Raw genomic sequence first — 277,189 nt, forward strand, 5'->3', positions numbered from 1 at the left:
CGCATCATTGACTGCTCTCAAGTCCTGCACAGGTCGATACTCATCTGTACCGGGCTTTTGAACAGGCAGCAATGGGGTGTTCCAGGGGGAAGTACAGAATTTTAGGATACCATACCGTATGAACTTATCCAGATAAGATTGGATGTTCTTCTTAGCCTTCTGCGGGATGTGATATTGTCTTAGGCTCACTGGATAAACCCCAAGTTTTAGTTCGATTTTAATAGGTGGAATATTGCGGGCCAGTCCTGGTGGGTTGTTCTCTGCCCAAACTCCTGGTATGTTGAATAAGGATTCATCACTCCTAGGGTTTTGGCTAGTCAACGCTGTATAAAGTCGCCACTCTTCTTCCTTTGGTACGGATAATGTCATAATACCTGAAGGTCCATTAAACTTTAAGGATGTTGTTCCATTTGGTAGGAACGTAATCTGCGCTTGTAACTTGGATAGCATATCACGTCCCAGCAATTGGACTGGACATTCAGGCATATAAAGGAATTGATGTTTTACTACGTGGCCTCCCAATGTACAGAGTCGACTTTTAAGAACCAGTTTTGCAGCACTTCTTCCAGTTGCTCCTATTACAGTAATAGTTCTTCCAGATGGAGGAGCAACTAGACTAGTCACCACCGAATGTTCAGCAAAAGTGTCGATCATGAACGCACTCCTTTTTCCCCCTATTGATACATCGACCATAGGCTCCGCTCGACCAAGGGGGATGGAGACCGGTCCGTATCAATAGTCCTCCATGACCGTGTCAGCCAATCCCACGAAGTCCCTACCTTCTCTATCGCGGGACCTTTGCGCTGCTGGATAGTACCTATCTTCCCTTACACTTCCTCTGTTCCCATTACTTCCTCTATTACCATTGCTCCCTCCGGGGCCTCCTCTACCTCTCGCTCTGCCTCTAAAGTTTCCGTAACCTGCCCTGGGTAGGTCTCTCTCGTACTGCTCTCTTTGCGGACACTCGTTTCTCCAATGCCCTTCTTCCTTGCAATACGCGCACTGATTCCTACTCAAAGGTTCCCTATTCCATCTACTATCGCCTCTATCTGGGCCCCGTCTATCTACGCCTGCGATCGCTACCGCTAGCATATCTGCCTTTCCATTAGTTTAGTGATAGACATTCCTGCAAACCCTTCTAACTTCTGTAGCTTGCGCTTAATATCTCCGTAAGCTTGGCTGACAAAGGCGGAGTTTACCATTCGGGAATTATCAGCGTCTTCCGGATTAAAGGGGGTATACAAGCGGTATGCCTCCAATAATCGGTCATAAAAGACACTGGGCGCTTCATCACTTTTCTGAATCACCTCAACTGTCTTCGACATATTAATAGCTTTCTTCCCTCCGGCTTTCATGCCAGCAATTATAGCGTCTCTATAGGCTTTGAGTTGAACCATATCTGCGCCATTAACATTCCAATCGGGATCGGTATTAGGGTAATGTGTTGCGGCCCATGCTGCCGGATTAGCTTGATTTAAAGCACGGGCTCTATCCTCTAGCGCTTTAATGGCCGCTTGGTTAATCCTTGTCCTTTCCTCATTATTAAACAATGTCATGAATAACTGCTGGCAATCAGCCCATGTCGGATTATGTGTCTGAACTATCGAGGTGAACAGATCGGTCATAGCTTGTGGTTTCTCAGTGTACGAGGAGTTGTGGGTCTTCCAATTCAAGAGATCGGTAGTCGTGAACGGGACATATACGAAGACTGGGTCAGCATGTGCCATTTGACCTGCGGCATCGAGATAGGCTGACCCAGGATTCAGACGAAGAGGCATCTGATAATGTTTGAGTTGTTGGGTACCGGTCAGTTGTCTAGTTAGTATAGGGCTACGTGAAGGGGCGTCAGTTATGGGTTCCAGTCGGGGGGTAATAGGGCATGAGGATGTGGGAGCTTGATTTTGGGAAAAGCTAGTAAATAGAATACTCCCAGCCGAGCTAGAAGAAGCTTGACCGGAAGTTTGAAGTGGCGCCAAATCAGGATATTCAGATCTAACGGGGGTTGGTTCTGGTTCCGGAAGGGGAGGTTTAATACGAGGGGGGGTGGATTCTGTACTGGAGGAGGAAGCGGAAGTGGATGAGGGCAATGAGGGGAGGGGTATAGAACTTCCTGCACTCGCGTCACCTCTTCCTGTAGGGAAGTAAGGGGGCGGCAAAGGGATCTCGGACTCAGGGGGCGTGTCCAAAATGGGCCTAACCATAGTCCTAGTGGACAAACAAGTCCTGGCCACCATGAGGCGACATTGCTCCTCGTGGCATATCTGAATCCATCTTGGCGAGTCGTTTACGGCCTGTCTCCAACAATCAATATATGGAAACTGTCCGTAAAGTTCAGGCCTACCTGCTACAGCCACGTGTACACGCTGTACCAGAATTGGATCCAAACTACCACGTGGCGGCCATGCCGCAACCAAAGTAGGCCACTCCCTAGTGCACAAAGTGACCAAACGTACAGGAGACATTTTAACCCCGAAAACACATGTTTTAAATCCCTTTTTAAAATTCTTTACCATACAACCTAAGGGATCCAAAATCATTGACTCCGACGCGCCCATACTTATCAATGGAACGTCGTTGACAACGAATACTATGCACACATTCTATTCAACAGTCACACCCGTTTCCTTCGGCAACGGCACCACGTGGTACGGTTACCAAGTGAAACGTACACAATAACACAATAAACACTCAGGGAACTCCCGTACACACACAGCTGTTACACCAGTCACTTAATAATCAATATTATGCCCTTTGGCGAAACTATACAGTCACCCACGCTATAATTCTCTATATATGAATTACCCGTCTATAACACACCCCAGTAACATCGTCTTTTACAAATAGCGGTTACAGTACGGTTAGCATAGGTCAAAGCACAATTTAAGGTCACAATACAATTATTAGTGGTTATGGTGTTAAACATGCAATAGACGACAATGATTAGTACTTATATACAGTGTCAGTAAATATACAGGGTTATGGTACCGTGCACTATGATACAGCAACACACTATTAACACTCTCGCTAGACGGCTGAGCTCGCGCTATCTAACAAGATATACACTTTACTAACAATCTTTAACACATATACAATCCCAACTAAACTATTGGCCAGTACCTTGAATGGACTACCTAAAACTATCTACACCCGTTTTGGTTAGCACCACTGCCCAAGCACCACATATAGCGAACTAGAGGGCGGAATTTACAACAGAACCCTCTTAGTCTATTTACTCTATCAAAAATCTAGTGGGTTCCAAATTTACACGCCTTCCCACTTAGCCAAGATAGGTTGAGATCTAGCGAACCGAATTTACACAGGCGCCGCTTAGTCTCCCGGTCCCTCCGACCTAGCGAACGTAATATACACCCTAGAACGCTAGTCTAGACAAGACACCGGTGTCCGGCTAGGGCTATTTACACAGGACCCCGCCTGACTCCAAACCAAATCAAACGGTCTTACTAAAGAGCGTTCGATTGAGCGGTGCGCCTTCGCTCCTTCCCTCCGACAGAGGGGGCAGATTCCATACACAGATTTAAACCCCTTTTGGGCCTACCGCACAATCGGTATACCCCTAGTGGGTCCGCCGTCTAAAACAGCGGTCGTCTTACCTCCTCGTTCCTGAACCTGAGTTCACACTCATCGACGGGGACACCCCAGCACTTCTTACGTAGAGGCCGATGATCTCCTGGACAACAGACCAGTGGCGCCGAGACGAAGGGAGGTCCACGCAGAAGTTCAGGGGTGCAGCCGTAGAGAACGTGGGCAAAGATAGACCGTCTCACGCCTCTGCCTCTCAGCTACCGTTGAACGATGAGATTCCCGGCCAATGCACCAAATGATACCGGAGAAACTGACGGAAGCCAAGCACAGAGAGATGGACACAGGTTTCTTCAGGAAGGAAGAGATTCTTTATTGGATCACCGATCGGGACTCAGAGGGACTAATGTCACCAAAATACAGCAAGTTCTGAGCCCGCACATTCTCTTGACCAATCAATACAAATAAGAATTAACTTCCTGCTTGACCGCATGGCCTGTCCAGCACAATGGAGGAGGGGAATACTACATCCTGTATTCTTGCACATGCTCCGTACACTACTGATCGTATCTTGCCTCGTGCAACCAACTGATCGATACGTCAGCATATGCACGTACACATGCCACGTGGTAATCTTGGCCTACTAAATTTATTTTTACCGAGATTCCACCACAGAACCAAGAGTGCGACAGCCAGAGAGGGGCCAGGAAGTCCTCGGGCAAAAACCCGACGACGCAAATCGCAACTCCCCACACAAGCCCAGCCGGACCGAGGGCCCCGAGAGGCAATGCCCCGACGCATCTCCCACATAGGCGGCGGAACTCCACCACAGCCTTCAGACCTACCCCGACAGGGAGGGACCCGGCCTTTACAAGTCCATGAGTCCGTGGTGAAATTATGCCAGCCCTACAACAAGCCCAGAGCGGGAGGGTGACACCGGCATGCCCCTGGCTGTCCGCTAACTCCTGGAATTACCCAACATCATCTCCACTGTTTCCCCTCAGAGGAATAGGATGAACTGCCGGCATTCGGGCGGCCTGTCTCCCCACAACCACCAAAGGACGCTATGCAGCCATGCAAGGACGCTGGTCATATTCACGACTGCGGAACTCTTTTAATTTTTTCTTTACTGTGTACACGCTTATACACACCTATGGAGCGTTTGACCTGCTTACCCAACCGATTACGACCGCAATTGTGCACGACCAGTTAAGCTTTCCAAGCTCACTACTTTTCGTTTTCTCATCTCACTCTTTGTTAAGGCATAATATAAGCAGTTTATAGCAATTATCTTAATAGGGAATATGAAGGGACTATGTGCCAGCTCTCTAAGCAACCTAGAACAGGTACTGTTGTAGCTTGTGAAGATGCCATCTTGTGATAATGCCGTACTTAGTGTTTGTAAGGTGGCACTATCCTCCTAGGGTGCAGGTTTAATGCATATGCCCCCTATCACTCTCAGGCATGCTGTAATGGTTAAATACATTTACCAGCGTGCTCAATCCAGTTTACTAATCTTGCTCACCACATATTTTACCTATCTTCACATATTCCTATCTGTCTGCAAGACATGCCAAAATACAATGTTTTACTCGTTCAGGCGATACTCATGACTTTGCATAGTAACTCGCAGCTGATCACTTATCTAGTTACGATATGTTTAGCCTGTATCTCTTACTTGCAACCAACAAAAATAAGAAAAATGTGCATGCAATCTTGATTACTCCATTGTTATTACTGTTGAAAATTAACGTGAGGAATGCCGTTGGGATATTCGCGGATGTTGTTACATCTCATTGCACGATAAAAAAAAAAGAAAAAAAAAGAACATGCCCTGAAAGGGGATGGGTCTGCCCATAGAATTGGAAGGTCAGCCCGGCATTAATGCACGCCATTCATGCAGGCCGCCTGCCAATCATGCAGGCCGACCAACTACGGTTGGACTATGCACAGTTGTCTGATGTTCCCCAACACTCACTTGTCCACTCCTCTCCTTCCCTTTGAACTAGCAGGCAGAAGCTTGTGGTATGCGGCCTGGGACAGAGAAACAGGTAAATGCAGTGAGTGAATTTAGGGAACATGCCACACTCTCTTAGAGAGACCTAGGCAGCAAGAGCATTTGCACAGGGCGCACAGTCAGCTTTACGTTAATTAAAGTCAGCCAGTCCACACCGGTTTTGTTACCCTACATCCTTTCTAAGATGCTATGCTTAATTCCCTCTGCACAAAGCAAGAGTATATAAAGATTAGTTTAAAAATAAATTACTTGTTTCTTTTAATCAAAGGGCTATTCTTTTGCCTGGGCCTGGAGCTTCAGCTCCATTAGCCCCTATGTTAGTCCGACACTAACACTAACATTCACACTAACACACACACACTAACACTCTCACACTAACACGCACACTAACACTCACACATGTTTTTTTTTATTTTAATTTAATCCCCCCAGCCTCCTTACCTTTTTGGAGTGCTGAGGGGATTCCCTGGAGTCCAGTGGTGCTGCTGGGCTCCTGGGCAGCCGGTCAATGGGCGGGCGGGCGAGGGAGCACTCTCCCCTGTGTGCTTCCTATTCAGCTCCCTCGCGCGCCACGTAGGGATGCCGGTGCTGGAATATGACGTCATCTTCCGGCTCCAGTATCAGTACGCGGCCCGCGCGCGAGCGAGCTGAAGAGAAAGCACTCAGGTGGCCCCCAGGAGAAGAGGCTGGCCACAGTGGGTACATTCCGGGTCGCAGGGGCAGCCAGGCCCGGTCGCAGCCGCGACCCCTGCGACCCTGGTATGTACGCCACTGCTTGCAACCAACTAGTTGCGCTGTACAGGCTCCACAGCCAACTTGGTGATTGCAAGCATTAGCAAGACAGGAGCGCCCACTAACATTAAACCCCAAGCAACCACATTATACACACACCCTGCACCCACAATGGACACAGGGTGACTTAAACATAGGAACAGTCCATGCCCCTGTGACAGAACACCATCACTCAATACCATGCCCACATATGCCCACTCGCTTGCCTGCTTATTGTTTTCAGATCATCATGCTCCCTATCTTTGTGGTCCCCTTGTTCCACACATAATGTTTAGGCTTGATTGGAAGATTGTGCTTGTCCCATTCTAACAATAATAAAAATGAGGCTTAATTATTATTCTGTGGGTAAGTATTAATGTTTATTTTGAATATTGTGAGGATATTTATGGGGTGATAAATAATAAAAATAATATTTTCATAAAAATTATCAAAAATGTATTTAATAATTTTTATTATATCAAAAATTTATATCTTGGCACTGTTTCCCCGATTAATGATTTAAAGCTGAGAATTACCCACTACTTTAATTCTCCTAGATCCTGGAGTAAGTTCCATTAGAAGATTTTATTTCACACATTATAAAAATGTAATTTATTGTGATGATGATAATAATAATAATAATAATATGTAACATGCATGATAATATTCAGTGAATATTTAGATATAACAAAAGTACACAATATGGCAATGGTTTAACACAATTACAGACAGCTAAAAGCAAGTTATCATCATGTATGCAGTTTAAGATTTACGACAGGACAATTTACTTTGAAATCAACTCAACACAGAACACAGCATCTTACAGCAGCACAGCGTAAAGCAATAAAAACTTTGGCTGACAGTCAAATCACACTGAATTAACTCTTTCACTGCTAGCTACAATCCTCATAGGCAAGATATTCTATTATATTGCAATTTTACAACTACAGTGATTCTCAAAGCAGGTCATTTACCATTCCTATGTCCATCCAATAAGAATAATTCCAACCAGATTTTACGTTTGCAGAATTTTAACTTTCCTAATTAAGATTCACTATCTTTAATATCAGAACAAGTCAGTACCTCTGGATAAAAAATTGGTATGCTAACATTTGGTAAATTTATCATTAATATATCGTTATCTTTATTCCACCTGCAGGAATGGAATTTTTATAACCATATATTCCTTAGCTAATTATGATTTCTAATAATTGAAATCTGATCAACATTTATCCAGATATATATTCCTGCTATTAGTTAAAAGTAATTAATTAAATTAAATTAAATTAAATTAAATTAACCCAGCAAAATTACCAGTTAGGTTGTAGATTTTCTATCAGATGTGTAGATATGTCCCAGGAATTTTGAATGCAAGTATGATGTATAGAGAATTGTATGAAATAGAAAAGTTTACCAGAGTTCTGAAGTTGTGTTAGTTGGAAAAATATAAAGAATTAGGTGTATCCAGCTTTGGCTCCAGATGTCAGGTCTTAGACGTTAAGTGTGAGCCTGAGTTTATGTCTAAGAATAATTTTTAAGTGTAAGAGTCTAAGAGTGTAAGTCTTGAGAGTCTGAGAGTCTTGAGACCAGTATCAGAGTGTAAATGTTCCTCTCTCTCCTTTGTCCTTAATTTTTAAAACCGAAAATTCTCTCCACGTCACTAGTTGATAGGACCAATAAAGAACTGTGGGCATGTCTTTCCTACAGAATCATCTAGATTTTGGTCAGTAGATGGCAATTACATCACCGAAAATTCTTGCCAGGTGGTCCATTTACCTTTTTGTATAATGGGTTAACCGAATTTTGTGATGCGTTTGACGTCGTCTGGTTATCTTTTTATGGCTACTATTCTTCACAGAAGCTGTCATCTTCAAAGGCTTTGGTTCGTTTTCAACCAGCCAGAGCGTCTGGTTTTTAGAATTGGCACATGTAGCCTTAATTTCACCTTTCCTTACAATGCAACTCTTTTTTAGAAAGTAAAATTAATTACTTAGTGTTATCTGTCATTGGTAACCCTGTGTGTAGCTACATAGTTAATATTATTTATACATGTCTATTGTCACAATCTCCATCGTGACATGTGTAATGCCAGCTGGATTTACCTTCCTGGTGACTTTGGCAGGATTTGAACCCTGGACTCTGGCTTCTTGAATCCTGCTTTTTTGCCACTGAGCTATTCAGCCATTCATGGTATTGCCTTAATACAGTGATGGCGAACCTATGGCACGCGTGCCACATGTGGCACGCCGGGCCCTTTCTGTGGGCACGCGGCCATAGGTTCGCCAATAATGCAGAGTAGGCACCTGCCTGCCCAAAAGGCGCCTACTCTGCTTCCGGGTCGGGAGGCAGGGGGAGGGATCTGTGATGCAGCTCCCCTGTCCTCCCGCGAGCAAGCTGTGTGAGCGTTGCCGCGTGTTACCATGGCAACGCTCCACACAGCATCGCGCGGGAGGACAGGGGAGCTGCTGCAAAGATCCCTCTCCTGCCTCCCGACCCGGAAGACTGCTTGCCACCACCGGACCACCAGGGATGGCTGTGTCCCCCACCCTTCCTTCATTAGAGGTAAGAAGGAGGAAGGGGGGGACTGATTTAATTCACTTTTTTATTTTTTATTTTATTACTTTAGCCCTACCCCCCACACAACACCCCTACCCACCCCACCCCACACAGAACGCCTACCCCCCCACAGTACCCCTACCCCCCCCACACACAGGACCCCTACCTCCCCCACACAGTACCCCTACCCCCTCACACACATTACCCCCACCCTCCCCACACAGTACCCCTACCCCCCCACACAGTACCCCTACCCCTCAGCAGTACCCCTACCCCCACACACAGTACCCCTACCCCCCACACAGTACCCATACCCCCCACACACAGTACCCCTACCCCCCCACACAGTACCCCTACCCCCCCACAGCAGCCCTACCCCCCACAGAAGCCCCCCTACCCCCCACACACAGCACCCCTACCCCACACACAGCACCCCTACCCCACACACACAGTACCCCTACCCCCCAGAAGTACCCCTACCCCCACACACACAGTACCCCTACCCCCCACACAGTACCCCTACCCCCCAGCAGTACCCCTACCCCCACGCAGTACCCCTACCCCCACACACAGTACCCCTACCCCCCACACAGTACCCCTACCCCCACACAGTACCCCTACCCCCACACAGTACCCCTACCCCCCACACAGTACCCCTACCCCCCACACAGTACCCCTACCCCCCACACACAGTACCCCTACCCCCCACACACAGTACCCCTACCCCCCACACAGTACCCCTACCACCCCACAGCAGCCCTAGTCCCCCACAGCAGTCCCCCTACCCCCCAAACACAGCACCCCTACCCCCCACACACAGCACCCCTAACCCCCACACACAGCTCCCCTACCCTACACACAGCACCCCTACCCCACACATTTAGCAGTCTTTGTGTGTGCGTGTATTCCGCAGTCTGTGTGTGTGCGCGTGTATTCAGCAGTGTTTGTGTGTATTCAGCAGTCTGTGTGTGTGTGTGTGTGTGTGTTCAGCAGTCTGTGTGTGTGTGTGTTTTCAGCAGTCTGTGTGTGTACTCAGCGGACTGTATTTGTGTGTATTCAGCGGACTGTGTGTATGTATTCAGCAGTCTGTGTGTATGTATTCAGCAGTCTGTGTGTGTGTGTACTCAGCAGTCTGTCTGTATGTGTATTCTGCAGACTGTGTGTGTGTGTGTGTATTCAGCAGTCTCTGTATTCAGCAGTCTTGTGTGTGTATATTCAGCAGACTGTGTGTATGTATTCAGCAGTCTCTGTGTGTATGTATTGCATTTGTTGGAGATACTAATAAATATAAGCTTCATTTTATCTATGTATATCATTATTTAAAATTTGTATTATTGAACTCTCTGCTGTTGTGTTCTTTTAAAACAAAAGTTGTTAATTAGTTCGGACAACAGTACGAGTTGTTTTTTCTAAACTTAAACCTCAGTATTGAGGTTTAATTGCCGTGTTGGCACTTTAAGGAAAAAAAAAGTTGGCGGTTTGGGCACTCGGGCTCAAAAAGGTTCGCCATCACTGCCTTAATAGGTGTCCTTGCCTTGTTTCCAGCACTGGGAGCTGAACTTACCCGTGGCTGCTCTAGCACACCTGTAACCCATATTGATTGGCTAGATATAAAAGCCTGCCTCACCCTGGGAAGGGTGTCAGTTCATTGACTCTGGTTTCCCTTGTGGTTGTCCGAGAGCGCGTTCCTGATTCTAGTTTCTTCTGGTTTTTGACTTTGGCTTTGATTTTGACTTCCCTGTATTCTGTATCCCTGACTTCTGGCTTTCTCTTATCGTTGTGTCTCTTTCTGTATCCCCTGACCTCGACAAGTATCCTGAGTATTCTTTGGTACGTTAAGTCCGGCCATTCTAAGGCCCGGTTATACGTTACCTAATAGTAATCTGTGTGACACAATTCTATGTGCTGGATCAACTAGTAATCCTGACATCTATTACACATATTCCACTAACGTTAGTAAATAACATGACGTTTCTTCATTGATATTATATCCATGAATATTCTATATTATTAACATTGTACTAATTATATATGATTCATATAATATTAGTAAGTTATATGTGGATAGTGTGTGTGTGTATGTATATATATATATATATATATATATATTTGTCTCTGGGTTGTAGCATTCAACCCCCTTTTGCTGTAGACATCATGCCTTATCTCTGCCAATGTTTACATAAGTCACATTCCTTAGCTCAGATTTGAATGAATAGAGTTATAGAGAGAGAAAAAAACTTTGTGTCTGTCTTTGTATTCTGTTACAAAATGGAGTCACATTTGTTCCGATGGTGACTTACAGTATACACTTTTAATTTCTGTCTTAACACAAAATGTCTGCCAGTATAAATATACTGACAATATGATACGGGAACTCAAGGGTTTTCTTGAAGGCTAATGATCATTAATATATCAAAGAATTAAACTCATCAATTAAGAGGTACAGGCCATATGGTTGAAGTCAGTTAGTTTACATTGGAACTAGACATCCAGGCATCTCAAGTGTAGAATTTCACACCTTGCAGAGCCTTTGATTAATCAAAGAATCAATCCATGTTGTAAACCATCTGCCCCCTTTAACATTCCTATGCAATTTACATTACCCCTCCTGTCATCTGACCTCTACCAAGTGGCCAATTCATATATGCACAACACAAATTACATTAAATGGCAATATTCTATAGTGCAACAATTAATTATATACCCTTGGCGTGACACCTCCCCCGGATCCCAGCTATTCGGTGATGTAACTTTCGTGGGGTTCTGAAATATTAAAATGTGGTTTTGGGGTGTTTTAAAATTGTATATATTTTTTTGTACCTGGGAGATAATTGAGTTTGTAGAGTTCCTGACTCAATTATCTCCCAGGCACAGGGGAGGAGAAATACAGGAAGCAGTGAGAAAGCAATGGGAATATGACATGAAATCAGAGGAGGAACCGAAAATCTGAGATTATAAAAGGTATTTCTAAAGCTCATTTTTACTTTATTTAGGGGGAAAATCGTTTAGTCTTCGTCCGTAGATTTACAGTTGGGGGTGGGGGGAAACAAGAATATACAGTTTTCTATAGAGTTCCTTCAAGGTCAAAATAGCCAGACTGGAACATTTTACTAAGTCAGCTATATTTTCACTTAGGCCACTCTGTCCTTAAATTTGAAATAAATTTTGAATTATCAATACAAGCAAAAAAAAAATGTAGGTCATAATAGCTGAACTGCAAACATAGCTGACATTTTTTTTCTCCTGAAATTTAAAATTCACTGTCAATTTCTGTCCATATACATAGAATGTGACGGCAGATAAGATCCATTCGGCCCATCTAGTCTGCCCAGTTTTCTAAATACTTTCATTAGTCCCTAGCCTTATCTTATAGTTAGGATAGCCTTATGCCTATCCCACGCATGCTTAAACTCCTTTACTGTGTTAACCTCTACCACTTCAGCTGGAAGGCTATTCCATGCATCCACTACCCACTCAGTAAAGTAATACTTCCTGATATTATTTTTAAACCTTTGCCCCTCTAATTTTAGACTATGTACTCTTGTTGTGGTAGTTTTTCTTCTTTTAAATATAGTCTCCTCCTTTACTGTGTTGATTCCCTTTATGTATTTAAATGTTTTTATCATATCCCCCGTCTCGTCTTTCCTCCAAGCTATACAGGTTAAGATCCTTTAACCTTTCCTGGTAAGTTTTATCCTGCAATCCATGAACCAGTTTAGTAGCCCTTCTCTGAACTCTCTTTAAAATATCAATATCCTTCTGGAGATACGGTCTCCAGTACTGCGTACAATACTCCAAGTGAGGTCTCACCAGGGTTCTGAACAATGGCATGAGCACCTATTTCTACTGCTAATACCTCTCCCTATACAACCAAGCATTCTGCTAGCATTTCCTGCTGCTCTATTACATTGTCTGCCTACCTCTAAGTCATCTGAAATAATAACCCCTAAATCTCTTTCCTTAGATGTTGAGGGTAGGACTCTATCAAATATTCTGTACTCTGCCTTTGGGTTTTTACGTCCAAGATGCATTATCTTGCACTTATCCACATTAAATGTAAGTTGCCAAAACTCTGACCATTTTCCGAGTTTACCTTAATCATTTGCCATTTAGCTTATCCCTCCTGGAACATCAACCCTGTTACATATCTTAGTATCATCAGCAAAAATACATACCTTACCATCAAGACCTTCTGCAATATCACTAATAAAAATATTAAAGAGAATGGGTCCAAGTATAAATCCCTGAGGTACCCTACTGGTGACAAGGCAATGCTTCGAATATACTCCATTGACTACAACCCTCTGTTGCCTGTCACTCAGCCACTGCCTTACCCATTCAACAATATTGGAATCCAAACGTTAACCCTTGAGGACCGATGACGGTTCAGGACCGTCATCGGAAACAACCCCTTGAGGACCGGTGACGGTCCTGAACCGTCATAATGGTATTGGGGTACTTACCTGATCGCCGTCATTCCCCCGGCGGCGATCAGCGTTTCACCCGGTCTGGGTGGACGGCCTGTCTGCCCAGGCAGTCTCCCCGCGGAAAATTAGGACCCCGCGGCCACATGATCGCTCTAACAGAGTGATCCCATGGCCGCAATAGGTGCCTGTGTATCTGCCTGCAGGGGGACTACCTGAGCTGACAGGCAGTCTCCCTGCTGCTGTAAAATAAAAATAAAAAGTTTTAAAAAAGCAATATGTGTAAAAAGTAAAAAAGTACATGTGTATATATATATATATATATATATATCTCATATATATATATACATGTATTATACCTATATATAATATGTATATATATATATATCTTATATTCATAATGTCAAACTAAGTGTATTTTTATATTTATATATACATATATAGATTTTTTTTTGTAAATATAATTTTTATTTTGTTTTTCCTGTTCAGATAGTTTGAGACTCGCAGGTCTCCGCTTATATCAGTTTATGAGATCAGGTTAGTCTTGCAGGTATATGAGTTGTCGGGCTCGCAGGCCCTCAGGGGTGCATTGTCAGGTGTATACAGTGGCCTAGACATTCATGTGGTACCATATTGAAGCATTATGCAATTTGTTGAATTCAGTTAGTCGTATGTATATTTGGGCTCGCAGGCCCGCAGTATTGTTGGACGCGCAGGTCCCTTATAATACATGAGCATGCAACAGTGTGTACTTCCCATGTGTTGTGTGTGGGTTAATTGCGGCTCGTCTGTGTGTTTGTGTTCCACAATGTTTCCACCTCCTGGGGAAACATGGGTTGGGTTGCCGGAGTTTGGGTCTCGTTCCTGTTCATGTCTTATCGAGTTGCAGTGCATATCTGCTGCAATAAGTGGATTAAAGTGTGTCTAGGTATCTGCCGTGTTTGGTATATGCGGTATGTTAGGATAGCGTATGACATTTCATTTGTTAGTGGTGTCTGTTTTTAGTTGCGCATTGGAGCTTCAGGGTGGTGTAACCGTGGACTACCAGTCTCATGTCATTCTCGTTCTAGGTAGTAGTGGGAGGGGGGGTCGGGGTCTGGCTGCGTCTCTGTCTTTGATCCTCTCTAGAAAAGCGTCTTTGGCGGTCTCGAGTAGCCACAGTGTCCAAGTCTCTGCGTAAGTCTGGGGCTTGTCCATGGCTGTCATGGTCAGGTCCTCTGTTGCCCTGAGTTCTTCCATCTGGGCGAACCATGTATCTAACGGGGGTTCTGTCTTTTGCTTCCAGTATTGGGGGAGTACCTGTTTGGCTACATTCAGTATCCTAGTCGTCATGGATTTCTTATATTTTGATCTGGGTACTGTGGTGTGGTGGAGAAGCATTGCCGCCGGTTCCAGGGGGGGGGTGCGTCCGAGAACATCCCCAATATTTCGTGTATGCCCTCCCAGTACGGTCTGATTACCTCACAGTCCCACCAAATGTGTAGTGCAGTTCCCGTTTCCCTCTCGCACCTCCAGCAGAGGCTAGAGTGTTCTGGGTCTATGTTGTGGAGGAGGTGTGGGGTGCGGTACCAGTTCGTCAGGATCTTAAATGCCGTCTCTTGGGTCTTGCTGTGTATCGAGCAGTGGTGAGTGAGGTAGCATATCTGCTCCCACTCTGCGTCGGTGAACGTTCTATTCAGTGCCGTTTCCCATTTCCCCATAAATAGGGGTTTAACAGTGGGTGTCTCTGTCTGCAGCATCGTGTATGTAACGGACCGTTTCAGCAGACAAGGGGTTAAAATCGTTTAGGCGATAATCCCCTTTTCACAGACAGGCACAGCTACTGTAGAATCACCAAAACTCACGAATTGGATAAAAGTGAATGCACCAAACTCCCGAACTGCATACAAGGGAATAAGGTAGCACTCCAAACTCCGAACTGGAACCTCACGAATAGCTGCTAGCAGACGAACAGGAAAAGCTCCAAAGGTTTTACACTCCTGGCAGTCAGTCCCTATCAGCATGCAGTAAATCCCCCCAAAGACGAGACAAGGCTCCGTGTTGAGGGTCAAGCAGTGGTCTGTTTATTGAGGGCTACCTGCCCCTATATTTATGCAGGTCTCCCACCTGGTGGACACTCCCCTAGGGGACCAGATGGAAGACTGTAACAACGGACAGACAAGTACCAATTACAGACAAACAGCAGTAAAACATCCCCACAATGCATCCTGGCTTCCTCCCCTCTGCCCTGGAGATAATTGAGAAGTAATTCAATTATCTCCCAGGACAAAGGCAAAACTCCATTACACACGTGGGGACACAAAAACAGCAAACACTTTAAAATACATAAAGTCACCTTTTACACATAAAACATAGACATTTCACATATTCCCAGATAGCTCAGGTCTGAGTTCACATTATTAGGTGAATGACACTCAGAACACACGAATACAGTTTAATTTCCATGGAGCCAAAGTCTTTAATTACACGAATAGGCTCCATGGCATAGCTATCTGGGTTAAAACATTCACATAAAATAAACTACCGAAGTTCCAGGTGTTTGGCTAACTTGTCCCGAATAGGAACCAGGGGGCTGGAGGCTCAGCGGTGCCTGCACGTAAAAGTGTCCGCTTTCAGTGCATGAAAGCCAGGCAGAAAAGCTGCCCGGGGAGCTCCAGAACACCGCCATCGTGTGGCGGCTTGGCGTAACCGCGACCACCCAGCTACTGGGTGGTCAATTGGCGGCACACGCTCGTTAAGCCACGGTTAACCGCGGCTTCAGGGAGGTAAATGGAGGGCACACGCCAGCTTCTGGGTGGCCAATTGACGGCGCCGGCCGGCTTCCCACGGCTCTCGGGAGGCTGATAGAAGTTTTGTTCGGTAGATAGAATCTACCGAATGGCTGTGCAGAAACGAAGAAATAAATCTTTCTGCACAGTAAAATTAACCCTTTAACTGCCGGTCCATAATCCAAAGGCAGCAGGCGGGCAACCAGGCTCCTCCAATGCAATGTGGCGAGATTGGTCTCGTCACAGTGTATAAGAAGGAGACTCCGTGTGGTAATGGGTCTGGGTTGTTGCTTAGTGTCTCGAATGTTGTGCGGTCTCTGGTGAGTGCGGTTCCCTGCGGTAGGGTGTGCACGTAGGCGGAAAGTTGTGCGTGTTTGAATCTGTGCAGGAAAGTGGGTGTCGTATCCCCTAGCATGCCCATCAGTGGTTTGCACTTGCCGTTGGTGGTTATGTGGTGTAGCCTCGGGATCGGGGTCTGGAGGATATCCTGAAATGCTTTAGGGTCGAGACCCGGCGTGAAGTCAGGGTTGTGTATCAGTGGTGTCAAGGGGGAGGGGTAAGGCGCTAGGTTGTGTGTCTTTGACGCTGTGCGCCATACTTCCAAGGTGTGTTTGGTGTATGGGGACATGGCTCGATTTCCCGGGTCCTTCCTGCCCCAGGGCATGGCTGCTAGTGGCATGGTTGCCTCTGATTCTTCTGCTACTTTCCATAGTTTATGGATCCCGCTCTTCGTCCACTCCATCACCCGCAGGAGATGTGTGGCCGTGTGGTATAAGCGGAAGTCCGGCAGTGCTAGGCCCCCCATGTCTTTGGATTTCATTAATGTGGTGGCTTTCATCCTGGGGCGCCTACCGTCCCAGATGTATGTGATCATGACTGTTTTTAGTGCGGCGAAAAACGCCCCCGGGAGTTTAATGGGGATGGTTTAGAATAAGTATAGTAAGCGCGGGAGGAAGTTCATCTTGATGACTTGGACCCTCCCGAGCCACGATATGTGTGGGTGCGCCCAGTCCCTCATGTCTTTTTGGAAGGTAGAAAGTGTGGTGGCAAAATTAGCTTGGAAGAGGTCCTTGTTGTCTATAGTTAGCCAGGTTCCCAGGTACCTGATCTTTTGGTCAGCCCATTGGAACGGGAAGCTCTGGCGTAGGGGGCCAGCGCGTCTGCTGGGGACACTGACGTTCAGGATATGGGATTTAGAATAGTTTATTTTTAGGTTGGAGATCTCTCCAAACTCCTTATAGGCCTGTTGGATGTTGGGTAGGGATATTTCCGGGTTGGTGACGAAGAACAGCATGTCGTCTGCGAAGGCGGCCACTTTGTGGTGGACGTTGCCCGTCGTGATTCCTGTGATGTCGCTGTTCTGTCTGATGTGTGTCAGGAATGGTTCCAGGGCTAGGACGAACAGCAGAGGGGATAAGGGGCACCCCTGTCTGGTGCCATTGCGTATTGTAAGTTCGGGGGTCAGCGCCCCATTTACAAGGACGTGTGCCGTTGGTGTTTGGTATAGGGCTGTTATCCACCTCATCATGTGCGTTCCCAGTCCCGCGTGTGTCAGGGTGTCGAAGAGATATGTCCAACCCACTCTGTCGAAGGCCTTCTCTGCGTCTGTGGACAGTAGGAGAAGGCCCCCGGCTCCCGCCCCCATGCCGTGCATAAGGGTGAGTGCTCGGGTAGTGTTGTCTCTAGCTTCGCGGCCCCCCACAAACCCCACCTGGTCTTGATGGACCAGTCTGGGGATGTGCGACTGGAGCCGCGTCGCCAGGATCTTTGCGAGGAGTTTGACATCGCAGTTGATGAGGGAGATTGGTCTGTAGTTCCCGCAATGCTCCCCGTCTTTGCCTTCTTTGGGGATTATGGTAATGTGAGCCGTCAGGGCCTGCTTGGGGATGCATTGGCCTTCCCTCACCGCGTTGAATGATTCCACCAGCGGTGGGTATAAACTGTCCGCGAAGGTTTTGTAGTACTTCAGTGGGAGGCCGTCAGGGCCCGGGCTCTTGCCCGGTTTAGTTTGTTTTATCGCCAGTGTCAGTTCTTCTAGTGTTATTGGTTCGTCTAGGAGCAATGATGTGTCTCCATCTATAGTCGGGGACGGGTGTGCTTTAAGGTACGTGCGTATTTGGTCTTGTAGTCGTGTTTTCGCCATCTCTGTGTGTGGTTGCGGTAGAGAGTACAGGTCGGCGTAGTACGTCCGTATTGCGGTCAGTATGTGGGTCGGGAGGCGGTGAAGTTTGCCGCTTTTGTCCCTGATTTTGTCTATGTAGGTAAGCTGTCTTTTTTTTAGCTAGCATCTTGGCTAAAAGTTTGCCGCTCTTATTCCCATGTAGGGAGAAGAAAACTTTGTGTCTTATCGCGTCTCTGTGAAACTTAGAGTAGAGCAGCGAGGTTAACTCTCGTCTTAGCTGTAGGAGTGGCGTCTGGTCTGTGTGGTGTGGCGTGTGTTTGTTGCGGTCTTCCTCATGTTGGATGTCCGTCAGGATCTGGGCTAGACAGGCTTCGGATTGTTTCTTAAGTAAGGCTCCCTGTTGTATAAAGTGTCACCATATCACGCATTTGTGGGCTTCCCATCTAGTCGTCGGGGTTGTCTGTGCTGGGGGGTTGTCCAGGAAATAGTCCCTGCGTTTTTCCCCTATGTGTTTCGTTAGGTCAGTTGTGGCCAGGAGATATTCGTTGAGTCTCCATTTAGTAATGGTGGGTCGGTACAGTGGGGATTTTAGGTGGAGGGTAACGGGTACGTGGTCCGATCACGTCGCCACTCCAATCGTTGCGTCCACTACCAGGGGGAGAGCATGCTGTGTGGTGTAGAAGTGGTCTATTCTACTGTACGTTTGGTGTGGATGGGAGAAGTATGTGAAGTCTTTTTCGTATGGGTGGTGAGCTCTCCAGCAGTCGATCAGCCTGTATTTTCGTAGGAGTGTCTTGAGGGAGTGTAGCTGTTGCTTCGGGGTGTGGGATGTGCCTGTGGAGCAGTCCCAGTTGGGTCTAGTGTGATGTTAAAGTCCCCCCCTAGTATCAAGGTCCCTTCAGCGAAAGCGTGCAATTTGCGTAGCGTTCGGAGGAGGAAGCGGCACTGTTTTCTATTGGGAGCGTATATGGTTGCGAATGTGTTAGATTGCCCAGCGATTTTGCCTTTGAGGAATAGGTATCTGCCCTCCTCGTCTGTTAGGCACCCCCCCTCCTGGAATGGCACTCGCTTATTCACTAGGATGGCGGTCCCCCTAGATTTGCCCCCATGAAAATCGCTAAAGTATCCATGTGGGTAGTGTTGGTTTGACAGTTTTGGTCTGTCGCCTTTCTTGAAGTGCGTCTCTTGGATCATGACTACCGAGGCCTTGTGTGCGTGGAAGTCTCTGAGGGCCCCTGCTCGCTTCTCAGGCTTGTTAAGTCCCCGGGCGTTAATGGTCATGATGGTGAGTTGGGCGGGAGTCAATGCCATGTCGGGTCTGGTGGGATCTCTCCGTCAGTGGTAGGGGGGCTTAGAGTGGGGGGGAACGGGGTGGTGGGGGGGTGTAATGAGGGTGGGAGAGGTTTTTAAGGTCTCGTCACCTTGTGGTGGCGTCTGGGTGTGGGCATCGGGGAGCTACAGCGCACGTGCGGCCTACTCACCTTGGATTGGCGCCCCGTCCCATGGGGTAGTGGCAGGAGGCCTAAGCTCTCCTAGTGGTCCACGTCCGTGTCCGGTCCGTAACTGTCGGAACTCGCCTCAGTCACCTGTTACCGTCACCTGAGTGAGTCACCTGAGACCCGTGTCGTTCCCATGCGGCTCCAATGCGCGTCCTATGTGTGCGTGGTGTCGTAATCCTCGCCTGATTTAGTGCGGCCTCGTGGCCTGTGTGGGAGTAAGGCAGTATGTAATTAGCAATAACATCGAAAACATCAGTAAAACTGTAACATTTTGTACGTTCGACAACATGTCTATCAAACCAATAACAGTGGTCGGGCTATAAAGCTGTGTTTGCTGAGAGGTTAGTCTGTAGAGGCCTACTGTCTATTGTGCTATCCCGCATCCCTCATGCGTCTCCCTAGCCCTCGTCCCTGCGCTCCCCTCCGCCCCGCGCAAGTCGCCTTCCCCGTCTCAGTGTCAGCGGGTTGTGTGTGTATTCTCTGTCTTTTAGTGTTGGCAGATGTGTGAGTGTCGCCCAGTCTGGACTACGGTGAGTGTAGGGTGTTTGGTCGTGTGATCCCCCCCATCGTTGCCTCCCCGCCATGTGGGTTGTCAGTGCGGGGTCGCTGCCTTTACCTTGTCGGTGTTGTGCCTGTGCTCCAGTTTCCCGGTCTCCCGCTTTCCTTTACTTCTCTGGTTCCCCCTCAGGTCCCGCTCCCCAGGTGTGCCCCGCCGGCTCCACCCTCCCCGGGTCGCTCGCCGAGGGTCGTCGCAGGCCAGGTGAGTGGCGGCAGCTTGACCCAGCCGGAGAGCCAGGCCTTCCCACCCCTCCCCCCTCATTCTGACCCTGGTGTACTTGCGGTTAAAGGTACTCATTAGTGCAGTTTGCCGGCACCGGCGGCTCTAGTCCCATACCACCCCAGTGCTTGGGGGGTCCACTGGTGTGGCGGCGTGTCCCGTCTGGGGGGGGTCACATTGCGCCGTTAGTCAATGCCATATCTTTTGGCTCTATGTGTGAGTCGCATCGGATAGTGTCTCTGGGAGTCACGTGGCAGGGGGAGCGCAGGGGGGTCGTGTTGCGTTAGGCCAAATCTTTCTCAGTGTCCAGTTCCGGGTAGCAGCCGCATTGGTCAGTTATCGTGTTGTTCCCGACGGCCTTATGGCTTGCTGTCGGGGTCTCCTCACTCGTTGTTGTATTGGGGCTGGAGGGTTCGGCCCCTGTGGAAAGGAGTAGAAGTTCAGTGGGTCGGGCCAGGTCATTTGGATCGGTGTGAGGTGCAGCTCCTTTAAGAGGTCATCCATGTCCCCTTCGCTTTTCACTGTGAAAGGTCCATTCTGAGTGGTTGCTTGCAGTCCCGTGGGGAAGTTCCACCTGTACATGACTTTGTTGGCCTGTAGTGCCCGCGTGAGAGGGCGCATCACTCTCCAGTAGGCAAGTGTCGCTGGCGATAAGTCTGGGTACAGTTGTACCTCGACTCCGTTAGTGAGCACCTGTTTGGTGTCCCTGGCTCTGCGCAGGATGTCCTCCTTGGTTTGAAAGTGGGCAAGGCAACAGATGACGTCTCAGGGGGGGTCTGAGGGCTCTATGGTCTGGTCTGAGGGCTCTATGTGCCCTAACAAAGTCTATGGGGGTAGTTGCCGGCCTGCCGAGGAGGTTATTAAATAATTCAGTTAGGGTGTCCCTGAGCGGGGTGGCTTGGTCAAGTTCCTCCGGCATACCTCTTATTCTTATGTTTTGCCTCCGTCCGCGGTTGTCTAGATCTTCCACGTGTTGTGCCATCTGGCGGAGTTGGGCTCCTTGTTGCTGGAGTGTGCACGTGTTCGCAGTCTGCGCCGACGCCATGTGGTCGCAGTCGGCTTCCAATTGGGCTACTTTCTGCTGGGTGCCCTGGATGTCTTCCCGCAGAGTACGTAGTTCCTCAGAGAGGGACTTATGGAGGGCGGCGTCAGCCTCCTTCAAGTCAGCCTTGGTCGGCAGGTTTCGGATCAGCTCGATCCATTCTGGCTGAGGGTGTTGGGAGTGGGTCCCACCGCGTTGGTCGTCGTGCGTTGAGGGCGGGCGGGAGAGGCCCGAGGCCTCCGAGTCATTGGAGGCCTGAGATGTCAGTTCGGCCGGCGGCAAAAGGAACTGCCGCATGGCAGAGTGTTGTACCCCCTTAGGGGTGCTGGAGGGCTGGTTAGCCTGCAGTGTCCATTGAGTTTTTCCCATTTTTCGGTCTGGGGTGCTGGTCAGGCGAGGATTTGTGCAGAGCCTGTGGGGAGCTCCCGGTTTACGCCGCCATCATCCTCGGCGTCCAAGCCACGCCCCCTATATATACATATATTAATATAAAAGACACTTATAATTAAATTTCACACGTATATATATATATATATATATATATATATATATATATATAATATATATAATAACTATATATTGTATATATATATAATATTATAAAATATAAATAAGTAAATAAAAATAAATGTAAAATGTAAAAATTATTTTAAAAAATAAAAAAAATTATATATATATATATATATATATATATATGTAATTTTATTCTAATGGTATTTTGATATTAATATATATATATATATTAATATCAAAATACACTTAGAATTAAATGATATATATATATCTATGTATATATAAATAAATATAATGCGAAATATACACATGTCCATATACATAATTACATTAATATACACGTAGACTTCAAATATATAAATATGTATATATATTTAAATTCTACATGCACATTTATGTAATATTTATACATAATTAAGTAATTTTATTGATTGCAATTTGAGGGACCTGCCTGACAACCCAGGCTGAAAGTCCCGACAATTTAATTTGCTAGCACTGTGTTTAACCCTGTAACTTTCTATGACACCCTAAAACCTGTACATGGGGGGTACTGTCAGGAGACTTCACTGAACACAAATATTAGTGTTTCAAAACAGTAAAACATATCACAGCGATGATATTGTCAGTGAAAGTGAATTGTTTTGCATTTTTCACACAAAAACGGCACTTTCACTGATGATATTATTGCTGTGATACGTTTTACTGTTCTGAAACACCAATATTTATGTTCAGTGAAGTCTCCTGAGTATAACAGTACCCCACATGTAAAGGTTTTATAGTGTTTACGAAAGTTACAGGGTCAAATATAAGGTTTAATTTAATCTTATTTTTTTTTTTTTTTATTGAAATCTGTCTGATTGGTTATGTTGCCTTTGAGAGTGTATGGTAGCCCAGGAATGAGAATTACCCCCATGATGGCATATCATTTGCAAAAGAAGACAACTCAAAGTATTGCAAATGGGGTATGTACAGCCTTTTTTAGTAGCCACTTAAGCACAAACACTGGCCAAAGTTAGCGTTTTTGCATTTTTAACACAAAAACAAATATAAATGCTAACTTTGGCCAGTGTTTGTGACTAAGTGGCTACTAAAAAAGACTGAACATACCCCATATTGAATACCCTGGGTTGTCTACTTTAAAAAAAATATATGTACATGTGAGGTGTGATTCAGGGATTTATGAGAGATAATAGTGTTACAATGTCACTATTGATACATTTTAAAATATATATATATTGAAACAGCAGTTTCCTACTTGTACTTATAGCCCATAATTTGCAAAAAAACAAGCATGTAAACACTGGGTGTTTTTAAACTCAGGACAAAATGTTGAATCTATTTAGCAGTTTTTTTCATTAGCTTTTGTACATAAGTGAAAGATTTTTCAAGTAAAAGTCCAAAAACATGTTTTTTTTTTTAATTTTCACCACATTTTATAATTTTTTTAAAAGTAAAATATATGACATGATACAAATAATGGTATGTAAAGAAAGCCCCTCTTGTCCTGAAAAAAACAATATATAATTTCTATGGGAACAGTAAATGAGAGAGCGGAAAATTACAGCTAAACAAAAACACCACAAAAGTGTTAAAACCACTCTGGTCCTTAACGTACAACATGGCCAAAACAGGCCGGTCCTTAAGGAGTTAAAGATTGCAGTTTATTGAAAAGCCTTCTATGTGCAACAGTGTCAAAAGCCTTACTGAAATCTAGGTAAGCAAGGTCTACTGCACCACCCTGATCTATTATTTTAGTTACCCAATTAAAAATATCAATAAGATTAGTTTGTCATGATCTCCCTGAAGTAAGCCCATGTAGTCTCTGATCTTGAAATCCATGTGATTTTAGATGTTCAACTATCCTATGCTTTGACATGGTTTCCATTACTTTCCCCACTACTGAAGTAATGCTTAGTGGCCTAAAGTTGCCCGACTCCTCCCTTCTATCTTTCTTGTTAATGGGCACATTCGCTAACTTTCAATCTTCTGGGACTACTCCTGTTAACAATGATTGGTTAAATAAATATGTTTATGGTTTTGCTAGTACACCGCTAAGCTCTTTTAATATTTTAGGTTTATTCCATCAGGCCCCATTGACTTATTTTTCCTTTTTCCTAACTGAGGTCCATTTCCTTCATTTTCATCTGTAAATACTAAACAAAAATATTCATTGAGGCAGTCAGCTAGACTTTTACCCTCTTCTGCATACCTCCCTTCTTTTGTTTTTAATCTAACTAATCCTTGTGTTGCTTTCTTTTTCTCATTTATGTATCTAAAAAATGTTTTGTCTCCTATATTTTTTTTTTTTTTTTACTGATTATGCTATTTTCTCTTCTCTGTGTAATTGTGTGCTCTTATAACTTGCTTAGTCTCTTTCTGCCTAATTTATAGATCTGTCTATCTTCTTCACTTTTTTTTTTTATAACTAAATTGTAACTTTTTTTTACTATTTTGGCCACATCTGCAGAGTACCACAGTGGTTTCTTAATATTTTTGCTTTTATTGACAAGCCTAATGCAATTTTCTGTTGCCTTCAGCAGTGCAACTTTTAAATAATCCCATTTCTCTTGGACTCTATTTAAACTGCTCAAGTCTGATAATGACTCCTTTACACATATTCTAATTTTAGAAAAGTCTGTTTTTCTAAAGTCTAAACATTTTGTTTTTGTGTGGTGTGACTCAGTAACTGTTCTTTTATTAAACCATACTGACTGATGATCACTGGATCCTAAGCTTTCACCTACAGTAATATCTGATACCAAATCTCCATTTGTTAACACTAAATCTAGTTTGGCCTCTTTACCAGTTGGCTTCTCAACGATTTTGTCATGGAAGCTCCCGTGCCACAGCCTGCTGGAGAGGCATAACAGCTAGCCTCCTGCCCACAGACTATGGGCCTGGTCACAGACTTTAAAATGATATGTAGGATATCGGGGTACATTGTGTTAATGTTGAGTTATTATGTAAAATGTTGAGCTGGATGAAAGCTATTGTGTTAATTATATTATGTAAAAGTTATTGTGCTATGGGTCTTGGTGTCCAGCAGGGAATTAAGTTATCATGCCTTGACCTAATTATGTCCCAGACTTCCAGGCCACTTATGTGTGACTTCTCAAACCTTACAGAGTAGCTCTGCTGGGGTCCCAGCTTCAAAGAGGAATTTAGGTTGTAAGCTCTGACCTCCCACACAATCAAATTAACCTCTTTTGAAATTGACAATGCCACCTCTACCAGGCAGTCAGTTCATTTATGCACAAACATAACTTTCGTTTCAAACCAATCTGAGCGAGTTTTGGATATGTTGTGCGCTCAGATCGGGGCTATTCGGGAACATAATTTTTGTGGGGTTCCGATGCTGATGTAATGTATTTTTGTGATATGTAAAAATTGTATGTAAGTTTTCCTATTTGAGAGATAATTGGATTAGCTTAATTGGAGCTCAATTATCTCTCAAACACAATGTCTTGTGGGAAGCTAACCCCTGTAATTTTGTATTAGAAACCCCATGATAGGGGCACTGCATAAGAAATAGAGTGTGGCTTAATAAAGTTCAGATTGCTGCTTTTACCCAATACGACTGGTTGCATCCATTATATTGGGTAAACTATACACAAAGGGAATACTTTCACTATATTCAGCACATCTGGAATTAGGACTATTTGAGGATTGAAGGAAAAACTGCAATAAAACTTGTGACAGACTTGTTTTAGAGACAATCCCAGTAGGGAGTTTAGAATATGTGTGCTCCTGGCACAAGCAGCTATTTTGGTTTTCCAATTCACATCAGGAAGATTAAAGTTACCCATGATGATAACTTCCCCCTTCATTGTCATTTTAGCTATTTCCACAACTAGTAGATTATCTAACTCTTCAATTTGTCCTGGAGGCCTATAAATACACGAGTTACTGTGTGATTACCAAATTCTAACGTTACCCAAATAGACTCTCTCTGTTCACCTCGCTAACTTTTATTAGGCTAGATTTTATGCTATCCTTCACATACACGGCCACCCCTCCACCTTTCTTACCTTCCTTGTCTTTTCTATATAAAGAGTACCCTGGTATTGCAATGTCCCATTCATTTTTCTCATTATACCATGTCTAAGTAACAGTGACTAAATCTACATTAGCACTCTTTAGTAAATAACCTTTGAACTTTTACAAGATCCCTAAACATGGTGTCTATACCCTGTGTCAGAACCATCATCCTTATTCAAATAATGACTACATAGAGTGTTCGTGACCAACAGGTTCAGATAAAAGATGGATAAAGTCTTCACAGATACACCTGCAAACCAGCGAAAAACAGGATCTGTAAACAATTGAACTTCCTTTTCCTTGCGTAAAATTTGGAGCCAGGAATACACATTATTATGGAGATTTGTGAATGAATTTAACAGACTTCCCCTATCACAAGACAAAAAAAAAAAAATAAGCAATACCACAAAAAGTTTACCACAGACCGTTTTAAAAAAATATATATCTTGCATACATAGAAACAAATAGAGCTTTATTCAGTTCAATAAGAGACATTAAAAAAAACAAAAACATTTTTTAAAGAAAGGTCTAATTTAGACAGTAGCAATGTGCATTTATGAAAGTGGTACAGATTTAACAAAAATACCATGCAACTTCCCCAAGACACATAATATGCATGTGTTTTTTCTTTTTAATGCTGCATTTGCACCATGTGGCTTTTTGAAGCCACAGCCACTGCTGGGAAATATGGTGTATGTACTATATACATAGTATACACAAGTATTCTGCATATTCTTTATTTACAAACACACTTTTGCAAAACGAATGCCTCCTGCTGTAACATCCAGGCTCAGTCCTAAACTATTAAACAAATAGATCAAATACAGTAATATGTGGGCTGCAGAAATGGCCAGTAAATATAATTATTATAAAATGACCTATAACTTGTATTAAAAGAACGCTCATGCGTTGTACATAAATAGTATTGCACACTGATTAAAATGACCCCAGTGGCGGGGCCGGGGCTTGACCACCATACCGAGCGGACACGCGGTCGGTGAGCTTCCCACGCGATATACCAAAAATCAATGAAATACAGCTCACCGCCAACCACAGAAACTGCAGACCGAGGTCTGAGGGTGCAGAGAACGAGCCGGTTATACTCCGCGACACTCGAGCGCCCGGCTGGACCGAAGAACTGACTCAGTACAAGTGGCCTCTCAGAAACCGAATGGGAGGGACGGCCGACCTCCCCATCGGTAACTAAGCAGACTCTGCTTGTTCCTTGGTGGGGACCATACCACCCAAGCTATCAAGACTAGAGCAAGTTCTGCTCTAGCGAATGTGAGTATAATACTTTATTATTTATTCACGTATTCCTATCTATACACACTGCACTATTTGGAGTTATTTTATCTTTCCATATATCGCCCATCTGAGACTGTGAGGACAACTACATATCCTTAGGCGGGGATTGTTCCGTCCAGGCGCATTAACAGCTGAGCTCTAAGTTAGCTCTGGGCCATGTGAGTGTGGATTACCTACAACTAATTATCCACCCACTATATCTAATATACTACACTATTATTGTTTTTATGTCTTATGCTTTTTTTTTAGGTCAATTGATCATCTACTTGTTCCTTGGTGGGGATTATACCACCTATGCCATTAAGACTAGAGCAAGTTCTGCTCTAGCAAATGTGAGTACGATATTTTATTATTTATTCACACATTTTTATCTATACATACTGCACTATTTGGAGTTCTCTTATTATTTTTTCATATATCGCCCATCTGAGATCGTGAAAGAAACCCACATATCCTTAGACGGGGATTGTTCCGTCCAAGCGTGCAAACAGTTGAGCTCTGAGTTAGCTCTGGGCCATGTGAGTGTGGATCACTTACCACTATTTATCCACCCACTATTCCTGACATACCACACTATTATTGTTTTTATGTTTTATGTTTTCTTTGAGGTCAATTGTATAAGAAGACTACTTACTATTACCATTGTGTACGTATACTTACATATTTTTTACGTATTTATATTGAGGGCGTGGTTTCCTTCTTTTTCTTTTTCACATTTATTCACTACAAGGTTGGGGTTCCTTGTATTGGTTACTGCTGCCATATTATCCCAAAATATATAGTGAGCGCCTAATCCACCAAAACTTAAGCAGACTCTGCGGCTACTCGAACCCCGTCCCCCCCCCCGGACTGGTGGGGGTTATCCCAGTCCCAGCTGATCACGCTTGGAATAAAGCCCACCACCCTAGCATCTGGATTCAAAGTCGAGACGCACTGCTGCATCTCTCATCACCCAAAATGGCAACAGCCTCCCCCTGCAACATGTGGGGCATAGACCTCATGCAGCAAACCGCTCATATCTACATCGAACAAGGCAAACAGCGCCTGGATGAAATCTTTAATGCCTTCTGGGCTAAACTGCAAGCCAAAACACAGCAGCTACAACAACAGCTCATACCAGAGGTTAGAAACCGTGTAGTGCTAAAGCAGGGGAAATCGCCTGTGGGCAAAGAATCTTCTACCCACACTCTAGCAACAAACCGCCATCACAGGCTGAAAATCTCCCGAGGCATAACAGGTAGACGCCGACCAAACCGGCCGAAAATCTCCAGTAGGAGCAACCACCCTTCACCAAGCTCCTACAGCCATCCCAGCAGGGGACCAGGTTTAGCTCCCAGGCAACCCCAAAACCCTGGATTCCAAGCTATGGCATACACCCATGCCTGGATATGGAGGGGAAACCTACCACAGCGCACACAAGCAAATGAATACGCAGACCCACCGGACTGCGCCCACATTTTCCAGCACCTCGACACAGACCTACTGCACTCGACCCTGAGTGCACGCTGTTCGGGGAATGTACCCTGCCATTGGTGGGCATTGGGTGAGCTGAGCTCATGGACTGGGACTTACAAAAGGCATACGACCACTCACCTTCTCTCTCCTCACGGTACCTGCGGACATAACACTTTAACGGTGACTTCATCCTGTGCCAGTAGCTTTAATAGGCATGATTGATTTACGTTGCATCTGTAATGTTTCTAAAGCTCACAGTACTTCGCATAAATGTAGTTCAGCATGTTCATACATATTTTTTTATAATTTATCAGATAGTCCTCGTCATGCATGATCTTTTGTTATACTCATGGCTTCTGCCCTATTTACACACAGGTCTTAATTTACAATCAGCAGCTACTACCGGTGGCATCACTCTCTAATGCAGGATATTACATGAGTACTCCCTGTACGCAGTGCCCTAACTTAGCACAGCACATTAGTGCCAACCAGCCTACCAAGCAGACCTTCTTTATAATCCTGCAACATATGACAGCAATTCCAAAACTACACATCTCTCACTGCTTACTCTCCTACGTTGTATTTAAAGCTTTAACATGCACGTTCTCTTGTTTAATATTACCTTTTAAAAATTGTGCTGATTTTCTAATGCCATACATCTGTTTTACTATGTTGAAATAACTGAGCCTGTTTCTGTTGATGTGGCATTACAGGCATCATTGTATTCATCTGCACAACAAAAATAAAGAATATAAAAAAAAAAAATTACCCCAGTGGCAAGGGGTCTCCTCACTGCACCTCTGTTCCCAATCCAGTGCTTCCAGAGAAGCGTTGGGATGCAGTTTTTGACATGTGAGAAGGTGAAACCTTTATCACTTTATAAATGTGACAATTTCGTTTGAAATCTAGAAAGCTTGTCTGAGATCACCGTGTGATGCTTATCTTGGTGTCCCCTGTATGACAAATACTGCAAATAAGAATAAACATGCAAGGGGCTCCTGGTGTAGGGATTTGTAGTGATTATGGTGCTAGACAACTGCCCTTCAAAATTATGTTAAAGGATCACTATAGGGTCAAGAACACAAACATGTATTCCTGACCCTATAGTGTTAACACCACCGTCTAGCCCACCTGGGTCCCTCATGCCTCCATAAATATAGTAAAAATCTTACTGTATTCAAGCCTGAAGCTGTAAATCTGCATGCTGTTAGACTCAGAAAAAACAAGCAGTCTGCTGACATGTGGTAGCCTGATCCAATCACAGTGCTTCCCCATAGGATTGGCTGAGACTGACAAAGAGGCAGATCAGGGGCAGAGCCAGCATGATTCAACCACAGCCCTGGCCAATCAGCATCTCCTCATAGAGATAAATTTGAACCAATGAATCTCTATGAGGAAAGCTCAGTGTCTGCAATCAGAGGGAGGAGATACTGAATCACAGGATGCTGTGCACAGTGCTGCCCTGTGCTCTGCTGACAGCAGATCTAAATGGATGGAGGCATATTAAGTCCCTCACTCTGAGTGACTGCAACTGGAGGTGTTCCTAGCTTTCTCAAAAATAGGGTTTACATGAGAGAGGCTGCAGGGAGCTATAGTTCTCACCTGAACAACCTCATTAATCTGAAGTTGTTCAGATGACTATAGTGTCCCTTTAATGTTTATCTTGGTGTCTACTGCCTGGCCCAGAAATAATTGCTCACAGTGCATGTGAGTGCAGTATTCTGATACACTAAGGTGACATTGCTTTGCACATGCACAATTTCTGCATGTAAAGGAAGCTGACTATCACAGTAGTTGTTCACATCATACAGGGATTTGGGCAGCAGGACGCTGAAGAGGCCTTCCTACCATAAATAATATCACTGGAGGGTGGGTGCAGGGCCGTACTGGCCCACCGGGATACCGGGAAATTTCCCAGTGGGCCATCGGCACCTGGGGCCGGGTAGGCAGCTGGCTGACCTGCGGCCGCAGAGGCAGCTCTTTTGGCAGCCGCAGGGGGAGCTGGCTGTTCTGTCTCTGCTCCCCCGCCCCAGCGCGCCACTTAATGAGACCGGGGCCGGAATATGACGTCATATTCCGGCCCCAGTCTCATTAAGCGGCGCGCCAGGGAGCAGATACAGAACAGCTCCCTATTCGCGCCACCAGCCGCCCGCCCTGCACAATCCCTGCAATCAGCATGCCGCCCGGCGCCCCCTGCACAATCCCTGCAATCAGCATGCCGCCCGCCTGCACAATCCCTTGGCCGGTCGCTCACTGGACCCCACAGGTAGCAATAATGTGTGAGTCATGGTGTGTCTGTCTGTGTCATGCAATGTGTGTCTGTGTCATTGTGTGTGTCTGTCTGTGTCATGGTGTGTGTGTGTCTCTGTCTGTGTCATGCAATGTGTGTCTGTGTCATCATGTGTGTCTGTGTGTGTGTCTGTCTGTGTCATGCAATGTGTGTCTGTGTCATTGTGTGTGTCTGTCTATGTCATGGTGTGTGTGTGTGTCTCTGTCATGGTGTGTGCGTCTGTGTCATGCAATGTGTGTCTGTGTCATTGTGTGTGTGTCTGTCATGTAATGTGTGTCTGTCTGTGTCATGGTCTGTCTCTGTCATGGTGTGTGTGTGTCTGTCTGTATCACAGTGTGTGTGTGTCACGGTCTCTCTGTGTGGTGGTGTGTGTGTGTCTGTGTGTCATGGTGTGTGTGTGTCTGTGTCATGGTGTGTGTGTGTCTGTGTCACGGTCTGTCTGTTATGGTATGTGTGTGTGTCTTTTTTAAGGTGTGTGTCTGTCATGGTATGTGTGTGTGTGTCTGTCATGGTGTGTGTGTGTGTCTGTCTGTGTCATGGTGTGTCTGTCTGTGTCATGGTGTGTCTGTGTTTGTCTGTGTCACAGTGTGTGTGTGTGTGTTTCTATCTGTGTCACGGTGTGTTTGTGTCAGTCAGTGTGTGTATATATATATATATGTGTGTTTTTACTCACCTTTTTTTTTCCCCCACGTCGTGCTGTTTTCCCCTCGACTGGCCCTGCCTCTATGGCTGAGATCATCAAGCTTGATGATCTCAGCCAATCCGCACTGACACAGGAAACACCTCTAGTGACCGTCTGAGTGTCTGTCACTAGGAAGCAATGTAAACACTGCCTTTTCTCTAAAGAGTCAGTGTTTACATTGAAAAGCTTGCAGGGACAGGCTATAGACACCAGAGCCAATACATTAAGCTGTGTGTGTGTGTGTGTGCGCGCCTGCTAGTGAGTGGGCTTGCTTGTGTGTGTGTGTGTGTGCCTGCTACTGAGTGAGCTTGTGTTTTTATGTCAGTGACCTTATGTATATCAGTGAGATTGTTTGTCTATGAGGCTGTGTTTCGTCTAAGGCAAAGGAAAGGTTTTTTTACTGTAAGAACAATCAGGATGTGGAATTCTCTGCCTGAAGAAGTGGTTTTATCAGAGTCCATACAGATGTTCAAACAGCTACTAGATGCATACTTGCAAAGACAGAATATTAAAGGATATAATCTTTCAATGTAGGGTAATAACTGCTTGATTCAAGGATAAATCTGACTGCCATTCTGGGGTCAAGAAGGAATTTTTTGTCCTAGCTTGTTGCAAAATTGTGCTTCAAACTGGGGTTTTTTTTTTTTTTGCCTTTTGGATCAACAGCAAAAAACAAATGTGAGGAAGTCTGAACTTGATGGACGCAAGTCTCTTTTCAGCTATCTAGCTATTTTCAGCTATGTAACTATGTAACTATGTATCAATCAGCTTGTGTCAGTGAGATTGTCTGTGTCTGCATGTGAGTATGCTTACTGTATAATTAAAAATTTTACTCTGAAAGGACCAATATTTTATATTGGAAAAAGCAATATGTATATATATATATATATATATATATATATATATATAATCAATCATCTAGGGTGGCAAGACATAGCCTTACATATTACATGCAACAATATTTGGCGCAATGACTTATGGGGCTGGCATAGATTTTTTTTTTCCAGGGCTGCTTTGTATCCCCAGTCTGGCCCTGTGTGGGTGCCACAGATTTAGGAGAAAATAAAATAGGGTACATTTTCATATTCCTAGCACTATAACTACTACTATTAGCTCTTGTGGTTATAGTGTTTGGAGTGTTCCTTAATAACATGACCGAAAATGTTGAACTAAATCAAACGTTTAAAAATGACAAATCATTAACCAATGGCAGTAATGCCTGATTATCTGATGCTTCAGAGAGGTGAGGTGCTTAAGAATAATCAAGTGCTTTTTAATTCATAGCTGCTACCAATGGGAAAAAAAGTCCACATTTTTACAATTAAGCCAGCTATTTAGCCTCCTGAGAGAAAGAACCAATAAAATAACAAAGAAGCTTTAAAACCCATGATGCCCAAGGAAATGGTAAACAACTCCAAAGCATCTGAAGACTTATCTGCTGCTTACAAAAAAAATCAGAATTGTGAAAACAAGACAAAAATTTGTTCTGGGGGGGCGGAGCCTGACCTCGGAGCTGCACGGACGTGCATGCCGCGAGCTCCTGCCGAGCGGGCGATATCTGTGGCTAAATTCGTGGCTACTGAGCCCACAGCACATCCAGGGTGCTCTACCCACACTGGGGGAGCACCGCTGACCGCAACGATGCCTCACAGATGCCCGTCGGAACCGGGTAGCCGGCACGCCGCGTGCGGCCTAATGGCGATGGAGCTGGGGGGAGGCGGCCGCTCTCCCCAGGGCCAGACCCAGCAATCGACGCTGATGGTCTCCTACCCCCCTCCCCCCCTTTGGACCGGTGGGGGTCATCCCGGTCCGCATTGGAAGCCCAGCTCCCACCCGACCGCCTCTGTATACCAAGCACAGCGGACACGTGGCAGAGCCTGGACCACACATGATGGCAGAGGCGCCTATGCAGATGATTCAAACTCCCAGCCAAACACATGAGACCCTCCTCGAATGCTATGACTCCAGGCTGGAGGCAATCTTCCAAGCCTTCTGGGACAAGATGCAGGCGAGTACCATTAACACCCACCCCACACGAGGTATGAAGCGAATCCCACTGGGGATGGCGGGAAATTTACCCAAGGGGAGGACACTCACCCAGGCAACACAATATGCCATCCGCCGCACCCCCAAGCCGGGAACCCACCCGCCGTATAAACCGCAAAGGCGGAAGATTCCTCGCCGCAAGCGGCGCCAAGCACCCAGGAAGCCCGGTCACACCACCTCTAGAAAGGACTCATTCATACGCCCTCAAGCCTGCAGTACCATCAGGTGGGCCCAAAACAAGGCCTGGGGTTGGACCGCGACCATACCAGGCCCCTGCCCAGACGACGGGCCAACGAGCCAGCGGCAGGACCCAGCGGAGCTGCACCTTTCGTGCCCCAGCCCGGGCTAGCACACAAGGCCTTCAGAACGGGCATAGGATGAGGCACCCGAGACTGCTGCCTGGAGGGGGCCCACGGCTTCTGTCCCTGCTCCTACTGCAGAGACTTTCTCCACCCAGCTGGAGACAAACAATATCTCAGTATAAACTGTATGATAAGTTTGCTTGTCGTAATGTACCACTGTTAGCCAACCACAGCTTATACATAGTTAGATCTTCTAATATTACTAACAAGCAACCTAGTCTGTAAACTTACTATTAGTCTCACTGACCAGCATACATAGTGTGCTTTTATTTTCTTATTTTTTTTCTTTCCTTTATAAGCTACTGCAAACCGTACTACTAGATATTGCTATATCAAAGCTTAATATGTATAGCCTCCCTAGCTAGTACCCACTTAACTTAACCCTAGCAACGGTTAACTCTTGTTAAATTAACTTTTTTAAATTGTGCATGTCAGACAGGAAAGCTCACATGTTACTTGATATGTCAATCTACTGTCTACGTTTTTCTCTCAACAAAACTTAAAAATTGTGCCGTCTATTCACATGCCACGTTTTGATTATTGTCTGTTATCGCTTACGACCGCTATCGTGGCTGAGTAAGCCTATTGTTATGCCATGCACAACAGAAAATAAAGAATTTAAAAAAAAAAAAAATTGTTCTGAAATCCATACAGAACTTAAATACTGTCTTTAAAGACAAAATGCTGGGTGCGCCCTAAGGGTTGTGACATAACAACCAGGGTCGCAGAGGTCGGAAGTACAACCCTGGGTGTTCCACGTGTTACAGGGGGCCCTGTGCCATTGGGTGGTTCAGAGTGCATGGGTCACAGAATTGTGACGCAGGTGCGTCACGCCAACAGCCCAGGAGTCAGCTCACCACTCCCCTTTCACGCCCATTCCACTTCATTTGTTAATATTACGTTTTAAGACTCATTTTTTTTATAGTATTTTAATACAATCTACTTGTTTATTTATATATCTTGTTTAATATAAGGTATATTTATGATTTTAAATAAAGTACTATTAGTCATGATCACTATCAAGTGATCATGACGTCATTTTCCCACTAAATTTGATTTTACCATGTATTATACCCTATATAAGAATGTGTTTGCCAGGTATTTGTTTGATTACCACTTGAGAAAGTCCATTGTGGGTGAAACACGTTGTGGACTGCTTTTACTGCTATTTTTTGTACGTTTTTTATAAGTATATTGTACCATATACCTTTTATTTTATTATCTGGCATCCTGATTTTATTTTCCCAGTGAGGACATCACCAAGAATCCCAGGTGGGGATTATACCACCTACGCTGATTACACTGAGCGCCTATCTGCTCAAAAAAGTGTGAGTACATTTTAGCTATTTTTACTCCTGTTTTATTATATTTTATATGGAGAGCGCTATTTTAACTCTTCTTATTTTAGTTCTTACACACACCCTGCTACTACGATATCTGCTGATTGCACCTTCCTTTGATATCCCTGAAGTGGGGGATCAAATCCACTGCAGGTGCACTATACTAGAGCTAGTTTTAGCTCTATTCCATATGAGTAGGCCATTTGGAACTTCTTTTTATCTGTTATATTTTATTTTGAACTTATTGCACTATTGGAGCCCTTTTCTCTTTTATATGTGTTCCTGGATCCTGAACATCTTGGTGGTTTACAAACCTGAGGATACAAGCAAACTTACCATGCCTTCACGTGCTGCTACTATTAAGACTTTATTTTTGGCTTCTGTTTTTACCAATTTGTACTCTTGTATTCTTATCTAAGGACCTATTTACATATATTGTACCCCTTACCCCTTGGCGCATCTTATCATTTTAGATTTCTTCAATTTCTTCAGGGTTTTTAGAAGAGAATTTACCCATTTAGGTGTGCTGCCTCTTCCCTTATTATTTAGCGCTGTTCCGTCTCTCTTTTTCCTTGTTCCACTACATCCCTATTAAGTTTCCATACTTAAGCAAGAGCATGTGAAGAGTAGTAAAGAAAAAAAAAAAAAAAGGAAATGTAAAATCTATATATATTTTTAAATCAATTGGTCTGGAGCTGCAGCTCCATCAGCTCCAATGTTAATCCGGCCCTGCCCCTGTGGGATTACTCCCTTGTTCAGAGTGCACTACTCATTCTTTGTAAAACACTACATGCAAACACACCTCTGCGATCAATTGCAAACAGTACATGCAAACATATCCCTGTTTTCACACACTTTATAGAAAAACATTAAAACACGCAAACAGTTCTCACAAATACAACCCTGCAAGAATGGGCAAATCGTTGATCTCCAGCTGGAAAAACATTGTGGGAGCTGTATGACAGCCGGAGATCTACCTTTTGGCCACCTTTGTGCTAGAGGGAAGCCTGTAACGACTTACCTTCATCCCGTCGCTGCTCCAGCGGCGGTCTCACATGCGCGAATACTCAGGGCGGACCGTCACCTCCGAACTTAGATCGCATCACGTCACCCAGGCAACGGTAGATGCTTGGGAGACGTGCACGATCGTTCAATGCTGGAAACTCTTAGTTTAATCAGTACACTCCATGGCAACTGCTGTAATAGACAGCTGCATACACCAATAGGGTGTTATGGAGATTAATCAAAATAGGTGTGTTTAACTGTTAGCATCCTATTTAAACACAGAACAGCTGAACCTTCATTGCTCAGTTGTTCTGTGCTACCTCCCCTGTTACCTTGCTCTAGTCTACCTGCTCCCCTGGAATTACCTAACCTTTGGCTTGTCTATCGTTTGTGAACCTTGCTGCCTGGATTTTGACTTTGGATTGCCTGACCTTGTCTTTGCCTTACCCCTTATCGGACTCTGTGTGCCTTGGACTTTGTCATTTTCTGCTTATTTTTCAAGTACTGCATTTTGGGTTCCATAACACCAAAATGTGACAAAACCCAATAAATTTCATGCACCAGGGCCATCTTTACATTAGTTAAGCCACTGCCTAAGGGTATACCAAAAAACGAAGTACTCACAAATGTAAGATACATTTATTAGGTCATAGGATGTACTCAAGTGTGTGTGTCAGTGTGAATATCTGCATGTGTCAGTTTGTATCTGCGTGTGTGTATCATTGTCTGTATCTATGTGTTTGTTTATCTGCGTGTGTGTCAGTGCATAGGGAAGAGAAAAAGAGGAAACGGGACAGAAAAAAAATATCAATTTAAAATAAAAGCAACTATATTAATTACGAGCATTTCTGAAATACGATGGGTACAATTTATAGAAATGAGCTTCCAAGGGTTTACAAGTAAAAAAAAAGTAAGGTTTGTCATAAGCAACCCAACACATTTCACCTCTTGCTTATTCCCTACAAATAGTCATAAGAATACACTGTTGAAAAGGGATTTAAATGATCAAACCACAATTAGTTTCAGAAAAGAACACTAACCACTTGTGATACGGGTATAACACTCTTACTGAATATTCTCATAGCAATGATATGACTAGCAGAGCTTTAATAACCAGGTACTCACAAATGTGTCATCCACAATCCTAACCCAGTGCAAGGACACTGTTGCACATAGAAGGCTTATCAATAAACTGCAATCTTTAAGTTTGGATTCCAATATTGTTGAATGGGTAAGGCAGTGGCTGAGTGACAGGCTACAGAGGGTCAATGGAGTATATTCGAAGCATGGCCATGTCACCTGTGGGGTTCCTCAGGGATTTGTACTTGGACCCATTCTCTTTAATATTTTTATTAGTGATATTGCAGAAGGTCTTGATGGTAAGGTGTGTCTTTTTGCTGATGATACTAAGATATGCAACAAGGTTGATGTTCAAGGAGGGATAAGCCAAATGGCAAATGATTTAGGTAAACTAGAAAAATGGTCAGAGTTGTGGCAACTGACATATAATGTGGATAAGTGCAAGATAATGCATCTTGGACGTAAAAACCCAAGGGCAGAGTACAGAATATTTGATAGAGTCCTAACCTCAACATCTGAGGAACGGGATTTAGGGTGATTATTTCTGATGACTTAAAGGTAGGCAGACAATGTAATAGAGCAGCAGGAAATGCTAGCAAAATGCTTGGTTGTATAGGGAAAGGTATTAACAGTAGAAAAAGGGAAGTGCTCATGCCATTGTACTGAACACTGGTGAGACTGGTGAGTATTGTACACAGTACTGGAGACCGTATCTTCAGAAGGATATTGATACTTTAGAGAGAGTTTAGAGAAGGGCTACTAAACTGGTTCATGGATTGCAGGATAAAACTTACCAGGAAAGGTTAAAGGAACTTAACATGTATAGCTTGGAGGAAAGACGAGACAGGGGGGATATGATAGAAACATTTAAATACATAAAGGGAATCAACACAGTAAAAGAGGAGACTATATTTAAAAGAAGAAAAACTACAACAACAAGAGGACATAGTCTTAAATTAGAGGGACAAAGGTTTAAAAATAATATCAGGAAGTATTACTTTACTGAGAGGGTAGTGGATGCATGGAATAGCCTTCCAGCTGAAGTGGTAGAGATTAACACAGTAAAGGAGTTTCCTCAACTAGTAGATTATCTAACTCTTCTATTTGTCCTGGGGGCCTATAATCACACCTACACGAGTTACTGTGTGAGTATTAAATTCTAACGTATCCCAAACGGATTCTATGTTCGCCTCACTAACTTTTATTACGCTAGATTTGATGCTATCTTTCACATACAGGGCCACCCCTCCCCCTTTCTTGCCCTCCCTGTCTTTTCTATATAAAGAGTACCCTGGTATTGCTATGTCCCAGTCATTTTTCTCATTATACCATGTCTCAGTAACAGTGACTAAATCTACATTATCAGTTGCCATTATTGCCACAAGTTCGTGGATCTTATTCCCTAAGCTGCGAGCATTTGTAGACATGACTCTAAGCTTATCATTTTTTTAACACACTTGCTACAGGCACCTTCTGTCCTTGTTTTGGGGGACAATTGGATTGATGTTTTATCACCCTTTTGCCCCCCTCCTAGTTTAAATGCATCCTAGCAAAACCTCTGAACTGCTCACTGAGAACATATGTTCCCTTTTGAGAAAGATGCAAACCATCTTTTTTGTACAGTTTATTTCCATTCCAAACAGAGCTACCATGAGAAATAAAGCCAAATCCTTGCTCCCGACACCATTCACCAAGCCACAAGTCAAAGTCCCTAATACGCATCCGCCTGTCGTTCTGAGTGTTATGCACAGGCAGAACTTCAGAGAATGACAGTGTGGAAGCAACCTGCCGTATATCATTGGCATAAACACTAAAAACTTCCTTAACCTCTGAAACCTCATTGCAAGCCAAGTCATTTGTCCCTAGATGGACAAGTACATCCAATTTCCCTTCCTGCTTTGCTCGCTTAACAATATTACAGATATTTACAAAGACATTTGCAGATCTCAGGCCTAGCTCTCTTGATTTGCCCCTGGGCTAGAGGGGCCATGCAGCCAGCCAACAGGTCTGAAGACTATCTCACTGGGGTCCCTAAAAATCCAGAGAAGACGCACAGTTCCAAAAGGAACTAACATGCAAAACTTTTTATTTATTTTTTTGGACTAGCCCATATGATCATTACATAAAGCTTACAGTGACACACTCAAATAAATACATAAAACCAAATCAAGTAGAGAAACATACAGGCACTCATAATCACACATAAACATAATAATAAAGGGGCACGGAAGACAATAACTGACATGGAATTCTCCTGCCTGCAGAAACCATAGTTTTCAAATCTACCTGAATATGCAAATTACAAGTCTTGCTATTTAGGTAGTGCATATAGCTTTTGCTAACGCAACAGGTGGCGATGTACAGGCTCCTCAGCTAAAATCCACCCAGTTGGTAGCAAGCATCAGCAGGACAGGAGAGCACACTAAACATCTAACAATAAAACCACAATACATACCCTGTACCTATAATGGGCACAGGGTGACTTCGACATTGGCGTAGTCCATAGACCTATATAAAGTGTGCGTCTAAAGGTGACTACTGTCATATAAACCATCAGTGGGAAAACTAAAAGGAGACGGGCACTTTCCCCTTTGCCAAAGTACTTTGAGGAAAACAGAGGAGTTGGTGTAGCACCTTGGTAGTTCTTGAAGATATATATAACAACAGAACAGAAAACTTATAGTGTATTACGTAAAATATAGGGAATGAAAATTATACAAATTAGTCCACTCACACCTTTTGGGAGCATAGGTTCAGCTCCAACTTGAGCACTTGGGCGGAATGATCCCTGCCTAGGGATATGGAGTGGTGCATAGTTCTCATGGTGGTTGGTATCCACGTAGATATGTGGAAGGAAATCAAAATAATATAGTGCAGTTTGCCAAACCAGAATAAGCAGCAGTAAAAGGATATAGGAAACGTGCACTCATATATTATGAAGCCTTAACAATGGCTCCGCTGGTATTGCGTGAAATGGTATGATCCCCACTCAAGGATATAGGTGGTGATTACATAAAAGAGAAATAAAACCATAATAGTGTACACGATAACTATGAAATGAGAGGATAAAATCAATAAAACCGTACTCCTAATGTAGTGGAGCAAAATTAAGTTTGCTCAGTCCAGTAAGCATAGGTGGTATTGTATCCCCACCAATAATATAGGTGTTCAGGAATCCAGCAGCAGTCAGTGTAGGTCGAATTAAAAAAAAAAAGTACTTTTGAGGAGTCGAGACATGAACCTGCCCTGAACCAACACTGAACCCCGACCGTAGACATGGGAAGGTTGAGACTGAGATCCAGGGCGAATGAGACCAGACTCAAAGACCAGGGCACCACACTAGATAATGGGAGGCTAACACTACCCATAGAAGCCTGCCAAACGAGCCCCCCACCCATCGGGACTATAAGCCATTAACCCCCAAAATACTAAACTAACACCACCAGCGGCACACCCACAAGCACACATCCCCCATACCCACAACCACACGAAAACACCCAGTTAGCCCGACTGACCCCAACCCGGAGACAGCCTCGAACAGAGAGAAACAACACAAGGGCCCCACGACACGGGTTCTGAACACGGACACTCCTACAAGGCAACCAATAGAGACATACCGCTTTACACCTCTACGAAACATGACCTAGATACATTATATAGCACTCTAACATCGGCTAACCGATTCCCTATGGAATGCACGCAACAGCGACCACTATGCAATATACCGTAAAACAATATCACCATAGTAACTACGCCCCATGAGACCACACACACCCAATGTACTTAAGAAAGGTACAATACAAAATGAAACAAAATGCCGACCTCAAAAATCACAGGGATCATACGATATAAGCCTCTGCGTAGGCTAATGTTGCAAAGCTACAGATGTAACAGCCCTGCATCTCAAACCATCTATCAAATCTACAACACTACCCCTGCGTGGGTAAACTGTTCTCTATCAAATGTTAAGAATTGCCCAACTTTACCTAGGTCGGAACCTCTACGAAATATGTAATAAGCCTTCCTTTTGTTTGTTTGATGTAACATGCCTCTGCGTAGGCAACAATGCACCCTCTTTTCAAACCTGTTACATGTCTTCTAACATTTCGCATACAAAAAAAAAAAAAAAAGGACTTTTATTTATAAAAAAAAAAAGAATAAAATAACAAGAAATAATATAAGGTAATATAAAACAGTATTCTGATACACTTAACGCGTTTCACCTTTACTGGCTTTATCAAAAGTGTTTACAGACTAACAGGACCAAACTTGCTTATGTAAGGATGTAAAATTTGAAAATAAGGGTTGTATGACATCATAGTCAAAACTAAAAACCAATATATGTGCTTAGAAGGGATATAGACAATGTGGTTAGAGTACTTTGTCAACCTATTATATGGCTGGGTGATGTACCTACTGTCTTGGCTCCTCTAACACCGTTTTGCTACACTTTGCATGTTGATTCTTACTGCATTCTCATAGCCATGATAGCGAATTCAAGTTTTGACACATCGGAAACATATTACCCTACAGAAATGGCAAACTTTCCTTTCTTAAAACTGGACAAATTACTGATATGTCCCCTTTCAGGAGCAATTAAATGAGCACTATAGTGCCAGGAAAACAAACTTGTTGGCACTATAGGGTCATTAGGTCCCCCACACCCTCAGGGCACCTACCCGCTAGGCTGAAGGGGTTAAAACTTACCTTTCTCCAGCGCCGGGCTCCCTCGGGGCTGGGGAACACTCCACCCGCTGCCGACGTCAGATCCGCATGCGCGGCAAGAGCCACGTGCGCATTCAAACCGCCCATAGGAAACCATTACTCAATGCTTTCCTATGGACGTCCAGCGTCTTCTCACTGTGATTTTCACAGTGAGAATCGCAGAAGTACCTCTAGCGGCTGTCAGTGAGACCGCTACTAGAGGCTGGATAAACCCTCAGTGAAACATAGCAGCTACAGGGTTAAAACTAGAGGGACCTGGCACCCAGACCACTTCATTGAGCTAAAGTGGTCTGGGTGCCTATAGTTGTCATTTAAGCTTGTATTGGATGAGGACCTCATTTTGCACCCAACAAAAGCAGTCTAAAGCTGGCTCCAAACATGTAACGCACAAAACATGAAATGTATCCCGATATCAAGATGCCAGTGTGCACATTGTACGTAAGAAATTCCCAAACAATTTATCTTTTACCAGTATATCTTCTCTTCTCGTGAGTCCTTTTTATCCTCATTTATAGAGGAAGCAACAAAATAGACTCTTGGAAATCCTTCCAATTTTTTTTTTCCAGCAGACCTTGTGAGCTTTCATATAACACCCAAATAGCCTGCACAGGAAACAAGTTATTGAAAGAGTTGATTCAGAAATACTGCACAACAGCATCTATTTTTCCATATCACCATAAACATCTGCACCCTTTTCTTTGATGCTGCCAAACATACTCCCCCCTTAAAGGGACATTCAAAGCTCCATATGCACTGTACCAGGAATGCCCTGATGCCCCTTCCCCCATTGTAAAGTGCTTGGAGTGTTTCCTTAATGCTCCAACAAAATATCATATACCACCTATGGAGCTTTTCACCACTACTCCTATGTCCAAACCTCCAATCAAAATGATAGTTTCCAGTGAATTAGCCACATTGCAGTACCCATAACAGTAATGTCTGAAAAATGAAAAGTAAGAATAACTGATCCAACCCTCACCAATGAATCCCTTGTTTATAGCAATCTTCTGGCTCATGCATGGTCTATCAGACTGCACAAAGAAAACTGCAGTGGATGCGGTGTTTAACAAGTCATGTAGGATCATCTTTGTGCCACTCAACCCCTGAAAATGAACAGAATGACAGGACTGTGCCCACCCGAACCTGCGCATGTTTCTCTCGAGAAACCATCAGGAAAGCAGAGAGAGAGAGAGAGACTAATATTTATGCTCCAAATCTCCCAAAACAGCAGGTTTTGTTTTTATGTAAAACACATTGAATAGTCACCCCCAGCTTATGATTGTCAGATAGTGAACTGCACCCCTTCAATAATGTTATATGTATGTCAGTTCTTGATTGCAGATCATTTCAATTAAAAAAAGAAAAAAAAAGGATCTGTCTAACGAACAATGTAAGCATTGTAATGGCTCTCATTGAAGTAGTTATAGTGTCTGGAGTCCACTGGCACCTTCCTTCCATTCAGCGTGAAACCATTTGTAATGTTTTAAACGCCCTTTTCCTCTGCACTGCTTAGGCTAATGAGGAAGCATTCACTTGAGCAGCAGTGATTCGCTGACAGTATCAGCGAACCTCATTCAGCCTATCACATTGCCCATTGCTGGTATGAATTGGTATGGCTAGATTGAAGTATGTAATCTGTGCCGTATGCATAATTCTATTCAGGGCCGGCGTTACCATAAGGCGGCCCAGGCGGGCGCCTTAGGCGCACCGGCCCTGGGGGCGCAAAATCAGGCTGACCGGAAGGAGGGAAGCGCACTGCGCTACCCTCCAGCCGACGACCTAATGTAGCGTGGCCGAGCGCTACCAGGGTCGCAGGGGGCCCGGCCGCCCCTGCGACCCGGTATGTACCCACTGGGCCAGCCTCTTCCCCTGGGGGGCCCAGGAGCCGGCCACCTCAGGTCCCCCCGATACTGGCCCTGGTATCACTGGGCGTCCGGTTCTGCGGGCGCGCGAGGGAGCACTCTCCCATGTGTGCTTCCTCTTCAGCTCCCTCGCGCGCCGCATACTGATACCGGAGCCGGAAGATGACATCTGAAGAGGAAGCACACATGGGAGAGTGCTCCCTCGCGCGCCCGCCAGCCAGCCAGCCAGCCAGCCAGCCAGCAAATGGAAAAGATAGACAAGTCGCTACCTTTCACTGCTGCACATAGTGGTATGTGTACTGTGACCACTCAAGACAAATAAGCAGTAAAATTCCTACCGGTCAGTCAGATTCCTGAAACTTTCTCCATCCAATTTTAATTTGTAATTTACACTTTGTTAGGCATCATAGTATATATTGTTCGGCTACAACCTTTAAGCTGCTGCTTTGTGTCCCACGATTATCATCTTTTTCTGTCCAATTTTCTAACTGGAAAGTTTTTTTTTTTGTTTTTTTTAGATCAGTTAAAAAATTCAGTAATAAATGTATTTATTTTTTATTCACAGTTGTAACATTAATTTATATGTATAGTATCACCATATTCCGTAATTTAGTACAATCAGAATACTGTGAGTGCTTTTGCTTTGTGATCTCATGGCAAATTTTACTTTGAACTATCACTACTTTTGTGTGTTTTGTTTTGTGTGGTTTTTGCACAGAAAATGTGTGGAAGAGGTGGAGATTTGGAGAGTAATATACAAACGTATGCTCTAGATTCAAGCCAGTTTTAAATGCTTGTGTTATGTATTTTAAGGAAGTAAATTAACTATGCAAAAAAAAGAATTAGCCAATAAAAAGATAAAAAAAATTAAAAACCACCCCAAAACACCTAATTTAGAAACAAACTATATACAATGGAACATATCTTACTTAAGGAAGGTTAACCTGCGCCACTGATAAAACACTGCAGGGTACGATGGCGCTTTATGAATTAATGATAAAATATAAGGCTTGTATGATTTGTGATTTTGCCATCTCATATACTTGGTATTTAAACCTTTAGGCATAGATACGTTTTATAATAATATTTTAGTAAATCCTTTAATATAAGAATATAATGGGTTCTTTTTCAATGCAAGTACAATTTAAAATGCCAAGAAGGCTGTGCTAAACATGCATTATGAAATGAGATGTATGATCTCAAACTCATAAAAATCAGGTTTCTCACAGAACATGGCTTAATATGTGCACCATTAATATGGGGCATGCATTCTCGGTGTGCCACAAGTGATATGATAAGCACAGTATGGAATATACATATTATACATACTTGTGGTACACAGAAAATGTATATATACCTCTCAATACTGGGAATTGTGCAGATGGAGACGCAGATGGGACTTGCAGAGAGCACTGCTGATGTACTCTTTGCAGGGTACTAGTGCCCGTGCACAGCACAAGCGCATCTAATGGATAGTTCCCTGTTGTCCCTCGATGTGGGACACCAGGGAACTAAATTGGGGCAGCACCTGCCTACCTACCTGCCCGCCCGCCTACCTACCTACCTGCCCAGGAGCCCAGCAGCACCACTGGACCCCAGGGAATCCCTTCAGCACTCCAAAAGGTAAGGAGGCTGGGGGATTAAATTTTTTAAAAAAAAACGTGTTAGTGTGAGTGTCAGTGAGTGTGTCTGCTAGTGTCAGTGTGTGTGTCTGCTAGTGAGTGTCAGTGAGTGTGTCTGCTAGTGAGTGTCAGTAAGTGTGTCTGCTAGTGAGTGTGTTACTGTGTGTCTCTGAGTGTGTTTGTGTGTGTATTAGTGAGTCTGTTTGTCTGTTAGTGAGTGTGTGTTTGTCAGTGAGAGTGTATGTTTTGTAAGTGAGTGTGTATGTATGTTACATAGTTAGATAGCTGAAAAGAGACTTGCGTCCATCAAGTTCAGCCTTCCTCACACCTGTTTTTTGCTGTTGATCCAAAAGGCAAAAAAAAAAAAACCCCAGTTTGAAGCACAATTTTGCAACAAGCTAGGACAAAAAATTCCTTCTTGACCCCAGAATGGCAGTCAGATTTATCCTTGAATGAAGCAGTTATTACCCTACATTGAAAGATTATTTCCTTGAATATTCTGTCTTTGCAAGTATGCATCTAGTAGCTGTTTGAACATCTGTATGGACTCTGATAAAACCACTTCTTCAGGCAGAGAATTCCACATCCTGATTGTTCTTACAGTAAAAAAACCTTTCCTTTGCCTTAGACGAAATCTTCTTTCTTCCAGTCTAAACGCATGGCCTCGTGTCCTATGTAAAGTCCGGTTTGTGAATAGATTTCCACACAATGGTTTGTATTGGCCCCGAATATATTTGTATAATGTTATCATATCCCCTCTCAGGCGACGTTTTTCTAAACTAAATAGGTTTAAATTTGTTAACCTTTCTTCATAGCTGATATGTTCCATTCCTTTTATTAATTTTGTAGCTCGCCTCTGCACTTTTTCTAGTGCCATGATATCCTTCTTTAGAACAGGTGCCCAGAATTGCACAGCATATTCAATATGTGGTCTTACCAGTGATTTATAGAGAGGCAAAATTATATTCTCGTCCCGAGAATGAATGCCCTTTTTGATGCATGACAATACCTTACTGGCCTTGGCCACTGCTGATTGACATTGCACATTGTTGCATAGTTTGTTGTCTATAACAATTCCCAAGTCCTTTTCGTGTGTTGTTATCCCTAATTCACTTCCATTAAGGGTATACGTTGCTTGTGTATTCTTTACGCCGAAGTGCATAACTTTGCATTTTTCAACATTAAATTTCATCTGCCATTTGAGTGCCCAGTCCTCCAGTCTATCTAAATCATGGGTCGTCAACCTGGTCCCTACCGCCCACTAGTGGGCGTTTCAGGATTCCAGGTGGGCGGTAGGGATTTTCAATTTTTTTTTTTTATAAATTGGGCAGGCGGGCGGGCGCGAGCCGGTGGTACCACTGTGACTGGGTACCGCCATCACCACTTGCGGCCCCGGCGGCAAACCGCCGGGGCCGCATTTGGAGGGGTCCATCGGGTGGCCCATGCTGTCAGGGCCACCCGATGGATGTGGATTGTGAGGGGGCCCGGTCAGCGCTGGGCGCTTTAACAGCGCGACCGGGCTCCCTGTGATGACATCAAATCTGCTGGGAGGAAGTGATTCCCCGGTCACTCCTCCCAGCATACAGAGAGCCGCGCGGGAGGAAGGAGGAGGAGGGAGTCAGAGTGGGAACTCTGACTCCCATGCACCTGAGCCACCACTGGACCCCAGGGAAAGTCACCCTCCTGCACCTTAAAGGTAGGAAACAGGAGGGTGACTTAAATATAATGTGTGTTTGTTTGTGTATGTGTCTTTGTATGTATGTCTTGTGTGTGTCTGTATGTATGTCTTGTGTGTGTCTTATGTAAGTGTCTTGTGTGTGTATGTCTGTATACATGTGTCTTGTCTTTGTATGTATGTCTTGTGTGTGTATGTCTGTATATATGTGTGTCTTGTCTTTGTATGTAAGTCTTGTGTGTGTCTTATGTATGTGTCTTGTGTGTATGTCTGTATACATGTGTCTTGTGTTTGTATGTATGTCTTGTATGTGTCTTGTGTGTATGTCTGTATACATGTGTCTTGTGTTTGTATGTATGTCTTGTGTGTGTGTCTGTATGTGTGTCTTATGTGTGTCTTGTGTGTGTGTGTATGTCTGTATATATGTGTGTCTTGTCTTTGTATGTATGTCCTGTGTGTGTCTTATGTATGTGTCTTGTGTGTGTGTATGTCTGTATACATGTGTCTTGTCTTTGTATGTATGTCTTGTTTGTGTCTGTGTGTATGTCTGTATATATGTGTGTCTTGTCTTTGCATGTATGTTGTGTGTGTGTCTTTGTATGCATGTCTTGTGTGTGTGTTTGTATGTATGTTTTGTGTGTGTGTGTGTGTGTGTTTGTATGTATGTTTTGTGTGTGTGTGTGTGTGTGTGTGTCTTTGTATGTATGTCTTGTGTGTGTGTGTCTTTGTATGTATGTCTTGTGTGTGTGTGTCTTTGTATGTATGTATTATGTGTGTGTGTGTCTTTGTATGTATGTCTTTGTGTGTGTGTGTCTTTGTATGTATGTCTTTGTATGTGTCGTGTGTGTGTGTCTGTCTGTATATATGTGTGTATGTATGTGTCGTGTGTGTGTCTGTCTGTATATATGTGTGTATGTATGTGTGTCTGTTTCTTGTGTCTGTCTGTATGTGTATGTGTCTTTGTATGTATGTCTTTGTGTGTGTGTGTGTGCCTGTCTGTCTGTATGTCTGTATGTGTGTCTGTATGTCTGTATGTATGTGTGCCAGTCTGTTATAGTGGGATACCTAGCTCAGCCTTCCTACTGGGCATTGCTATAAGGAAGGTTAAAAAAAGGGGGGAAAAAGGTGAGGAGGGAGAAGAGGGGAGCTGACGCACAGATGAGAAATCATATTATGTGCAAACAGAGAAGTCGTCTGAATATCACCGAAAGAGGAGACCTTCGTTTGTTCCTTACAACCTCAAGGATCTCATTAATCACTAGTAAAGGTAATTTCAATTTACTTTATTGTTTTCTCATTAAACTTTTTATAAAGTTAAAAACATTATAAACATGCATTAATTGCAAATAAAAAGATAAATGTACGTACATTTATTTTTTTTAAAACACCCTCCTTTCGAAAAAAATATTCCGCACTTGCGCGAAAACTGGTGGGCGGTAAGGAAATTTTTTCAACCAAAAAGATGCATTAGTGGGCGGTAGTTAGAAAAAGGTTGACTACCACTGATCTAAATCCTTCTGCAGCAAAGTAATATCTTGCTCACATTGTATTATTTTACAAAGTTTTGTGTCATCTGCAAACACTGAAACATGACTTTCAATGTCTGTCGCTGAGTGTGTCTGTCAGTAAATGTGTGTGTCTGTTAGCTGGTATGTATGTATCTGTTCGTGAGAGTGTGTGTGTCTTCTGCACTTACCTTTATCCAGCGCCAGACTCCCTTGGCGCTGGGGATCCCTCCGCCTCTCAGCTCCGAATGCTCGTGCCGCGCACGCATTCAAACTGCCCATAGGAAAGCATTACTCAATGCTTTCCTATGGACGTTCAGTGTCTTAGAATAGCGGAAGCTCCTCTAGCGGCTGTCAGTGAGACAGCCACTAGAGCAGGGGCGTATTAGCCGCGAGGCAAACAAGGCATTTGCCTTGGGCGGCATTTTCTAGGGGGCGGCAAAAAAAGCCGCCCCCCAAATGCCCAAGGCAAATGTCTTGTTAGCCTTGCGGCTAACAGACATGCTGGGCTGCTGCTGGGCGGTCGGGCGGCGCTGGCGGGCGGCTGGCGAGGGAGCACTTCATATGAGCTGTCTGCCCAGCTCCCTTGCGCGCCGCAGAGTGAGGCAGGGAGCCGGAATATGACGTCATATTCCGGCTCCGCCTCCCAGCCTCACTGTGCGGCGCGCGAGGGAGCTGAGCAGACAGCTCATATGAAGTGCTCCCTTGCCAGCCGCCCAAGAGCGCCGCCCGACCGCCCAGCAGCAGCCCAGCAGCCACTGGACCACCAGGGAAAAAAGATGCCCCCCCCCCCAGCATTCCCAAAGGTAAGGAGGCTTGGGGGGGGGGGTTGAAGTAAAAAAAAAGTGTTAATGTGAGTGAGTGTGAGTGTGTGTCTGTTAGTGAGTGTGAGTGTGTGTCTGTTAGTGAGTGTGAGTGTGTGTCTGTTAGTGAGTGTGAGTGTGTGTGTGTCTGTTAGTGAATGTGTGTCTGTTAGTGAGTGTGTGTCTGTTAGTGAGTGTGTGTCTGTTAGTGTGTCTGTGTGTGTGTGTGTGTCTGTTAGTGTGTGTGTCTGTTAGTGTGTGTGTCTGTTAGTGTGTTTGCCTGTGAGTGTGTGTGTGTGTGTGTCTGTTAGTGCGTGTCTGTTAGTGCGTGTCTGTTAGTGCGTGTCTGTTAGTGCGTGTCTGTTAGTGCGTGTCTGTTAGTGCGTGTCTGTTAGTGCGTGTCTGTTAGTGCGTGTCTGTTAGTGCGTGTCTGTTACTGAGTGTGAGTGTGTCTGTTACTGAGTGTGAGTGTGTCTGTTACTGAGTGTGAGTGTGTCTGTTACTACTGAGTGTGAGTGTGTCTGTTACTGAGTGTGTCTGTTAGTGTGTGTGTTTCTGTTAGCGAGTGTATGCGTATCTGTCAGTGAATGTGTGTGTGTGTATTTAGAATGCGGGACGGGGAAAAGGTTGGGTGGGGGTGGCGTGGGGGGGGGGGGGGTGCCTGAGTTTTGTCCTGCCTAGGGCAGCACAAAACCAGGATACACCACTGCACTAGAGGCTGGATTAACCCTCGGTGAAACATAGCAGTTTCTCTGAAACTGCTATGTTTTCAGCTGCAGGGTTAAAACTAGGGGGACCTGACACCCAGACCACTTCATTGAGCTGATGTGATCTGGGTGTCTGTAGTGGTCCTTTAAGTGTGTGTGCATCTGCATGCACTGGCATACATACCGCGGTCGCAGGGGTCACAGCCCTGCAACCCCTGCGACCAGGTGCCCGCCTCCATGTGTTGCGGCCCCGGCCCGAGCAGAGTAAGCGCGAGGGGGGGGGTCGGGGCCCACGGATCAATTTTCGCACTGCGAGGAGGGGGGGGGGGGGCGGCGGGCCCACGGATCCTTTTTCGCACCTACCCTGGTGACTGCCGCAGGCTGTGTGGAGGGGGCGGGGATATGAATGACATCATATCCCTGCTCCCTGTGTACCACACAGCGCGGCTGGCGCCCTGTGATGGGGCTGGGCTGCAGGACAGGACTCCAAGGAGCCGGACAGCATGCACCCAGGGGACAAGATTGAACTGTAATTGTGTATGTCTCTGTATGTATGTATGTCTCTGTATGTATGTATGTATGTATGTCTCTGTATGCCTGTATGTCTTTGTATGTATGTTTCTGTATGCCTGTATGTCTCTGTATGTACAAATGTATGTGCCTGTATGTCTTTGTACGTACGTGTCTGTATGCCTGTATGTCTCTGTATACCTGTATATATTATTATTATTATTTTATTATTTATATAGCGCCAACAAATTCCGTAGCGCTGTATATATGTACGTGTCTGTATGACGCTATGTCTTTGTATGCGTGTATGTCTTTGTATGCCTGTATGTATGTGTCTGCATGCCTGGATGTCTCTGTATGTATGTTTCTGTATGTCTATGTATGTATGTATGTGTCTGTATGACGGTAGGCCTCTGTATGTATGTCTTTATATGCCTGCATGTCTCTGTATGCATGAATGTCTCTGCCTGTGTGTCTGTACGTGTCTGTGTCTGTATGTCTCTGTATGATTATTTCTGTGTTTGTATGACCCTTATTTTAAACGAGGGTGGGGGGCACCAAAATACATCTTCGCCTGTGTAACTAAAAATCCTAGCACCGGTCCTGATTCTATTATTGGGCAGAGCTGTGGGATGTCAAGGATCCATATTTAGTGTAAACTGCTTACAAATGGTTAAGCACTGAATGGAGGGAGTGTGTCAGATGACTCCAAGCGCTCTAAACAGTTCAACGAGATGACATGGTTATAGTGCCCAGTGTCCATCTATGCATTAACCCATGGGCATTACCTCTTAATTTGCAGGACATTTGTCCGCCCCTCCCCCCCCCCCCCCCCCCCCCCCCCCAAAAAAAAAAAAAAAAAAAACCACCATAATCATATACAACTGTCCCTTCTTAAATGGCACGAAGTATTATGGGCTGTCATAGCCTTGCCACCTTAAAACAAATTCCAATTCTCCTCTGAACCTCTGAAGTCGTTATCAGCCCGATCGATGTCTCTTTGCCGAATACCAAACTCCAGGGTTTCAGATATTAACTTTTTTAAATTGTTTTATTTTAATCTGAAACAATGTTGCCAGTTTATTTTGTATACAATAGTGAGTTAATTGGTTAACAAGCTTGAATGGACATTTGTTAGTCTATAGATAAAACCCATGTAGACAAAGGCACTTGATATCCCAAAGCCAGGCATGAGATAAACCTGCACAATGAATGTTGATCACTGTGTGTGATCCTGTCACGGCAGGATATGGGTTAAAGGCTTGTAGTCTCCGGCTCGTACAGACAGGCAGCACGTGTGAGTGAGGAAGTCCCAGCTCTGAGACAGGGGAGGGAAGAGGGAGGCTCTCCCAGCCCCAGAGAGACACAGGGAGGATGGAGAGAGACTGTATGGGAACATCCGCACAGCAGCGAACCTACAGCCCCAATCATCCGACAGCAAACTGCTCTGTCTAGGCAGAGGCTGCAGCAATATGCCACTGTCCTGCTGCAACCAGGTCTACAGTAAGAATTCTGGACCTGAGAGGAACCTATAGATAGAACGTCTACAGCACAGCAGACACCCCAAAGCAGATGGACCTATAGCACATATACAGCACAGCAAATGGATCTACAGGACACTTCTAGCTTAGCCAAGATACCACAGCAGATGGACCTATAGGACACCTACAGCACAGAATATTGACCTGCAGGACACCTATAGCTCAGCCAAGATCCCAAAGCAGGTGGACCTATAGGACATCTACTGCATAGCAAGTGGACTTGCAGGACACCTATAGCTCCGCCAAGATCCCAGAGCAGATGGACTTATAGCACAGCAAAATCCCAGAGCAGATGGACCTATAGGACACCTATAGAACAGCTAAGGACCAGAGCAGATGGACCTATAGGACATCTACTGCATAGCAAGTGGACTTGCAGGACACCTATAGCTCAGCCAAGATCCCAGAGCAGATGGACTTATAGCACAGCAAAATCCCAGAGCAGATGGACCTATAGGACTCATATAGCCCAGCAAATACCCCAGAACAGATGGACCTACAGTGCACCTATAACACAGCAAGGATCTCAGAACAGATGGACCTATAGGTCTCCTATAGCCCAGCAAAGATCCCAGAGCAGATGTTCTTGCACAGAGGACACGGTGGAAGCCAGAAGTCTCTAGCAATGATCCTATAGAAAGTGACCCTATAGAAGCTTCAAGTATGATTTGGAATTTTCAGCAAAAGCCACGACACGTATACGAGCTTATTGCAGAGCAGCTGTCCTACAGCACAGAGCCCTGACTGCAGGAAGTATGCCTCTGCTCATAGCTCATTGCAAAGACTTTGCAGGAAAACAGAGATTCACGACCAAAGCTGCAAGAAATCACCGATCATACAGCAAGCACGGTGCCCTCATACAATATTAGCGATCCTATATCAAAGGGGCTGGCATAGAGCAGTGCATCACTGTACTGCTTCTAATGCACAGATCATATAACTGACCTTATAGCACAGATTTTACATCATGCCAGAGGCCTTATAGCACAGACCTTGCATGGTGTCAAAGATCCTATAACATGCATATTGCACCATGATCAGTGACCCCATCAGTGACTCAATGGTTATAGCACACATATTGCACATTTGCACTGACCTTATAGCAGAGACACCTTCACCAAATCACTTATTTTAAAAACAAAAAAACACCCCACCACAATTTTGGGGCAGTCCCACAGATTTCACACCAAATCAATGACCCACTAATATAGGACCCCCACATAAATCTGAAGCTTTTGCCACAAATAATTTAACCTACTGGACTGAGAGAAACAGCACCAACCTACAGTGGTATCAAACCAAACCAGTGACTCTGCAGATTCTATCCCACAGGAACTACTGTAACCCAGACCAACACACCCACTGTCCTTTATCCCACACCAGATCTGGATCCCTGCAGCATAGACTAGAGGTTTTGGGAAGAGTTACATGGCAATGTGAAGATCTTGTTTCAGAGGGAAAGTGCTTGCAGACCTGCTGAAAAAGAAAAATCCTAAAAAATATAATATACTAGAAAATCGAATAATTCCTGCACAGATCATGGCAGGCTGAGGGTGTTCAGAGGGTGAGTGCTGTAAGCATGGCAGATGGAAGGGATTCTGCAGCCTGCACGGCTGCTGCTGCAGCTGCAGTTGTGGTGGGACTTTTAGGGGTGCAAGATGTGGGCTCTGTGACTGCTGGAGGACTTCAGGTCTCAGGTGGAGAAGAGCTGCAGGTTAATGGACGTTGCTCAGAGGACAGTCCCCAATCTGGGAGGAACAGCAGTGACCACTCAAGAGAAAGGGTCCATGTAGCCGGCAACTTGAGAACCACTGGCATTATGAAGGTAAGATCCCAAATCCTCCTCCAGCACTCACATCTTTCAAATATTCTCCAATACCAAAAATCAACCCCTCCAATTATACTTAAAGCGTTCTCAGTAATATGTGCCTTCTCCCCATTACACTGTTATCACCAGTCTACCATACCACCAAAACAAATCAATGCAAATTTCCTAAGCTTCTAATTCCACACATGAATCAATCTATACTCACTAAGTCTGTTCAGACATTGCTATCCAAACCAAACCACTACCACCGGAGACCCCAACTTTATATATGTTGGCGCTTTATAAAGTTCAGTAATAAATAAAGAAATATAGCCTTAGGGCTATGGTCATTTAAAATATTTTGCGTGATGTGTGTGTGCCTTGATTGGCTCTCAAAGAATTTTGTGATGACTACAATTTTTTTTCTTCAACTTTTTAGCCTCAGTCTTTATAATTATTAATTTTATAATTATTTTCTCTTTTCTTCCTTCTTACATGCCTGTTAATTGAGATCAAGAAAAATTATTTCTCCTGGGTACCGCACACTGTCATGAAAGATTTATGTGATGGGGTTAATTTTTATTAGTAACTGTAGGGTTTTTATTGGTCTGCAAGGTGACCATTTTCAGGTCTCAATGTATAGTCCTTGCGATTGAATTAATACTTTAACCCCTTAAGGACCAAACTTCTGGAATAAAAGGGAATCATGACATGTCACACATGTCATGTGTCCTTAAGGGGTTAATAAAAATTAGTATTTTGATTAGAGCTAACCCAATTCGTGTCAAAAATGGGTGTTTGGAAATGCAAAGTTTGGTCATTGTGTAGTGCGATCATTGTATAGTGCACATATTTATCAGGGTTATGTACTAAAGTGAAAACTGGCAAAACTTTCAAGTGAATTCAAAGTAAATTTAAAATTTCAAGTCAAAGTAGCAAAACTGGAGAAATTCTCCAAGTCAGCTATGCTTTCTGTTCCGCTATTTTGGCCTTAAAGTTGAAGTTTACTTTGAATTCCCGACAGTTTTCATATTAGTTAATAATATTGTATGTTTTTTCGCAGGCTAATGTCACCGAATATTATACAGTGAAATACGGTACTTCTTATCCCCATTTCATATAATGTCAACACATCACACCAATTAAATTAAAGGGATTCTGTAGTATAAAGAATGCAAGTTTGTATTCCTTAAACTATCGTTCCCTCATCGCGCCCTCCACCTCCCCCTCCCTCACATGGAAAGGGTTGAAAAAAAACTTTTAACACTTACCTTATTCCAGCGACGATCTCCATCAGTGCTGGGTCGGCGCTCCGCCTCCAATGACATCATCCAACTGGGGAAGTGGCTCATGCACTTGAGCGGCAGTACTGCAAGCGCATTGGGCCCTCCTCATAGGAAAACATTGCTTCGATGCTTTCCTATGGGGCTGTAACTGAGACTTGATGTCCAGCATAAGTTAGGCAACCAAAAGTCTGATTGGCAACCACTAGAGGCAGCCTTAGTCCTGCCATGTTAAAGAGAAACTATAGGCACCCAGACCACTTCAGCTCATTGAAGTGGTCTGGGTGCTGTGTCGCTGTGTCCATATTGCACTTAGCACTGCAATGTTAAACATTGCAGTTCCAGAGAAACTGCAATGTTAACATTACAGCACTAAGTCTGCCTCTAGTGGCTCTCTACCAGACAGCCACTGGAGGTGATTCTTCGCTGTTAACAGACTTTTGGTCAGGTAACTGATGCTAAACATCCAGCGTCAGCTATTTCCCCATAGGGAAGCATTAATTTAATGTTTTTATATGCTTTCCTACGGGGAAGGCCTAATGCCTGTGCTGCACTTGCCATGCATGCACATTAGCTCCCCTTTGTCAGTAACATCAGAGGAGGCTGAGCCGTAACCTAGTGCCGAGGGACATCATTGCTGAGATCAGGTAAATAAATAGCATGTTTTCATCCCTTTATTTACCACAGCGGAAAGTGGGAACGAGCCAGGAAAGGGGGAGGCAGAGTGAGCTACAGTGCCAGGCAGGACCATCTTTAATATTGACCGGACCCTGGGCAACCATTTGCTTAGGGCCCCTGGACTCTGCCCCCTGCCAGACATACTAACACACATACACAGAGACATACACTGACAGACATACTGACACACACACATAAATACATACTGACAAACATACTGACACACACACATAAATACATACTGACAAACATACTGACACATGCAGACACATACACTGACACACATTGACAGACATACTGACAGACATACAGACACAGACAGACATACTGACACAAACAGAGCATACACTGACAAACATACTGACATACACACACTGACAGACATACGGACATAGACACAGATACATACACTGACAGACATACTGACACATACACTGACATACTGGCATAGACATACTGACATACACACACACACACACACACACACACAGACAAACACATGCACTGACAGACATACTGACATACACAGACACAGATACATACACTGACAGACATACTGGCAGTCTGACACAGACACTGACAGACATACTGACATACACACACAGATATACTGACATACATTTACACTTTTAAACCAACCCTCCAGTACCTTTTAACAAATGGCATAACTCCCCCTTCACACACGCCTAAACGGTAAAATGCCAAACCCAAGTCCCCTCCTCCATTATAAATATTTATAGTAAAAAAGCATTTCCTTAAAAAGTCTATTGACAAGCAAGATCCTTGTGAATGGATTCTACAAACATAAAGACAATTAAGAACTGCACATTTACGGTATCATATTTACTACCAGTTTCCCCGGTGTCCAGTCTGGAGGTTGAGGCTGTTGGGAGTTGGGATTTTCATCTCCCGTGCGGCTCCTCTTCTTAGTCACAGTGGGAGGAAGTGACTCGCGGCCGTCACTTTCTCCCAGCGCTGCCGAAAATCAAGGGCCCTGTTCGCGCCATTAGAGGGCCACAGCGTGTGACCAGGCCCCTGCTTACAAATACCCACATGGTGGGCCTCCTTAATGTGCGGGCCGGCAGCCCAGTGGGGGAAAAAATAGTTGAGGCAGCGGGGCCCACAAGGCAGCTGCTTTGGGCCCTGGTGCCAGGAATACAGCTTTGCATTCCTGGCACTATAGTATCCCTTTAAGTGGGACTGGTACACTGCACCCAGACTACTCCAGTGAGCTGAAGTGGTCTGGGTGCATATAATGTCCCTTTAGCAGAAAGCATAAATCAACAGTTTAGCAATATTAACACAAATATTCAATATATGTTTTTTGTTTCTAATTTATTTTATGTTTGCATTCTAAGATTATTAATAAAACATTATTGCTGTGCCTTGAGTATTTTAAATGAAGCCCTGTGGATATACTGAATCCCCAGCTTCCTTAATATGCCGCTATACCTTCTAAAGTGAATATATTATCCACATATTTTTTAACATTGTGTTTATGTTTAAACATGTCCTTAAGCAATGTAGTACAATTTTCGGTGGTGTAGCAATTTGCTCTCAGTTCTGATGGCTGTGTTTTTGCAATAGATTTCCCAGAGTTTGCAAATCTCTGCATTTTGTATTTTGTAGACACTTCAATGACAATTATTCATAAAGCGCCTTCATAATCCGCGACACTTCATGCACAAAATGTGCACAAGTGCATTTAACTGAGCATCGTGTATAAAATGATTTTATTTTTTATTTTTTTTGCACGATCCCAGAGGAATGTTTTTTGTTTAAAAAAAACAAAACTTTAAAATCTTAGAATTGATATTATGTTTTCCACTTCCAATTGGAAACAATGAGATATTTGAACGTGTCAATATGTTTAAATGTACAGCTATTCATTTCCGCTATGAATTAGTGCATAATATTTTCTTATTAAAACTAACAAAAAGAGAGTTATGCATAATTGTTGTTTTCAGATTCTAATTAATTAAAAAAAATAAAAATAGAATGAACCACTAGCAGAAGTGAATATGTCACCGGTGGTTTCCATTTACATTCAAGAGTTTGCACTATATATTTGTTCTAGTGATTGAGAAGCTACATGAGAATAAGAACCAATATTTCTTTTACTTCCAGAACTGAGATGCCTCAGAGCTGGCTCTGTGTCCTCCTCCTGTGATGTCATCATCAAGCCAATGGAGGACTTAATGACCATACGTGGCCACATGAGCATTAGTGCTTCCTCCTAGGAAAGCATTGAATCAATGTTTTGTTATGGGGATTTTCAAGACACTGTCCAAGCGTGAGGATGTTCAATGTCGATTCACAGAGACCGGAAGACAGCCACTAGAGGTTGTCTTAAGCCTGCACTCTACCCAAGCCACTTCAATAAGATGAAGTTGTCTGGTTGCCTATAGTGTCCCTTTAAAGATTTCTCCAAGCACGTGTAGTGGGTATGATGCCGGATGTACCCTGACTCCCTCCCAGTGTCATTTGTCAAACTATTTTACAATGATGTGACAATTTACCTGGGTGCTCTGGGTGCCCGCGTCTCATGCAGGCTTCTCCTGACAGAGAAGTCGGATGTCTTCCTAATCCTAGCCTATCCAGCGCTATGCGCATGTGAGAGTGCTCTGCAAAGAGAATCCAGAAGCCGAACTGTAGCCACAGGCTTATGGCAAATAAGTTGTCAAACCATTCTAAAATCTTGTGATTAATTATATTATTTTTTTATAAGGGGGGTGGGGAACCATAACCAGTACAGCAGGCTGTATGGGAATGAGAACCATATATCCATACTACAGGAGACTATAGTAAGACCAGGAATGACTAAGATAAAATGACCATTTCCAGGTTTAAATACTATGATTATAGGTGGTTCAGAGCCATTAGAGATCTGGACATTCGTTGACCCTTCACAGGAATAGGGGAAAAGTTACTCCAAGCATCACAACCACTACAATGCGCTGTAGAGGTATTTATGCCAGGAGTACCCTGGTTCTAGTTCCCTTTTATGGGGCAAACTGTTTTGGAGTGGTATGTCCTCTTACCTGGGTGCCCGACATGTGCCGGAGGTCCTCCAATGGCCAGTGACAACATTGGGGCTCCAACAGAGCTGCCACCTATCCTACCAGCTATTCATTGGCTGAGAGTTTCGGCTAACACACAGAATATCCACAGAATTGATATTAGTGAGCCCAGAACTCTTGTTCTGGTGGCTAATGGCACCCCTATTACACTGTACACTGACGGAGGTGGAGTTACATCTTTGGCAGCAGAGGGGTTATACTCTGTATGTGTACCGTTTTAAACCCAAAAACTGCACACACAGACTCCAGGCACAATAACCACTGAAGTGTTCATGGTGCTTGGAATGACCCCTTAATAAACCCTACGTGTCTAGGATGATTTTCTTTTATAAGCTCACTTTATGTTTTTAGCTTAGACACGCACGCATAGCCTGACTATATTTTTCTATGAATAATGTGCAGAATACTCGAATGCCTTACATTGTTGAAACTTATATCCTGACACATTTGCCCTTGCTGTTGGGGCATTGTAAACATGTCTTTGTAATTCTGTACACAACAAATATAGAAAAAAAATTGATAAAAAATAAAAAAAATGAGCAGTGTTATTTTTTAATACTTTTTTTATATATATATATATATATACGGTATATACTCTGGTTTCCCTTCAGACCTAATAAATCCTTCACTTTTTACTAGTATTTATTTTATAATTCATAGTGTGAAGATATAAGTAATTGATGTGAACAGTCAAGAATAACCAAATATTTTGGACACTGTCCTTACTTAAAATTATATTGCATTTTTTTGTTTTATGTTGGGGCTTTATTGCCTGCTATAGGTAGGTAGTTTTGCTTCTAGAAATAATCCAATGGTTTCTGTTGAATACTGATATTAAGATGCATGCTTTCACAACAAGGACAAATTATCTTAGTGTTTTATACAAAAATATATAAAATAAAAAATAAAAGGGTAAACGTTGTACTGCATGGTGTGGTTTACATCAGTGGAGTCAATCTGCTGATCTAAAAATGAATCTTTTTAAGTCAAATATTTTTGGGGGAATATACATTTGGAGGGACGATGGATGTAGTGATATAAAAATGATGTAAAGGTATGGCTGGCGAGATAGACGTGCTGTTACAAAAGTGCGTGCTTCTGTTATGTGTTACTCTAGTTATGCCCCTTGTATCTCATTTTGCTATACTTTTTTTGCATTGTCTTTTAATAATCTATGCTTGAGTATTATTTATTTATTTATTGTCTGTTCATATCCTGTCCTGCGTTGTTGATTCGTTGATTCATCCAGGGTATATTTCCTACTGCCTTCCTTAAACCTTTCTGTTCCCTATTTTCACTTCCTCCCGTGCCATGAAAATACTCAGATCTTATCTTGCATTTTCAAATGAGTCCCATGCTTTCTGTTCCACCTGTCCCTCTTATACATTGTGAATCCTCAATACTGCAGATCTCCTGCTAAATGAGCGTTCTGAGCACCAAAACTACAACTGTTCATTGTAGTGGTTATGGTCCTAGGAGTCTTAATATTTTCACCCCGTTTTCTTTCAAACCATTTTGGAGTGGTTAGACAAAAAGACAAAAAACAAAAAAAGAGGCCCTGAAACTTGGCCCTTTGTAACCACATAGATAATGTGAATGATGCACTTCAGCATTTTGTCCATAGCTAGCCAACCTTAAATGGCAGTGATAGGATGAGAGTGCTAGCTTACCTTCCATGACTGTTGTAGTTATGGTGGTTGGCGTGCTCCTTAAGTGCACAAACAATAAATCAATTATTTATCTAACACTTAACTTTATAAAGCATGCTTCTCCAAATTATATCTGACTGATTCCTAAACACCTTACTACCTCTTTAAAGAAACACTATATACTATCTTTAATCCCTAATGTTATGGCGCTCTATTTGCAGGTTTGTTTAAGGGTTACTCCTCCTTTTTCCAGTAAAAATTAAAAAGGTTTTTACTTACCTTTACTCCAACACCAAGACACCCTCAGCGCTGCAGCCGCTCTCCCTCCCTCAACATCATCTGTCTCTCGAACTGGAATCCGATGCACAGCAAGTACCATGCACACATCCAAGCGCATAACATAGGAAAGCAATGAATTCAATTATTTTCTATGAGCTTCCACATCACAGGGAGAGTTTTTATTAGGTCAGTGCAGAAAAAGTGGTTCTAGTGGCTGTCTGGAATACCGCCACTAGAGTTGTGTTTAACCCTGCAGGGTAAACATTGCATTTTCTACAAAACTGCAGGGTTCAACTAAAATTCCCATGCATCCAGACTGCTTCATTGAGAGAAGATTTACTTAATTTCCATCCGTTTCTGAGCTGCTCTTGCTGTGGCGCCATTCTTTCCCTGGCTGAGATGCTTTGCCATGGAGCATCATTGGGGGGACCTACTGTGCATGGGCTGCAATCGCTGCACAATTAGCATCTCCTCGTAGAGAGGCATTATACAAATACACCTCTATGGGGAGCGTGCCCATGCTGGGTGCATTAGGATGCCAAACACTGGTTTTGCAAAAATTGCAAGACTGTAACAGCAAGCTCTGCTATTGGCTGTCTATGACTGCAAGGAAAGGCACTTCACACCAAAACCACTACATTAAGCTGTAGTGGTTCTCGTGCTTAGTGTGTCCATTTAAATAGGGTGCTTTCATTTAAAGGAACACACTAGTGGTTATGGTGCCAGAAGTGACCTGGCTCACAGAGGTGCAGTGCTTAGCTCATTGGCTGTGAGCAATCACCTCCTACTTACACGGACTACTTCCACTGTAGTAATTATGATACTTGAAGTGGTCCTTTAGTGAACAAAAATGACAAAGCATCACTATATATATAAATATATGTACGTGTAACAATCTGCACATATTTTTAAACCTACCTGTGTATGTGGGTGTTTGTGTGTGTGCTATATCCTTTTTTCTAACAAATAATTTGATTTTATCGTTCAAGAATCCAAACTTTTTTATTTAGATCCTGCCACCCACTGTCATCTGAGATGCAATAAAAAAAAGGTTTAGCGGAGATGGCAAGATAAGAGACTACCACTTCCTCAAAAACAGCATGCTATGGAAAAAAACACACAACATGTTTACATCAACGCCTTCATGTGGGATTAACAGCGCAGGCATGTAAATTAAAGGTTCGACTTAATGTGCAGATCACACATTAATTAAAGGCTGCATTAAGCTGTGTTGTGACCTTCCAGCTAGGGCTGGTTAAGCCTTTCTGGAAGTCAGACGAATAGTGTGACATTGAAGAAGAAGAAGTAAAGGAGGACAGGCTGTACTGCCATCCTCATCATCAATGCAAGCCCAGCATTAGGAGGCAGTGCTGTTAATTATTCATTGTAGAGTAGAAGAAGCTAAGAGCTGGAGACGAGAGAGAGATCAACCTCTAGACACTCAAATCGCACAGATTATGGGCTTTTACGGCCCAAAATATGTGTCCTGTTCATTGGAAATCAATGGATTTTAATCACACGGCTGTGGAAACACGTTTAACCCTTTCAGATCTGCAAGAAATCTTAACTGTGTTTTATAGTCCATCTCATATTCGAATTCTTAAAAATTATACTGTATCACTCCATGCTTCAAAATAGGCCAAATCTATTGCCATTGCACGCATGTAGAGACTCGGACAAAGAATTGTCTAATCATTATTTTTATTTATTTTAATAAATCAATGCAGTTCTCCGTATATGATAGAATGGTCTATCAGGTATTTATACTACTTTTTGTTATGTAGACATGCGACAGTTGGATGACGCTAAATGCCAAATCCTTCTGATGGTCCTTAATAATAAAGGGATGATGTTATATTGGCATCTGGAAAATGACCGACGTATTGATCTTTTCATTATCATTGACTAATGATACACAATGGAAATGCATAAAGGTGTTATAAAGTGAGATGTAACTATTATTAAGCTCTCTTTTGCTTTTTTTTCCACTAAAAAAAAAAAGGATTTTTTTTTTGTAATTTTACTTAATTATGCCTTTTAAAGGGCGGTATATATATATATATATATATATGATGCCTAAATACCAGAGTATTGCAGTATGCAATGATACCTTTTGTATTGGACTAACATAATATTTCAAAGACAAGCTTTCGAGAGATACCTCTCTCCCTAAGGTCTGAATTCTGGTATTTAGGATATATATGGTGTTAAGATATATAATGGTCACGAAGGAGAGCTCTCACTGGACTTTTCAACCAAGTTCAAATATTTATTGTGAATAAGGTCAAATTACAATAGATGGATGTAATTTGACTGTATTCACAATAAATATTTGAACTTGGTTGAAAAGTCCAGTGAGAGCTATCCTTCGTGACCATTGTTTACCTCGAGGCTCGAGATTGCTCCTTGGCAAATACTTCTGACAGGCATGTGCAGGACCTTAGATTGTGTATATATATATATATATAGTCCATATAGTATAGACAAAGATATATATATATATATATATATATATATATATATATAGTTAATACATTGCTAAACACAAATACACACACTAGTCAAGCCAAAAGACTTGCTTTTCCCACAGAAATCTCACTTTAACAGTGCTCTCACTTCTGCAAGGAATTTTGGGTAGGCGTAGGCAAAAAGGCTCAACAAAGAACCAAATTTTTGCCTCATAATTCCACTTTATACATGAATTCCTTGGAGTATGTATCTGCTGTATACAACAGCTTTAAACCACTGTGTGGTTCTCTGGCTTTGCTCCTCTTCCTGAGTTGTGTTTCAAAGCTGTTGTGTACAGCAGACACATACTCCAAGGAATCCATGTATGAAGTTGAATTATGAGGCAAAAATGTGGTTCTTTGTTGAGCTCAATTGCATACGCCTACCCAGAATTCTTTGCAGTAGTGAGAGCACTGTTAATGTGAGATTGCTGTGGGAAAAGCAAGTCTTATGGCTTGACTGGTGTGTGTATTTGTGTTTAGCAATGTATTAACCATCCACTTACTTCAGGTGGAAGGGATTTTCATCCACACTTGTTTCCCCCACCACAACTCTGTTGGTATGTACATATATATATATATATATACGGACAAAAGTATTAGGAGTAGTAGAGCTATTGTTTCAAGCAGCACTTTGAAAGGGGCTACATTTTGCTGCCTCTGTATGTACACTTTTACTAGCCTGCTGTATGGGGCACGGGCCGCCTATTTGCATATATATTTAGCAAGTACCACTATGTATGTGCAGTTTCGGGCTTGTTACACCTCCAGCAGCATCAACTCCTCTCCTCTTTTGATCGACTACACACACTGCATCCACTACACAGACATTGCATCCACTACACAGACATTGCATCCACTACACACATTGCATCCACTACACACATTGCATCCACTACACATACACTGCATCCTCTAAACAGACACTGCATCCACTACACAAACAGCATACCGTAAACTACAAAGACACTGCATCCTCTAAACAGACACTGTATCCACTACACACACACTGCATCCATTAAACAAACAAGCACTTTGTATCCACTATACACACGCATACAAAGCATTTACTACACATGCTGCATGGAGTACACACACTGCATTCACTACACAAATGTTTTGGTGGGTGTGCTTTTGGTGAGGAGGGCAGCATTTCGTCCTTGGACCCAGACAGCACAAGTACTAAGATTTCCCTTCGGTGGAAGTAAGAAGCCTAGCCCAACCCCTGAAAAACAGTTCCATACCATTATTCCTCCTCTATCAAACTTTACAGTTGGTACAATGCAGTTAGGCAGGTAACATTCTCCTGGCATTCAAACTCAGAGTTGCCCATCAGACTCCCAAACAGAGTCAATCACTCCATAGAACATGTTTCCACTGCTTCAGAGTCCAGTGGCAACGTGCTCTACACCACTCGATCTGACACTTGGCATTGTATTTGGTGATGTGAAACTTGCATGCAGCTGCTTGGCTATGGAAACCAATTCCATGAACCTCCCGTCGCACATTTTTTGTGCTGATGTCAATGCCAGTGAAAGTTTGGAACTCTTCAGCTATGGAATCAGCAGTGCGTTATGGACTTTTACGCACCATGTGCCTCAGCAATTGGTGATCCAGTTCTGTGACTTGATGTGGTCTTCTGCTTTGAGTTGCTGCTGTTCCTAAATACTACCACTTATCAATAATACAATTTACAGTTCACTGTAGAAGATCTAACTGGGATGAAATTTCATGAAATTACTGCAAAGGTAGCATCCTATCTCACTACCATGCTTGAACTCTTCAGAACGACCCATTCCCCCCACACCCCCACCCCCACTAATGTTTGTAAACGCAGAGTGCATGGTCTCCATGGACTCCATATAGTGTGCGTCTATATCTATAGATCTCTCTCTCTCTCTCTCACTCTCTCTCTCTCTCTCTCTCTCTCTCTCTGAACAGAGATGTATTTTTCCCCATTTCCAGTTTATTTACTGTACTAAACACAAATGCAATTTTTGTAGAGGTGAAGTACACAGTAGAATAATATGTTCTTACTTCTATCACTATAAATAGTTATTAAGCTGCGTCATGATTCCTTGCACTTGCAAGTTTGCAGTTTGTGCCCGTAGACTGGGTATCAATGTAAGTCACCGAGAATTCATCATGTGAACGCAATAAATTTGCTGTGAATTGAAGCTCATAAGCTGTAGTGATGTCAATTATCATACTTGTTAGATGAGGGGGAACCTTGGGAAAACCAAAACATTGTCAAAAATGTCCTCTTTATTTTATGTTAAGAAAAAAAGATAACATAGATACTAAAATGTATTTATTTTTTATTTTTTTGACCTTAAAACTTGAAAGTCTTTTGATGCTAATAAAGATTGACCCCTTTTTGCCCAGTGCTTGGTAGACTTTGCTTTGTCAAATGTAATGCTTCTCATTTAGAAGCATGGATGAAAAATCTTCATTTCAAAGCTTCTGGTAAACATGAATGGCTTTATTGAGATTTAAGAATTTGTATTAGGATTTTAGGGCTATATTAAGTGTCATTCTAACTATTTTCGTGTGTCCATTTGAATGGTAACTTGCTATATAAAGCTATTGTGGACTAATGTTTTAACCTGCTCAGGCAACCTCTGGATGATGTTCATTGGATTTATATTCCATAAGTTGTTTTATCAAATGGTTGCCTCACTATTCCGCTACATCAGATCTATATTTTAAATCTTATAACCACAACAAATAGAATCTAACTCAGCATGATAGGAGATGAGGTCCAGTAGAGGCAGGTAATCAATTTGATGGGACATACAGTCTCAACCTAGTGGCTTTTTGATTAGTGGGCAAATTGTGGTTCAGCCAATCCAATTTTTATTTTTATGCTGTGGTCTATTAATTACATGTAGCTAATGTAACTATGTAAGTTCCATTCATCTAAACATTTTTGATACATACATTAGTATCAGACCTTTCCTCTGTTTCTCACCTTATTTTCTCTTGTCATCCTTTCCCCTCTACCGACCCTCATTGTCTCTCTCCTCTCCCTCTCCTCATTCTCTCTCTTCTATTCCTCCCCTCATTCTCTCCTCTTCCTCCCCTCATTCTCTCTCTCCTCTTCCTCTTCCTCCCCTCATTCCCTTTTTCAATTCCTCCCTTCATTCTCTCTGTTCTATTCCTCCTCTCATTCTCTCTACTCTTCCTCCCCTGATTCTCTCTCTCCTCTTCCTCTCCTCATTCCCTTTTTCAATTCCTCCCCTCATTTTCTCTCTTCTATTCCTCCCCTCGTTCTCTTTTTTTCAATTCCTTCCCTCATTCTCTCTCTTCAATTCCTCCCCTCATTCTCTCCTCTTCCTCCCCTCATTCTCTCCTCTTCCTCCCCTAATTTTCTTTTTTCAATTCCTCCTCTCATTCTCTTTTTTCAATTCCTTCCCTCATTCTCTCTCTTCAATTCCTCCCCTCATTCTCTCTCTTCGATTCCTTCCCTCATTCTCTCTCTTCAATTCCTCCCCTCATTCTCTCTCTTCAATTCCTCCCCTCATTCTCTCTCTTCAATTCCTCCCCTCATTCTCTCTCTTCAATTCCTCCCCTCATCCTCGCTCTCCCCTTTTTAACCCCTCATTTACTCTCATGTAGTCTCCTCTGTATTCTCTCCTCTTCTCATTGTCTCTCCTTGTTATCTCTTTTTTTCCCTCACCTTATACTTTTCATCTTTCTCTCTTGCTTCTCTCTTTCTTTTTTGCTCCCTTTCCTCTCCACTTTCATTCCTCTTCCTCTCCTGATGCACTCTCTCTTTTCTGTCTTATGTGCTAATTCTATTTTTGCTAATGCACCTGCTGGCTTTCTCTCCCCTCTTTCCTAATTCTCTGTCTCCCTGTCTCTGATTGTTATGTCCTGATTTCCTTTCTCTACCCCATCCCCTTTTTAAATTCTCCTTCTCCCTCTCGTTCCCTCTCCTCATTCTCTCTCCTTGATACATACATATATAAATGTAAGTATCAATATTTAATTTGTTTTATCTGAAATGTCATTTGTCAAGATTTGATCATTTGCATTTCAAATAATTACGTTCACCAAACACACACACACACACACACACACACACACACACACACACATTTCCAATTAAAACATTTTTTTTACTTCCAATATGTAACTACTTCTCTACCATGAAATATTGTAGCAAATGACTGAGAGCAGAATGACCTTAGGACAGTTTGATTAATGCCATATAACCAAAATGAATAGCACATTATTCCATTTCCCATCTGCACATCTATTATGTTAACGGTTTCACCGTACGATTTCAGCAAGAACCATGCATCGCATCAAACCAGAAATGGCTTTCACTTGAACCTGCTCTGGCACTGCGAGGGTTAAGCTTGGATCTAACGCAAGGAAGAGAAAGTCAAATGTCACATCTCCCTTAGTGACACCGGGGAGTTCATATCTTTCCATATGAAGAGAAGACGGCCTCTTACATTAGTGAGACTGCACGCAATGCTAATGAGCCAAATACAGAAGGCAGTTGGGAGGTGGACAGTGGGGGACAGAAGAAGGATCTGTCGTCTAAATTCAAATAAGAGTTTTTTTTTTGTTTTTTTCTCAGCCTGATTTATCAGGAGGATTCAGTCTGTGATGTCTTTGTGCAATATCTCAGTTGGTTCGGTGACTAACAAGAACACTTATAATCTGCAGTCTGTGTACGTGTGTATTACGATGACTTATTTAGATTTTGGGTACTCTAGGCCCAGCCGAGTCTAAGCATACCCAAATATTTAATCTACCTCTCACATATATACTTTTTGTGGGTAGTGATGTGTATAGTGTGTGAAATAATACGTAATGAGTGGTTAATGTGTACAATTATATATATATGTGTGTGTGTGTGTGTGTGTGCGTGAATGTGTTTAATTAACATTCAATGCCCCAAAACCTCTACAGTGCACAGTAGTGGTTATAGTTCCTGGAGTGCCTTGATATAGCTTCCTATGGTTAGTTGTTTGACTGTTTATGTTAATGGTTACTGGTAATTTACTACACAGAGAGCTAGAATCTAATGAGCTAATCTCCCTGTTTATCTGATCTCCCTCAGCCAATTAGCTAAAACTCTATAACGTTGGGCTTAGCAAATGAAGAGTGTTTCCGGCTCTCGTAGAAAAGGTGTCCTGGAGCCTGGAAGACCACAGGTAAGTTGTCAAACCATCAGCAAATGGTTTGACTACTTACATCGAGAGACGCCAGGGTTCTGTTAACCCGGCACCATAACTACTGCAGCTCTGTCTACTGATTATAATGCTTGGAGTGTTCCTTTAGCTATATGCTCACTAACAAATATTATTAGCACACTACCTTCCTCTCAAATGCACTCATCTTCATAGTCACATTCATATTACTTATTCAGCCACCATCTCACTATAGTTATATAGGTACTCGTTTATACATACCTTATTAGACCTACTTACATGTATGTATGAATAAATGAACATTATGTATTTATGTATAAATACATAACTAGACACATGTACATACATAATTAGCCACTCACACAACTAGGGAGTGTTCCATGCAAATACACATAAATAGCCAGTTGCACACAAATACACAAAAGCACAACCATATTTAAAGAAACAGAACTCTCTACACACTCTAATCACACACCACACATATGAACGGAACTGCCACACACACTGCCAAAGAAACACACACAGTGATCTATGCAGAGCACACTGACTCATATACACACATTGATCCACAGTGTAACAGGGAGAGCAGGTCAAAGCAAAACTATGCTATGTTCATTAGTTTTGATCTATGCAGCTCACAAATACTTAATACACACACAGTTCCATGCAGAGCAGACAAACTCAGATAGTCACACTGATCCATGAAGGGCAGTCTGACTCAGATACTCACACTGATCCATGCAGAGCAGACAGACTCGGGTACACACACTAATTCATGCTGAGCCAAAAGACTCAAATACACACACAGTTCCATGCAGAGCAGACTGACTCAGATACACACACACACACACAGATCCATGCAAGGCAGACAGACTCAGGTACACACACAGTTCCATGCAGAGCAGACAGACTCAGATACACACACTGATCCATGCAGAGCAGACAGACTCGGGTACACACACAGTTCCATGCAGAGCAGACATACTCAGATACACACACAGTTCCATGCAGAGCAGACAGACTCAAAAACTCACACTGATCCATGCAGAGCAGACATACTCAGGTACACACACAGTTCCATGCAGAGCAGACAGACTCAGATACTCACACTGATCCATGCAGAGCAGACTGACTCAGATACACACCGTTCCATGCAGAGCAGACAGACTCAGATACTCACACTGATCCATGCAGAGCAGACAGACTCGGGTACACACACAGTTCCATGCAGAGCAGACATACTCAGATACACACACAGTTCCATGCAGAGCAGACAGACTCAGATACTGACACTGATCCATGCAGAGCAGACAGACTCGGGTACACACAGTTCCATGCAGAGCAGACAGACTCGGTTACACACACAGTTTCATGCAGAGAAGACAGACTCAGATACACACACTGATCCATGCAGAGCAGACTGACTCAGATACACACAGTTCCATACAGAGCAGACATACTCAGATACACACACAGTTCCATGCAGAGCAGACAGACTCGGTTACACACACAGTTCCATGCAGAGCAGACAGACTCGGGTACACACACAGTTTCATGCAGAGAAGACAGACTCAGATACACACACTGATCCATGTAGAGCATACAGACTCGGTTACACACACAGTTTCATGCAGAGAAGACAGACTCAGATACACACACTGATCCATGCAGTGCAGACTGACTCAGATACACACAGTTCCATGCAGAGCAGACATACTCAGATACACACACAGTTCCATGCAGAGCAGACAGACTCGGTCAGGGCCGGACTGGGAGAAAAATTCGGCCCGGGCATTTTTTATCACAGCGGCCCACTAAGAAGGGGGCGGAGCAGAGGAGGTGTGTTTTGTCATCACCAATGACAAACACGCCCCCTCTCAAAGTGAGCATGTTGGTTCAATGCTCTTCCAGGGCAGACCATGCACAGAGCTCTGCTGAAGAGCTCTAGCATGAGAAAAAAAGCCCTGTATTTGTTCTGCACAGCGCAAGCAAATTTAATAACATGCTTGCACTGTGTTTCCTTGCAATTTGTCTCTGGTGTCTCTATAAATGGATACCAGGAGACAAAAATGCCATTAAAGAGTACTGTGCATGTGTTTGGAGCCTGCTTGTGGTATTGCGTGTGTGTAGAGTGAGCGGATTGTGGTGTGGTATTGTGTAATAAGGTTGGTTTTAGTCATGTTGTGTTTGTGGTGTAATGTGATGCATATGTAGCTAGGGGCTGTAGAGAATGTGTGTGTGTGTGTGTGTGTGTATAGGGGATATAGCAAGTGTGTGCATACAGGCTATAGTGTGTGTGTGTGTGTATAGGTGATGTAGTGTTTGTAGAAAGTATGTGTTTAGGGGTGTAGTATGTCTTTGCTTACAAGGAATCTAGTGTGTGTATAGGGGATCCAGAGTGTGTGTGTGTTAAGAGTGTAGTGTGTGTGTGTGTGTGTGTGTATATATATATATATATATATATATATATATATATATATGTCTAGTGTGTGTTTGAAGGACCCAGAATGTGTATAGGAGATCTAGTGAGTGTGTATTTATAACGGATTCAGAGTGTATATAGGGATCTAGTGTGTGTATATGATCCAGAGTTGGGTAAGGGATCTAGTGTGTGTCTGGAATGTAATTTGTTTGGGGTGCAGTATGTGTGTGAGGGGTGCTGTGTGCGTGCGTATGTATGTATGTATGTATGTATATATATATAGATATATTTGGAAGTAGTGTGTATGTAAGGGGTGCAGTATGTGTGTATGTAAGGGGTGCAGTATGTGTGTATGATCGGTGCAGTGTGTGTGACGGTGCAGTGTGTGTGACGGTGCAGTGTGTGTGTGACGGTGCAGTGTGTGTGTGTGACGGTGCAGTGTGTGTGACGGTGCAGTGTGTGTGTGAGAGTGCTGTGTGTGCTGCATGTGACAGTGCTGTGTGTGAGAGTGCTGTGTGTGCTGTGTGTGAGAGTGCTGTGTGTGCTGTGTGTGAGAGTGCTGTGTGTGCTGTGTGTGAGAGTGCTGTGTGTGAGAGTGCTGTGTGTGCTGCGTGTGACAGTGCTGTGTGTGATGTGCGTGTGAGAGTGCTGTGTGTGAGAGTGCTGTGTGTGCTGCGTGTCAGAGTGCTGAGTGTGATGCGTGTCAGAGTGCTGAGTGTGATGCGTGTCAGAGTGCTGAGTGTGATGCGTGTCAGAGTGCTGAGTGTGATGCGTGTCAGAGTGCTGAGTGTGATGGGTGTGAGAGTGCTGAGTGTGATGGGTGTGAGAGTGCTGAGTGTGATGTGTGTGAGAGTGCTGAGTGTGATGTGTGTGAGAGTGCTGAGTGTGATGGGTGCGAGAGTGCTGAGTGTGATGGGTGTGAGAGTGCTGAGTGTGATGGGTGTGAGAGTGCTGAGTGTGATGGGTGTGAGAGTGCTGAGTGTGATGGGTGTGAGAGTGCTGAGTGTGATGTGTGTGAGAGTGCTGAGTGTGATGGGTGTGAGAATGCTGCTGTGTATAAATGTTAGCATGGATTGTGTGTGTGTGGGGTAAATAAACAAATAAAATAACATGCATTATGTCCCCCCCCTCCCTTCTTACCTTTTAGCCTGGGAGGGGGGAACCGGCATTGTGGTATCTGGGAGGGGGGGACCGGCACTCTTTCATCCCTGGTGGTCCAGTGGTGAGTGAACTCTAGCCTTCGGGCTAGAGTTCACTCTCGCGAGATCCGGTCGTTGCCATGGCAACGCTCCGGATCTCGCGAGAGGAACCCGGCGGAGCTGCAAGTTAGAGCTCCGCCGGGTTCCTCTGCTGGCAGGCTGGCTCCTTCCCTCTCCCTCCCCGCTGGCGGCCGCGTTGGACTGCAGGTGGGCCGGTGAGGGAGATCTTTGATCTCCCCACCGGCCCGCCATGGACTACTGCAGGGCCGGCGATAGGATAGTGCCGGCCCTGCATAGACCGGCAGGGGAGATCCTGTGATCTCCCTGCCGGCCTCGGCCCCTGGCCACCGCGGCCCACCGGGCATTTGCCCGGTGTGCCCGATGGCCAGTCCGGGCCTGGACTCGGTTACACACACAGTTCCATGCAGAGCAGACAGACTCGGGTACACACACAGTTTCATGCAGAGCAGAAAGACTCAGATACACACACTAATCCATGCAGAGCAGACAGACTCAGATACACACAGTTCCATGCAGAGCAGACATACTCAGATACACACACAGTTCCATGCAGAGCAGACAGACTCGGTTACACACACAGTTCCATGCAGAGCAGACAGACTCAGATACACACACTGATCCATGCAGAGCAGACATACTCAGATACACACACAGTTCCATGCAGAGCAGACAGACTCAGATACTCACACTGATCCATGCAGAGCAGACAGACTCGGGTACACACACAGTTTCATGCAGAGCAGAAAGACTCAGATACACACACTATCCATGCAGAGCATACAGACTTAGATACACACACAGTTTCATGCAGAGCAGACAGACTCAGACACACACACAGTTTCATGCAGAGCAGATAGACTCTGGTGCACACACAGATCCGTGCAGCACAAACTGACTCAGATACACAGTGAACCGTAGAAAATTGATTTAAGTTGAGCTGTTATGTTCGTGTTTGTGACAGTTCCTTTTTATTCACATAAGTAAACATGCAGTGTTGCTTCAGTCTAAAGATAGCACAGAGGCAAGTAAAACTTACCTTCACTTATCTTCATACAACTGCCACCATGGAACCATAGAAAATGATATACGGTATTTGAAAGACATAGAAAGATATTGAATGGAAATGTTCTCTTAACTCTGTTGATTCCCTGTGAGTATCATTTGATTCTATCATTAGTGGCGCATGCTGATTCTGCATGGCAGCCATGTGCTACATGAGGATTCAGTTGCAAGGGAGGAAGATAGGGCAACCTGTCAACATGGCTCTGATATACAACCAACTTTCACTCTTTAGTATGCTTTGGATAGACAGACTATTAAAAGAGGTGGACACAACCCATTTGTATAATAATTGTCATTTAACAACTCTGGGCAAGCCTTATAAAACACAAAAACATTTAATAAGGCAACCACACTGAACTTCATGCCTCTTTAACAGAAAACACAACATTTTGACTGTGCTGTCAAAATCAGGACACTTGGTAAGTACACAATGGAATATGCCCTACCAGCATGAGCTCATGCACAAGACCTGAATTGTAGCTAAGCATTGCAGCATACTAGGCATGTACAGCAGACCATAGGCGTGCGCAGCCTATTGCATTAGGGTGTGCACCCTAAAGCACAAACACACGCTGCATGTATATGTATATATATATATATATATATATATATATACACACACACACACACACATACATACACTGCTGTGTGTGTGTGTGTGAGGGTGGTGTGTGTAAGGGTGCTGCTGTGTGTGTATGTGTGAGGGTGCCGTTAGTGTGATGTGTGTGTGAGGGTGCTGGTAGTGTGCTATGTGGGTGATGGTGTGTGTGTGTGTTTGTGAGGGTGCTGTTTGTGTGTGTGATGGTGCTGTGTGTGTGAGGGTGCTGTTTGTGTGTGTGTTTGTGAGGGTGTTGTTAGTGTGCTGTGTGTGAGGGTGTTGTGTGTTTGTAAAGGTGCTGTGTGTGTTTGTGAGGGTGCGGTTAGTGCACTGTGTGTGTGAGTGTGCTGTGTGTGAGGGTGCTGTTTGTGTGTGGGTGCTGTGTGTGTGCTGTTTGTGTGAGGGTGCTGGTTGTCTGTAGGTGCTGTTTGTGTGTGGGTGCTGTATGTGTGTGTGTGCTGTATGTTTGGAGGGATTGTGGAGGTGGGGGCAGATTAGTAAATATCCCCCCTCCATTCTTACCTTATGTAGGGAGGGGGGATCCTTGCTGCCATGTGCCATCCCTGGTGATCCAGTGGAGAGTGAACTCTAGCCTGCGGGGCTAGAGTTAACACTTGCGAGATTTGAGTGTTGCCACGGCAACGCTCAGATCTCGCGAGAGGAACCTGGCGGAGCTGCTGTCTCCCTTCGTGCTGCTGTGGGCCGATGAGGTAGATCTTTGATCTCCCTGCCGGCCCATGGAGGCTCAGAGCAGAGCCGACACTCAGCGCCGGTTCTGTGTGAGCCGACAGGGGAGAATAAAGTCCTGGGGAATAAAGCGTGGGAACCAAGATTCCCACCCCCCCAAAAAAATAATATACACTCCAGGGTGTGTATGTATATGTGTATATATATATATATATATATACACACACACACACACGCACTGACATGCATACTCAGACACACATTAAGACACTCACACACACTCATACATTCATAGACACACATATTCACATACACTGACACACATACACTCACACACACATTCACAAACACACATTCACAGACACACATTCACACAATTATATATATTTTTTTAATAAAAAAAATGTCCACCCAGCCTCCCTACCTGGAGTGCTGGCGTGGACTTGTCCCTGGGGTCCAGTTGGTCGGGGGGATGTCCATCACTCTTGCGCACCCCCCTCCCCCCCATGACAGGGGGAGGGAGGGGGGCATTTGGGGCGCTGAGTGCCTGCAGGAACGGCGTTCCTGCTCAAAAAAAGTGCAGGAACTCCGTTCCTACAGGACTCAATCTATAGGCGTGCCACAGGGATTAGGGTGTGTCCAGGCACACCCGGCACACCCCGTGCGCACGCCTATGCAGCAGACTGAATCTGCCCGTGTTGAAAATGTTTGTGAATGCTTATATTCCCACACCAATCCATATGGAGAATTCAAAGATACGTACTGACCCATGACAAACAGACACGCTCCGGCATACACACAATTTCACGCTGATTAATATCAATAAACTCAATAATCCATGCACACTGACAGATATGCACATGCGGATCAATGCAGAAATGGCTTATTTAGATAATCACACTGATCTATGTTGAAAGTGATTTAGATGTACACTGATACGTGCAAAGAACACTGACTCGTCTTCATGCACTGGTTCCCTCTCAACATACATGGATCCAGATATATACACTGATTCACGCAGCGCTAACTAACTTGGGTGTACGCACTTATGCATTTCTCACACTAATCCATGCAAATCAGACTGACTTAGATAAGATGTCATTAACTTCAAACACTCGCTGTGTTCTCCATTTTTTTTTTTTTTTTTTTAATTCTTTATTTATGCCAAGGTAAAAACAGTACAGTGAACACACATTACATCGAAACATTGGAAGATATAGTAACAGTTTGTATGCCATGTCTCCAGTGCATCTTTAAAAACAAAAGAGTGACACTCCTTACATACTTTTCCTACACCGACATATCTTGGAGTGAGTAGAACAAACAATATAGCGTGGACACACTGTCCTCCCTGGTATATTTAAATTTATAACATAAAAGTAAAATCAGATAAGACGTGAATAAAATATAAATCACCTCATATACATTTCTTTAGTCGATAGGACATGCCCTATTCTTTCTCAGGTTTTCATATGCGGGTTCAAAAAATCCGCCTCTGAATCACCTAAGAATTGCAATCCGTCTGTTTCTGTGCGTACAGGTCCATGTCCCATCGTAATGCATGTTAGTTACGTATTGAGTGGTTATATTTCAACATTTGCGGTGAATGCTCACGGTAAAAAGAAAATAGAAGAAAACAGATAAGAGGGGTAAGTAGGAAGAAAGAAAAAGGGAGTACGAGGGGGGGGGGGAGGGGGGAGGGTGCAGGGAAGAACCGGCCAGTTCATATCCAATCTATCTAATCCTAGCCTTGGTAGTATCGTTAGCGTGTACCTCAGGCATTCGCTGCGCTGGCTTCCCAAGGGCCCCAAATTTTTTCAAACTTTTTTGTCGAGCCTCTAACCCTGGCTGTTAGGTCATCCATCAGATAATGATCTCTAATCTTCCGAATTACCATATCAATTTCCGGAGCCTCGCTCCGCAGCCACACCTGTGCCAATGCTCTCCTAGCGGCTAGGTTCACCTTATGCAACAGGGTCTGTTCCGCTTTTGTCCAGTTCTCCATAGATCTAGCCAGCAAGAACACCCACGGGTCCAGCTTAACCTCTCTCTCAAATATGTCTTGTATCAATTGCGCAACCTGCCGCCAAAAGACCTGTGCTATTGGACATTCCCACCACATGTGAACGTAAGTGCCCTTGAGGCCGCACCCCCGCCAGCATAAGTCCGTAGTAGTTTGGTTCATACGGCTCAACTTAACTGGGGTAACATACCATCGAAACAGCGTCTTGTATGCTTGTTCTTGTATTGAGACGCACATAGAGGACTGCGCGGCCGCCTCCCACATTTCCTGCCATTCCACTCCTTCCAGTGTCTCCCCCAAGTCCGCCTCCCATTGATCTATATATGTAATTCCTCCCCATTCTAAAGTGTTATTGCACAACTGTGAGTATAGAAGCGAAATCAGTTTGCTCGGGAATTGTTCTTTCGCGCACATTCTTTCAAAGAATGTCATCTTTGCTACTGCGGCTTTTTTAACCTGAGTGTCTTGGGCGTAAGCTCTAATCTGGAGGTATCTAAAAAAAATCAAAGGTTCGCAAAGATGTTTTGTTGCTCAAATCCTCAAATGTCACCAACGACCCTCCCTCATACAACTGGTATAATCTCTGCAACCCCGCCCGTTCTATGCCTCTAAAATCCCGGGCCGTCATTCCTGGTAAGAATGCCGTGTTCCTCAAGAGAGGGGTCATCGGAGAGGGGGAGGACGCCAGGCCATACTTAGGAGCGGCTGCGTCCCATATCCTCAGAGAGTTGATAATCGCTGGACAGGGCACTGTGATGTGTGGTCTGTGCTCTCTAGGGGTCCACATATAGAACTGAGGCATATCCAGTCCCATAAGGGATGCTTCCAGGTCTACCCATCTCCTTTCTTCCGGTGGAGAGTGCCACATTGCCACCTGGGCCAGTTGGGCTGCCTCATAATAAAAATGTAAGTGTGGAAGGCCCAGTCCGCCCCTGTCCCTAGCTCGGTAGAGGATGTTGCGTGAGACTCTATGTTTTTTGTTTTGCCATATGAATTTGCCTATCGTTTGTTGAAGTGTCCCTAAGTCAGACCTAGTTACTTTAATCGGGAGGGCCTGAAACAGGAATAATATTCTGGGGAGTACATTCATTTTAACAGAATGGATCCTCCCTATCCAAGAAATCGCCTTATCAGTCCAGTTCTCCATGTCCGCTATCAACGTCCGTATCAGCAGGGTGTAATTCTGTTGAAACATTTGAGATGGGTCTGCCGTTAATCGGATGCCTAAATATTATATGTAATCCCTCGCTATTCGTAGGCTATGTGTCATCCTTATGTAAGTGACGTCCGTCTCTGGCATACCTATAGGTAGTACGCTAGACTTGTCCATATTCACTTTGTATCCGGCCAGCTCCCCAAAATCCTTCAGTATGGTCGTTAATGCCGCCATTGAGTCTCTCGGTTCAGTCAGAGTCAATAATACGTCGTCCGCAAATGCCGATACCACATATCTTTGCCCACCTACATCTATCCCTTTAATGTCCGAAGCTACGCGTATTGCCTGAAGGAGTGGTTCTAACGATAAAGCAAATAATAAGGGGGACAATGGGCAGCCCTGTCTAGTACCGTTGCTCAGATCTAATGGCTTTATCCTTGCGCCCGAAATGCGAATTTGCGCCCTGACGTTGGTGTACATGGCTTGCACTGCCGTCGTAAACTGGGCTGGGAAGCCAAAATGATCCAGCAATGTAAATAAATAAGGCCATTTAACCCTGTCAAACGCCTTTTCGGCGTCCAATGACAGTAACATTGTCGGTATTTTCCTGATGTTTTGTCTCCATATGAGATCTACATTACGCCTGGTATTCTCGAAAGCTGTCTATTTGGTATAAACCCCACCTGATCTGGGTAAACCAAACGAGACAGCATTGGGTTAATCCTGGCGGCCAGAATTTTCGCCAGTAGTTTGGAATCGTGGTTGATAAGGGATATTGGGCGAAAGTTTTCCGGGAACGACAGATCCCGACCTGGTTTCGGCAGTAATACAATATCGGCAAGTGACATGTCTCTATCAGGAGGTCCTCCCTCCAGTAACTCGTTAAACCAAGCTTCCATATGCGGGACTAGTTCTTCCCTAAAAATTTTATAATAAGAGCCATCAAAACCATCCGGTCCTGGTGCCTTATTGCTCTTCAAGGCAGAGATTGCTATGTCCACTTCCTCTGCCGAGATAGGTTCCCGCAAGTCCAGCCCGGTAAGAAAAGCTTGTAATCTGTCCCTCTCACTTTGTACACTGGCCGGGTCTGTTGTGGAATGATTGTATAATTGAGTGAAAAATTCTGTAAATACCGTTGCTATGTCTGTTGGGTCTGTGCGGCTTTGACCCGAGGCATCCTTGATTTGTGTGATGTGGGCCCTTGCTGTCGTGGTCGGAGCGACCTCGCCAGCAGGGTGTCCATCTTGTTAGCTTTTTCGAAGTAGGCCCATTTAGACCAAATGATAGCCCGCGCCGTCTCGTCAAGTAGCGTTCCTCTGACCGAGGCCCTCAGGTCCTGGACCGCCCGCAAACTAGTGAGTGTAGCGTCCGCCTTATGTTTTTGTTCTGCCTTACGCAAAGACTCCAGAAGGGATGATAGCAATAGGGCTTTGCGCTTTTTCTTTAGTGTAGCTTCGCGAATCAAAATGCCTCTAATCACCGTTTTGTGAGCCGACCACACCGTCACCTTAGACAGTCCTGATTCGGCTTCTCTGGCAAAATAGTCAGTCAATTCCCCCCTTACCGTCTCAACAATCTCAGAATCACGAAGCATAGACGTATTCAATTTCCAGGACCACGGGGACGCCACACTTAGTCTATCTAGTGTTAAGGACACATCTGCGTGATCCGACCAAGTGATGGAGCCTACAGTCGACTCCGACACCTTGGGAACCGAGGAGGGATTGACCAAAAAGAAGTCAATTCTCGAGTATGTATCGTGGGGTGCTGAATAGAACGTAAAATCGTCCTCATCAGGATGTTGCGCCCTCCAAACATCAACAAGGCCTGTATCCTGCATGAAGATGTGTAGTAATTTGTCTTGCCCGCCCCTGTTGTGTGATCTAGGGAGGTTTTTACCAGATCCCCTATCTCTCGCTGGGCATGGAGCTGCATTGAAATCGCCACCTACTATCACCATTCCATGTGGCAATGCATTGATTACCTGAGTCAATTCTGCCCAGAACTCCTTGGAGGGGTCGTTCGGGCCATAAAGATTAAGAATATGTATACTATGGGAGTAGAGCGTTCCTGACAGGAGTACGAAGCGGCCTCCCGAGTCTGTGTGTATCTTTGTAACAGTGAGCGGGCATCTGTGATGGATCAAAATTGCTACCCCATTCCTCTTATTTAGAGCTCTAGACTCATAAGTGGTGCGGTATGTATGGTCCCTAAGCGCAAACTTAGCTGACGCTCGAATGTGTGTCTCCTGCAGGAAGGCTATGTCTGGGTTTAATCTTTTGAGGTCCCTAAACATAAGGCGCCTTTTTTTGGGTGCGTTAAGTCCCTTAACATTCAGTGATAATATCTTTACCGGCATGGACCTGCCCTACTGGTTTCGCTATGATAGGGCACATTGTTACGCATGCGCACTAAATTGACCCCCGGTACCTTTCTCGTTGGTGGAAGGACCATGGTTCGCCCGTATGCTCTAGTCTGCTCAGTGCATGCGACATCAATCAATGTTTTCTCACCGGCCGTCCCGCTTCCTTTCCTTGATTGGACTTGCACGTCCCTCAGGTGAACTCCATTTAATCTCCGGCCAATCCTTAGGGGTGTCTCCCCCACGCCCCCCTCCAGGGAAAAGTAGGGTAGGGAATGCAAAGGGAATAAAAAGGGAAAGGAAAAGAGTAAAGTGGAAAGAAGGAAAACAAGAATCGAGAAACATATTATATACAACAGGTGCCTGGTCTTACCGGTAGCCAGGCATGTGTGGGGTGTGAGTCCCTGTTCCTCCAGTATTCCTGAAAGGTCCTATAGGAGCAGGGACTCAGACCAACCTAAATTTTAAATTGTAAATGAGACCGCATTCTCATAGTATAGCATCGTAAGCCTCCATTGCCGTTACAGTCGCCTAGTAGGGGCATCTCACCACAATCTGCCGAGGGTCAGTATAATTGTACACCATTCTGGGCTCTCCCCTTCCCCCATCCATCCGCCCATCCCGCAGTATTCCCGCCCTCCTGATCCCCTAAAAAGCATAATGTTGCCACCAAGGATGAGAGCTGTGACATAAATCCCTAAGAAAGCCCGGCCAGGAGAGCTATGGCGAGTACAGCGTTGCCCCAGCTCACACTTCAGGAAAAATGTAGAGCCCAAAAAAGTATGGTACAGTCCCCGTAATCGAAAATGAGAATTGGAGCAGTTGAGACTCACGAGAACCCCCCTCCCATCACAAAATCGCAAATCCCGCGCCTTACCACGTGTTTAACCCCCTAAGGACACATGACGTGTGATACATGTCATAATTACCTTTCCTTCCTTAAGTTCGGTCCTCAAGGGGTTAAGGGGCCCCCTGAGACAATGCTCTACTAGGTGGCGCGAGTGACACTGACAAAAAGATAGCGAGGAACAATGGTATCCCCCCGCCACCCACCACTACGTATCTTGGTAGTTAGCCTCGGTTAAAGCTAGAGTGTTCTCCATTTTTAAATGAATGAAATGCTGTTTGCATCTGTAGTGAACATCATTGTTGTGTGGCCCTCTTTGTCTTTTTCTAAAAGAAAATCAGAAAAAAATTTGTTGTGCATCACCAGCATATCTCAGGTTGGACAGTCCTCTTTGGGCACATGAACTCAAGAAATCACCTTTCCACAAGTACCCCAGAGTACAGACAGGCATTGTGTTTCCGACATTTTGCAAATACTCTTAGCAATGGACGCTGGAGATACCCTTACCAATGGACGCTGTTACTAACACAGCTTTTTTTATTTTTTTAAACTATAACTTGGGTTGTGATCCAAAGGGACCAGTGACCAGAAACCAGCCATGGAGTGCAGTTTTGACCGTATGGGTCTCTTCACAATGACACCGGTTCTGGTCAGGAAATCGAAGTCTCTCTGAAGCATAGAGCTAGGAACCAAAAAGATTGTGGTGAGGCCAAACACAATACAGCTCAACTCCCCACAGTGCAATTAGGAAAACTATTGTTGTACATTACTTGCATATCTCAAGGTGGACACAGAAACTCAAGTTTCCAGCTTTATATACAAATGAGCGCAGGCAGGCATTGTTTTTCAGACTTCATTCTGCTTTTCTGCAGGGATCCTTAACAATGGCTGCTGTTTTAAACACAGGCTTTTTATTTATTTATTTTTTGTATTTTTTTACCATAGCATGGGTTGTGATCTAAAAGGACCACTAAGGAAATGACTCATATAAATGGTTGATCTCCAGAAGCTTGGCATGTCCCTTTAAGTTTATACTTAGTTAGCATCGCTTATGGATTGAGAGTCCATCTAATATATTTGACCGTGCAACTTCCCCAAAAATATCTGGAAAACTGGTACATGGGGGTACTGTTATAATCGCAAGACAATGTTAAATAAAAATTCTGAGACTTTTTTGCACTAACTCTTATCAGGATTAGGAAATGTCCTTTGAAAATGGAATAAACATATGTGGAAAAAAAATAAAATACAAGTATAAGCAGTAAATGGGGTTTGCATTTGTAATAAATTGGCTAGACCAAACATCTGAATATATGCCCTTCTGGGTTACTTCTTTTGAAAATGGTATGCCATTTGGCGGAAATGTTATTACCCATGCTGTTATCCCAACATCAAAAATAAGTATTTCATAAAGATATAATCTACGTATTTAAGAATTACCAGCAATAATCAAGCAAGAAATGGAGATATAACATTTTTTTCTTATTTCTCCTCCTCCTTTGCAATATGTGCCCTGGCTTTGCATTATCTGAATTGGATTGTGATGTACATTTGTATTTTTTTTTTTTTATATAAATGGAAAAAAAAACTGAAGCATCACAAGAAGAAAGGTTAACATAGGCTATAAGAATGTCACTTTCCAGAGAAGTGATGGTTCTCAATTAAAGGTATAACTGTTGAGATTGCTTAGTGGTGAATGTTTTGACTGCCCTGTCTTAGTAATGCACAGAAAAAGTGAAGTCTGCTCCATTGCAGTTTGCAGTTGTTAGTATTTTCTTAGCAATTGTAGCAATTTTAAGGTGGGTATGATGGTTAAATGTTAAAATTAAAAAATATGGTGAAAAAAGATTTGTTTGTTTGTCTTTCCTTAAACTAATATACGGAGAATATAAAATGTATGTTTGTACCTGTGCATGTGTGTCAGTATTTGTGGCTCTGTGCATGTGTGTGTGTATCTTTTGGAGTGTATTTGTGTTTGTTTGGCAGTAGAGGTGTGTGTATTTTTGTGTGGCAGTGTTTGTGTGTCTGTGCATCTGTATGTGTGTGTGTCAGTATATGTGTAAATGTGAATATGCACAATGCAAACACCAACAATGCACATAAACACATCCCTGCATGCAAACACTAATATTACAAACAAGCACACCTCTGCATTCAAACACCAATACTACTATTACTGCACACAACTACACCCTGCTCAAATATCAGCATTATGCACAAACAAGCATTCACACATACATCCTTAGCTACACAAAAACACACCTACATTCACACACAGAAATACAACCCATCAAAAATGGGCAGATGGTAGATCCACAACTGGCAAACAAAAAAAAAATCAGAGGATCTGCCTTTTGGCCACCCAACTCCTGGCCTAAATGTATTTAATATTTTTTTTCACCATGGCACAATTATTACTCAGTTTAACACTATCACCAGGGGCGTGCCCTTTGTTAAAATTGTTCACAGTGGTTGGTTAAGATGGTTATGAATTAATGGCAAGAACAAATAGTCAACTGACAGGTATATCTTACTATTATTGTATGGCTGGATGAAGTATTTCTGCTTTATGTGTTAGTACAATTGACATAACAGTGACATCTATAATTTCCATTGGTATTACAGGGCCAATCTGGGCACATTCTAGACACCATAACACAAGTCTCAGTGAAGTGGTTATGATGCCTAAAGTCACTGGTGATGTTTACCTTCTACAGTCTGCCTCTCCATGTCATTGCTTGAGCAGGGAAAAGGTAGCAATGATGGGACAATAGCCTATGGGCAAACAATGTGAGGGCTTTCACATGTGGCCATCGTTTAACTCATTTAGGCAAGTATTACCTGGTTATACATATTCACCAGAAACATTCACTTGAGGACATTTGTCTAATTTCATTTAGTTTGTCTATACATAGTCACACATACTACTCTTAATCGTATTAATTAATAAACTTCATGTACTATAGCGTTATCTTATTTTATAGTTTCTTGGCAAGGCATTTATTGTCAACTTGATTATTTTGCAATAAAAAAACAAAACATGGAGGCCCAAAATGTTTAAACTACTTCCTGGTTTGGTGGACAGTCACTGCAGAGGAATTTAAAAAAAAAGGGACAGACTATCCTTTTATTTATTTACTGTTTCTAATGCAATAACTAAAAAAATACGTTTAAAGGCAGCGTCATCCCAAGCATTCAGTGCCACTTTAACGCATTTATAGTGGACTTCAAGCTAAAGACTATATTTCCCACCGGAGTCCCAGGCTCTTACGAATCTCTGGATAAACCTACAATAAAGTAGAATTTGTGCATGAGAATTATTATTTTAGCTGAAAATGAGGATCAATTTGTCTATTGTATCTGCATATTAGCAATTCAGTAAACAATTCAAAATCTAGTACCTAATACTTCAGGCTTTCAAACAGAATGTTCATGGGATTTCCAATGTATTGGGTTTTTTCTTATTTATGTATTGATTTAACTTAGGATATGTTTGCTGGCTTCCTTGCTTTCAATTGAGTGCTATAAAAGCAAGAACAATCAATCAGGCTCCGTAATGTTACATAAACAAGCCTGAACTCTTCTATTTTACCTAAAAGCCATTGTGTCAATGTGTGGTCAATTGTCATATAATGTTGTATGTGGTTTACTGTATTCAGAGCTTCAGTCCTGGCCACAAAGTAAACATTTGCCTATATGGATTCATATTTCATAATCATGTTCACAAAGGCATGGTCTTACCTAAAAAGAAGTAATAGTACAGCATCAATTATTGAAAACGATAAGTGCACCAGACATTTTGTGATACATTTTAATGGTTTTGTGTGTACACTGTATAAATAATGTAATGTAAAATTCAAAGGAAAATATGAAATATAAGTGGAAATCTCATTTACATCACTTTTTCATTGTGACTATATGATCTATGGTAAAGGTCTGTATATAGTTATATAGTCTAGTGTGTGTATGTATGTGTGTGTATAAATTACTGTTATGCATCACCTGCATATGTCAAGATGGACCTTGAGAAGTTCACCTTGGGCACAGAAACTCAAGAGAGAGAGAGAGAGAGACAGACAGACAGACAGGCAGGCAGAGATACACCAAACATGCTTGTTCCTGGTACCAGTAATGGAATGAAGAAGAGGCTGTTTGTTTTTGGGCTGTTTGTTTTTGGTCTGGGGCAGACACACAGCTTAGTTACCCAATCATGTGTGCTGGGTCTCCTGTCCAATCAAGGTAGCAATAAAAAGAGTATTTATGGTAAGGGCAAGGCCACCATCAGGGTGTATGGGGCCCAGGCCATGTCCTAGTGTGCGTGCGTTTGTGTGTGCGTGAATATATATAGAGAGCAGAAAAGGCTGTGTTTACAGTGCTAAAACTGCAGGAACATACTTAAGACACCAGAACAAATACATTAAGCTGTAGTGGTCCTGGTGACTATAGTGTCCATATTGAAATGTTGTATTTAGTGTCCTGTAACTGCTAAAATAAAATAAGATGAAATCCTAGATATATGATGTACTCTGTAAATCAGGACAAATAAATGTATTTATCTCGAATTGTTGTTTTTAAGCTGCACTAATTATGCACACATTATTATTGCCAAAACTCTTGGGGGAAAAATGTGCTTTTAATTTTTTTTTTTATTATTATTATTGTCATTTATATATTGCCAACAGACTCCGTAGCGCTTTACAATATTATAAGAAGGGGGATTTAACTATAAATAGGACAATTAAAAAAAAAAAAACCTTACAGGAACGATAGGTTGAAGAGGACCCTGCTCAAACGAGCTTACATTCTATAAGAGGTGGGGTATTAAACACATTTGGACAGGAGGAAGCAATCAAATAAGGTCGGAGTGTAGCAGAGCTGGAGGAGAGAGTAAAGTGCTGCCCTTAAGGAGAGAAAAAGGGACAGGTATGTGAGGTAGAGGTTACTATGGGAGGCCATAAGCGTTCCTAAAGAGATGGGTTTTAAGGCACTTCCACTAATGGTGGTAGGAAGGCTATTTTATAGGAAGGGAGCCGCCCGCAAGACGTCCTGCAAGCGTGAGTATGGTGCGAGCAGCGGAGAGGAGAACATCATGGGCAGAGCGGAGAGACCGATGAATACCTATGGACCAGTGAAGAGATATGAGGGGCTGGAATTGGTCAGTGCTTTATAGGTATGGATTAGTACTTTGAATTGAGTCCTATAGGATACAGGAAGCCAATGTAAGGACTGACAGAGGGGTGAGGTGTGAGAGGACCGACTGGAGTGGAAAATCAGTCTGGCGGCAGCATTCATTACAGACTGCAATATGACTTTTGGATTAGACCAATTAGGAGAAGGTAACAAAAATCCAAGCGAGAAATTACTAGCGCATGGAAAAGCTCCTTAGTAGCATCTTGTGTAATAATGTGGCGGATGTGGGCCAAGTTTTTTAAGATTGAATCTTCAGGATTTTGTAACATTCTGGATGTGAGGCTCAAAGATGAGGCCAGAATCAAGTATGACACCAAGACAGCGCACTTGCAAGGATGGACTCATGTGGATACCACTAACTTGAAGGGAGAGTGAATGAGGAAGATCAGTATTAGGAGGAGGAAAGACAAGGAGCTCAGTTTTAGAGAGATTGAGTTTGAGAAAGCGGAAGGACATCCGGTCAGAGATGGAAGAAATTTCCTGCAATCCCTGGTGGTCCTGGTGGGGAAGCCCTGGTGGTGACAGTGAACTCTAGCAGCCTCAGGAGCTGCTAGAGTTCACTCTCGCGAGATTCGGAGCATTAACCACGGCAACACTCCAAGCTCGTGAGAGGACAACCCGACAGAGCTGCAGGTTAGAGCTCCCCTGAGTCTTCTTTCCATCCCTTCCCTGCCGGCTGCCAGCAAAGTGCTAGCGGGCCGGAGAGGGAGATCTCTGATCTCCCCTCCGGTCCTGCAGAGCCGGCAGGGGAGAGGGAGGCACAGTTCCCGGTGCTATCATCATAGCACCGGGAAAATAACTTGCGGCTCCCCTGTGTCCTTGTCGCGGCACACATTTTGGGAACTTATGGTTTAAACTTTAATGGCTGTGTGCTGAGTAATTTTGAGGGGACAGCAAATTTAGACTGTTATACAGGCTGTACACTTACTACTTGACATTGTAGCAGAGTGTCATTTCTTCAGTGTTTTCACATTAAAAGATATAATAAACTATTTACAAAAATGTACATATTGCCTGCACCCCACTTCTCAATTGAGTACACTATGTCTTCTATCTCTGAGGAAACTTTATTGGACTTCAGAGTGCGGCATCAAACTGACCCTTAGTCCGGCTGACCCTTAGCTAGCCCTTGCTGTGGCAGGCCAGCTTATTGGCTGAGATCATCAACTAATCATTCTTATCCAGTAAGAGCACAGAGCAGAGAGAATCCGGCTGTCAATTGAAGAGTTGACTGGCTCCTGGTGGACCCCAGATAAGTTAATAAGTTAGCATCCGGTTTGAGTACAAACATTGTGGTGGGGCAGACCACTCCTGATATTATGGACTCCTGACATTTTAACCGCTACTGAGCACTGCAGTGTTTATTGTGATTGTAATTTTAGAAGGGTTCATATTCTCCCATTTTAGTTTGGCTATAAGACTTCCCAGAGGAAACCCGGTCATCATCCTACTTTTGAACAATAGTGGCTTGTGGTCTGGACATCTCTCCCTTCACCAATACAAAATGGTGTCATGAGACCTAGCTAGTGTCTAAAAATAGTAAGTACTGAGCTTCAATAATGGGATAGGGTGGGGGAGGAAGCATCTGAGTACCCTTACTGGGTCTTTCATCCTGGAGACTTAAGACAAGTCAACATATCAGCTTCCTCCTATAGAAAATTGTTAAAACGACTTATTGCATTTGCATGTTTTCACTGGATTGCATTATTTTGTAGTCATGACCCCAGTAAAAAAAACACAAAACGAAAAACATAAATTTGACATTATTTTTGTATTTTATAGTATTTCATTCTGTAATGTTGTGTTACCTATTATATAGTCACTCTTAAGTGACCATATGCAAACATTCTAAGAATTCCACAATGAATTTATAAATATTGGAGACATCTGGCAATCCTCAGGACCAAATGCTATTCATCCGATTTACGATCTGTTTGCAATAGAGTCACTAACCTATTAGCATTAGACTGGATTTGCTTCTTATCCACTTCTATTGCATTGTTGAAACTGTCCTTCAGCTCTCTGTTTTATTTCTTAGATTAGTAAAATCTTACTTGACCTTCATAAACTACTTTTCAGATGTCTTCTTTTAAATAATGCAACGCAATGTCGTCATTAGATCGTTCTTTAATTTAGCTTGGACACTTAAGATCATCCGTTTGATCTTTCTTAAGATCTTTGTGGTAGCTTTTCCTTTTTGCTGAAGCGTGGATGATCTGTTTTAGCTTATGAGACCAGGTTGATCCTGTTAAATTGGTTTCGTGGGATATGTTTCAATCTTGATAGAGCAAACCAGTTGAAATGTTAGGAGTTTTTTTTCTATAGCGAACACTTGAATTATCAAGGGATTTGCAGCATTTAGGATGAAATAACCTTGTTATAAAACTGATGAAAACTATTTACACCTTTACCATTTTGGTGCACATATTGAATTCCCCTGTGAAAACACCACAATGTTAAGACAAATAAAAACTAATAAAATAAAATTGTATTTTAATAATGCACTACTCAATGAATGATAAAGCATGTACAAGTTTTAAAGCGGATCTGTCACTGTCTTGGGTCTTTGCATAATAACCTCTGATGGTGCCATCGTCCCTGTGGGTCCGGTGGTCCATGGTAAGGGGCAGGCAAATGTGAGTTTTACTTACCTGAACCTGTCCCTCGTGGACTCTTTTGTCTGCTCCTCTTTAGATCCTCGTGCGTCAGCTGCCTGGAGCCCACGTCACTGCTGTACTCTCGCGCATGTGTGAAAGTACAGCATTGAGGTCAATGGAGAATCCTGTGAGACCGCGGGATCCTCTATAGAAAAGAGTTTAATTTTTCTGCAACCGCCTCTGGTGACTGGTTGTGGGAAATGACAAGCTTGATGATGATAGCTTTGCCCAGTGTCCAGCTTTGTCAGGCAGAGGAAAAACACTGACACAAAGTAGTCCTTAATTACTCTCAGTATATCTTTTGTCTGGGCTGGAATTTCAATTGCTCAACTAGCACACCTTCTATGCCTCTTGCTTCATTCATCTTCACAAATGTAGATCTAAATAATACATCTTGATAATCTATGGATCACCCATTTGTAAAGATTTTGGATAATAGAGAAATTTGGTTGAGGCTAATTTTTCTTTTTAGGGTAGAATAGATAATTGCATGTTTTAATAGAAGACACCATAAAATAAATTGAAAGTGGGAATTAAGGGAACTTACATTTTTTTTATATTATTTGAAATTGTGATGCCACAAATATAGGGCAAAACAACATTTCTATGCAAAGATTTCAGCCTAAAAAAAGGATGTAAATGTACACATTTTTATAAGGACATTGTAGGCACTGTATCCGATTCATCTCATTGTATTGATTGTAATGTCTAAAGTCTTTCTGACCTGCCCATTCACAGTTAAACCATTTTTGAGCAGTTTAACAGTAAATAATCGCACTGGAGGTATGGCTTAGGCAGAGGTTACTTAGTTCCTTCTAGCTTTACCAATGTGTCAGCTGATGCATTCTCATGATTCAATATTAACCCCAGCAGCACCGAAGGGAATAAGCTGCTGGTCACTCTTGCTTAGAATTAAAACATTAAAAATGCTGAATGGAGGGATGGCTCCTGGGGACTTCAGACACTATAACCATCACTTTAATGATACGAAGCAGTTATAGTGCCTACAGTGTCCCTTTAATTAATTGATTTGTTTATCCTTTAAAAGTTTTGGAGGCATATAAAGAATGAAATTCATCGGATTTATCAATCATTCAGAATGAGATGTTAGCTTTGAAACACAAATATAGTTTTGTTACATACAATAGGTATGAAAACAAACAGATTATCAGATAACATAAATATGGGTATTTAAAAACTGCTGTCATTTTGGGGAATGCAGATTCTCAAAAGTGGCAGCAGAATTTGCAAATATTTCTATGTGTGCATATTGCTGCCTTTTTTTTTTAAAGGTTATTTTAGGTTATTTTACATTTTAGAAGGGGTCATTAGCAGCTCCTCTGTATGATGCAGAGGGCTTAAATGGGGACGTGGTTGATAAATATGTTTCACTGTCTTGTGAAGACATGTACTGATGGATAAGTATTATATTTTATTTTACATTTCTTTACTTGGCAATGCAAAACAAAATCAAGCCACTTCTATTGCATATTGCATGTTACATAATATTTTTTATATACCGTAATTGTAATTATTCATACACCCGAGCCTTCTGAGTGCTGCTTACTTAAACTTTTTGCATTACCAAACAATTAAAGAAATCGATCATGAATGTTTTTTGTTTGTTTTGTTTTTTTAGCTTTGTCAAATATTTACCAATTATTTCTTGTTAGAATGACTGGACTATCTTCTGACTTTTCTCCACATTTAACTCCCCCCACCTCTTCCCAAATACACTGGCATTTTGCAGGCTTCTAGTATATCTAGGGATTTGCCTGACTCAGAAAAATGCATACGGCTGAATGCTATCTGGACATAATATCACATTTAATGCTCTGTGACTTTCCCATGTAAACCTGTTTCAGCTCCAGTTATTCTTTGCTCTGCCTCTGTTTCACTGGTCTCTTCTTGGCGTTCAGGGCTTCGGTGCTTTAAAAGCTGGGAGCAAAGTAAGGGGTTACAAATCCATTCAAGTGTAAGCAGAGGCTAAATAAAGCTTAGCGGAAGGCTCAAATTATTGTTTTTTGAAGAAAAAAAAAATAACTAAAAAAAAAAAAAGTCATAAGCACCATTTGTATTCCACAATAAATAAAAATACATATGATTGTGTACATGTGGGATTTTATAGGAACTGGCACTCTGAACAGTCGCACACTGTATGAGCTCCTGTAGTGTGGGCCCAAAATCAACAATTACTAAGAGATTACCTGCTGGAAATTACCCACAAATAGGATACTTGAACAGAGGAAGCAGCCACATACCTGCCGATACTAATCATGTCACCCAACTCGACCAGGTATCGCAGCAGCTACATAAGGCCTAGTGGAAGCATGGGGGTAGGACGGCCGCCTTCCCGCCAGATGCTTACCGCACCAAATGAGCGACGTGCAATCACCCCCGTATCCCCCCGTGGACCGATGGGGGTTATCACGGTCCCCGCCGGACGGGGTACCCCGAGCACCACAACAAGCGACAGGCACAACAGATTCCCTATGCAAAGGGGGGCCACCAAGATGGCGGATCACTCTGACACGATAGTGTCGGACAAGCGACGGCAACAGCATGCTAACACAGAAACCGTAGATCACACAAAAGATTCTATCGCATTAATTTTTGACTGCTTCTGGGCCAAGTTAGCGGCACGCTTGCAGCCTGACACACCGAACTGAAACTCACCCGCAAAGGTCAGAGCCGTCGGCGGAAGGAGGATAACTCGATGGCCCCTACTCTAAACCCCCACGTCAAGGACCCTCCCGGACCGGGAGCAACAATGGTCATGACCCAGAGGTGCCGGCCACACTGGCGGAGAGTTGTAAAGCGACTACGTAAGCGACTGGCTAAACATCTCCGAACCACCACACGAGGGGCGACCCTGGGCCACACAGTCTCCCAGGCTCGTGGCCTACAAGCACCAGCTCCCACAGGGTTCCGGGGCAAGGGAGGACCCCCACCTCCAGAACGGCAGAGCTCAGATTCCAGGCGCAAGATCCGGGCATTCTCCAGACCCGCAGCAGCAGCACAGCACTCCGGGCGCATATTGGAGGAGGGCACTCTACCGAACACCGCGTCTGCACGGATACCCGTCCACACGGACCGAGTACACAGAGGAACCCCAGCCAAACAACGCCTCACCTGATCATGCTGGACCTGACCAAGGACCGTTACCTGACACAGACCAGCATGAGGGAGACAGATGACACCACGCCGGACTACAAAATTAACTAGCCACTACGACGGATCAGCAGCATAGGCTGAGGCCCGGCACTGCCCCGTCCCCGGCTAACAGCTTGTCTACAGTACTGGACTTAATTAGCAGAAAGCTCAGAGATCAACCCGCACTCGATCATTTACCTAAGTATATCAATTTGACTAGTATTCTAAACTGCTGGGAATTAGACCTACTTGCATAGTATGATCATCTGATCTTCTTACTTTAGATATGCAATAGGACTCTCCTGTTATAAACCACTGTAATTATACTGAGCTTCATATATTAACAATACAAGCAATGAGAGGGTTATACAATGACTTGTAGTTAAACGTCTTGAATTATACCGTCTCACCTACTCAAACTTACTCTATATATGTCTGTGCTTAGATTAACATACTGTACGAGTATGTTTTCCTGGCACTAGAGTGGTCCTTTAACTGTTTATACATGCACAAGAAAAAAAAAGAATGTGTACATGTGTGAAAAGTGTACAGCTGTGTGCCACTGTGCGACCATGTATATGAGTGTGTGTCTTTGTATGTGTCCTTGCGATAGTGTGTGCCTGCGTGCGTATGTAATTGTGTTATTTATTTGGTAGGTGCGCATGGCAAGTTGTAAATAATTAGTTATGTATGTACCTCCCAAAAGTCATGAATCCGGTGTAGATCCTGATACCAATTGTTTGTCCCACTTTCCATAGTTGGTTCTCTGGTTTACAGCATCTGAGGACACCAGGGAACTGTTTCAGGACATGCAGCAGAAGCACATCACTAGAGGTGCCTAGCTGTGCAAAATTGTATCAGGGCACTTAAGCTGCATGTTTTGCCTAAGTGAGGATGTTCAGGCTGATATATCTCTTCTTTGGCTGGCCCCGTCCCCATTACAGATGGGGCCATCCATCAGTGGCACACACCAATAGGCCTGCAAACTTCCTGTCCCAATCTGATACCTCTCAATGTGTTTCCATGTGTGGCTAATTAGATGGGTGTGCATGGATAACTCTGTATGCCTGTGGTCAATTATATATTTGTAAGTGGCTAGTTATATATGTTATGTGTAGACGAGGTGGTCTTGCAAAATTGGCTCACCAAGTGCCGTGAGAGTTGTATAGGTGGCCAAGATGTTAGTAAGTTGTGTTTTATACCATGAACCAATACACCTATATTGTATATATGTTGTGTTCTAGCATTAGCATTTTACCACATGTAACAACAATGGTTTCATTTTAAGAGTACACTATAAGCACTAAAACATTTCATCTCAATGAATTGGTTATAGTGCTTGGAGTCCCTTGGCACCATCCCTCTATTTAATGTTAAGCCCTTTCAAGCAGTTTAACACAGAATGATGGTCTCTAGCCTCCCACTTCCTGTCCTGCTGGATTTATGGCAAAGGCCAAGATTACATTATTCCTTAGCTATACCAATTCATACCACTAATGGGCGCTGTGATAGGCTAAAAACAGTGAGCTGACATTCTTAGCAAAACACCCACGTCCATTGCTGCTCAAGCTATTGCTTCTTTATTAGCTCAAGCAGGGCAGATGGTTTAACACCAAATGTTAGGGCAGCGCCAGGGGACTCCAGACACTGTAACCACTTCAATGAGATGAAGCCGTTACAGTGCCTACAGTGTCCCTTTAAACCTGATTGAAGAGTGCTTTTCCAAAGACAATGCGAGATAAGTTAATTTATACAAATGTTAATGTAGTTTTTGACATTTAGTTATAAAGATGTTCTTCGTCTAAGCTGCTCAATCCCTGATATATTTGCATGTGGTTCCCATGACACAGGAAGCGAGAAACGTAACAGGAAGTCAAATTCTGTATTCTGTGCATAACCTTCATTTCTGTACTGCAACCTTTAGCTTCCTAGTCGTTCCTTTATTATTTTGGTTATAAATATTCATGCATCCATTTACATCGTATATGGCTTTCTTAAAAAGACCATATTTGGTCTGTGGCGAACAGTGCATTGATGAGTAAGACGAGGCATGTGTAAGAAAGACCTGAAATATTAACCCAATGGAGACCAGTGTTAAGCAAATCTCCTATTGTTTTGCAAGTCTTGGCATGCCATCGGTATTAAAGGAATTTAATGGCTTTGCTCGTGAAAATGAATTGTGGAAAATTGACGAGGAAATTAGAAAATTTAGGGCTGGAACATTTTTCTTTATTATATTTTTCCTGTTAAGTTATATTTGCCTAAATTTAACAATTACTTTTTTTCACATCAATACTGATTTAAACATCAAGTTACACAATATTGATGTGCAATAGTTTCCCTTATATTTAGTACATAATGTATCATAGAGTTAAATTGTACTTTAATTGCAAAGTTCTAGATATTGGTATTCCGTAACTTTGGTCCAGCGCAGTCATGTCCTTATCACTATGGGTGATATTACTCTAACACCCATCTCATATCCTGCCTGTGCTCAGATTTAATTTGCCCTGCTTGGAAATAGCCGCTTCATCTTTACAAACACATACATGATTGATCATCCACACATACTGGACTAGCAGTTTGAAAATACTTATTAAGAAACACATTCATGTACAAACATTTATCCATTCACACACAAACATAATTAAACATACGCACATACTGACATCTGCTGCACTCTCTCCACTAAAATACCTGCCTTGGTTTTGCCACCCATGAAACAGGTCTGTAGATGGGCATATAGATTATAGATAGACCCTCTAGTCTCAGATCCACCAGGAGAAACAAAAAGTAATCCATACTAAGGTGTATAGGAACCTTTGACAGTGCTTGGCCCACTATGTCCAATATCGTGACAAAGAATTGGCCCATACTGTTGCACAATCCTATACGTAAACAGAATTTAACAGATCATCCGGCACTCACTGCCCATAGACCTCCTAATTTACAAAACTTACTTGTACACAGCCATTTGGCAAGTATCCCTCCAAAATCCAGCTGGCTCACTAAGACCAAAGGTACATTTAGATGGGGGCATTGGAAGGCGTGCTAGTACATTACTCCCTCAACTTCAGTAACATCCACGCAATCTAAGATCATAGTACATACAAATGCACTAATAAATTTCAGCACCACTTGCATCATATATCTTATAACATGCAGCTGTGGTGCTCAATATATTGATAAAACCTTTCAGCATTTTCGACGTCGGATACTTCAACATGTTGGTTCCATCACAAATGTCATTACTCCTACTTCAGTAGCCAGACATATCCAGAATTTTCATGATAGGCAAGTTGACAATTTTCACTTTGAGGCAATTGAAAAACTCACCCCTAATCAGAAAAAGGGACATTTTTATAGATTTTTGCTACAAATAGAATCCAAATGGATTTATGCATTTCAGACAACTCCCCTTGTACTAAACAAAGAATTTAATAATACAACATTTATTCATAATTGAGTTCATATATGGCAAATCTATTCACATTGGCATATCCATCTTCTATTTTATTTACAGTATCACTTTCTTTATTTCATTATTATTATTTCTACTAAATTCAATTCCGATTAATATATAAAGATGTAATTAATCTAATCATTCATTAATCTTTAGGTATACTTTATTTAATGATTTAAATATTTAATATTTTATGTACACACTCAATTTACAACTATTTTTTTAACCCATTAACATTTTCATTCCTCAATGTTTACCTTACTCTGATAATCCACTATGATCATATTTACTTTATTCAGTATGCGGTATATAATAATTCCCGATGGCATCATCATATTTTTATTCTAACATTGTCTGCCACATACTGTATATAAATATACATATATCTTTTAATTCAGCCAGAACCTTCTTATTTGCCCGATGACGAAGAGCACTTAAACATCGGCAACTAAATGATTCACAATTACTAGAGCCGTATACAAGACACATACTCTGGCTGATTTTATATATCGTTATGTAATATCATATCTTACAACAAGTGTTCACTAAGCAAGTTCGTGTATTTCCGCTTGTCTGCTCTGTCTATTTTAAATTTCATAACCAATAGACAGTAACTAGTGCTAAATATAAGATAGTGAGTTCGGACTACACGATAGATTATCTTTATTTTATATTATACCTGCTGAACACATTTATTTTCAAAACGCGAGTCAGGGTTCAGCTTAACATTCCCCTACCATTGATATGATGATTCTGTTGTTCACTGATTTAATATTTCAGTCTTGCATTTTATATGTACTATCACAGAGGTTAATAGGTAAGGTGTAGACCATCTTTATTTTCAGCGCATAGATATCAGTTATTAGGGCACTTCTATCCTAACTTCTCCATTCGGTAGTGATTTAGGTGCCCTTAAAGGCACAGATTTAGGGTTCTTTGATTAGACTATCTGCCATCAGGGTGCTACCACCGATTTTTCAGCATTTAGCAGACATTAGGTCAGTGCCCTCGAAGGCACACATTTAGGCCTCCCTTAGTAGATACTTTATCTTTGAGATTATTACCTATACTGCAAGCATTGCTCTTGTTAAAAACTTTTGATGTCGCATAATAGGTGCCTTTTAGACATGCTGTTTTTCAAATCCTATTTATCTTATCCAAATACTGCTCTCTTTGTGCACTTCTAATATATTCACTTTTGTTTAACCCCTTCAGGACGGAGTCAATAGTGCACGTTCTGATCAAAACAAAACGTAAACAAAAACTGGAATTTGCGCTAGATGTCTGTACAACCGTAATTCACCGCTGTCACATTAAGTGCACCCACACTTATTATATATTGTTTTATACAGGAGAAACAGGGCTTTCATTTATCATTAGCTATTCATATATGGAACATAATTTATTATGAATAAAATGTAAAAAAAATTGAGAAAATAAGATTTTTTAAAAAATGTGTATTTCTGTCTGACATTTTAGCTGTGAATGTTATAATACTGTTAGGTTTTACTGCAAAAAAATGCACATATTTTTAATCAGCGATGTCTCACGAGTACAACAGTACCCCCCATTAACAGGTTTTATGGTATTTTGGAAAGTTACAGGGTCAAATATAGAACGTTCCATTTTCCAATTGAAATTTGCCAGATTAGTAATGTTACCTTTGAGACGGTGTGGTAGCCCAGCAATGAGAATTACCCCCATAATGGCATACCATTTGAAAAAGTAGACAACCCAAGGTATTGAAAGTGGGGTATGTTAAGTCTTTTTAGTAGCCACTTAGTCACAAACACTGGCCAAAGTTAGCGTTCAAATTTGTTTTTGTGAGAAAAAAGCAAAAAACGAATATTTGGCCAGTGTTTGTGACTAAGTGGCTACTAAGAAAGACTCGACATACCCCACTTGCAATACTTTGGAATAAAATGCACAATACTGGAGCGCTTGATATATAAATACTCTATAGGGACTTATATAGAGCTATTCATGAATATTCAAATCTTTAGATATTTGTTATATATTCGCTACAACACTTCAGAGTGATCCCTTCACCATATCTCACGTAATACAAACAAAATATTAAAAAGTGGAGCGATTTTCAAATTATAATAGGTCCCTCTCCCACATGCACCAAAATTTGCAAAGGAAAAGAAAGGGAATACTTATATTATTCACTGAATGATGTTCCAATTCATGCCCGGCATGTAAGAAAAATATAGAAACAGAAGGATCATAGAACAGATCTGTATGGCTTGCTAGAGAGCCTCTTAAGTACTATTCAAAGTACAGATGATGGCTTAATTAAGTTTTTATATAAAACAATTTATTACTAGTATAACAATTCCAATGATACAAAAAATTAAAAATAAGTATAAAATTAAATATAAAATTCAATGTATAGCATATCACTGCTTAGTTGACATTCTTGAAGCAGGTAGTGCTCTATATACAGACAAAACAAATTACTGTTAGACACATAAGGAAAAAGGCAGGTTGGCTGCTTACTAGATGGAGTGGTGAGTAAAACGGTATATATTCCCGTTACTCACAAACAGGCTTTCCCGCACTGGGAGATGTCTCCTGAGTTGGGGGGTAAGTGGAGTTCCTTTTGCTGTAGTCCGGGGGATATGCCAGCGATCAGCTGTTGCTTTTTCAAAAGTCCCGGTTAGTTGATAGGCTCCGCCCCTTCCCAAAATACTTCCGTGTTCGTCTACGCGTTTCTCCGTTCACAGACGGCTTCGTCAGGACGTAAATTTGTTAAGTCCCTCCTCACTCTCAGGGGTTTTATACGAAAAGTCTTTCATCCCATTGGTGTATTCCACCTGCTTCAATCTGCATATGTGGGACGTCCAGAGAGCCTCCAGATCGGCAAGCTAAACATGCCTGCTTGTCTTTCATTTGGAATGGGCAGCCCACATTTGCAAAATCGATATGCATATGGTTATTTAGCAGATATATATACCTATACACAATATGGATAATAACTTTACTCCATTGCAACATCACAAAACATATGTATAAAATCAAATTATATCCACACTCATTTTCTTTGAAGCCTAATTTTAGAAATACATATGGAAAGAAAGAGAGAGAATATATGTTAGTGTATATTTATTATTCTCAATTGTATACACATATCTTATGATCTTCCTCTTAACTATACTTGAAATGTTATTTAAAGTGATAGTGACATTTTATTGCTTAAAGCTAAATACAGACTCAGAGCGGATATTTGAATCTTATTTATGTATAAGTATTTAAAGAGAGAGTAATTCCAAAATTATACAAGTATCCAGAGCAGAAACTTTGAAATGAGAAATTGCAAGATCAGTTTTAAAATTATAAAAATTTACCAAATTATAAAAAATGACAGATTTCGAAGTCGTTATTCATTCCATTAGGAATGAGAGTGTTTAGTTCAAATATCCATCTCATTTCTGTACGGCCTAAATTCTGAATCAAACTACCTCCTCTCCAATTCTTATTAATCTGTTGGATCCCCATAAACTTTAAGAGGGAGGGGTCTGAGTTATGAAACTCCTCAAAGTGTAGAGAAACTTGATGTAATTGATATTTTCTCTTGATGTTATATACATGTTCACATATTCTTACTCGTAGTTGTCTAGTTGTACGGCCTATGTACCTCAAACCACATGGGCAGGTTAGCATATAGATTACATTTTGTGTTTGGCAAGTTATAAGTTCTTTTATCCTATACATCTTTCCATTGACTGTGAAGTCTTTAATGGTTTGTTTTCCACTATTTGTATTGCGACAGGCATTACAGTATCCACATCTGAAGAATCCCTTTAGTTGGTTAATGAAATTCGGTTTAATTTGATTTTTATTCGGGATCCTATCCGTTAGAATTCTTTTTACATTTTTCACACCTCTGTGTACTATTTTTGGGATAGGAGGTAGAAACTTTGACAGAACGGGATCTTTTAATAGCCAATGCCAGTGTTCAGAAATAATTCTTCTGACTTGGTTGTTTTGCGGCCCTGAAAACTGACAGATAAAAGGGACTTCATTCCCTTCTCTCTTGTCTGTTGTCTGGGCCTTATATTTCAATAGGTTACTCCTACTTAGGTTCTGTGTATCTTCTACAGCTTTACATAGAATATTGTCATGATAGCCCCTCTCCTTAAAGTCAGTCAAAATCCGTTGGCTTTGATGTACAAAAACATTCTCGTCCGTACAGTTCCTTTTTATTCTGGTTAGTTGCCCCTTTGGAATGTTAGTAAGCCGGGGGCTAAAATGACAGCTACTCATTTCTATGTAACTATTTACATCGATGGACTTAAAAAAGGATTTGGTCTTAATATTCCCTGTCTCTATATACACAGTGAGGTCCAAAAAATTGACCTCTTTGTCACTATAGTCAAAGGATAAACTGATCCCCCATTGATTAGAATTGACATGTTGAATAAATGATTTGAGAAGTTCTTCTCCTCCTCGCCAGATGAAAAACAGATCATCAATGTAACGCTTGTACAGCACCAAGTTCGACTCCCAGCCACTCTCATTCCCAAAATATAGGGATTCCCAACGAGACATAAAGAGGTTCGCGTAGCTGGGAGCGAACTTGGTGCCCATGGCAGTGCCACATGTTTGCAGATAAAAGTCTTGGTCAAACCAAAAAAAGTTGTTACACAAAATGAACTCAATAGACTCCAAAATAAACTGAATTTGATTATTAGGGTATGAAGTGGGGTTGTCATTCATTTTCCCCATGGGGGAAACCGTTTTGAACCCATGGGGAAAATGAATGACAACCCCACTACTCCTTTTTTAGAGAAACGAAGGAGAAATTGGGAGACAAGTCCACCCCCAATACATACCAAAAGAATGAAAAGAAGGGGAGAAGGAGAAATAGAGGAGGGAAGAGAACAAAAAGAGGCATAATAGATCATAAAGCATCAGATGAACCGGTAGGGATATTTAATTTGTCTGATAAACAATTAGGGAAGTCGCACATTTCATTACTCAATAAGGGCCTAAAATTCGCTCCAACAAGGAATTTGGATAAATTCCAATTCTTTGTGGATTTAAATAAATTCACAAGGAAACTTTGTCTAAAAAAACATTTTAATAAAAATATAGAGATCCCCATAGCTACAGATGAACAATGTGAAATGGAGAATGAAACAGTAATACATACCTCATTAAAAGAAAAATCTAATTTCTATCCAAAATGGCTGGTGTCTGAAGGAATGATCACTTTTCAGAATATGGTCAATTCAGACATACAAAGATTAAAACCACCAGATAAATTTATATCGAATTTAACCCCCCAGGAGCATGCAGCACTTAAAGATTTGAGACAAGATACCAACATAGTGATCAAGCCAGCCGATAAGGGGGGTGGGGTGGTCATTATGAACTATGAGTACTATATAGAGGAATCCAATAGACTACTGGGAGACAGTTCTACCTATAAGAAGCTACTCCAGAATCCCACACAAGAAATAAAGAAGAAATTTCTTGAATTAATAGAGAAGGGCTTTAAGGAAGAGGTTTTAAATAAAAAGGAAAGAGAATATATTGAGATAAAGTTTGAAAGGATACCAATATTCTACTTTCTCCCGAAACTACATAAAGATAAACTTAAACCACCGGGAAGGCCGATAATTTCCGGTATCAATTCGATATCGTGTAGATTATCGGAATATGTAGACCATCTACTACAACCTCTAGTAAAAACGTGTCCATCATACCTGAAGGACACAACCAGCATCCTACAGGTATTGCAAGAAATCAAATGGGATAATGACTGGCTCCTAGTTACAGCGGACGTAACTGCTCTATATACTAATATAGACCACAAATTGGGCATCCAAGCTATAAGATATAATTTGGAACATAAATCTTCATACCCTAATAATCAAATTCAGTTTATTTTGGAGTCTATTGAGTTCATTTTGTGTAACAACTTTTTTTGGTTTGACCAAGACTTTTATCTGCAAACATGTGGCACTGCCATGGGCACCAAGTTCGCTCCCAGCTACGCGAACCTCTTTATGTCTTGTTGGGAATCCCTATATTTTGGGAATGAGAGTGGCTGGGAGTCGAACTTGGTGCTGTACAAGCGTTACATTGATGATCTGTTTTTCATCTGGCGAGGAGGAGAAGAACTTCTCAAATCATTTATTCAACATGTCAATTCTAATCAATGGGGGATCAGTTTATCCTTTGACTATAGTGACAAAGAGGTCAATTTTTTGGACCTCACTGTGTATATAGAGACAGGGAATATTAAGACCAAATCCTTTTTTAAGTCCATCGATGTAAATAGTTACATAGAAATGAGTAGCTGTCATTTTAGCCCCCGGCTTACTAACATTCCAAAGGGGCAACTAACCAGAATAAAAAGGAACTGTACGGACGAGAATGTTTTTGTACATCAAAGCCAACGGATTTTGACTGACTTTAAGGAGAGGGGCTATCATGACAATATTCTATGTAAAGCTGTAGAAGATACACAGAACCTAAGTAGGAGTAACCTATTGAAATATAAGGCCCAGACAACAGACAAGAGAGAAGGGAATGAAGTCCCTTTTATCTGTCAGTTTTCAGGGCCGCAAAACAACCAAGTCAGAAGAATTATTTCTGAACACTGGCATTGGCTATTAAAAGATCCCGTTCTGTCAAAGTTTCTACCTCCTATCCCAAAAATAGTACACAGAGGTGTGAAAAATGTAAAAAGAATTCTAACGGATAGGATCCCGAATAAAAATCAAATTAAACCGAATTTCATTAACCAACTAAAGGGATTCTTCAGATGTGGATACTGTAATGCCTGTCGCAATACAAATAGTGGAAAACAAACCATTAAAGACTTCACAGTCAATGGAAAGATGTATAGGATAAAAGAACTTATAACTTGCCAAACACAAAATGTAATCTATATGCTAACCTGCCCATGTGGTTTGAGGTACATAGGCCGTACAACTAGACAACTACGAGTAAGAATATGTGAACATGTATATAACATCAAGAGAAAATATCAATTACATCAAGTTTCTCTACACTTTGAGGAGTTTCATAACTCAGACCCCTCCCTCTTAAAGTTTATGGGGATCCAACAGATTAATAAGAATTGGAGAGGAGGTAGTTTGATTCAGAATTTAGGCCGTACAGAAATGAGATGGATATTTGAACTAAACACTCTCATTCCTAATGGAATGAATAACGACTTCGAAATCTGTCATTTTTTATAATTTGGTAAATTTTTATAATTTTAAAACTGATCTTGCAATTTCTCATTTCAAAGTTTCTGCTCTGGATACTTGTATAATTTTGGAATTACTCTCTCTTTAAATACTTATACATAAATAAGATTCAAATATCCGCTCTGAGTCTGTATTTAGCTTTAAGCAATAAAATGTCACTATCACTTTAAATAACATTTCAAGTATAGTTAAGAGGAAGATCATAAGATATGTGTATACAATTGAGAATAATAAATATACACTAACATATATTCTCTCTCTTTCTTTCCATATGTATTTCTAAAATTAGGCTTCAAAGAAAATGAGTGTGGATATAATTTGATTTTATACATATGTTTTGTGATGTTGCAATGGAGTAAAGTTATTATCCATATTGTGTATAGGTATATATATCTGCTAAATAACCATATGCATATCGATTTTGCAAATGTGGGCTGCCCATTCCAAATGAAAGACAAGCAGGCATGTTTAGCTTGCCGATCTGGAGGCTCTCTGGACGTCCCACATATGCAGATTGAAGCAGGTGGAATACACCAATGGGATGAAAGACTTTTCGTATAAAACCCCTGAGAGTGAGGAGGGACTTAACAAATTTACGTCCTGACGAAGCCGTCTGTGAACGGAGAAACGCGTAGACGAACACGGAAGTATTTTGGGAAGGGGCGGAGCCTATCAACTAACCGGGACTTTTGAAAAAGCAACAGCTGATCGCTGGCATATCCCCCGGACTACAGCAAAAGGAACTCCACTTACCCCCCAACTCAGGAGACATCTCCCAGTGCGGGAAAGCCTGTTTGTGAGTAACGGGAATATATACCGTTTTACTCACCACTCCATCTAGTAAGCAGCCAACCTGCCTTTTTCCTTATGTGTCTAACAGTAATTTGTTTTGTCTGTATATAGAGCACTACCTGCTTCAAGAATGTCAACTAAGCAGTGATATGCTATACATTGAATTTTATATTTAATTTTATACTTATTTTTAATTTTTTGTATCATTGGAATTGTTATACTAGTAATAAATTGTTTTATATAAAAACTTAATTAAGCCATCATCTGTACTTTGAATAGTACTTAAGAGGCTCTCTAGCAAGCCATACAGATCTGTTCTATGATCCTTCTGTTTCTATATTTTTCTTACATGCCGGGCATGAATTGGAACATCATTTAGTGAATAATATAAGTATTCCCTTTCTTTTCCTTTGCAAATTTTGGTGCATGTGGGAGAGGGACCTATTATAATTTGAAAATCGCTCCACTTTTTAATATTTTGTTTGCAATACTTTGGGTTGTCTACTTTTGCAAATGGTATGCCATCATGGGGGTAATTCTCATTCCTGGGCTACCATATGGTCTCAAAGTCAACATAACCAATCTGGCAAATTTCAATGTCAAAAAAATGAAATGCAAGCCTTATATGTGACTCTCTAACTTTTCAAAACACCATAAAACCTGTACATGGGGGGTACTGTTAATCTCGGGAGACTTCACTAAACACAAATATTAGTGTTTTAAAACAGTAAAACATATTACAACAATAATATAGTCCATAAAAGTGCCGTTCGTTTGTAAAAACAAAAAAAAACTTCACTTTTACTTAAAATATCATCGTTGTAATACAATTTACCAGTTTGAAACACTAATATTTGAGTTCAGTTATTTGTATTTTATATATAGATAGATATATATAGAATGTCATTCTAAGTGTATTTTGTTACCAATATATATAATAATAACAAAATACAGTTAGAATGAAATTACATATGCATATATATATCCTCTTTGAGAGCGATCACATGGCCCCCGGGGGCCTCTTTTACCGTGGGGGGGGGGGGCTGCCTGGGCTGTCAGGTGTTACGGGGTTAAGAGTTATACTGTTGTCTTGAGGATATTTATCCATCGATCTAGATGCTTACCTATCTAGATATTTGGAGGATATTACCTATCTATTTAATTATTATTTAGGCAATCTTCCCCCTTCACCTGGGTTTTCTTATTCTTGCTATACAAGTGGTATGCAGTAGCTGTGCTAACTATTGCTACAGTTTGCTATTTCTTTCTACTTTGTTGCACTTCCTATTGAGGGACTTTGACATATTGCTACGATTTATTGTTACATCATATCATGTGTCTGGCTATCTAGACACCAGTATCTCTACATAGAAACTACCTGAAACTTTTGATTATCGTCACCACTTAGATATTTCTAATTCCATAGTATATTTTCAGCAAATTACGGTATTGTATTTTCCCTCTCCCCTCTCCCCTTTTCTATTGTTTTAGGTTTCCTCAGTATTTTTGAAACTATATTACAATAAATGTTATGTTTTAATTCTTAATTCTTATCATATCAGTGGAACTACAAGGACAGATCATGCTTCCTCTTTTTTTCTATTTACAAGTAGGTGGGCATACCTACACCGATTTTGTCCTCTGATCTGAATTTGGCTGTACATCCAAGATTTTCGGCATCTGTGAATTTGGAAAAAATAGCAGAAGCTGAATAATTTTTCAAGTTCTGATATTTTTTACCTTAAATTTGCAATTCTCCTGTCAGTTCTTCACAACCAGCGCAGAGCAGGTTTAACTATAAGGCAACCTCAGGTGGTGGCCAACGGTTAGACAGGTGCCCTGGCAACATGTATTTGCTTGGCCCTATTCAGCTTCCCAATGTGATGAATGAGGGAGTAGGGGGGTGAAAACGAGTAACCAGCCTTATTCAGATTTTAGCGTATAAACCTCTTAGTGAATAACTTTGTATGGCTGCAATTCTTGAACTGGACCTATCGATTCCCTAGATGTACCACCAGAGGTGTGAGTCAGCCACTTTAGAGAAGGATCATTGTTGAGACCAGGGTCAAGCTATATCTCCCACAGCTTTTCTCAGTGCACAGGCCCATTTGAAAATGCCTCCCTCTTCCAGGTAGGTATCAACCTTGAGGAAGCACCAGGGAAGGTGCGAAACGCGTCCAGGGCTTTCACAATTTTTTTCTGGTTAGCCTTCTGGGTGGTCTCTCCCCTTTCCGGTCAGTTGTAGTAGTACGGCTCATTTTCACTAATTTTATTTTACATAGCATTTTCCAAATCTTTTTTTCTATTTTTCTCCTATGTTGAGAAATCCATGCCATTTTTGATATTGTTTTTGTGCTATATGCTTATACTACTTTCAGCATTTATGGGAGCTGCTGTGACACACATATAGTTTTCTATCAATAAAGGTGCACTTTTTTTCATACCTGCATTTTCCTGTGAAATATTTTGGATCTTTTAGTGTGCAGACTTTCATGCATGCATTGTGACAGGTATCAACTTTCCTAAGACAGGTATCAACACCTCTGCCTGCGCTGCCTCCAACTACCACCATTACAAAGGCACTTGCGGGGCCGCAGGCCTAGCATTTGCTTCCATCTTTAAAAATATGTTTTTAGCTCTCAGGTCAGCTCTTTCTTAAAATGTCCCTGAGAACAGGGAAGAATGCAACCAGGAAGCAGGTCGGAAAAAACCTTAAACACAATGCATTATTTTTTTTTCAACATGGACTAGCCTTTACTGACTTGATCTTAAGCTTGTGGTGAAAACAATTGGTTAGCTGTTTGTAATTTCCCATTTTGCATATTGAAAATATACAAATTAGTTCATTTCAGATTGACAGAGAGTCATCACACTCTTGTTATGTTCCTTGGAGGCTGCTGTGGTCTTGCGGGATCCTCCATAAATTGTTCCTTGGAGGCTCCTGTGGTCTTGCGGGATCCTCCATAGATGCCAGTGATCGTGCATATGCGAGAGTACATCACTGACGTGGGCTCCTGGCGGGTGAAGCGTCAGGAGCTGAACAAAAAATATGGTGGGCTTATTAGCATCGGGTAAGTCTATCTCACCTGCACTGGACCCCTGTGCTACTGCACACCACGTGGCACTATTGAGGCGCTTTGCAAAATATGACTCCAGAAGTGTTTTCAGCTTTATGCATTGATGTTGCTCTCCAGTTCTTTCATATTGAAAATATTCTTTGAAAAGTAGGCAATCTCATGCTTATAGTCCTGCAACTTAGATATGCTTATGTAAAATAGACTTGATTTCTCTTTTCAATGGTATCTGTCTTATACATCAAACTGCACTCCTTACCCCCCCTGTGTACGGTGCAGAGCATTGATGTGTCATTCTTTAAGTCACCTTGACTGTGTCTTGTTGTAGCATCATTGATCTGTGCTTCACCCATCTTCAAGCTATGGAGGGTGATTTATTGCGGTGGGAAACGTCCATGTTCTCCTCAAAGGCTATGTGAACAGCAGCTTACATTAGCATGGGTTTTTATGTTAGTTTAGATGACAGTGTATAATAGGGTGTGATTTGTTGAGAGAATACAATACACGGCCCAGCTACACAAAACCACCTCTCTTCTCAAGTCAAGACAGTTTGTTCACCCAATAGGGAATTATTGGAAATTTACAAGGAAATTATAGACTCCGCAATTTTTTCAGCTTTTCAATTTTTGCATGCATTTGCAATTACAATTTATTTCTCACAATTCAAAGTTCAGGAAATAAACCTCATGGTTTGTATATTTCAGGATAGCCGTCTTACAGTCCTAAAGATCTCTACTGTTCTACAGCCATGTTTAAAGTGTGCAGCTTTCTTATCATTTCTGCTACGCATAGCACTCCATTATACACCGGCATGAGAAATCGTTCTACTGACAAAGATCCAAGGTTGCACCACAATAAGTCAAATAATATTACAAGATGCAAAATATCCTTAAAGTGCGCCTTAAGCACCATAGCCAGTTCATCTTTCTGAAGTGGCTACAGTACAAGGACTATGTCCCTGCAGCCTTTCTTTTTTTAAAAATATTTCATCCTTAAGATAAAAATGCTTTTATTTTCTGTGTGTAGGGCTGCCTTCCTAGACTGTCCGTCAGCCAGCTAAAATACTCTTCCTAGTTGATAATATCAGTTTTTGTAACATTTTTGGTCTATGTGACCTTTAAACTGAAGGTGATCCCTAGCCAGATAAGCTTTGGGAGCACCAGAAAGAGAGTTCTATGGGTGTTTACTGTATATATAATAATGAATTAAAAAAAAAAAAAAACACATTTTATTATAGGGCATCAATCGACCCCAGAGAGAAAGGAAACTTAATACACCATCACAACTATAAGCACACAGGGGAGACTTAGTTTGCATATAGGAATCAGCAGATATAGAGTGGTATTGTAAGGTAGAGAATCATATAGTATCCTGGATTCACAGTGAATTAATACTCTACAATCTATACTGACACCATAGGAATACCTTGGCTAATGAGTCTATCCTCAATAGAAAAATGGACTCAAAATATGGATGCCGAATAAATCGCAGTATTTAGCTTAGACTGATATAGAACACTAGATATTGGTCTGTATACAATGGACAAGGGAAACCATAGTAAGCAGTAGATAAAAAGTATCCTTTGCTAAAATCTTCCAATATATCACAGCCCCAAAGGAGCATGTATCACGAACAAAGTATCCATAGATGTAACAGAAAATAGCTAAGCTATCTATAACTACTGCAAGGAGATTCTGCAGAGAAATCTGCTCAAATGTAAATGTCTAACAACTAAGTCTGACACTAACTAGACTCAAAATGAATCCCTCTCCCCCACCCAGTGAGCACATCAAATAGTGCTGTGGTTTAAAACAAAAAAATAAAGCATAGGACCTACCACGCAGCACATGCTAACCCCACAAATAGTGGGCAGATGACCGTTTCTCTCTGTGGCTGCCACACAGCCAAAAGTAGCTCAGTGTTAAAAGTGGCAGCATAAAAAGGTTGATACTGCTGTGCAAGATGTTGTGTACCCTTATTGAACTTTAAAGGGACACTATAGTCACCAGAATAACTACAGCTTAATGTAGTTTTTATTGTGAGTATAATTATTCCCCATCAGGCATTTTCCTGCAAAGGCAGTGCTTACTGCGCCCTCTAGGTACACCTCCAGTGGCCACTCCTCACATGGCCACTGGAGGTGCTTCCTGGAGCAGTGCTGCACATGCTTGGCATGGAGACGCTGAATCTTAGAGATGCATTGAGATATATCCTGGCGCAATGAAAAATCAGACCGGGTTGACGGACGCACCTCTCCACTATATCCTCTAGTGGAGATTTTATATGATTATTTTATTATCCGGACTGATCAACCCCTGAGGATTACACCCCTATTTTATTCTGTTGTCTCAGCGAGACTTTTTTTTTATTGTTTACCATATTCCTTATTTGCATAGGCCGACTTGTTGTTGTATCACTATTTAGACCTTTTGGTCTGTTTTATTGTTGTTTACTATTGTTATTTGCCCTTGGCGCAGCCCTCCTTCTCAACAAATAGATTCCACAACTGATCTGCAATTGGACTCTGTGCTTTTGAAAGAGAAACGCCGGATTGTCACGTTGAGGCAGTTATGGCCCATGTACCATGGGCCCTCCATGCTTCTCTATGACAAACATTTGATTAGACAAAATTCATCATGCTGGATGATTTCAGTGATTGGATTGAAGCAAGTAGTCTGTTTGACCTGCACTGAAATAAAGTTTAATAGCAATTTTAATGTTCATTTTTATTTATTGTCCTTGTTTTTAAAGAAAAAAAACAACAGTAATAGGCCTAAAGGCATCTAAGAACATACCTTGAAAAAAAATACAATTATACATACACTACACAGAAACACTACAAGCTCCTGAAGATTGGTGAATGTCTTCAGGGATTGACATTGCCCTCTCTTTTTTTGTTTTATTAAACTGCCTATTTCAAGAGAAAGGTTGCACTCTGTCAGACAGCTGAGATGATGCACCTTCTGATTGCTTTGTGCCCCAGAACAAAGTGGAAGGCAATGCTTTGCTGCCGTGTTCCTTTGAAAATGGAATTTCATTATGATGGCCCTAAATTATGAATTAAAACTACTCATCTTCATGAGAAGCTTCTCAGTGGAGATTGTTCCTTGATGTATTTGGTTTGACTAAGGAGAAAATGTGTGCTGCCCAAAAAAAAAAAAAAAAAAAAAAAAAAAAGCACATCATGCTTAAAAGGAATGGAATGCTTGGTTTAAAAATAAAAATAAAAATAAATAAATAAAAAGGAAAACACACTTGACCAATCTTTTACCCCTTAATGACACAACTTCTGGAATAAAAGGGAATCATGACGGAATATATCCGTCGTCTGTCCTTAAGGGGTTAAAGAGGACCTGTCCCTTTTTATGTATTTAAAAAAAAATACAAATAAACGTTACTTTTTTTTTTATCAGCCATTGTTTTTTTCTTCGCCATAAGCCCAACGTAATTGTACAGGAGCTGGTATCTTAATGACATACCGTAGCTGTTTTTCTATACCTGGGGTAAATTTGCACAAACTGTAATGGACTCACCAGATTCATTTTGTGATGAACTGATTTATTGACATGGCTTCCAGTGAGCCAAGCTGTCTGCCTCCATGTCCCCACACATCTCTGTATATGTGCAACACACACATATTCTACACCTGGAATTTTTATTTTCATTACTCTTTTTGATTAAGAGCAAAAGAGCTTTTATTTTGCGTCCGTAGGTCCATTGAACAGCGCTGTGGAAATTGTTGGAGCTTTATAAATAATAATAAAAAAAGCTCTCTGTATAGATACAAGTAGTGATCTGAATCTTAAAAGTTACTTTCACGTCTTTTTTGTTTTGGAGTTAAACTGGCGGGGGCCGGGTGGGCTTTAACTATATTGTTTGCTAAATATATAGCAAGGGCCAGGAAATGACTAGTCTCCTGATTCCTAAAGATATATATTGGACCAAAAGATGCTGAGTCTCCTAGCTTGCAGATTCCAATATGTAATTATTTATTACTTTAAATTTGCTTTGCAGTGCTACATGGTACTGCTAGAGTACTGTAGAGGTCAACGTAATGACATGTCCGTGTTTACAAAAATATATATCACTTCATATAATTTTTTCAGTAGTTTTTATGGCTGCACAATAGGAAGTGGCGTTCTTTTCATCTTTAAGTTGCATGCTTGGATTGGAACTCAGTTGTTATGGTGCCAGGAGATCACTTGGTTCAAGTACAGTTTACAGCAAAGTCGTCTCTCCAACTCCGTTTAGCGCTGTCTGCCCTTCCGGTTGTTCGAGAAACTTCAAACAGGAAGCCTTGGACAGTAACGCCGCTGATTGGCTGAGAGCGTCATCTGATGTTCTAAGCCAATCAGTAGCTCCCCATTCATAAAATGGCTTGAGAAACTTACCTATTTTTTTCAAGCCAATTTTACAAATGAGGAGCTACTGTTTGGCTAAGAGTGTAAGCTGACACTCTTAGTCAATCAGCGACATTCCTATCCGAGGCTTAATGTTTAAAGAACCTCACAAAAGTGGAAGGGCAGAGCTAAACGGCATTCAAAATAAGAATGGTAAGCTGGCATCAGAGAGATTCTGGCACTATGACAACTTTATTCCGATATAAGAACAAAATAAGGGGGGCGGGGCCTAACCGTCATGGAGTAAAGACGCGTTTCACTCGAGCTCCTCCACAACCATAGCATATCTTGCACTAAAAGACCCCAAACGGTCTGACCCAAGCGACAACTTTAGCCCACCCAATAATCAGACACTGCTGGAACTAACTACAGGGGTCGGAGACCCGTTAGGACCGAATCGCCAACTCACGACGGGGTGCGGCCTTGGATGCAACGGGCGGGAGAGGCGGCCGACCTCCCGTCATGGGGATACCCAGTAATCGCTCCTGAGAAGCAGATGCCCCATTACCCCCCCGGGACCACTGGGGGTGATCACGGTCCAACCTGGGAGGAATGCACCTACCCAGAGAGAAGGGGAGGTTAAACCAAGCAAGCCAACGACTGTTTCAGCAGCCGACGCTCCAAACATGGCGGAAACCACGTGCCTCCCCCTCCATCAGTCCGAGCTTCAGACCAAGCTGGAGGCCATCTTCAATGCCTTTTGGCTTAAACTAGCAAACCGGGCACTCCAACAAGCCTCACCGCAAACAAGCAGGCACTCACCTGATTGGCTCTCCTCCCACGCTGAGCACCGAACCAGGGATCGCACAGCGAAGATGGTCACAAGGGAAAACCGGAAAAGGCCACACACCAAAGGCCCACAGCGTTCCTGGGACTTACCACCCTAGGGACTAAATTGACTTACATAATCACATCGGCACCCAGAGTCCCGAAACCATTCCGGCGCCAAAGAACCCGCCCGGCAAAGTTCAGCAGCCGACCTGACACACGGCCCCAGCCGAGAAAATCACCTGGACACAACTCTATACCTCGGAAGACCCACACTACCCGGGCACACAAGCAGCCCCTCACAGGACTAGCCACTGCTTGGCGTCCTGCAGCCGCCCAGAAATAATAGAGGTAATGGCACAAAGCTACACACAGCCGGGGGGATCACAAACGAGATGGCTAATGGCAGCGGAAAAAACGACTTACCGCCCCTGGGCATAGGCTGACTGGACAGTATAGGTTGCAATCGGACAGACTACCTCCTGATCGCTGCCTGTAATGCCTCCACTGCTATAACTGTTCATGACTCCCCAAATGCTCTCTAATGATAGTTAAAATTGTGATCTCTCTTCTCCTGTTGTGCGTAGTAGTACCTCGCCAGGTATTTACTCTATTGTTATTAAGCCTTATGATTATTGTTCTCTTTGTCACAAAACAAAAGACCCAAACATAGGGTCTCTAAAAGTAATGCCCAGACTACACGTGTTACAAGCTTATCTTACGGTGCATGCTATTGTTATTAGCCCTATTATTATTGTTCTTTGAGCGAACCTACTCGCCTAAGCTTAGAGTACCTAGACATGTTTGAATGTTAACTCCTACATATTCAAGAAGCAAAGTATGTTAAATGTCTCAAGCCTGTTTGGCAGGATCGGGACAGGGATCCAACACGCAGAGTACAAACAGGTACAGGATACGTATACCGGACCTTAGAATGTCCGGACTAACGTACGGAGAATATAGAGAATGGTCAGAGACAAGCCGAGGTCGAGGGAACGAGAGGACAGGTAAGCGAGGAACAAGCCGGGTCAAGGATAACAGAGGTAAACAGAGTAAGTCAAACAAGCCGGGTCGGAACCAAAGGGATAACTGAAAATACCAGAGCACTGTGTGACTAGGCAGGCTAGAACTACGACAGGGCAATGAGCAAATGAGAGAAGCACTGTTAAATACCCTGGCTCAGAAGGGTAGACACGCCTCCGACGAGTCCTGATTAGTCTCCAAACAATTGAGTGACAGGTCGTTCCGGGTTGGCGTCAAGACATCGACTTCCGGACGTCACGCTACAAAAGGAAGTGACTCCCTCGCGGCCGGCGTTTATGTGACCGGGTGGACCGCGAGGAACAGGGGAAACAGACCGTCCGGATGGATAGACGTCTAAGTCTCTACCTCTCCCAGAGGTAGAGACTTCAGGTACCCTGACAGTACCCCCCCTCTCAGATACGCCCACCGGGCGGAATGAACCGGGACGAGATGGGAAGCGGAAGTGAAACGCCCTGCGGAGACGAGGAGCATGAACATCCTCTTGAGGCACCCAACTCCTCTCCTCAGGACCATATCCCTTCCAATCGACCAGATATTGTACTCTCCCCCGGGAGATTCGAGAATCGATAATAGAGTTAACCTCATACTCCTCCTGACCCTCCACCTGAACAGGGCGAGGGGAGGAGACCGTGGAGGAAAATCTGTTACAGACTAGTGGTTTCAGCAATGAAACATGAAATGAGTTAGGGATGCGTAAGGCAGATGGAAGAGCTAGACGATACGCAACTGGGTTAATTCGAGTCAGCACCCTGTAAGGTCCAATATAACGAGGAGCGAACTTCATGGAAGGCACTTTTAAACGAATGTTTCTTGTTCTCAACCATACTCTATCACCTGGAACAAACACCGGAGCCGCCCTTCTACGTTTATCAGCGTGTTTCTTAACCAGCATAGAATTGTGCAGAAGAATTTGTCGAGTCTGATCCCACAACTTCCTCAAATTGGCAACATGAACATCAACCGACGGTAACCCTTGGGAAGGAGAAGCCGAGGGAAGAATAGATGGATGAAAGCCATAATTCATGAAGAAGGGGCTTGAATGAGTAGAATCACAAACGAGATTGTTGTGTGCAAACTCCGCCCAAGGAATCAAACCAACCCAATCGTCCTGGTGTTCAGAAACAAAACAACGTAAATATTGTTCAATCTTTTGGTTGGTGCGTTCAGCAGCTCCGTTAGACTGAGGATGATAGGCAGAAGAGAAATTCAATTTGATACCCAGTTGAGAGCAGAAGGACCTCCAAAAACGGGAAACAAATTGGGAACCTCTGTCAGACACAATTTGGGAGGGTATCCCATGTAAACGAAAAATCTCCCTTGCGAATATCTCTGCCAATTCGGGAGAAGACGGGAGTTTAGGCAGAGGAACGAAGTGAGCCATCTTGGTGAATCTGTCAACCACGGTGAGGATAACAGTCTGTTTTTTAGAGATAGGTAAATCGACAATGAAGTCCATAGCTAAACAGGACCATGGCTTCTCTGGAACCTCTAAGGGATGCAGAAATCCACATGGGAGCGTATGAGGTTGCTTAGTCTTAGTACATACCTCACACGTACCGATGAAATCCTTAACATCCTTACGTAAAGCAGGCCACCAGAAATCCTTGGAGATTAAAGCATACGTCTTGCGAATGCCAGGATGCCCAGCTACCTTGCTGTTGTGGAAACACCGTAACACTTCCAGTTAGAGAGTAGGAGGAACAAAGTGTCTATCCCCAGGAGTCTGTTTAGGAGCTAGATGTTGTAATTTCATGATCTCAGCAAGCAACGGAGAATGAATCCTGAGATTCGTGTTAGCGATGATATTACATTTAGGAACCATCGAGGAAAGAACTGGCTCAGCTATAGTGGACGGTTCATATTGGCGAGATAAAGCATCGGCTTTAGAGTTCTTAGAACCAGGTCTATAAGTAAGCACATAATTGAAGTGAGTCAGGAATAAGGACCAACGAGCTTGCCTGGCGGATAGGCGCTTAGCCTCCCCAATATAGGACAAGTTCTTGTGGTCCGTTAGAATCGTAACAGGATGTAAGGTCCCTTCTAATAAATGTCTCCACTCCTTTAGAGCCATAATGACCGCTAACAGTTCCCTGTCACCGATGTCATATCTGCTTTCAGGGCCAGATAGTTTCTTAGAGAAAAAACCACAAGGGTGTAACGGTTTGTCCACCCCTAACCTTTGTGACAGAACAGCACCTACTCCCGTCTCAGAGGCATCGACCTCGAGTAGGAACGGCAGAGTCGTATCAGGATGGACTAAAATTGGGGCAGAAGCAAAAAGTTCCTTGAGAGTCTTGAAAGCAACAAGGGCCTCAGTAGACCAGGTCTTAGTATCAGCCCCTAGTTTGGTCATATTGGTAATAGGCGCAATAATAGAAGAGTATCCCTTAATAAAGCGCCTATAATAATTAGAGAAACCAATAAACCTCTGAATCGCCTTGAGTCCCTTAGGCAATGGCCAATCTAAAATAGATTGGAGTTTGTCAGGATCCATCTTAAAGCCTTCCCCAGAAATCACGTAACCAAGAAAGTCTATCTGAGACTGGTCAAAACTGCATTTCTCCAATTTACAGTATAAGCCATGTTGCAGAAGTGTGTGCAATACCTTTCTGACTTGTCTGTGGTGGGTCTCAATGTCCTTAGAGTGTATAAGTATGTCATCCAGGTATACAATAACACAATCATGTTGAAACTCCCTAAGAACTTCATTAATCAAATCCTGAAATACTGCCGGAGCATTACAAAGACCAAATGGCATAACCGTGTATTCATAGTGACCATAATGGGTATTGAACGCTGTCATCCACTCGTGTCCATGCTGGATTCTCACCAAGTTATACGCCCCTCTGAGATCTAACTTGGTGAAAATTTTAGAGCCCTTTAAACGATCAAACAGCTCGGTAATCAAAGGAATCGGATAGGCATTTCTGATGGTTATCTTATTCAAACCTCGGTAATCAATACAAGGTCTCAGAGTGCCATCCTTCTTTTTTTTTTTTTTTTTTTAATTCTTTATTTTGGTTGTGCATTGTTGAGTACTTATGAAACATATACATGTCAAGTAAGAGCTTTACATCTTGTATCAAGCAATAAAATTATACATGTTGAGAGTGCTGCACATTTTTTTTTTTTTTAAAAAGAAGAGAAAAACATTAAGGAATAGTGGCGTTCAGTGTGTTGGGTGTAGATGAGTGAAGAGTATATTCTCATAGGCTACGCACTGACCATGATTATGAGGTACATAGATGTAAAGGTAAGGTGATGAGTCTATTACAGCTTACTGGTGAGTAGGAGAGCAGACCTTTAGCTAAACATGCGTGCAGTCTGTAGATGCGCGTTATTAAAGGCAGGTATAGAAGCTGAGAGCTGTAATTGGGTATGTTGAACAGTGCGGAGAACCAGGCTGTAGGGGATATTAAAAGGTGGTATCACCGTAATGAGACTTGATTTTACTTAATATAAACTCAGGGCTGGGTACAGGTCTAAAGTTACATGTAACGGTTTCCGCGTTAGGGTGTTCGTAGTGTGGGTGGCGCCCTCGTCTTTTCAGGGAGGGGGTGCTGCGTGCCTTCGTGGAAGGCCGACCTCTCAGTGGAGGTATTGCCCCTAACCAAGGGGGTAGCGGGGGGGTGTAAATGATTCAGAGGTTGCACATGTGTGGCTAAGAAGAACCGGACTAGGTTTATAGGAGGCATCTCTTTATGGGTGCCTGGTGTTGTGGTAGAATGCCTAATCTCCCTACTCCTGGGTGGTACAAGTCGAGGATCTTGTCCTCGTGTGGGAGATTCTGCAGTGGTAAACAAAAGAAAAAAAAACATATGTATAACAACATTTGGTGAAAATAAGCAAATAAAATCAAATAAAATCATAGCGATTAATTTTTTGCAACTTCGCAACTGTGCTGCTGGTCGAGTAAGGCCCCTCAGTGGGTATAGGTCGGTCTAGGAATGTCTCTGCCAGTCAGGTGTCCAGCTGGCTATCGCTTGCTGATCTTGGCACAAATGGTGTCACATTGGATGGGTCCCATCCGTGGGTGCGATTTAGGCCCGTCGGGGCCGCCGTCTCCTCCTGGATATCCAGAGCTGCAAGGAACGCAGGAATATCAGTCCCTGTGGTTATTTTACGGATAGTCCCGTTATGAGTAATAAGAAGTGATCGTGGGGGTCCCCACCTGTAAGGCACTCCTGCCGCCCGTAGTTGGGCCGTGACGTGGGTCAAGGATTTTCGCCACTGCAGGGTGGCTTTGCATAAGTCCTGGTAAAAGGACAATTGTGAGTCCTCAAATGTAATTGGGGTCTTGTTTCTTACCGCTGTCATTATTTGCCCCTTATCGTGAGGTAGTGCGCAGCGGAGAATAACATCGCCCGGTGTTGTAGTGTTGGTAGCATTTGACGTCGGTAGGCGATACATCCCAGCGATGTTTACTTTTTTGGCGGTGGCGGGTGGCAGCACTGTGGCTAGTAACCGTCTTACATAGTGTGGTAGTTCCTCCTGAGGTATGGTGGCTGGAATGCCCCTGATTTTAATATGGTTGCGGCGGTACCTGTCCTCCTGTGTTGCCACTTGTATTGACAGAGCCTGTTGAGCTGCCTGTAGTTGGGCTATAGAGGTCTGTATATTGGAGGTGTCTTGACGGAGCTCTTTGACCTCTGCTTCTGTAGCTGCCAGTCTGCCTGTGAGCTGCTGCATGGAAGATTTCAGGATGGGCAGGTCAGCAGCAAGTAGGCCTTGAATGTCCTGTAGCATAGTAGATAGGATTTGGAGGTCCTGTTTAGTTGCAGGCTCAGTGTTGCTAACAGAGGCTGTGGACTGTGGCTGTACGTCTTCTGTTGGGCTTTGCAGCTGGGGTGCTGCAGGGGCAATTGTGTGGGGAGGCCCTGGTGAGGGTGGGTGGTCGGGGGCCGCCATAGTGGCTGATGTGTGTCGTTGGAGCATGACACCTATGTCCCTCTGTTCGGGTACGTTACCGGGGGTGGATTTCTGAGTTCTGCGCCCCATGGATGTATTGGCAGTCGTTGTTTGGGGTGGCCACAGCTCCGCTGCGTTTTCGTCAGGATCCCCGCCCCAGAGATACTCGAGGACGCGGTATGAAGGCTTGTGGTAGGCCCCGGTTTTGCGTTTTGCCTTCAGATGCTTCGGTGAGTACTGGAAGGGCATCTGTGGATTCAGCAGGGTGTCCCCGGGCTGTTTAGGGCGTTTGCAGTGTCGGATGGCTGCTTGTTACCGAGATATTGTCGGGATTGCGAATTAGATTTGCGGAGCTGGGAGAAATGGCGTCCGGTCCGGTTCAGTGCCAGGCTCCGCCCCCCGCCATCCTTCTTTTTAACGAAAAAAAAACCAGCCCCGGCGGGAGAAGAGGATCTCCTAATGAATCCTTTTTCTAGATTCTCACGAATATATTCCTCTAGAACTGAGTTCTCTTGAGTGGATAGAGGATATACATTGCCCCTCGGAGGCATAGTACCAGGTAGAAGCTTAATTTTACAATCAAATGACCTGTGTGGAGGTAAGGTATCAGCATTCTTCTTGTCGAATACTGCTTTTAAGTCCTGGTAGAGAGACGGTATCTGTCTCTCTGTAGACTGAGTGGAAGTACCTGGTGTGTTTATTACAGCCAATGGAGAAACCCTGCGTAAACACCTCTCCTGGCAGCCCTGGCCCCATGAGAGTATCTCCCCTAACTCCCAATCGATAATAGGGTTATGTCTTTTTAACCAAGGGTACCCCAGGACTATGGGGACAGAAGGGGACGAAATGAGCATAAGTGATAACTTTTCCTCGTGTAAGATACCAACAGTTATGTTAACGGGTATGGTCTCACGGAAGATAACAGGCTCAAGTAAAGGTCTACCATCTATGGCCTCAACGGCCAAGGGTGTATCCCTTAACTGGGATGGGATAGTGTGTTTAGTAGCAAAGGCTTGGTCGATAAAATTCTCAGCAGCTCCGGAATATATCAAAGCCATAGTCTTTAGTACTCCCTTCTCCCAAGTTAAAGAAACTGGTAGCAGAAGCCTGTGATCTTTATAATTATGAGTAGAGGACAAAATAGAAACACCCAAGGCCTGTCCTCTAGAGAAACTTAGGTGCGAGCGTTTCCCGAGCGATTAGGACAATTCAGGCGTAAGTGACCTCTGACTCCACAATACATGCATAATCCCTCTCTTCTCCTGTACTGTCTCTCTTCTTCTGAGAGGCGAGTATTGCCTATCTGCATAGGTTCAGGAAACAGTGAGGTAGTGGAATCAGAACTTTGAAATGCGGGAGCTAATTTAAAGGAAGGTCTAAGGTTCCTCTCTCGAGTGTTCTGTCTCTCTCTTAAACGCTCATCAATACGAGAAATGAACGAAATTAAATCCTCCAAATTTTCAGGGAGTTCTCTAGTAGCAACCTCATCAAGGATTACGTCTGATAGCCCGTTCAAAAATACATCTATATAAGCCTGCTCATTCCACTTAACTTCTGACGCCAGAGACCTGAACTCTAGTGCATAATCCACAAGTGTTCGGTTCTCCTGTCTCAGGCGCAACAGTAATCTGGCTGCATTGACCTTTCTACCAGGGGGGTCAAAAGTTCTTCTAAAGGCAGCTACAAAGGCATTATAATTATATACTAACGGGTTATCGTTCTCCCATAGTGGGTTGGCCCATCTCAGAGCTTTCTCAATGAGTAAGGTGATAATAAATCCAACCTTTGCCCTATCTGTAGGATAGGAACGAGGTTGCAATTCAAAGTGGATACTAATCTGGTTTAAAAAACCACGACACTTCTCAGGTGAACCACTATAACGTACTGGTGGGGTAATGCGGGAGGAGGCACCTACAGTGGCTACCTCTAGGCCAGAACTTACAGGGGAGATAGAAGTAGTACGTGTCTCCTCTGGTGGATTATTGGCACGAGATAATAACGCCTGTAGCGCTAGGGCCATTTGATCCATTCTGTGTTCCATGGCTTCGAACCTAGGATCAGAGGGACCAAGCTGACTGTTTGTACTTGCAGGATCCATTGGCCCTGTCGTAATGTCAGGATCGGGACAGGGATCCAACACGCAGAGTACAAACAGGTACAAGATACGTATACCGAACCTTAGAATGGCCGGACTAACGTACGGAGAATATAGAGAATCGTCAGAGACAAGCCGAGGTCGAGGGAACGAGAGGACAGGTAAGCGAGGAACAAGCCGGGTCAAGGATAACAGAGGTAAACAGAGTAAGTCAAACAAGCCGGGTCGGAACCAAAGGGATAACTGAAAATACCAGAGCACTGTGTGACTAGGCAGGCTAGAACCACGACAGGGCAATGAGCAAATGAGAGAAGCACTGTTAAATACCCTGGCTCAGAAGGGTAGACACGCCTCCGACGAGTCCTGATTAGTCTCCAAACAATTGAGTGACAGGTTGTTCCGGGTTGGCGTCAAGACATCGACTTCCGGACGTCATGCTACAAAAGGAAGTGACTCCCTCGCGGCCGGCATTTATGTGACCGGGTGGACCGCGAGGAACAGGGGAAACAGACCGTCCGGATGGATAGACGTCTAAGTCTCTACCTCTCCCAGAGGTAGAGACTTCAGGTACCCTGACACTGTTGACCTCAACGTGTACCACCACATTGGACGTACTTACCTAGCCTTTAATCAGTTTGCATTATAAACTTTATAAAATTGTGCTTTCACTCTAACTACCACACAAATGTTTTAAATATGTTTGTATTCTACTAGCCTGCAACTGCCGTCGTGGCATTACAGGCATGCTTGTAATTTTTTGCACAGCAAAAATAAAAAATTTAAAAAATTTAAAAAAATAAAATCTATTGTAATTCATCAAAAAAACAAAAACAAAATAAATCCCAGTACAATCCACAAAAAGGAAGGGATCGCACTGGGAGAGAGCACAGTAAAATAGAATAAAGGAGCAAAATAGAAACCCTAGCTTAAATAAAACTACTGTGCTCTCTCCCAATGTGATCCCTCCCTTTTTGTGGATGGTACTGGGATTTATTCGGTTCTTTGTGTTGAGTTTTTGTGGATGATACAGTTTTGGAGAGCACAGTTTAGGCGACTGTCCTCCGTATAGGAGGTTTGGTGCTGTGACACCCTCTCTCCACTTTTAGGAACGAGGTATAGCCACTGCATCTTATTTTGTGGTCTTGTTCATTCCGATGAAGTTGTTATGGGGCACTGAGTGTTCCTTTAATTTACAGGTTAATTCTTTTTTTTTCTTTCTGGGACTTGCAAAGCCTGCATATACTCTGAGAAAATTGGTTGAGTTCCATTTAGAAGTCACTCTGTGAGTGTTGATAATAAATATTGTGCTATTATGGATCTTTAAACTTAATGAATAGTGATGTCCTGAACGGTTCGCTGGCGAATAGTTCCCGGCGAACATAGCTTGTTCGCGTTCGCCACGGATGGCGAACATATGCGATGTTCGGTCCGCCCCCTATTCATCATCATTGAGTAAACTTTGACCCTGTACCTCACAGTCAGCAGACACATTCCAGCCAATCAGCAGCAGACCCTCTCTCCCAGACCTTCCCACCTCCTAGACAGCATACAATTTAGATTAATTCTGAAGTTGCATTCTTTTTTTTTTCTTTTTTTTCTTATTTTCTTTTTTGTGTTTGTGTTTATTATACATTATCCTCCATAGCCAGTAACCTGTGTTTATTATACATTATCCACCATAGCCAATAACCTGTGTTTATTATACAGTATCCCCCCATAGCCAGTAACCTGTGTTTATTATACATTATCCTCCCATAACCAGTAACCTGTTTTTATTATACATTATCCCCCATAGCCAGTAACCTGTGTTTATTATACATTATCCTCCCATAGCCAGTAACCTGTGTTTATTATACATTATCCTCCCATAGCCAGTAACCTGTGTTTACTATACATTATCCTCCCATAGCCAGTAACCTGTGTTTATTATACATTATCCCCCCACAACCAGTAACCTGTGTTTATTATACATTATCCCCCCACAACCAGTAACCTGTGTTTATTATACATTATCCCCCGATAGCCAGTAACCTGTTTATTATACATTATCCTCCCCATAGCCAGTAACCTGTGTTTATTATACATTATCCCCCCATAGCCAGTAACCTGTGTTTATTATACATTATCCCCCCATAGCCAGTAACCTGTGTTTATTATACATTATCCCCCCATAGCCAGTAACCTGTGCTTATTATACATTATCCTCCCATAGCCAGTAACCTGTGTTTATTATACATTATCCTCCCATAGCCAGTAACCTGTGTTTATTATACATTATCCCTCCCATAGCCAGTAACCTGTGTTTATTATACATTATCCCCCCATAGCCAGTAACCTGTGCTTATTATACATTATCCTCCCATAGCCAGTAACCTGTGTTTATTATACATTATCCCTCCCATAGACAGTAACCTGTGTTTATTATACATTATTCCCCCATAGCCAGTAACCTGTGTTTATTATACATTATCCCTCCCATGGCCAGTAACCTGTGTTTATTATACAATATCCCTCCCATAGCCAGTAACCTGTGTTTATTATACATTATCCCTCCCATAGCCAGTAACCTGTGTTTATTATACATTATCCCTCCCATAGCCAGTAACCTGTGTTTATTATACATTATCCCCCCATAGCCAGTAACCTGTGCTTATTATACATTATCCTCCCATAGCCAGTAACCTGTGTTTATTATACATTATCCCTCCCATAGACAGTAACCTGTGTTTATTATACATTATTCCCCCCCATAGCCAGTAACCTGTGTTTATTATACATTATCCCCCCATAGCCAGTAACCTGTGTTTATTATACATTATCCCCCATAACCAGTAACCTGTGTTTATTATACATTATCCTCCCATAGCTAGTAACCTGTGCTTATTATACATTATCCCCCCCATAGCCAGTAACCTGTGTTTATTATACATTATCCTCCCATAGCCAGTAACCTGTGTTTATTATACATTATCCCTCCCATAGACAGTAACCTGTGTTTATTATACATTATTCCCCCCATAGCCAGTAACCTGTGTTTATTATACATTATTCCCCCCATAGCCAGTAACCTGTGTTTATTATACATTATCCCCCATAGTCTTTTATCGTTGGACCTAGGCAGCATGATGTCTTAGGCCGGCCCAGAGAGTGAGTGAGTGAGTGAATAATATAATATATATGTTCAGAAACATATTATTAATATATGTAAATCGGGTTCATGCAAAGAGGGTGAAAAGGTATTAAAGAAAAACACACTTATTGTACATAGCCAGTAACCTGTGTTTATTATACATTATCCCCCCATAGCCAGTAACCTGTGTTTATTATACATTATCCTCCCATAGCCAGTAACCTGTGTCTTTTATACATTATCCCCCCATAGCCAGTAACGTGTGTTTATTATACATTATCCTCCCATAGCCAGTAACCTGTGTTTATTATACAGTATCCCTCCCATAGCCAGTAACCTGTGTTTATTATACATTATCCCCCCATAGCCAGTAACCTGTGTTTATTATTCATTATACTCCCATAGCCAGTAACCTGTGTTTATTATACATTATCCCCCCATAGCCAGTAACCTGTGTTTATTATACATTACCCCCCATAGCCAGTAACCTGTGTTTATTATACATTATCCCTCCCATAGCCAGTAACCTGTGTTTATTATACATTATCCCCCCATAGCCAGTAACCTGTGTTTATTATACATTATCCCCCCCATAGGCAGTAACCTGTGTTTATTATACATTATCCCCCCATAGCCAGTAACCTGTGTTTATTATACATTATCCTCCCATAGCCAGTAACCTGTGTTTATTATACATTATCCCCCCACAACCAGTAACCTGTGTTTATTATACATTATCCCCCCACAACCAGTAACCTGTGTTTATTATACATTATCCCCCGATAGCCAGTAACCTGTTTATTATACATTATCCTCCCCATAGCCAGTAACCTGTGTTTATTATACATTATCCCCCCATAGCCAGTAACCTGTGTTTATTATACATTATCCCCCCATAGCCAGTAACCTGTGTTTATTATACATTATCCCCCCATAGCCAGTAACCTGTGCTTATTATACATTATCCTCCCATAGCCAGTAACCTGTGTTTATTATACATTATCCTCCCATAGCCAGTAACCTGTGTTTATTATACATTATCCCTCCCATAGCCAGTAACCTGTGTTTATTATACATTATCCCCCCATAGCCAGTAACCTGTGCTTATTATACATTATCCTCCCATAGCCAGTAACCTGTGTTTATTATACATTATCCCTCCCATAGACAGTAACCTGTGTTTATTATACATTATTCCCCCATAGCCAGTAACCTGTGTTTATTATACATTATCCCTCCCATGGCCAGTAACCTGTGTTTATTATACAATATCCCTCCCATAGCCAGTAACCTGTGTTTATTATACATTATCCCTCCCATAGCCAGTAACCTGTGTTTATTATACATTATCCCTCCCATAGCCAGTAACCTGTGTTTATTATACATTATCCCCCCATAGCCAGTAACCTGTGCTTATTATACATTATCCTCCCATAGCCAGTAACCTGTGTTTATTATACATTATCCCTCCCATAGACAGTAACCTGTGTTTATTATACATTATTCCCCCCCATAGCCAGTAACCTGTGTTTATTATACATTATCCCCCCATAGCCAGTAACCTGTGTTTATTATACATTATCCCCCATAACCAGTAACCTGTGTTTATTATACATTATCCTCCCATAGCTAGTAACCTGTGCTTATTATACATTATCCCCCCCATAGCCAGTAACCTGTGTTTATTATACATTATCCTCCCATAGCCAGTAACCTGTGTTTATTATACATTATCCCTCCCATAGACAGTAACCTGTGTTTATTATACATTATTCCCCCCATAGCCAGTAACCTGTGTTTATTATACATTATTCCCCCCATAGCCAGTAACCTGTGTTTATTATACATTATCCCCCATAGTCTTTTATCGTTGGACCTAGGCAGCATGATGTCTTAGGCCGGCCCAGAGAGTGAGTGAGTGAGTGAATAATATAATATATATGTTCAGAAACATATTATTAATATATGTAAATCGGGTTCATGCAAAGAGGGTGAAAAGGTATTAAAGAAAAACACACTTATTGTACATAGCCAGTAACCTGTGTTTATTATACATTATCCCCCCATAGCCAGTAACCTGTGTTTATTATACATTATCCTCCCATAGCCAGTAACCTGTGTCTTTTATACATTATCCCCCCATAGCCAGTAACGTGTGTTTATTATACATTATCCTCCCATAGCCAGTAACCTGTGTTTATTATACAGTATCCCTCCCATAGCCAGTAACCTGTGTTTATTATACATTATCCCTCCCATAGCCAGTAACCTGTGTTTATTATACATTATCCCCCCATAGCCAGTAACCTGTGTTTATTATACATTATCCCCCCCATAGGCAGTAACCTGTGTTTATTATACATTATCCCCCCATAGCCAGTAACCTGTGTTTATTATACATTATCCTCCCATAGCCAGTAACCTGTGTTTATTATACATTATCCCTCCCATAGCCAGTAACCTGTGTTTATTATACATTATCCCCCCATAGCCAGTAACCTGTGTTTATTATACATTATCCTCCCATAGCCAGTAACCTGTGTTTATTATACATTTTCCCCCCATAGCCAGTAACCTGTGTTTATTATACATTACCCCCCATAGCCAGTAACCTGTGTTTATTATACATTATCCCTCCCATAGCCAGTAACCTGTGTTTATTATACATTATCCCCCCCATAGCCAGTAACCTGTGTTTATTATACATTATCCCCCCCATAGCCAGTAACCTGTGTTTATTATACATTATCCTCCCATAGCCAGTAACCTGTGTTTATCATACATTATCCCCCCATAGCCAGTAACCTGTGCTTATTATACATTATCCTCCCATAGCCAGTAACCTGTGTTTATTATACATTATCCCTCCCATAGCCAGTAACCTGTGTTTATTATACATTATTCCCCCCATAGCCAGTAACCTGTGTTTATTATACATTATCCCCCATAGTCTTTTATCGTTGGACCTAGGCAGCATGATGTCTTGGGCCGGCCCAGAGAGTGAGTGAGTGAGTGAATAATATAATATATATGTTCAGAAACATATTATTAATATATGTAAATCGGGTTCATGCAAAGAGGGTGAAAAGGTATTAAAGAAAAACACACTTATTGCATCAAATTTACAAAGCCAAACTTTTAAAAGCTTTCCTCATTTCTTTCTCGGGATGAGGAATATATCGGTTGTAGACTGAGGATTTCCATCTGCCCAATCTTTTAACAATATGCACTGGAGTGTCAGTGTTGAAGGAGACCGAAGCTGCCCCTATTCTAAATGAAAGACCCGAGACATGGATTCAACACAATCTTAGGAGTAGTGTTCTGATGTAGAAGATGAATTTAGCCGTAGTCAGAGGGATTCAGTGAGAGTAGTGGTGAAATGTGTGTGGCATGACTGAGTGTGGGTAAGTAAGAGTCAAGTATTTTAACTGGGCACTAGTTCTAGGTGGGATAAAGTGGTATAGCGGATGGATGAGTAGTTTGGTTCGTTTTAGAGGTTTGTAGAGAAAGTATATAGTGATCATGATTTTTAGCGATATCCAATATTTTTAAGGTGTTCTCAAACAAACATAAAATGCTATATAAAATTTGTGGGAATATCGAATAGTCGTGTACAGTAAATCAGAGAGGGCTCAGAATATCGAACCATCGATCGGTAACCTGGATGAAGTAGGGGGTCTATCTGTTTTATTAAATACGCGGTAATATGCTTTTAATGGGATAAGACGTTAGGAAAGGTGTGTGATTGGGATAAGTGGTTGTGGCTGTATTTACCTTATCCTGGGACCGACCTGGCTCCTAAGCTTGAGCCGCGCGTGGCTGGATCACTCCTGCCTCCACACATGCGGCTTGATCTCCTCTTCTGACTTAGCCGCGTGCACTGACCGCAGTGATCGGTCACGTGGCCTGCCTGGCACTAGGAGCACGGCTCGAGTCACGAGCTCGCTCTTAAAGGGGCAGTGGGAACCAAAAGTTGATTCAGGCTCCCATTGGCCCACGTCTTTCCAGCACCCCCACACACAAACGTTTTGGGGGCGTAGGCATGACGTGGGCCAATCAAATGTTAAAGGATATTTAAACTTCCCTAGCCCTATCCACTTTGTCCTATCGTGGTTTCTGTGTCAGTACCCTTTAGTGCGTTCTTTGATCTATTTTGTTTATTTTGGTATTGACCATGGCTTTGTTCTTGACTCTGAGTTTATCTTTAACCCTTTCCTGTCTTCTTTGCCCGTGTGACTGATTACCATCTACCTGACTCTGGCTTGTTCTCGTTTTCGTAGTCTCTCTGTTACCATGACCTCGTCTCGTTTCTGATTACACTTTATCTCTGTCTGACGTTTAGTCTGGCCATTCTAAGTCCAGGTAATAAGTTATAATCCTAGTCTTGTCCCTTGCTATCCTAAACTCTGCGTGTTGGGGTATTACATCATGACATTATGATAGGACCATGGGCCCTGCAGGTTTAGGACAGCAAATGGCCTCCTATGAGGCAAGATTTTAAGAACAGGATCACCGTATGGACCAGATTGCCCAGGCCCATCAGACACTTTTGTCCAGAAATGCTTATTTGGCCCCTGAGACACTGGTATGCGTACCATCTCAACCCGTACCTCCCATTCCAGAGGCATCTATCCTGACTAGAGATGTCCAGAATAGTTCCTGGCGAACATAACTTGTTCGCGTTCGCCACGGATGGCAAACATATGTGATGTTTGGTCCGCCCCCTATTCGTCATCATTGAGTAAACTTTGACCCTTTACCTCACAGTCAGCAGACACATTCCAGCCAATCAGCAGCAGACCCTCCCTCCCAGACCCTCCCATCTCCTGGACAGCATCCATTTTAGATTCATTCGGAAGCTGCATTCTTTTTTTTTTTAGACAGAAATGTGTTATATTTGAGCATGCTAGGCTGAACGTGCGTATATCATGGCTAGTTGCACTGAGAGTATGAGTATGTAGCAGTACATTGTTGTGAAAGATGGCTGTCATGTTTAGGGTGTAGCTTGCACGTTATCAACTGTGTATTTATATCAGCAGCTCCACCACTAGTTATAAATCAAGTGTGAGTCGCCCCATGAGATGAGACTAGTGAATAACATAATACATGAACGGTTAATGAAAAGGCATGTAAGGAACTACGACAATAAACTCTTTAGGAGGTGAAATAATGACATGTTTAACCCCTTAAGGACACATGACATGTGTGTCATGTCATCATTCACTTTTATTCCAGAAGTTTGGTCATTAAGGGGTTAAACGCTTGCTACTCTACGATTAGTTAATGTGCAGAGAGCAGTTCATGTGATGAAAGGCATGGTGTGGAGGATCGGCTATAGTGGGACATGCTTGGTAGGCTGCTGTTTACTGCTTGTGCTCATCCAATCCCTTCTGGGTGCCAGGTGCAGACCCTGGGAGTCCCTGATACCTGGAACAACAAAGGCAAGTCTCTGGCTAAGTGCCGGGTTAGCGGCTTGAGGTAGTGGAAGCTTGTTGTGTCGGGTGGTCGGATCTGTCCCGGTGGTGCTTCACATCCGGTGCGGGATTGTGGTGGCTTAAGGTGGAGGCGAGTGCTTGACGTGGGGCAGGCTCTGCATTTCTGTTTGTGCCTCCGGTCCCGTCTTCGACGCCTTTTGCGTTGGTGGGTTTTAATGGGGACTGCTTCGCTTAGCTGTGGTGGAGCTTGTTGGGGCTGTGGTCAGTGGCGTACATACCAGGGTCGCAGGGGTCGCGGCTGCGACCGGGCCCGGCCCACCAGGGGGCCCGGCCGCCCCTGCGACCCGGTATGTAGCCACTTGGCCAGCCTCTTCTCCTGGGGGGCCCTAGAGCCGGCCACCTCCGGGCCCCCCGAGGCTGGCCCTGCTGTCACCCCACGGCCGGTCCTGCGGGCGCGCGAGGGAGCATTCTCCCCTAAGTGCTTCCTTTTCAGCTCCCTCGCGCACCGCACTGATACCGGAGCCGGAAGATGACGTCATCTTCCGGCGCCGGTATCAGTACGCGGCGCGCGAGGAAGCTGAAGAGGAAGCACTCAGGGGAGAGTGCTCCCTCGCGCGCCCGCCAGCCTGACTGCCCGCCGGGTGACCGGCCCCCCCAGGAGCCCAGCAGCACCACTGGACCCCAGGGAACCCCTCAGCACTCCAAAAGGTAAGGAGGCTGGGGGGATTAAATAAAAAAAAAACGTGTGTGTGTGTGTTAGTGTGAGTGTGTGTAAGTGTTAGTGTGAGTGTGTGTTAGTGTTTGTGACTGCTAGTGAGTGTCAGTGAGTGTGTTACTGTGTGTGTCTGTTACTGAGTGTGCTTGTGTGTGTGTTAGTGTGAGTGCTAGTGTGAGTGTGTGTGTGTCTGCTAGTGTCAGTGAGTGAGTGTGTCTGTTGAGTGTGTGACTGCTAGTGAGTGTCAGTGAGTGTGTTACTGTGTGTGTCTGTTACTGAGTGTGTTTGTGTGTGTTAGTGTGAGTGTGAGTGCTAGTGTGAGTGTGTGTGTCTGCTAGTGTCTGAGTGAGTGTGTCTGTTGAGTGTGTGACTGCTAGTGTCAGTGAGTGTGTTACTGTGTGTGTATGTTACTGAGTGTGTTTGTGTGTGTGTTAGTGAGTCTGTTTGATGTCTGTTAGTGAGTGTGTGTTTGTCAGTGAGAGTGTATGTTTTGTAAGTGAGTGTGTATGTATGTCTGTCGCTGAGTGTGTCACTGTCAGTAAATGTGTGTGTCTGTTAGCTAGTGTGTATGCGTCTGTTCGTGAGTGTGTGTCTTCAGCACTTACCTTTCTCCAGCGCCGGACTCCCTTGGCGCAGGGGATCCCTCCGCCTCTCAGCTCCGAATGCGCATGCGCGTCAAGAGCCGCGCACGCATTCAAACCGCCCATAGGAAAGCATTACTCAATGCTTTTCTATGGACGTTCAGTGTCTTAGAATCGCGGAAGCGCCTCTAGCGGCTGTCAGTGAGACAGCCAATAGAGGCTGGATTAACCCTCAGTGAAACATAGCAGTTTCTCTGAAACTGCTAAGTTTTCAACTGCAGGGTTTAAACTAGAGGGACCTGACACCCAGACCACTTCATTGAGTTGATGTGATCTGGGTGTCTGTAGTGGTCCTTTAAGTGTGTGTGCATCTGCATGCACTGGCGTACATACCGAGGTCGCAGGATTCGCAGCCCTGCAACCCCTGCGACCAGGTGCCCGCCGCAATGTGTTGCGGCCCCGGCCCGCCAGAGTAAGCGAGGGGGGTTGGGGGGGGCCACGGATCAATTTTCGCACCGGGGCCCCATGGGTCATGTGTACGCCACTGGCTGTGGTGGCGCTTGTTGGGGCTTCCTGCTTGTTATTTGCTTCCAAAATTGATTAAAGAGTCTGTCCAGCTTAGACTCAATATCCTGCCATGCTTTGCTGGTACCAGGAGGACACGCAGCTGCCGCCATATTGGGAGAGTCGCAGATGAGTATGTCAGCCTGGGCGGCTGTGCTCTGTGCGTCCATTAGCTCCAGACAGCCTCTCAGGGGTGGACCAGGATAACCCCCACCGGTCCGAGGGGGGGGGGGTAACGGAGCTCCTGCCGGGAAGTAGCAGCTCCTGGGCATCCCAGGATCAGGAGATCGGCCGCCTCTCCCGCCCGGTGAGCACCAGGCCACACTTGCCACGCGGAGGTAAGTAAGACTCTGTCGAGTTGCTGACCACTATTAAGCATGTCGGGTCGGTCAGGTAGGAGCAACATTGCTGAGTCATCCCCTTCTGGGGTGAAATTCGCTTGTTGATAGCTGCTTAAAGTGAGATATTGAGAGAGCTCACACGAAGTGCGTCTTTCCTCCATGACAGCTAGGCCCCGCCCCCCGGAAGCTGCATTCTTAGTGAGAGGAGGGACAGTGTAGCTGCTGCTGATTTAATAGGGGAATCGATAGCTAGGCTAGTGTATTCAGTGTCCACTACAGTCCTGAAGGACTCATCTGATCTCTGCTGTAAGGACAGTACCCCAAAAAGCCTTTTTTAGGGCTAGAACATCAGTCTGCTTTTTTTTTTTCCTGTGTAATCTAATTGCAGTTGCCTGCCTGCCAGCGTGTGTGTCAGGCTCACAGCGTATACTGTGCCCACTTGCCCAGTGACACCACTCATATCTGGTGTCACAATAGCTTGCATTTAAAAAAAAACAAAAAACTTTTTTGACTGTAATATAATAGCAGTCAGTTTCCTTCACACGTGTGCGTTTCAGGGCCTGCCAGGGTACAGTGTCACACCAGTGCAACTCATATCTGGTGTAACAGTAGTGTACATTAAAAAACAAAACTAGAAATTTGACTGTGAAATAATAGCAGTCAGTTTCCTTCACATGTGTGCGTTTCAGGGCCTGCCAGGGCACAGTGTCACACCAGTGCAACTCATATCTGGTGTAACAGTAGTGTACTTGTTGTCACCTTTCGGGGACCCTTGGTGTTGTACGTGGCTGGGTGGAGGAAGAGACCTTCAATGACATCAGTGAGGACAAGGAACGGGACATGGCTAGCTTGGTATTCATCCTTGTGCAAATGGGGAGTTTGCGATTGTGCAAATGGACTGTTTGCGGTTGTTAGCGGTGCGTTAAACAGGGAGTTTGGTCTGTCACTGTGAAGCGGGCGTAACCCTTACACTACCTGATCGATACAACATCATACCTGATGTTTTAAAGCACGTTATTCCAAACAATTTAGGAATGTTAGGTGATTTATGCCCTTTATGTAGTAAAAGCCAGACTCTGCATCAACTATGTAATTTTCCATGGGAGTTTTGCCATGGATCCCCCTCCGGCATGCCACAGTCCAGGTGTTAGTCCCCTTGAAACAACTTTTTCATCACTGTTGTGGCCAGAAAGAGTCCCTGTGGGTTTTAAAATTCGCCTGCCTATTGAAGTCTATGGCGGTTCGCCCGGTTCGCCCGTTCGCGGACATTTGCGGAAGTTCGCGTTCGCCGTTCATTAATTGCGTTCATTAATAGTGATGTCGCGAACATAAATTTTTTTACGTTCGCGACATCGCTATTAATGAACGCAATTAATTGTGGCCACACAACAGCCCTTTACGCCGCCTAATAAATTGAGCTGATATTTGATAATTATAGTTAATTAGTAAACATAATATTGAAAAATCTTAGAAGCAGCATTTCACTTTGAAAAATGAAACTGGCGTCTTCTGAGTTATATTGTTTCTTTAACTTTGCTGAAAATCTGTTCAGGTGTCTATTATTACATTTCCACTTCTTTACTTGAGCCTTTTCTAGTCCATTAGTATAAGCGCAGCCTGACTTCAAGCTTAGTTAGAAGTAATGGCTTTTGAGAACATGTCTCGCTATGATTGCAAGGGGTTGAGGAGTTATCCATGGTAACATAGCGTTTTTTTGGGGGGGGGTTTGTGTGTGAAGTACCTTTTATTTGCAAGAGATATCGGAACATGGCAACCAATGATTGCGACAGAATGAGGCCAATGTTCGGAAGTCTGGATATTCAACACATTTAAGGAGAAATAGATTGCGGTGACAGATAATTGTGTCATGTGTGCTAATATTTTCATAGCAAACCTAGAAGTCTGTATACAACATTAATAATATATATATATATATATATATATATATATATATAATATTAAAAAAACATATGTGTGTGTATGTGAAAAGATGCAATGGGAGATTGTTTACAGTACTGTCTCAGTTACCCTATGAAAACTGAAATTTATCTTTTACATTTTTTTTATTTAAAGGGACACTGTAGGCACCCAGACCACTTCTGAATAGTAAGAATAGTAAAAAACAAAAAAGTTAGCATTTAGTAATTATAAAAAAAACCCAGAGTGAGGAAGACAGAATGACCTATAAGATTAGGCAGAAAGAGGCTAAGCAAGTTATAAGAGCTTCCAAATCACACACAGAAGAGAAAATAGCACAGTCAGTAAAAAAGGGGGACAAAACCTTTTTTAGATACATAAATGAGAAAAGAAAAGTAAAACAAGGATTAGTTAGATTAAAAACAAAAGAAGGAAGGTATGTAGATGAGGATAAAGGTCTAGCTGACTGCCTCAATGAATATTTTTGTTCGGTATTTACAGATGAAAATGAAGGAAAGGGACCTCAGTTAAGAAAAAGGATAAATGAGTCATTTATTACACGTGAGTTTACAGAGGAAGAGGTTCTATTTCAACTGTCAAAAGTAAAGACAAATAAGTCAATGGGACCTGATGGAATACACCCAAAGCTATTAAAAGAGCTTAGTGGTGTACTAGCAAAACCATTAACAGATTTATTTAACCAATCATTGATAACAGGAGTAGTCCCAGAAGATTGGAAGTTAGCGAATGTTGTGCCCATTCACAAGAAAGGTAATAGGGAGGAGTCGGGCAACTATAGGCCAGTAAGCCTAACTTCAGTAGTGGGGAAAGTGATGGAAACCATGTTAAAGGATAGGATTGTTGAACATCTAAAAACACATGGATTTCAAGATCAGAGACAACATGGGTTTACTTCAGGGAGATCATGCCAAACTAATCTTATTGATTTTTTTGATTGGGTAACTAAAATTATAGATCAGGGTGGTGCAGTAGACATTGCTTACCTCGATTTCAGTAAGGCTTTTGACACTGTTGCACATAGAAGGCTTATCAACAAACTACAATCTTTGAGTTTGGATTCCAATATTGTTGAATGGGTAAGGCAGTGGCTGAGTGACAGGCAACAGAGGGTTGTAGTCAATGGAGTATATTCGAAGCTTGGGCTTGTCACCAGTGGGGTACCTCAGGGATCTGTACTTGGACCCATTCTCTTTAATATTTTTATTAGTGATATTGCAGAAGGTCTTGATGGTAAGGTGTGTCTTTTTGCGGATGATACTAAGATATGTAACAGGGTTGATGTTCCAGGAGGGATAAGCCAAATGGAAAATGATTTAGGTAAACTAGAAAAATGGTCAGAGTTGTGGCAACTGACATTTAATGTGAATAAGTGCAAGATAATGCATCTTGGACGTAAAAACCCAAGGGCAGAGTACAGAATATTTGATAGAGTCCTAACCTCAACATCTGAGGAAAGGGATTTAGGGGTGATTATTTCTGATGACTTAAAGGTAGGCAGACAATGTAATAGAGCAGCAGGAAATGCTAGCAGAATGCTTGGTTGTATAGGGAGAGGTATTAGCAGTAGAAAGAGGGAAGTGCTCATGCCATTGTACAGAACACTGGTGAGACCTCACTTGGAGTACTGTACACAGTACTGGAGACCCTATCTTCAGAAGGATATTGATACCTTAGAGAGAGTTCAAAGAAGGGCTACTAAACTGGTTCATGGATTGCAGGATAAAACTTACCAGGAAAGGTTAAAGGATCTTAACATGTATAGCATGGAGGAAAGACGAGACAGGGGGGATATGATAGAAACATTTAAATACATAAAGGGAATCAACACAGTAAAGGAGGAGACTATATTTAAAAGAAGAAAAACTACCACAACAAGAGGACATAGTCTTAAATTAGAGGGACAAAGGTTTAAAAATAATATCAGGAAGTATTACTTTACTGAGAGGGTAGTGGATGCATGGAATAGCCTTCCAGTTGAAGTGGTAGAGGTTAACACAGTAAAGGAGTTTAAGCATGCGTGGGATAGGCATAAGGCTATCCTAACTATAAGATAAGGCCAGGGACTAATGAAAGTATTTAGAAAACTGGGCAGACTAGATGGGCCGAATGGTTCTTATCTGCCGTCACATTCTATGTTTCTATGTTTCTATGTTTCTGCTCAATGGAGTGGTCTGGGTGCCAACTCCCACTACTCCTAACCCTGTAAGTGTAATTATTGCAGTTTTTTTTATAAACTGCAATAATTACCTTGCAGGGTTAACTCCACCTCTAGTGGCTGTCTACTAGACAGCCACTAGAGGTCTCTTCCTGGTCCATAGCACATAGCATTGAGAATGCTTTCCTATGGACTGGCTGAATGCACGCGCGCGGCTTGTGCCGCGCATGCGCATTCAGCCGATGACGGCGATATGGAGGAGGAGAGTTCCCCACCCGGCGCTGGAGAAAGAGGTAAGTTTAACCCCTTCCTCCCCCTAGAGCCCGGCGGGAGGGGGACCCTGAGGGTGGGGGCACCCTCAGGGCACTATAGTGCCAGGAAAACGAGTATGTTTTCCTGGCACTATAGTGGTCCTTTAACTGGACCTTAGGTGGACAAATCCTCAGTCAAGCAATAAACAAAAGTAAAGGATGGTCCAGGCACTCAAGGTTGAATTGCAAGCAGATTGATTGGAGAAACAAAGCAATGTTTCAACCTCAGCCTTGACAAAGACCTCTGTTGAGGTCAATACGTTGCTGTGTTTCTCCGAAAAATATCTGCTTGCTTTTCAGCCTTGAGTGCCTGGACCATCCTTTACTTTTGCCTATTGCAAGAAAACTATATGACAAGATAACGGTATAAGGAATTAATTCAGAACAAACTACAAATGTATACATAGTAAAATTATTGAAACAAAAGAATGAACACCCTTAAAGGCAATTACTGATTAAGATGTAATCTCTCTTACTTTAAAGGTCTTATACACTTAACGAAGATGAAATGATACAAAAAGGTGTCGCCTTACAGATTATTACTAAATACATGCGTAAATGTTCAGACCCTCGCAAGTCCTCCTGTCAATCCTGGTTTTTGGTGCAGTATGAGTTGCAGGATGCAAGCATTCTTGCTCACGTAGTCAGATCTCTGGTGATGCTTTCTTGCTGACCGATAAGGTTTTTAAGTACAGCAGATGTGACCTTTCTTTTATTTGTGTTTCCATTTTTAGAATTCTTAACCTGATCATCCACTATTCAGGAAGGACCCTGACGTAGGTGCAAATGCATTTAGGAATCAATCTCTGTCTTGTCTAAATAGAACTATGCAAAAAACAAAACAAAAAAAACAAACAGCTGGGACATAGTACGTTTCCATAAGTATATTTTATTCTTTAATGCTGTGGGAAAATCTGTGTATGAATCAAAATGCCCTCAAAACCAGAAAACAAAAGCCACTATATGGAAAGTGCATGATACCCTAGTTAATGTATTAATCCCAGTCTGTTTCTGGGATTGAAGATTTATGTTGACCGAACAAGGTAGAATCAAGGGGTAAATTAAAATCTAGCACTGGTATCCCATCTGTAATGTTTTCTGACTTTTATAAAACATCAGTAAATAGAAAGGGAGGGGAACAGCGCTACAGTACTGATCACAAGGGGGGATAGAGCTGCACACCTGAAAGGAAGGGTAACCCTCAAACCCTTCAAAGAATGGAGAGAACAAAAGACAACAAATACAGGGTGCGCTAAATACAATAAAGGGAGATGAAAAAGTCTTATTAAACAAGATCCAGTACTTCAAAAGAAATCCTTGGTGGGGATTATTCCACCCACGCTTGGTTCATAGAGCAGTGTGGCTGCTCTGAACACTGTAAGTACGTTTCTTTTTTATTCCACTGTCATTTTATATATGGAAAACACTATGGGCCCTCTCTTGTGATTTTATTTTCATAAGACCGGCACTGCAAGCATCATTAGAGGAATATCCTACACGTGGGGAGTTAAAATACCACTGTATGCTGTTTTATTCAGAGCTGGTTATAGCTCTTTAAATTGTAAGTTGGCACTCTTAGGACCTCAGTGTTGTCTGTTGTTGCAGTATTACCAAAGTTATTGCACCATTGGGTTTTTCCATCTTTTATATATTTTATATGCTGACGTCTGTCTGGGATTGTGTAAAGAATCTTGTGAAGACACCTCCAATTGTCCAGCAATATCCTACATGTGGGGAGTACTAAATACCACTGTATGCTGTTTTACCTAGAGCTGGACTTAGTTCTTGAAATTGTAAGTTGGCACTTCTCCACGTCTGTGTTGTTCGTGATCCTTTCCGCATTACGGTTTTGCACTATTGGTCTCCCCTCTCTGCTTTTGTATTCCATATACGACTACTGAGATCCCAAAGAAAGAACCTAAGAACACTCACTCAAGGTCCACATTGTACCTAAAGACGTTTTCATCTCCCGTTATTTTATTTAGCGCACCCTGTATTTGTTGTCTTTTGTTCTTTTATAAAACATCACCTGAGTGTTTTCAATGTGATTTCAGTTTAAAAAGGTCACAACCTATCTCTGCCGTTAATGGTGCCAAAGTTAGACATCGTAAATGACTTGGTGCTGCCTAAAGTGAGTTTTTTCTAGAGTACTGGTGTACACTCGCTGATTTAAACTTCAACAAATGATCTCCTATGTCTAGGTCTCTTAGGGGTATGCGCTTGATGTGATGAAAGAATAATGATGAGCACTGGGGACAATCTTAAAACATGAAATGTTTATTCAAATGACATGCAATAGTAATGAAAATACCATTAGCACAGACCACAGGATTTATCACAATGTTGGGTTTCATATAAGGTGACATTCTGTTCACAATCAGGTTGAAATATCAGTGGCTAATCCTAAGACAGGGAACACTCAATGTTTAAAAATCAGAAAAATTGTGACCACGGATTAGTGACTTAGAGCCTACTAACAAAGGGAATCCCAAGTTGTCCAATGGCAAAGATGGTGGGTTGACGACAAGCACATGGACCCTTGGATGAAATTGGGTAATGTCCTCCTTCAATGTTTACTTTGCTACAGAGAATTGATCATTATGCAGCTCCCGTTACTTGCTTTGTTTAAACTCCAGTAGTAAAGCTGTATGTGACATTATGAAATAAAGCTGTACTGTCATCTCTTATTGCAATCTATGAGAGAGCTCATACAGCCACACACAAGTCTAAGATTATTTAATTCATGAAAACATATGAATTAATTATTTCATTCATGAAAAGATATAAACGATGTAACATGCAAGGTAGTATAAAGCGCACAATGACTTGTATTGCCTTTTACAAATTGCTACATTGATTGGTTCCATGAATCTTATTACTGAAGAATGTGTCTCTCACATTAAAACCAGGAACATCTCACCTTCTCCTAAGAATCTGTCTATTCATCTGAAAACCCCAAAACAATTTATAATTCCAGCCATGAACCACTCAATTAATTCCCAGACCAGACATTGCTCCTTAACAGCTATTACATGCCTATCTCACTCCCATAATCTATACCACATCCTAACCAAACACTGTTTCCCCAGCACACCCCCCATACCAGCCTTTGTTCCTTCAAACCACCTCCACCTCACACCTGCTCTTTTTCCATAATACATGTACTTCTCAACCAATCAATAGGCTGTACATTTTCCAACTAATCCCCACAACAGGCACTGCTCCCCCCCTTCACTTGTAATGGGACAAACCATTTAGCAATAGTTTGCCCTCTTATCTGGGTCTCGTTGAGCTTCTGATCTGCTCTGTGGACAGTTGCACAGAATTAACTGGCAACCCTTGTTCTGGACTGGCTGAAGACACTTAAGCAACACGGTTGCAGGTGGAGTTACACTTCTGGCAGCAGAAGGGTACAGTGTTTGACAGCAAAATGCTGCACATACAGATACCAGGCACCATGGCCACTTCAAATCACTGAAGTGGTCATGGTGCCTTAAGTAACCCTTTACGACCTTCAATTTTTGATGGTCTTCATGTTTGAAATCATTTTGCACAGGCTAGTGCTTCCCATAGAGACACATTAAACTGGTGGATTGTAGCATATGCCTCATCTGCACCATACGTCCTCTGTGCTTTAATCTTCAAATTTAAAACAAAAAAACATGTTACCAATGATCTCCACTAATGAAGGAAAACATATTTCATTACTTTATTAACATATTATTTTAGTATATATATATATATATATGTGTGTATTACTATATTTTTAGCATTACAGTGTACCTTTAATAAAATCTTTGAACAGCCTGCTTGTTTATTCCAAACTGTATCATTAGCCAGCAATCTCTGCTTATCTCGCTGTTAAAGGGCTCATTAGTTCTGCTTAATCTGAGGGATTTAATGAGGCCCGGGGGCTGGGTAATGCTTGAGACTCGGATCACATCTGCATCGGGATTAAGACTTAGGACAATTTTGTGGGTCTGTGTAGGAGGGCATAACAACTGATTTGACAGAACTTCTCTTACAGCTAGGACATCTTATATACCCTTAAGTAGGATGCCCAAATCTTTTTTGTTAATTGTGAGGATTTGCACGTTTTTAGCACAGTAGGAAAATATATATAATTTTCTTAATAAAGGTCACTCAACTAATTCATGTAGTGGAAAGAAAATGGGGGGAAAAAGTGGATACTAGAAAAATAAAAACCTATAAGTCAAGTGAAAATTATTTTTATTGTAGGTGCTGTGAGTATTAAGTGTATTTCCAATAACAGGTCAGACCGCATTATTTTCCCTTATACATTATGATTATTGTCTTTTACATGATCCTTCTAGGATAGGGTTAGTGCAACTGGTAAACTAGTGTGAGAGATATTTGTGTTAAAGTCATGTAAGGATTTATGTTTAGAGACAGTGTAGTTTATGAGTTAGTGTAGTGAGTTATATATATAAATTAATATGCATGGAGGAGGTGTTAAAATTATATCCGGTTTTAGGTTGCTTTGAGAAGTACCATACTTAGTTGTGCCTTAAAATTACTTTTCATCTTGCTTCTGATTAGCCATGAGGCACACTGTTACTATGCATTGTGTATCAGTCACATAATACACCCAACATTTGTCATTGTTCTGGATCCTAAACCCTCTTATGCTGCATAGGAACATTTTTAACTGCTGGTGCTTCTGGTTACTCTCATACAGTACAGGTGCCGTGTCTGCCTAGTCATTTTGGTTTTCTTTTCATTATTACATCACCTTTGGAGTTCTAAAAAATGGAGAGCTGTTGAATGCTGCTCCTCTCATTCTGTTATAAGATTAAAACATTTAAGTTATTTGAACCTTAACTTCCTCTGTCATTGTTTTGTCAGATCATTATTGGCACACATCATTGTATGAGGAAACTAGCAAATTTTCTTAGATTCTCATAGACCATTTTGATGCCACTTTTAATGTTACACAGTAAAATATTTTGTTTGTTCTGACCTTCTCTTTCTATTTATTCTTCATAGGATGGGTCCCGACAGAAGCAGAAGAAGACAGTGTCTTTCAGTACAATGCCAAACAACAGAAAGATCAACAGCACAGCTGCTTGCATTTCTTTCATGATGGAAGGATGTGAGATGAAGAAAGTAAGGTCCAACTCTCGGATGTACAATCGATTCTTCCTGCTGGACCCAGACATGAGATTCCTTCGGTGGGAACCTTCAAAAAAGGACTCTGAAAAAGCGAAGTTGGAAATTAAGTCCATCCGTGAAGTACGGGTGGGAAAGAAAACTCCAGTCTTGAGAAGCAATGGGTTGTCTGACCAGTTCCCTGAGGAATGTGCATTCTCCATTATATTTGGAGAGAACTATGAGTCTTTGGATCTTGTAGCCAGTACAGCTGATATTGTTAACACCTGGGTAATGGGGCTTCGGTATCTTGTATCTTATGGAAAGCACACACCAGATGTTCCAGGGGCCAATCAGATAAGTTTAAGAACTCTCTGGGTATCATCTCTATTTGAGATTGCTGACATAGACAGGGAAGGACATATTCCGCTCTCTAGAGCTATCCAGCTTATTAAAGGTCTAAATCCAGGAATGAAGACATCAACTATTGAGTTGAAATTTAAGGAGGTTCAGAAGGTCAGTGATAAGTTTGGAAGTCATGTAACTTGTGATGTGTTTGTGGAAGCATACTGTGACCTTTGTACCAGGCCAGAGGTGTTCTTTCTCCTGGTGCAATTTTCTAGCAATAAAGAGTTCTTGGACTTAAAAGACTTGATGATATTCATGGAAGTTGAACAAGGCATGGAAGATGTTGGTGAGGACACTTCTCTGGAAATTATCAATAAGTATGAGCCCTCCAAGGAAGGCAGAGAAAAAGGGTACCTTACTATTGATGGATTTACTTGTTATCTTCTGTCATCTGATTGCCATATCTTTGACCCTCACCATAAACAAGTCTGCCAGGACATGACCAGGCCACTGTCTCATTATTATATAAATTCTGCACATAATGCATGCCAGCTAGAGGAACATTACTGGGGTACTTCAGACATTAGTGGCTACATACATGCACTTAGGATGGGATGCCGGAGCATTGAACTTGTTGTTTGGGATGGTCCTGATAACGAACCCCTTATTTACCTTGGTTTATCAGTTGTATCGCAAGTATCCTTCCGAAGTGTCATCAGTGTTATTGACAAATATGCATTTGAAGCCTCTGAATACCCTTTGATTCTTTGTCTTGTAGTTCACTGTTCTGTACGGCAACAGCGTCTTATGGCCCAGTGCTTAAAAAAAGTTCTTGGGGAAAAACTTTACAAGGATCCACCATGCCAAGATGAAAACTACTTGCCTTCACCAGAACAACTGAAGGGAAAGCTACTCATAAAAGGGAAGAAACTACCTCCAGATAACTCTGATTCAGAGGGGGATGTGACAGATGAAGATGAAGGTATGGAAATTGCCAGAAGACTAGGACATGATGGCAGAGAACATCTCAATGGATCTGGACATAGGAAGTTGCGTCTGTGCAAAGAGCTTTCTGATCTGGTTAACCTCTGCCAGTCTGCAAAGTTCAAGGACTTTGAAACATCTAGGAGAAGTCAAAAGTACTGGCAAGTGTGTTCTTTTAATGAAGTTACTGCCAGTCGATTTGCTAATGAGTACCCTGAAGAGTTTGTGAAGTACAATAAGCGTTTCATTTCCAGAGTTTACCCAAGCTCCATGAGGATAGATGCCAGCAATATGAACCCCCAAGATTTCTGGAAGTGTGGCTGTCAAATAGTTGCAATGAACTACCAGACTCCTGGTCTAATGATGGACCTTAATACTGGATGGTTTCGTCAGAATGGAAATTGTGGCTTTGTCCTTCGACCATCAATCATGAGAGAAGAAGTATCCTATTTCAGTGCTAACGCTAAGGATTCCTTACCAGGAGTCTCGGCTCAGTTGCTCCACATCAAAATAATCAGTGGACAGAACCTCCCAAAACCCAAAGGATCGGGAGCCAAGGGAGATGTTGTAGAACCCTATGTCTATGTGGAGATACATGGGATACCTGCAGATTGCTCAGAACACAGGACAAAGACAGTCACACAAAATGGAGACAATCCAATATTTGACGAGAGTTTTGAGTTCCACATTAACCTTCCAGAATTAGCCATCCTGCGATTTGTAGTTTTAGATGATGACTTTATTGGAGATGAATTCATAGCTCAGTATACAATCCCTTTTGAGTGCTTACAAACTGGTTTCAGACATGTTCCTTTACAGTCTCTGACGGGAGAGTTCTTGCAGAACACTACCTTGTTTGTCCATATTGCCATCACTAACCGACGTGGAGGAGGGAAAGCACATAAGAGGGGTCTCTCTGTACGGAAAGGGAAGAAAGTCCGTGAGTACACATCCACCAGAACAACAGGAATTAAAGCTATTGATGAAGTATTTAGAACATCTATTCAGTCTTTACGAGAGGCAACTGATCTTCGTGAGAATGTACAGGTAACTCGTGTTTAATTATATTTACCTTTTTTGGTGTTGTTTTAATAGTGTCCTAACCTGAGGAAATAGTTAAACTTAAAGGCACCCAGACCACTCCTGCCCATTGGAGTGGTCTAGGTGCCAACTCCCACTACCCTTAACCCTGCATTTGCCGCGCATGAGCATTAGGTCACCCCCGCCGGCTAACTTTTGCGGGGGAAGAGAGTTGGCGGAGCCTGACCCAACGCCGAGGGACAACGGCGCTGGATACAGGTAAGTCACCGAAGGGGTAAGTCACCTGAGATGGGAGGTGGGAGGGAGATGGGACCTGCAGTGCCAGGAAAACAAACCGTTTTCCTGGCACTGGAGAGTCCCTTTGGTCAGTTATGACCAAATCAAGGGATTCACTGGTTAAATGGTCAAATCTTTGAGAAGTGTACTTCCTGCCTCCACCACAATCACAATCTCAACATTAACACATTGGCATCATGACATCTGGTTTTCTTTTAGCATTAGACATATTTTATTATATTGCTTTCTTTTGTCATTCAGCTCTACCTTTCTTTCATGCTCTTGTTCTGACCTTTTAATTAAACATAATCCGAGTAAGTATTAAAATCTTGCTGTTCCCTCTATGAATCTAATGCAGAGTTATTGAAACCCTGCCGTGTAATTAGAATACTCGAGCATAGAATCATTCTTTTATTAAACTTAAGATTGTCCTGGGGTCACCCTTTTCTACAGACGCACACTAAGCTCTAAGTTAGGCTATATGTCATCACATTCTATATTGAAAAAACACTCCAGTTTTAAAAATATATTTTTTTCTATTATCAGTTTCTGTAAAATAAATAAGTTACTTAACTCCAATCTAGCAGATTGTATTCATCCAAAAGAAATTCTTACTAGTGACAATTTCCTGGGCAAATCCAACGCTTCTCAAAGAGAAGGATATTGATACTTCAGAGAGAGTTTAGAGAAGGACTACTAAACTGGTTCATGGATTGCAGTGTAAAATTACCAGAAAAGGTTAAAGGATCTTAACATGTATAGTTTGGAGGATCGATGATACAGGAGATATAACAGAAACATATAAATGAAGAAAAACCACCACAACAAGAGGACATAGTCTTACATTAGAGGGTCAAAGGTTTAAAAATAATATTACTTTACTTAGGGTAGTGGATGCATGGTATAGGCTTCCAACAGAAGTGGTAGAAGATTACACAATGAGGGAGGTTAAGCATGCGTGTGATAGACATAAGGCTATCCTAGATATAAGATAAAGCCAGGGACTAATGAAAATATTTAGAAAATTGTGCAGACTAGGTGGGCCATTACATTCTATGTTTCTATTTTGCATATTAATGCATTGTCTATATATGCATATAATAATATGTTTGGCTCCATACTAGAGTGTACCAGTATGGTATGTTATTGTATGATATATGATATGAATGGGAGGAGTTATTATTATGATGATGATTATTATTATTATTTATAAAGCGCCTTCAAATTCTGCTACGCTGTACAAACGGGTGAACTAACAAACAACTAGTTGCAACAAAACAAGTTGGATGTACAGGAACAGAGTGTGCTCAGAGCCCTGCTCAAACAAGCTTACATTCTAGGGAGAGGAGTAAAATGACATAGAGGGTAAAATGTATATCAAGTAAAAAGTAGGTTGGTAGCAGGCCCGGACTGGCCATCGGGCGCACCGGGCAAATGCCTGGTGGGCCGTGGTGGCCATGGGCCGTGGCCGGCAGGGGAGATCCCAGGATCTCCCCTGCCGGTCTATGCAGGGCCGGCACTATCCGAGCGCCGGCCCCGCTGTATTCCATGGAGGGCCGGTGGGGAGATCAAAGATCTCCCTCACTGGCCCACTTGGACAGATATGCAGCTGGGGAGGGAGGGAGAGGACCCGGCGGAGCTCTATCTTGCAGCTCCGCCGGGTTCCTCTCGCGAGATCCGGAGCGTTGCCATGGCAACGATCGGATCTCGCGAGAGTGAACTCTAGCCCGCAGGCAAGAGCTCACTCACCCACTGGACCACCAGGGATGGTGTCACCGTGCCGGTCCCCCCTCCCACTCACCAGCATGCTGGTCCCCCCCCTCCCAGGCTAAAGGTAAGAAGGGAGGGGGGATATAATGCATGCTTATTAGATTTTTTTTTTTACCCCCCCAACACACAGTCCCTTTTATCATTCACCCACAGCACCCTCACCCACATCACACTCAGCACCCTCACACACATCACACTCAGCAACCTCACCCACATCACACTCAGCACCCTCACACACATCACACTCAGCACCCTCACACACCTCACACTCAGCACCCACACCCACATCACACTCAGCACCCTCACCCACATCACACTCAGCACCCTCACCCACATCACTCTCAGCACTCTCACCCACATCACTCTCAGCACCCTCACACACATCACCCTCAGCACCCTCACACACATCACTCTCAGCACCCTCACACACATCACTCTCAGCACTCTCACACACATCACTCTCAGCACTCTCACACACAGCACCCTCACACACAGCACTCTCACACACATCACACTCAGCACCGTCACACACATCACACTCAGCACCGTCACACACATCACACACAGCACCCTAACACACAGCACCCACACACACAAATCACACACACATCACCCACACAGCACCCTCACACACATCACCCACACACACAAATCACACACAGCACCCCCACAAATCACACAGCACCCTCACACACAAATCACACACACAGCAACCTTAAACACAACACCCTCACACACAAATCACAAACACAGCACCCTCACAAATCACAGACAGCACCCTCACACACAAATCACACACACAGCACCCTTAAACACAGCACCCTCACACACAAATCACACACACAGCACCCTTAAACACATCACACACAGCACCCCCACACACAGACACATACACAGCACCCTCACACACATACACAGCATTCTCACACACATCACACACAGCACCCCTCAAACACAGCAACACAGCCCCCCTCAAACACAGCTTCCATCACACACACATACTGCACCCTTCACATACACACTACACCCCTCACAGACACTCACTGCACCCCTCACACATACACACAGAACCCCAACACACTGCACCAAACACACACACACACACAATACTTCCAAACATATTTATATTATATATATATATATATATATATATATATATATATATATATCTATATATATATATATATATATATATACAATATACACACTACAGCACCCCTCTCACACACTGAACCCCTCACACACATAGATCTCCTACACATTCTGGGTCCTTCAAACACACACTAGACTCCTGTATATATACACACACACACACACACACTGCAACACCTACACACGCACTACATTCCTAACATACACACTCTGGATCCCTTATACACACACTAGATTCCTTGTAAACAAACACATGCTACACCCCTAAACACACACGCTCTACAACCACTACATCACCTATATACACACACACACACACACTATAGCCTGTATGCACACACTTGCTACATCCCCTATACACACATTCTCTACAGCCCCTAGCCACATATGCATTACATTACACCATACCACAACACAACACGACTAAAACTGACCTTATTACACAATACCACACCACAATCAGCTCACTCTACACACACACAATCCCACAAGCAGGCTCCAAACACATGCACAATACTCTTTCTTGGCCCTTTTATCTCCTAGTATCCATTTATAGAGACACCAGAGACAAGTTGCAAGGAAACACAGTGCAAGCATGTTATTAAATTTGCTTGCACTGTGCAGAACAAATACAGGTTGTTTTTTTTTCTCATGCTAGAGCTCTTTAGCAGATTTCTGCCCTGGAAGAGGATTGACCCAACGCTCACTTTGAGAGGGGGCGTGTTTGTCATTGGTGATGACGAAACACACCCTCTCTGCCCCGCCCCCTTCTTAGTGGGCCGCTGTGCTAAAAAAATGCCCGGGCCGAATTCTTCTCCCAGTCCAGCCCTGGTTGGTAGAATAGTTTACAATGAAGGCTTAGTGAGGTGTAGGGAGGGAAAGATGTATAATTGATATGCGTTTTCAGTGATTTTTTTTCCCCATATGAATGGTACAGCCATAGAGAAGTCGTGTGGCTCATATGCGCATCAGACATGCACATATGAGCAGAAGATAGATGCAGGTCTACAGAAAAAAAGTAGGGGCCTGGATGGGATATGCTTGTGTATTAGTGAGAATAGGTAGACAGGAGCAGTATTATGAAGAGATCTGTAACCAAGGACCAGAATTCCCATACCATATGGGAACCCAATGTAAGGACTGACAGAGGGGGAAGGTGTGGGAGGGCAGGATGATGAGCCTTGCTACAGCACTCATTGTAGACTGTAAGACCAGTCGGAAGCAGCTTGCAGTAGTAAATGCAGAAGATCATAGAGGACAAGCTCCTTTGCTGCATCCGGTTATAGGTATGGGCAGACATGAGCTATGTTTTTGAGATGGAACATGATTTGTCCTTTGATTCGATGTCAGGGGTGAAGGAGAGGTTGAAATAGAAGAGAATGCCAAGGTAGCAAGCCTGCTATTGTAGTCTATTTTTAATATACTTCGTGTTACAATTTTATCTAAGGGTAGCCAAACAAGCCTTGTTATTTTAATTTTGGGTCCGGGAAATCCGCCAATTTAAAAATGGAATCGACCTTATGATGCAATAAAATTTGTACATGGAGCAAAAAATTATCAGATTTTCATCTGAAATTGCTAGCAAATTAATCTTCATTGTTTGTTTGAAATTTAGGCCCAACATATTCTAGTACGCATGCATGAAGACACCCTTCTAGAAGAGTCAGTCTTCATGCATGTGTATTAGTTCAGTTTTTACCCATATTGATACAGAACAGAATTCTGATGTCAGTATGGATAAAAACTGAGTTCATAAATGTGGAATGACAAAGGAAATGGTTTGGGAATGTCTGTTCTAGAGGGTGATAATTGGCTGGTGGGTTTACTCTCTCTGATTGGCTGTATTGACACACATGTCAATCACATTTCTCTGTAGGAAGGGGAGGAAGTTTATATTGTTTGGTTTTATTTATATTAGATTGTCTTGGCAATGCCAAGCCCAAATAGAACTTTATCTGTATGGACAAACAAACAGTTTCTCTGGCAAAAATGAAGATATAGAAACTTAACTAAACACAATCCAGTTTTTTGAACACTAGTGAAGGATGTACAGTTCTTCTTACTCAACAGGTATGATAAGTCAGTATTGGCCATTATTTCTAGAAGGGCAAAGCTTTGGAAACCTAATGTGCTCAGAGACGTATTAAGGTCCCAAATGACTCTAGGAAGGTTATCAGCCTTCATTCTTCACATATGGATGGTGAATGGGGCCAAGGAAATTCATGGTTCTGGGGATTCTATCTAATCCCTGGGCACTAGGCGGCTGCCTAAGGTCACCTTATGATTAATGCTGCTTTGATTCCGATTTGACAACCACAAATTAAGGCCAAAATGTACCTTGCAAGGTAGTGAAAAAAACCTCTAAGTCTGTTACATGCTGTCAACTAGTAAAAAGTCTATTCACCTAACAGTTCAGTGAATAAAATAGATGTGTCTAGGAGGAATACATTAACCAGAGTCCAAACTGCCTCTCTCCCTTCTTCATACCACCAGTGACCCCCAGGAGCGACCGCACTAACCTGGTATCTTATGGCTACTCGTCTAGCCGTCTGAGCTTCTTTCGTGATATTGCCCAACCAGCAACTAGATTGCATAAAGTGATGAATAGCTTATCCCACCTTGTACTCAAACACTAGACAAAATTTAAGTGAAGGGACAAAACAACACTCGTTTAATAATGAACAACAGGCATGTGAGGACCTTGTGGGAGACTGCAGTGACACAGTGGGAACTAATCAGAGTGCTGAGCACATATGCACCCCCTACTGCCACTATGTCTGGGCTAAGCTTAGCAAATGTCTAAGGGGGAAGTGAGCAAGGCCTTATGTGTATACTAGGCGGGCAACAACAAAAGAAGAGCGCTCTCGGTAGAGGAGAGGACCTCCCTCAATCTAAGGACACCACTGGATAGAGTATATTGTTAGCTACCTATGGTGTAAAGAACCAACATTTCAGTCACCGGGGATCAGAGCAACATTTCAGTCACCAGGGATCAGAGCAACACACTCTAGAACATTTGCAAATTTGGTGTGTTGTGACTGGGTAGTTCGTAGTTCTGCGTAGTTCAGAGCCTTCGTAAAGCTCTGGGAGCTCTGGGACATCTACTGCTATGTGACAAGAGACTGTGGGGGAAAAGGTGCACTCACAGACCAAAGTACCCTGTCAGAGAAGCATGAAATGGAGAACGGTATTTTCAAGCAGAAAACAATTAAAGCTTTAAAGCCTGCCAAAACAAATACAGTGTTCCTTTCTAAACTGTACAGTTCCCATTTTTAATAGTACCCTTTGTTGCCCGCATTGGTTTGTGCTTCACAGAGTTAACCGTTCAAGTGACAGGCAAGATTAATCCTTAGGGTCCCAATGTCTAGTTGGTAATTAACTTGTTAAAAACACAAGCCCAGATGTTTGTTGAAGTTGTCACTCACATTTTTAGTCACACTGCCTTGTATAGGTTTATGAATGAGTTGGTGGCCTGTGATGTCAATGTTCTCCAGGTCAGGCTGCCAGACTTTGATGAGTATGTATGATGTCTCTGGAGTTGTTTACCAGTGATTGCAAATAAGATGCGACAGTGCGCAGGTCATTCATAATACACACTAACAATTGTTATTATTGGCGGTTGTGGCACAGGAAACATAGTCCATATCTCCTAGACAGATCTCCATGAGTGCTCTATCATGGTTCACAGTTTATGCTTATGGAAATTGCAGGGATATATCATGTCATGCCCTGCAACTCCAGCAGCCTCCATCTGTGAAATCCAAAAAAGGGCAATTTTTTTTTTTTTGCTTGTCCCCGGGCCAAGAGTTGCCAGCTACCCACTGCCATCCATTCATCCATCATTCTTCCTTTCAATGACTTTCTCTAGCACATAAACAGGGCAAGCGTGTTTAGATTTTTTTTTATCTAAAGATTTTCTAGCTTTCTAATCTTTTGTGAGGTTCCATGTGCACAATTACAACTTGCACTAGACAAGCCTGAAAAGGCTACTATACTCTCCTAGACCTAAATTAATTAATTTATTGGGCGGTGGTTCATTTATGAGGAACAAAGATCTCAGTGTATTTCTCCATAGCATTTTATTTTTTTATTTATTTATTTATTTATTTATTTATTTATTTATTTGGAATGGTAATGGAAATATAAATTTGCGAGGCTTCCATCCATTTATATCAGGGTCACTGGACTCGACTGCCCTTTTATAAAAAGAACATAATGTAAAATATTTCTAAATGACTCCCAAAGTGCCACGTTGTATGGTTTTAAGTCATCTTAGCTGTGTACTAAAGTCATTAGCAGCAGGGAAAGGGAAACTAAGAGCTTCTAGGGCAAGGTCTAGTGTTTTTTTTCCTATATTTTGTACTTCATTTTTCATGCAATAAATTGTGGCCAGTTGGAGAATCATAAAAATTTTTATAATTGCTTCCTTTTAGACACTCCAAGCACCATAGCACAGATTATGGTGCAAAAAGCATCTCTGTCTCTCGTTGCTCAGAACAATTTTCAAAAATTAACCCACCTATTAACCGACTACCTTCACAGAGAAAAGCTGTGTCCTAGCTGTACAATATGTGGGTGCACGCACACATAAGTGGAACTTCAATGGCAGAATTTATTTGTAAATTGATTTTTATTTAACAAGTTTTTTTTTTTTATCATAATTTTAAAACAATTTTAAATATGGGGCAAAAGAAGGGGTCGATATTAAAGGGGTTTCCATCCATAAGTACAGAAGGGTAAAATATCAAATGTTTACATAAATGACACAAGACACAGAGCATGATAAAATAAAAATATATCAGTTGCCAAAATATTACAGGGTGTGTGAAATTAATTATAGACAGTGTTTTTTTCCCCCTTTATATCAATTTCCCAATTGTCCCAGTGAAACCTTAATAGAGCAGTTTGTAGGGAAGGTTGCCTCCATGCCAGTTAACACATTTTATTACCAAGTACTAAAAGCTGTACTTCCTTCAAAAAACGGGATGGTCAGTGATTTACAGTAAGACGGTATGATTAAAGTTGCCACTATAAGGATATGGTCAATCATGACTTTATCAATTTTATTAGTTGTTATGGAGATTTCTTAAAAAATCCTAATACTGATGAAAATGCAATCTTTTTAATTAGCAAATTAGTTCCCTTCCAAAAAGTTTGAAGTTTTCCACAGTGCCACCGTATTTGAGACAGTATTGCGAGATCTCCACAGCTCCTCCAACATCTATCTAAAAAATTTGTATTAATTCTATGTCATCTCGAAAGGGGCCAGGTACCAATGGTACAAGATTTTCATTGACAGAATCTATAATAGCTGTATGCGTTGCGGCTGGACATCGTAATCAGTGGGAGGATCAGAATTGGCTCAAAGGTTTCAGCCGCTTTGTGAATTGATAACTCTCCTTTTATCCACCCTTTATAATAATAAGCGTGGTAGGAGGGGTCATAATAAGGGGTGGTCAGAGAGACTTGGCTCTGTAGGTATGTTTTTTTTCATTGGGGCTATGTTTAAAAACAACTTGAAAAAGCTGCAGATGTCTTGTCTTTGCAAGTCCTCCCCTTCTTCCCCCACCCAGACTTTCTGTGACTGTCCAATTACAGACTTCCAAATGCAGCGCAATGAGAAGTTTTTGAAGGCAAGAGCCCTGGGCATGTGTCTGCCTCTTTAGTTTAGCTCCACTGAGCTAAACAAACCAGGAAGTAACAGGACCGGTTGTCTGATTGACTGCTGGAGTTGTTAACAAGGTTAATTTATAAAAGTGCCACTTTCTATTAAAAACTTCACTTTTTGTAAAATAAAAATAAAATAAAGAGGACACACTCTTCAGCAAGCTAAAGTGCTTTAGGGGTTTGGAGTGTTCCTTTGATCACTCCATTTTTAAAAACCCTTTCATGCTATTTGCAGCATTAAATAATCACATCCACGGTGTTCTCTCCCGGTGTCATTCAGGCTTTACAATTCTGCTTGAAACAATACAACATAGTTATCCATGCAAGTAATTTTTTTTTTTTTTTTTTTTATTTATTTTTTTTATTTGTTTTTTTTTTCCGACTTCTTGAGTAACTAATTTTTGTCATTTTTCCCATCAACCAGTGAGTCAACCTGTAGGGTTTAGAGTTCTTTCAATGCCTTCTTCATTTCATTATCAAGGTGACACAATTACATAGTAATTCAGGTTTAAAAACTCCATCAAGTGCTACCTTCAAGTTAACGCGTGCATATCTTTTGTTGATCCAAACAAAGGTGAAAACCCCACTTGGAAACCGTTCTAATTATGTCACAAAAGGCCTTTTTTTTTTATAAACTATTCAAATTATCTAATTTTTTTTATACCTTTTCAAAATTATTTCTTTTTTTTTATATTTTACTATTTTGAAAAACTCATTTTTACATTTTATCCAAAAATATTAAATTAAGACCAATGGAAACAGTTGGAGGAGATAAAATGAATCGTGTCAGTGAGGTAAGGGGAGGGAGAGGGATATGAGAATGTTAACAGTTTAATTTATATGTATTTTTAGTGATTTTTTTTTTTTTTTTAAGTAATGAAGATTGGTAAGAGTCTAATAGAGTGGGGAAGAAATTTGTATAGGAATGTTGCAGTCCTAAAGAAGTTTTACAATAGACTTAATAGACCTGAAGAAGTGGTGGTTTTATCAGAGTCCATACAGATGTTCAAACAGCAACTAGACGCATACTTGCAAAGACAGAATATTCAAGGATATAATCTTTCAATGTAGGGTAATAACTGCTTGATTCAAGGATAAATCTGACTGCCATTCTGGGGTCAAGAAGGAATTTCTTTCCTAGCTTTTTGCAAAACATCAACAGCAAAAAACAAATGTGAGGAAGGCTGAACTTGATGGACGCAAGTCTCTTTTCAGCTATGTAACTATGTAACTGTGTAATGTGTGGCAAAATACCTTTAACTTCATTAACATCTGGGGCAACTATGTAAAATACAGTTATGGTTTGTCAATGTTTGCAAAATGTTATTTTACTGCATTTTTTTTTACTGTATTCTCTATATTGCAGAATGCTCTGGTCTCTTTTAAGGAGCTCTGTGGCCTGACTCCAGCAGCAAACATGAAGCAATGTATTCTTACATTGTCAGCCTGGCTGCAGAACAGTGATAGCCCACTAACTGTGACTCTCAACCTTGGCTCTCAGTACCCAGCTCTGGAAGCCCAGGGTTCAGTACCTGAACTATTGAAGAAGGTTCTGACTTCTTATGAAGCGGTAAGGCTATATATGTACATTGCTTGGACATGCATGCAGTGTTGATATTAAAGGAACACTCCAAGTACTATAACCACTGCAGTAGAGCCTGGAAAACCCTCCTTAACAGTTTGATAGTACTCCACATTTGATCTCGTCCTGTAAATAAAGCTGGATACTATCGCTGGCCTGAGCTTGACCAATCTGCCGTTATGCCGTTGAGCACGACTCTGCTTATCTCAGTGGCGCTAACCAGGGTTGTGGCTGCAGGCAGAACCCAAGTTAGTTTTCAAACCATTCTAAAATGATTAAAGAAATGTCTCTGGCAGTGTGCCAGGGCAGTCATTGCAGCCCAACTACTGTGTTGAGCTGTAGTGATTATGGTGATTGGCGTGTTCCTTCAATTTAACTTTGTTACATTATAAAGCTTTTCCTTTGTCAATGGAAACTAAATTAGAAGGAGAAGACATAATGTATGGTGGCAAATATCATATTCTAGGATATAAAAAAAACTATAATACAAGTATTTTATACTTTTACTTTTACTAACTAAATTGCCAGAAAACTACATTAAGCCTTTTTTTTGTCTGGTGACTATAGTGTCCCTTTAATCACTTTTGTCCACCTAATATTCCCTGCAATAAAAAAGAAGAGCAGAGGAAGTTGTCCCATCTGTATCTACATGTGAGGTAGGGTATTGAGATGTTGTGGAGTGAACAAGTGATGCCACAAATATAATTGGTGCTTCTTCAATTCATCTAAATGGGTGAAATATTGTTATGGTTATTCACTAAAATGAGAACGGGATGGTATTAAAAGTGAATTTCAAACTTAAAGGTACACTATAGGGTCAGGAACACAAACATGTATTCCTAACCCTATAGTATTAAAAATACCATCTACCCCCTGGCCTCCCTTGCCCCCCTAAGCATAGCCAAATCTTACTTTTTATTTAAAGGGACACTATAGTCACCTGAACAACTTTAGCTTAATGAAGCAGTTTTGGTGTATAGAACATGCCCCTGCAGCCTCACTGCTCAATCCTCTGCCCTTAACCCCTTAAGGACACATGACGGAAATGATCTATACACTAAAACTGCTTTATTTAGCTAAAGTAATTTAGGTGACTATAGTGTTCCTTTAAGTCTGCCCCAGGAAGCACCTCTAGTAGCCATCTGAGAATTAGCCAGTAAACATATGCCTAGGCTGTAATGTAAACCCTGCCTTTTCTCTGAAAAGACAGGGTTTACTGAAAAAAAACCTGTAGGAAATGCTTATACTCACAAGAACAAGTACAATAAGCTATAGTTGTTCTGGTGACTATAGAGTCCCTTTAAGGCCAAAATAATCAGACTGAAAAAAAGCCAGTCAGCTATGTTTCCAGTTCAATTACTTTTGCCTGAATTTTGACATTTCCCACTTTATTGAATAATCCTGTTGGTGTACTCCATGTGCACGCAAGCAATTTGCTACAAGAAATGAGTATGCTTTACCACTGCCTTCATTAGTGCTTCATGGTAATTGCAGTCTTTCAACTGCCAAGGATCTACAGTGTGGCCCATAAGTCCCTACCCATCCATATATCTTATGTATCCAGTATATCTGTGTGCTGGATGGGTAGAGACTTGATTGACTGTGGCAATAGAATGTCCAAGAAATAAAATACTCTGTCTTTTAGAAATATAGTAGCTATGGGCAGATTATGGAAATATAATTACATATAAATAATTTTTATTGAGCAATTTTTTTTTATTTACAACGATACAACAACACAGCATTTTGAAACAAAATTATAAAAATGTAAACATGTTTTAAGCCGTTAAAGTGTGTTTATTTCTGCCATTGAAATTATTTTCTTTTGCTGGAAGATATACAAAGAGGGTGCTGTTAATAGTTATCTGTGTTGGAATGTGAATAACATTCATTGAGTTATGCATACTGGGAGAGACCTTGAACATTTTACATAACTGGAAGCATGCCTAGACAGGGATCTCACACTTCTTTTAGCAATCAAGATATCATGGAAGGGGAGGCTTCTGATAAACAAAGGCAGGAGTGAGAATCTATGGCTGTGTTAACCATGCAAGTCAAAGAATTCTTTGAATTCACAGTTTTCCAACACATATATACACTGACGAAATTATAAACGCAACACTTTTTGCCCCCATTTTTCATGAGCTGAACTCAAAGATCTAAGACTTTTTCTATGTACACAAAAGGCCCATTTCTCTCAAATCTGTCTAAATCTGTGTTAGTGAGCACTTCTCCTTTGCCGAGATAATCCATCCACCTCACAGATGTGGCATATCAAGGTGCTGATTAGACAGCATGATTATTGCACAGGTATGCCTTAGGCTGGCCACAATAAAAGGCCACTCTAAAATGTGCAGTATATTGTGCAATCACACAGCACAATGCCACAGATGTCGCAAGTTTTGAGGGAACGTGCAATTGGCATGCTGACTGCAGGAATGTCCACCAGAGCTGTTGCACGTGAATTGAATGTTCATTTCTCTACCATAAGCGGTCTCCAAAGGTGTTTCAGAGAATTTGACAGTACATCCAACCGGCCTCACAACCGCAGACCACGTGTAACCACACCAGCCCAGGACCTCCACATCCAGCATCTTCACCTCCAAGATCATCTGAGACCAGCCACCCAGACAGCTGCTGCAACAATCGGTTTGCATAACCAAAGAATTTCTGCACAAACTGTCAGAAACCATCTCGTCATCATTATCGGGCTGACTGCAGTTCATCGTCGTAACCGACTTGAGTGGGCAAATGCTCACATTCAATGGCGTCTGGCACTTTGGAGAGGTGTTCTCTTCATGGATGAATCCCGGTTTTCACTGTACAGGGCAGATGGCAGACAGCGTGTATGGCGTCGTGTGGGTGAGCAGTTTGCTGGTGTCAGTGTCGTGGATCGAGTGGGCGATGGTGGGGTTATGGTATGGGCAGATGGATGTTATGGACAACGAACACAGGTGCATTTTATTGTTGGTATTTTGAATGCACAGAGATACCGTGACGAGATCCTGAGGCCCATTGTTGTGCCATTCATCCACGACTATCACCTCATGTTGCAGCATGATAATGCATGGCCCCATGTTGCAAGGATCTGTACACAATTCCTGGAATCTGAAAACATCCCAGTTATTCCATGGCCAGCATATTCACCGGACATGTCACCCATTGAGCATGTTTGGGATGCTCTGGATTGGCGTATACGACAGCGTGTTCCAGGTCCTGCACAGCAATTGAACAGGAGTGGACCAACATTCCACAGGCCATAATCAACAACCTGATTATTATTATTATTATTATTATTATTATTATTATTGCCATTTATATAGCGCCAACAGATTCCGTAGCGCTTTACAATATTATGAGAGGGGATCTAACTATAAATAGGACAATTACAAATAAACTTACAGGAACAATAGGTTGAAGAGGACCCTGCTCAATCGAGCTTACATTCTATAGGAGGTGGGGTGTAAAACAGGATCAGGACAGGACAGGATCAACTCTATGCAAATTAGGACAGGATCAACTCTATGCAAAGGAAATGTGTTGCACTGCGTGAGGCAAATGGTGGTCACACCAGATACTGACTGGTTTTTGGACCGCCCCGGACCTCCCAATACAGAAAAACTGCACATTTTAGAGTGGCCTTTTATTGAGGCCAGCCTAAGGCACACCTTTGCAGGACCTGGAACACGCTGTCTAATCAGCATCTTATATGCCACACCTGTGAGGTGGATGGATTATCTCAGCAAAGGAGAAGTGCTCACTAACACAGATTTAGACAGAATTGTGAATAATATTTGAGAGAAATAGGCCTTTTGTGTACATAGAAAAACTCTTAGATCTTTGAGTTCAGCTCATGAAAAATGGGGGAAAAAGCAAAAGTGTTGCGTTTATAATTTTGTTCAGTGTATATACAAGATGCCTTTATAGTGGAAATCTGTTCAGGAAAGCAAACTTTTGTGAAAATAAACCAAGCATGTGTAAACCAGCTTGAAGACACTTTCAATGTGTTTTGTGTCTTGCTCCCAGGGGTGTAAGGTTTAGAGACATCACTGGCAGAATCTTTTCTTAAGTTAGTTCTGAATAAACGTTTAATACTCCGACTTCACATTTGTTGAAAGTAATCTTGACATTTACTCTTTGTGAACCACCCCTTAATGCCATGTTCTGCATTGTAAATGGACAGAGCTGCCTATGCATTGTATAGTAGGGACATCCAGTTGTCATTTTTATACACACAGCCTTCTCAACCACCATGGATCTGATTGTGCCAACCCCTCCCTGAAAGGTAAGATCAGGGAAAGGGGAATATTCTTTTTTAAACAATTATTAAAGTAAAAGTTGTAAAGTTCTTCCCAATCCTACGCTCTACACTCTCCTGAACACAGTACACCCCCCACCAACACAGAGTTTCAATTTCATAATCAAGTTTTATACAATCCAACTGTATCTTCTCTAAAAATATCTAATTCTATATCATGGATCATACCCATATTTTCCACTATTTCAGCCTATAATTCATTTCCATTCTGACGAATGTGTACCAAATTTGATCGTAAAAGGCAAGTCATACCAGTGAATAATTTATCAGAACTAGTATATTTAACAGTAATTTAAAAATGTGACTCATTCATCCATCAACATACAACTCCCAGAACTACCACTGTTATATGTATTAGGGTGTACAGAGCTGCATAATATGTTGGTACTTTTTAAATGATATACCTATCTCTGTCTATCTACCCATTTAAGTATTGTATTAATATGTTCTGTATATTTCAGTTTATACAAGCAAGTCGGACTCTAATAGAGACTTCTGATGCCGTTTACAGCAAAATTATTCAGGTTCAAAAAGCAGGTAAGTTGCTTTTTATGTATTTATTTTCTAAAGAATATTAGAGGGATATATAAATGTAAAAACGATATGTCAGTGCCAAAGACACTTGTCTAATGTATTATAGGTGATTGCCATAGAAAATGCTTACCTGGTGGAGTTTCAAGAATTTTCTTGATGTGGAATTGGGTAGTAGGGGAGTGCTTGCAAGTTGTGGCCTGGGGGTCAAACTCAAACAAATGGCCTTGTTTTTTTACAATACTCATAGGTTTTTGTGTTGATGGTCCTACAATTGCAGAGAATTGCCAACAATGACAACAAGCATGTCTGCGTAAATTTTGCCCTGCAGTCACGTGTAAACATCTCCAGGGACATCATAAATGCTTATTATCAGAGGTGTCTCTAGGAACAGTATAAAGGGGGGTGCACATAAGATACTACAGTCAAAACGGGGGATGGGCACTAATAATTTTCAAGAAGGAGGGGTAACATGCTGTCTTTGGCTGTCTGGTGTCACAGAGATAACACATGCACACACAGATAACACACATAAACACAAAGATCACATTACATATTTTTAGACAACCCCCTGCTCCCATACCTTTTTGGCACAGGAGGGTGGCTTCCCTGTAGTAGTACAGTGGGAACTGGCTAAGCTTGATGGAAGTCTGGTCCAGGTTCTCAGTCTCCCTCCTCTCTATTGTCCTTTCCTCTCTCCTGCGCGGCTCCTTGGTACACTGGGAGAAAGTGACTTGTATTCACTTCCTCCCAGCACTGCAGCTTCACACAGACCAGGGGACCTGGTTGCGCCGTTAAAGCATCGCGGGTCCTGAGCGGGCCCACAAACAAAGATGTCAATCGAGTGGCTTCTCCATTGTGCCAGACACTAAATTTGAACAGACTTCTTGTTCTGGGCTGACAACTCTCAATTTTGATATGTCAACTGTTTGTTAAGTAACTCCCTTATTTGCTATCTTTATGTGGGATTATTTAAGGACACCAAATAAGAGAGCTTTCTGCTAAACAGCTCCCTAATCTTTAAATATGGTAAACCCATATAAGGGAACCAATTTAGAGAGTTGTATACGAAACAGCTTTTTTCCTAATTTTGATCTTTCATTTGTTTAGAACATAACTTTGATATTTGCTATCCTTATGTTGGACTGCTATAGGCAAGGATGCCAAATTAGTGAGCTATCTACTAAACATTTTCATGCAAACACATATACACGTAACCACAGACACACACAGACATAATCACAAACACACAATCACAGACCTACACACACATAATCACAGACCTACACACACATATAACCACAGACCTACACACACACACAATCACAGACCTACACACAAACACATAATCAGACATACACACATACATAATCACAGACACATTAATACACATTAATACATTCATACACACACATTTATAGACACATTCATACACACACAGGTTTTATTTACTTAAAGGTCAGCCAAGCCTCCCTACCTTTCTCTTCTTGGTGGCCAGTGGTTGCCACTAGGCGTACTGTGCACAGTACCCTAGTACTGCACAGTTCCTGCGCCCTGTAGTGATGCTGATGCCGGAATGATATCATATCCCAGCTGCTGGCACACTGCAGGGCTCAGGGGACTCTAAATTGTCACGTTATTAAGAAATTTTCCTACTCATGTTTCTAGATAACAAAAAACATTAAACACGCTAATAATTTCAAATTGTTAACTAGAAAGCATGTGAACAAAATTATTCTCGTTGTAGTTTTTAGCATGTGACAGTTGATACAGATTTTGTGACAGTAGAATGAAGATAAATTCTTAGGAAATATCGAGCAGCTGGTCGAGGGACAAGGAGTGTTTAATAAAGTAGCACAAATTGAAAATGGTTATTTATAATTAAGATATATTATGGTCATCCTTCTGCCCTATCATGATCTCAGATGTCAAATAATGGGAGAATCCAGTCCAAAGAGAAAAAATACCAATTTATTTCATAATGGAAAATAAAAATGTCAAACATCTATCTTTAGTAGGGAGAGACCATTTGGGATCTGATATGTTGTGAGCTATAGGATAAACACATGGCAATGGGGATGAGCTCTGCAACAATCTAAAAAGGCGGGTTGGAATCCAAAATGGGGTCTTCCCCATGGGTTGGAACAGACATAGCATATTCATCCAGACCTCAGGTAACATATTAATTTTTGTATTGCTACTTTTACTTGTGCAATGGAGACCCCCTTTAACAATGGAAATACTCTACTGAAAGTGCTTTTCTAGAACTAATTAAAGTATTTCTTAAATTCAAATTAAAGAATAGATCCCAAGATGATTGTACAGTGAAAAATAGGTCTCTAAGCTAATGGAATGTCACAATTTGGGTATATGTTAAAAAAAAAAAAGTTAAAAAACAAAGATTATAAAGAATCAGAATAATATGACCCTCCAGTTTATATATTACAGTAAATTAATGGAATATCATGGAATACGTGTATATATTTTGTTTCTTTATATTAGCAAGCTTCAACATGCAGAGTTTAGGATAGTAAGGGACAAGACAAGGAAATAACGATTTACCGGGCCTTAGATTGGCCGGACTAAATGTCAGACAGAGATAAAGCGTAGTCAGATACAAGCTAAGGTCAGGGTAACGAAGAGACAGCGAAAACAAGAACTAGCCAGTGTCAGGTACACGGCCGACCCCCGGATAAGGTAAGTATCGCCACAGCTTCACTTGTAATCAGAAAAAAAAATCAATAGAGGCAAGTAATTTCTTATGAGAAGGGATTTCTAATTCCTACATTGCATACGTTGCCAGTGGTGCTGAAATATTTTTTTTGTACAGTGCCAAGTGCATAGATGTTTGTTGTGTAATTAACCCATTATGTCCCATAAGGAACAAAGCACTGCTTGTATTAATCAAGGTATTCAAATAGACGTTTCAGGTATCATGCGTGTGTGTATCTCTTACATTATGGATTGTGCTATGTTACATTTCTAGTTACAGTGCTCATTTGTCCTTTAATTATGGTAATTGATTAACGGGTAATTGTGAGTTAATGTTGCTTGTACACGTCAATCTGTGGGGAGTTTGTAGTATTCATTCTGCTCATGTCCTAACACTATATTTTAGGTTATATGTGTGAGAAATGTGTTTCAAGTCATTTGAGGTGTTCCTTTTCAAAAAATGGTTACTCCCTTTTGGCACGCTTGTGATTGCCTTTTTTTATTGAGTTAGTAATGGTGAAAGTGGAGGATCATCTAGCAGGGGTTCCCAACCCAGTCATCAAGTACCTCCTAAGAGTCCAGGATTTAGGGATTACCCTGTTGTGTCTAAGGTGTTTAAAAAAAAACAAAAAAAAAAAACCACTTTAGACCAGTGGTTCTCAAACCAGTCCTCATGGCCCACCAACAGTCCAGGATTTATGTATTTCCCTGTTTTATTCCAATGGAGATACTAACAAAACCTGGGCTGTTGGTGGGTCTTTAGGACTGGTTTGAGAACCACTGCTTTAGACACAACTGGGCAATCCCTAAATGCTGGACTGGTAGGGGGTACTTGAGGACTGGGTTGGGATCCACTGATCTACAGCCATTAACATGACCATACATTTTGAATAGGAGGTTGCTATTTCTCTTCATATTTCAGATATTTCTTAAATTGGAATTGTCTGTGAAATTACACCATTGAATAAAATATTGAAAATCATACATATATTTTTTGTAATATAATGATCTCACTTCTTTTAAAATCTTAATGTACTGATTTGATTTCTTTTAACATCTATATTAAAGAGTTAGCAAGTGGCATCACAATCTACTTCAGTTTATGCACAGCCAGGGCAAACAATACAAATGAAAAAGTGAACGAAACATCGTTTCAAAGTACAGTATTCTCTTCCACTATGCTCAATAGCAAAAAAAAAAGGGCAACATATTTGAGACAGTTGACATTTCTTGGAGAGAGAAGTGTAGTTTTACATTTTATTTTTCAGATCTCGCAGTACAGTAAGTAACCGCTGCTAAATGTGGCAAAAGAACCACCACCAGCTGGATATATACAAAGCTAGACTGCCCTATTGCTCCTAGGTAAAACACCTTCAAGGGTGTGTTATGCTGCCCCTGGTAAAGTATAGAAAGGAACGTAATAGTCATCAGATGTGCTAAAAGCAGCAAGTAGCTTAGGTCTGTGCAGATTCAGATCTATTAGCACATCTGATGACTATTACGTTCCTTTCTATACTTTACCAGGGGCAGCATAACACACCCTTGAAGGTGTTTTACCTAGGAGCAATAGGGCAGTCTAGCTTTGTATATATCCAGCTGTTGGTGGTTCTTTTGCCACATTTAGCAGCGGTTACTTACTGCTGAGGAATCTAGTATTTCTCTTTGTCCTTTGGTTTTTCTATGCCTCTCTGGTATTCCTGACCCAGCTGTACTATAGCCATTAATCCCGTCCAAGTGTCGTTCTTGGCTCGTTTTACTGAGTCTTATTAACCTCCTCTATTTGTCTTTGGTACGTGAGTTATCATTTACCATTTACTCAGGGCTGATTTCCTGAGTCATCACAATATGTATTATCATTTTTTTTTCCTTTACTTTGTTTAAAACCAGTTTTGAGTCCCATTCTTTTTGAAATTTTTTATTTTACTTCCATTTTGAATATATTTACATTTATTTCTTTAAGATTATTGTCATTGTTACATGGTAGATAAGGAATTGTGTTCTTGTAAAAGGTACCTCCTGAATGTGGGAGGGGGGGGGGGGGCGACGACAAGTGATTAGTGGATTGTAGAAATAATGTGGTTTGTTTTATAATAGATATAAATTAGCAGCAACATCATCTGTCTGTTATTACAAAACCAAATCTGTTGCGGCATGGTATTATATATTACTCTGTTTGTAAACTCTCAGCAGACTAGATTTTACTACCTGCTGTGAATCCTTACCCAAGCTTGATTAATTTCTGGAACAAAAGGCATCTCGAAATCCGTCAGTTGGATCACTTTAACAGGAAACAAATATGCATTTGGTTAAATAACATAATATGGAGTCAAAGGAAGTAGTTTGTGATTTGAAGTAGTTATGGTGCTCAGCGTCAATATGTGCAGTGTTTCACTATGAAGTTCTGCATATACATAGTTAAAGCCCTTTGCTGCCGGAAGCTTTTAATTTTTTTTGTAAATAAAATGTTATTGTTTTTTCTGTATTCGTTGGTTAGATCACAGCGATAGGACTCGTAGGTCCTCAAACATCATGTGCGTTCTCAACGTTATAGCCATGCAGGGCTGCAATAAGCATATCAAAAGCAGTAACAGTACAATAGCTTGTGTACATCATAGGTATCGTGGAAATTTAGGTAGAAAAAATATCTGATAGTGTGAGTGATATCTGCACGTGTGTCGTAGCAGCTTGTGCTAGTGTGTAGTTATCGGGGGTCAATTTGACGTGACGAAATTGTGTGGGCCCCTACTACCAGTGCCCCGCAATGAGCATGCCCTCAATCAAGATGGTGCTGCTGGAGGTTTAACTCCATTTGTGGCGGCATCGTTCGCTAATGTAAGTTATTTGAATATTGGACATCTGGCATCGGCACGCACTGTATGCCGATGGAATCTGACCAATGGCAGCATGGGCCTCTGTTCTGTGCCACCCAATTCTTCCCTTCCAAGGTCACGACACTCCCCCGAGTAAGTAGAAGTGATGCTATCGGAGAATGATCAGGCTTCCGGGTGTTCTTTGCCTCCATGCTGAGGTGAGTTTTTACTATTTTTTTTTTTTTTACCATTTTATAGTTACTATTTTTTTTACCATTTTATAGTTACTATTTTTTTTACCATTTTATAGTTACTATTTTTTTTACTATTTTATAGTTACTATTTTTTTTACTATTTTATAGTTACTATTTTTTTTTTCATCCAAAAACAGTGTTTGAAAATCAGCCGTAACATTTTTTTTCCCCCAAGGGATACTCCAACAAAAAAAAAAAAAAACCCTGTAGTTTAATCAGTGTTTTGTTGTACTGAGAAGTGACAGTACCTCTTTACATTGTCAATATATGTGAAAATAATAAAACACATACGCGTGAGAACCAAAGCAAAAGCGTTGAATCCAGCGGGTGTAGTGATAGGATAAGACTAATGTTGCTCTACAGAGGCTGAGCCCCCTATATTTGAATTTTATTTATTATATTATAGTAAATGGGATATGTTTATTGAATGTTTTTTTTGTTTTGTTTTTTTTATAACCATACCTTCTTGCATTGGGAAGCAAGAGATTAAGATGCAGAGACACGACTTAATTAACAAGCAGATTCTGGAGTTCCTCAAGGCACTATTATGTGATTAATAATAGCCAACATTTGGGGTGAGTGCAATGACAAATCTAGCAGTGTTTCAGACAGCTTCAAATCATAGTAGAACAAATATGTAAAAAGAAATAGAATCTCCAGCATTAGAAGCCCCCAGGCACCTCAGAGGTAGATTTAAAATCCTATATTAATAATAATATTGTTAAAAGCCATGACACTTTATATACCACCCCACGATAACACACAGGAAAGCAGCAGAACAGATTGCCTGCAAAGATCTACCTGGCTGTAAAGGTATTCAGTGAAATTTCTTTTAGATGGCATATTTTACTCTAATGTACCAAAGAGAAAATATCCAAAATTGGTACGCCTGAATAGTGGTACATCTTATTTTTACATTCTGTCGATTGTGCAAGTGTGTAGTGTATAGCAGGTAACCAATGTTCTACGATGAGCTTAAAGTCTTTCAGAATTATTTAAAGCATTTTTTGTATTTCTTGTGTTTCCTAGAAACACAGAATGATAAAACCAAAATTCTTTGTACTATGAATCAAATGTCTAAAAACTACTGAAATCTGAAATAACATTTATAAAAAGACTGCTGCACAAGTACTTTAGTCACGCATATGACATTTTCTCCTGTGCTTTTAATAACCTTTTCTTGCAATGCTAGCCCATTGCATTTGATAGAGTTGTTCTGTACATCTTAAACAAAAAAAAAAAGGCAGATTGAGAGATCTACTCTGTCCATTCTGAAAAAAACACATGTATTTGTTACTTATCTGAACCATACTTATAGTGTACCAAAGCTTTAGGAATACAAACCTCTATTCCTAACGCTTTAGTGCCCCTGTCCCTAATTGTGTAGGTATGTTGTCGTCCCCCGTTTGTGCAATAAAAATACTAAAATAAAAGGTTTTACTTGGCTTTTTCCATCGCCAAAGCTTGCTCAGAGCTGCTTACCTCTCCTCCTCCCCCAATGTCATGGAGGAGGCATTGCTTCATCCATCATTAGTCCAATGCAGTGGGCACTGGGGTCCTGATGTGCATGCCCGGCAAGAGTGGTGTGTTTCCATGCTTCCCCATAATAGAGCATAAAATAATTTAATTTCACATGTGGGCTTCCTCATCACATTAACAAAATGTATTCTGTAAGTGCCACAGGAGCGCCTCTAGTGGTTGTTAGTATGACAGCCACTAGAGGTGGATTTAATCCCGCAATGTAAACGTTGTAGTTTCTAAAGAACTGCAGGGTTAAAAGGACAGTACCACTTCATTGAGATGAAGTGGCCTGAATGACTCTAGTGGTCTTTTAATTAGTCTCTTGTCAGTGCAATTTAGAGTCAAACCGATATCAATCTACTATTCATTCTGTAACATTTACTATTTGACAACTTGGATTTGTAACATTAGATCATAAACTCTAACAATCAGGGTACTGCCAAATATCTGCTTCAGTATGTGTGTTTCTCCCTCTGCAGGCTTGCAGATTATGTTATATGTATGCTTAATTAATACTTACTAGGGTCCCTCGTTACTTGTTCTCTGATATATCTCGGGCATAAGTTCCCCTACCTCAAAAGTTACATCAATTTTACAAAATCAAAATTCATTGACACAGAATGTCAGCTGATGCTCTCAGTTAAATAATTTTGTGAAAACACAGGGGGAATTGTTCTTACTGGTGTAGAAGTAGGAATGTCTGCAATAGTGCTATTAGAAAACGAAACCGTACAGGTACTCCTTACCAAGGGCTGTAGTGGTAATGTGCCCAGACTGCCCCTTTAACTTTAGAGAATGCACGGTATAAGTGTTACTATGGAACCTAGCCTTTATGATTTTTTAAGTATTCAGACTCTTTTTTTTATTAAAGTACTAATAAAAAGTAGACTTGAGTATTCGTTTTCGGACTAAAACATTTTCGTCCGAATTTTCGGTTTTTCCCTCCTTGTAATATTTTAAAATAGAAGCAGAGCGGAGTTGTGTTCCCTGCCACTTACTAAATCCCCCCCATACCTACCTCACCTTTTGACCAATCTATGTGGATTAAAATCACTTTCAGTTTCTTAGTACCAAAATAAATTAACAATAAACATTATGCACACCCTGTGCCTATACTGGGCACAGAGTGACTAAAACACAAGATAAATCGAGGGTCCGACCTTTATAAAGTGTCCGTTTTCCATCCCCAGTGATGGTGACTACCATAACAGGTACCAATTTAGGGAGTTATCTACTAAACAGCAACAAGATGCAGCCGTGGCCCAGATGTAAATTTTATTTGTCTGAATAAAATAATGAAACAGAAATAATAACCGAATTTCATCTGAAAACAAATGAACAAACGGATGAGGTTTGGACAAAACAATTTATATTTCCATTTGTTTTTTTGGTTTTTTTTTTTACCAGTTACCTTTTTGACGAAACAGTTCCAACATCAATTTATGGTTATGATAGTTATAAAAGGGGCACTGTTACTTGTGTAGTCTTTGCAGTCTTTAAATTTCTTGTAAAGACCCCTTCCAGGTGACATATACTTTTTCCTAAGGATCTCCCTTCCTGGTGCTGCCTTCATCCATTTCGGTCGTATCCACAGCTCCTGGCACAGGTGTACTCTCATGCTGAAATTACAACATGGGGTTCTCTGTGAGACCATAAGATCATCCACAAAACTTCTTGCATCTGTAAAATGAGATTATATAGTCATTCATTGTGTGAAGATGGCTTCTGCCTATCAACCATTGCTGGTGTTGACTAATGGGAAACGGCAAGGTAGGCAAGCAGAAGCTTGCTTGAACTTCCCCTTTTGCAATGCTTTATGTTCATGTAGAAAAATAGAAACATGTATTGACACATTTTGGGAATAGAGATTGAGGTGAGTTTATGATCTTCTCTTCTTGACCCAATATATCCGTATGTATGTTTTTAATATATATATTATCATAGCAATAAAATATATATCAAATATCTAAAAGAGGTCTTAAAATGTATCCATCACTTCTCTGGAATTTGCAACATTGAATAAAACATCTGAAATCATCTAGAAAAGGGGTGCCCAAAAGTTGGTCCCCAGATGTTGCAAAACTACAGCTTTCATGATGCTTTGTCATGCTAAAGGCATTCCAAAGGCATACAAAACATCATGGGAGTTGTAGTTCTACAACTTCAGGGGATTTACCTTTTGAGTACCCCTGATCGACAGTAAAACTTGTGTTAACCCTTTTTCACCAGTTGTGTGTTTTCTGAACTTAGTTGTCTAAGATCTGCAACACTGGCTCCAAAATTCAGGAAATGGTTTATAAAATGTTAACGTTGTGGTACACAACTTCACAAATCCTAAATTAATGCAAGAGGGATGCAATGATTATCAATAGTGACTTTTCCTCATGTTTAAACATCAGGAAGATATTTTTTCTATTCTCAAAACATGTGTTCCATCTCCATACCCCTTTTTTTTCTTATCATTTTGATGCTCACTCCGTCCAGTGAGACTGATGTCTTGTAGATGGACTTTGTGGAGCAATCAAGACTGATGATGCCAGTTACAATACTTCCAAAGCATTGAAATCACAACCATGTTACTTTTATGCTTTACATCTATGTATATTGATTCTTTGTGTATTCTCCTTGAAGAATGATTTACAAAAAAAAAAAAAAAAAAAATGGGATATAGTGACTTGAATATTCAGGACCTCTTTTTTTTTTTTTTTATTAATTTTTTATTTTTGTTGTGCATAGTGATCAATACAGACAGGCTCTGGGTGCCCCAAAGGCAGTCCCTGAGTTTGGTTCAGGCTTAACAACAGGAGCATGAGGAAAAAACGGCACATTTTATGTGTTTTAGACATGTGTTACATAATAGAGAACATGCTGGTAAGTAACGATATCAACAATTTGTCAGCAGAAAGAGGCTCAATAGTGAACTCGGCTGCTTGTTACGTATACTGACAACATGAGTAGTTAGGGTAATAGGGTAAAGGGAAGGGGTGGAAAAGCATAAAGTATACACAAGTAATTACTAGACTTCCCTTTTGACCACTAAGATTAAGATTAAGATTAACATAAATTTGATCAAGATAGGTGAAACCTGCTGGGTCAGCTAATGAAACTTAGAAAGCTTGTCTCCACTGGGTCCTATTGAGACAAGTTTGGCATAAAACGGGACATATGACATTTGAAAGGTTGGGTATGGCAAATGGCTTCACCTGCACTCAGATGGAGTACAGAGTGTGGGCCTACATACGGTGAGAAAGGCGCGATCAGCCTACTCCTCTAGCCGGCAGGCTCTGGGTGTTCACATAAAGTTCGCCAAAGTTGCTTAGCCCCTGCGCAGTCTTGATTGGCGGTCCAATCGGTGAATGGGTATGGATGTGCGGGCTCAAGACGACGGCTCCAGGCTTGGGTGAGGGCTTCTTCCGATCCCAGGCTTGTATATGGGCCTGCTTTGTAGGCCTGCAGATTCGGACGCTCCTGGGAGTCGAGATCTTCCTCCCTCCAGGGAAGGCATGGGCTCTGAGTGATGGGATCCGCCGTTGGTGCTTAAGCTTTTGCGTATGTGGGTGCTTTAACGGGGCAGCGCCGCGTGAAGTTTGCTGCTCACGGAGGTAGGGAGCCCTGGTGTAGGGTCCTTGTGAGTCTGGTGCGCCTTGGACGGGTCCCAGTTGCTTCGATTTTGGAGCCGGAGGAGTATTCTGCCGCGGTCGCACGCTGAGGTGATGCCAGAACTCCTGGCAGAGTGCCCCGAACCTGGCATCAAATGATTCCCTCCATTGCTGTACGTTAGGGCTCGGTCTGCTGTGCAGAGTTGTCACTGCTGCGGCCATCTTGGCTTTGCCACGCAGCGTTAAAGCTCCGTTAGTGCTCGTCGGATGTTAGATCTGTATTCCCAGTGGGGACCGGGATAACCCTCACCGGTCCAAAGGGGGGGGGAAACGGGGCTCCTGAGGTGAGGCACTATGTGGCAGGCAACGCCCGAGGAGATCGGCCGCCTCTCGTCCCGGTCAGCGCCTGCTCAGGTAGGCCTCAGATTAGATTGCGGGTGTTGCTCATCCCGGTGTGCAGTCCAGTTCAGACAGCTTGCTCTTGGTTCAGTAGGTAGTCAGCTTGGGGCTTATAAGCCTTATTAGCAATAATTTTAGCTTGAATTTGCTTGTGTAGCAGGAGCTAGGGAGAAACACGTCCAGCAGGCTTGGACATCAGGCCCCGCCCCCCTCAGGACCTCTTTTTGAACGGAATAAAGTGAATGGTGAAACTACGGCATCATCACCTATCCATTATGGGATACAAAAGCAATGCAATAGTTACCGAAAAATCATGAAAAAATAATAGTATAAAGTCAACAAGGGACTTTGCATATGTTGTAAAAAAAAGAAAATTATAGGGGCACTTCCGACCTCTAAGTCCTCTTTTTTCTTCATTTTATTACAGATTTCAATATAAATTGTCACTTTTATGAATTACGGTAACTATTTTATGAATTGTTACACACCTCTGGCTGCCACACAACCTGTCCTGTTATTTCCTATTTTTTTTGAAAAAAAATTGTTAGCTCATTATTTAATATTATTGGGCAGTCAAGTGTCCCTTTAAAATTCTTCTAGGGTAGTAGCACTGAGAAAAATCGACTTAGTTCCCTCAAAGGGGGGGGTGTACGATGGCAGTGTACAATGCCTAGAGCATAGGGGCCTTATACGTGAAAGTTATGTGGCCCAGTGAGTGCTTTACTTAAAAGGACACTCCATTTCCCAAATGTAAAATAAATAAATACAAAGCACTGTTTATTAGGTATATCCCCATTAAAAATAAGCATGCATTTAATTATGTATTTTCATTTCACACCTAAAAACAATGTGCAAAAGCTACAGATCTCGTTTGAAACCTTGTGTTAAATAGAATGTTTGTGGATACAAAATTACATGTTTTTTAAAAGTCTTAGAGTTAGCATTTTTTAGAAAGTCCCCCGGTATAAAAATAAGTCCATACATGCATACATTCCAGATTTCAAAGCCACGATCTCTAAAGCCTACAAAATCACAACCCGTCACTGAACTTTCATATTCAGCATGCATACTTAACAAATCGGCAAACTCCAGCCTGAAGCAGTCAAAAGGTTAACAGCAAAGACCACAATAGCAGTTTGTTTAGCTCATTTCCCTTCAGCAATTTATGGATGACCTCTGCCTTAGAAACCACTTATTGTGTATTGTATCAGATTTACTATCTTTTGCATGTGATTTATGTTTGACATTGAGGGCAGAATGAGATAATACTAGTGTAGTTTGCTCATTCAGTGATTATGTCTTTGGGCCCCTGATTGTTCAGATTACCAGTTCACTCACTTTCGCCAATAGTTTCTGATTCCTACAGAACCGTCCGTAGAATGAGGGTGGCTGGTAAGAGCTCAACTGGAATTATGGATCTAGCCAGGGTTAAACTGACAGCATGGTCACCAAAACCACTTTATCTTAATGAAGCAGTTTAACAGCTCAATCTTCTGCCATTTAGGAGTTTAATCACTTTTGTTTCTGTTTACGCAGCCCTAGCCATACCTATCCTGGCTGAAATGGTTTCATTTTCCATCAGATGTAACTTACTTTAAACGTTTTTTATCTCCTACTCTGTAATTTGCAAAATATTAAAGGACCACTATAGGCACCCAGACCACTTCAGCTTAATGAAGTGGTCTAGGTGCCAGGTCCATCTAGGATTAACTTTGCCTGCTGTAAACATAGTGGTTTCAGAGATACTGCTATGTTTACATTAGGGTTAATCCAGCCTCTAGTGGGCGTCTCGTTGACAGCCGCTAGAGGCGCTTCCGCGCTTCTCACTGTGATTTTCACAGTGAGAAGACGCCAGCGTCCAAAAGAAAGCACTGAGAATGCTTTCCTATGGACTGACTGAATGCACGCACGGCCGTGCATGCGCATTCAGCCGAAGAGGGAGGAGAGTCCCCACCTCCGAGTTAGCCTGGCGCTGGAGAAAGGTAAGTGTTTAACCCCTTCCTTCAATTTCAGTGGGGGCACCCTCAGGGCACTATAGTGCCAGGAAAACGAGTTTGTATTCCTGGCACTATAGTGGTCCTTTAACAGAGCAGGAGATACAAAATTCTAAATTAAACAGAATTTGCAATTGCAAGTGTTTAGGAAGGCTGTGTAAGTTGCATGCAAGGAGGTGTGCATAAACAAAGTGATTTAACTCCTAAGTGGCATAGAATTGAGCAGTGAGATTGTAGGGTCATGATATATACACCAAAACTGCTCCATTAAGCTAAAGTTGTTTTGGTGAATGTAATGTCCCTTTAAGATAGTCTGCACTCTAGCAATGGTGAACATAAACGTTGATGATTAATATATAACTTTGATTGTCAATACTGTAATTTTATATCCCAAAGATACAATTCAAAAGCACATACTTGAAAATGAGAGAAATCTCAATGTATTTCCTGGTAAAATATTTTATAAATAAATAAATAAAAGCACTTCAGAATATGTTGTCGCTTTATAAATGATAAAAATAATAATAAGATAAGATATACATGTACCATTGTTATGTATAAATAACTTATCTATATAAGTAATCCTTATTATTCAACTCTTGATAGTTACATAATCACATACAGGTCAGTTCACTGAAGCTATTTTGGGTTAAAATTAATTTTAAATTCACTTAAAATTCCCAGCAATTCACACTTTACTAAATAACACTGTTATTCCTACAGCTCTTGTTTAACTATAATTCTCATCACAACCTCCTGTTCCAGGCTTGTCTTGTTGAATTTACCAACGTGTCTTGATGTCATTGTACAGGTACATACATCGCTGTGGAAAATGTTTTCGCTTTTATAAATTGTAATGATACAGGGTGTGGCATGAAGATCTCCCATATTTCGACGGGGGAACTGTGTTGGCTGTAGTGGAGGTAGAGATGTGGGGTAGATTTAATTCGGTAGGTTAGGCTCTGCCATTTTTAGTACCTATCATGTTTTAGATCAGTGAACATCAGGGTTTTGTTGTTCAAGCGTATTACGAGAACAACCGTTCTGTGATAACGACGCAGAGAACTCAATTTTGCTGTGGATTTCTAATCTTCGTGCAACTGCATAAACACTGAAAAGAAAATCATCTGACAGACCTATGACCATTAGAACATCAGAAAATGGGGAAGCAGTAAGAGCATTCATTCAGCAATCGCCAAGGCGTTCTGCTCATAAGCATCATACAAAATTATGTTGGCTCAAGAATTAAATGAGAGAGACGATGCCAACCTCAGAGCCCTAAGTGCAGAAATTCTTGAAGAGGTTTCCTCTGTAGATGTTCTTCTGAGTAGCGATGAAGCTCATTTTCATATCAGTGGAGCCATAAACAAGCGGAATTTTCGCTATCTGACTGAACATAACCCTTGTGAACTTCACGAACGACCGCTCCACTCTACTCGCGTAACTGTTTGGTGTGCAGTTGCCGACTTTGGTGTGATCGGCCCGTACCTTTTTGAGGAAGGTGGTGCAACAGTAACTGTGACTTCCGACTGGTACGTTGAAATGTTGGAGACCTTTCTGCACCCCAAACTACATGATGTGGATACAGAACATGTGTGGTTTCAACAGGACGGGGCCACAACTCACACAGCATGACTTTAACTTGGAGTGTTGAGGAAAATGTTCCCTGGGTGTTTGATCTCTTTAAGGGGAGACTTGTGGTGGCCAGCATGGTCTAAGCCCATGTGACTTTTTCCTTTGAATATACTTAAAGGAAAAGGATTTAAAAGACAGGATCAGGCAGGAAATCAATGCCATTCCGCCTTACATGACCCGGAGACTGATGGAGAAATTCCAGGAAGGTCTTCAGCAATGTATTACCAAGGAGGGCCGCCATTTGTCTGATGTGAGTTTTAAAACCCATTAAAGCAAATCTTTATGCCCCACCCTATAGTTATAAAATTAAACCCCTTTTCAGGCATTTTATATCTACTACAATAAGCTGTGGACATTAAAGGGACACTATAGTCACCCAGACCACTTCAGCTCAATGAAGTGGTCTGGGTGCAATGTCCCTCAGGTTTTAACCCTTCAGATGCAAACATAGCAGTTTCAGAGAAACTGCATGTGCATTCGGCTCCACTGACGTCGGCAGAGGGAGCTGACGTCGGCAGAGGGAGCTGACGTCAGCGGGGGAAGAGAGGTCACCAGCACTGAGGGAGCTGGGCGCTGGAATAAGGTAAGTGGCTGAAGGGGTTTTAACCCCTTTAGCGCCACAGGAGGGGGACCCTGAGGGTGGGGGCACCCTCAGGGTACTATAGTGTCAGGAAAACTGCTTTGTTTTCCTGACACTATAGTAATCCTTTAGTATTAACAAAATTTAAAATGAACAATTTGTAAATTATTCAATTCTCTTCTACTAGCCGATCCTTCTACTACATTGTAGAAAAGCTATTTTCTTTTCTATATCATGTAACACTTTATTTGTGTTATGTTTTTGTTGTCTTCATGTGACAAAATACTCGGTAACAAAATGTGAAGGTGATAATATACAAATAAAGCTATGTGGCTGCATTCTCAACTGTTTGGTCCCATTCCAAGATGACATGTCCCATATTTTATATTGCCAGATTTTTTTTTTTCTCTTCTCATTCATTGTTGGCTTGTGTAGAGCGCAGAGATTCAGGCAGTGTGAGTCATCAAACTAGGCTGAAAATACAAATTATGTTAGTTCTGCCCCCGTATGCCAATTGTTTAAGCTATACTACAGTTTTTAATGGTTAGTTATATCCAATTTAACTTTAGCAGTGAGTCGTTTTCACAGGCTTCTGCCAAGCACTATTTCCAGTATTTAATTAAAATGAGTTCTTACTGGCCACATAGCTTAATAAGGAGGGTTAGACAGATAAACATGAAATATTACTATACTAATCCTCTTTTTAACCACCATTATCCCCTTTTGGCTCAATTAATTTGAGAATATTCCTTTAGAAAAGAGCACGCACGTTCTCGCTCTCGATCCAGCTTAAAACATCTCATTAAGTTGCTAGCAGTGATTACATATATTTGCTCTCCTAGATAGCTAGATAGCTCAAATAAGAGCACCATTTGTTCCTCTTCTTAGAAATAACAGATATCATTAGTATATATGAAAATTTACATTTTATCGCCTGTAGAAAACCATTTCTCATGACATGATGGAAATTACTAATAAAGAGCAAATGCGGGCACAATTCTAGAAGTGTAATAATCAGAAAGTGGGTTCTCATGAGGGGTTCTCAAATGAGACAGTGGGTTCTCATGCCATATACACCTGTAGGCACAAAACTCTAGGGTGTCCCCTTGCTCCCCAACCCCCAAATACGGCAGATAAAGTAAGTATAATAAGTGTATTAACTTGACATTGCAGGCCTAAAAACATCTAAAAAAAAATCAAAAAAAAAATCAGATCTGACAGCTACACATACATACATGTAAATATGTGCATTTTCCTGCTCTGCTTGTCATGTATTGTGTGAACCTGTGAGTTTAGTGAGTGTATGCAGCTGCGTAAATGCATGCTGTGTTAATGCTAATTTTAGAAGTGGTTATGGTAAAGGAGGGTATAAGGTTAGAGATGGGTTTTAATGTCAAAGTAAAATTTTTGGGGTGTTTAGTGTTAAGAAGATTAGCAGCCTGCGAGGGGTTAAAGTTATATGAGGTCTATTTAAGATTATTCAATTTAGGGCTGTTAATTTAGTATTGGGGAACTTGGAGTGTTTAGTTTTGAAGATGAGTTAAACGTACGATTAAGGTAAAGGGTGTATTTTTTAGGTTTAGGCTTTGAGTGCAAGAGTTTGAAGGGTTAATTGCATACATTTTCTGCGTGAGAGGCTGTTAGTGGGCAGATAGGAAGTGATCCCTTCCACTTCCTGTCTAGCCTCACAAACGGACAATGGAGAGCACTGATTTTTACAATCTGTGTAACTAATAATACAGGTCTGCTATTAAAGCTGACTGGACAATAGAGGACACGGCTTCCTGTTCTTATCTCTCCTCACCAGAGATACATTAAGATAGAAATGAGGGACATGAATTTGGGCCCGAAATAGAGACTGTTCTCCTAAAGAGGGATACTTGGAAGGTATTTCCACACAGAAGGCTCCATGTGTCCATTTGAGTGATAAGTAGAGCCGTGCCATTTTTCAATCACTATACCACCTATCACTGTATGTTTGTTATGTCATCATTGTCTGTGAACTGCACTGATTGAAAACTCCTGGATAAACCACGACAAATGGCACCCCAGTCATTTCATAGTCAGGTAGATTGCACATCTCCTTCTATTCTTTTGCTTGGTCGACCAACAGTTAAACACCTGAATGCCTTTTTATGTTTAGCTGCTGCCACATTGTGTCTTTCTCTATCCTTGAGGATTACAATCTCATTATCCATCAATAGATTGTATGTCTATTCCTCTCTGCCTGTTTTCCATTCTCTTTTCACTCTTCTCTGCAGAAAATGTTCTTCTCACCTCACCGTCAGTCACTAATTATCCTGATTATCCTAATTACTGTCTCTGTGCAGAGTGTGGATGGATCAAATGTACACAGGAATTCGCCAGCATTAGGGAGAATGTTTAACTACTTATGGTCTTGAGTTGAAGCTGCCTGTTTTTGGTGAGAAGATAATAATAACTAGTATTTATATAGCACCTTTCTCTCAGTGAGGAATAACCGGATCAGCAGCTGAATAATAATAGGAGTTGTTATTACCCAATTGATGGTACTCATTTATCGATCTCGGAAGGATGAAGGGCTGAGTTGACCCTGCCGGGATTTGAACCTTTCAGCTCTGTAGTCAGGGAATTTACCAACTGAGCTATCTCACCAACATGTACTAACCAGCAATGTAACTGTTGTTATTTGAGATGGATAGGTTGGAGGTAATGATGGCCAATTAAACATGGGCAGCTAATGCCTACAACACATTTCAAGTTAAAACTGGCATTATACATAATGTTGAACATGACTTGTACTTCTACCCATAGTTCATAGTGCATAGATGTGAAATTGGAGAGAGTACTCAATAAAAAGGGTACTACACTATACTTACAGTTTGTCCAATTATGATTTCAAAATGTAATGAATGTTATGAAGGCTAATATACAAGGGCACATACTACAGCTGTCCCAAATGTAATGTGCTAGTGTTGGATTTGGGAGCATAACCCCACTGCTTAGGGTGTTTTCTCTGATAAATCAGTTCTAGCGATAGAAGCGAAGTATGAGCACCAGCACACTTACCTCTTCACTAGCACTCTGATATGTCCCCTTTAAGGTTAATGGAACACTATAGGGTCAGGAACACAAACATGTTTTCCTGACCCTTTAGTGTTAAAAACACTCCCTTGCCCACCTAAATATAGTAAAATCTTATCTTTTTACTCCAGTCTGCTATTGCTGGATAAGCCCCTGATCTGCCTCCTTGGCTGACATCATCTGAACCTCACAATGCTTCCCCATAGAATCCATACAGAGGGACACTGAATGGCAGTGCTGCATACTGTGAAGCACTTCCCCAGGAACACCTCTAGCAGCCATCTGAGGAGTGGCCAATGGTGTTATCTCTAGGCTGTAATGTAAACACTGCATATCGTCTGAAAAGACAGTGTTTACTGCAAAATCCTCAAGGGAATGATTATACTCACCAGAACAAATACATGTCCTGTGACTATAGTGTCCCTTTAAGTGCATCACCAGTGACATAAGTTGCGTGATACTTGTCAAAAATGCTACAGTGAGGGAAAAAAGTATTTGATCCCCTGCTGATTTTGAACGTTTGCCCACTGACAAAGAAATGATCAGTCTATAATTTTAATGGTAGGTTTATTTTAACAGTGAGAGAGAGAATAAGAAGAAAAAAATCCAGAAAAACGCATGTCAAAAAAGTTATGAATTGATTTGCATGTCAATGAGTGACATAAGTATCTAATCCCCTATAAATCAGCAAGATTTATGGCTTCCAGGAGTCTTTTATACAGGTAATGAGCCGATGAGCCGAGATTAGGAGCACTCTCTTAAAGGGAGTGCTCCTAATCTCAGATCGTTACCTGTATAAAAGACACCCGTCCACAGAAGCAATCAATCAATCAGATTCCAAACTCTCCACCATGGCCAAGACCAAAGAGCTGTCCAAGGATGTCATGGACAAGATTGTAGACCTACACAAGGCTGGAATGGGCTACAAGACCATCACCAAGCAGCTTGGTTTGAAGGTGACTACAGTTGGTGTGATTATTCGCAAATGGAAGAAACACAAAATAACTGTCAGTCTCCCTCGGTCTGGTGCTCCATGCAAGATCTCACCTTGTTTAGTTTCAATGATCATGAGAATGGTGAGGAATTAGTCCAGAACTATACGGGAGGATCTTGTTAGTAATCTCAAGGCAGCTGGGACCATAGTCACCAAGAAAACAATTGGTAACACACTACACTGTAAAGGACTGAAATCCTGCAGCGCCCGCAAGGTCCCCCTTCTCAAGAAAGCACATGTACAGGCCCATCTGAAGTTTGCCAATGAACATCTAAATGATTCAGAGGAGAAGTGGGTGAAAGTGTTGTGGTCAGATGAGACCAAAATCGAGCTCTTTGGCATCAACTCAACTCGCCGTGTTTGGAGGTGGAGGAATGTTGCCTATGACCTCAAAAACACCATCCCCACCGTCAAACATGGAGGTGGAAACATTATGCTTGGGGGGGGGGGTTGCTAAGAGGACAGGACAACTGCATAGCATCAAAGGGACGATGGACGAGGCCATCTACCGTCAAATCTTGGGTGAAAACCTCCTTCCCTCAGCCAGGGCATTGAAAATGGGTCGTGGATGGGTATTCTAGCATGACAATGACCCAAAACACACAGCCAAGGCAACAAAGGAATGGCTCAAGAAGAGGCACATTAAGGTCTTGGAGTGGCCTAGCCTGTTTCCTCATGCCTGCTATGGTAGTGGCTCCTCGGTTGTATTCTTCATTTGTCAGTAGCAGGTCCCACTCTGCCTTCTCCTGGACAAATTGCTGCAAATTCAAAAAATATCAATTCAGCTGTGATAAATTGCTGCCAAATATATCATCTTACACTTTTACTTGTTTTCAGATCTATGTATGCACCTAGTACCACTGGCTCACATATTGCCTTTTCATGGTTCTAGAAGTCCAAAAGTGCAACTATGTGCCACATATAATTTCGGCAGAGAGTGTGATTTTTCTGTCATTCTGACCTGGCAAGTTATTTGGTTGTGCTTAATGACTTCTTCGGTCTTCTATATTCCTCCACTTCCTTGAAAGTATTTCCATTAACCCAACCACTCTAAGGTCCGAAATATGTGTCCTGAACTTTTTCCTTTGTTTGTAAATCCAAAATGTTGACTTTTTGATGAGTCACAGAAATCTTAATTCAGTTATGTGTTTATTTTTAAAGTTGCACATTTGTGACATTGGAAAAAATCATTTGGATTGTCCATTTGTACCTCTCACTGAACTTTGACTTGAGAATACTATTCTTTATTGCAAAACAATTCATACATACATTACAATTATTTTCTAAACTTTTTGATTAGCATGTTAGATAATTTAGCAATTTCTGTGATCTATTTGCATACAATTTAGGTTCGCATAATAAAGTGCTAATCGTCAAACCTCTTTTATATTTGATATATACTAATAATTGCTGGCAACTTAAGACATTAAAATATGTGCCCATTTACACTAATACATGAAAACACGCTCCCACTCATTCTGACACCATCAAACTTGTACCGTCTTATAACAATGCATTCTACCAAACCACCTTCACAATACTGTAGACTTCAAGGAATGCCTCTGGCCAGCATCTTCATCACCGCCAGCACACATGCACAATCTCCCTGTCTCCTCAAACATTCCATAGATAGCACAGAACTCTGGACTAGTGTCTGTCTTATACGATGTTGGACAGATGGCAGTTTTAGGTGTGTTGAAGGTTTGGATGTGCCATTTGCTTTTTTATTTTTGATACTTAATTGTTTCCATTGTTCCTGTTGATTTGGTGGCCACAGCACAATCTGATCTCTATGTGCCATAATTGTGGCCAACAGTCCGTAGGTGGCTATCCCAAGCAATTAGCACATTTTTCCAAACACTGGCAAATTCTGAATGGCAGAAAAGTTTGTTTTAAAAAAAAAAATAAAAATAGGTAAATCTGGTAGCCAAATGCAATAGCTTTAGTGTGTTCTACTGTGAATGCTGCTTGCCTGTACAGCTCTCAACTCTACATAGGTTAATCATACAGCCTGTTTCACGGAAAACAGCATGCTTGATGTGACTAGGGTACAAAAAGCATAGCAACCTCAAGAAGGATTTAGAAGGATTAAAATGCTGCAGACATCAGTAAAATGAAAAAGAAAAAAATGGATGTATTTTTTATTTCAATGCTATACGCTCTATTCTACCATAGTTTGAAAAAACATTGTAGAAGCAAAAACATTGATTTTCCTTAAATATTTATTATTAGCTAACCGTATAGTGGACGTAAAAGATGGACACAATGGCAGGCTATTCAGTGCTATTAGACTACTGCTGCATAGATACAGCAAATAATTATCAAGGTAGACATATCAGGCACGTGCTTGGTAATGGGGTTGGATATTTAGATAACATAGGAGTCGGTTATTAAGGAAATGCTTCTGTGTACAGGGCTTATGTGTCTTAAGTAGATCTAGCATGGGATTATGGGAAAGTCGGCCATGCCGCTTAGTGGACTGGTAGTGATGGCAGAGCTGTGTGCTGCGAGGATGATCCTGCCATAGCAAATCGTTTCAGTCAGGAAGATATGAATCCGACAACACCCCCAGCACTGTCTCTATTAGTTAATCATATATCCCAGTCTATATTTAGAACAGTTCCACGTCATTGATACAGGCCTATTGCATGAATGATTTTGTCTCCGTGCCAAATCCTATTATTCTGACATATTAATAAAATGAAAATAGCAATGTTCATCTACCGGAGTATGGCTCCAAGTCTGCTCCTATGGCAATGCTATCAAGCACTTTGGTGGGACTAAAAAGCACTATCAAGGTACATTTTATTGATCTGGAGGGGCATGCTAAGTGGCTTGTTATATGTATATATTTTTTTTCTTTGCAACCTAGCAATCTGAACATCTTAATAATTGTCCATTGTCCTTCTGTCTATTTTCATACCGGATATAAGGTGCATTATAGGACAGATTAGATCTTATTGTGTTTTCACAAACCAATGTGTCTACATGAATTTCTTTTTTTACATTTATATATTTGTCTCAACAATATCCTGATGATATTTTTAAACTTGTACCATTTTGTAAAGTATATCATTTCAGCCTTATTGTACACTTGCCACTTCCTAGTTTCAGAATGCATCATTTACAAGCATCCGTTTACCACTTCCCTGCCTTTATAGTACATGTTATTTCTTGTGTTTGCTAAAATTCCTTATTACAGTTACATTCAATTACATCTCAATGTAGTGGCTATGGTGCTTTGAGTCTGTGGTAACCATCCAATGGTTTTCTGTCAAACTGTTTTTAAAGGGCCGCTAAAGTCTTACTGTCATCTCAATGAAGTGATCTGGGTGCAGTGGTCTTGTCTATTTAACCCTGCAATGTACAGCATTGCAGTTTTTGAGAAAGATTTTACATTGCAGTGTTAAACCCAACTCTAGTGGCTTGCATACCGACAGCCACTAGAGGCGCTCACATGACATGATGCGGATGCCCCCAAAGTAAAGCATTAAATCAGTGTTTGCCTATTGGGGGACATGGATGGCATGCAGCGCTCAGCGATTAAATGCATCAGGTCCCCAATGCTCCTCTCTGAGGAGCATTTGCTTAAACCAAATTTGGAGGAGGCCATGATGTCATGGGAGTGGAGAGGTCAGCAACCCTGAGAGAATCTCGGTGCTGGTAAAAAGTCAATCTTTTATTTTCTTCATTTTTACTGTACATAGAGGGGACATCTGAATATATACAGGGACAGGGACACTAAAGCACTAGCAATAGAGATTTGTATTCCTAATGCGTTCGTGTTCCTTTAGGCAGATTAATAATAATGGAACTATCCCTGGTACTCATTGTCTACAACTTCTTCAGCTGGTCAGATAATGTGAAAATCCCTCTTACCTTGGTTTGCAGTGATAGGCCAGTGCTAGGATTACCCTGTGTAATTTCACCACCATTAGGGCAGGTGCAGAGGGGCCAATTATGGATACTGGGGAGAGCCCTTCTTTTTGTCGCACCCTTATCCTGCAATACCATATCCACTGTAGTGACTTAGGAGATATTTGCTTCCAAGTGACCTGTAACTCAGACTGAGGTAGGCTTCCGTAACTACATTCAATCAACTAGTATTATCTGTGGATAGCAGTAAAGCAGAAGACTGCTACTCAACAAAAAGTTTCCATCTTTACTTAATGCTTGGTCACAATGGTTAAACATTTTTCCTACCCCTTCTTGAGTCGCTCATTCATTTAGTCTTTACCTATCCCCTCCAACCTTTCAGTTTTATTCCTTGTTTTTTTTTTTCCACTTTCTACATCCTCTCTTTTTAATGTGTTTTGATATTTGTTATTATTTCTGTTCTTTTCTGTGAAATGTACTTTACTTATTTATGATAAACTCTGGGTGGAAAAGAAGAAGGAAAAAAAAGGACAAAGTGATAAGAGTCAAAAAAGAACTATCCATCCTTAAAAGGATTTCATTCTTCCCTTTTTTTTTCTCCTATGGGTGATTGCCAAAGTAAAATGTGTGACTTGCCTTCATAGATAAAAATGATAAAATTCGGATATGGAAAACACGTGTAATTATATTTTCATTTCTTTATTTTATTATTATAGGAATGAGTTTCCATGAAGACCTCCATCGCATCGGTGCCAAAGAAGGGTTGAAGGGTAGGAAATTACAGAAAGCCATGGAGAGCTTTGCATGGAATATCACAGTGCTCAAGGTATGTGACTCCCCTAATTGTCACCTCCTAAATTAACTAATTGTATCTCTAAAATAAAATTTTTTTTTATAAATAAATAAGTCATTCTTAAAGAATGAAAAGGCATAACCGTATTTATATGAAGTAACACGAAATAACACCGCCTCACCTTGCCCAGTAGTTAGCAGGGGCAGATGCAGAGCCTAATATCTGGAGGGGGAAAGGAAAAATGAATTGCAAAGTAGTACCCCTCTCCCCCTCACCCCTCCCCCCCCCCCTTCCCTATCCTGCCCCTTAACCCCCTAATCCTCCCAGCATGGCACAGATCTCAAACTTCAATGATAATTATATCCTGGTGCTCCAGACTCTGGAGATGGCAATTCTCTAAAACTGCTTTAAACAAACACTCTTTTTTTTTCTTCACAATTACAGACTGTAATGTGAATCAGTAAGCTATGACAAAGCTTTGTCCGGTTACAGTGGTCTTTTTTTAATTCTTAAAAGCGGTGTTGGAACAGTGCTGTCACCATGTGAGATTGTTTTTGTTCTGGACTTGGGACAGACCATGCCTGGACTCTGGAGGCCCTCTTTTAGTCATATTAACGCAGACACCAAATGGTAGAAGTGAAGGCTGCCTAATATAGCTTGCTTTCATGCACAAGTGGGAAAAGGTGCCGGGGAGTGGGGAGAGATATAAAGTACTGATGTTGGGGACCCATAGGGGTAGAAACAGGATACAATATGATGGCACTGAAAGTAGGGGCAATGCAACAGCCACATAGTAAAAATGGAGGTTGCATCAAGGGAAGTGGAGGTCTGCCTACTCCACTCCCTGGTGCTAGCAGCCTACAACAGCCTGAAAAACGGGCCAGTAGGTAGGCCTGTCTTGTAGGTCAACATAATTGCCATCCGAAAGGCATTAGGGAACAGCAGACAGCTTATTATTATTATTATTTGTAAAGCACCAGCAAATTTCACAGTGCTGTACAATAGGTGAACTAACAGATAAGTATTTGCAACAAGACGAGTTGGACGCACAATAACAGAGGGTGTTGAGGGTCCTGCTCAAACAAGCCTACATTCTAGAGCCAATGACGGTGATTCACCCAACTTCCCTAAGGATTTCATCAGGTTTTTGAGCAAACTACCAAAAGTCAGGGGTTGGGGGTACAGTACAGAAAAACACATGGTTTATCAGACACATCTCAAAGGTGTAAGTGTTCACAAAAAAAGATTGAAAACCTCAACAGAATAAAAAGAATTATATAGTTTATTTATTTTTTTTACATTTTATTTCATAGCAATCAAATATGGTTAAACCTCCCACTGGAGATCTGTGTGAATGTATTGCGTGCACAGTCACCATTTCTAATTTTATAGTAGATCAGTGCTGCCATCTAGTGGTCACACCTCAAAGTGAAAACCAAATATCTTCAGTCGCTAAAGCACAGTACAAACATGTACACACTATGTTTACCACTATTTTGCTATATGCCTGTTTGCGGAAGCTAAAAGACTTGGTTTCAATAGATATTATTGTGTGTTTAATCTGAATCAAATGATTTAGTAGCATAGATATGGTATATATTTAACGACAATTCACATCCTACATCTTAAGAAATCACACTAGTGAAGACACAGCAGGTATTGTCCTTTTATTTGTATTATACAGCCATGTTATAGCACCCCATGCATATCCTATTGAGAGTAAATTAATTTGTAGGGGCTCACAAGAGTGTATATATGATTTTAACCATTGCAAATTAAATTCGCTTATTACAAATTAATTTCTACCATTCGCAGCTCTGCTGAAACCCCCTCCCCACAGCTGTTCAGGCTAGTGGCGAGATATACAGATCCTGTAGCACAGCCCTGCAGACTGCATCTCCGGCTGGGAGCAGCTCTGTGCAGATGCATCGTCCTGGTCAGAGGCGTCTGCACCCAGCCAAAGATGCAGTTACCATTAGCATCACACTGGACCACCAGGGAATAAGGATTGGAGCTCCCCTCACTGCAAAAAAAGAGGTGTATATACATATCAGGTTTTTGGGCAATTGGGCAATATATAATATCCAAGGTAGTGAGCGCACTCAAAGGACTTCAAAAGAGAAGATATGGTAAAGTAATACTTAACTTTTAAATCATTTTGAGTGCGGCCATTACCTTTTGACTAACCAGGAATGCAAGCCCTTTGAATTACTATATATAATTTATAATATATATACATGTGTATATATATATAAAGAGCAACACTGTGTGGGGAGGTTAGACAGGGAATGCCTTCCCACACACAATCAACCCTCCCTAGCCCCACCACTCACTCCCTCTCACACACAATTACCCTGTCAAATTCAACACTCAGTCACCATGTCAAAGTCACGTCTCCACACCCCTTTCACACAGTCACAATCACCCATCTGCAGTAACTCACCCAGTCACCCCTCATGCACACAATACAGCCTCACCATACACCATACAATACACGCACGCATACAAATGCACACTTCAAGACTACAAACAGCCCCCCCACACACACATAACACACTGTGAGCAGCTTAAGATAAACATGCTGAAAGACAGAGATACAGCGACACAATGTGCATCTGTACTTCAGTGTGTTTGTGTGTGTGTGTGTGTGTATGTGTGCATGTATCAGAGTGCTTCAGTTCAGCCATGTTCTTAGGATAACTGGTGTGAACAACTCTCTTGAGGTTCTTCCACAGCATCTATTTGGGGTTACTTTCTGGGCTCTGACTTTGCCTCTTCAAAAGGGGGGTTTTCTTTTTTGAAGCTATTCTGTAGTGGATTTACTTTGATGTTTAGGATCGTTGTCCATCTTTGTCTTCAACTTCAGCTGAACTTCAGCTGGTGCTCAGCCACCCTAATAGTATTCAGTAGGATAACTTGAGAATTATTTTTTTCTCTCAAAGATGGCAATTGGTCCTGGCTCCTAAGCAGCCCCATATCATGATGCTACATACACCGCGTTTAACCGTTGGAATTTATTTATTTATTACTGCTATTTATAAAGTGCCAACAGATTCCGCAGCGCTGTACAATTAGTGGAGAAACGTACAATGTACACAGACAAATACAAGAGGTAGAGAGAGCCCTGCCCTTAAGCTGATATCTAGCCATTGGAGCTCTTTTATACAAAGTGCTTGGCTAGATGGCCCGTGAGCTTATAGTCTAAAGGATACCATGGGGATTTGAGACAAGAGGTAGCAGGGGAAGTTTGGAGTTGATGGCTGAAAGAGTTAACAGAGAAGCAGCTATTGGTAAGATGTTAGGGGAATGAAGAGGTAATTGGGTGAGAATGATGTTTTCATGTTGGTAAGCGGTGCCCTTTTACTCCATACATAGTACTGCACGTTCGTCTCAAACAACTCGATGCTAGTTTCTTTAATCCAGGGCCGGATTAAGAGCACACTGGGCCTGATGCTGACAATTATGATGGGCATAATTACGGAATCTTATCGACCAAAAACACTAAAACAGTCATACCTCCCAAGCATCATGTATCTGATAGACATGGTGCTGGAGGGAAACTCATAGGATGCAGCTATAAGAAAACACACTCTATGCTAATCTCTCTAATTTATGCTTTCATCTTTCAAGTAAATCCCTATCCCCTAACAGCAGTGTCCAGTGAAGCAGGAAATCAATGGGCGGGGTAAAAGTGTGGGCCACTGGTGCGACCAGACCTGCCATAAGGGGAGAACATGACCAGGCCTGCCAAAAGGGGAGAACACGTGACCAGACCTGCCAAAAGGGGAGAACATGCCCAAAAAGGGGGCATGTCTGTCCAAAGAATTTGAAGGACAGCCTGGCATGAATGCATGTCAGGCTGCCCGCCAATCCTGCAGGCTGTCCAACTAAGGGCATACTATACAGGCAGCACCCTGAGCTTGACATAAATGCGTCTAATTATGCGCTCACTCCATGCTTTCTAAGGACTGTCCCCTAGCACTCGCTGGTCCACTTGTTTCCTTACCTTCTTACTAGCAGGCAGAAGTTCCTGGTATATAATATGAGAAAGAGAAAAGGTGTATGTAGTAAGTGTAAAGGAAATGGGACATGCCACAGTGTTAGAGAGACCAATGTTTGCATTACCTAAACTAATTTTATTGTCAGCCATTCCACACAAGTTTTGTTGCCATACATCCCTCTTAAGCTTCCAAACTTAAAGGGACACTATAGTCACCAGAAACACTACAGCTTATTGTATTTGTTCTGGTAAGTAGAATCATTCCATTCAGTCCTTTTGCAGTAAACACTGTCTTTTCAGAGAAAATAACTCCACTGGCCACTCCTTAGATGGCTGCTAGAGGTGCTTCCTGGGGCAGTACTGCCTAGTGTGCAGCACTGCCATTCAGTGTCTCCACCCTCTGCATGCAGACACTGAACTTTCCTCATAGAGATGCATTGATTCAATTTATCTTTATGAGGAGATGCTGATTGGCCAGGGCTATGTTGGACTTGTGCTGGCTCTGCCCCTGATCTGCCTAGTTGACAGTCTCAGCCAATCCTATGGGGAAGTATTGTCTCAGACTCGCAAGTCACCCAGTCTCAGTGTCCCTATGTATCACAGTGTCAGTGTCCCCATGTCGCCCAGTCCCCTAGTCTCCCAGTGTCTCAGTGTCCCCACTAGTCTCCCAGTGTCTCAGTGTCCCCATTTCTCCCAGTGTCCCAATGTCTCAGTGTGTCCCCATGTCACTAGGATACTGGGGACACAGTGAGACATGGGGACATTGAGAGACCCGGGGACACAGAGACATGAGGACACTGGGAGACATGGGGACACTGAGACACTAGGGACACAGACACTGGGAGACATGGGGACACTGAAACATTTGGGGACACGAAGACACTAGGGACACAGAGACATGGGAACACAGACACTGGGAGACTTGGGGACACTGGGAGACTAGGGGACATTGGGGACACTGGCTGGGAGACAGACACTTGGGGACACTGGGAGACATGGGAACAGTTGTGGACATATAGGGGCACAGGGAGACATGGGGACACTAGGCACACTGTGACACTAGGAACACAGACACTGGGAGACATGGGGACACTGAAACATTTGGGGACACTAGGGACACGACATGGGAACACAGACACTGGGAGACTAGGGGACACTGGGAGACTAGGGGACACTGGGTGACTAGGGGACACTGGCTGGGAGACATGGGGACAGTTGTGGACATAGACATGGGGACACTGGGACATATAGGAACACCGGGACACATGGGGACACTAGGCACACTGAGAGACATGGGACACAGACACTGGGAGACTAGGGGACACTGAGACACTAGCGACACTGGATGGGGGACATGGGGGATACTGAGAGAAATGGGAACATAGTGTCTCGGTGTCTCCCAATGTCCCTATGTCTCACAGTGTCCCCATGTGTCTCAGCATCCCTATGTGTCCCAGTGTCCCCTAGTGTCTCAGTGCCCCAAGTGTCTCAGTGTTTCCAGGTCTCCCAGTGTCTGTGTCCCCATGTGTCCTAGTGTCTCAGTGTCCCCTAGTGTCTGTGTCCCCATGTGTCCCCTAGTGTCTGTGTCCCCTAGTGTCTCAGTGTTCCCATATGTCCCCTAGTGTCTGTGTCTCCTAGTGTCTCAGTGACAACATGTGTCCCTGCTGCCTTTCCCCCCATCCCTCACTTACCTGAGCTGTAGTCTGTCTCTGCAGGCTGGGTGCTGCAGTCTGGACTCTGTACTGTGTAGCTGCTCCCCCACGGATCAGTGAGTAGTAGAGAGAGGCAGGGAGGGATATGCTGTAACTTCCTATCCCTGCCTCTCTCCACACACAGTGACCCCTACTGGCCGGTGCTGGTATTGCAGAGAAATCTCCATTTATTCTGAGAAAAATACCTGCATTTGTATTGCCGGTATTACTGCAATACCGGCATGGCCAGGCAGCTTCAAATACTGTAGTATGTCTATACAATAACGTAGAATGAGATAAGTAAATAGTAATTGCACTCACAATGTTGGAGTCATACCCTCATATGACTCTCTTTGTATACTCCTTTGGACCATTCAAAGGTTGTCCAAACCTATATACTGCTGGAATCCTGGTTGTCCTTCTTCACCTGTGCTGGTTGTCTTGAAATGAAGTAGCAGGAAACTTAGATATCTGCTCAAAGGTAGGTTTATTTCTTTAAAAAACGCTTAAAATAAATATGCTTTACCAGAATACAACTGGTTAAAGTGCAAAAGTGATATAAAATAAATCCAAAATTAAAATCTTTTAAAAAGTGTCCTTCAATAAGGTGTCCAAGTGTCCAAAACGCGTTTCGCCTCTCAATCAGGCTTCCTCAGTTGGATAAAGTTCACTTCAAATGTTTCCCTTTTTATGGGGTTCCCGCCGGACCCTCTCCGCCAATCAGACTCTTCCTTCCTGTAAATCGTTAATCTGGAACGCATCGTGCGTTCCAACCATTGTCAAAAATCACTTCCGGGGCATGTTGGGGTCGGGCGCACGTGTGACTCACACGTCGGCGGCCATTTCCGCAACTCATCGAGATGGAACGCACATGCGTTCCAATCGGGGCTTGCTATACAGCGTCTGCGTGCCACCTCGTTTAGACGCATGCGTGTTCCTGACCGGCCGACCGGCCAATAGGCTTACTGCCCTTATGGAACGCACATGCGTTCCAAAATTTCTGCGGTCCGAAACCTCATAGATATCAAAAAAAGGGGGGGAGGTATATAAAATCAACAAATGTAGAATCAAATGCAGATAAAATTACCCAGTGCTGCTATACTGGGTTGCAATATATGTAGCAGGACTGTGCAATACAACGGAAGAATAACACAGTTGGAAATATTAAATAATCTGTAATAAGAACATATACAACATCAGACTTCTTAAATATATGGTGAAATGGATACAGAATAAGTGGTACAAATAGTAAAATGGTATCTCCTAATTCTTGTGTGTATGTGAGGTGGATTAACTCATAAAGTGACATAGCTCGAAATCGTTATTTAAACCTTCCGGTATCATAGTGTTAAAATTAAAGATACATTTCATTTCTTCTTTCCCTATTTTATTGGAATAATCCCCTCCTCTCCAATCTTTTTTCACATGTTTTAATGCACAAAAGAACAGTCCTTCCGGATTTTGTCCATGTGTTTTTTTAAAATGATTTGAAACACTGTGGGTTTCTACCCCGTTTCGGATATTTCTAATGTGTTCCGCTATTCTGATGTTCAAACTTCGGATGGTGCGGCCTATGTAAATTAAGTTGCACGGACATTTTAAGGCATAAATGACCCCCTTGGAGTGGCAGGTTAAGTGATCTCTTATACTGAATTTCTTATTGATATGGGGTTCTAGATCTACTAAGTGTCTCTTTTTGCTTTTTGTATTTTTGCATGCTCCACACTGTCCACAACCGTAAAAACCTTTTTCCATTAAAAAGAAATTTCTCTCCTTTATTGTATTTTTATTGTTGTTCTTGACCAATGTACTCTTGAGATTTTTTGCTCCTCTAAAAATTATTTTTGGTTTATCAGGGTGGTAGTAATCCCAAAGGACAAATATCTAAATGAAGCAGATAGGATACTATCTGACACAGATACATACAAAAAGTTAGATAAAAACCCAACAGAAGAAATAAAAAGAAAGTTCGATTTATATATAAAAAAAGGACTAGAACTAGGTATTCTAACATCAAAGGAAGCAACATATTTAACAACTTCCCACCCTATTATACCAGTATATTACCATCTCCCGAAGGTCCATAAAAATAAAGAAAATCCCCCAGGAAGACCCATAATATCTGGCATTAACTCTGTGTCATCCAAAATTTCAGAATACTTGGATCACCTCCTACAACCTATAGTCATTCATAATCCAGCATACCTCAAGGACACATTACACATTTTACAAATTTTAGAAAACACTGTTTGGAACGAAGGGAATTTTCTTGTCACATGCGATGTGACCTCGCTCTATAGTATCATTCCCCACGCAAAAGGGCTAGAGGCAGTTGAACATTTTTTAAAGAAACATAATTTTAAGGAAGAACAGATAATTTTTATTTTAGAAGGTATTCTTTTAATACTCACGAACAACTATTTTTGGTTCAACGAAGAGTTTTATCTGCAAATCAGGGGCACAGCGATGGGCACCAAGTTCGCCCCCAGTTACGCGAATTTATTCATGGCCTATTGGGAAGAACAATTTATATATGGAGACCATACATGGGGGGCGAACTTGGTGAACTACCATCGCTATATAGATGATATTTTTTTTATTTGGACAGGGTCACACACAGAACTTACCTCTTTTATTCAACATCTGAATGATAATCGATGGAATATCGTTTTAACAGCTCAAATCAGCACTACACAATCAATTTTTTAGACTTAGAAATCTTCATATCTCAAGATAAGATCTCCACTAGAAATCACTTTAAAGAAGTGGATGCAAATAGTTATATTAGAAGGGAAAGCTGCCATCATACCCCTTGGTTGAGCAATGCTCCCAAGGGCCAATTTATGAGAATTAGAAGAAATTGTACAAATGACCAAGATTTTTTAGAACAAGCGAACAGAATAAAAACTCAATTTTTAGAGAAAGGGTATGATGAAGTCTCCCTCCAAATAGCCTTAGACGAAGTCCAGCAGACACAAAGAACTAACTTGTTAACATATAAGAATAAAAAAAACAAAAAAAAGAGAGAGTGGAGTACGGATATCCCTTTTATATGCAACTACCACGGTAACAATAGAAAGGTAAATAAGATTATGCACAAATATTGGCATATTTTAAAAGATGACCCGATTTTGAAACAGATGCTACCTGATAAACCAAAAATAATTTTTAGAGGAGCAAAAAATCTCAAGAGTACATTGGTCAAGAACAACAATAAAAATACAATAAAGGAGAGAAATTTCTTTTTAATGGAAAAAGGTTTTTACGGTTGTGGACAGTGTGGAGCATGCAAAAATACAAAAAGCAAAAAGAGACACTTAGTAGATCTAGAACCCCATATCAATAAGAAATTCAGTATAAGAGATCACTTAACCTGCCACTCCAAGGGGGTCATTTATGCCTTAAAATGTCCGTGCAACTTAATTTACATAGGCCGCACCATCCGAAGTTTGAACATCAGAATAGCGGAACACATTAGAAATATCCGAAACGGGGTAGAAACCCACAGTGTTTCAAATCATTTTTAAAAAACACATGGACAAAATCCGGAAGGACTGTTCTTTTGTGCATTAAAACATGTGAAAAAAGATTGGAGAGGAGGGGATTATTCCAATAAAATAGGGAAAGAAGAAATGAAATTTATCTTTAATTTTAACACTATGATACCGGAAGGTTTAAATAACGATTTCGAGCTATGTCACTTTATGAGTTAATCCACCTCACATACACACAAGAATTAGGAGATACCATTTTACTATTTGTACCACTTATTCTGTATCCATTTCACCATATATTTAAGAAGTCTGATGTTGTATATGTTCTTATTACAGATTATTTAATATTTCCAACTGTGTTATTCTTCCGTTGTATTGCACAGTCCTGCTACATATATTGCAACCCAGTATAGCAGCACTGGGTAATTTTATCTGCATTTGATTCTACATTTGTTGATTTTATATACCTCCCCCCCTTTTTTTGATATCTATGAGGTTTCGGACCGCAGAAATTTTGGAACGCATGTGCGTTCCATAAGGGCAGTAAGCCTATTGGCCGGTCGGCCGGTCAGGAACACGCATGCGTCTAAACGAGGTGGCACGCAGACGCTGTATAGCAAGCCCCGATTGGAACGCATGTGCGTTCCATCTCGATGAGTTGCGGAAATGGCCGCCGACGTGTGAGTCACACGTGCGCCCGACCCCAACATGCCCCGGAAGTGATTTTTGACAATGGTTGGAACGCACGATGCGTTCCAGATTAACGATTTACAGGAAGGAAGAGTCTGATTGGCGGAGAGGGTCCGGCGGGAACCCCATAAAAAGGGAAACATTTGAAGTGAACTTTATCCAACTGAGGAAGCCTGATTGAGAGGCGAAACGCGTTTTGGACACTTGGACACCTTATTGAAGGACACTTTTTAAAAGATTTTAATTTTGGATTTATTTTATATCACTTTTGCACTTTAACCAGTTGTATTCTGGTAAAGCATATTTATTTTAAGCGTTTTTTAAAGAAATAAACCTACCTTTGAGCAGATATCTAAGTTTCCTGCTACTTCATTTCAAGACAACCAGCACAGGTGAAGAAGGACAACCAGGATTCCAGCAGTATATAGGTTTGGACAACCTTTGAATGGTCCAAAGGAGTATACAAAGAGAGTCATATGAGGGTATGACTCCAACATTGTGAGTGCAATTACTATTTACTTATCTCATTCTACGTTATTGTATAGACATACTACGCTATTGTGCATATACCCTTGTTTTACAGATTATCAAAGACTCAAGCGGTTCCACCTATACTTTTGTATGTATGCTATTGATTTTATGGTGGTGTAAGGGATACCACATACTAGGTGTTTAGAGCTGCTCACTTGTTATCTTTCCCACAGAGTGTATCATTTTTCTTTTTAGCTTCAAATACTGGCTGTGTCAGTAAAATACCAGTCAGGTGGCAAACCTAAGAGTGGTGTGCAAAAAATGGGCCTATTCCATGGGCCTGGGCCTGGAGCTGCAGCTCAATCAGCCCCTATGTTAATCCGGCCCTGCTTTAATCCACAAAACATTTTTATATTTGCGTTGTGGTGTGTCAATGTGGTCTTTGGCAAACTTTAGGTGTGCATCAATGTATTTTTGGAAAGCAGAGGCTTCCTTGGTAGTGCCCTGCCATAGACACTATACTTGTTCAATATTTTCTGTATCATAGACTCATGTCTTCCAGTCATGTCTTCAAGTCTTTAGCCAGCATTATAGCAGGATTTATTTTAAAAGGACACTCCACATATCTAAAACACTTTAGCTTCTTTCGATCAATTACCGTAAGTGCTTTATGTGTGAAGAGTGTGTCCTGTTTTTTTTAAATAGGGTTCTTTTTTTACCTTATTGAGAATTGTGCCGTGTGCCCGTTGTGTCATCTAGGTTGGACAGCCACTTCTAGAGAGAGTAGCCACAGTACTAAATCATCTCTGTTCATAGACAATTTGTCTAGCAGAGGACAGATCAATATCTAATCTCTTTGAGATAACTTGGTAACCCTTTACAGCTTTATGCAATGTAACAATTCATAAATGCAGATCTTCTGAAAGCTCTTTTTTGCTAGGCATGGTTAACATTAACAGATGTTTTTTGTGAATACCAAACTCAAAATGATTGAATGTTTTTTTTATAAATTAGTAGTAGCTCTAATCACTGACTGGACCCCAGGTGTGCCAATTTCCAACTCTAATTATCTACTGTTGTAGTCTTTAGCTAAGGGCAGGGGTAGGCAAACCTCAGCACTACAGATGGATGTTGTGGACTGCATTCCCCCTGATGTTTTGACTTCATTATAGCTGTAAGATCATTATTGGAGATGTAGCCCAAAGCATCTGAAGTGACAAAAGTTGTCTTACCTCTGACCTTGGGTTTAATATACTTTTTCAAACCTATACTGTGAATATTTGAATGATATATTCAATATGTACAAGAACGATACAGTAATTGATGTGTTATTAGTTAAAACTGATTTTTAGACAAGTTGCACATAAATAAATTAAGTAATTTCTAAAAGGTTTGCATTGTCACTGTACATAAATGAGTAACACCGTACATAAATAGCAAAGTAATCACAAACATACAGCGATGCACACATATAGACATACTAGCACACACACAGTAGCACAAATACACAGACTTACAGCAGCGCACATTCATAGAAACACACTAGCACAGACTCACGCTAGCACATATTATGCATGGACACACACTAGGCCAAATAGAAATATGCTATTACACAAGCAAACGGACACACAGAAGCTCACACTAGAAAACATAGGTAGACACACCAGTATGTAGACACACACTAGCACATAGATGCACACATGCATATGCACAAGTTAGCACACAGACTTACAGTAGTGCAAATAGATACACATACTAACACACACAGTCACACTAGCATATCGGCAGATAAACACTAGCACACAAACGCACACTAGCACACAGAGACATACACTAGCACATATGCATTGTCACACATGCACGCTCTAGGGGGAATAATCCAAATTAGATCTAGCCAAAGCTTGCCTATTTAGCTTCAGTTTGCAGTTTGGATTTAAATTGCTATATTTATTAAATAACCCTGTACAGGGTTTTGCTGGGGGACATGGGACGGCACCCCCCTGGAACACTAGAGAGAACAAACTTTACAGTAAGCCTCAGTACAGCTAATCAAGATGTGCCCCACTCTCCTTTCCTGTCTCCAGTTATTTATCAAATCTTTAAGCCTAAACATTTGTTCATTACTGCCGATTCCTCCAAATTATGTTGGAAAAACAAGAAATGCGGACATTCACTTAAAGGAATAGTCTTTTCATATGGACGGTGGAGATTGTTTTGTTCTGGATTGTATTGGATACCAGTGGTTAAATGAGTCCATATTCTGCAGAGAGCCCAGAACAATTCCCCACATCCTTTTCTGTCTTCTAAAATCATACCTGAAATGCTGAGTAATATAAGCTCTTGTAAGGTCCTAGAGGGAAGGTACCTCTATAAATACCGAAGGACTGGCTGGGGTAGTAGTGGTAAGTAATATAACATGGCTGTATCCAATAGATTGTGTTGCTTTGCAATGCAAGTGATATATGCTTATACATTGAGCTGAGAAGGCCCAGAAGGTTTACTATTGCAGGGCACATTATTACTTTTTTTTTTTTTTTTTAATTCTTTATTTTTGAGTGCATTGTTAGACAAGACAGCTTGCTCTGCCACAATAGCTTCATGAGCATAGATATATCACGGTAATGTGTCATTTATGGCATTTGAACAGTGCACAATTTTTTATATTTGCAGAAACAAAACCTAGTATACCATCAGTTACGCATTATAGTGAATTTTACTCGCTTAGTCTGCGTTTGGTATGGAGAACATGCATGCTAAATAAAATTAGTGCTTGTATAATAACGGTTGAGAGCTCAGATTTCAATAGTACAAACAATTTTGAGAATAGGTTTACGCTGTGAGCTGGCTTAAACGTTACAGAAATTAGACTATTGTCTACACGAGTATTGCAGATTTATAACATTAGATGTGCAAACAGGCAGGTGCAGTTAACTCACAGAATAACATGCTTGCTAGGGCTAATAACAGTGTTATAGAGAAATTGTCACCCTGATATGTTGGGGTTGCCCGTGCCGCACCGGTAGGGATGGGCCGTCAGAATGGCGGTCCTGAGACCCCACAGACAAACAGGGGGAGTCCCGTGTCTATCCGATACCTGCTCTGCCGTTTCTGTGCAGCTGGGAGCGAGTGTCCATCAGAGCAGGCATCAGAGTATAGTCCTCCCGTGTGTCACACTGTGCATCTCGCTGGGTCCTCTCGGGCTGCAGCCGTGGATTTTTGAGCTTGCCGTTGATGTGTCTCTGGAGGCTTGTGTCAGTCCTGTAAGGGATCTTGGTGTTGTCCGCATGAGTTTTCAGCCTCCTGGGTCGTCTTGGTACAGGCTGGGTGTGGGGTGAGCATGAGGTCTGTCTTCCCGCAGGAGGATCTCGGTTGGCGGGAAGCGCCGTTATCTGAGGTGGGAATGGTCGTAGCCTGGTGTTCTTCCCCCACAGTGCTGCCGCTGCTGTCAGTGTGCTTGGGTCGCCTGTGCAGCCTAACTGTAAACACTTTTGGCGGCTGGAGTAGATGAGTGTTATTCCGCCTCTCTGTACTGCAGGGTCGGAGGACCGGAGCCACGTCGGTTTCTGCGCGCATGGCGTCCCTGCGCACATGGCGTCTGCCATCTTAAGTGCAGTGCTCGGGCCCCCCAGCCTCGATTGTGATCTCTCGGTCCGGGTTGCAGGGTGAGGACCGGGATCACCCCCCCGGTCCATAGGGGGGGGGGAACAGGGCCGGGTCCACTCGGTTTTTGCGTCTCTAGTTGGGGTCTGTGATGCAGGATAGTGGGGCAGCGGCCGTCAGCCCCACTCACCGCCGGAGAAGGCCCCAGTTGGGGCAACGAAAGTTTCTCCTCCAGGGGACTGAAGCCCTGTGGGCCAGCCTCTCCCTGGATCCAGCAGTCCCCTTGCTTGGGCACTATCGCAGTTGGTCTATTTTTAGGTGGAAACTGATTTTAAGCATTTAGTCTCAGGTTTATTGCAGGAGCCGCTCTTGTGTGCGACTGCTCCGCTCGGCGGTCCGGCCCCGCCCCCCACATTATTACTTTTGAAGCTTTTGGAAGCGAGTTGTCTTACCAAGGCAGCTTTTGGTAGAATGATAATGACTCAATATTCCGGAGCCATTCAGCATACTCTTTTTGCAAAGAATTACAATGAAGGTAGCAGACAAAGAGGTTAGATCCATAGTGCATCCCTTATTTAATATATACCAATCAAAACGAGTTTCTGTTTATAGACACAAGGCTATCTTGTACTTGATGTGTCCTTGCCTAGTAGAGAATGATATAATTGTCTCTATCGGAGTAACAGTCTGTTCCTTCAGTGCTGTTTTAATGATGCTTATGTACGCATCCGCAAATTGAGGCCTTTATTTTGCCAGTTCTCATAGAAATCCTGTCTGGGTCATTTATATGAGTCATTAAACCTCTTGAGCAAACAACGTTGTGTCAAAGCCTTGCGTATTTATGGAATACAATTCTGTTTTAAAAAAAAAAAAAGCATTGTCTATATATAGTTATATAATTACGTATTTTTAAATTTAGTTTCTATATGATCATATTATGTGCATTTAAAGCATACATAATTCGGAAAAACAAGCAACATAACAAACGATAAATGGACAGGGGGCACCTTAAAATTCTTTGCCTACGGGCACCTGACATGTAAATCCGGCCCTAGGTATCGTCAGATATTATAAATGTCGAACATATTTTTTTTATTTGTTTTTATTTAAAATTGTTATTGTTTTTGTATGTTTAACAGACAAAAGTAATGCTTACAATGTTTTGAATGAATAACGTAATGGTACATGTGGTAATCGTAAAGGTACAGTAGATACATAGACACTTATTATACAATGGAAGAGCAAGGTACATTGTCCAACAAGTTTCTTGGTTATAACAAATTCGCCTTGATAACTTGAGATAAGACTATGATAAGAGAAGATTAAACACTAATATATTATACGGTAACTGTACCGAATTGACCTGGTGGACGATGAATACTGAACTCTCGTGGTGACCCCTCGTAAACTTTCATAAGGAAAGAATGGTTAATATGACTGTAGGTTAGGAAGGGAAGAGAGTACTGTACAGGGCTTTTACAGGTATATAAGGGTAAGGGTCGTCCGGGCGTGTATCTCTCGTCAGCAGGTTCTTCTACGCTGGTGTCAGGTGTTGTATTAAAAGTGCCAATTTGTCGAGTGTATTTCTTTCGTGCCTGATTTTTAGCTATCCATTTGTTCAAGCTTTGGGTCAATATTGTCGTGGACTTCATCTAGGAGGTTGAGTGTTAGATTTAAGTGACTTTCTAGTGGTTATTGTGTGTGATTGGTAGTGAGAAACTCTATCCAGGGTTTCCAAATTTTGGTGAATTTTTCAAAACTCCTGTGTTTGGCGTGTGTTATCTCTTCCATCTGTTTTGTGTTCTCTACTCTCTGGATCCACTCCCTGACAGTGGGTGCCTTTGGTAATTTCCAGTTTTTGGGGATCAGTTGTGAGGCAGTCATAGCTAAGTGGTAGAATAAGTCAGTCTTAAGTTTTGTGAGACCTGGTGGTTTTAGGAGGAATATATAATTGTCTGGTGCAAGAGGGAATTTGGTATGTAGTATAGATTGTATGATCTTGTGGATCCTATCCCAAAATGTAGCTATTGTTGGACATTGCCACCAAATATGAGCATGATGTGCTGCCTCCTGCCCGCATCTCCAGCATATGTCTAAGGTAGTATTATGTATTTTGTGTATTTTAGCCGGTGTAGTGCCAACGTGAGATACTTTATAATTACTTTCTCGTGCCGTTAGTGAGGTAGAAGATTTATGGGTGGTATCGAGGATCCAACGCCATTGGTGAGGAGTAAATTCTTTATTGAGTTCAGTCTCCCATTTATTAGTGTAGTTTGGGAGCTTCGAGTCTTGCGTTTCCCTAAGCAGTGTGTACATAGTAGAGAGGAGTTTTTTTTAAATTGGATGAGCGGAGCATAAGTGTTCGAATTTTGGCAATTGTCTATCTCCTCTAGGTAGTAGTGTTTGAGATTTGATAAATTGGGATAATTGGAGATAGTGGAATTGTTGATTCCCTGTGTAGGTTGTGCTTCGCGTTAGTTGACTGATATCCTTGATTTTCCCTTCATACGTTACCTCTCGCAACTGTAGGGGGAAAGAGTTGTGTTGATGTTCGTGTAAGAATCCCGCGGATCCTCCTTGAAAGTGTGGGTTGTGAGTGAGTGGGTATAGCGGGGATGGGAATGGTGCTATGTCAGTTGATGTCTGTAGTTTGTGCCATATTTTAGTGTAGGTGTTATTGTGGGGTGTGCGGTTTGTCGTCCTGATAAGTGTTGTGAGGAGTGTGGTTTTAACCAGAGGCACACATTCAAGGGAGGAATGTCTGGAAATGAGTGTTCGATAGTTACCCATTGTTGAGTTGAAGCTTTCCTGGTCCATTCGTATACCCTGTGCAGGTATATCGCTTTGTGGTATAACTCCAGGTCAGGTAGGTTCAGTCCTCCCATCTCCATTTGTTTAATTAACGTTGTGTATGCTATGCGGGGTGGAGTGTGGGCCCAAATTAATTTTGTGAGCAAGGATCTAATTGTGTTGAAGAATGTACCCGGAATCCCAACCGGAAGAGTTTGAAGGGGGTATAGTACTCGGGGGAGAAGGTTCATTTTAATTATGTTGATTCTACAAAGCCACCCAAATTGGGGTTTGTGCCAATTTTGTAAGTCTTTGGTAAGAGCCGCTAATAAAGGGGGGAAGTTGAGTTGGTAGACAGACTCCAATTTGTTGGGGATATGAACCCCTAAATATTTTATAGAATTGGGGGCCCAGGTGAAGTTGAATTTGTTTTGTCGTGACGTGCCAAGCGTTTTCGTTGTGTAAATTGGTAGCAGTTCACATTTTCACATTTGGTGAGGTTGGCCTTGAAATTTGATATCTTGCTATATGTTGCCATTTCCGTTACAATTGCTGTTAGTGTTGAGGCGGGGTTGGAGATGGTGAAAAGGAGATCGTCCGCGAACGCTGTGATTTTATATTCTTGTTGGTTTATTTTAAACCCTTGTATGTGTTCGTTGTCTCTGATTCCCTGGAGGAATGGTTCAAGGACGAGGATGAAAAGGATTGGTGAGAGGGGACATCCTTGTCTAGTACCGTTCGTTATTGTTACTGGGGTGGATAGTTGGCCATTGATTCGTAAGCGAGCTGTCGGGAGGGAATATATTGCACTCAGCCAATCTTGCCATCGCGAACTGAAACCCAGCTGTTGTATCGTATGTTTTAATAAGGACCAGTTGACTCTGTCAAATGCCTTTTCGGCATCAATGGCCAGAAGAGCGCTATGAGTTTTATGCGTCTGTGCCCAGTGTATGAGGTTTAAGATTTTCTTAGTGTTGTTTTTGGCTTCTCTGTTAGGGACGAAGCCTGCCTGATCTTGATGGATAAGGCCTGGCAAAAGTGGCTTAAGTCTAGTGGCCATGATTTTTGTAAGGATTTTCAAGTCCGTGTTAATGAGTGATATTGGCCTATAACTACCACATACAGTTGGGTCTTTACCGGGTTTGGGTATTAGAGTTATAGTGGCTTCTAGCGCTGATTTGGGTGTGGTGGTTGATAGGTTTGATGTGTTAAAAGCATTTAGGAAGTGCTGTGCTAGTGTTTGGGCCATTACTTTGTAGTATTTCCCAGTGTATCCATCTGGACCTGGACTCCTGCCCAGAGGAATAGTTTTAACTGTGTGTAAGAATTCGTTCATCGTGATAGGCTCATCCAGAAAATCCGTGTCGATATGTGGAAGCGTGTGTTTGATTCTTGGTTTTAGAAACTCCAGAATGTCGTTTGAAGTTGGTTGTGTATCTGTCAAATTATATAAGTGTGTGTAGAAGTCGTGGAATGCTTTGATTATTTCAGGCATATGGCATGTCTGTGTGCCCTTATCTGTTTTAATTTCGGAAATAAAAGAGGATTGTCTCTCATTTTGCAGAGATTGTGCTAGTAATTTACCGGCCTTGCCCCCTTGAGTGTAGTAAGTATGTTTTGTAAGGGATATTTTACGTTTGGCATGTATAGTCAGAATGGTTGTTAGTTCCGTTCTTTTAGAGAGTAATTGTTTGTAGGTTTCTAGTGAGGGAATGCCTTTGTGGGTGTCTTCCAGGGATTTGATTTCTTGGGTAAGTTGAGAGATTGTTTGCTCCCTCGTACGTTTGAAGGTAGCTGCTATTCGTATCAATTCTCCTCGGAGAACAGCTTTATGCGCTTCCCATGTCATGATAGGTGTAGTATCAGGGTGTGTATTTTCCTTAAAATAATTAGAAACCGTTTCTCGTAATTGTGTAACGATGTCGAGATTATTCAAGATCAAATCGTTGAGTTTCCATTGTGTGGTTGGGTTTGGGAGGGTAGGAATCGTTAATGTAACTATCATTGGCGCATGGTCGGACCATGTGATCGCTCCATAGAGTGCGGATCTAATCAAGTAGAGGTATCTGTGTTGGAGGAATATGGAGTCTATTCGGGAGTATGTTCCCATGGGGGGAGAGTAGAATGAATAGTCTTTTTTAATGGGGTGAGTAGCTCCCCATGTATCAAATAATTGGGCCTCATGTAAAGTATTTCTCATTTGTGTGCGTGTTTGTGTTAAATAGTTTTGAGAGCATATTGCAGCAACACACAATAAATAGACAAAACTGTGCAATAGTGTAGTAGTGCTTGATAATGTGGAAAAAACACGTATACACACTTTTAGCAATCTTGGTGAACCTTCCTTTAAAGTGCTTCAATCCAGTGCCATTCACTGATATATAAGCAGCAAACAATGTAAATACACAAGTCACCCTGATCCCTGGTAGTGAAGAGCTGTCCGTTCGCTGACTGGATGCAGTTGCCAGCTGGCACCAAGGTTTCTCCAAAATCATCTAACAGCTCTGGTCTCGATCTGCTACTTCCGGGAGGCGGGGTTTAACGTGATGACGTCAGATGACGCGCTTCGCCGGGTTCAACCGGCTTCCTCAGATCTCATCTGTTTGGTGCCGGACGGCAACTGCATCCAGTCAGCGAATGGACGGCTCTTCGCTACCAGGGATCAGGGTGACTTGTGAATTTTGGATTTTATCATTTGAAATTAAGGCTGTTCATTTTTTACCTGCTGAAGTGAAAGTCTACTGATTAAGGATGTTACAGTTAGAGCAGACTCCTCTGCTCTATGTTTGTGAGTCAAATACCTACCTCACTTATACTCATATTTTGGATATAATTTACGGTATTACACTATATATATTTTTTTCTGTTTTCGGTTTTACCTGAAAATTTGCTTCTAATGCTGTTATTGTAAGGTATATTTTTTTTTACAATGTTTGTGCACAATATCACCCAGGGTGTTAGCAGTATTCTTGTGGTATCTAGGGCATTTGTGGGTTGTGGGTACTCCTAACCAAGGGAGTAGCAGGGGGTGGAGGGGGTTACCTATTAAGGTATGTGTACAGCTGCTTGGGGTGCTTACAAGTTAGTGCGAGCATGCATCAACATCAAATGGTAATACAGATGACAGCATAAATGATAACTCAAACTGTAAACATAAAATGTGAACAAATAGGAACTGTGCTGCAGCTCTCATTGCTGCCGCAGGTTTGGTCAACTTTAAGTCCAGTCATGTGGCTGAGTCCAGAGATGTTGTTGCCCATGGGACAAAAGTCACTGTGGTGTCAGGGTTCCAGGAGGCGGTCTGCTGGGGTAACTCAGTAGATGTCGGTGTGAGTCCCAGTGTGGACATCAAAGCAGGGACATCCGCCCCTGTGGTGATCTTGTGGATATTGCCGGCATGAGTGATTGTGAGGGATCTTGGTAGTCCCCAGCGGTATTGTATCCCCTTGGTGCGTAGCTGATTGGTAAGGTGGCTCAGAGATTTCCGCCATTGAAGTGTTGCTCGAGATATGTCCTGAAAGAAGGAAAGATGTGAGTTCTCAAATGTGAGGGGTGTTTTGCCGCGGAGTGCTGTCATAATTTGAGTCTTCTCGTACGACGTGGTGCAGCGGAGGATGACGTCTCTGGCATCGTTGGTGGGTGCAGTCGGTGGAGTTGGGAGACGGTATATCCCGTCCAAGGTGATTTTCCGGGCTGTTGCCGGGGGCACAATAGTGGCCAGGAGTCTCCTTGTGTAGTGTGGCAGTTCATCCGCAGTTATGTCACCCGGTATGCCGCGGATTTTAATATGGTTGCGTCGTGCGCGGTCTTCCTGGGTAGACATCTGCAACGTGAGGGTTTGTTGCACTGCGTGCAGGTGTTGCATGTGGTCTTTCATATTGGACATATTGTTATGGATTTCCGTTATTTGATCCTCTGTCGCCTTGACACGGACTGAAACCTTTTGCATGTCAGCTTTAAGGGTCCCTATGTCAGCAGAGAGCATTTTCTGAATGTCTAGCACCCAGTTTTGTAAGTCCCTTTTTGTGGCTAGTGAGTTGTCATCTGGAGTCACCAGTGAGGGTACTTGGACCTGTGCTGGGTCCGGTCTGGGCTGTGTAATAGGGTGAGCCCCCGAGTGGGGTTGTGATGGTGTGGCTGGGGCCTCTGCGGCGGCCATCTTGGGTTGTGGCTGCCGTTGTAGCATGGCTCCAATGTCTGGATGCTCAGCTGGGGGGCCTGATTGTGGTTTTTGCGTGCGGCGCCCCATATTTACCGGAGTCTTGTCGCCGGGAGAGGTATGTGGGCTCTGTGATGCAGGGCAGCTCCGTTCAGGCGTCCCACCAAGGAGGATATCCAGGTCGCGGTAAGCCGCTGGGAGGTAGGCCCGAGTCTGCCGTTTCGTTCTCCCGGTCTTCGGGCTCTGAAAGAAAGGCATCTAACGATGCGGGTGTGAGTCCTGATGCCGGTTCCCCCGGTTACAGGGTCAGATGTTGTCGTGGTAAGGAGATGTTTGCGGATTTTCAGCAGCTGTCTCAGGAGTGAATGGATATGGTGGCCATTCAGCTCCGGCTCCAGGCTCCGCCCCCTATAAGTGTTTTTTTCCACATTATCAAGCACTTTACACTATTACACAGTTTTGTCTATTTATTGTGTGTTGCTGCAATATGTTTGCACTTTAAAGATATAGAGCACTTAACTGTTTGTTTTTATTCTTCTAAGACTACTGCCCACTTTGTTATTTCAGTAGGGGAGGGGTATAGACAGAGGGTGCCCTCGAAGGCACAAGTGGCCAGTATTCGTATTTTCCCCCTTTCCTCCTGTAGGTATAGAACCAAATTAGTTTAGTTTACCCAGATCGTTGGTTTGCAGCTGTGTTAGGCCAGACTGTGAGCTCCAGTCTGTACTAATTACAGTCTAATTAATTAAGTGAAACTTTCCTTCACCTTATCACTGCTGTTTTTTTTCATTGCTACTATGTTTATTATTCCATTATACAAGCAGTGTATATCACATTGTAGCAACATCAAGGAGATTTTATTTTACATTATGTTATTGGTTCTGTAGGTGCATATTTTGGGGGGGGTTTTTGCTTGTATATATTTATTTAGTTTTTATCTATACCAATAAAAGTTGTTTTATTTAACTCTTGGGATGTATTTAGCAAATATTTATAATATCCTAGTAGTCTTTCTGAGGTGGATAATCTTAAAGCATAGACACACTTGCTGTTTTATTCTCGTTTTGTATGTTAGTTGACACATGTTTTAAATTAATGTATATTTTTTAACAAAAAGGACTCAGTAGTGAAGGTGTTAATTAGAAGACAATTTAACCATTTACGAGAATTGTACAGGACTATCCTGAACTAAATGAAACCAAGAATCAAACAGCATCTGAGGGATAGAATATGGGCCTAGTGCTTCTTGTAGACTGCAACATGATATGATACATGATATATATATTTGATTTTTAGATATTTCTTTTTTGTCTTTCAAATTGTATCTTTAACTTCAGACACTGTTTTTTTTTTTCTTTTTGGAAACACACAGGGCCAAGCTGACCTCCTCAGACATGCTAAGAACGAAGCTATGGACCATGTGAGGCAGATACATCACGCTGGCCAATCCAGTGGCATTGGCCGCACCAGCTCTCACTCTCCTTCCCTTGACATCTTCAGGCCACGGGCAGCCCTGGAGCCAATTCCTGAGACAGACACTGGAGGCAGCAATGGTTCTTGAGAATGCTTTTGAACAGCACTATAGCAATGAACTTAATCCATTTTGGCAGCTAGAATGGCATGAAACATATAGCTTTCTACATTGTTATTGTTGCAGGTCAGTCAGGCAAATAATGGATAACATTTAGGATCTCGTCAGTACTGGCCCCATTAACAGGAGTCCCGAGACCCAACTGTGGCACATTTTCTATAAACTTAACCTAATAATTACTGCAAATTTTCCCCAGTTAAGAGAAGCATGAATAGATTTTCAGCAGAAGGCCTATGTTGTATTTTTTTCTTTTCATTTTGGCTCAGTAATAGACCTGCATCACTTTCCCCAAAGCCACAGCGTTCCTAAAATCATGATATTATGGCCATGGAAAACATCAAGCAAAATCACACGTCTGCTTACATCATCTGTGTGCCCACCTCTCTGTCCATCTTTATGGAGTGAAATCACTTTAGATTGAAATATATTTGTTTCAGATTGACTTGTTTGTATGTATTTTCCCACGAGAACAATAGTTCAGGTAGAAGAATTACATAGACTCACGTTAAACAATTCCATAGCATAGGCGAAATAAGCACACAACACACAAAATGAGAAGCTCTATAATAACAGGTCATATTATATTGTTAGTTAGTCTTCCAGCTGTTTTACGACTATACTAGGGAAGCAAATTTGACTTGGACCAATAAGCTGTCCAAACCAAAAGGCTCCCGACAAAACCTGAATAATTAATGGACTGGCTATATTATAAAAGTTAATGTAGCAAAATGGGACACAAAGAAGAACAGTGAATTGTTCATGTCCGATGGGCTGGTAACATAGCATACGGTATGTTTCCATGTTTATTTTTATTCCTAAGTACTACAAATTTCTAGACTCTCAGGGTAAGAAGCTCGAAGAAGGGATCTGGAAATATTTTCTTGAGCTTAGCATTGCAATACAATTCAGGTTTCTCAAGTATTTCACATAGCAACATTTCTTTGCTGTTTTTTGGAGTCTTGTTGGAGTTAGTTTTGTCATGTTTTATCACATATTTAAAAAATAATAATAATCATCACTGAAAATTTTTGTAGAGTTGATATAAATATATATTCATTGGAGCTGTCCTCTCTCTATTCCATCACAATAAAGTTCGGACTTTGGAAAACTTAAACAATGCTCGAAAAAGACGTGCTCTCAAAACAGCTGCAAATATTAAGTAGCTAAATTGCAGTGACAGCATGGGGCATTTTTTTTTATCTTTAAAGGGCTAATATTATGTACTCCCAGAAAAAAAGTTTGTGTGAGCAAGTAAGGAGTCTCTTTGAAAAGTAAAGGGAGTCAAACAGTACCTGGTTTATGAAATCTGGTTATGTAATCAACTAAGGTTGCATCCACATCTCAGAAGAATGTGTTTATTTTAAATTTAAGTTTTAATTGCTACAATTACGTTCTAATAGAAGTTGGTAACATATCATTAGAGCACTTAACTGCAAGTTGTAACAAATGTGTAATGGTGTGGAAAGCACAAATTGCTAAAAAACAAAAAACATAAAAAAAATTGACAAAATAATTAGTATCCACAAAACAGTTTAATCTACTATTAGTCTATATTTGTGTGTGTGTGTGTGTGTGTGTGTGTGTATGTATATATATATTGTGACAAAAGTACTCCTTTCCTTTGGTACCTTATTCTGGAATTAGGGTGTTATACACAGTCTTTTCAGGCACCGGAGACACTTCACACTCTAGATAAGGTAAAATTACTTGCTTTTTTTTATCGTGGTTCCAAAATTCAACAGTGTGCAGTAAAGTATAACAAAATAAATAAAAACTAAATCCTTGCTCTTCTGAGCACTAACTTAACAAAATAATAAACTAACTGGGTTGAGCCACTCTAAAATGTGCAGTATTATCACACAGCACAATGCCACAGATGTCGCAAGTTTTGAGGTAGCATGCAATTAGCATACTGACTGCAGGAATGTCCAGCAGAGCTGTTGCCCGTGAATTGAATGTTAATTTCTCTAACATAAGCCATCTCCAAAGGCGTTTTCAGAGAATTTGGCAGTACATCCAACCGGCATAACAACCACAGACCACGTGTAACCACACCAGCTCAGGACCTCCATATCCAGCATATTCAACTCCAAAATCGTCTGAGACCAGCCACCCGGACAGCTGCTGCAACAATCGGTTTGCATAACAGAATTTCTGCTCAAGTGGTCAGAAACCGTCTCAGGGAAGCTCATCTGCATGCTCGTCGTCCTCATTGGGGGCTCGACCTGACTGCAGTTCATCGTTGTAACCGACTTGAGTGGGCAAATGCTCAGATTCGATGGTGTTCTCTTCAAATTAATCCCGGTTTTCACTGTTCAGGGCAGATGACAGACAGCCTGTATGGCGTTGTATGGGTGAGTAGTTTGCTGATGTCAATGTTGTGGATCGAGTGGCCCATGGTGGCGGTGGGGTTATGGTATGGGCAGGCGTAGGATATGGACAACGAACACAGTTGCATTTTATTGATGGCATTTTGAATGCACAGAGATACCGTGACGAGATCCTGAGGCCCATTGTTGTGCCATTCATCTACGACCATCACCTCATGTTGCAGCATGATAATGCACGGCCCCATGTTGCAAGAATGCAAGAATCTGTACACAATTCCTGGAAGCTATCCCAGTTCTTGCATGGCCAGCATACTCAAAGGACATGTCACCCATTGAGCATGTTTGGGATGCTCTGGATCGGCGTATACAACAGCGTGTTCCTGCCAATATCCAGCAACTGCGCACAGCCATTGAAGAGGAGTGGACCAACTTTCCACAGGCCACAGTCAACAACCTGATCAACTCTATGCGAAGGAGATGTGTTGCACTGCGTGAGGAAAATGGTGGTCACACCAGATACTGACTATTTTTGCCCAATCCCACCCTCGCCCCCCACCTCCCATCCCCTCCGACCCTCCAATACAGTAAAACAGCACATTTTAGAGTGGCATTTGATTGTGGCCAGCCTACGGCACACCTGTGCAATAATCATGCTGTCGAATCAGCATCTTGATATGCCAGACCTGTGGATGGATTATCTCGGCAAAGGGTAAATGCTCACTGACAGAGATTTAGACAGATTTATAAACAATATTTGAGAGAAAAGGGCCTTTTGTGTACATAGAAAAAGTCTTAGATCTTTAAGTTCATCTCATGAAAAATGGGGGCAAAAACAAAAGTCTTGTGTTAGAATTTAGTTCAGTGTGTATATATACATATATATATGTGTGTGTGTGTGTGTGTGTGCTACCAATACTGATTAAATTTTCCACAGTGCAAATACAAAACTTACTGTTATGCATCACCTGCATATATCAAGTTGGACTTTGAGAGGTCCAAAATGAAAATGTGACTGTCCCAGAGTGCATTGTTGAGATGTTCAGCATTTTCACTTCATGTCAGGATTTGTGAACCCATGCCCGCTGTTGATTACCTGCATGTTTTGGTCAGATAAGTGGTACTTCCAACTAAAGAGGACTTAAAGATGGCTGCCTCAATTAACAAGGGTAAGTCTATCGTGTGTTGGATTCCAACTGAAATGGGAAGTGAGCTCTGTCATCTGTAAGCAGTTTTTTGGTTAGATACATTTTGATAAATAATATTAAGCAGAGAGTATATTATAAGACTACACTAGCCAGTAAGAGGACAAGATTATTTTTTTTGAGAAGCCTTAGTAATGGTGCTTTCATCCAAGAATAGTCTTGCCAACATGAATAAATTGGGACATTATCTAGTATTGTATCAGGCTTGATAACAAAGCTGAAAATTACTTATAACCTTGGATAAAGGAGAATTACCACTCATAAATACTGTCTTCCACACTAGCAGGATTGTTCACTAAAGTGGGAATTGTCTGAAAATCAATGTCAATTCAAAGTGAATTTCAAATTTAAGGTCAAAATGTCCAGAGTGACAATATAGGTGACTTGAAGAATGTTTCCAGTTAGACGTTTGATATTTTTTCAAGTTGGAGAATTCCATTAGGCCCCATCTGCCCACGAAACAATTAACCATCTGTTTCAGCTAGTACTTGCATTCCCAGAGAATCATTCAAATTCAGGAGATCTGAAACGTCAACACAATTAATTCAAGACTGCTATTTTCCTGAACAGGTTTAATTGTAATATTTTGCCATTCTTGGCTATTCGTAAATAGATGAGTGCCACCTTCAAGCAGCCACCAAGAGTCCACCAGAAAAGAGTCTTCTTCAAATATTGTAAAGATGGTTGTTTTTGATCCGTTCGTTATTTCTAAATCTGACAGTTTATCTAAAATGAATCAGGGCTGCCATAATTAGGACTAAACTAGCTCACATCTGTTACTTTGTTTTCAGCCTTATGATTGCTTTTACTGCTGCAGAATCTTCATGTGACTATGTCTCTCTCCGCTTAAATTGTGAAATACACAAACTCATCTAACACTTTTATAAGCCTCTCTTCACTTCTGTAGATATTATTTCACACCTTTCTCTGCATTGCCTACAGAGAGAGATTGATTCTAGTATAACAACATTAATCACGTTGCAGAAGTTCTAATGCAACACCTTATACTGTAATTCAAATATTTCATTTAGAAGACGTTTACTTTAATAGATCATAAACCATTACTACCGACAGGTATCAGCGATATAAAACTGCATCTTACAATCGCTGCTCATTAGAAAGCACCTGCTCTGCAGCAAGCAGGGCACCCTTACGGAAAAAAACATGTGAAAATAGTGGTGCAAACTTTTAACAAACACACAGTTGTAAGAAGTAAAATACATATAAATACCAAAAGGTAATTAGATGTATATTTTAAAATGGCAATCGCTTGTGGACTGTGCACGTAGGAGGAAACAACAATACATATGGTGAATGTATCTTTTCTAATTCAAAGGGTAGTGGTCCTACTCACACTTTTGAAAGCTGATGTGGACTTGCTCTGTCTGAAATGACTTGTCCCGAGTGAAAGGTAACCACCTTCAATTCTTTAATCAGAAATACCATTTCCACTCTGAAGTGATCCTATTCACAGTGCACTTTATTGAGCTAAAAAAATTGTAAAATAGGTAAATTAATAAATATGCCAGCAGCTTACTTGAACAAGTTGTGAGAGGACATATTATGCTGTCTCATGAACACACTAAAGAATCAAATCGCAGTCCATTCACAGTGCAGGATAAGAGCCTCCTGGAGCTCCCTCCACCACGCGATGATTTTGTGACGTGCTGCGTTTCACTCAATTACGGGCTTCTTCAGACGTATATATACATTTAGACTGAAAAAGAAAAATTTGCTTCATACTTACCGTAATTTTCTTTTTCTGATCATTATTCATGGCAGCATTTACTCATGGGTTAGCTCCTCCCCTCACAGCAGAAAGGACAGGAAATAGAACTCTGAAACTGGTATAAATAGATCCTCCCCCTTCCCATCAGGCAGTCTTAGTAACTAGCATCATATCTTATAGTATATGCGTGGGAACGTAATGCTGCCATGAATAATGATCAGAAAAAGAAAATTACGGTAAGTATGAAGCAAATTTTCCTTTTTTCCTGACATTATTCATGGCAGCCCATAACCACACCCAAAAAATATCATCAAAATGCAATGTCATCATGACTCAGTAAAAACGGTAACAAATATGAAAAACCATAAAAACACATATTTCCCACATAGGAAAACCCACAGTCTATACAGCTGGATCCGAAAAGCACTCAGATCCCACGAACAGAGCCAAAACGCCACCGTGTGGAAGTTCTGACTGGCCGCACACATGGTCCTATGCCCAAAACATTTCCAGGGCGTTTTGTGCTTTCAGCCGGTGAACTTCGGGAGTTCCATGTGAAAGAAATACCGAACTCACACTCTGGTTTCTTGGTAGAGTTTGTTTGTATGAACCATACAAACAAACCTACAGAATGGTGCTCTCCTGATGAGTGTGGGGAAGGAGCAGGAGTTCATCCAAATTCAGCGGTTTTGGGAAGTTTCAGTGTTCGATTTTAGTTCCACGCAATGCCCAAACAAATCTGCCAGCATTCTCGCGAACAATATAGCCGCCACACAGTTCCCACACGTTTGTGCATACGAACGGCGGCCACCCAGCCGCACAATTAGAACCCACACTGATAGAACTGTCAGGAGAGGTTTACCAGGGTCAATAAGCTCAGGCCCACAGTTCGTGGATTGGTTCGGTTCCCAAACAGTCCATGGGAATCCCACGAACCCAGTCTTTCAATAGCCTTTTAGCATGGCCCGTAGTCCTGATGCAGGAGGCTAGCAAGCAGGCTCCTCCAGGAGCTCGTGGCGAGGGCAAGTTCACCACATATCTCCCCCCTCCCAAGGCAAGACTAACCAGGTACCAGGTCTCCTGTTGGTCGGTACCTGGGTTAGTTGTGAAACCCACACACAAACATCCAGCTAACCTGGTAGCTTCCTGCCCCAGGCACTGTCCTGTCATTTCCAAGTCACTGTGTGGGTAGTGTCCTTCACCCCAGGTCTCTCCCTGGCTCCCAGTCGTGGAGCTGTCAGTTCTTGTTGGGCAGAGGCCAGTGGCGCTCTGCCTCGTAGCCAGCGCTTCTGCTAGAGTGGCCTGTGGGTAGTCAGGCATCGGACAAAGGGAAAGGGGAGGGCAGAGGCCCACTGCGCTCTGACTGGAGTGGGGTGGCCTGTGGGTAGTCATGCCATGTTACAACGGGGCAGGTAGGGGTGAGGCCAGCTGCACTCTGCCCTGATGCCAGGTCTTCCGCTGGTAGTGGGCCCGTGGAGACTGCCATTCCCTCCATTACCCCCAGGTAATACCCTGCTGCTGGGAAGAAGGATCAACCCCTCTCACCTCTGGTATTCCCACTGTGGCTGTGGAGGGACGACACCCTCTTCTTCTCATATCTAAGAAGCGCTCAAATCCCACAAAGAGAGCAGAGATGCCACTGTGTGGAAGTTCTGACCGGCCGCACACATGGTCCTATGACCAAAACAGTTCCAGGGCATTTTGTGCTTTTGGCCAGTCAACTTCAGGAGTTCCATGTGAAAGAAATACCGAATGCACACTCTGACTTCTTGGTAGCGTTTGTTCGTAACAAACAAAAATACCAAATGGCGCTTTCCTGACATGTGTGGGGAAGGAGCAGGCGTTCGTCCAAGTTTAGCAGTGTTCGGGAGTTTCAGTGTCCGATTTTAGTTCCACGTGATCAACGCCCAAACACCAAGGGAATCTCACAAACCCAGTATTTCAATAGTCTTTTAGCATGGCCCATATCTGTGAGGCAGGAGGCTAGCAAGCAGGCTCCTCCAGGAACTTGTGGCAAGGGCAAGTTTGAATGACGCAACCACAAAGTAGTAATAGTGACACTGCATTCAAACTGACACAACCGCATCTACATTGGAACGAGGGCCCTGATCCCATGGTGGAATTGACACAATGCACCAATATTATCACCAGGACCCGAAGACCATGTCTTGATTGACACAATGAAATCAGTCAGACCACCCATCTAAAATTAACTAAAGGTTCCGCCACTTCAGGATGTAATTCAAACACAAGCAATTGATGTCTGGCACTCCTTATAGTAATTAAAATTTCCCTTTTTTGGCAACAAAGAACAGCAACATTTTGACTATGTGTCTGTATCCAGTGATCTCATAATCAAGAGATCTTTAAATCCATTTAAAAATTATTGGCCTATTTAGAAAGATACAATCCTTATTTTGTATATCACTTTTTTACTTATGTACTTGTATGTATTATTACAATGCACTTTGTTCACTAGTATAACAAAGTATATTTTTCATGAAGATGCTGGATGTAATGGGGCTACTTGGGGGAACCAGATGAATTGTCAAGCCGTACTAATAACACCAACAACACTAGGGAACCCCAGACACAATAACCATTACATCAGAATTCTAGGTCCAGGAATAAAAAAAGCTCACATTCTACAGAGACTGATGTTGTGTCCATGTTACATTACCAACAATACTGTAATGATTGCCAGAAGATGCTGATGTCAACTTGCATATCGGCACAGAAATGTTTAACAGTCTCTAGAATGCAGATATCTATATACAAGGAGCAGCTAAGCAAAACAGAGTCAGAGTTACAGAGCCCAAGGTAGTTTGAATACAATGTCAAGGGTCAATGTAGACTGCAAACAAACAGAAAAAAATAATAAGGATATTGTTAGGCATAGAGTATCAGTGAACTAGAGGTCAGGTTAATTGAATAAGCAAATTCGGGTCAGAAAAATAGTAGTGTGTCATCTCAATAAATCAGGAAAAAAACGAAAATAACTGCACAATAATGTATGTGTAGTCATAGATTGTATTGTAGGGATCAATCCATCCAGAACTTGATATAAACCATGCTACTTGTTATCTTCCAGGCGAACTGCAATATTTGTGGGTTTTTTTGTAAATAGTTTTTTTATTGAGAATGTAGGAAAATACACAGTATTACGTTATGCCAGCATAATTGTAATAAAGGCATGCTTTACACGTCATAAGAATTTCTGGTAAAGATTTAGAGTGAGAAAGTACAAAGTAAACGTTATCTTAAAATTTATTGAGAAAATGAACTATTTATGGCTAGTGAATATTCTCAGCATAAAAATGAAGGTCAACTATAAAGGCTCGTACAATGTAGTATGAAAAGTAGTGGCCCTGTGTAGGCACATGAAACTAGAACACATAAAGCGCACATAAATGTAAAATGAATCAAAACAAACTGTGGGCTATGCCATCTGACTCTGCATTAGGCCACATATGAGCAAGGCAAGTCCCTGGAGCAGTCCACACTCATACACTATACTCATTTTGGAGGCTTCAAGCATGAGGTCGAAGTGAAGGCCACAATGAAGCCTCAGCTGGAGACTCTTATGGTGTGGGTCCAGGAGAAGATGCGAGGATGAAAGTGACCCCTATATGGATCAGCTCATTGCTGCATACTCAAGGTGCTTGCTGCCTTTGTTTCTCCTGTGTGCCTTGGACATATCCCATCATATCAAGATTCATTTTTTTAAGATCCATTAATGTTGAACTCACCACTGGGCAAAAGAGCTTATTTTGCAAATTATATGGTGACATGACATCTCTCATCCTCTCCATAAAATGTTTGCTTTAATCAGCTAAATGAGATTTATGTGTAGGAAGCCTTTATTATGTATATATCACCATTTGTTGGACTTCATTCACTGTTTCTGTCCAAGTTGGGGAATTAACACGCTTGCCCAAATACAGTAAACAAGCTACCAATATTATCTTTTGGCTGAATGAAAGGTCAATTTGTTTTATAGATTCATTTGCTATTTACTGTTTTGTACGTGGGGCTGAAGCCCCGTGGCGAACTTTATAGGCAACAAGCTGGAAATCTTTTCTTGTAAAATTTTAATTGTGTGTACCCTTGTCTGCACACTTGACCCCATTGCTTTGTATGGACTGTCTGACAGACCAATATGGGTAGTGGCAGAGAGGCTTGTCTGTCTAAATGGCTGACATTACAGTAATACTCTTGTGTAACTTCTAATATTAAATTTTTCAAGTAGTAATACTGTGATGTAGTGTTATAAAGCATGAGAGAGAGGCTGCGCTGTACCAAAATTACCAAGAAACAATTTCAGGTTTACATTCGTAGAAATATTCAGTGCGCTCAAAATTTTGGATCAGGAAACATTTTCTTTTTTTTTTTTTTTTTCGTTTTTTTCGTTTTGTAAATTTTTATAGAGTTAACAGCCTCGTTTTATATTATATAATCAAGCGTAAAACATGAAATTGAGAGCTTTGACTAAACATAAGTATGGATAGTTTGGCAAAGTAAGTATAACAGTTGCTGTAGGTCAGATATTGAGTGCTAGAAAATATGAGTTACCACGTTATGATTAATCGCAGCAGGCTTCCAGTCTCTCCTATACGTGAGGGAGTATACATAGACACCTATATATAATTTGCACTGACAAAATATAGCTAACGGAATATAAAACATACTATAAAACCACTGGGAACTAGTAGTCGTGAGAGCGTTAACTAACGCAAGGTGCTCAGAACTCGTAACCTGTTGTACATGCATGGGGACTCTATATACACTGGGGACTCTATAGGTGAGTGTTGTTGCTCTCAATATGTGTATATATAATGCACAGCTCATTTATGTGGTACCCTAGTGGTAGGATGATAGTTGTGTGTGTGTTAGTTCACCGGCATTGGCTGACATGTGTGACACACGAACAGAAAAATAAAAAATAAAAGGCATAAAGTAGGTGAGACAGTCAGTATGGTATAACTTAGAACACTTAAATAACTTGCTTCTCATCCTGGGCTGGTGGATTTGCCGAGTCCGATTAGCTGGTGTCGGGATTAGTCTCACATCAGCCCTCCTCTCACGTGGGCCACATTAGGTAAAGATTCTCATATGTATTAGCGTGGGGCAATCAATGGGTAAGTTATACATGCATGCAAGGCCCGTAAAATTTAGGTGGCATATCGAAAACATGTTAAGAGTGAGAAATACCGCTGTTCGGAAAAGATTTGGTATGTCCGTGGAAGTCTAGTCATTGTGGCTGGTAGGTTGCGGAAAGTCTATGGTTCAGCCCATGCCCGTCGGATAAAGGCCCAGTAGCCAGGAAGGTTGTTCCATAGAGACGGTACTCTCGGCATCGTGTCTGCCTAGTGTCTTCTGATTCCCCGCTCTCTGCTCGCTCTGTCCTGTTGCTTGGTGTCTGGGGACCATGTGTCCTCGGCCCGAGGCCTTAGTAGGGGTTCTTGCCACAGTTCCATTGACCCCATCAACAGGGTCGTGGGCCCAAGGGCTTGCCGGTGCTCGGCTGTCTCCTCGGGTGTATGGGTGGCTTGGGAGGGATACCTCTTGATGAACCCCCAGCTCGGAAGAAGAGCGTGTGGCCCCTTTAGTGGCTGGGTGCGTTTGGCGGTTTGCTTGGAAAGCACTCAGGAGCTCGCATGAGTCGGGTCTTGCATCCGCCCCGTGTTTGCCGGCATGTTTTGGAGAGGCTTCGCTTAGGCCGTGGTTCCGCTGGGATACCGCCTTGGCTGCTCGTGTGGGGAGTACCCTCATTTGGCGCCGGACGGCTGGGCGAATCCAGGTCGCCAGTGCTCTGAACTCTCGTTTGTAAGGCAGTCCCTTGGGCATGTGCCCTCCCCACATGCGTGTGCCTAACTGGTTTAGGAACTCTAGTGCGTCTCTGGGCGGCTTAAGGAGTGTGCTCTTTGAGGTGCCCGTTAAATGTCTGGGCCCAGAACCTCCGGAGTCCCGTCTTAGGTGGGAGGTTGCAGTTTCTACTTTCGCGTATGTCCCGTTGGTGGGGACCGGGATAACCACCGCCGGTCCATAGGGGGGGGAACGGAGGCACAGACCTTGTCCCGTAGCTTGTTTCAGCGGCGAGAGAGCGGCCGTCTCTCCCTCCGCCGCCATGCTCGTAGGCCGCATCCTCGTGTGAGTCGGGATCGGTGGTAAGTTCAGCTTTCCGGGTGTCTACGTGTAGGTCACGGTGGCCCCAGTCGTTTGGGAGCTGCTGTAGTGTGATTTACAGCCTCAATCTGTCGGTATTCGGCAGTGAGCACGGTTGAAAACCGGAGCAGCAGCGACATGCGACTGCTCCGTTCCGCAGTCAGGCCCCGCCCCCCCAGGAAACATTTTCGCACAAGAGCAAATTTGTGCACAAACCAACTAAAAAAAATTAGAGGGAACAGTGGTTAAAAACTTTCTGGACCGGGAGCTTTTATATTACCTTTGTTAATATGTTTTAGCATTGTATTGTATTACATGTCATCCAATCTGGAAGGCATTCATAACAGTTATTTGCATTACAGCCATAGGTTGAATATTTTAATATTATTGAGATATGTGACAGTAAGTTCAAAAACAGTGAGGTGTCGAAGGCTGAGGATACCTTCTCTGGAAACTGGTAATGTAAGTGGAAATGTGATTTAAGAAAAACATTTAAGGACCACATGCCAGGAGGATGGGTATGTAGGAGACTGATGTTGGTGCCAAAGCAGGAGAATGCTGGGTTAATAAGACAAATCTGCAGGGGATTACCAGCTATGGTTCCCGATTTACAAATTTGGAAGCAAGATAGAGGTCTGCGAAGCCGATGCCTTGGGAGAAGGAACAAGCCAACGGACTGGTCAACCCCACGAAAATCAGAAAAGCACTATGAAGGCTAGACGCTGACAGTCTAGGACAGGGGTAGGCAACCTTTTAGCAGCACTGTGCCAATATAAGATTGTGATGTCCCGTAGCGTGCCGGTCCTATTTTTTTTAATTGAGGTGTGTATGCTGCCGTATTCTGCTTGTGTTATTTTTACTGTAATTGCTTTGTATCGTTGTATTTGTGCGTAATATGCAGGGCCTTCTTTAATATTGACTGTTCCTTGGGCAAAGCATTTGCTTGGGGCCCCCTGGACCCTGTCCCCCCTCCCCAGGCGTGCAATCACGTCCTCCACCTCAACACAGTGGCAGACCTAAAGTAGAGAGGTGCAAGAATTTTATTGGGCCTCCCTGTTGCACGGGTGATTAAAAGGTAGATCCCCATCTGTCGTGCAACTACAGAAATGCATTGACAGCTGGGGCTCTACCATTAACCCATGTTTCCAGGTCTGTATTAAGCACTAAGCAGTTTTTGTGTGTTTGAATGTAAACAGGTTTTTGTATGGAATATGTTTGTGTGTGGTGTTGGCATGATTGCAAGCATGTATTTGTGTAGTGTTGGTTTTTGAATGCAGGGGTGTATTTACATATGATTTTGGTGTGTAACACAGACGTGTTTGTACGTAGTGTTGAAATTTGAATGCAGGGGTGTATTTGTGTGTAGTGTTAGTGTGTGAATGCTGAGATGTATGCACATATACACGCACACAGAGATATATACACACTGAAACACACACACACACACACACAGATTCACAGACATACTGACACACACAGACATACTGATACACACACAGATATACTGACACAGATTTACTGACAGACACACACACACACACACACACAGACATACTGACACACATACACACACAGATATACTGACACACACACACACAGACATACTAACACACACTGACAGACAAACACACACACACACAGATATACTGACACACACAAAATGTACACTTTAAAAACCTGCTGGTGGCAGAAGGTGTTGGGAGTTGGGGTCTGGCTCTCTCGGCCAGCCCCCCCCCCACTCTGCCTACACTTCTTTCCCGCGCGCTCCTCTCTTTGTGGGTGGAAGTGATGCGTGTCCGTCACTTCCTCCCAGCCTGCTGCCAAAAAGCAAGGGACCCGCTCGCGCTGTTAAGCGCCTCAGCGCGACCGGGCCCCTGCTGACAGAAGCCCACCGGGTGGCCCTTTGTGCACGGGCCACCCAGTGGGCCTCCTTAGTGTGCGGATTACCAGCCAGGTGTTAGAAATAGTTGAGGCCAGCGGGGCTCACTGTGCAGCTGCCCAGTTTGCCCCGCATTAAAGACGGCCCTGCGTATATTAGCTATTATATTGTATATGTTCATGAGTAGTTTATGGATTGTGTATGATACATATGAATGTGAGTTGTGTATGGGGGCTGCTTGTGGAATTGTGTGTGTGAATGGATATGTCACATTGTATGTTTGGTAGTGTGTGTGGGGGCTGTTTGAGGTATTGCATGTGAGAGGCTGCATGTGGGGTTGTGTGCATGTATGTGGATTGTTAGTGGTGTTGCATTTGTGCGGATTATGTGTATGTTTGTGTGTGGGCTGTCCGTATTATTTGTATTAGGGGAGGGTTATTCTGCATTTCTGTGTATATCTACCAGTGTGGGTGTCTTCCCTGGGGTCCAGTGGGGACCAGGCCGGCCAGGTACATGTCAAGGACAAGAGCTGCAACTGCGAGCTGTTCTACTATTGTGTGGATTCCCATTCACAAGTGCTGGGAGGAAGGGATCTGAGATCACTTCCTCTACGTGCTGCAATGCATAAATTGAGGATTTTCCTTCACCACCTTTTCGGATTAGCAGATACCTGAAGTTTTACTGGGACTCCTGATAGGCCAGAGCCTGTTTGTCTCTAGCAGCCTTGAGTGCCGTGCAAAGACACCTCGAGTGCCGTGCATGGCACTAGTGCCGTAGGTTGCCTACCCCTGGTCTAGGAGAATGGTAACATAAGTAGAGCTTGTAAATATAAAGTGTGGAAAATAAATTAAGAGAACATTAAAGAAAGTAACAAGATATAAAAAGAAAAAGATGGTAAGAGGAAAAGAATAAAAAAGGCACATTGAGATAAAATCAAACTTATGGAGCCTACTTAAGCGCACAAATTCAGCATTGATTTTTGGAGACATCAGCCAAAATTGTTTCGGGAGTGGCAATTGTGGCTTAGGGGGTGTGGCGGTACACCCTCAAGAAGATGGGTTACTACTGCGTAGGTTGTCCCTTCCCATGTGTGAATAGCGCCAGAGTGATCCTATCCTCCTACTCAGGATACCACCGTCAAACATTAGCCGAGACTTAATGAAGGGTGAAGAAGAACTGTTTTATTGGGTCATGGTACACTGAATTTATACACAGACCCACAGCATAGGGTCTCCATTGTATACAACATAAAGCCACCCAAGCATCTCTGTGGAGGGTGCTGTTCCGGGAGGGGGGATGCTTATCGGACGACGAGGGCAGACGAGGGCAGATATCTATTCCTCAAGGGGAAAATATCGCTTTCTCAAACAGACACTTCGCAAACTCCAGGAGTTCAAAGAAGGGACTCTCATACTCTGGGGGGACTTTAATGTCGCTTTAGACCCATCATGGGACACTTCAACAGGCGCCTCCCATATCCCAAACCAACAACTCCAGAGCATTAAATCCCTACTCCGTGACCAACGCCTGGTTGATTGCTGGAGAGTCCATCAACCAGACGTAAGAGATTTCACCTTCTTTTCTCACCCGCACAATTCATACTCCCGAATAGACCACATATCCACCACACACTACGACCTCCCACTGGTGACCGACGTAACGATCGGAATAGCCAAGTGATCAGATCACGCCGCTGTATCTCTTAAACTTAAATCACCGCTCTTCCGCCCCACATCCCCGAAATGGAGACTCAACGAATACCTACTCTCCCATCCGGGGATCACGACCCTCATAGGTGACAAAATTAGGGAATACCTGACCACCAACACAGCGGAGCAGACATCACCGACAATACGTTGGGAAGCACACAAAAGCGTGATAAGGGGTCATTATATCCAACAGGGGGCGATACTAAAGAAACAAACCGAAGCCCGACTAGCAGGCCTGCTGGACGACATACACAAAACGAATGAACAAAACAAGCGAGACCCAGACCACATACACCAAACCCGACTCTTGCAACTGAGGAGGGATCTAGCAACCCTACTACATTCCAAACACCACAGGGAGGCACTCAGACATAAGGCCTTCTTTACCCTACATGGGAACAAGAGTGGCAAGCTCCTTGCTACGATGCTGAGGAAACAGAGACAACACACATACATCGACAGGATTAGAGATAAGCAGGGGACCCTACACCGTCTCCCGACTGATATCATGAGAACGATCCGCGCATACTACACAGAGCTATACACACTCCCACAACCAAAAACCGAACTGGCAAAGGCACGCCTTCTTCGTTCGGTTCGAGACTACCTGACAAAGCACCCGATACCGACCCTGGACGCAGATGTCGCAGAACTAATTGACGAACCCATCACAATTGAGGAACTAGCGCTGGCGGTCAAACTCACTAAACCAGGCAAAAGCACAGGGCCGGACGGCTTACCGGCAAAATACTATAAAACCTACGCCGAGGACCTATACCCGCCCATGGTGGAAGCATTCAACGCGATACGAGACGGGAACCACATCCCCACACAAGCCCTAACAGTCCACATCACCATTATACCCAAAGACGGCAAAGACAGGGAACACTGCGGGAGCTACAGGCCAATCTCACTTATTAACTGCGACATTAAGCTACTGGCAAAGATCCTGGCGATGCGTCTTACAAAACATATCCCATCTCTGGTCCACCCTGACAAGGTGGGATTTGTGACGGGACGCGAGGCACGTGACAACACCATCATGGCGCTCACCCTCATGCACAGAGGTAGGAAAACAGACGGAGGCCTTCTCTTGCTGTCCACGGATGCAGAGAAGGTCTTCTATAGAGTGTGTTGGGTATACCTCTTCAAAACGCTAGCCCACATGGGGCCGGGACCACACACACGACACTGGATAGAAGCGCTATACCGAGAACCGACGGCCCAGGAAGGCGCTAACTGAAGTCTTTACCATACATAACGGCACAAGACAGGGGTGCCCCCTATCCCCGCTCCTGTTCGCTCTCGCCCTGGAACCGTTTCTCAAACACATTCGACACAATCCAGACATAACAGGCCTAACGACAGGCCAAGTACACCACAAAGTTGCAGCGTACGCGGACGACCTTCTTTTTGTGGTGACCAACCCCGAAATCACCCTCCCAAACATCCAGAAAGACCTGCGTATATTTGGCGATATATCTAACCTGAAAATTAATTACAGTAAATCATACATCCTTAACGTTATCGTCCCACACGCGCGGACCCCCTACAACGTAGTTTCCCCTTTCAATGGGCTGAACATAAAATTAGATACTTAGGAATTTGGCTGACCAAGCAGAGTAGAGACCTGTTTAGGGACAATTTCGCCTACATACTACAAACGTTCCAAAGAGATCTGAGGGAATGGTCATATCCGCACATCTCGTGGCTTGGGAGAGTACAGGTCATAAAAATGAACTTTCTCCCACGCCTATTATACCTCCTCCAGGCCATACCCATCGTAATACCAGGCCCCTTCTTTAACTCACTCAAAAGAAATGACAAGATACGTATGGAACGGGGGGAGGCCTAGAGTGAAATTCTCCACACTGACACGACCTAAAGACAAAGGGGGACTAGCCCTCCCAGACTTTCACCAGTACTACGTGGCCACACACCTACAGAGAATAACGGAATGGTCTAAGGACGGATTGCACAAACTATGGAAGACGGTGGAAGAGTCAGAGGCAGGCAGACCGTTCTCAGGACTTCCCTGGGGCCGAGACGCGGCCGAATGGGGCGAAATGTCCATATACACGAGACACACCCTGAGAGTGTGGAGGAGGGCCGCGAGGAAGGGGAACATGTCACCATACCCCTCCCCCCTCCTGCCACTGCCGCACAATGAGGACTTTCCCCCGGGACTAGACCCAAGAGCCCTCAAACACATCCTCACAGACAAATCCCCACGCCTACACCACATCCTCCAAGGAGGAAAATGTAAAACACTAACAGATATGTTAGGAGAGACGCCCCCGACCTTTATGCACCACTTTTGGTACGCCCAACTAACCAACTTTGTCCACTCCCTGCCACAGGGATCGGCACTCACCAGAGACCGGACCACAATAGAGGTGGTCAGCTCACACCCAGACCCACTCCCGCATGGAGTGTCCTTCCTATACTCCATGCTACAATCAGAAACCCCAATCCGAGACACCCCTCTTCATGGGAAAATGGGAGGCCGCCCTCGGCAACACACAATCCATCTGCTACCTCACACACCACTGTTCCACACACAGTAAAACACAGGAAACAGCCTATAAGCTGCTAACACACTGGTATAGGACACCACATCTCCTCCACCACATAAACCCAGACCACTCCAGGCTATGCTGGAGATGCGAACGAGAGGTAGGCACCACGAAACACATTTGGTGGGATTGCGCATTGATCCAACCATACTGGAAGAGGATACACAAAATGATAGAGAAATTCACAGATGCACCACTCCCCCCCCCCCCCTGGAACCGGCAGCGATGCTCCTGCACCACACATCAGTTCCCCACTCTAGATTAAAAAAGTATGACTATTAGAATACTTAATGTGGCCAAACGAGTGCTCCCCCATTCTGGAAACAAACAGTGACACCCCCGCTCTCGACCTGGTTTAGCCAAATGGAGGAACTCAGGACAATAGAGGAGCTGACCATGACGGCCAATACTACCCATACGACCTACATGAGCATATGGACGCACTGGATCCTAGAGACAGCAAAGGAGGGATTCCAACTAGAATTCAGAACTGACACTGACGAACACCACAACACAGACAGATAGGACTCAGAACACATACTCCAGACAACAGAAGACGACTGACAGACGATCGGAACAGAACCCCCCAGCTCTCCTCCCACCCTGACGCACCCCCCCTTCTCCCTAACAACCCGAGTTATACCACTGCCCGAACCCACCCTACCGCACCCACCGCAACAAGGGATAACCTCATCCTGAACGAAAACACACACAGGACGGCACGAACCCCCAGACCTGTCGGGGATAACAGCCCAACGACATACCAGATGCACGAACTTAATAACCCCAGACGGGTCCGGACACGACACGGCTAAAGCCGCAACCACCCACTCAGCAAGGGGGAACCTCTTGCTCACAATACCATCACATCCCTAATTAAACACAGGATATACTAACAGTAACAGTGGGGAAAACACAAACTCAACAAGGGCAATACCACACGACTCGAGACAAAGGGCCCTATGAGAGGCCCGACAACAGAGGCCAGAAGAGAGGCCTATGAACCCAGGCTCACACACAGAACGAACCTCTAATGTACGCACCGAAAAGATAGCGTGGGAACACCGACACACAGACGGAACTCGAACACGATAGCTGGGACATAACGAGCGCACCAAGGTTCTTACATATACAAATGACACAGATAACGGTGCTCACTTCACAAACACCGACACCTTGTAAAATGCTACTTAACCTGGACTAATGACGGTTACTATGCATATGGTTCATCCCGTTTATAACATGTACAAAAACTTGTATTAAGTGAAGCACATAACACCAGAGAATGGGGACCTGTGAGTCCGTCCACGCTGTGGGCCTGCGAGCCCGACCTGATATTATTTGCCATAACACATTGTGGAGACCTGTGAGTCTCACTGATCCTTGATACCTGCACGACAAATAAATAAAAATTATATTCACAAAAAAAAAAAAAAATAAGACAAAGAGAAAAAGAAAGAAGAGAAAAGAGATTTATTTTTGGCAACAAATAATGAAAAATTATCTAATGCCTTCCAATACAAATAAATAAGAATGTAAAAATGCAGCGCAAATGAGGTAAAAGTGGAGAAATATTGAAACAAGAAATGCTGAAAAATTCAAAATAAATTATTGGAAATATAAAAGAGATTACAGAGAAATTAAATTATGTGGAATCTCAAATAAACAAATTAACCTCTCAGTGTTCTACTATACAAGAAGCATCGAAACAAGTGAAGTAAAAAATGGAAAAGATGGACACCAGGCTGACCAACTTAGAAGATAGATCTAGAAGATCAACCATGCAAGATACGTTGTTTGACTACTTGGTTGAGTGTTTCAAAAGTATGGGGATTATTAAAAAATATGATGTTATTTTTTTATATCCCCAGCTATATAAACCAAAGAATATAGCAGAAGAAATACCAAGAGATGTTATCATCAATTCACATTCCAATCAGCTCAAATAAGAAATTTGGAAATCCCATAGGTTAAAACCGAGAGATCTAAAGTTCAAATATACTTTTCAGGACTTATCAAAAACTACATGACTACAGAGAAAATCAATTACAGGTATACCACAATTAACGGTTCTAAGAAACCAAGATACTAAATATCAATGGGGATTTTGAATAAATTGATGACCACGTAGCAAATTCAAAGAAAATGTCCTCTGCCTTGCAGAACTGATAAATTGGATGAAGATTAACCAAATTTTGTGAATTTAAAGTTAATAGGGTGTTCTTATCTACAGATCAAGTTTTTTTTTATTTTATTTTTTATTTATAAGCCTAAATATATATCATAAATACACTAGAAACCTTTTTTGGGAAAATATAATTTTTGCTCACTATGAGTACATATTATCTTAAAAACAGTTTAACTATTTTCAAAGGAATACTATAAGCTCAGGAACACAAACATGTATGTATGACCCTATAATGTTAAAACATCATCTAGCTCCCCTGCCCCTCCTGGCCCTGCTATATATAGAAAAAAATGTTCCCTTTATTCCAGTCTGCTGCTGCTGGCTCTGTCCCTCATCTACCTCCTTGGCTGATATCATCAGAAGTGATGTTCTCAGCCAATTACAATGCTTTCCCACAGGAAAACATTTGAATGGCCAAGACTGTCAAAGAGGCAGATCAGTGGCAAAGCCAGCACAAGTCAAACACAGCCCTGGCCAATCAGCATCTCCTCATAAAGATGCATTGAACCAAGTTCAGTGTCTCCATGCAGAGGGTGGAGACACTGAATGGCAGTGTTGCACACTGTGCTGCACTGCCCCAGGAAGCACCTCTAGCAGCCATCTGAGGAGTGGCCAGTTACATAGTTACATAGTTAGATAGCTGAAAAGAGACTTGCGTCCATCAAGTTCAGCCTTCCTCACATTTGTTTTTTGCTGTTGATCCAAAAGGCAAAAAAAACAAAACCCCAGTTTGAAGCACAATTTTGCAACAAGCTAGGACAAAAAATTCCTTCTTGACCCCAGAATGGCAGTCAGATTTATCCTTGAATCAAGCAGTTATTACCCTACATTGAAAGATTATATCCTTGAATATTCTGTCTTTGCAAGTATGCATCTAGTAGCTGTTTGAACATCTGTATGGACTCTGATAAAACCACTTCTTCAGGCAGAGAATTCCACATCCTGATTGTTCTTACAGTAAAAAAACCTTTCCTTTGCCTTAGACGAAATCTTCTTTCTTCCAGTCTAAACGCATGGCCTCGTGTCCTATGTAAAGTCCGGTTTGTGAATAGATTTCCACACAATGGTTTGTATTGGCTCCGAATATATTTGTATAATGTTATCATATCCCCTCTCAGGCGACGTTTTTCTAAACTAAATAGGTTTAAATTTGTTAACCTTTCTTCATAGCTGATATGTTCCATTCCTTTTATTAATTTTGTAGCCCGCCTCTGCACTTTTTCTAGTGCCATGATATCCTTCTTTAGAACAGGTGCCCAAAATTGCACAGCATATTCAATATGTGGTCTTACCAGTGATTTATAGAGAGGCAAAATGATATTCTCGTCCCGAGAATGCATGCCCTTTTTCATGCATGACAATACCTTACTGGCCTTGACCACTGCTGATTGACATTGCACATTGTTGCATAGTTTGTTGTCTATAACAATTCCCAAGTCCTTTTCGTGTGTTGTTATCCCTAATTCACTTCCATTAAGGGTATACGTTGCTTGTGTATTCTTTACGCCGAAGTGCATAACTTTGCATTTTTCAACATTAAATTTCATCTGCCATTTGAGTGCCCAGTCCTCCAGTCTATCTAAATCCTTCTGCAGCAAAGTAATATCTTGCTCACATTGTATTATTTTACAAAGTTTTGTGTCATCTGCAAACACTGAAACATGACTTTCAATGCTGTCTTCAAGATCATTTATAAAAATGTTAAATAGAAGGGGTCCCAGAACAGACCCCTGAGGGACACCACTTGCCACCTCTATCCAGCTTGAAAATTTACCATTAACGACAACTCTTTGTATTCTGTTTTTAAGCCAATGTTCTACCCAAGAACAAGCATTTTCATCGAGACCGATTTCCTTGAGTTTGAACACTAATCTTTTGTGTGGAACTGTATCAAATGCCTTGGCAAAATCCAAATAGATCACATCCACTGCAACACCCTGATCTATACTTTTACTTACTTCTTCGTAGAACGCAATAAAGTTAGTTTGACATGACCTGTGCTTCATAAAACCGTGCTGATTTTTGCTGATAACCATGTTCTTCTCAAGGAATTCTTGAATATTATCCCTTAATAACCTTTCAAATATTTTACCAGCCACAGAAGTTAAGCTCACCGGTCTATAATTTCCAGGCAAGGATTTTGAACCCTTTTTGAATATAGGAACCACATCTGCCTTCCTCCAATCCTCCGGAACACTTCCTGAAAGAAAAGAATCTTGAAAGATTAAAAACAGAGGTTCACTTATTTCTACACTTAGTTCCTTAAGTACACGTGGATGGATACCGTCAGACCCTGGAGCTTTGTTTATATTTACTTTCTTTAGTTGCTGCAGCACATTGTCTTGAGTTAACCAATTACAATTATTCTGCAAGTTTTTAGTAGCAATCATTTGCACGTCTATTGCCATGGGTTCTTCTTTAATATATACGGAGGAGAAATAGTTATTTAGAATTCCTGCCTTTTCTTGGTCTTCATTAACTAACACCCCTGTTTCAGTTTTAAGTGTACCTATACTTTCATTTTTGGGTTTTTTAGAATTTATGTACTTAAAAAATGCTTTGGGGTTGGTTTTGCTCTCTTTAGCTATCATTTTTTCATTTTGAAGTTTAGCAAGTTTAATTGCCTTTTTGCACGCATTATTTGCTTTCTTATATCTTTTATAAGATGCATCTGATTTGTCTGATTTAAATGCTTTAAATGCCCTTTTCTTATTTTTAATCTCTTGTTTTACTTCTCTACTAAGCCACATTGGTTTTAATTTGTTTCTTTTATATTTATTTCCCAATGGTACATACTGAGAAATGTACCTTTCTAATATTTGTTGGAAGATGATCCATTTATCCTCAGTGTTCTTTTCACTAAAGAGTTTATGCCAGTCAATATATTGTAAAGCTTCCCTTATCTTATTGAAATTGGCCTTTTTAAAATTATATGTTTTAGTATACCCCATGTGCTTTTGTTTATTTCAAAGGACACTATATTGTGATCACTATTTCCCAAGTGCTCACCTACTTGAATGTTGGTCAAAAGATCAACGTTGTTTGTTAAAACCAGGTCCAGACAAGCGTCCATTCTAGTTGGTGCTTGTACTAGTTGTGACATGAAGGTGTCATTTAACAAGTTTAAAAACCTAATTCCCTTTGCTGAGCTACTAGTTCCTATGTCCCAATTTATGTCTGGGTAATTAAAATCTCCAATAATTAAAGTGTTACCAAGATTTGCAGCTTTCTCAATTTGCTCAAACAGCTGTTGTTCCTCGTCAATATTAACATTAGGTGGTTTATAACATATCCCAACCAATAGTTGGTTTCCCTTCTTTTCCCCAAGCAGATATTTACCCATAAAGCTTCCACATTTTCCTCATCGCATTCAATTTGCTTAAGATTTGGCTTTAAATCATGGTTGACATACAAACATACCCCACCACCCTTCTTGTTTTTCCTATCCTTCCTAAATAATGTGTACCCATTTAAGTTAACTGCCCAGTCATGTGTCTCATCCCACCATGTGGAGTTTGAGATAACAGAATATATACTCACTATGCGTCTATATTATCCTAAAAGCATTTCTAGTTATGTTTTAATTTGAGTAAACTAAAAAAATATATTAGAAAGTTTCTGCATTTTAAGGGACTATAAGAAGTAGTCACGAGCCTGTGCCACTTAAAAGCAAGGTTTTTTTTTATGAAAAAAAATGACACTTCCTCTATTATTAATAATTATGAAAATATGTTGCTTTTAAAAAAAAAAAAAAATTGTAAAGAGTTAAGCATGATTATTCTTCAATGCATTGCAAATTAGGGGATGATATAGAATTTACAAAGATATGAACACATCACAATTTAATTGTTAGTTTTTTGTCCTATGTTAAAGTAGCCCGCACATCTCTTCAATACTTAGCCCTCTTTGGGTCCTAAAAAGAGGCTCATAACTCACACCAAAAGGGTTTGGTGTAGAGGGATTTCTTCAGTAAAAAGGGTTGATGGAGTGAGTCCCAAGTACCATGATGTAGAGGGCTCAATATTATATCGCCAAATAGGTTTTTTATATGTTATGGTTTGTTTGTAATATATATGTTGATATTGAGTAGAGACAAATAGGGGATATGGATAGATAGAAATGGTTAATATGTCAGCGAATGTGCAAGGGTTAAAATCACCATTTAGGGGGCGGAGCCAGCAGCGCAACGGAGTAGTCGCATCTCCTGGAGCTCCGACCCAATATAAACCTAAACGACCCGTTTATGTGGGAACCTGAACCCAAAAGTCCCTACAAAGTACGCTGCCAACAACAAGCAGACAATGGGCCGGAAAACAAAGAAGGCGAAAGCAGACAAAGGTCCCCCTGGCAGAGACATAGGAGACATGCTGCGAAACACGCAGCAGGCCGCATGGTCCAAGATGGCGCTCACGGACGACTTCTCCTCCTATTCCTCTGAGGACTTCGCCACAGACCTCATGGAAGGAGCCTCCTTCCAGCCCACACCTAACCGCAGCACTGAACCCATGAAAACAAGTGACCCGGTCACGGCAGATCAATTAAAAAAAATGCTAGCAGAGCTACGCAAGGATCTGGGGGCAGACATGGCTTACTACAAGGAGGCCATAGGAAGAGCGACAACCAAAATCACTCAATTAGAGGCTTGCACGAGCACCCATGACTCAAGACTTACCAAGATAGAACAACGGGTGACAGACCTGGAGGCACGGCAAGACACCACCACAGATCGGCTGGATGCCTTAGAGGACCAGAGGAGACGGTACAACGTGAAAATCCGAGGGATACCGGAAACGGTCGACCTCAATGAACTACCCCACTATGCTCGACGTCTCCTCGGAATCCTGCTACCTGCGAAACAGGTCAAGTCTATAAAACTGTACGGGCTCTTCCGATTGCCGAAGCCAGCCCAAGCCCCTGCATCCGCGACGGCGGACCTTATATTGAGATTCCAGACACTAGCAGATAAGGCCTCCCTCCTGGCAGCGTTAAAAGGGAAAACTCCTTTGCTGTTCGATGGCACAGAACTGAAAATATTTCCAGACCTAACTAAGAACACCCTTACCTGGCGGAAATCATTGCAACCGCTCCTGCAGAGCCTCCGCGATAGGGGGATTCCATACCGCTGGGGAACACCACGAGCGATTTCCTTCACCTACGAAGGGACCACCCACAAGGCTAAAGACCACAAGGAGCTGGAGTCCATCTTGTCAGTAGCAGGTATACTGTGAATGCCACCCATGAACAAAACGGGACTGTCCCAGTTAAACCCTGCTACGTACGAGAGTTCACCCCGAGAGAACCCCAAAGATCATCGCCTGCCAATGGCACCACTTGAAGCACCAACAGTCATCCAGCTCCAGGGGACAACCTGCTCCACCATTCGTGATGAACTTATATAGCACAGTTTGAGACTGTTATCTTTTCTTTTAACGTTTATGTCACATTTTAATTTTAAGTTTTCGCTGCAAGCCACATTGATTGCACAAATATTTTAACCCACTCTCCTAGCTGACACTAACCTTCTTCTAGCAAGGCTCCACAGACACCTAGCAGATACTTCCACACACACCTTGGTAACCATACAAGCCAACAAAGGGTATCACCGACATAAGGCTAGAAGCACAAACTTGAGACCACAGCTAGACTGATACTACTTCCACACATTCACCCTCCGAGAAAACTCACCCCCCACCCCCTCCCTCCCCGCCAGTCCACAGACGAACCCGCCATACCGTACTCATATATAGGTGACCGGCAAAGGGAGCTCCCCAAAGTGGCTAATACGCACGAGGAACACATCACCCGCATATCCACACAGGGTAAAAGAGTGGATCACCACATTTGCTCACCCTAACACAAAAATATAAAATGTGTATTGCTCACAGATGGCAACTTTGTTATTGACTGTTGTTAATTAAGCGGACATATGCTATTGTGGCATTGCCTGCAACGATGTTCACTATACGCAAATAAATAAAGAATTAAAAAAAAAAAAAGAATCACCATATAAAAGATCCACAATTTTTATTATATTGAATAAAATAAAGAATAGACATAGCATTTTTACAGAAAATGTATTGGAGGAAGAGAGATCGAATAAATTGAGGGGGGGGGGGGGCAAACCACACACACACACACACACAGCTTAATGTAGTGGTTCTGGTGTCTATAGCCTGTCCCTGCAGGCTTTTCAATGTAAACACTGACTTTTTAGAGAAAAGTCATTTTACATTGCTTCCTAGTGACAGACACTCAGACGGTCACTAGAGGTGCTTCCTGTGTCAGTGTGGATTGGGTGAGATCATCAAGCTTGATGATCTCAGCCATAGAAGCAGGGCCAGTCGAGGGAAGACCAGCACGACGTGTAGAAAAAAAAAGGTGAGTAAAAACACACATATAGACACACCCCGTGACACAGACACACACCCACCCTGACACAGACAGAAACACACATACACCATGACACAGACAGAAACACAGACACCTCATGACAGACACACACACACCATGACAGAGACACACACATACCATGACAGACACACACCTTAAAAAGACACACACACACACACCATAACACAGAAAGACCGTGACACAAACACACACACACACTGTGACACAGACACACATTACATGACACAGACAGACACACACACCATGACACACACACACCACGACACAGAGAGACCGTGACACAGACACACACACACACCGAGACACAGACAGACACACATTGCATGACACAGACAGACACACACACACCATGACACAGACAGACCATGACCCAGACAGACACACATTACATGACAGACACACACACGATGACACAGACACACATTGCATGACACAGACAGACACACACACCATGACAGATAGAGACACACACACACCATGACACAGACAGACACACACACACACCATGACACAGAGACACACACACACAATGACACAGACAGACACACACACACCATGACATAGACACACACATACAATGACACAGACAGACACACACATACACCATGACACAGATAGACCGTGACCCAGACACACAATGACACAGACACACATTGCATGACACAGACAGACACACACACCATGACAGACAGAGACACACACACACACCTTGACACAGACACACACACACACCATGACACAGAGACACACACACACCATGACACAGACAGACACACCATGACAGAGACACACACACACAATGACACAGACAGACACACACACACACCATGACAGACAGAGACACACACACACAATGACACAGACAGACAGACACACACCATGACACAGACAGACACACACACACCATGACACAGACACACACACATACACACACATACACACACACTGACACATAATTTCTACCTTTGTGTTGGCGGCCGCATGGGGAGCTCAGTCTGATGGTGGCCGCAGAAGGAGCTCTTTTGGCGGACGCAGGGGGAGCTGGCTGTTCTGTCTCTGCTCCCCCGCTCCAGTGCGCAGCTTAATGAGACCGGGTCCGGAATATGACGTCATATTCCGGCCCCGGTCTCCTTCTTTCGCGCGCGAGGGCGGGGGAGCAGAGACAGAACAGAATTTGTGCAAATCTCATTTTCAGCATCATCCCTGTCTGCCTCCCCTATAGGGGAGGGTGAAGGAGACAGACAGGGATGATGCTAAAAATGAGATTTGCGCAAATTTACACAGTCACCCTCTTCTAGATTTTTGCACTCTATTTGGTTTTAGTTAGGACAGAAGTATAGGCGTTTAGGTAGTGATCTCAATCTTACGTCAGACTTTTGTTGTACAATACAGAGGAGTTGGGGATTTCATCAGTATGGTGATATTGTGATATAGCAAACGCTGGGCTTTTCTTGCACAGACTTTAATTTAACTCCTCAATTTCCCTTACAATCCGTGCCATTATTTAACTTATATGGCATCTCTTTTGACGAAGTTCTCTACTGTTTTTCTTTTCTCCTCTTATTAACTATTTCTGTCCATACAGTTACTTTACATATTCTTTTTGCTTTTAAATTGATTATTAAAAGTTAAATTTTACTATTAATGGATTGCTGACATTATACCAGTAACCTGCAGGTGTTCTATTCGAATTTTGTGTACCCTCCAGGTATACTTGTATTTCTTTCTCTTTAGTTGTTATTCAGTAGGGGTTATCCCCCACTTTGTTTCAGCAGTCTGACACACTCTCTCTATTTTTCTCTTTCTAATTAACAAGTAAATATTAATAGTATAAAGAATAACACCCCCCCCCCCCACCACCACCACCACCCCCCAATAAGTAAACTAGATTACCTCTTTAATAATGATAAAATCTAAAAATGTATTTCTAAAGCAAGATATTTTGAGAGTCAATAAATATAATATTGTACTCCAAGCTAAAAATATATGGGAGAAATAGATGGGTGCTACTTGGGAAAGATCAGAATTGATTAATTATTTTTGTATTACTAACATATATATATATTATATATCTATGATATAAACATTGTTTTAATTTACTAGAGATACTTTATAAACTTATGATGGTACATATATAGTTAATATGGGTGGTACTATCACTCTTGAAAATTGGCAAAGATGCATACCTCCTTTTCCGACATATATATATGACACACTTTTTATATCTCCTTTTTTGACAAAAAAAGAAACATCTTTAAAATGTTTCAACAGCATTTTCAAAAATGTTATAACATATGTACATGTTTAATAACCAGACAATGTTTTCATTGTCTCCACATATATCCTGCATGCTACATCTTGTCTGGAGAATTTGTGTCATTTGGACCAACATATATCCTAAAACGGGATTATACTGCCCGTGCACAAAACAGCAGAGCTCTTAGTTAGCTCTAGCAGAAATGAGTGTGTTCACTATAAGAATTTAGACATATCACTTGCATATCACATACTGTGTTGCACTATTAAGATGGGATTATACCATTGGTGTGCAAAACAGCAGAACTCTTAGTTAGCTCTAGCAAATGTGAGTGAGTTCTCTATAAGAATTAAAACATATAATTTGCATATCACATACTGTTTTGCACTGTTATTGTGTCTTTTGTTTTTTTACTTTGAGGTCAACTCTGTTGGAATAATCTAGTGACCCATGTACGTATAAAGTGTACACTAAGATCAGGGCCGGCCTTAGGGGTGTGTGAGCTGTGCGGCCGCACAGTGCGCCATGGCAACAGGGGTGCCAGGCGGCCGACACAGCTCGCTGCCTCGCTCTCCATCCCGACCATAGCGATATCCGACAGGCGCTTTCCTGGTCCCGTTTCCCCCCCCCCCCTCCTGTGGGATGGGGGGGTCATCCCGGTCCCCATCAGGCGGGCTACTGCCTTGCACAACTTACCTGGGCGGCCCGAAGAGAAAAGGCTCCCATGCGGTCTCAACAAAATGGCCAGGCGCCCGCACTGCAACACTGCCAGCCGAGACAGCAATCCCTCTGAGACAGGCCGATATGGCAATGCGGCACTACACAGCCCGAACTACCACCACGGGAAGTCCGCGGGGAACATGCCCGATGACAGGCAGAAACCACCTCAGCCTACATCTACTTCACTTGCCCATGTCAAAGCGGTAACCCCCGACCGCGCACGCCTCACCACTGGACAACATCCTCATCCACCGACCACACAGGGCTACAACCCACGTCTGAAAACCGAGGTCTGCGAAGATAGGCATCTAGACTCACACAGTAACCGCAAAGCTATGACAGGAGCTCGGGTAACCTGCATAGACTCTCCCCACGCCTAGGCACAGACTGCATTCCCATTGCCTCTTACTTTGAGCACGGTTGGAGCTGGCGGTGACCCCAGCCATTCACACTAAGGAGCAACCCATATAGCATACCATGTATAGCCACACCAGATACCACTGTAACTGCAATTATTGTTTATTATGCATACCCTCTGTTTAGTATCTTATAGACAGTCAATTTTTGTTTAAGCTTTAAACCTGGTAAGGGAGATAGTGGAATATGTGGTACTCAGCCTGGTGGCACATTACTTTAATGGCTTTAAAAGATATGCATTGAACTACCAGCAAACTACTAAACTTGCTTAGACAGGAAGGGACCAAACCCTGCTTAATAACTAATCGTATTGCCTAAACATGATTACCTTCTACATAACAAGATCATAGAAATTAAGCAGAATAAAAATAAGCCACTTAAGCTACTGTTACTACTCACTTAAGCTGTTTATTATGACAGCTGTAGATATAGCATGTACCTAGCTTGTTACTAGAGAGATTTAAAAAGCATGTTTATAATCCTGATATACCTACTTTTAAAAAAAATGGTGCATCTTAAACTCAATGCCTTATTGCTTGTACATTATGTATCCTGACTCTCTTGTCAATTGCTATTGGGGCATGACAAGCCGTATGTTCTTATCTGCACTACAAAAATAAAGAATTAAAAAAATAAAATAAAACCTAATCTAGGCAATTTTTTTTTTGCCTAGATTAGGTGTTTTTAAAAAAAAAAAAAAACACACCTTTAGAAAAAAAAAGGAATTGCAGTGTTTAGGAACACTGTGTTCTTTTTTTATTGTTGCGAATGTTATAATAATGTTCTGCCAACCTCGTATGTAATTTTCGTATTGTACGTCCTATGTATTGTGGAGCTTGATTATCTAAATTTTAAATAGTGAATTAAAATATCACTAGAAACATTTTAAAAAAATATTTTCCAACTTAGTTATAATTAGATCTTAATAACCCTGTTTTCACATGTCACCTCTTACGCCTTATCTCTTGGAATCCATAAGGAGAATTCAAAATGTTGCCTTACATTCCGAGGGGTTTAGACATAGTAAAGGGTTCCTTACAAAAACTCTTTCGGTAGACATTCCAAAGAGCAAACTCATTAGCCTAATAGGGCAATGAGGATCATTATCGCTACTGGTATGGTCAACAATGTAACTTTTTAATAGGAAGAAAAAGAAAAAAACTACCTTTCCTCTTCATAATTATCTTTACTTGTGTCTGGACTAAGCATTAAGAAGCATCTGGACCTCAACATGAATTCCACCTGTCATAAACATCTTATTAACTCTAGGTTACTTGAGAAAATTTCTATTCATGGAAGACGCACAATATAATTTCAAAGAACATGCGTATAAAGGTCGGAGAGGCTTCATAAGTATCCTGGAGACGCTTGGTGGCCAAATTCTAACTATGTCATTGTTGTCATCATATCTTTTGTCCTCCATTCATTCCAATGAACTCTGCAAATACTCCTTTTTTAAGTTTACTTCTTTTGTAATAAGGATTTGTGTGGTCAGTCAGGTCTCAAAATAGACGACACCTTTGTTGATAAGACAGAGAATTCATATATATTGACAACTTTGTTGATGAGACAGAGAACTCATATATATAATTCAATGAGGTATATTTGATTTTCTGTCTCCAGAAGAGTTTAGTGAGGGGATAAAGAAGACCGTTTTGCTGCTGACTCCAAGGAAGATCTCAACAATGGAGAGCCTAAGCAATAAGGTGAGCAATGGAGAGGGCTTATAAATGTAATAGACACTATTAATATAAACAAGATAAATAATAGATTTATTTCTAAATACCTTTTTTTACTATAAAATTATCACAAAATGCTTGTAAAAATTGTGAAATATTGTTCAGGTTAGGGAATGTTTTAATTAAAATAATTTCTTAATATTTGCCTGATTCTTATGTTTGTTTTGTTTTATTTTTTTTCAAAATTGATTTTTTTTATATCTTTTAGCAGTTTCGATAAAAATTATTCAGATGTATTTTACTTAATGCATTAGAGTCTATCTTTTTCCGTATCTAGACAGTAATAACTTTATATTAGAATTCCAGACAGAATAGAGTCAAAGTACTTAAGCGATATGTTGGCTTTTATACATTATACTAGCTAAACCTGTCTTCCAGGAAAAGTCTTTTCCATGTCAAAAATCTTTCTGCGTAAAGACAAAACACACACAACATCATCACAACATAAGCACGCATACATATTTTGTAGACATTTTTTATGAAAATAGTTTACAAATAAAAGAATGAAATGTTACGGCAAATGATAATTTTTTTGAGCACACTCTAAAAAATATAGGTACTCAGTTATAAAAAACGTGTAATTTATGACTTAAAATCAAATTTATGATCTAGGAGTGTGTTAAAATAATATAAATTATTATTTATAGAGGGCAAACATATTCCATGGTGCTTTACAAAAGATAATTAAAATTTTATAAAGTAAAATTACGCTAAATAAAGTTGAGCATAGAACAGGAGGTGGATGAGTAGGACCCGGATTAAGGAAAATCACAATCTGGAGGTACTGGGGTAAAGTTAGACAATAAAAAAGTGAAAGGTATTGAGCAATAACAACAGCTAGCAAACTGAACGACTTGTTGTTAAGCGGACACATTTTTAAAAGCTCTAAGCACCAAAACAACTTTAGCTCAATAAAGCAGTTTTGGTATATAAATCATGCCCCTCCAGTCTTATTGCTCAATTCTAAACCATTAAGGAGTTAAATCACTTTTGTGATGTCATTTTTTCATGCCTGCCTGCGAGAGTTTTTTTTTTCGATTTTCGACCAGATCTGCTTACACTGTGTTTACTTTAGAGGTTTTTTTTTTTTCAAACTCCTGCTCCTGATTGAACTTTAATCATACATGGGAGGCTCTTGCAGAATATTAACAGAGCCGGAGATAAGACGTTCTAAATTAAACAAACTGTGCAATAAAGGAAGTTTAAACATTAGATCTCTTTTTACAGGAATTGTGTAGGGCAGGGGTAGGCAACCTTCGGCTCTACAGATGTTGTGGACTACATCTCCCTTGATGCTTTGCCAGCAATATGGCTGTAAAAGCATTATGGGAGATGTAGTCCAAAACATCTGTAGAGCCGAAGGTTGCCTACCCCTGGTGTAGGGAAACAAACATTAAATCATTAACAAAAACATCACCAAAAACTTTTTTTAAAGGAAACATAATGTGCATATTTAGTGTATATTTGTAGAAAATGAGGCTTCCAGATATAAACAGAACATTAAAGGGACATTCTAAGTACCCATAGCTACTACTGCCCACTGTAGGTGTTATAGTGCCTCTAGCCATAGTGCAGGGCTGATATCAGAAATCTTGTCTCCCCCGAGTCTGCCCACAGAGCCTGCCCCCGAGGCCACCCACAGGGCCCATCCTGAGTACTCCCACAACTATAAACTGTGTGTGTGTACTGAATGTGGTGTGTGTATAGTGGATGCAGAATGTGTAAAGTGGATGCAGAGTGCGTGTGTATCATGGATGCCATGTGTATAGTGGATGCAGATTGTGTGTTTGTGTAGTGGGTGAAGTGTCTATAGTGACTGCAGAGTGCGTATAGTGAATGCAGAGTATGTGTTTGTGCAGTGGATGTAGTGTGTATAGTGAATACAGAATGTGTGTTTGTGTAAGGATGGATTGTGTGTATAGTGACGGCAGACTGTGTGTTTATGTAAGAATGTAGTATGTGTATAGTGAATGCAGAGTGTGTGTTTGTGTAGTGGATGTAGTGTGTGTATAGGGAATTCAGAGTGTGTGTTTGTGTAAGGATGTACTGTGTGTATAGTGACTGCAGAGTGTGTGCTTGTGTAGTGGATGTAGTGTGTGTATAGTGACTTCATAGTGTGTGCTTGTGTAAGAATGTAGTGTGGGTTTGTGCAAGGATGTAGTGTGTGTGCGTGTTTATAGTGACTGCACTGTGTGTTTGTGTAAGGATGTCGTGTTTGTAAATGTTGTGTTAAATGCTGTGGGGCTGAATACTGGGGGTAGCGGGTGGGAGAGCATATATATTTATATATATATATATATATATATATATAGTCAAAGGTGAAATAGGAGCACTCAAAAGGACTTTTTCGATGAATTTAATGTGGTAGAAAAAGTTTACAACCAAGTGTAACGCATATCAATCGACGTTTCGACCCCTAAGGGTCTTTTTCAAGATCAAACAACAAGTGAAAAAGCAGCATTTAAATATCAAATACACATGTATAACTCACCAATCGTGTGCAAGTGATTAGCCAAACCCGGAAGTGCCCCAACGCCTCACGTGGTACTGGGCGTGCGTGATGACGTGCATCATAGTTGCTAAGCAACGAAACTATACCCGGAAGTGTCCGGTCTTCATTCAGACTACTGGGCGTGTATACTGACGTGTATCCCAGTTGCTAGGTGATGGAGTATGAACTCCCAGGGCTAAAGTACAGAAAGCAAACCCTCGTGAAAATGCTCTACGCAAAATTGTTGGAAGATCTCAGAAGACGAGATCTACAATTGAAAAAATTGAAAAGTAAATAAAAGAATACTTAGTACGTATTCGATAAAAACTATTCTCACTATTTGTAATGTAAGAATGAGACAGCCGAGGGGTCAAAAAGTGCTCCCGCAGTGAACTATGTGAAAGTGTGTCTATAGTGACAGTGACACACACAAAAAAGTTACAATTCTACTCGGCAATTATGTCTCTAAAAAAATCAAGGACTGATATACTTGAGCAAAAAATTGACAGAGTTAGAAATAATTAGAAATAAACCATTGGCTTACTTAACAACCAAATTCCATGTTGTGTAGCAATATATAACTTAATGGTTCAGCTATAGAGATATCTGATGAGGATCAAGAACTATACTTAACAACAATATTGAAAGCGGAAAATTATTCAAAGGAACATCGTAAAGGAAATATATTCATTTAGTCCTTTTGGAGTGACAGTGTCCAATCGATGTATCCAATAAGTTTCACGCTGTAACAGCATTTTGGACCTGTCTCCTCCTCTGGGGCTTGGTGGGACGTGATCGATGGCTATAAACTTTAATGTAGGGAGTCTGTGGTTCAGTTGAAGGAAATGTTTGGCAACAGGTTTATCCGATTTTTGGTCTCTAAATGCGGTGGTGATATTTGACCTGTGTCCACGTATACGTTCTCGAAGAGTTAAGTCCGTTTTCCCCACGTATGAAAGGCCACAGGGACAAGTGATTAGGTATATCACATGATTGGTCATACATGTAATGTAGTGGGTAATTAGAATTCGAGTCCCACTATGAGGATGGGCAAACGAGTTGCCTGTGTTCATGTGACTACATGTGACACATCCGCTGCATCGGTGACAGCCTTTCTTACTGGGTCCCATGGTTTTCTGATAACAAAACGTAGGGTCACTTTTGACTAATAAGTCTCTCAGATTTTTATTCCGTTTTAGACTAATATTCGGTTTTTGGGAGAAAATCGAAGGTAGGTTCCTATCTGAACCTAAAATTCCCCAATATTTGTGTATGGCTTGTTGAATCTGTGGGGTGCCAGTATGAAGAGTCAGTGGTAGGTACATTTTGTTCACTGGCTGAGATTTCTGTGTAGTCTCCCTAGATGCCTGTGTCATATGTCCAATTGCTTTATCCTTTGCTTTCGTCAGGACTTCGTGACTATAGCCTCTGGCTAAAAATCTATCGGTCATCTCCTGTAGTTGTTTTGCTTGATTTACAGGGTCACTGTTATACCTCAGCACGCGCATGTATTGGGATATGGGCAGAGATTCCTTCAATCTTTTAGGATGATAGCTATTAAATTGAAGTAGTGTGTTTCTCGCAGTATCTTTGCGGTATAGGGTAAATCCTAGTTTGCCTTCATCCTTATCCTTGTACACTGAAACGTCCAAGAATTGGATTATATGTGTATCAAAGGTAAGTGTCAACTTCACAGGTAACTCTGAGGAGTTGATGTTATTGATCATTAGTTCCAAGTTGCTTACGGTATCTGTCCATATCAGGAAAATATCATCCACGAAGCGAGGGAGACTACACAGAAATCTCAGCCAGTGAACAAAATGTACCTACCACTGACTCTTCATACTGGCACCCCACAGATTCAACAAGCCATACACAAATATTGGGGAATTTTAGGTTCAGATAGGAATCTACCTTCGATTTTCTCCCAAAAACCGAATATTAGTCTAAAACGGAATAAAAATCTGAGAGACTTATTAGTCAAAAGTGACCCTACGTTTTGTTATCAGAAAACCATGGGACCCAGTAAGAAAGGCTGTCACCGATGCAGCGGATGTGTCACATGTAGTCACATGAACACAGGCAACTCGTTTGCCCATCCTCATAGTGGGACTCGAATTCTAATTACCCACTACATTACATGTATGACCAATCATGTGATATACCTAATCACTTGTCCCTGTGGCCTTTCATACGTGGGGAAAACGGACTTAACTCTTCGAGAACGTATACGTGGACACAGGTCAAATATCACCACCGCATTTAGAGACCAAAAATCGGATAAACCTGTTGCCAAACATTTCCTTCAACTGAACCACAGACTCCCTACATTAAAGTTTATAGCCATCGATCACGTCCCACCAAGCCCCAGAGGAGGAGACAGGTCCAAAATGCTGTTACAGCGTGAAACTTATTGGATACATCGATTGGACACTGTCACTCCAAAAGGACTAAATGAATATATTTCCTTTACGATGTTCCTTTGAATAATTTTCCGCTTTCAATATTGTTGTTAAGTATAGTTCTTGATCCTCATCAGATATCTCTATAGCTGAACCATTAAGTTATATATTGCTACACAACATGGAATTTGGTTGTTAAGTAAGCCAATGGTTTATTTCTAATTATTTCTAACTCTGTCAATTTTTTGCTCAAGTATATCAGTCCTTGATTTTTTTAGAGACATAATTGCCGAGTAGAATTGCAACTTTTTTGTGTGTGTCACTGTCACTATAGACACACTTTCACATAGTTCACTGCGGGAGCACTTTTTGACCCCTCGGCTGTCTCATTCTTACATTACAAATAGTGAGAATAGTTTTTATCGAATACGTACTAAGTATTCTTTTATTTACTTTTCAATTTTTTCAATTGTAGATCTCGTCTTCTGAGATCTTCCAACAATTTTGCGTAGAGCATTTTCACGAGGGTTTGCTTTCTGTACTTTAGCCCTGGGAGTTCATACTCCATCACCTAGCAACTGGGATACACGTCAGTATACACGCCCAGTAGTCTGAATGAAGACCGGACACTTCCGGGTATAGTTTCGTTGCTTAGCAACTATGATGCACGTCATCACGCACGCCCAGTACCACGTGAGGCGTTGGGGCACTTCCGGGTTTGGCTAATCACTTGCACACGATTGGTGAGTTATACATGTGTATTTGATATTTAAATGCTGCTTTTTCACTTGTTGTTTGATCTTGAAAAAGACCCTTAGGGGTCGAAACGTCGATTGATATGCGTTACACTTGGTTGTAAACTTTTTCTACCACATTAAATTCATCGAAAAAGTCCTTTTGAGTGCTCCTATTTCACCTTTGACTACATATCTCAGACGCTGGTAGCACCTAAGGCAAGACAACTGAAAGTTTTTTAAGGGTGAGTGCCTAAATTATCGTTATTTTTATATATATATATATATATACATATATATTTTTTTTTTCATTTTTTTTTATATATTGTATTTCATTCCCCTCTCCCTGCATCTCACCTGTGACCAGAGGGGGGGAGGAGATTACATTTCCTGGTGGCCCAGTGGCATGGTGTGCTTGGCCTCCCTGCAGTAACAGGTAGCCGGGTGGCCACAGTGGCCCTATATATTGCGATAATCTCTACATATATGTGCAATTAGGGAATATGGTGCCCGGGACTCCCAGATCAGTCCTGGGCCCCCAGGACTGCCGGGCCCATGATGTCCATCATGCATCTCATGCCCTGATGGCTGCCCTGCCCTAATGTCCTCCCAGACTAAATGGTCAATCTGCTAATTATTCGACAATATACCTGGGGTTTACAAGGTGCTGGTCACCTTTTTTCCTCTGGAGCCTTGAAGAAGCCCTACAGACAGAAAGCGCTGCGGAATTTGTTGGCGCTATATAAATAATAACATAATAATAATAATAATAATAATAACAGGCTAACATCATCAACTGAGCGCTCTTAGCTCAGTTCTCCATGTTACAGGCTGCAGACGAGGAGGTTCCTGACATCTGGTGCTCAGGTAAGTTGTAAAACCGTTCGCAGATGCTTTAACGACTGTAGTGGTTATGCTGCCTGGATTGTTCCTTTAAGAATATCTAGTAGACATTATATCAGAACTATCGACAAGCTGCCCATAAAATTAAAATAAAAAAGAAGATATATATGTAACAAATTGGCAATTGAACAAGAAAAAATATAAAATAATTGTCAATGGTATGGGTAAACTATGCTACAGGGAAATTAATTGAGCAGCTTAAGATAATGTGTTTCTATGTTTCTACGGTATGTTATGTACGAAAACAAACTGCAATGTGCAACACATGTGGCGACATCTAGTGGACAAAAATAGAATACACCATATTTATGAATAATTTACAGGGTTATTCACAAAAGTCCTTATTTATTTATTTATTTATTATTGCCATTTATATAGCGCCAACAGATTCCGTAGCGCTTTACAATATTATGAGAGGGGGATGTAACTATAAATGGTCCTGTATTTGCAGGGCAACACTATCCAGCTCTGTACGGGGCCATTTGAACTGCAAAATCCGAACATTGTTCAGACTACTTACGGGCTTGATTTTGCAAAGCAGGCTCAGAACAAGCCTGAATTTGCACAGAGATGTTGGATTGCTTGCAAAATAAAGATTTAAATAGGATAATCTAGGGTGAGGGCTATTAAATAAAAAATACAGTTGAACATCCTAATGTATCCATTATCCACTAGCCATAGGCAGCAGGTAGGGGCTAATATTAAAATAGGCAATGGGGTTTGGCATTTGTCCACCCCCCAAGCCCTTAGCCAACCCCACAATTAAAAAAAAAAAACCTGGCTACCCCCTCATAATAATGAATGAGGGTAATAAATCTAAGAACCAGTGAAAAAGAAAAATTATACTTATCTTAATCACTAGAAAGTTAATTGAATTGAAAACTAAAAAGTCCAACATTTACACAAATATAGGTGGTTTGGATAAATTTGACAACATTGCTATAGTCACATTGTGGCTATTTTAACCTGGATTGTATGATTTAAGGTTCAAGTCGCTTAACAATGTGTAACTAGAAAAATTCTCAAAGTCAACTATGTTTCCAGCTTGGATACTTTGTCCTTAAATCTGTGATTGAATGTAAAGGCATATTAGTGTATAATGTCTGGGTTTGTGAATGGTGGGTGTATTTCTGTGTAAGATTAGGATGCAAAAATGTGTTTGTATGTGTATATATATGCAGGAGACAATTTGAATGCTTAGTCAAAATATTTATGTATATAGAAGTCCAATGAGTGTGTATTTGTGTACAAGTGTGTGTGTTTGAATGCATTTTTTTTATATGTATAAATGTGTATATGTGAACACAGGAGTATTTTGGAGTGTCATTGTATTTAGGAATGTATCCATAGGTGTGTGAATACAAATATATTTTTTATTGCACCAATGTGTGTGAATGCAGTCTGTCTGAATGTGAAAACAGTGGTGTATAAGTGTGGTGTGTGTGTGTGTGAATGCAGGGGTATGTTTGTATAGCATGTTATTGTGTGTAAATACAATAGTGTATTGTGTGTGTCTTAATGCGGTGGAGTTTGTAAGGTAAAACAGTATGTGTGAATTCAGGGGAATATTGTCAAGAGCTGCTCTAAGCTTCATAATCACTACAAAGTGTTTTCCTTAAAGTATGCCTTTAATGGACATCACTGAATGAGTTTTCTCTTTTCTGTCACTTCAAGTCACTCCATTACAACAATTTCCCTAACTACTTTTCTCTCTCTATCAGCCCCCACGTGCAGTGCTGTATTTACAGCGAGGCTGACAAGGCATTTGCCTTGCAAAAGAAAGCCGCCCCCAATCGCCAAGGCAAATGCCTTGCCAGTCTTTTGTCCTGTGGGGCCATGGAGCTGGCCTGCTAGCCAGCTGGCCACCTCAGGGCCCCCCCTCTCCCCCCCTCCCCCCCGAGGCTGGCATGTGCTGATGTAGGTGGGCGGCGAGGGAGCACTCTACCCTGAGCTCTCCCCTGTTCAGCTCCCTTGCGCGCACCGCAGTCACTGAGAGTGTGTGTCTGCCAGTGTGTGTATGCATGTTTCAGCGCGTGTCTGTCAGCTAGTGTATGTGTGTCTGTCAGTGAATATGTGTGTCTGACACTGGGTGTATGGGTGTATACATGACTGTCAGTGAGTGTTGTATATGTGTGTTTGTCAGTGTGTTTGCCGGTGTGTATCCGTCAGTGAGTATATATGTGTCCCAGTGTGTGTGTCTGACACTGAGTGTGCGTCTGTCAGTGAGTGTGTATGCATTTCTGTCTGTGAGTGTGAATGTGTGTATTGTCAGTAAGTGTGTATGTGTATGTGTCTGTTGGTGAATGTGTGTCTGTCAGTGAATGTGAGTGTGTGTGTAACTGTGAATGAGTGAGTGTGTATGTGTGTGAATGTGTATGTTTTAGTAAAAGTGTGTGTTGGTTAAACAGTGTGTATGAGAATGCCTGTGTATCTGTAAGTGAGTGTATGTCAGTGCATGCATCAGTGAAGGCGTGTGTCTGTCAGTAAGAGAAATTTGAAAGGGGTCGGGGGGTGCCCGAGTTTTGTTATGCCGAGGGCAGCACAAAACCAGAATACACCACTGCCCACGTGTCTCTCTCTTTCTTTAGTAACCCTCACTTTTCTGTCACTCTTTGCTAGCTGATACTTGTTTCTCTCTCTTTTTGCCAGCCCCTATATATCACTCTATCTTTTTACCAGAATCTACGTGTGTCACGCCCAGTCTCTATTACTCTGCTAACCCCCATTTCTCGCCTGTCTTCCTCCCCATTTCTAAGTATATCCCATGTCCCACTTTCATTGTCTTTATGCTGTGATGTGCATGGCTGGCTGAGATACTGGTGTCTGTCCTTCCTCACAGCACACATTTCAGACATTCGTTGGAAGATCTAGTTACAGGAAGCACCTTACAGGAAGTAGTTTGCGGCCAAGGGAATGGTTAATGACGCATTCCTTGGCCAGCAGGATAAGAGGCTGTTTAAACACAGCCTACAAATGGTGCTCAGCTACTATTGTGAACTAGTTAGGGAGATCTACTGAACTCCCCAACTGGCCCAATACTGTTCAGTTTGCTGTCGGCATCCTCACTGCCCCAGGCTTTTGGCTCATGACCAAAGTGCTATGCATCTATGTGAACCCCCTTAGGGAACCAGCAAGTCTCGAGAAATGAGACAGAGATGAGACCTACTTATGATAGCACTTTTCCAATGTTTTGAAGTGTGGAATATTCTTTATAATAGCTTTTCTTGATGATAGTTAGATGACCAATAGTGGAGGTGCTTTAAAAACAAAAATTGGTAGTTATATATTATATATTTAAATAAAAGATAGTTAAGTATGTTAAATAAATGAAAATTTGTGACCCCAAATAAACATGTAGAAAACCATGTTTGTAGCACCCACCTCTTCCCCCACTCGCAGTTATTGACCAAAAAATAAATAAAAAAAGACATTTCAAAACGAGGTTCATTATACAAATAACAGGACAGATTTGATATTACATATGATTACACATCAAGCATACCTGTGGAACCAATAAGAGAAGGAACTTATGACATTGTTTTCTTATTCATTATATCAAAATGACATGCAAATATTTCCTTCAAGCCAAATCCAATAACTATAATCATGTTATGAATTAAACTCTGACTATTGTTGTATTTTTGATGTATACATTTTTAAAAGGCCTGAAAGCTGTTAATGTGCGGGAGACAGTATAAAGCAGGGGTGCCCAAAAGGTAGATCCCCAGATATTGTAGAACTACAATTCCCATGATGTTTTGCATGTCTTTAGAATGACAACGCATCATAGAAGGTGTAGTTTTAATACATCTGGGGATCTACCTTTTGGGCACGCCTGGTATAAAGTCAATGAGGCTTTAATATTCCATCGATGTAGCTACTTTTATTAAGTGCTGCATTTTATTTAATTTGGAGATCTCCCATGGTTCCATATATACATGTAGATGGTACATGTGTAACTGAAGCTTAAAACTGAATTGAACCACTAAGAGCATTGAACAAGATATTTTCTTAGTAATACTCAATATTTGACTCAATGAATTCTGGGTACCTCTCCCGCTAAATCTATTGCAAATTATTTTACAGGTGCAGAAAACATGCTGTTTGTTGGTTCTGGTCATTCTCTTTTCGCTAGCTTTGACATCGCACAGCACACCTGATTGCTGCCTCCAGAAGACTTGCTCATGCCGAATTTATGATCTTCTCCATGGCTCAGGCAACCATGCCGCAGGTATTTTAACCCTTGGCAAGAGGAAGAGCAACTCCCTAAATATGCAGACACGTCTGCAGAGGCTGCTTCAGGGCTCAGGGAATCAAGCCGCTGGTATTCTCACCATGGGCAAGAGGTCTCAAGAAACCAGAAAGAATCCCTATACGTTTGGTCAAATGACCAGTAATGTGGTCTTCAACACTCCATCACCTCTTACTCTGTGTCCTGCATTGATGGAACCAGCTAACATCAGCAAAGACAAAGGGGCTATTTTCCCCCAAGACCCTAATATGTAGCTGTGTCTGAACCTGGATGTTTCCATTAAATTCAAAGGTTTATGAGACCCCAGACAATGAAATGACTGGTACCACCCCAACCCTAGAAAATATACCAAATCTTTTAAATAATGGTCCCAGATCTACAACACATTGAAACTTCTGGTTTCTATATCCTAACAGCAGATATCTGTTTTTTAATTATTAATTATGAGTGTGCCATGCAGAGCATCATTGTTTTTATTTTGGGATGTAAAAAAAAAAGTATACCTTTATACAAATATAATAAATAATGTAAATGGCAATACACAGTACAGTCTCCAAGCAGTGCCCTACGCTCGTTGTATCTTTGTTGACAGATATTGGATATCCTTTAATCAGTATAAACCAAAGTGCTACTGTTCCATCTTTTGAGTTGTGTGACCAATACAGCTGCACAGTCTTAAACATTGGTTTGAAGGGTTAACATTATACACTATGCACTGTACAGGTTTAATTCCCATATATTTAACAAAGGTTCATTATTTGCATAGTAGATTTAGGCATTTTATGTTATCTTGATGGACATGGAGAGAGGGTCTGTGATTGTAAGCTCTTCCAACTCAGAGGTATTAAGTGGAATTTTTCAGCAACGTTATGGCATATTGACACCCCAGTTCCTGAGATGTTCTGTCAGTAGGAGTTTAAGAACATCTATTTTGGCAGAGAACAAATGGGGTCATTACCTGCAACATACAGTGATCATTCAACATAAATTACAGTACTAGAATTTCCAAATGGACAACAATAAAGGTGAGAACTATGTGAGTGAGGGGATGCCAAACATATATGATTCTAAGTCATTGAAGACTTATGACATGTGGGCCGCCATCAAAATATGGTATAAAGTCCCATGTGTCAGCATGGAATGACCTACATATTTATCAGCATCATATCTATAATCTATAGGGTGATGCAAAAATTACAGGGGTACTGTAAGCACCAGAATCAATATAGCTTAATTTAGTGACTCATGGGTATATAGCCTATTACTTTTTACCTATATAGAGATATAAACAAAACACAACATAGTGTAATCTGTGTATATATTGAATAAAAGGGAGGTTCTGAGTTCCAAACACTCACAATTTTTTGAGCGGATTAAAGTTGGCTCTGGACTTATAGAGCATGTATGTCTCCTTTAAGGGCAGCCTTTCTCCAATGGATGAGTCCCTCGTTAAGTATATTTTCCAGATGGTGGTAAGTTGGAATCAGGAAAGAGTTGGAGAATGAGATATCTGCATGGAGTGTGGTGTCCACCTGGAAGCAGCAGCAAAGAAAGAGCTCTTTCTTTGCTGCTGCCTCCAGGTGGACACCACACTCCATGCAGACAGGGCCGGCGCTACCTGTTAGGCGGACTAGGCGCCAGGAGCGCCGGCCCCCCTCATGCTGCAGCCGCCCAAGCGCTCTGTAGAGAGCCTCAGGCGGCTGCAGCTTTGCCCGGGCTGGTGCGTCCATGAGGGCGCACCGCCCGGGCGCAGCATGAGGAGAGGGGCTGACACTTCCTTTTAGTCTGGCCGGGGACAGGAAACAAACTTTACTTTTGCCTAGGGCAGCAAAAATCCTTGCACCGGCCCTGCATGCAGATATTTCCAACTCCTGGTCCCTGATTCCAGCTTTCCACCATCTGGAAAATATACTATCGGGGGACTCATCCAATGGAGAAAGGCTGTTAATGTCCTTAAAGGAGACATACATACTCTATAAGTCCAGAGCAAACATTAATCGGCTCAAAAAATTGTGAGTGTTTCGAGCTCAGAACCTCAGATCCCTTTTATTCAATATATACAGATTACACTATGTTGTGTTTTGTTTATATCTCTGTATAGGTACATTGTACCATCTGTTATCAAGTATGCTCTATATACTGTATAAGGAAAATTCACCGTATTTTACCAAGTGTATTATATATTTAATATAATAATTTTCCTTTCTTTTGTGTGCGCTTTCACCTTATCTTTTGACTGTATTCTTGTTTTAAGTATATAAAGTGACAAAATACTTGGGTGATCTAGCAGCACCATATTTGTACATCTCTAAGCGCCACCTATATCTAGTCTTACTATTACATATAGTCTATTCCTGCTGGTTGACATTGTCACTTTGACAGTCACTAGAGGGCTTCCTGGGTTCGGTCCTGCAAAAATTGTAGGACCAACATTCAGCATCTTCATGCTTTGAATGTGGATGCTCAACCGTTGCCAACGAGATGAACTGAATGCATCTCTTTGAGAAAGGTGAGATAACCATGGCAAGACTACTGCAGCAAGAAAGGAAATCCGATTCTTATAGGGCAGCCCAATATACATAGTTAGTAGGACTCTATAGCATTATTAATACATGTTTGGATTCCTACAGGTATAGTATTCTTTAAAAGACTATTCAGTTACTATACAGACTAGATTATTATGGAGTGATCTGTCACAGCACACTGACCAAGATAAGTGTTTGTCGTTAAGGACCAATGCACTTGCCCATGCTATTAGTAATGGTAGATACTGTCACTGTAGATTAATTATTGAGTTGCATTACGGTTAAAATATGATTCATCAGTAATATAGGCATTGAAGAAATTACATAAAACACAGATAAATGTCAGAACAGCATGATAACGAGATAGGAGAATAAACAAAATTAAGGACATTTGTTGGCAATCTGGACAGTTTTCAAACTTGCAAACAGGACAGATTTTAAGGTCAGTTACCTCTGGATTATTAGCATTGTGACACTCACATGCAGGTAAAACACCAATATGCTTAGAATATGTGCCATTAAGGATCAAAATATTATTAAGACTGTCTAAAAATACTGATCATTTCAGAAAAATGGTAATTTAATTCATAGTCTGCAAAATGTAACTGTATTATTAAGTAAGTTATCTTTTTTTACACTTTTTAAAATTCTTTATTTTTGTAGTGCATACAATACAGGCCTGTAATGCCCCAACAGCATGAACAAGCACATCAACGTACACAATGTAACAGTAGTGTGGCATTGGATTATAATGTACCATTTTAAGTTTATAAAAATCAAGTTCTCTGTCTACAGAGTGAACTTGTTTTACAGGAGTGAAACTAGTATGTCGATTATCCTAACTAGACAGAGGGCTATTAGGCAAAGCTATTAGGCACAGCTTATCTGTCAGGGTAGGTTCCACGCTAAGCTCTGTGTTGCTGGGCCCTGTGCGTCCGCCATATTGCTACTCATTCTGTTCGGCTGTGCGGTTGGTGTGCTCTGGAATGAACAGTGTTGCCGTGCCAGATTATGGATGTCTGGTCCCACGGGGACCAGGATAACCCCCACCAGCCCAAAGGGGGGGAAAGGTGATCTAGGTAGTTGTCGGTTTACATTCAAGGCAGGAGATCCGTCGTGTCTCCCACCCTGGTATAAACAGCACGCCGTAGAAAACTCCAGGACCCGGTAAGGTCCCCTAAAGTTGGTTTAGAAGGTGCCCAGGATGTGCAGCTGCTATTTTCCAGAATTTCACGAGTTATGAGTTTAAATCACAGACCAACTTGAGGAGCTCCCTCAGCCTGCGTCCTGCTCGCTTGGTAGCTGGGCCCCGCCCCTCTGAAGCAACTTATCTTAACGCCATGAGATTTTGCTATATTTTGCTCTCAAGACATTCTTACCAAAAATATTCCCAAAACAATAAAGAAGGGCAAATGACTCTTAAGGTATACATTATGCTTCACGATAAGCAGATATAGTTACCTGGCAAAGGTGTTTTTTCACTTCACCGTTCATTTTCATATACACTGATCAGTCACAACATTAAAACCACTGACAGGTGAAGTGAATAGCATTGATTATATAATTACAATGGCCTCCTTCGGGGGTGGGAAAATATTAGGCAGCAAATGAACAGTTGGTTATTGAATTTCATGTGTTGGAAGGATAAAAAATGGGCAAGCGAAAAGATCTGAGTGACTTTAACGAGGGTGAAATAGTGATGTCTACCAGACTGGATCAGAGCATCTGCAAAATGGCAAGTCTTGTGGGGGTGTTCCTGGTATGCAGTGGTATCCAGTGAACCAGCATCAGGGTTATAAGCACACAAAGCTCATTGATGCTTGTGGGGAGCAAAGACTCACCCACCTGGTCTGACCACACAGAAGAGCTACTGTAGCTCGTATTGTTGAAAACCTAATGATGGCCATGAGAGAAAGGTGTCAAAACACACAGTGCATCACAGTTTGCTGCTGTGACAATACCTTACCTTTCTCCTCCGGACCCACGCAGCGCGGCGGTCTCCCTGGCTGCTTCCGGGAGGCGGCGCAGCCTGTCGGGCGCTAGCTGCTCGTGGCAAAACCCCTCTTATGACACGGCACATGCGCGCCGACGTCATCAGGATTTTGCCACGAAAATTCAAACGTGGCCACGCTCCCGGACCTTTTGGGGGCGTGGCTTTAAAGCTAAACACACCTCACTATATAAGGGCGCCCCTGTCCTTCCCTCAGCGCCCTAGTGTGGTTCTTGTTTGTTCCCTCTAGTGCTCTTGGTAAAATTGTCTGTTTTTCTGGTATATTCACCCTTGGCTTCCTTACTGACTACTCTCCTCTCTGGCTCCCCGAATTTTGGCTTGGTTATTTCTCGTGTATTCCATTTTCTGAACTCCCTGGACCTTTGGCTATTCATTTGACTATTCTCTGACGTTAAGCCCGGCCACCCTAAGGTCCGGTATACGTCTCTTTCTGGGTTACTATCTGCGTGGCCGTGAAGGGGTCACTGTCGTGACAGCTGCGTATGGGGAAGCATAGCTGCAGACCGGTCAGAGTGCCCAATGATGACCCCTGTCCACCACCTAAAAACCACCTTCAATGGGAATGTGAGCGTGAGAAGAATGCAGGCCAGTGGAGGCAGTGTTAAGCTCTGGACAATGTTCTGCTTGAAAACATTGGGTCCTGAAATTCATGTGGATGTTACTTTGACACATACCCCTACCTTAAGATTGTTGCAGATTATGTACACCTCTTCATGGCAATGGTGTTCCCTGATGGCAGTGGCCTCTTTCAGTAGGATAATGTACCCTGCCACACTGCAAAAAAAATTCAGAAATTATTTAACTGAACATGACAAAGAGCTCAAAGTGTTGTCTTGGCCTCTAAATTCTCCAGATCTCAATCCGATGTGCTGGAACAACAAATCTGATCCATGGAAGCCCATGCCTTGATGCATCAGAGCTGTTTTGACAGAATATGATATTAGGCAGGTAGTTTTAATGGTGATCAATGTAGAGAGTTAATAAGGAAAAGTTGTTTAGATTCCGAAAGACACACATTAATTGTTTCCTGGTAAGTTAACGATATATAAATCTGAAGTCAGTCACAGGCCTCAAATGGTTATTAATTTATGGGTATCTCTAGTTAAAGGTCAGGAACATTACAAGCTGCCAGGAAACACTGATTGGCCCTTGTCGGAATTGAACCCCTCTTTCCCACTTTCTACATTTACAAACTGCTTGATGTGCCACTATGGAACCTGCTTTCCTATGAAGATTCCTGAGGGTTATCTGGTTGTTTCAGATCCACCTGAAATAGTTTTATTGTTTTTGTAGGGCACCTATCGGTAACAGGTAAGTGCTACATTTTTGTGCTGATTGCTCCCAGGAAGCAAAAAACAATCATGTACAGGGCCTCCCTATTTAAAGAGGGCTCTCTGACTGCTCTGGGTGCTTCTGTGGTTCAAGAGTCCTTAGTGCTTTTTTGGCTTGTTCTTTGAGCCTCTGTATTTTTTTGACCTGGCTCCTGACCATTGCTTGTCTTGACTATGCATTGGTTTCAGTGTTCTGTTACCTGCCTGTATCTGCTACAGTGTATTTTTTTTGTACTGTGTTCTCCTCCTGGTCTGTGGCCTTCTCTACTGCTAGTCCTGTTATACCTGCTCGTTAGTCCGGTCACTCTATGGTATGGTAATATGCTTCTTCCTAGGTGGCTGCCTCTCACCTTGCGGAGGATCCTCTAGCTAACCCTTATTGTTTATTCTGTACTATGTCGCCCTGCAAAATGTGGGCTATAATGCAGCATGGCAAGTATGCCCTCCAGATTACCGGCCCAACCAGATGAGGAGGACTGCCTACCAACCCAGACAGTCCCCCTGCAGCCAGTCCAGTCACATGGCCAGATTGACAGTGTGCTGAACTGCCTGCAGGAGAGTATACAAACTATACAAAGTATAGAAATCCCCAGTGTGATTATAGCAGTTCCCCTACAATCACGAGACAAGACTATGTGTTGAGGGTCAAACAGGAACAGAAAGTTTAATGGCACACACTGGTCTTTATACAAGTTTTACAGCAAAGGTGATGCCCAGGTGGACCTAGTTGGGCACCAAATACAAAACATACAAGCCAATAAAAACAGAGGTTTACATTCAGCCACTCCCATACAGTGCACACAACCCCTCTCCTCTGCCTGTGAGACAATTAAAGACAATGGACTAACTCAATTAACTCTAAGCAGAAAAAAACATACATTTTTATAAAGTCTGGAAAACACCCCAAAACACCACATATCCCCATAAAAGTCCACATCCCCTGATAGCTCTGATCTGGGTGAACAACATATCCAAAAAATTACCCAGATCAGAGCAGGGGTTCAGGAATGTCCTGAAAGTCATAGTTTTGACCGAGCGCAAGCATGGCCCCATGCCCAAAACAGTTTCATAGATTCAGGGCTAACGCTAATGTCCTGAAAGTCATAGTTTTGACTGAGCGCAAGCATGGCCCCATGCCCAAAACAGTTTCATAGAAAGGGTCTCTCTGTCTGGAGTACATAACTCACATGAACAGAGCTTGTTTAAAGTATTTTAGCCAGGTTTATCACAGGGGCCATAGTCACAGGGCAACAGGCTGGCCATTAGTCCTCTCCAAAAAACAGTAGTGAAGTTGCTTTCGTCACAATCAACATGATACTTAATTATACATTTTCTTTTACATTTATTAAGTAGATTTTATAGAATTTATGTTATTTTACAGCCTCTGCTATGGCAATAAAAGTCCTAGGGATCCGAAATCTATCTTGAAATCCATGACATATTTGAAAAGAAAATGTCCAAGATTTAGGGTACCTCTGGACTCACGAAGAGTCATCTTTCAGCACTCAGGAAAGGAAAAACCCCATGTGAAGGAAACCTCTGGGGAACCATGGTTTGAAGGATTGCTCTACTCTCTGGGCATTAAGAGGCAAGCATTGACCTCCGCAAGGGGGGCACTTGGATTTTTTCAGCTTGTGTCAGTATTTTTATTTTGAGATTGAGAATACACTACAAGTAGGTGGCGTTGTGTGTGGAGAGAGGATGGGATATGAAGCTACATCTTATCCCTGCTTCTCTCTGCTGACTGAATCCGCAGGGGAGCAGCACATGCAGCCAGAAACTCCCAGCCTGCAGAAACAGCCTACAGATCAGGTAAGTGAGGCATGGGGGGGGGGCAGACTACCGACCAGGTAAGTGAGAGATGGGGGAGGGGGCAGCCTACAGATCAGGTGAGAGATGGGGGGCAAGCTTATAGATCAGGTAAGTGAAGGATGGGGGTGGGGGAGCAGCCTACAGATCAGGTAAGGGAGGGATGGGGTGGCAGCTTACAGATCGGGTAAGTGAGGGATGGGGGAGACAGCCTAAAAGGAAGGGACATCAAGGAGCAGAAAGGGTCAGCAAGGAGTATGAAGGGGCAGCAAGGAGTAGGAAGGGACAGCAAGGAGCAGGAAGGGTCAGCAAAGAGCAGGAAGGGGCAGCAAGGAGCAGGAAGGGGCAGCAAGGAGCAGGAAGGTAAAGTGAGAGAATGAGCAGAAATTAGCAGGAAGGGATATCAAGGAGCAGAAATGGTCAGCAAGGAGAAGAAAGGGGTAGCAAGTAGTAGGAAGGATTAGCAAGAAGCTGGAAGGTAAAGCAGCATAAAGGTGACTTAGAAGAAGCAGAAAGGAACAGAAAGGAGCAGAAAGGGTCAGCAAGGAGCAGGAAGGGACAGAAGGAGCAAAAAGGTAAAGTAGGAGAAGGAGCACAAGGGAACAGAAATGAGCAGCAATGAGCAGGAAGGGGCAGCAAGAAGCAGGAAGGGGCAGCAAGGAGCCAGATCAGGTAAGTTAGAGATGGGGGGATCCACTTACAGATCAGGTAAGTGAGGGATGGGGTGGCAGCCTACAGATTGGGTAAGTGAGGGATGGGGGAGACAGCCTACAGGAAGGGTCAGCAAGGAGCAGGAAGGTAAAGTAAGAGAAGGAGCAGAAATGAGCAGGAATGAGTAGGAAAGGGCAGCAAGTAGTAGAAAGGGGCAGCAAGGAGCAGGAATGGTCTGCAAGGAGCAGGAAGGGTCAGCAAGGAGAAGGAATGGGCAGCAAGGAGCAGGAAGGGGCAGCAAGGAGCAGGAAGGATTAGCAAGGAGCTGGAAGGTAAAGCAGTACAAAGGTAAAGAAGAAGGAGCAGAAAGGAGCAGAAAGGAGCAGAAAGGGTCAGCAACTAGCTTAAAGGGCAGGAAGGGACAAAAGGAGCACAAAGGTAAAGTATGAGAAGGAGCAGAAAAGAGATAGGAACAGAAATGAGGAGGAAGGGACATCAATGAGCAGAAAGGAGGAAGGAACGGAAATGAGGAGGAAGGGACATAAAGGAGCAGAAAGAAGAAGAAACAGAAATGAGCAGGAAGGGATATCAATGAGCAGATATGGGCAGCAAGGAGCAGGAAGGGGCAGCAAAGAGCCGGTAGGGGCAGCAAGGAGTAGGAAGGATCAGCAAGGAGCTGGAAGGTAAAGCAGTACAAAGGTAAAGTAGAAGGAGCAGAAAGGAGCAGAAAGGGTCAGCAAGGAGCTGAAAGGGCAGCAAGGAGCAGGAAGGGACAGAAGGAGCACAAGGGGTCAGCAAGGAGCAGGAAGGGGCAGCAAGGAGCAGGTAGGGGTAGCAAGGAGCAGGAAGGATCAGCAAGGAGCTGGAAGGATCAGCAAGGAGCTGGAAGGTAAAGCAGCACAAAGGTAAAGTAGAAGGAGCAGAAAGGGTCAGCAAGGAGCTGAAAGGGCAGCAAGGAGCAGGAAGGGACAGAAGGAACACAAAGGTAACGTCGGAGAAGGAGCACAAGTGAACAGAAATGAGCAGCAAGGAGCAGGAAGGGACATCAAGGTGCAGGAAGGGAAAGAATGAGCACAAAGGAAAAGGAGCAGAAAGAATCAGAAGGAGCACAAAGGTAAAGTAAGAGAAGGAGCAAAGGGAGCAAAAATGAGCAGCAATGAGCAGGAAGGGGCAGCAAGGAGCAGGAAGGGGCAACAAGAAGCAGGAAGGGACAGAAGTAGCACAAAAGTAAAGTATGAGAAGGAGCAGAAAGGAGCAGGAAGGGACGTCAAGGAGCAGAAAGGAGAAAACAGAAATGAGCAGGAAGGGACATCAAGGAGCAGAAAGGGTCAGCAATGAGCTGAAAGGGGCAGAAGGAGCACAAACGTAAAGTAGGAGAAGGAGTAGAAATGAGCAGGAAGGGTCAGGAAGGAGTAGAAATGAGCAGGAAGGGGCAGCAATGAGCAGAAAGAGTCAGCAAGGAGCAGAAAGGGAAGGAAGAGCACAAAGGTAAAGGAGCAGAAAGAATCAGAAGGAGCACAAAGCACAGAGTGCCGCTGGGTAGGGGTGCCGCTGATTGGATAGAGCGGTCAGCTGGCACTCTAAGCCAATCAGTAGTTCCCATTCATAAAAAAGTAAAACATTTTTTATGAACCAGGAACTAGCGATTGACCACTCTAGCCAATCTGCGGCACCCATTTCTGACGTCAATCTGCACTTCCTGACACTCCGTTTCAGAAGCTGAATACCACTGAGCGACCTGGAGGTGGAGGAAGCTTTTGGGGTTAAACCATTTGGGAGCGGTTAAACCCCTTAAAGGAAAGAGAGCGCCCAGGGGCCTCCTGGCATTTTATCATTTTCATTTAGATTAAGTTTTTATGGTGACCAGAATGTTCCTTTAATTTGCTTAAAGGAACACTGTAGACACCATAGTTGCAAAAAACTCTATTCACCCTGGCTTTATGTGATATAGACTATGCCTCTCACCTTCATGACACTGTCAAAAAGGGACCATGCATGGATGTCATTACAGTTATGCCCCTCCACCCCCCTGGAAAAATTCCTGCGGACGCCGGTGCATAGAGGTAGTGGTGTAGTGCTGGTGAGAGAGTTACAGGGGGGAGAGGTGCTGGACAGAGGGTTTGAGGGGGGTTAAACAGTGGGGAAACTGAGGGTCTTACCTGGCTGACATCTTATGACTCTTCTCCTTTACCAAAATGGCGCCTAGAAAAAAGTTTGAAAATTTTTTGTCCCGTCCCCTACATATTGACTCCTGGTGATATAACTTACATCACCTCCCACAAACATGCAAGTCTGTAAGTCTGATTCTGGAAATCAGATTCATAGACTGCATGCTATGCCCAAACCCCCACCTTGAGGAACTGATTTAAAGACACTGAGGAGGGAGGGTGTGGGGCAAAAAAACACAAAATACAGTGGAACCTCGTAATTCGAACGGTCCCTTACCCGAAAAATTGGGTAGTCGTACACAAAATTTGAGAAATAAATGTCTTATACACGAACAATTCTCGTTACCCGAACAAATCATGCCACAAATATGTTCAATTATAAAGCTATGCCTCACTTTAGACACATGTCACACTCCAGAAGAACATCCAATTAATAATATTTCTTCTCCTTTTCACTTACACCATCAATTCTCATCATAACAGGTAAAGTGAAGTTACACTTTCTTTTTATTGTACATTGTGTTTAATTTTTTTCTATATGATTTTCTTCATGTAAGGCATTATTAAACTGAAACATTTGTGTTAAAATGCTGTAATTTTGGGGGTCTGGAACGGATTAATCAAATTTACATTGATTCTTATGGGAAATGTTGATTCGGCTCTCGAACAAATCGGAGCTTGAACAGCCGTCTGGAACGGATTAAGTTCGAGTTCAAAGTTTACACTGTATCACACAGTGGAATCATATAGTGACACATTTAGAGAAAAATATTTTTTCTTACTGTCTTTATTAACTAAATACACATGAGAAAAAAACAAAACAATGGCCTCAAAGACACCTGCCAAACAAGCTAAACAGGTACTTCTACACATATTGCCAAGTCCTCTCGGGCACCAACAGCTACCCAAAGAGACATTATACTAAGATGTCAATCCTATGCAGATAAACAAAGGCTAATGAAAGCATTTCAGGAAAGCACCTCTCAACTTCACATTGCATTGTCCCCTGTTCTTTCAGGACTTAACACTGTTGCAGAGGAAATCCATGCAATCCATTACCAAGAAGTTACAGGATGTGGGCATTACCTGCTGCTGGTATGCCCTGAGGACATTGGCAGTCTTTCGGGAAGGAAAGACTTTTAAGGCCTCATCTACTGCGGAGGCACCCAACTTTTTTCTTAGCTCTTGGCCTAGAAGACTTGTCTTACATAACATAAACATCTGTACCTGGGATATCCAGACTGTGGTACCATTTGTCCCTGGAGGGGGATGGGACAATTTTTTTTTTTACATTTTTAAATATTTTACATTTTTGCAGGATGTCTGTTTTTGTGTTTACTTTTATGATTTCTCGTTATGCTTTATTTTTACACTAACCACTGAACGCCAGAGTGTGGCCTTGAGGCATCTGAGGCGTAGATACTATCTGATATCCAGTTCCACTTACTCAATCGATTCCTTAGTTGGATTCAATAAACGCTAGCTAGCATAGATATTCCTTATAATCCTTAATCTTTGTAATCAGTAACAGGAGCAGGGCTATTATAAAATATTTTCTCTCTTTAAGTATGTGTATCTGTCAGTTTGTATGTCTGTATGTCACTGTGTGTATCTCCTTGAATGTATCTATGTGTGAATGTGTTCACACATCTTATTCACATGCTAACACTACACAAAAATACACTCTTTCATTCACACACGCATACACAAAACAAATATACCTGCATTCAAACACACATACACTACACACAAATACACCTCCACATTCAAACACCAACACTACACACAAAAGTGCCATTGCATTCAAACACCACCACTACACATAAATACATTCTTACATTTAACCCCTTAAAACCGGAGGGCGTACTATTACGCCCTATTCTAAGTGGCTCTAAATGCCGCAGGGCGTAATAGTACGCCCTCCGTTTTTTTTTTACTTACCCGGTCGCCCGGCGATCACACACCGGCGATCGCAGTTGGGGGGACTCCCAGGGAGCCCCCCGCAGCACATCCGTCGTCCTGCAGTCCCCCCGGCCATGTGAGAGTGAGGTCCTTGCGAGGACCTCACAATCACATGGCCGGGTTAGCTGGCTGCTGCATTGCCAGCATGGGGACTGCCTGTAATGACAGTTAGTCCCCCTGCTGGCTGGAGATCAAATAAAAAAAAGTTAAATAAGTGTAAAAAAAATATATATATATACTTAGATCATATATATATATATATATATATATATATACACACACACACATACACTGTCTAGGTGTATTTTACTATTAATATATATATATAATTATATATATATATATATATATTAATATCAAATTACACGTAGACTGATACTGATTAAATATATATATAATTATTGTTATATATATATATTTATATATAATATTAAAAAAATATGTAACATATTGGGGGCGTGCTTGACTTCCGGCGTAGACGGACGCATGGAGTGAGTGCTCCGTTTGTAGAGCCAAGTGAAGCGAGGAAAGTATCGCTAAAAGTATCGCTAAAAATATTTTTTTTTTAGCTAAAGCCCTTTAAGATTGTCCTCTGGTTACGAACCCTCTTATCTGTTAAACCTCTAGCTACTCTAACCGCTCATTGCTATACCGCCGGCTTTTTACCGCTAAAGCAGCTAAAGCTGCTTTAACTCACAAGCACAAGCCTGCCAGGGAGTGCAGCAGAGGAGAGCTGAGGAGAGCTGCGGCGGGACTGGAGGCTGGAGTCCTATGATTTAGGTAACATTTACAGCACTTGCTACATTGCTACACGGCTTGCCTGCCTGCTTGCTTGCTACATTGCTACATTGCTGTTACAGTGCTCATTGCTACATTGCTATATTGCTACATTGTTGCAGCGTCTGGGACGTTTGAGAGACATTTGCGAGAACTTGCAGAACTGTAACTGTAACAAAACTAAATATGTCTCCAGCTAAGCAAACAAAACTAACTGATACAACTAGGTATAGCCAAAGGGAACGCCAAAAACAATCTCAAGATGATACACTGGAGGTCTCCCAGCCCAGAACACAGTCTCCGGATTCAGAGAGTCAGCAGGAGGGTCAGACGGAGGGTTTGATTAACCCATGTCAGGTACAAAATAGCTTGGAGGATGGGCAAGTGACTAAAGAGTACTTGAGGCAAATTTTACAGGAGCTGAGGGTTACTATCCGAGAAGATTTTACCACTATTACATCAACGTTACATCGAGAATTGGCAGAAATAGGTGATCGCACTGACAGCCTAGAGAGGGGGACAGAAGAGTTACGTGCTGAACATAACAAGGTGATAGATAAACTTAATAAGTTGGAGGAAGAGAACGCCAAATTGTGGCATAAATTAGCAGAAGTGGAAGACCAATCCCGCCGAAATAACATAAGGTTCCGTGGGGTAGCGGAGTCTGTTAAAGGGGATCAAATTCAGTCCTATATTATGAACATGTGTTTGGCTCTTGTACCCGCACTAAATGACAGCATGTGGGAACTGGACAGGGCACATCAGCTGCCGAGACCGAATCGCCTCACAGCAGAAGTCCCAAGGGATATAATTGTGCGATTTCATCATTATAAATCAAAAGAGGCGCTTATGAAAGCAACAAGAGAGATCTCAACGCTACCCTCACCTTACAGTGCAATATCGCTATTTGCAGATTTATCAGCTTCAACTTTGGCCAGGCGGAGAGAGTTCTCATATATTACTAAACAACTACGTGATCATAAAATGGAGTACAAATGGGGCTTTCCGCCTAAGCTGTTGGTTTGGAACAACAGCAAAATGACCACTATTAAGGACGTGGAGGAAGGCCTGGCTGTTTTAAAGGATTGGGGCATAGAGTTAACTCAGAACGCTGAAGAAATTAGAGGGATATCAGCTATACACAAATCTTTGTCCCAGCCATCTTTGCAAAAAAATTCGACAGGATTGGCTAGTGGTTGAGAAGACCCCTCGCCAGACATCTCAGCAACCTCTTCAAGGGTAGAAGGCCTCAGCCTAGATACTGACGCTGTTATTTTTGCTGTTTCCTACATACGCTGCTAGTTCTGGTCACCTAAGCACTATAAATACCTAAAAGGAAATTTGGAACTCTCTGGAGCTGTGCTGTCTGAAGGTCGTGAAAAATGATAGCCTGAGTAACCTGAGTAATTTTGCTAGATGTTAATTTTAGACCCAATTGTCAATTGTACGTCAGTCTAGCAGTCTGGTAAATTATAATTTATTTTTATTTTATTTTTTTGCAATGCTGCAGGTAATGTTGTATATATGGCACGGGGGGAAAAGCGGCATTTAAGGTTGCTTTAGGAGTTGTACGCCCTGGCTGTATGGTTATGCTCTAATACAAGGAAGCTTGATAGATTGATCAATTTGAGGTCTATATATCATTAAAACTGAGGTTTACTTTAGTGTAAGCTATAAACAAGGTAACTTGCTGCAATGAGGATGAAGAAGCAGCCGAGTTGGTTATAGGAGGGCTTGCTTAATTTTTTTTTAAGCTTATATCATTATAATATATTTGGTATTTAATCTCTTTGCGAAATAAGGCTATAAAGCAGTCAGGAAAATAAATTGTACCTGCAATGATATATCTGTTAACTTATTGTTGTAAAGCTGACAATTTAACATGCTGACTCAGGATTATATTATATCTTATAATGTTTTACTATGAGGAAAGCAGCATGTCAGACTAAGGGACTATATATTTATAAAATTCATTAAGAAGTGGGCTGCCAGGAGTCAAATTATTTATTTCTTTATTTTTACTTATTTTTAATTATTTTTCTGTCTATCAGAAAATTTAACATAAGCAAAACCTTAATTGTGATTAGCTGTGTTTAGGCTACAATGATATTGAGGTGCCCCTTTATAAAGCAGGGGATAAGAACAGTAGATACAGTAGATAGAAATGATACTGATATAGCGATAAGCAGCAGTGACAGAATAGATTAAGGCTCAAGAACGGGATCGTTCCACACAACCCCCCTTAAGGGACGCTTGAAGGGATGGTTTCCCTTGCGACCCAAAAATTATTCTCATTCTTGCGAATCTGTGTAAATATTCTTTATTTTATTAATTTTTATTTATTTTTTTCTTCTTATTTTCAATTTACATTTTCTAAGCTTTTGCTGTTTAAGCTTCCCTTCTTGTTTCTCTGTTTTTGTGTTAGTTCTATAGTGAGATTAAAAGTGTGTAACTGGGTGAGGAAAAAAGTAAAAAAAGGACAGAGGTATGTTAAAACCTTTTTGTCAAAATAATTACAGAAGAGACTATATCTATAGAGATATCTCTGACCACTAGTGGTTAAAGCAAATAAGAAATTTGGTTTGGAGTATGGTTTATTACTTTAAATGTATGTCTATGAATGTCAATGGGTTAAATAGCCCGTTTAAGAGACGGGTAGCAATACAGGAGATAAATAACTCTAAAGCATCAATAATATGTTTTCAAGAAACACATTTCTGTATAAGAAATCCTCCAACTTTCAAACCTACAAGGTACCCGCAAATATATCATGCTCTTTCACCTCATAAAACAAAAGGGGTCGCTATAATGTTTCACGAGGATTGGTCATTTAATCAGGAGTTAATATACAAAGATAGGCAAGGTAGACTACTGATAGTGGTTGGAAATTTAAATGGAGTACAAATAACAGTAGCCTCGATATATATGCCCCGAATAACTCACAAATCTCTTTTTTGAGTAGATCATTTTCCAAAATCAAGGCCTTGTGTAAAGGTCAAACTATAATTTGTGGAGACTTTAATTGTACAATAGACCCAAATATGGACATAAAGAGAAGTAATGGCAAGAACCCACTACATCAGACTACCCTCTTGAGCTCTAAATTTTCTAAACTTATTAACTCATATGATTTGTATGACACATGGCGCTGTTTATACCCAGGTGAGAAAGATTATACCTTCTATTCAAACGTTCATAGCACTTATTCTAGGATAGATATGTGCTTAGTGGATAAAATATCATTACTGAACGTCACTGAGACAAAAATAGGAATCAGAACTTGGTCAGATCATGCTCCACTTGTCACTACTTTGAAAGCACAATTTGCAGCTAGGGGCAGAACCATATGGCGACTCAATGAATCTCTTTTAAATGAAACAAATTTAGTTTCCAAAATTTGTACAACAATTAGGTCCTTCTACAATGACCATATTCATGACCCCTCCAGTATTGTAACAAAGTGGGTGACACTTAAGGCAGTTCTTAGAGGATTATTTATACAAGCAGGTTCGATAAGGAAGAAGAAGGTAGTGGAAGCTAAAGGGAACCTACTAAACAAGCTCAGTGAACTAGAGAAGGCAAATAAATTAAACCCCACAAAAATGCTAACAAACCAAATAGCAAGTACTAAACAAGCACTGCAAGAGCAGTCCATAAATATAATGGAGAGACAAATGAGAAAACTTAAACAGACCCATTATTTACAGGGTAATAAGGCTGGCAGACTATTAGCGAGTAAATTAAAGACACAATACTTACAGACTAAAATACCATTTTTGTTAGATTCAAATGGTACAAAATTGTATAATCCACAAGAGGTAGTAGATGAGTTGGCTTCCTTTTATTACAAACTATATAACTTAAAATTGGACATAAAGCTGCATCAGCCTTCAAAAGAGGAAATATCTCCCTTCCTTAATGAGGTTAATATGCCTAGATTATCCGACCAACAAATTAGGGCTCTTTGTGAACAAATTTCTGAAGATGAAGTAAGAAAGGCGATATATGCACTTCCTAAAAATAAAGCTCCGGGTCCAGATGGGTTTCCAAACAACTTTTACTTAACTTTTGAAACTCAACTTACACCACACCTTACAAACTTATTCAATCAATTCAAGATCTCTGGGTCTTTACCAGAAGAAATGCTTCTGGCGCACATAATCACTTTGCCTAAACCAGGCAAAGTCCCTAACGAGAGTGTCAATTTAAGACCTATATCCTTATTAAACACGGACATTAAAATATATGCAAAGATTTTAGCCATGCGAATCAAGCCTATGTTATTTGATTTGATCTCACCGGAGCAATCGGGGTTTGTCCCATCAAGACAACCAGGAGACAATACTCGCCATTTTCTAAATTTAATCACTTGGGGACAAACTAACAACCAAAGGGGTATACTATTAGCCCTTGACGCTGAGAAAGCGTTTGACCGCCTAAATTGGTCCTATATGCAAGACGTTTTGATAAGAATGGGGTTCCCTACAGCCTTTTTGAGTAATTTAATGATCCTTTACTCTAAACCTACGGCCAAAATATATAATTCTGGCTTTTTCTCCAGATCATTCCAAATAACAAATGGATCCAGGCAAGGTTGCCCACTATCACCATTGATTTTTATTCTTTGTATGGAGCCCTTAATAAGATATATTAAATCTCAGGAAGCTATTAAAGGTGTAATTACGCCAATAGGTGAACAAAAAATTGCTTTATTTGCGGATGATGTCCTTTTACTCTTATCAGACCCAGAATCATCAATTCCACAGTTACTCACCACACTGGAAAGATTTGGACAAATATCATATTACAAAAATAATTCTAAAAAATCACAGGCGCTGGTTTTAGGACTCCCAATAGATATCACACAACGATTAAAAGCGATATATCAGTTTGACTGGCGTAAAACATCTATTTCTTATTTAGGCATTAAACTCCCTACAACACATAAGCTGATAATAAAAGAAAATCACCTACCACTTATACATAAACTGGACTATCAACTTAAAACATGGGAGAATAAAGAAATATCTTGGTTGGGCCGTATACAAACAATAAAAATGATGATTTTGCCACATATTCTTTATCTTTTTCGCACACTGCCAATTACTATCCCAAATACTATACTTCGGAAGTTCCAGTTATTGATTAATGCGCATATATGGAAAAGGAAACCACCAAGAATTGCGCAAGACCAACTGTGGCTTCCATTTGTTAAAGGTGGTTTAGGAATCCCAAATGTTAGAATTTATTATAAGGCTACTATACTTGCCCAAGGCCTTTCAACTTTAGAAAGGGCTTCTTTTCCGCTATGGCTACCATTAGAAAGCTTACAGTTCCCACAAGGCTCACTAACCTCCATTCTCTAGTCGGGGACTAAAGTATATAATAAGGCAGTAGATTTGCTCCCACCTACAAAAATTATTTTGCACATATGGAGAGAGTCCATTTCTTTTTTTATTTTAAATTCTTTATTTTTGCACACGATAGGTAAGGCAAACATTATACAACTTGAAGGCTTGCGTAGAAGCCAAAATACAATAGCACAGTTTTGTAAACGTAATAATGAAAAACAGCCCATGTTACAAGCCACCTTGGAAATTCTATACAATTCGCCTCCCATCGAGGGTTTTATATTTTTTATACGGCATCAGTATTTAAATTCCTCTTTTTTGCCCGTGGGTGTCACAACAAGAACAATATGACTGTGTGGCCTGCACAGAAGCCTTAGTGTAAAAGAGCAGTTCTAAGAAGCCAATCTTAAGCGACATCTGTCCACGAGACACGCCTATCCCTAAACTCCATTCCCCCTGCCCCCCCTCGGGGATTTGGTATAATTTTATAAGTTATGATTGTAGTTCTCCGTTTTCGATTCGACAAGAGGAACAAGAACATAAGGTCACGTGTCGGGTGAGCAGCAGCCAACGGTGGTGATACAAGACGCAAACTTATAGCAAATGCAAGACCACCCCAGGCTTCCCCGTACAGGTCATCCCAGTCAACTGTCTCTGATTGAAGGTAGTTGATAAGTCTCAGGCATTTATAATTTGTCCTATCGGGGACCAATCAGGAAAAGGTGTCCAGAGAACACCAGGTCTCCACCTCCCCCTATCACACTGATCACACCTGAGGAGATGTTGGTTAGGCAGGTAAAATGAGGAATAAAAGAGAATAAGGCCTACGATAAAAAGAAAGACCTACCCCCGAAACCCGGAAACCGAGAATCAAGGGTGGTTGTAGAAGAAGAGGAGTAGAAAGTACAGGGAGAGAGAAGTGAAGAAGAGGTGAGGCGTCGGATCCGGGACGCAGCAAGAGCGGGACGACCAGCCAGGGCTATCGCAGGATGGGAAAGACACAAGGGCCCCCCATACCCCAACTTCCTGGTGTATATGGTCTGTCTACGTGGATCCTGCTACACTATTATCCCAGGGCTCCCAAAGTTTTATGAATTTCTCTGTCGTACCCTTCACTCGTGCTGTCAGATCGTCCATCAATCGGCAGTCTCGGATCCTAGATATCATGCCCGAAATCTCCGGACCTTCAGGGGAGAGCCAAGCTGTGGCTATAGTACGTCTAGCCCCAAGGGTTATTTTGTGGACCAGAGTCTGCTCCCTTTTGGTCCATCCGTCAAGGGATCTGTTCAACAAGTACACCCACGGATCTAATAGTAGGGGCTTGTTAAAGGTCTGTGCCAATAGGCCTTCGACCGCCTTCCAGAAGCCACGCAGTTTCAGGCATTCCCACCACATGTGGAGGTATGTACCCCGGGCACCACATCCCCTCCAGCAATCATCCGTATCCAGTTTGTGCATCTTATAGAGTTTGACAGGAGTGGTATACCAGCGGAACATGGTCTTCCATGTTTGTTCTTGGAGGGTGACGCAGACGGAGGAGTTTTTGTTAGCTTCCCATGTGTCCTGCCAGTCCACTCCTTCCAAAGCTTCCCCCAGATCTGCCTCCCACTGGTCGGCGTAGGCCAGTCGGCCCCATTCCTTGTTCTCCGTGCTAAGGTGGGCGTACAAGAGTGTTATCATACCCTCGGGGACGGTTCCCGCTCGGCATAGCTTCTCATAGAAAGTCATCCCTGTTTGAGCAGCTCCCTTTATGTGGGGTTTTCTAGCGAAATCCCGAATCTGAAGATAGCGAAAAAAGTATGTTGGTGTTAAGTGGGAATCTCGTCGAAGGTCGTCAAATTGGACTATAAGCCCCTCATGATAAAGTTGGTGAATCCGCTGCAACCCTCTTCTCTCCAGATTCCGAAATTCTCCAGGAGCCATACCCGGTGGAAATTCCTTGTTCCGGAGTATCGGGGTTAAGGGGGAGGGGGATGATACCAGTCCGTATTTGCGATTGTTCTCGTCCCATATACTGAGTGAATTTTGAATGGACGGGCAAGGTGCCTGTATCGGAGGCCTGTACTCCCTTGGGACCCACATAGTGGTATGGGGGACGTCCCACCCCATCATCTTGGATTCTATTTCCACCCATCGCCTCTCTTCTGGCGATGAGTGCCACATCGCTACCTGTGTCAACTGAGCAGCAAGGTAGTAGAAATATAGGTTTGGTAGGCCTAATCCCCCTCTGTCCTTACGTCTGTAGAGGAGCTGCCTAGATATCCTATGTCTCCTATTCTGCCATATAAATGCACCGATTGATCTTTGTAACGGTATCAATTGGGTTTTTGTGACTCGGATAGACAAAGCTTGAAATAGGAACAGGATGCGTGGGAGGGTGTTCATTTTAACCGAGTTAATCCGTCCGATCCAGGAAATAGGCTTGTCCGTCCACTTCTGTAAGTCTCCGGTCAATGTTTGAAGCATGGGGTCGTAATTAGCCCCAGATGTTTCAGCACCGGGAACAGAAATTGCCCCCGCACTCTATCAAAAGCCTTTTCTGCGTCAACAGCGACCACCAGCGTCGGCATTTTTGAAGTCACTTGCTTCCAGATCAGGTCGATGTTCCTCCGAGTGTTCTCAAACAGCTGTCTATCCGGAATGAAGCCCACTTGGTCGACGTGGACCAGAGAGGCCAGCAACGGATTCAGTCTATCTGCTTGTATTTTCGCTAAGATCTTAAGGTCATGGTTGATCAGTGAGATAGGCCTGTAGTTTTCCGGTGCGAGTGGGTCCTTATCTGGTTTGGGTATCAAAACGATTGTAGCGAGGGCCATGGTCGGGTCCGGCTGGCCCCCCTGCCTGAGATCGGCAAAGAGCCTAGTCAGTGGAGGCGCTAGTTCTTCCTTAAATATTTTGTAATAGGAGCCATCGAAACCATCAGGTCCCGGTGCCTTATTACCTTTCAAGTTGGAAATGGCTCTATATACTTCCTCCTCGGAGATATCAGCAGCAAGAATATTCACTGCCTCCCTCTTGAGTTTAGTCATCCCAGGTTTATTGAGGTATTCGAGTATGGTCCTTTCCTCATTTTCATCACGTCTGCTTATCTGGAGTATGGTTGTATAATTGCTTATAGAAGTTTTCAAACACCCGAGCAATCTCATCGGGCCTCGTTTTGGTCGTGCCATCTGGGTGTCTAATGGCTGTTATATGTGAACATTCCTGTCTGGGACGCTGAGTCCTGGCAAGGAGCTAATCCATTTTATTGGATTTTTCGTAAAAACTCCGCCTCGACCATACCATGGAGCGCGCCGCATCGTCTAATAACAAAGTCCGAATATCCCTCCTAAACACCTCCAATCGTTCGTAGGTCTCCGTATCAGGGGCCGTTTGGTGTTTCAGTTCAAGGGTCCTCAGCTGTTCCAGCAAAGTTTCCAATCTAGAATGTTTCAGTTTCTTTCGTCTGGTAGCCAGCTTTATGAGAGATCCCCTGATGACAGCCTTATGGGCTGCCCAGATCGTGCTCGCTTGAACGTCCGGGGTATCGTTTGTGTCAAAATATTCAAGAATTTCTAGTCGGATCTGTTCCCTCAAGGCGGGGTCTTGCAATAAGGAGGCGTTCAACCTCCATTTCCATGGAGAGGCCATGCAGAGGTTGCCCAAGGTAATGGTCACATCGGCGTGGTCCGACCATGAGATGTTACCGATTCTCGAGTCGACTATCCTGGGCATTCCCACTACATTGGCTAAGAAGAGATCGATCCTTGAATACGTACCATGCGGTGCCGAGTAGTACGTGTAATCTTTGTCCCCCTGGTGGTGGGCGCGCCAGACATCCACCAGACCTGTGTCCGTCAAAAACCGGTTGAGCAATCGGTCTTGGCCCCCTCTGCCTTGGGACCTCGGGGTTCCGTCCCGCGTGCTCCTGTCAACAGCCGGGTTCGGAGTGGCATTGAAATCCCCTCCAACATAAATCATACCGTAGGGCAATGCCGCTATTTTCTCCTGGATATTCTTCCAGTAGGCCGGATCCGGCTGGTTTGGGGCATACACATTGTCATGCCTTAACTATGGTATCCTCTTACTTCCTGGTTCCACGGAGCCTAGCCACACCCCTTTATGACACGGTCTCCCTATTTAATCCGACCGCACCAGCTGATCGACGCTGGATTATTGAACTACGTTCCGTACTCACGAACCGGCTACAACATCGTTGTGAAAGCCCTCTGTTACCGGACCGGACTAGAAGACTTCAAGTTCCCTTCACCTCTCCTCTTCCACGACTAAAGCTGAACTCTCTCCTTTCAGGATAACCGCCTCTGAGGAGATCTCGGGAACCAGTGTTCTATGTGCCGGAAGCTAAGTAAAACCTCTGTGATAAGCGTTGCATTTCAAAGCTGTTATTTCCTGTCATCAAAGTCCTTCGATAAAACAAAACCGTTACAGCTAACTTCAACTCATACTTTATCTCAGTTAGCTGCATCTGTATCGCTTCAGTTAAAGTCTATGGAACAGCTATTGTAACTTCTTATCACCTAATTCATTAATACTACTAAGAGACTCTTTCTGATTCAGTGTCTGCTAATTACTACCGTTTACTACTTAAAGCTACAGTGCCTGTAATTGTGGACTTCAGTTATCGTTTACTACTTAAAGCTACAGTGCCTGTAATTGTGGACTTCAGTTATCGTTTACTACTTAAAGCTACAGTGCCTGTAATTGTGGACTTCAGTTATCGTTTACTACTTAAAGCTACAGTGCCTGTAATTGTGGACTTCAGTTATCGTTTACTACTTAAAGCTACAGTGCCTGTAATTGTGGACTTCAGTTATCGTTTACTACTTAAAGCTACAGTGCCTGTAATTGTGGACTTCAGTTATCGTTTATTAATTAAAGCTACAGTACCTTTAATTGGACTTAAAGTCAATACCTTTTACTTTTGATAATAAATATTCAAACTATAAGAAATCTGCAGTTGTGTTCCTTCATAACAAATGTTTAGACGTGACACACATTAACGAGATGAATCGTATGTGAGTGCAAGATGCCCGAGACTATAATATACCGACCCTCCGGGTCTGCCTCTTGGGCCATTTTCCTAAAGGGGCAGCTGACAAGTATGGCCACGCCGTTGCGTTTGCGAAGCGACCTAGTTTCATAGGAACCGTTGAAGACATGGTCCTTCAGACCAAACTTGGCCTGTTTAGGGAGGTGTGTTTCTTGTATAAATGCTATATCTGTGTGTAGTCTCTTTAGTTCCTTGAACAATAGGCGACGCTTCCTAGGAGCGTTGAGACCCTTAACGTTCAATGTAGTGATTTTAAGTGTCATCATGTGTCACGGCCATCCCCGCTTCCGGAGTCCGGGACATTTGGGTCCCCACCCCCTCCGAATCCCGCTACCCCACCGAGATCTCCCCGCGCCCCCCGCCCCCCAGATCCGCACCTCTTGGAGAGAGAACAAAGAAAGAGAGAAAGGAAAGAAGGAAAGGAAGAGAAGAACCAAGGCATCCAAATCCATTCGGATGTAGAGAATCACTGGTCTCACCAGTAGCCAGTGTTTTGTGGGTAGCGTGTTCCCTCATCTCCCACCACGATCAACGCGATAAGGGAGCAAGGATCCTTGAGCTCCCACTCCTTCGCGCCCCCTAAAACCTATATAGACCTAAGTAGGACCCCATCCGGTTATAGGACTAGAAGAATCGGGAAGTCTACCCCTGGGTTCCCCTGTCCTGTCACTGTTCTACCTCCCGTCAATGGGGCCCAGGTAGCTGTGTCAACCCTCCGCCCGTCCAGGACCTAAACTAAGTCAGGTCGGGTCAGCCCTTGATGGTGAGCCTCGGTGTCAGAGCCTATAATCATCCCCTCCAAGGAGATCTACCCATCCCCCCTTCCCGTCTGAAAACCCGTAGCGTCCGTATCGGAGCAACTTGTATAGGTAGCACACCGCAAATAATACATAAAATTGGAAATATGGGCCCCAGCTGAAGTAAGCGCAAAACAGAAATATACATATATGCCAGACAATGGGGACAGCGCATATAGCGCAAGTACATAGGTATAGCTGCTAAAACAGCCGCATTATGCGGTCCATGTTGGGTGAAGCGCCATTGGCGTGTGGGGGGGGGGAATAAAGCAGGGCACGCACCACAGATAGCATCCCGTGGGCCGCCACGCCCCCCAGAGGGAAAACCCAGTAGGGCGGAGGATTTAAAAACAAAAACACAAAAACAGGGGGGGCAAGGCGTCCACCCCCCCCTCCCACACACGTCAACGGCGCCACCATAGAGCGTGTCAACCGTAGAAATATAGGCTGAGTTATGCCCGATAACAATGAAGCAGTAACCAGGCACGTATCAGTAAGTTACAAACTGTAAGTCGGGGGGATCTTATGACGTCCCCCAATCTCCTTAATGAGGCGGAACCCAGAACTATATACAAAGCTAGTCCATGCTAGAAACCATATACAAGAGTTAAACACTAGTCATCTTGAGGTCCATCTACAAATACCATCATTCTATTCATATCTGTTCCCTATGCGTTTTTATTTATTAATTTTTTTCATTCTTTTTTTAAATTGTTCTTTAATATACATTTCTCTTTTTTGCTTTTCGTTTCAATGTTGTTTAACTGTTGGCATATAGGTTGGGCGGTTTGCAAAGGCGGAGAGAAACTTTAAAATTAAGGGCACTATAAGTTGTCCCTTTTGAACTTTTGTCTTTTTTTTTAATTGTTTTTTTAATATACGTTTCTCTTTTTTGTTTTTCGTTTCAATTTTGTTTAACTGTTAGCATATAGACTAAGCGGTTTGCAAAGGCGGAGAGAAACATGCAAAATTAAGGCACTATAAGTTGTCCCTGTTGAACTTTTGTCTTTTTTTTTTCCTTTTTTTTTTATGACATTTTTAGTTATACATATATATATATATATATATATTTTTTTTAATTTTTTTTTTTTTACTGTTTTTAGTTATTATTAAATTGACCACTCCTATTTTCTCTGTCGCCCCTGTGTTTGGAGGTATTTTATGACTGTGGTGGGAGAGAAGTGTACCTAAACACTCTTCTGAAGCATATATACACTGCATCCAATGGGAGGTAGAGGGGGGGAGGAGAGAGGGGGAAGGCGAGGGCAAAGGGAAAGGTACAGTGAATTCATAACAGAAGCGATATATCAACACATTGACAGGTTGTCCACAATAAACATGGCTGGGTCAGCTCCTTCCCGGCGTAGCATAACTTAGGGACGGTTAGGGCTGTAGCAGGTTGCCCGATAGACTGGCGTCCTCGGTCCAGCACACCAAGCCCGTTGAAAAAAAAAAAACGAGCGTTAGGAGACACCCAGCCCCGATCCCTCCCAAACCATGTGAGGGGCTCCCGGGCGGCAAAAAAAAGAACCCCAGTCCATGACAGAAGTGGCAGTTTCAAACTCAGAGAGAACAGCCAATTGGGGGCAATAAGTATGCGTGCGGAGGAGTCCGGCAAGGAAAAGATTTAAGTGAAGGTAAAAGGGGGAAGAGAATCACATCGGATCCGGGCCCAGCCAGAGCTTTAAACGCCCTGCAATGACCCCATCCCCGCAACCCACTCCCCAACCCCAAATGGAAGGTGACAACCACCCTGGCCCATGTAGACCCCCCCTTCAGGCCCCCACCCCAAGGGGGGATGCAAAAAGACATCCCTCCGGGGCCAGTCCCAAAAGGCCGGGGCCCACCGGTTACGGTGTGAGGAAAGCATACGATACCCTCCAGTCATCAGCGATGGCTCCTGGCTCCGGCAGCACTCCAGTCGTTCGGCAGCTGAGGGAGGTCATCAAGGTACAGGGAGACGTCTGGGAGCTCTGGGGGAGGTTGCACTCCAAGGTTCCTACAGGAAACGTTGAGGGTCGCCACCTGGTGACAGAACGTGTGCCTGGTCTCCCCGGAACACCAGCAACTTAAAAGGGAAGCCCCAGGCATACTTCAGGCCTGCTCCTCTTAAGGCCTCAGTGATCGGCCGCCACTCCCTCCGGCGTTGCAGTGTAGATGGTGCCAGATCGTGGTAGAGGGAAATAGCTGCCCCGTCGTGCCGGATGGGCTCATCACGGCTTTTTCTCATGAGGGCCTCCTTAGTGCCGAAGTATGGAAAGTGAACGATGACGTCCCTCGGGGTGTTGGTGTCAGCCCTCTGAGCTTGCAGGGCCCTGTGCACCCGCTCAATGTGCCACTGCTCTTCAGGGAGGCCAGGGAGAAGAGGCCGAAGGAGGGAAAGCAGGGTCACCCGCAGATTTTCATCCCGCACTTCAGGGAGCCCCCTAAGGCGGAGGTTGTTTCTCCGGGACCTATTAGCCATGTCCTCCAGTGCCAGGTCAGTCTCGACCATATGGGCCGCCATCCGGTTCACCCTGGCGATTACATCGTTGTGGGCTCGTGCGGTAGTATCCATGCGGTCCTCCAGGGCTGCAGTGAGCTCTCCCAAGGCCCCTATATCTGCTTGGAGCACGGCCGTCAACCTGGCTATTTCTCCAGCCAGGAAAGCCCTGACTTCAGCCAGTTTGGCCAGGACAGTATCCTGTTCAGTGGTCGACGCCTCAGTGTCGGCCCGAGTCGGGGTGCGCGGGGATCCTCCGTCGCCATCTTGGCTTCCCGTCCGACCATGCCGCTGCATGGCGAAGTGGTCGAGGACGGAGCCCCCGGATTCCGCGTTTTTTTCCCCTGCTTCTTGGGTATCCTCCTCTCCATGGTTGGGGACCCTTTGTGGGGTAATTAATAGCAAAATTAGGTCGCTTTTGTGTGCTTAAAGGCGCGGTGAGTGCGGAGCTCTACTGAAGCACGTCTAGGCTCATCGACGGTTCGGGCCACGCCCCCCGAGAGACTCCATTTCTAAACTTTCTCTACGACAAGACTTATTATCTGCAGCACCCCTGCAGACTCTCTCTGCTTTTACCTCAGACTTGCAGCTAGATTACTGGATACAGTTAGGGGTACGCTATATACGGTTATTATATAATGTTTCAGGTATGAAATCATTTCCGGACTTGGTTAAAGAATATTCTTTACCACCTAGGGAAATATTTACATACCTACGAATTAGGAACATTCTGCAAATAAATAAAATTCAAAAAATCTAACGATTAACACCATTTGCTCTAAAATGTACAGGGAGATTGCCTAATACTAGAGCTTTGTCCTTTTGCTACAATATTCTCTTGACACTAGGGGAACCTAGGAAACAGGAATATGCTCTAAAATGGGAAAGAGATTTGAAGGAATCATTCCCGATAGCAAGTTGGTTACTTTCAGGCATTAAGGATAACTAAAGGGGTTTCCAGCAGTCTTAACCATTGGGAAGCCTACTGCAAGATTATTATGCGATGGTACTGGGTGCCAGCTAAATTAGCACATATTTTTAAGGGGACGAGCAATTTATGTTGGAGATATTTAAAACACGAGGGGTCTCTATTACATATTTTTTGGTCATGCCCTAGTATTATTAAATTATGGGAGGAGATCGACAATTTTTTTAGGGTAGCATTGAAGTTTAATATTCCATTTAAATCAGAGTGCTTTTTACTTCATATATTTCCCACACAGCTTCGTGAAGAAAAATTTATGATTATCCATTGCTTAACCGCAACAAAGATTTCAATAGCCTACAAATGGAAATATAAACAAGCACCAACAATAGCCGGGGTCTTGTGCAGATTTGATTCCTTTAGCATTTATGAAAAAATGGCAAGCCGATTAAAGGGTAGAGAAGATCTATATAAGCGAAGATGGCATCAGTGGTTGGAGATAAGAGATCAATATGCATCAGTGCTAAATAATGTCAAATAGACCTTACCTTTTGTGTTTTTTCTTTTTTTGGGGGGGGGGAGTGCATTACATTTAGAAGGATGGAAAAAGGAGAAGGTACAATAGCATAGTAAGATGCTGATATTACTATTACTGTATATGGGCTGTGTTAAATGTTATGCATGTTTCCCATGTTCCCTTGTTTTTTTTTCTTTCTGTATCCCAGTTTGATTCTTCAGGGTCATATAATAATGACCGTTGTTATCAACATAAAACTTAAATAAAAATAAAAATAAGATATTTAAAAAAAATAAAAAAAATATGTAAATACGTTAAAAGTTTTTTTAAAAAAAATACAAAAAAAATAATTAAAAAATATATAGATGTGTGTTATTTAGTTCTAACTGTATTGTGATATATATATATATATATATATATATATATATATATATATATATATACATATATATATATATATATTTATATCAAAATACACGTAGAACGAAATAATATATATATCTATATACTTAAATATATATGTATATATCACTATATATATATACCTATATATAAATAAAAATATTTTAAAAAATTATATATATATATACATATATATATATATACATACGTAAATATATACATATATTAATTCTACATATATATTTATGTAATATTTTTACATAATTAGGTCTCTTAATTAATTACAATTATCGGGACCTGGCTGACACCACATGCCAAAAGGATAGGGAATTTAATTTGCTAGCACTATATTTAACTCTATAACTTTCCAAGACACCATAAAACCTGTACATGGGGGGTACTGTTTTACTCGGGAGACTTCGCTGAACACAAATATTAGTGTTTCAAAACAGTAAAATGTATTACAACAATGATATCGCCAGTAAAAGTGACGCACAAACAGCACTTACACGGACGATATTATTGCTGTGATACTTTTTACTGTTTTGAAACACAAATATTTGTTTTCAGCGAAGTCTCCCTAGTACAACAGTACCCCTCATGTACAGGTTTTATGGTGTTTTCAAAAGTTACAGCGTCAAATATAAGGCTTGTGTTTCATTTTTTTCACATTAAAATTCGCCAGACTGGTTACTTTGAGACCCTATGGTAGCCCAAGAATGAAAATTACCCCTATGATGGCATACCATTTGCAATAGTAGACATCCCAAGGTATTGCAAATAGGGTATGTCCAGTCTTTTTTAGTAGCCACTTAGTAACAAACACTGGGCAAAATTGGCGTTATTTGCATTTTTCACACACAAACAAATACTAATGCTAACTTTGGCCAGTGTTTGTGACCAAATGGCTACTAAAAAAGACTGGACATACCCCATTTGCAATACCTTGGGTTGTCTACTATTGCAAATGGTATGCCATTATGGGTGTAAATTTAATTCCTGGGCTACTATACAGTCTCAAAGGCAACGTAACCAATCTGGCGAATTTCAATTTCAAATGTAATGTGCTACATTTGACCCTGTAACTTCCCAAAACACCATAAAACCTGTACATAGGGGGTACTGTTTTACACGTGAGACTTTGCTGAATACAAATATGTGTATTTTATTGCAGTAAAAGCAAACACTATTATGACATTGACGGTTAAAATGTCATGTAGAACTAAAAAAATAACATAATTTCTTATTTTCTCCCATTGTTTTCATATTAAATTATGTTTCATAGCTAAATATTTGATATTAAATGAAAGCCCTGTTTCCCCTGAATAAAATAATATATAATAAGGGTGGGTGCATTTAATATGAAAGAGGTGAATTACGGTTGGACAGACATATAGCGCAAATGCCAGGTTTGTTTACGTTTTGTTTTGTTCACAACGTGTACATTTGGCTCAGTCCTTAAGGGGTTAAACACCA

General features: G+C 42.1%; 2 protein-coding genes across 3 annotated transcripts; both read left to right on the plus strand.

Moving 5' to 3' along the window:
* The first annotated feature begins 52,409 nt into the window (after positions 1-52,409).
* On the plus strand, positions 52,410-205,293 carry LOC134614796 (inactive phospholipase C-like protein 2). Of its 2 annotated transcripts, none has more exons than XM_063458952.1 (6): positions 52,410-54,411; positions 140,365-142,845; positions 153,071-153,274; positions 158,066-158,141; positions 182,289-182,398; positions 204,633-205,293. In XM_063458952.1, the coding sequence occupies exons 1-6, from the start codon at positions 54,166-54,168 to the stop codon at positions 204,819-204,821; spliced, it is 3,306 nt and encodes a 1,101-aa protein (XP_063315022.1). In that variant the 5' UTR covers positions 52,410-54,165; the 3' UTR covers positions 204,822-205,293. The 2 variants fall into 2 exon arrangements, with proteins under 2 accessions (XP_063315022.1, XP_063315023.1); XM_063458953.1 differs by lacking the exon at positions 52,410-54,411 and adding an exon at positions 74,143-74,160.
* Positions 205,294-236,030: 30,737 nt separating this feature from the next.
* Positions 236,031-247,388, plus strand: HCRT (hypocretin neuropeptide precursor). Its single transcript, XM_063425407.1, has 2 exons — positions 236,031-236,140; positions 246,790-247,388. The coding sequence occupies exons 1-2, from the start codon at positions 236,120-236,122 to the stop codon at positions 247,207-247,209; spliced, it is 441 nt and encodes a 146-aa protein (XP_063281477.1). The 5' UTR covers positions 236,031-236,119; the 3' UTR covers positions 247,210-247,388.
* The last annotated feature ends 29,801 nt before the right edge of the window (positions 247,389-277,189 follow it).

The sequence above is a fragment of the Pelobates fuscus genome, chromosome 6 (assembly GCF_036172605.1).
Source record: "Pelobates fuscus isolate aPelFus1 chromosome 6, aPelFus1.pri, whole genome shotgun sequence".
NCBI lineage: Eukaryota > Metazoa > Chordata > Amphibia > Anura > Pelobatidae > Pelobates > Pelobates fuscus.

What these genes read in the sequence shown, in the direction of transcription:
- HCRT (XM_063425407.1), top strand. Translation starts at nt 236,120, where the DNA reads ATGGAGAGCCTAAGCAATAAG. An exon ending in TGGAGAGCCTAAGCAATAAG is followed by an intron (nt 236,141 to 246,789) that starts GTGAGCAATGGA and finishes ATTATTTTACAG; the next exon opens with GTGCAGAAAACATGCTGTTT.
- LOC134614796 (XM_063458952.1), top strand. Translation starts at nt 54,166, where the DNA reads ATGGCAGATGGAAGGGATTCTGCAGCCTGCACGGCTGCTGCTGCAGCT. An exon ending in GAACCACTGGCATTATGAAG is followed by an intron (nt 54,412 to 140,364) that starts GTAAGATCCCAA and finishes TATTCTTCATAG; the next exon opens with GATGGGTCCCGACAGAAGCA. An exon ending in TTCTGACTTCTTATGAAGCG is followed by an intron (nt 153,275 to 158,065) that starts GTAAGGCTATAT and finishes TGTATATTTCAG; the next exon opens with TTTATACAAGCAAGTCGGAC.